This window comes from Podarcis erhardii (genome assembly GCF_964252035.2).
Source record: "Podarcis erhardii genome assembly, chromosome: 1".
Lineage (NCBI taxonomy): Eukaryota > Metazoa > Chordata > Lepidosauria > Squamata > Lacertidae > Podarcis > Podarcis erhardii.
This window is the reverse complement of record NC_138497.1, coordinates 47,406,995-47,661,477: the sequence shown is the minus strand read 5'-3', so window position 1 is coordinate 47,661,477 and position 254,483 is coordinate 47,406,995. Positions and strand designations below refer to the sequence as shown.

At 44.1% G+C, this 254,483-nt stretch overlaps 8 protein-coding genes, 1 long non-coding RNA gene and 3 pseudogenes across 18 annotated transcripts; 2 read left to right on the top strand and 10 right to left on the bottom strand.

The window, feature by feature from the left end:
• Nucleotides 1-20,704: 20,704 nt before the first annotated feature.
• SYNJ2BP (synaptojanin 2 binding protein) lies at nucleotides 20,705-29,875 on the bottom strand. The gene is made up of 4 exons (XM_081882018.1): nucleotides 29,674-29,875; nucleotides 26,256-26,392; nucleotides 24,473-24,568; nucleotides 20,705-23,220 (listed from the first exon to the last, which is right to left on the bottom strand). Exons 1-4 carry the CDS (start codon nucleotides 29,735-29,737, stop codon nucleotides 23,080-23,082), a joined length of 438 nt encoding a protein of 145 aa, XP_081738144.1. The 5' UTR covers nucleotides 29,738-29,875; the 3' UTR covers nucleotides 20,705-23,079.
• Nucleotides 29,876-33,954: 4,079 nt separating this feature from the next.
• On the bottom strand, nucleotides 33,955-121,640 carry LOC309353070 (uncharacterized protein; the record flags this gene model as incomplete). Its single annotated transcript, XM_081882079.1, has 3 exons — nucleotides 33,955-34,112; nucleotides 35,607-35,945; nucleotides 121,174-121,640. Coding segments are annotated over 3 exons (888 nt in total), but the record flags the coding sequence as incomplete, so codon positions are not given.
• Nucleotides 39,930-43,509, bottom strand: LOC309352783 (disintegrin and metalloproteinase domain-containing protein 20 pseudogene; annotated as a pseudogene). Its single transcript has one exon. The product of its transcript is annotated as a disintegrin and metalloproteinase domain-containing protein 20 pseudogene (transcript).
• LOC309352818 (disintegrin and metalloproteinase domain-containing protein 20-like) lies at nucleotides 48,463-51,774 on the bottom strand. The gene has a single exon (XM_081881668.1). It carries the CDS (start codon nucleotides 50,647-50,649, stop codon nucleotides 48,565-48,567), a length of 2,085 nt encoding a protein of 694 aa, XP_081737794.1. The 5' UTR covers nucleotides 50,650-51,774; the 3' UTR covers nucleotides 48,463-48,564.
• LOC309352802 (disintegrin and metalloproteinase domain-containing protein 20 pseudogene) lies at nucleotides 57,576-62,088 on the bottom strand (annotated as a pseudogene). Its single transcript has one exon. The product of its transcript is annotated as a disintegrin and metalloproteinase domain-containing protein 20 pseudogene (transcript).
• Nucleotides 71,117-75,271, bottom strand: LOC309352789 (disintegrin and metalloproteinase domain-containing protein 20 pseudogene; annotated as a pseudogene). Its single transcript has one exon. The product of its transcript is annotated as a disintegrin and metalloproteinase domain-containing protein 20 pseudogene (transcript).
• On the bottom strand, nucleotides 98,390-109,542 carry LOC309351679 (uncharacterized protein). Its single transcript, XM_081879475.1, has 2 exons — nucleotides 105,797-109,542; nucleotides 98,390-100,936 (listed from the first exon to the last, which is right to left on the bottom strand). The coding sequence occupies exons 1-2, from the start codon at nucleotides 108,005-108,007 to the stop codon at nucleotides 98,483-98,485; spliced, it is 4,665 nt and encodes a 1,554-aa protein (XP_081735601.1). The 5' UTR covers nucleotides 108,008-109,542; the 3' UTR covers nucleotides 98,390-98,482.
• LOC309352809 (disintegrin and metalloproteinase domain-containing protein 21-like) lies at nucleotides 117,311-121,167 on the bottom strand. Its single transcript, XM_081881656.1, has one exon. The coding sequence runs from the start codon at nucleotides 120,873-120,875 to the stop codon at nucleotides 118,761-118,763; it is 2,115 nt and encodes a 704-aa protein (XP_081737782.1). The 5' UTR covers nucleotides 120,876-121,167; the 3' UTR covers nucleotides 117,311-118,760.
• Nucleotides 121,641-124,853: 3,213 nt separating the features above from the next.
• Nucleotides 124,854-141,350, bottom strand: MED6 (mediator complex subunit 6). Of its 2 annotated transcripts, none has more exons than XM_081881922.1 (8): nucleotides 141,202-141,350; nucleotides 136,311-136,470; nucleotides 131,023-131,114; nucleotides 128,164-128,246; nucleotides 127,428-127,536; nucleotides 126,830-126,945; nucleotides 126,026-126,053; nucleotides 124,854-125,673 (listed from the first exon to the last, which is right to left on the bottom strand). In XM_081881922.1, exons 1-8 carry the CDS (start codon nucleotides 141,221-141,223, stop codon nucleotides 125,543-125,545), a joined length of 741 nt encoding a protein of 246 aa, XP_081738048.1. In that variant the 5' UTR covers nucleotides 141,224-141,350; the 3' UTR covers nucleotides 124,854-125,542. The 2 variants fall into 2 exon arrangements, with proteins under 2 accessions (XP_081738048.1, XP_081738049.1); XM_081881923.1 differs by lacking the exon at nucleotides 141,202-141,350 and adding an exon at nucleotides 140,972-141,170.
• Nucleotides 141,351-158,563: 17,213 nt separating this feature from the next.
• On the bottom strand, nucleotides 158,564-254,211 carry MAP3K9 (mitogen-activated protein kinase kinase kinase 9). Of its 6 annotated transcripts, none has more exons than XM_081881387.1 (12): nucleotides 253,594-254,211; nucleotides 248,963-249,376; nucleotides 239,110-239,290; nucleotides 237,181-237,329; nucleotides 232,846-233,021; nucleotides 230,515-230,755; nucleotides 227,846-227,968; nucleotides 227,207-227,363; nucleotides 222,199-222,308; nucleotides 220,342-221,145; nucleotides 216,767-216,977; nucleotides 158,564-159,188 (listed from the first exon to the last, which is right to left on the bottom strand). In XM_081881387.1, the coding sequence occupies exons 1-12, from the start codon at nucleotides 254,024-254,026 to the stop codon at nucleotides 159,161-159,163; spliced, it is 3,027 nt and encodes a 1,008-aa protein (XP_081737513.1). In that variant the 5' UTR covers nucleotides 254,027-254,211; the 3' UTR covers nucleotides 158,564-159,160. The 6 variants fall into 6 exon arrangements, with proteins under 6 accessions (XP_081737513.1, XP_081737514.1, XP_081737517.1 ...); XM_081881388.1 differs by having other exon boundaries at nucleotides 216,767-216,974; XM_081881391.1 differs by having other exon boundaries at nucleotides 216,767-216,926.
• On the top strand, nucleotides 165,553-190,686 carry TTC9 (tetratricopeptide repeat domain 9). The gene is made up of 3 exons (XM_081881949.1): nucleotides 165,553-166,015; nucleotides 181,621-181,803; nucleotides 189,592-190,686. Exons 1-3 carry the CDS (start codon nucleotides 165,568-165,570, stop codon nucleotides 189,669-189,671), a joined length of 711 nt encoding a protein of 236 aa, XP_081738075.1. The 5' UTR covers nucleotides 165,553-165,567; the 3' UTR covers nucleotides 189,672-190,686.
• On the top strand, nucleotides 201,988-228,401 carry LOC309353079. Its single transcript, XR_014161523.1, has 5 exons — nucleotides 201,988-202,604; nucleotides 204,625-204,725; nucleotides 223,951-224,035; nucleotides 226,025-226,135; nucleotides 228,209-228,401. It is a non-coding gene; the product is annotated as an uncharacterized lncRNA (long non-coding RNA).
• Nucleotides 254,212-254,483: the final 272 nt, after the last annotated feature.

Sequence of the window (254,483 nt, the reverse complement as noted above, 5' to 3'; positions counted from 1 at the left end):
GTAAGCTGACCTGAAAGCTGGGGAAGCGCAGATCCTGCTTGGAGTAGCCAAAAAAGGGAGCTGGGATTACCTCATCTGAGTTGGAGGCGTAGCTGAGGCTGGCTGCCAGCTTGCAGCCAACCACATCTGAATGAAAATTGCAGAGAGCCTGTTACATCAGCATAGCCCAGCATTCCCTGGTCTTTCGCAGGCAACAGCTGAATGCTTTCCCTCAGCTGCATGCGGACCATTCAACAGAAGAGAGAGAGAGAGAGAGAGAGAGAGAGAGAGAGCCTTCCTACCTTCCATTTGAGGAATGGCAAGATCCAGCAAGCATATTGATGCTGACGATAAAAGGTCCGGCTCACCTGCCTAAGCCCCCCCCCCCCGCGCTTCTCTGTTCTGAACGAGGGGAGACCCATTTTATTCTTCTGCAGTTTCTTCTACAGAGAGGCCACATTTCAGTGGATTTATCAGGATGATGGAGATAATTTTATGCACCACTACTTTAAAAAAAGGAGGGGTGTTCTGAATTAGAATACAGGACTGACAGGGACTCATTAATCCAAATGAATGCTTAGAATGTATAAGATGCAAGGACGTGCTTCATGGGATGTACGAGGAGGTCTCTCTCTCTCTCTCTCTCTCTCTCTCTCTCTCTCTCTCTCTCTCTGTGTGTGTGTGTGTGTGTGTGTGTGTGTTTGTGTACAGCCTACATCCCATCTGTTGGGTTACTCATTAAATCCAAGGATGCAATCCTGCTCCTGCTGAGCTCAATGGCAAAACTCCCTAGCTTACAATGGAGACGGCTTGGATCCCAAACTCCTAGTGTTGTGATTGATTGATTGATTGATTGATTGTAATATCCTATGTAACATCATACTCTCTTGGACTGAATAATTTTGACCTAACGTTTTTTTGTTTCTGCTCCCAGCCCCTTTTCTTTCTGCAGCAAAAGTTGTTTTGTGAAATATCGTCTCTGAGTGCCATCCAAGAGTGAAATACGACAGGAGAACCTGGGAAATGTGGATTCTACAGCCATCCATCCTGCCCCCTTGAGATTGCAGAGGAACAGCTCAGTCTAACCACTGCAAGCCACTCAGTCCACCCAGCCACTTTCTTTGATGCTCTGTCAGGTTAATGCAGGCTGCAATAGGCAGCACTGGTTTGAATTAATGGGAATAATAAAGGTTGGCGCAGGCTATGTGCATTGGAATTCTCACTGGAGCAGACTTTCGTCTGAGGTTTGGTGGGAGAGGCTGAAGAGGGGTGAATATCACTCCCTCACCCCCAGCCCTCACTCAAATCTGGAAGCTGGAAAAAAATCTCAGGCAGAGGCAGCAAGCTTCTGAATGCCAGTTGCAGGAAACCACTGGAGGGGAGAATACAGTCATACCTCGTGTTACAGGCACTTCAGGTTGCGCGTTTTCGGGTTGCGCACCGCGCCGAACCCAGAAGTACTGGAATGGGTTACTTCCGGGTTTTGGTGCTCGTGCGTGCGCAGAAGCTCCAAATTGCGACCCGTGTGCGCGCAGATGCAGCGCTGCGGGTTGCAAATGCTGTGGGTTGCGAACGTGCCTCCTGCATGGATCACGTTCGCAACCTGAGCGTCCACTGTACTCTTGTGCTTGAATCCTGCTTGCTAGTTTCTCACAGGCATCTGGTTGGCTACTGTGAGAACAGGATAGTGGACTAGATGTGCCATTGTCCTGATATAGCAGGCTCTTCTTATGTTCTTATGGAAGCTGGATAAAAATCTCAGTTGGGCAGGGGAAGCAGGGAAGACATAAGAAAGTGCCTTACACCAAGTCAGACCATTGATCTAGCACAGTCCTATCAACACAAGCTGGCAGCTGTCCGGGTTTTCAGACAGGGAACATTACCACTCCTACTTGGAGATGTCAGGGATTACACCTGTGATGTTCTGCATGCTAAGAGATGCTCTACCCCAAATCCTGTGGCCCTTCTAGAAGTTGTTAGATATCTAGAGGATGGCAGGTTTAGGTGAAGGTCTGTAGTTCAGTTAGAGAGCAACTGCTTTGCAAGCAGAACATCTCAGGCTTAATCCCAGGCATTAAACAGCCAGAAGTGGTTTGCCAGGTGAAGTGGTGCTACTACACTAGCTTCCCAGGCAATGGGTTGCTGTTACTTACTGGGAGAGAGCTGGGGTGGTGGTGAAGAGGAGGCTGGTGCAGTGCAAATGCACCAGCAGAGCCGCCAATCTGGTGCTTCTGCTAATGTATCCACTGCACTGAACTCCCCAACACCTCTATAGCAACTCACTGTTGGGAGGCTGCCCCACCCAGTGAGCTGCTTCTGTTTTCAGCATCCCTAACCATTCACCATGCTCTCTGGGGCTAATGAAACTTATATTCTAATGATCTCTGGAGGGCATCAGGTTCGGCTCTGATTTGGTTGTAATCTAATGGCAGTGTACCTCCCTTGAAGTGTGCTTCAAGGACTTCGAACTGAAAGCCTCGATTTCAAGTTGCATCTCAGTATCTATTTATTTGATGCATTTACATTCTGAGTACTAGGGTAAAACTCTGTGAATAAAATGTCAACAAAAACACATCCATTAAACAACAAAACATTAAAACAAGATAAATAAATTGATGCCTAAAACTGCCACAATCAAAATATGAAAACTATCAGTTAAATGTCAAGTAGAAGAGAATTTTTAAAATAAAGCTACCAAGGAGGGGGCCAAAGGTAGTACCCATGGGAGGAAGTTCCAGATATGTGGGGCCATCACTGAAAAGGCCTTGCCCCTGCCAACAGCTTGTCCTTAACAGTGGACTAGAGAGCTCAGCTTGTGAGGCTGATTTCACAAGTGGTGAATTCACTAAGCACCAACGAACAAGTCATTATCTCTCCATCTGCAAAATGAGAAGAACAGGAAACAAAAGTGAACAGGTGGAAATGGTCGTACTTTTTGGAAGGTTCAATTAATATTTTGCCGCTGCCATGGCCACCATGATCCAAGCTCCCATTTTGAACCAGAATTTATTATTTTTAGCCAATCTATCCAGTCTAATAACACCACACTCTATTAGGAGAAAAGGAGAATTTAAACTTATGCTGAAATGTTAACTAGACTGTTCATTATCTAATTATTGGTGGGTGTTTTTTTAGAGTTACAATGAAGAACTAAACGGTGCATGAAACTGTAACTGTCTGTTCAATCCTATACATGTTGCCTCTGAAGTAAGCCTAACTGAGTTCAAATGGACTTACTCCCAGATAAAAGTGTATAGGATTGCAGCCAATGCCATTTTGTTACAATCTTTATCAGGGACACCGTAAAACAAAGCAACACTATGTTTTATATGTGGTCTGTTAAAATGTGATTTTTTAATAGAATTATTGCTGACATTCAGGTAACTCTAACTTAACTTTGTCTTAATGAAGTGGGCTTTGTCTGCATATTAGAACACAAACAGTGAAGCTCCTGGTTAAATTTTGTAAAGTGGGTGTTTAAAGTAGGTTTTGACAGTAATATGAACTTAGAGTATATAACTTCTAATAGCTTCCAAGAAACCATTACTGTTAATTAACAGATTGCATGCTGTGTGCAATGCTGGCAGTTGCTTCCTTTTCTCAGTATTATGAAGATTTTAGATACTTACCCCCTCCTTTAGCACCCATTAGGCTCTTTGCATGCTCTGTTGTTTTATTTGTGAACTTTATATACCACCCTTCCTTGACAAGACAGTTTACTACATAGCAACATAATAATAAACAATATAATGTACTTACATCATAGCCATAAAACAGAAATAATATAATTATAATAACACGTCTTTCTGAAATTAGCCAGGCTTCATCCTCTCAGAACGAGTAACCCTGCCTAGAATTTGCATTAAATTCTGGCCCAAATTTAAATATTAATGAATTGCTTTAATAACAACAACAATAAAAGACACAATGAAAGGTTCTCTGCACAAAACGCTCTAGATGGATCTACCTGAAATTTGTTAGACTTAATCCAAGGGAGGTAGGGGGGCTCATTTGTCTTCAAATTTCATCCACTTGTGTGAAAAAGAGAAAGTTATGGCTGTTTTTAGACTCCCGATTCCCTAGTGAATCTCAAGCATAGGAAATCTTCAGAGATGGGTGCTTGTTAGAAATTATCACTTTGTGCAGAGAATGGAAGGGGTGTAAATTGAGAGCCAGTGTGGTGTAGTGGTTAAGAGTGGTAGTCTCGTAATTTGGTGAACTGGGTTCACGTCTCCGCCCCTCCACATGCAGCTGCTGGGTGACCTTGGGCCAGTCACACTTCTCTGAAGTCTCTCAGCCCCACTCACCTCACAGAGTGTTTGTTGTGGGGGAGGAAGGGAAAGGAGAATGTTAGCCACTTTGAGACTCCCTAGGGTAGTGATAAAGCGGGATATCAAATCCAAACTCTTCTTCTTCTTCTTCTTCTAAATTGGAAGAATTTCCTCTTGGGTTCCTGTTAGACAGATTTAACTAAAGAGAAGATAGTGTTGCGTTTTGGGAAGTGGTCTGCTTGAGGTGTGCCTATTCTGGGGGACAAAGGTATTTCTGAACTTTCTCTTATCAGGTTAGGTCATATTTTCTTGCTCTTCACTTTCAGGAAGCTGGAGGGAGATTGTGCCATTTGAGTACTGAAGCACAGTGAAGTCTGTAAATCCAGCGGCAACTAGGGCTGCAGCTCAGCAGTAGAGCATCTGTCTTGCAGGCCGAAGGTCCAAGGTTCAATCTTCAGGTAGGACTGGGAAAGATTCCCTGTCTGAAATCCTGGAGAGCTGCTGACAGCCAGTGTAGACACTCCTGAGCTAGATAGACCAATGATCTGACTCCGTGTGGCAGCCTCCTGTGTTTGACTTAGCTCTAGGTAGCTGCCCTCTTATTGGGGCTTTGTGGATGGTTGCTTTGGAACAGAGATGGGGAACGTGTGGTTCTTCAGATGTTGCTGGACTACAACTCCCACCATCCCTGACCATTGGTCCTGCTGGCAGAAGCTAGTGGAGAGTTGAAGTCCAACAATGCCTGCAGGGCTACAGGTTCCCCCACTATTGCACTGGAGGATAGTGCAGCACTGAAGCTAGGTGACTTTCATATCCAGGTCATGGCCATTTGGATCCTAGCCTTTCTTATTTCTGCCCATTTGTGAAACAAAATGAAACTCATTTCTCCAAAGTACAGCGTATTTGCCTTGTCCAATTCTAGTGCTGTCCAAAACCACTCTCTCTTTCACCTCTCTCCAAATCTCTATGCTTGAAACTGAAGTTGACATCATCACTCTGAATCTTGCAGGCTCATCTGTCTTTCAGAATGACAGCTTAGCAGCATGTCAGGATGAATCTTCATATATTTCTAGGGACAAAGGTATTTCTGAACTTTCTCTTATCAGCTTAGGCCACATTTTATTGTGCTGGGCTTTCATAAATTGAGAGAGAGAGAGAGAGAGAGAGAGAGAGAGAGCACAGTTTGGGTACAGAAACACACTGAAGCCTACAAAAATTCAAGTTTAGTTATATATGATTTGGAAAGAACATCTGGCAACTGATTTCTAAGTAGATTCCCAAGTTATCATTCTGATGCAATGACCCCAGACCTCTAGTAACTTTTCTATACCTTTTTTTTAATGCTATACCATGAATTTTCAAACTCTCATGATATACTTTTACATAGGGATGGACAAATCTTTCATTTTTTATTTATCTCAGTTTGAATTTCCCCCAAAAAACTTTCTTTTCAAATCTTTCTCCACATTTCTGTAGCTATTTATTTATTTATTTAAAACAATCCTCATTAAAACTAGACAAATCAGACCAAAAAGTTACCTTTCAAAAGGACCTTATATGAGGATATTGTTCTAAATGTTAAAACTTTTACCACTGCTATTACTACTACTATTTTTCTGACAACAGGAACTGCCGCTTGTTTTACTCCACCATGGACTGGCAGTCTAAATGGCAACCACACTTCTCGTTTTTAATACTATTATTTTGCTAAAGCTGTGAAAGATGACTTCATTAGAAGCAGCAACTTTAGCCCTGCAATACCTGCCAAACAGCTCCTTGGGAAAACCAAGTTCTACATTAGTTTCATTAAATACACTTAACAGGGCAACATTCCTTTCAGACTTTGTGAGACAAACCATTGGGTAGAACTACTCTGTCTCCACCTGCTGGCAAACCTATATGTCATCTGATGGCCCTTGCTTTGCTTCATGGTTAGATCAGGTGGTAGATCAGCAGAGGATTTAATTTTTAAAGCACACACTGGTTACCTGTTATGAACAGCAGCAGCAACTACAACAATCACAGCTGTCTATTCTAGAAGTTAAGGAAGCATGGATTACTGTAGCCAGGTCTGACCTCTCTAGGAAATGGGACAACTGCCTCATCAGCCATCAGATAATGCTTAGTTACTGTGACCACCAGATCATCTAAGAGTGGTGCTACATCAAGAAACATCTACCCAAGCATCAAAGTTGATTTTTTTTTTTTAAGAGTAGCATCACCCCATCCAAAACAGGATATGCACTTACTCCCAGATCAGGTGTCCCACTAAACCAGACATTCCTCTGTTTCTTCTGAATTAAGTTTCAGGTTGTTTTCTCCCATCCACTCCCCTAAAGTTAATTCTACTGCATCCCTAGGATCTGAAAGAAATGAGAGACAGAGCCAAGTGTCATCAGCATACTGATGAGTCCACAGCCCAATTTCAGGACAACCTTATCAAGCAGACGTGGAAGCATTTAAGGGATGAGATCAAAATGTTGTGACGCAATGAAAGCCCAAGGAAGATTGGTAACCTTCTACCACAAGCGTGGGAAATCTATGAGCCCCCAGGTGTTGCTGAACTACAACTCCCATCAGCATCAGAAATAATGGCCAAGGATAATGGAAGTTGCAATTCAGCAACACCTGGAGGGACAAAGGTTCTCCACACCTGCTCTTGAAGACCAGTAGTCCCTCAGTACCACCTTGCGGGATCTATCCTCCAAAGATGAGCAGAGCCACATGGCTCCTGTGCCTGGCAAACTCATCCCTAAATTGGCACATAAGAATTCCATTATCAATGGCATCAAAAGGATCTGGAGCAGCCTTTCTCAGCCTTGGGTCTCCAGATGTCCTGCTATGGATGATGGGAGTTGAAGTCCAACAACATCTGAGGATCCGAGGTTGAGAAAGGCTGATCTAGAGCGGGGTTTCCCAAACTTGGGTCTCCAGCTGTTTTTGGACTACAACTCCCATCATCCCTAGCTAGCAGGACCAGTGTTCAAGGATGATGAGAACTGTAGTCTAAAAACAGCTGGGGACTCAAGTTGGGAAACCCTGGTCTTGAGAATCAAACAGGGACTTGAAAATCAACAGGAGAGATAGGTAGCAAAACATCCCCAGTTGATTCTATAAGGCAGTCACAGGACATAGAAATGGATACGGTCTTGTGCATAGGAAGTCTGCTCCCGTTTACTCCAAAGTAGTTCTCACTGTGTTCAGTTGGGGTAGTGTGTGCATTCTTTGGTATGTAAATAAAATGCTGATTGCTGGCTTCAAAGCAAAGGCAAACAAGAACAAGGCTTCCTTCATTTTGTTAGGAATTCTGGGTCTGCAACTACCAATGGCATGCCATTACTGGTTGTTGTGGCACACCCCTTTAAGTGAAGAACAATGAAGCCTGCAATTTAAAGGATGTGTTTGTACATTGAGGAGAAATGTTTGGAGCTGAATGAAAAGGCAGAGTTTACGCTTGAGTACGGCTTGTTGTGCCAGACCAGCTGAGCTGCATCAAATGCAGACAATGGGAGTCATCAAGAAAAAGCAACCTGTGACTCACCTTCCATGGTCCCAGTGAGGTAAAGTCACATGGGAAGTAGGATGGAGTCCTGTAATTTAGAACTGCCAAGACATCCTCCATCTGCAATGAAAACAAAGGACCATGGGATGCTATTGGTTTGAGTAGAAACAATTTTCAAATGACTTACTTTGGAGCATTTCCATTGAAGTCAATGGGGCTACTCTGGCTTTAAACATCATTTAAGGAACACAGCTAGTCCTGAATCCTGTGCTTACAAGGAGCAGCCTGAAATCTGGGATGGGAATTTGTGGCACTGAAGATGTCCCAGTAGCCTCAGCCAGCATGATCAATGGACAGGGATTATGGAACAACATCTGGAGTGCCACAGGTCCCCAATCCTTGTCTTAAACATTGTTGGGGGGTATGCAAAAAGCAGAAGGAAAAACCCTGCCAAGGAAGATATATTTGATGGGTTCAAAATTTTAATTTAGTACATTTAATTTAAATGGAAGGCTCTATTCTGAATTAAGTTCAAATGCAGTCTAGACCTCAGTTTTTATTATTACATATATCTTGCACAAGAGGTAGAAATCAGATCCTAACTGTTAAATTATTCTAACTATTGAGCAGTATGAAAGGAGGAACTGCTGGTTGCATTGACTGTGAAACAAAAGTAATGCTAATAGGAAATAATGTGATCTTTCTCTCTGGTACAATTGTATGCATCCATCTGCAGAGTAACCTGGGGTTAATGTAAGTGCATTTAGCTTTCATTATTTTATTTGTCAGCTACAGAAAGCAGATCAGCCCTGGAGAGGCTGCTGTGCTAACACAATTTGCTTTTCTTTGCAAAGATTGCATGGCTGCTTTGTGTCATATTATACTGAAGTGAAGTGAGATAAGAGGGAAATGATTTTCCTTAACCATTGCTCCTTTTAATCCACAGAGGATTATATCTGGCAATCTAATTGCAGGTCATCCAAATATGCACACTCATAGACCGGAACAGAGGTTCTCAAACTTTTAAGCCCCGTGGCCCACCTGAGAAGGCTGAAAATTACTGAGTCCCAAAGTGTGGCATAATCTGATGGTGATTACAGACATCGTTTTCTACTGATATTTTACCCATCTTTGGAAATTGGTAAATGCATTTTCCTTGCAGCAAGGTGTTCCATAGCTCAGCTTTCCCCAAGTTAAGTACGACATTGCTCTGGATGTATTGTGACTTCCTGCCCTCCTCCTTTCAGACAGAATTTGCTAATCCAGAGGCTTTAAGTGGAGATTTCCCTTTTATATACAGTGGTACCTCAGGTTAAGAACTTAATTCGTTCTGGAGGTCTATTGTTAACCTGAAACTGTTCTTAACCTGAGGGACCACTTTAGCTAATGGCGCCTCCTGCTGACGCCATGCCGACGCCACGCAATTTCTGTTCTCATCCTGAAGCAAAGTTCTTAACCTGAGGTACTATTTCTGGGTTAGCGAAGTCTGTAACCTGAAGCGTCTGTAACCTGAAGTGTCTGTAACCCAAGGTACCCTTCGCACTCACACATGACTCTCCAAGTATTTTTCACTCATCTCCTGCAGTCTTTTCCTTCCATTCCCCTTCCATTTCATACTTAGATTGTACCTTCCCTTTCATACATAAATTGTACCTTATTCTCTCCCCTCCCTCACCCGCTTGACCTTTCTTCCCTGGTCTTTTTACATCCACTTGTTCCTTCCACAACAGTTCTCCATTTCCCCCTCTGTTACCCTTTCCCCTCAGAAAGGGGAGACCTGTGAGTGTGTTTGTGGAGAAGAAAAGGCAGACCTTTACAGGGACACAGGAGAACCTAGGATTCCTTAATAAATCTGCAAACTGAAGGATAATTTTAATTGAGAGTATATTTAGAGTAGAGTAAACTCTTCTGCTTCCCAATCATCTATTTCAAACTCTATCCAGTGACCTAGATCAAGGAACTGAAAGGACTGTGCACACACTATGTCTTTAAAGCATTCTCTTTCCCTCAAACAACTCTGGGCAATGGAGTTTACTGCTCAGAGTTGCAAGTCTGGTTGAGACTTCGGTATAAGGCAATGGGCAAGTCAAATAAATGAATAAACGAAGTTAGTGCGTGTTTGTGCAACAAAAAATTGCTCTTTCCTGTCTCCTATCTCTGATTAACAACGTTCACAAGTGCCACTCTGGCGTCACACCAGTGAGCTGGCAAAAGATTCATGTCGGCTTCTCATTTTTAATGACCCAGGAGACATTTCTGAGAGTCCCTCCTCTGTCTGGAAGGATGTGGACATTCTTATCTGAATGGATAAACCCTATGAAACTGGTGAGCCTATTTGCTGAACTATTGCTGTTCCTTGGTCTGGCTGTGAACCAGTCAATATATTATTCCTTCTTTGCCAGCACTAAAGCAATGTCCTATCTTGAAAATGTAACACGTTCTAGTAATAATGTGATTTCCAGGATACAGAGAGACTATGTGCACACTCTCATCCACTGCACCCCTGCCAGTAGTTTGGGAAGAGTGCACATTAGCCACAATCCATATCTATCCAGTACCTATCCCATTGTTTCTTATGAAACTCTGCCCTTTGATGCATTTTCCCCCAAGCTAGTATTGATCTGAACTGAAAAAAGAACAGCCTTGTGGCATGTTAAACCAGCACTGTGTACACAGCCTTAGATGATTGAAGGTAGACCTAAGGATGTCACAGGACATCCTTAGAAGTAGAAGGTTTCAGTTTCACCTGTGCCCTCCCTTGTGGCACCATATCTGTCCTTAGCAATTGTGCTTCCTTCAGCACAATTAAAGTTGTTTCCACCGATATCAAGGAAGCCTTTAGTGCAGACTCCCAGAACAAGTGAGCAAGAACTGTCTATAAACAGTGATCCCTTACTTTAGCTCTGCCTCTCCTTCTCTGCCTCTGTTTCCCATTGCCCTTGGCACCTGCTGAAGGGAAAGAGAGAGGAGCTCAGCCCTACGGATCAGATTTTGCAGGGGTGGCGGAAGAGCCATCTGCGAAGTTGACTAAGGGCTTGGCTTGTAGGAGAAAGATGCCATATTAATAAATGTTTCAATTTAACCTTGTAGTCTAAGCCCTTAGACAATTATGCCACTCATCATTCTCTTAGGAGCCTGCAGGGAGAGATGAGCTGTGAAATTGACTTAAGGACTTGGCTTGCTGGGCAAAGAGGTGATAGTGACTAATCCGAACACTTGGCAGTTACCTAGCAACAACCCCATGTGCTCCTCAATTACTTCTGGGTTGGGGAGCCTGTCTAATGTGCACCAGCTTCTCCCTAAACTCTCCAGCAGTGATGACAGACTCTAGGGTTCCATGATTCACTTCAAATCTTTCCTTGTGTCAGTACAAAGCTCTCCTTTCACCACCACCTTCCATTTCCCCCCTGTATTTAAGTAGGAGTGTGTGGAGAAGAAAACATTTAGCAGGTGAAAATGCCATGAAGATACACACACGCGGAAGTGAAAGCCAAGTGTTTGGGTAATGCCCTCTTCATCTGAAGAAACCCTCCATTTTCAGGCGGACTGTACCAAATTTCTTCTTGTAGGTCATCAATGGTAGCTCCTTATTGCTACAAGACAGTTACACTTTTTCTATTTCAAAACACTGGACCCATGCAACACACTAAACTTCAGTTGTGCAACACCAGTGATTACCTTTGTTTGCTCTCAGCATCCTCCTGAGGCAAAGTAACAATCACAAGTGACAGGGGCCTGGGTGTCTCCAAAAGGCTGATCATCCGGACAGAATTTATTGGATGTACCTCCCCCAGGCCAGCTGGATCAATGTGGTTGTGACACATGTAGTCAAAACAAAATAAAAATATAGCTCATTTCAATACCACCATTTTACAGTGCACGAAGACCCAATTATTGGTCATCATTACTAAGCTACAAGAAGATGCAGCACACGTGGGACTTGCAACAAAATGCTGTGTTGCATCCCCATATCTGGGCCCACATCTGAAAGGCCACCCTATTGTAATGCTAGCTTGATTGGATTTCATTGGCCCCATTATGTTCTGTGACCGTGCCTTACAATGTCACTTCTGCTGAGTTGACCAGTTTAATCCCTTTAGCTGTTTCCCCCATCCAGGAGGCCTCCTGAGCCGTACTGAAGCCATTTTAAAATCATATAGGCAATACAGGAGCAAAGTGTCGCCCAGGCTCCTGTAGCGAGCAGCCTGCCAACAGGGGCATATCTAGTCATGCAGGCCTCCTGCCCTCTTCTCCACCTACGGACAATGAAAAGGGCCCTCTGTGTTGACCTGGTGATCCCCCCATCCATAGCATTCTTTATTAAACAATTAGTTAATGAGTGGGGCAGGAAGAGTCACCAATTGACAGTGAGGGCGAAGAAACAGAAACACAAACAACAATTTGGAGTCTCATTACAAAGACTGACCACAGTGGGCAAAACGCTAAACGTACACAAGCCTCACTTTGTAGGCCTTCCTTGTATATAATGATGACTTCATTTTCTCTTCTGTGAAGCCCCCAACTTTATTGAAATGATTACTTAGCCAACTCAACCGCTAGCCTTGTTCAAATGGGGATGCTGCTATTCAAATATCCATTAGGAGTGACTCAGATTTCACATCAGCTTCCTGAACAGACTATAAAGATTTGCCTTTCTAATAGTTCTGTGTGGTAACCAAGGGAGGCTCTGGAGTCAGTTCTGGAAAAAAAGAGACCCAAGAAGACTACATTCTTGTTTGACTGTAAAGTTCCCTTTCATTTCCCCAACTTGAAAAAAAGAAGCATTTGTTGTGCTAGGCAAAGAGAAAACGCAGGGGAAATTTGCTGAGTTTTTTTGTCCCAGGGCATCCCCCAAGTGGTGGGGAAGAGAATTTGGAGATTTGGATTGAGGTAGTCTAACCATTTGTTTTAGGTCCTTTTCCACTGATTTGCAGGTGATCCTCACAAGTGGTTAACAGAATATATTAAAACAATAAACATCACTTAAAATTGTAAAAGAGCAAAAACATGCTAGAATGGATTTTTTTTTTAATGCTAGATACATGACATGTGAGGGAAAGATGGTCCTTATGTAGCCCTGTGGTAATAGTTGGGGGGTGGAGGAGAGGCCCCCTCAACTGGAATATGAGCTGCTGGACAGCGAGGGCAGCTCTCCAGGCTGTCCTATTTCTTCCTGTCTGGGAAAAAATGGTCATTTGGTAGCCTTGTTGCGGAAGAGCCATGTTCATGGTAGAGCTGGGATGAGGAACCTTTTCCAGAGCACTCTGAAGAAAACATTCCATAACTGGGGTACCACCACTGATAAGGTCCTGTCCTCTCACCTTCACCTTGTCAGGGCACCTGCAGGAGGTCTTCAAAAGAAGCTCTTTTGAGTACAAGTAGGCACATACAGAAAGGGACACGGGTGGCACTGTGGGTTAAACCACAGAGCCTAGGACTTGTCAATCAGGTTGGTGGTTCAAATCCCTGTGACGGGTGAGCTCCCGCTGCTCAGTCCCTGCTCCTGCCAACCCAGCAGTTCGAAAGCACATCAAAGTGCAAGTAGATAAATAGGTACTGCTCCAGTGGGAAGGTAAACGGCATTTCTGTGTGCTGCTCTGGTCATGCTGGCCACATGACCTGGAAGCTGTATGCCAGCTTCCTCGGCCAATAAAGCAAGATGAGCGCCGCAACCCCAGAATCGGTCACGACTGGACCTAATGGTCAGGGGTCCCTTTACCTTTACCTTTAGCCCCCCCCCCAATATTCTCAACTAAATGCAGTTTCCAAGGCTTTTTCAAAGGCAGCCCCATATAGAGTGCATTACTGTAGTCTAACCTGCAAGTTACCAGAATGACCTGGTTACTGGGGCCAGTTCCTAGCTAGAACAGCAGTGATCCACTGGGTGTATAAGGTATAATAAATCAGTCTCTTCTCAGCCAACCTGGTCCTGAGCTGTATAGGTCTTTAGATGTGACTAAGTAAGGTTCATTTTAAGTGAGCCTGCTGGGAAGCCAAAGGCTTTGGGTGGAATTAGTTGCACTAAGATTGTCAGCACAAGCATGTGTTTTCCAGATGGAACAATCTCCCTCTGCTTCTCCCTGGGCCCTGTTCTGGGGGTCTGCCCAACCCTCCAGATATTTGGAGAAAGGGGGGAAGCCCTATTGAGCTAGCAGGAGTCCTTCTGCTGGCTTCCGCTAGTGCGCCAGGTTAGCTGAATCTGGTCCTTTAAAACCAAAATCAATTATTTATTTGCACAACTGAGATCTTTCTTGTGTGTGAATGCAGTTTTCCAACTAGCTTTCCTCTGCAATGTAGTTTATAAAGCACCACGTAACTTCCTAAATGCAATCTGGAGGGAGACCACTGGAAGGACAGAGTGTCTCTAGATGCCAAGTGAGGAAACTGAACCCCGCAAGGCATTCAAGGTAATCTTTCCATAGCTTTTCTCTTTGCAAGATGCTTGTGAATTTCCATTAGGAAAACAGCACGGCTGTCACTTGGTGTTGCCATAGTGCTGCTGAATACAGAACATAATAAACTAAGCTGCGGTGCCTCTGCCCCACTCCAGCTACTGTGACCTGCAGTTTGTGTGGCAATTCAGAAAGGTTTCTCTTTAAAAGCTGTTGCTTGATGTATACTCCCACTTAACAGATGCTGATTGCTGCCTTTCTCCTGCTGCGTTAAGGGTACACCAAGCAGATTTTGGGGGTGGGGAGGGGGACACAGTTGCACAATAGGAGCACTTAGCAACAGTGGCATTTGTAATTGCTGCCGCTTTGAAGTGGAGCAAGCGAGCCCATTTCTTTTGCCTGAATCGATAAGCAAAATAGCCCCTTCCGTCATGTCCTGGGTGTGCCAGTCTCTAGTGTCTCAGGCAAAAAACGGTTTAACTCCAATAGCCGATTGATTTTTATTTTTTTGTACGAAAAGTCATCCTTTCAGGGTCATCTTCGACAAACCAATTTGTTCTTCTCAGCTTCCCTTTCAGGCTCTCCAGCAAGGACCCTTCTGACATTCCCTCAATATGCCACACTAGCAAAGAAAAGCAAACAATGGTGTGTTGGCAAATGGTAAGAAAGGGATTGAATGCTGCTGTAATGTGCTTCTTGCTTAGAACATGCTGGGTGTATTTGGTTGGCCACTTCCAAAGGGATCAGGCAAAAATACAGAAAAGAACAGGAAATGTTCCCTTCCAAATGAGGAAAGGGCAAAACACTTGGGAGCGTCTCTTCACACCTGGGACCCAAAGCGGGCACTTTACAGTTTGCCTTGGACTAAGGGTGCAGTCTAAATTAAAGAGAGAGGTTATAAATTTCAATTTTAGGGTGCTGTCTGCTTGCCCCTCCAAAACATTACCAATCTAAAAACCTAATATAAAAATAAATTCCATTTCTTTATTCTCAATCACCCATGAATTGTCACTATTAGCAGAGAAGAGGAGTTTGGACTCGATATCCCGCAATTCACTCCCCTTAAGGAGTCTCAAAGCGGCTAACAATCTCCTTTTCCTTCCTGAGGATGAGAGACTTCAGAGAAGTGTGACTAGCCCAAGGTCACCCAGCAGCTGCATGTGGAGGAGCGGGGAAGCGAACCCGGTTCACCAGATTACGAGTCCCCTGCTCTTAACCACTACACCACACTGCTGAAGAGGGAGGGGCCAAGATACCAACAAATCTCCATTTGCCCTGCTGCTTGCAGAGGTCACTGGCTATCACAGCAGAGAATGTGGCCAAGGACTCCCCTTCCCATCCTGCCGTTCCTTCCATGGGAATCACTTGACGTCACCTATTGCAAGTGGAGGTGCCAGCTGTCCACTTTCTATTTTGCACTGATTTTTAGCCAAACATTTATGTGACTTTGATTTCTGACAGTCATCTTGAGCTGGATGGTGAGATTTGAATTTCATTAGGGTTTGATTATTAAACAGTGCCCTGCTGGATCAGACCAAAAGCCCATCCAGCCCACCAATATTGTTATCTCAGCAGCCAAGCAGATGCCTCTGGGGAAGCCGACAAACAGGACACCACTCTCTTCCCTTGCGATTCCCTTGCTGAATCACATTTTCCTGTAGCTCACTATATACTGTATTTTTCGCTCTATAGGATGCACTTTTTCCCCTTCAAAAATGAAGGGGAAATGTGTGTGCGTCCTATGGAGCGAAGAAGCCATAGCCCCGCGACCCTCTCCCGGCTGGAGAGGTGACGCGCGGCTATGGCAGGATTGTTAGCCGCTATGAGACTCCTTAAGGGGAGTGAAAGACGGGATATCGAGTCCAAACTCCTCTTCTCTGCTAATAGTGACAATTCATGTCACCCCGCAACCCTCTCCCGGCTGGAGAGGTGACGCGCGGCTATGGCAGGAGCCTCTATAGCCGCGCGTCACCTCTCCAGCCGGGAGAGCACGCGGGGGGGCTAAAGAAGCACCCCGCAACCCTCTCCCAGCTAGAGAGGTGATGCGCGGCTATGGCAGGAGCCTCTATAGCCGCGCATCACCTCCCCAGCCAGGAGAGCGCGCGCGGGGCTAAAGAAGCCATAGCCCCGCGACCCTCTCCCGGCTGGAGAGGTGACGCGCGGCTATGGCAGGAGCCTCTCCGCTGCGTCTTTCCGCTGCTCCCTGACCTGCCTCTTTGGGGCTGGTGGTGGGCTTCCCCCCGCCATCCCCAAAGAGCAGGTTGAAAGGAACCTGAAGCCTGGAGAGCGAGAGGGGTCAGTGCACATCGACCCCTCTCGCTCTCCAGGCTTCCAAGGTAGCCGCCTGAACGCACCTTAAATGGCACCTTGTTTTAGAGCGGGAAAACAAGAGGGGGGAAATTCTCCCCCTCTCTGCGCAGCGCCTCCTGCCGCTTCGCTGAAGGGGCGCTGGGCAGAGAGGGGGAGAATTTTTTTTTCTTGTTCTCCCCCCTCTAAAACAAGGTGCGTCCTATTGTCCGGTGCGTCCTATGGTGCGAAAAATACGGTATTTTGTTTTGTTCATATGATGTTTGCTGGTTTGGGGACCTTTGGACTGGAAAGTGGTATGTAAATGCATAATATTAATGGCACTAAGTTCTGGTTGCTGGAACCAGTTTCCCTAGCAGCAAAGTCAGTCCTCAGGGAATGTGCAGGTGACCTTGGAATGGACAGCTCACGGAAGAACCCCGACCAAACCTAAGAGGAGGCGTGTAGTGGTGATAGGGGATTCCCTACTGAGGGGAATAGAAGCAGTGATCTGTGGGCCTGACAAGATGTCTCGGGAAGTGTGCTGTCTCCCCGGGGCTAAGATCCAAGATGTAACTGAACGACTGCAAGGAATCATAAAACCCACTGACAAATACCCCTTCCTCTTGGTTCATGTGGGAACCAATGACACTGCAAGCAATAGCCTCCAGAAGATCAAAAGAGACTATGAGGCTCTGGGCAGGAAATTGAAGCAATTAAATGCACAAATTGTCATCTCATCTGTCCTCCCAGTTGAACGACGTGGCCCAGGGAGAGAGAGGGAAATAGTGGAAGTGAACAGCTGGCTTCGCAAATGGTGTAAACAGGAACGGTTTGGATTCTTAGATCACGGACTGCAGTTTCTTGAAGATGGACTTCTGGCAAGAGATGGGCTGCACCTCACAGCGGTTGGGAGGAATGTTTTTGCCAAAAATCTCAGAAACCTCATCAGGAGGGCTTTAAACTGACTAATGTGGGGGGGGGAGACAGTGCTCCTGAAGGTAGGAGTCTATCAACTGATGAAGATGATCATCCAAATGTCATAGACCAAATGGAGCAAACAGCATGCAGACCTAGTGGTGGGAGGAAAAAATCCTTAAATAAGAGACACGGGGGAATGATTAATGGACTTCAATGTCTGTACACTAATGCGCAAAGCATGGGAAATAAACAAGATGAGCTTGAGCTCTTGATACAGCAAACTAAATATGACATACTAGGCATCACTGAAACCTGGTGGGATAAGTCCCACGACTGGAATGTAATAATGGAGGGATACAATCTATTTCAGAGAAACAGACCAGACAAGAAAGGAGGAGGAGTGGCGTTATATGTCAGGAATGTGTATACCTGTGAAGAGATCCAAGATTTAGAACCTCAAAGCCAAAGTGAGAGCATTTGGGTCAAAATTAAGGGAGAGAAGAATAACAGGGACCTCATTGTGGGAGTTTACTATAGATCCCCAAGCCAAACGGAGGACAAAGATGATGCCTTCCTGGAACAGATGGCCAAGCATGCAAAAGGAAGGGAGATAGTAGTAATGGGGGACTTCAATTACCCGGATATTTGCTGGATGTCAAACTCAGCCAAGAGCATAAGGTCAAACAGATTCCTCACTGGCCTTGCAGACAACTTCGTTGTCCAGAAAGTGGGAGAAGCAACAAGAGGAACAGCCATTTTAGATCTGGTCCTAACCAATGTTGATGACCTGGTTAGTGGGGTAGAAGTGGAAGGATCATTAGGCGTGAGTGATCATGCTCTTCTGAAGTTTACTATACAGCGGAAAGGAGCAGCCAAGCATACTAGGACTCAATTTCTTGACTTTAAGAAAGCCGACTTCATAAAACTTAGGGAAGTGCTGGGTGAGATCCCATGGACAGTAATACTAAAAGGAAAGGGAGTTCATGATGGCTGGGAGTTTGTTAAGAGGGAGATAGTAAAAGCACAACTTCAGGCAATACCAATGAGACGGAAACATGGAAGGTGCCTAAAGAAGCCAGGGTGGCTATCTAAAGAACTTTTAACTGAGTTAAGATTAAAAAAGGATGTGTACAAAAAATGGAAAAGGGGGGAAACCACCAAAGAGGAATTCAAACAAATAGCCAGCACGTGTAGACACAAAGTCAGAAAAGCTAAAGCACAGAATGAACTCCGGCTTGCTAGAGAGGTTAAAAGCAACAAAAAAGGCTTTTATGGGTATGTTCGTAGCAAAAGGAAGAACAAAGAAACAGTGGGGTCACTCAGAGGAGAAGATGGTGAAATGCAAACAGGGGACACAGAAAGGGCTGAACTCCTCAATGCCTTCTTTGCCTCAGTCTTCTCCGATAAAGAAAACAATGCCCGACCTGAAGAATTTGGAGCAAATGATTCAGCAGAGGAAACACAGCCCAGAATAACTAAGGAGATAGTACAAGAATACTTGGCTAGTTTAGATGTATTCAAGTCTCCAGGGACAGATGAACTGCATCCAAGAGTATTAAAAGAACTGGCAGATGTGATCTCAGAACCACTGGCACTCATCTTTGAGAATTCCTGGAGAACAGGCGAAGTCCCGGCAGACTGGAGGAGGGCAAATGTTGTCCCTAATTTCAAAAAGGGGAAAAGAGAGGACCCAAATAATTACCGCCCAGTCAGTCTGACATCAATACCAGGGAAGATTCTGGAGCAGATCATTAAGCAAACAGTCTGTGAGCACCTAGAAAGGAATACTGTGATCACCAATAGTCAGCATGGATTTCTGAAAAATAAGTCATGTCAGACTAACCTGATCTCGTTTTTTGACAGAATCACAAGCCTGGTAGATGAAGGGAACGCAGTGGATGTAGCCTACCTTGATTTCAGCAAGGCATTTGACAAGGTGCCCCATGATATTCTTGTAAAGAAGCTGGTAAAATGCGGACTTGACTATGCTACCACTCAGTGGATTTGTAACTGGCTGACTGATCGAACCCAAAGGGTGCTCATCAATGGTTCCTCTTCAACCTGGAGAAGAGTGACTAGTGGGGTGCCACAGGGTTCTGTCTTGGGCCCGGTCTTATTCAACATCTTTATCAACGACTTGGATGATGGACTCAAGGGCATCCTGATCAAATTTGCAGATGACACCAAACTGGGAGGGGTGGCTAACACCCCAGAGGACAGGATCACACTTCAAAACGACCTTGACAGATTAGAGAACTGGGCCAAAACAAACAAGATGAATTTTAACAGGGAGAAATGTAAAGTATTGCACTTGGGCCAAAAAAATGAGAGGCACAAATACAAGATGGGTGACACCTGGCTTGAGAGCAGTACATGTGAAAAGGATCTAGGAGTCTTGGTTGACCACAAACTTGACATGAGCCAACAGTGTGACGCGGCAGCTAAAAAAGCCAATGCAATTCTGGGCTGCATCAATAGGAGTATAGCATCTAGATCAAGGGAAGTAATAGTGCCACTGTATTCTGCTCTGGTCAGACCTCACCTGGAGCACTGTGTCCAGTTCTGGGCCCCACAGTTCAAGAAGGACACTGAGAAACTGGAACGTGTCCAGAGGAGGGCAACCAAAATGGTCAAAGGCCTGGAAACGATGCCTTATGGGGAACGGCTAAGGGAGCTGGGCATGTTTAGCCTGGAGAAGAGGAGGTTAAGAGGTGATATGATAGCCATGTTCAAATATATAAAAGGATGTCACATAGAGGAGGGAGAAAGGTTGTTTTCTGCTGCTCCAGAGAAGCGGACACGGAGCAATGGTTCCAAACTACAAGAAAGAAGATTCCACCTAAACATTAGGAAGAACTTCCTGACAGTAAGAGCTGTTCGACAGTGGAATTTGCTGCCAAGGAGTGTGGTGGAGTCTCCTTCTTTGGAGGTCTTTAAGCAGAGGCTTGACAACCATATGTCAGGAGTGCTCTGATGGTGTTTCCTGCTTGGCAGGGGGTTGGACTCGATGGCCCTTGTGGTCTCTTCCAACTCTATGGTTCTATGATTCTAGGAAGTCAGACCACTGGTTCATAAGGCTCAGCAATGTCAACACTGACTGGCCGCAGCTCACCAGGATTTTCAGAAGAGTCTCTTCCAGCTCTACCTGGAGATGCCAGGGACTGAACATGGGACCTTCTCCATGCAAAGTAGATGGTCTACCACCAAGCTATAGCCCTTCTTTCAAGTTCAGGAAAGGGGTGGTGGCTTTACACTAGCCAAGCACCAGTCATGACAAATACCTCAAGCATTTCCTCAAAATCCTGTAAAGAAAAGCTAAGAGATTAGGAAAGCAAAGCACTGTAAGACTACAGTTTATAGTCTCAATATATATATTGCATATGTGATTTTATTTTATTTTTTGGCATCATACAGATCTCTCACATCAACGTTCTTTTGCAAAGTACAGGAAACACATTCGCTTGAAGAAACGTGAAACGGATGCTGCTCAAGCCATTGAACAGTAAAATGCAATCCACCTGGGAAGGTTAATTGTCTTGAAAGTGAAGTTGTCGCTGCCTTTCCTTTGTGTCCCATCTCAACATCATCTAACCTCTATTTTAAAAATGGTTCGTCGCAGCAAGGCCCACAGATTATGGCTCAAAAACTGTACTGGGCATTTATAGGAATCTATTCCGGCTCTTCAGTCAGATGATGTGTGGCATGAACATGCAATGTTCATTACTTGAAAGACACACTCAGTACTCCAGGACCGTGGGAACTAATTTGATCTCTCCACCCAAAACATGATTTCTTAGAAGGAATCTCCAGAGTTCCATTGGATTGACTTCCTAGTAACTGTGCCTAGGATTACAGCTTTTGTCCTTCTGAAATGAACACTGAATTTACCCCAGATCATTGCAAGGTTAGCTGTCAGTTAACTATAACACTCAATACTATCACTGCTTAAGCAAAGGTAAGGGGATGCAATGGGGCTATGCGTAATATTTTCCTACTTCCTAAAGGTGTCAAGAACCATGATGGATGAACTGGGTTAATAAGGATGCAGTATGGCACACACTGTCCTCTGTGTTTTGCAATTGCTGATCTTCAGCTCAAGCATTGATCTTCCTGCCCAAACTGTTCAAGGCAGCCAGGTGAGTTTAGCTCAACACACCTAGTCGAACCATGACAGCCCAGTGACAGTTAGCTGAACTTTCTCCTCCCCTGCCCCAAGGCTGACTTGGCCGGAAGCATGAAATTGGTAGCACAGGCATCTCCTGGGCAGATGTACAATCAGAGTGGGCAAGGCTAGCTTTGTTTCTCCAAAGTAAACGTGTCACCAAATTAATTCTCCCATGTAAATATTAGCTATCGCTACGCTTCCCAGAAGCCACATCACCCAGTTCTTCTCCATAAAGAGTAGTGTTGGGTAGACAAACACCCCTCTGGAAGGTGCATCCACTTTGGCAGAGAAGTATCACAGGGAAAATGAATATTCTACCCCAATATAGCTTTCCATAAACGGAAAGCTGCACTCTTTGATTAGACCCCCAAGTGTTGCTTTGCCTTAATGAACTTCCCCAGCTTGATGCCCTCCAGATGTTGCTGGACTCCAACTCCCATCACCCTGAGATGGCATGGTCAAGGATGATGGGAGTTGTAGTCCTACTAGCATCTGGAGTGCACCAGTTTGGGGAAGGCTTACTTAATATTTCATGCTTTTTTTCACCCCAATGGATTCATGCTTCTTCTCAAGAAGCTGAGCACAATCCCTCATTGTAACTAGGGCTTCCTGTTACATCTCATTTGAACCTTTTCCTTGTACTCTAAATCCTATGCATATACTTACTTCGGAGTCAACCCCACCAATTTCAATGGAACGTATTTCCAAGTCCATGAACAAAACCTAAGCAGCCCCTGTGGCTGGCACCTCATTCCCTTCCCCACATGGCCCTGTTAAGCTATGCCACCCCCTGCCCTTTCAGGGCAATCCCAACACTTATGGCTTATTTTGTACCAGCAATCCACCTGAAGTGGGAACTTTAGTCTAAAAAGCCTTAGACTAAACTCAGTATCCTTCTCTAAGGCATACCTTTAAAAGAATAGTCTGCCCACCACAACCATTATATACATTCCTCTCCCAGTACAAGGGGGTTGTGAGAAAACTTGAAAGAAAAAAGGGGAAATTCTAAAAATAAAATTTCATTTACCAAAAAAACAAAAACAACCCACTTAGATGCTGCCTCTGTAATCCAGAGAGGCTCTTTGAACAGGCAAGCAGAAGCTGCTGCCTGCTCCAAGGCATTTTGACTCCCCACAGCACCATCAAACCACAGCTGGGCTCGCAACTTCTCCAGAAGTTTTGCCTAAGTTACAGAAGCAGCTTGTCAAGAGGCAGTAGAAGGATGACAAAAGCCCTCTCTGGTCACGAGAGGCTAGCTGTATAGATCTTGTGCATCCCAGCCCACATTTCAAAAACATTCAGGGGACAAAAAAAGAAAAAGAAAAGTCAGAAGGCGATTATGCCATCTTCAGCAGAACCCGTGAAGTGGGACATCCCAAGACCACAAACAATCACCGTACCTCCATATACATGAAATACGCAACATCACAAGCAGCAGCAACTTTACATCAGGCAATGATTCTCTCCTTCCCTCCCCCATGTCAGTCCAGAATAAGATTGTTGATTTGCTCTCTTTAAATTATTTTGTAGATCTGTGGGTCTTCCAGAAGAAGTGGTGTCAAGTCACACCCGTTGCCGATATCTCACGAAGGCCCACACGGCAGCCGCCACTATGGCCAGCCCCGGCACTAAGAAAACCGCCAAAGGAAGGCCTCCCGGGTCTCCGTCCCCTCGGTGGCTTGAGGGACCGTTCTGGGGCAGCAGCTGAAACAGGAAGGAGAGCAGCATTGAGGACAGCCAAGCCAGAGCAAGAAACCTCAAGCAATTTCTAAGGATCACGTACTTCTCAAGCCAAGCAGGAGCAACACCCTCAAGTCGGGAAACCGGAGGATGATTCTGCTCCAAGTTAGTATTCAACAAAGCTTAACATTCATTAACCCTAGACGGCTTGTGCTCTTTGCACAATAATGAGACTACCCGAACTTTCTTTTTTTATTTTCAATTTCCTACCTTCGCCAAATCTAGCCTCCAAATTATGCTTGAGATAAGTCATAAAGTCTCCCACCTCTAGAGAATGGCTTCTTGTCATTGTTGAAGGCAGACTGCAGACGCCTTCCTCAACAGCCACTTTTCCCACAAAGCCCACCAACAACCTTCAACCTCAAACTTTGGATCATATCCTGCTTGGGACAAGAGAGACTCTTTTTTTATATAATTATGATGCTGATGTTGGAAAATCTTTTTCCATGCTACAGTAATCAAGGAGAGGATTTTACCTTCAGCATATCACATGTTGAGTGAGATTTATTCTGAAGGTGACCACATGTGTGTGGCAACAGCAATCATTTACAGTGTTAGGAAACAAGAGAACTGAGAGACACTCTTGAAGACACATCACACTGCAGCACAGGGCTTTGTAGGTGATGCCTAACAGGTGCTTGCAAACTCTTTTTAGACGCAGCCACATCTTTACCTTCCCCTCACCTCAAGTTATATATGAAGTCAGGTGTGGGGCAGGAGGATGTGGCTTGGCCAATATGGCTTGGCAGGTCAAATGAGGCCACCTGGTGGGACGGATTAGCCCTGCAGGCTCCCCAACACTGCCATGGGGGCATACCAACAACAAATATTTGTTTAGCTTATTACATTTATAGACAGACTTCCTTCCATCATTAAACTCAGGGTGGCAGCCACTGGTTTCTCAGGTTCCCATCCAGATACTGACTAAACCCAGACCTGCTTAGCTTCAGCAAAGTAGTGACCTCATTTGCCTTGAGACTACACAATCCAAAATCTTTCCAGTGGGTGGAAGAACACCAGAAAAAAGGGCACCCCGAGTAACACAGGGATTGAAAAGTTTCATGTTTAAAATATATGTACAGCCAGATAGGAACTCTTTCTGCCCCCCATCTTCTTAAGGCTCCTCACCTTCATGGATTACCTCAGAAGCAGCAGTTGGCAGGGCATAACCTTTCAAGCTATAGCGGTAAGTTCCAGGAAACAAAATAATACACACCCTATGTTGAACCTTTAGTGATACTTTATCACCCGCAGTCCTGAACAGATCCACAACGTGCTGGTGCAGCATGTTCTTCAGCTCCTTCCCATTAACCTGAGAAAAAACCATTTTAAAACAACAAATTAGGCATACACGGGCAAGCCAGGTTAGATGCTGGATTGTACATAGCATTGACACAGTATGTAAGTGTTCAAAGGGCTTCACACCCTTTTACATTTTGGGAACAGGCAGTGAAATGGCCAGGATTCTCCATATATTATTGAAACAGAAAATCCATAACTTCTTAACTATCGGCAAGCACCCACGCTTGTGAAATCACGCAGGTTTTGGAAAGCTTTACGTGTTCAGCAGTAAATGTACGTTACTTGGGATAAATCTCATTGAGAACAATTAAGAATTCCTGTTTTAAGTACTGCACTGTAAAATAAGCAGCACGATACGATAGTATTCCGACAAGTACCTCTAAACAAATCCAATTTGAATCAATTACTATCCCAGCCTAAGTGTACCTTCTTTTTGTTAGATGCTGTGGATTTGTCATAGGTTACCTATTTTCCAGGTGAGAACAGAAGGGTTGGATGGGGCAGACACACACACATATAAACTGAGGAGCAGGAAAGCCTTAGTATCCAACCATATGGGCTCAGACAAAAACAAATCAAAGCAGTAGGGATGTCCACATAGCCACATCACTGCCTCCAGAAGAAAGTTGCTTATAAATGAGTATTTCTACTTAAAATCAAGAGTAATGTTTAGAAAGAGGGCTCAATAAAAATACTGCCAATGTAAATATTAAAAGTTAGCACATTTCCAGAGTTATGAGAAACGTGGTTACATATCTCCCCACCCTCACAACTGCATGCACAGTGTGATGCCATGAAGACAATTTGCATGTGAAGCAAAAATAATAGTAAGTTGACAAATAGAACTAGAGATTTGGGGCAGAGAAATTCCACCCTCAACCAGTGAAACTTGGTTCTCACACTGCATTTTTGCATCCCTGGTCACCTTGCCTCTCCTTCTGTTTCCCAGCATGCACCAATGTGAAGAATTAAATTTGTGAGCTTCTTAGAGTAGGGACTCTTGTCTTATTTGCTTGTCTTACTCTTGAAAACACCACATACATGAATGGAGCTGCGTAAGTTAAACAGTGGTTTCAAACAGAGAGCAATGCATACTCTAGAAACACACTAGGGAAAACTGTGGCTCTTTACAGCACATTTTTATATGGCTCACATAATGAAAAATGATGTGTGACGGCCTAAGGGCATCAGTGAGTACATATTACATTTTCAATGTGCAACAGAGCCTTTACTGTGAGGCAATATTTGCTACTTTAAATTTCAGCTGGGGGGGGGGGGGAGAAAACTTGGAAGATATCAGTAAGGTTTCTTTTGCCGCAGAGGCAAACAGTCCAAACTTCTAGAAGGGTGGAGGAACAGCATCAGTATCTTACCCAGAAGATCCCTTCCTTTCATTGCAGAAACAAACAACTCTCAGGCAGGAGGAATTAGCTCCCAGCTTTGGATCACCTGCCTCTGGAAAGGCGGAGAAATGCCTCCATGCATTTGTTGTAAAATAAAGTCACACTGAGGAGGCAAACCAAGCCAGAGCGGATGCTCAGAAGGAGAGCAAACCCGTAAAGAAACCAAAAACTCAGCTGGGCTTGAGTTCCACTCACAAAAAACCCTTACAAAGGTCAGTTTCCTTAAGCCAGTTTTGAGGAAACTGTTATTATTGAACCTGAAACCATTTCTGTGGAGGGGCCTAAACTACTTACTGCTAAAATTTTGTCCCCCTCCTGCAGGCGTCCATCGAGGGCGGCAGCTCCATCTTCTTTGATTCGACTAACGTAGATGCCCGTGTCATTGGAGATGTACTGCTGGTCTGTTCCACCGACTATATTAAACCCCAAACCTAAGAACAAGAACAAGGTAAACAGAAATGAGAACCAAGACTAGCAAAAGGCCAGGCACCCAAAATACCCAACTGAGGCCATCCTTCTATGCGAGTAGAAATCTACGCCAAAAGCTGGGATCGAGGCCAATGCTATCTTTTTTTAAAAAACCAAAAACCAATTCTAGTAAAAGCATATTTTTCACTTTAATGTTAAGTAACACGGTTTGGAAAGAAGCCTGAAATTACAATAGTTTTAGGGCCTTCTTTCTGGATACACGATCTTCACGTAAGAGTGAGGTCAGGCAAATGTCTCCTTGTGTAAAATTGAATTCGTGCATTCCACATACCTTAATCAGACAAAGCCAGTGTTAGAAACTCAAATATACAGTGGTACCTCGGGTTACATACGCTTCAGGTTACAGACTCCGCTAACCCAGAAATATTACCTTGGGTTAAGAACTTTGCTTCAGGATGAGAACAGAAATTGTGCTCTGGCGGCGCGGCGGCAGCAGGAGGCCCCATTAGCTAAAGTGGTGCTTCAGGTTAAGAACAATTTCAGGTTAAGAACAGACCTCCAGAACGAATTAAGTTCTTAACCTGAGGTACCACTGTATTAGCTATTCACCTAATGCCCCCTTAAAGCTAGGTTATGGGTGTAATGACAGAATATCTAGTTGCAATTTATTTTGCAAGACAAAAAAATGAATTGTGCATTTATCAACATATATACACAAAATCAAGAGTAATGTTTAAATCACTTTTCTGCCCCTCGTTTACTGTTTTTATATCCTGAGGCTCATCCAAGAAGAAAAGCACACTACATGGTCCCAGAACTTCATGGTCTGTATTCTCAAGTGGTATATTCCATGTGTGACTGCTCCCTCGGCTCAAATGCCTTCTGAGCATGGGAAGAAGAAAGGCTAGGATTAAATCTCTGCTCATGTGCTGATAATGATGATGATGATGATACAAGGTGGTCAAACATGTGATCCTTCATCTGTACTAGAAAATGGCATAATCCTATGAGGATTGTGCAAGATCAAATTGTTCTGATGCAGGTTGCCTTGTCAGTTGCTAAGAATTTTAGCAGGCTAGGCCAGCCTTCCCCAAGCAGATGCCTTGGACTACAACTTCCATCATCCCCAACTATCAGAGATGCTGGCTGTAGCTAACAGCACTTGTAGCCAAAAAATATTGGAGGGCACCCAGTTGGGGAAGGTTTGGCTAGACCAAATTTGGACTGTTAGTGAGAAATTGCTTGTGAGCAACAAGCAGCATTTCAGAGACAGAGAGTAAAGTGAGTGGATTGGGGCCCAGTCTATGGTCGGGTCACATCAGTGGCTCCACTTTGTTAATTTTAAAGGGGAATGATGGCGGTGGTGAGAAATAGTGACCAGATACAGGTGACAGATTTCCTTCACCTATTATATATGTGTCAAAGAAAATATTTTGGTATCTTAACTCTTGCATGTCAAGCTGTGCCCACACACAAAAAAATCCCCTTTTATACAGCTGTCAAAAATACAGCAGCCCTGCTGCCTTTGCTTCTGGTCACTCTAAAGAGCGAAGGATATATATGGAAGGAAGGAAGAAAAGCCCCATGTTGAGGCATAGTCCTGGCCCTGAAACAGTTGAATCCTACTAGCCTAGAGTTCATTATTCATGCCATCTCACTTTTCCAGGCAGCAAAGGACAGGCAATCAAGAAGGCCAAATTTCTACAGAAAAGTATTCAGGAGATTCTACAAAGAAGAGTTGACAATGAGAGGGGTAAGTGGGGTGCAGATCCAGTCTGCAACCACTAGTACAGTGGTACCTTGGGTTAAGAACTTAATTAGTTCTGGAGGTCCGCTCATAACCTGAAACTGTTCTCAAATCCCAGATTCCATTCCAGATGCTGCCAATCTTTTAAACACAAAAGTCAGCAGCAGGCTCAAATGCTCCCTCCCTTCCCAGTCAGCCATAACGTGCTTCACCTTTTCTATCTGCACTCAATGTCTAAACCAAGGTTCCAACTTTAATCAAAATTTGAAAGCAGGATTTGCAAATCCTGGTTAAAAAGAGGCTTGCCTTTTTACTAAGGCAATGGCAGGGTAAGATATTTTATGATGTTAATAGGAATCATTTTGAGCCAGAGAGTGATGAGTACACCCTGATTCTACTCTTCTACTGGAGAATGCCATTAGCACAGGTCACAATTCATATTAGCATTGGGATTAGTCCATCGGGCAATGTTAAAAGGAAATAATCAAGGCCACATGATATGAATTTGTCAAATATGCTAAATTAGAAAGCAATCAAAATGAACCAAAGTTGCAAAAAGGTAGCCTGTACTGTATGAATCTTAGTATTCAAAGGAGGAATTATGAGCTTTAATTTGGGGCAAATTCTGAACTGTAGCAAATATGGGCAGTTCCTTTCTTTCTGCAACAGCTCTATCTCACTCTTCTATCGTGCAGCAAGTGGAAGCCTATACATCTGTGTATATAGGAGGGGTGAGTGCTCTGCTCTTGTGACTGAATCCTACTTGCTGGTTTTCCACAGGTATCTGGTTAGCCACTATGAGAACAGGCTGCTGGACTAGATGGGCCCTTGGCCTGATCCAGCAGGCTCTTCTTATGTTCTAATTCAGAAGCTCCCTTGCATTCAAGGGAACTTAGTACAAGGGAAGTGTGCACAGGACTGCAATCTCAGTCTTGCATTCTGCTGCTGGTGTGTGTGGGTAGATCATACAGAGTTCCACTGCACCTGCAAATACATGCAGTTTGCCTCAAATATATTCTTAGAAAAACAAAAATGTGCTTGCCCTATTAAGAAATGAATGCAATTCTGAGTGAGACCGAAGGTTAAGTTTAAAGCCTTCGATCCAGTAACTATATAATAACTCAAAATGGTAAGCATGTGATGTAGCGACTTAAAATGGTAGGCAATGTGATGTGAGCCAGATTGCAATGCCGTGGGAACCGTTCTCTCTCGTGCTGCAAGGGGTGCGGGGGAGAGAGAGGCCGAAAAAGCTGCACCGAGTCGGCACAGTCTACTATTAACATTTCCAAACAGAGGCGTCCTCTCGCCCACGCAGTGAAGTTCTGTACAAGCGGCTTCGCAAGGACAAAAAGTATACAGGCCTCAGCCGGGCGCTTTCCTACTAACTCAAGAGTCAGGACCCAGATCCGAAAGTTGGTGGTTGCTCGGCGCTCGGGGAAGTTGGCCGGGTCAGATCTCGGAAGCGAAAGGCTGCGATCCAAGCCCACGCGGCCGCCCTCTCCCCACCCCACCCCACCCCCCACTCTGGAGTTGTACCTGAAGGTCCTCTGGTGAGATGGATCACTTCCTCGGAGAGGAGGTAATCCACACCCCCGTTCATGCTTGGCTCCTCAGCGGCGCTGCCTCCCGCCCGGCCGCCCCTTCTCCGCGCGTTTGAAGGTGAAACAACCGGACCAAAGCGGCGGCTGCCGCAGCAGCAGCAACAGCGGCGGCAGCACTTTCAGTTTTATCAGCCTCACGACAGGAGGAAAGGAAGGAGGCCGCTGAGGATTCTGGGACTCGTAGTCCTCAACGGGCTTTGGCCACTTGCGCGCGGGCCCTTCACCCTCAGGCAGTCGCCTCCTCAGGTGCAGGGAGAGACGTTTCGTTTCCGTAATCCTGAGGGTCCCGTTCGTTCGTTTATTATTTATGGAAGTATTTATATTATGTTGTAAGCCGCCCTCTCACGAAATATAAGGGCGGTGGTTTGAATAATAATCAATAATAACTATTAATAATAATTAACAATAATTAATGATTTAGACCGCCCTCTCACAAAATATAAAGGCAGTCGGTAGCGACAACATTTTAGGCAGTACTGTTTGCAATAGTAAGGAGAGGGCTTCAGGTTCATCGTCTATGAGGAATTGCGCCTATTTTTCAAAAACGGGACGCCACTTCCATCATCTAAATCCCAAATGTTATACATAAAACCCAAAGCGGTCCCACAAAGACCCGCCTGCGCGCCAGGAGGGGTGGGCAGAGCCGAAGCAGCACAGGCCAGGGCGGTCGCCTCATCCATCAGCTCCTCGTCAATTTTATTCTTTTATTTTACGCATGAAACGCAGCATGCAAACTTTGGTCGTCTCGGCTCCCTGGCTACTAAACCGCCGCTTGGGGGAGGACTTGGACCAGCTGAGGCTTGGAGGGAGCAGGCTGACACTCTTGAGGCAGGGGAGAAATCCTGTCCTGTGGATCGCAGCAAGCGAGGGAGAGAAGTCTAGATCTCTCAGCTCTGAGGGAAACGGCTTGAAGAGCTTCGTGGTTCCGGGAGCCGTGACAAAAACGGCTGGAGCGACCCGAGGTCGTGACGGAGATTGTTAGAGGAACCCCTACGAGGAAAACTGATACCCTGAGCCCTCTGCCAACGGTAAAATGCAAGGATTTTGTTTTGGGTTTTTGCTGTATTCTGGAGGAATGGGAAGCTATGGTAGCTGTATGAAGATGTCACTGGTAGACTACAATCCTAGATCTATTTACGTAGGAGTAAGTCCCATTAAATCCAGTGTGAATTTCTTTTGAGTAGGCATATGTTATACCACTGTTAATGGTATGGTTACCTTATGACTTCTGGTTTGTTTGATTCACATTGTGTTGTATGAAAGAGGAAGGTAAAAGGTGTGTGTGTACTGATTTTAGGTTGAAAAATCAATTGTAAACATATTATCATTAAAAATCCTTTCTTTTCTGTTACAAAAAGCTTAGCCTTCATTTTCATTTTCCTGTTTTGCTGAAAAAGCAAAGCCTTCTGGCACTATAAAGATGAATATATTTACTATGGCATTAACTTTCATGAATTACTGTCCACTTCATCCAATACATGAAGTGTTACACAGTGTTATGGAGGTTACTTTTGGAAGGATTGTGAAGAGTGAGGTCATAGTAGTCATTAGGGGATTTGGAACATGGGTCTTCAGGATGCTGGTGACACTCAAATCTATGGGCAGTATTCAATTACTATGTCCAATCAGTGTAAGGATAGCTGCCTGTGTAGCATGACTTCCCCCATCCTCCCCCTGTATGGCCTCCCAAAATCTGCTCCAGAGAGTTGAGGGAACTCTAGAACAGATTGGGGCACACTGGGGGAGCGGGAGCAGGGAGAGACAACATTCTGCTGCTCAAGAACATTCACTAAATGCTATTCTGCATTCCACTGTTTCTTCATGGCATCTTAAATCTTGTGTTGTCATGCAGGAACTGGGCACAGTGGTACCTGGGAGCAGTGGTGGACTGGAAAAAGGTCTAGAAACAGAGCTGAACAAATTACTTGCTTGTTAAGGATGGGGTTGTAGTCCCTTCGTAGCAACGGGTATGTGACTTGGGGGTGCACCACCTTTGTTACTGGACATCCAAGTTGCTTCAGTGACTAGGAGTGTCTTCTGCCAGCTTCAGCTGGTGTGTCTGCTATAGCTGTTCCTGGATAGCAAAACCATACTAGTCTAGTTACCGTATTTTTCGCCCTATAGGACGCACTTTTTCCCCTCCAAAAATGAAGGGGAAATGTGTGTGCGTCCTATGGGGCGAATGCAGGCTTTCGCTGAAGCCTGGAGAGCGAGAGGCGTTGGTGCGCACCGACCCCTCTCGCTCTCCAGGCTTCAGGAAGCTATCCGCAAGCCTCGCATGCCCGGCAGGAGGTCCCGCCGGACGCGCGAGGCTTGGGGCGGCAGCCTGCAGCCCGAAGCAGGGGCCGAGCTGCGGAGCCCACCCCCTGCTTCGGGCAGATGTCCGCAAGCTTCGCGTGCCCGGCGGTACGTCCTGCCGGGCGCGCAAGGCTTGGGACAGCAGCCTGCAGCCCGAAGCAGGGGGCGAGCTGCGGAGCCTGCCCCCTGCTTCGGGCAGATGTCCGCAAGCCTCGCGCACCCGGCGGGAGGTCCTGCTGGGCGTGCAAGGCTTGGGGCGGCAGCCTGTTCTGGGGGCTGGGGTCGGGGGAAGCTCTGGCCTCCCCCGCGCCAGCCCCCGCGCCTGGGGGGGAAATAATTTTTTTCCCTTTATTTCCCCCCCCCCCAAAAAAACTAGGTGCGTCCTATGGGGTGGTGCGTCCTATGGGGCGAAAAATACGGTAATGGTTACCTCCAGATAGGGTTACTGCAATATGCTCCCTCTGGGGCTGCCCTTAAAACTGGTATAGAAGCTGTAGCTTAGTGCAGAATGTAGCAGCGAGGCTGTTGAAAGGGGTGCTCTACTAATAACATATGTATAACCAGGGGTGGTGCATCCCATTTTGCCACTTGAGGTGAAATGGTGCCGTGCTGCCCGCATTGCTGCCAGCACTGCCTCTTCTCCACCCACCTCCGCCAGCTGTAGTGCCAATATCTTAGCTCAATGAGCTCTCATGAGATTTTGTCCATTGGAGTGGATGAGGTGCCTGCGGGGACAGCACCTTGGGGGCTTCACCCCCACCTCATGGATGGGCCGGCCATGCATATAACACCTAACTGAAAGAGCTGCACTGACTTCCAGTATGCTACTGAGTCAAGTTTAATGTCTTGCTGTTAGTATATAAAGCCTTGAACAGCTTGGCATCACGCTACTTCTAAGAATGCCTTACCACTTGTATGCTGCTGGTGGTCACTTCATTTTCAGGAGAGACACTCCTGGTAGTACCATTTGCTCCCAAGGTTTGTCTTAGGTTCATTAATAGCAGGGCTTTTAGTGATGTGGCGCCTGCCCATTGCAATATGCTTCCAGTGAACATCAAGAAGATTCCTGTACTAGTGGCATTTAGGTGCCTGCTTAAAGCTTATCTTTCCAACCAGTGGCTTTCCCTGAAGGTTGAACCAGCAATGTTGATGTACTAATCTGATCTATTCATTTAAGATGTATTTGTTTTCTCAATGTAATTTTATTGTTGACCAAATCTCGTAGAATTGTAGAGTTGGATGGGACCACGAGGGTCATTTAGTTCAACCCCTTGTAATGCAGGAGTATTTTGCCCAACATAGGGCTCAAACCCACAGCCCTGAGATTAAGAATCCAATGCTCTACTGGCTGAGCTATCTCTTTGCCCGATAATGGTGAAGAACCCTAGGTCAGTGGTAGAACATCTGCTTTGTATGTATAATGTCTCAGGTTCAATCCCTAACATTTCCAGGTAAGGCTAGGAGAGACCTCAGTCTGAAATCCTGGAGACTATCAGTCAGTATAGACCAGGCATAGGCAAACTTGGCCTTCCAGATGTTTTGGAACTACAACTCACATCATCTCTAGCTAACAGGACCAGTGGTCAGGGATGATGGGAGCTGTAGTCCCAAAACATCTGGAGGGCCAAGTTTGCCTGTGCCTGGTGTAGACAATACTGAGTTAGATGGACCAAAGGTCTGACTTAATACAAGGCAACTTCCTATGTTCTTATTTTATGTCATTCATTATCATGGTTGTTTTTTTAAAAAAAAACATTGGTGTTACAGATTGCTTTGAAAGTGTTTATGTGTATATGTATATGCACACATATATACATATTGTGGGGTTTTTTCAGTGAGTGCAATATTTTATCTGGAGATAAATTACATCAAAGATCAGTTTAAAAATGCTAATGAAAACCTTACAGACACAAATATATATGTTTTGCATATTACTCTACTTAATTTCCTTTCTCAGTTTTTGATATAGCGAGTGCATTGTTCACTTCTCTGATCTACTGTGTGCTTACTTCCTGCATTGATTCTATTGGATGGATTCTTGAAATCAGTCTTCTTAAGTGATATAGCAGTATAGTCCTGTAAAACAAAGTCAGGCCAATAGCAGCAAAAATGACAAATGCAGTTCCTACAATAATTGCTATCACGGTACCACTCATGCCTTGTGGAGCTGGTCCACTGTCAATGCTGCCACCGTAGCCTTTATTGAGACAGTCAGGAGGAGCCCAGCCATAATCACAATGACAATGTTTGTGGTTGTTGCATTTCCCCCGATTATGGCACTTTGACACATTACAATCATACTTCAAGAGGGACATGCTCTTGCATTCCCTACTAATGCACAACATGCCAGTCCCACAAGGGGTGCCATCTCTCACTGCTGCTGTATCGATTATATCCATTCCAAAGTGGTAATCTGCACCCCAGCATTGGGTACTGCCAATTAAGGTTTGAATTATGGTGCTGTGTTCCACCAAAGAAGGAAGTGTCTGCACGTTAGTGCACTGGATTTGCCCACACAGGACATTCTCAGCATTACATTTCTTGTAAGTTCCAAGTCCCAGGCCACAGTTGCCAAAGCGATCACCACGAGCATTCATTACTTTGAAGCAATTGTCTGAAGCAGCTGATGCTTTCTTGCCAAAGATCATTTTGCACTGCTCACTGTGAGTAGCGCAATTCCCATGATAACAGTGTACAGCACTATTGCATGGGGCACCATCTTGCATATAAACATCTTCAGGACACAATTGTGATGATCCGTTGCAGTACTCAGGAAGATCACAGTTGCTAGTTTTCGCTCTGCAAATAGTTCCAGCTGGAAGATACTGACACTTAGTGCAGCACTGTCCAAAAGCACAAATGGCACCTGGACTCCGCCTACAATTAGATTGGCAACATGGATCTGACTTACACTTAGCTGGTGAGCCACAGTCGCATTGCTCTTCATCTTCCACTATTTCGTTGCCACAGTAATTGAGATTATTTTTTTGACCAGCTGTTGGTGGAGTGAGCAAGCAGTTAGAGTTCCTTAGTTTATAATAATCGATATAACTGCAATTGCTAAACTGATCGACTTCATCTGGAAAAGCAGCCATAATGCAGGATTTTCGTTCACAAGTACAGTATGTTCCATCATGTTGCATGCCAAGATTATGTCCTAATTCATGGGCAAAAAGCACAGCAAAAAAGGACACACTGTAACCCACATAAGATTCAACACCAGATGCCCAGTGAGAGCTACAAATTGTTGCTGTGAATGCTAATCCAGCTGTCTGTCCATACAGCTTATGTACAAATAAGTGACCGGCATCATTAGGTAAATGTTTATTTAGTGTGTTTTTTCTCCAAGTATTGAAAGTTTCAAGTAATTGTGACATTTTATCAGCAATTGCTATGAGGTTCTTTTCTGACCATATCTCCAAGCCAGCTACAGACAAAACAACACCAAGAGGCTTAAAGAATGCATTGGCAGTATGGACTATCTCTAGAACACGTGCACTGGTCAAAGTTTGATTTCTCCCAAGCTGTATATATAGTTTTTGTTCCACCACAATTGCAACTTCTACATACCTGGAGTCTGTCCACCAGTCATTTTCAGAACGTTTGGCTGGTAAATGCTCTCTCTCCGGGATCATGGCCTCTTGACGACGTTGTTCTTCCTCTGTTAGCCCACACCTCATACGGATAGCATCCTCCTTTTCTTCCAACCTATATACCATGTGCTGAAAAGTAGTAGATCCCTGAATAGGCTCAATTTCATAGGTGTCATTTTCTAAGTGCAGCAGACCCCTGAGGCCCCCTGAACAAGTGCTGAGGGTAACCCAAGAGGAAGGCTTGCCTTGGACAAAGCCACGGTAGAAGCAGTCATCTCTTATGAAAGGATAGTCCGTCTGGAGGTCCCCTTCCTTACTGTAAGTGAAGACAGGGAAATGTTTAGGGACAAAGCCCCTCTTTTGCTTGAGATGAATCACATACTCTTTTCCCTCAATTTGCAATAGGTAGGTGACATCATGGGGATTTTGTTCTCCATATCTAGGGGTCAATTTCTTTGGAATGGTCACCTCATAAGAGGCATATCTAAAACCCTGTGGTGGTTTCTGATCTGCATTCTCACTCACAACATTGAATGAAATCAGCACTAGCAGCCACACATGGTGGCTAGTCATTTTCCCTGACAGTGGAAAGCAACCTCCAGAATACAGTACCCTGCTCTAGCTTTCTATCCCAGCCCCAAAAGCCTCCCACAACTCAGCTGAGAGCAGACCAGAAAGAAGATGAGAAGGTGGTTGTATGTGAGCTAGACAAGGAAAGGGAGGATTCTGACCCTGGCAACAGTCACTGCAGTTACCTTTAGAATGTAGGCGGAGCCTGGAGAATCAGAGAAATAATAGAATGGAGAATAGGGAAGCACATGGTGGAAGGGGAAAGGTGTAATAGAGATAGCTGGGTTAAAGGGTTATGGGAAGAAGAGGAAAGTGCAATGGGAAGTTGAGAAGCAGGGGACCAAGAAATGGGAGATAGTTCAATATGTTGACAGTGTAATAATAGACATGTATGGCATGCAGGATTTGGGGTAGGTGCAAAACATCCATTTGATGAAGGGAATTTTACTAATATTCTGAGAGTAGACTGGAGGATGTGGTATATGCGGATATAACCCATGGGTTAGTACCTAGGTTCCCCCCTCCCCTTTGTATTTAGATCTTGGTCAAGTTCTCACCCAGGAAAACCTGGGACCTTAGGAGTTAAAAGACCCCTTTTTAGTGTAAGTGAAGACTGGTACATTTTTAGGGACAAGGCCCCTCTTTTGCCTGAGCTTCAGCACATGGCTCTTTCCCTCAAACTGAGCAGCTAGGTAATGTCTCGGGGTTCTTGTTTTCCACATCTGGAGGTCAGTTTCATTGGGATGATCACATTGTAAGAGCTATGCCTAAAGTCCTGAGGCAATGTCTGACCATTGGACTCACTGAGTCTCCTCCATAGGATCATTATCAACACTTTGTCTGATAGGAAAAAGTCCTCTAGACTAGAGCACCCCACTCTGGTGCAGAATGGGCAGCGGATGAGGAAATATATTCTGTTCCTTGCAAGGAGCTAGTAGCTTTACAATTGGAATGTAGGTGGAGCTTGGTAAAGGACAGAGCAGAATGGTGAGAGAGTAGGTTATAGTTTGAATGTGCATGGAGCTTGGTCAGTGATGGATAGAACAAAATGGAGGAAAATGGCAAAGGAAAGGGAAAGGTGCCTGAAGATGACTGGCTGAAAGCATTTCAGGAAGAAGAATTAGGTGTGATAGGAACATGAGATGCAACAGATAAAAAACAACAACAGAGAAACTGACAATGGAGTAACAGAGATGTGTGGTATGGATTTACAGAAAGACACTGTAGCCACATTACTAAACATTCTGGGAGTACACATTGTTTTCTTGGTACATGATTTGAAGGAATCATGTAGCACATAAACAGGAACAACCTCTACCAGCAGAATATGGGATGTGAGGAGCAGCAGGTTGTAATGAGTATACAGCAGAAGTGATACTGGATGCAAGTTGCTGCAGCTCAGCCTCCCCCAGACTTTAAAATGTATATGTATTTATTTATGACTAGAAAAACCTATCAAAAAAATAATTCCTTTTTTAAAAAAAGACAGTCTTCAGATAGGATCAAACATTTGGGCCAGTAGGCAAAATCTTTGTATTAATAAACCATTCATCTTATTGCTTTGTCGAATACAACCCTTGTTGAACGTACAGGCTAGTCTGGTGAATTGGTTGTGGTCAGAGTTGAGTTGGCAGAGAGCCAGTCAACTGAGCTTCCCATCTCTTGTGGTTGGGGAGGGGCATTGGGCATGATCCATAGTCAAATAAGAGGACCTCTGGGGGCTTAGGCAGGCCACTGTGCATCCAAGTTTCATGTGAGATAGCCTACCAGTACAGCCCACGCTAGTGTGGGTAGTGTGCTAAATGAGCACAAAGATTCTGCATGCCAGTGAAAGCTGGGTTTGTGTTAGGAGGGAATAAGTTAATAACAATTATATGTGATGCATTCTGAAGTGTGGGGGATTTTAAGTGGAAATCCTAACCAACCTCAGACCCTCCTCTAAACTGCTTGTCAAACGCTAAATAACTTAAATTGCCCTCTCAGACCTCCTCCTAGACCAAATTAAGTACCCAGTTGCCTTTCAAAGAAATCAAACATACGTTGTACATGACCCAGATTAAATCACTGACTACTGTATTTTATGCTCTCACCCACCCTCAACTACAAGCAATCAGATGACATACACATACATCAGCAATCAGTTGAAATGTTTTGTTGTGGAACTCCACTTGTTATCTCTTATTGATAAACACAAGATTTCCATATACTGATGTGACAGGAATACAAATTACCATACATCCAAATGCAATTCTTAAGAACTGATGAAAGACTTGCAAAGTCAAATATATCTGCATATTTCCCTTTCACACTTTTTATATATTCTGTCATTGTTCAGTTCAGTAATCTTCCTGATTGTGTTCAGTTGGATGGGTTCTTCCCTGTCTTCTCCAGCATTGCATCAGTCCATATCTCAAATAAACACACAGGCAAACATAGTGATGTTAAATTCTAGAGAATAATCTTTTGAAGAATATTCTCAATTAATGAGAATATTAGAGAATTCCCATTTAGAATAGGAGAATATTCATTTTAATGCATTGGAAATGATATTAGTTAATATACATGTTTATTTATGGGTAAACTTGTTCAGATGGCAAACAAAAACTGTACAGATACTTTTATTTAATGGGGCAATGTGATGAATTCATATTCTTTGATAAATAAAAATATAGAAATGTCAACTGTTTAAATCAAGGCCACTTCACATGCTGTTACACATAATTGTATAGGTACTTTAAGTGTATAAAGCATTAAAGCTACTTTATGTAAAAAACAAAACAAAACACTGTATGACCAAGGGTATAGAATTGCTAAGAATAAGGTCACACCAAAATATTTAAAAGGCTATTACATATACAGTGGTACCTCGGGTTAAGTACTTAATTCATTCTGGAGGTCCGTACTTAACCTGAAACTGTTCTTAACCTGAAGCACCACTTTAGCTAATGGGGCCTCCTGCTGCCGCTGCGCCGCCAGAGCACAATTTCTGTTCTCATCCTGAAGCAAAGTTCTTAACCTGAAGCACTATTTCTGGGTTAGCGGAGTCTGTAACCTGAAGCGTATGTAACCTGAGGTACCACTGTAGTTGAAATACATACGAATTCAAATGTTCATGAAATTAAATGAATAGCATTTTTAAAACTAAAAAAATAAATAAATAATTCTGTAGCTCACATTTCAGAACTGCCAATGATGCCCAGTAATGTAACTCATTTTTCATTACTTACACTGGCAATATCACAGCTTGACTTATTATTTACTAGATTTTTTTAATGTGGGTTGTAAAACTGGTTCTTACATTTGAATTTACAGTTTGTGGAGAATATTCTCTGGATAATTTTCTAGCAGAGAATATTCTCACTGCTATACAGTAGCTGGTGTGTGCCTAGTGATGTGAGGTGAGAATATTATTGAGAATGAGAATATTCACAAGAATATTCTCATTCTCAATAATATTCTCACCTCACATCACTAGGCACACACCAGCTGTAGCGCTAATAACAAATTCAATTCCTTCAGCAGTTCCTGCAATGACAGTGTCCTGGTTTGGTGGAGGAGGGCCACTGTCAATGCTCCCACAATAGCCTTCATCTACACATGAATGGCACATTCTAGCATTCCCCTTAATATACATCATGCTCTTGCCACAAGGAGTCCTCTCTCTCACTGCTCCAATATCAGGTTTAGACAGTCAGGAGGGGCCTAGCCAGAAACACAATGACAATATTGGTAGTTGTTGCATATTCACCTATAATGGCACTTTGTGACATTACAATCATATTTCAAGAGGGACCACCCTCTTGCACTCGACATTAATACACATCATGTTCTTGCCACAAGGAGTCCCATCTCTCACTGCTCCAATATCAGGTATACCCTTCCACTGTGGTAGTCTGTTCCCCAGCAGTTCTCATTGCCAATAAGTGTATTAACTATGGTGCCACATTCTGCATGATATGGTCCATTATTACATGCACATCTGTTTGGCACATTCAATGCATTGTTCAATTCTGTGATTTAGTCTGGACTTTCTTCTTTTTTAATATCTTGCTCATGCTTTCTTTCTCTGAATCTGACAAACATTTCTCTCAAGTGCTTCCTGAAATAAATACCCAGAACAACAAGAACACAAAAAGCAAATATAATTACTCCTATAATTGCTGCTGTGCTGGAATTTGGGCTAAAAATATTCTGTGGTGGAGGGGGTCCACTATCAATGCTGCCACCATAGCCTTCACTGAGACAATCTGGAGGAGCCCAGCCATAATCACAATGACAATGTTTGTAAGTGTTGCATATACCCCTATAGTGGCACTTTTTGAAATGACAATCATAGTTCAAGAGGGATACACTCTTGCACTGCCTATTAATGCAAATCATATCAGTGCCACAAGGAGTCCCATCTCTTACTGCTCCAATATCGAGTATTTGTATCCCACTGTGGTAGTCAGTACCCCAGCATTGTCTATCTCCAGATTGTGTTTGAATTATAGTGTTATGCTGCTCTAAAGAAGGTAATTCGTCGATATTATCACATTGGATTCGACCACACAGGAGACTCGTAGCATTACATTTCTTATAAATTCCATGTCTAAGGCCGCAGTTGCCAAAGCGATCCCCTCGACCATTCAGTTCATTGAAGCAAGCCTTTGAAGCAGCTGTTGCTTCCATGCCAAAGATCATTTTGCACTGCTCACTGTGAGTTGTGCAATTTCCATGATAACAGTATACACCATCACTACACGGGGTGCCATCTTGTACATAAACATCTTTAGGACACCACTCTGAAGTCCCATTGCAGTACTCAGGAAGATCACAGCTGCTAACCTCTTGTCTGCAGACATAATGAGCTGGAAGATACTGACACTCAGCACAACACCGTCCGAAAGCACAAGTGGCACCTGGGCGCAGCATGCAGTTAGACTGGCAACATGGATCCAACTTGCATTGATCTGGTGAACCACAGTCACATTGCTCTCCATCTTCCACTACTTTGTTACCACAGTGTTTGAGCTTATACATTTTATCAGGCTCTGGTGGGATTAACAAACATGGAGTGTTCCTTAGCTCAAAATAATTCTGATAACTGCAATTGCTAAACTTATCAGTGTTTGCCTGAGCTGCAGCCATAATGCAGGCATGTCGTTCACAAGTACAGTATTTTGAATCATGCTGCATGCCAAGATTATGTCCTAATTCATGAGTAAATGTATTAGAAAAATCAGACAAACTATAACCAACATATGATTCAACACCACATGCCCGATCAGTCCAACAGATTGTTCCTAAATATGATAATCCTCGCGTACGTCCAAAGCCCTTATATACAAATAAATGAGCAGCATCATTTTCTAGATGTTTATTTAGGGTGTTTGTTCTCCAGTCATTGAAATTGGAAAGCAGGGTGTAAATGTTGTTATCAATCACAATGAGGTTCTTTTCTGACCAAATCTCCAATCCAACAAGAGTCACGACGACACCAAGTGGCTCATATAATGAATTAGCAACATGAATGACATCTAGAACTCGCATAGCAGCAACAGTTTCATTTCTATCAATTCTCACATATCTTTCGTAATCCACAACAATTGCAACCTCTGCGTAACGGGTGTGTGTCCACCAACCTCCTTCTGGAGCACCCCTAGCCACTATATTCTCTGTTTTTTGGATCATGGTCTCTTGATGCCTTTGCTCTTCTTCTGTTAACCCACATGTCATACGTGCAGCACCCTCTATTTCTTCCAACCTATACATCACATGTTGAGAAGTAGATCTCTGCACAGGTTGAATTTCATAGGTGTCATTTTCTAAATGCAGCAGACCCCTGAGGCCCCCTGAACAAGTGCTGAGGGTGACCCATGAGGAAGGCTTGTCTTGTACAAAGCCACGGTAGAAGCAGTCATCTCTGATGAAAGGATAGTCCACCTGGAGGTCTCCCTCCTTACTGTAAGTGAAGACAGGGAGGTGTTTAGGGACAAAGCCCCTGTTCTGCTTGAGATGCACTACATGGCCTTTCCCCTCAATCTGCAGTAGGTAGGTGACATCATGATGTTCTTGTCCATACCTAGGGACTAGTTTTCTTGGGATGGTCACCTCGTAAGAGGCATACATAAAGCCTTGTGGTGGTTTCTGACCTGCAGTCTCACCCAAAATATTCAACAAGATCAGCACCAGTTGCCATGTGTGGTGGTTAGTCATTTTCTCTGACTGGGAAAGCAACCTCCAGAGCATCCTGCTTTGGCTTCTTATCCCAGCCCCAAAAGCTTCCCACAGTTGAGAGCAGACCAGAAAGATGAGAAGGTGGTTGTTTATGAGACCATCAAAGAAAGGGATGGTTCTGTCCATAGCAACAGTCATTGCAGTTACCTTTAGAATGTAGGTGGAGCTTGGAGAATCAGAGAAGGAATAGAATGGAGAATGGGGAAGCACTTGGTGGAAAGGGAAAGACGTTGCAGAGATGGCTGGGTGAAAGGGACACAGGAAGAAATGGGTGCTCACTCTTTTCAGGTGGGCAGCAGTTGCAGCCCCTTGCTCTCTGTTGCCATCCTGGCTGTCAACTCATGCATGTTTGTCAACTGTTTTGGGAATTCCCCCAGCCAGCATGTTCTCAGGGTGGAACTTCTCTTCTTAACCCCAGCTTCAAAGGGGCCAATCAGAGGCCCCACCAGTTGGGCAGTGCCTTGCTAGCTAGCCAAACATTGGCTTCTGCCATGCCTGCACCAGGCAGCAACACCTTAAAAGAGCTCTCTGCACTTGCCTTCTGCAGCATTGTCGGTCAAAGAGCAATCTTACCCTTCCTCCCTTATATCTAATTGTTTTTTACTTATGTAGGTCAATGTCCTATAATGCTTAACCATATTTCACTTTTCAGGTTGCTGCTTTAACCCTGCTTTATTCCTTAGGTTGTATTCCATCTAACTGATTTTGATTCCTTATGCCTTCCTTGCTATGGTTGCTAGGCGGGAAGGAATTTGCCTGCAGATGAACTGGACCATCTTGAGGTTTTGCCTTCCCCACAGCAAAACATCACAACTTTTAGTGATTAAAGCACTGGGTGGAATCCAAGTCTTCAGGTTTTGGGTAAAGTGGTGTATCACCCTGTCCTGACCCAGGAACATATTCCGGGTTACCCATTAGACAGATCTCGGTGGATGTATCTGTCCAGAAGCCAAGAATGAGACTGATGGGCCATAGAGCTTTCAGCGGTGACCCTAGATCAGCAACTTGGTGAGGCCATAATCTTTGGCACTACCCTGAAAATGTTCCAGCACCTCTGGCAGAAGGCTTCCCAGAGTGGCTGGGGCAACCTAGTCCAAACGGGCAGGGTACAAATAATAAATTATTATTATTATTATTATTATTATTATTATTATTATTATTATTATTATTTATAAGGCTGGAATAGATATACACCCAATGCCTGAGCCAAAATTCCACCTATACCTGTGATCAATAAAGTTGTGGACATTTTTAATCCAAACCACTGTCTGTGCACGTTTGGTCTATTACATCTTAATTTGGTCACATGCTGGGAGGGGAGGCATTGTGACTGGGACTGCAAATTAAGTGCAATGGGAAGTTGAGAAGCAAAGGACCAAGAAATGGAAGAGAGTCCAATAAAGTGACAGTAGAAACACAGGCATGTAGGGCATGCAGAATTTGGGGTATGCACATAGCATGTATTTGATGGGGACCTCCATTTTCACTATTTTCTAACATTCTGAAAGTAGATGGGAATAGGCAGATATAACCCTTATGTCAGTAACTAGGAATTATTTTCCTATTGTATTTAGAACTAGGTCAAACCCTCATTCCGTAAAACCTAGAATCCCACAAATGTTTGAATAACATGGCAAATGTGATCTCAGAACCACTGGCAGTCATCTTTGAGAATTCCTGCAGAACAGGCAAAGTCCCGGCAGACTGGAGGAGGGCAAATGTTGTCCCTAATTTCAAAAAGGGGAAAAGAGAGGACCCAAATAATTACCGCCCAGTCAGCCTGACATCAATACTAGGGAAGATTCTGGAGCAGATAATTAAGCAAACAGTCTGTGAGCACCTAGAAAGGAATACTGTGATCACCAATAGTCAGCATGGATTTCTGAAAAATAAGTCATGTCAGACTAACCTGATCTCGTTTTTTTTTTGACAGAATTACAAGCCTGGTAGATGAAGGGAACGCAGTGGATGTAGCCTACCTTGATTTCAGCAAGGCATTTGACAAGGTGCCCCATGATATTCTTGTAAAGAAGCTGGTAAAATGCGGACTTGACTATGCTACCACTCAGTGGATTTGTAACTGGCTGACTGACTGAACCCAAAGGGTGCTCATCAATGGTTCCTCTTCATCCTGGAGAAGAGTGACTAGTAGGGTGCCACAGGGTTCTGTCTTGGGCCCGGTCTTATTCAACATCTTTATCAACGACTTGGAGGATGGACTCAAGGGCATCCTGATCAAATTTGCAGATGACACCAAACTGGGAGGGGTGGCTAACACCCCAGAGGACAGGATCACACTTCAAAACGACCCTGACAGATTAGAGAACTGGGCCCAAACAAACAAGATGAATTTTAACAGGGAGAAATGTAAAGTATTGCACTTGGGCAAAAAAAATGAGAGGCACAAATACAAGATGGGTGACACCTGGCTTGAGAGCAGTACATGTGAAAAGGATCTAGGAGTCTTAGTTGACCACAAACTTGACATAAGGCAAGTGTGACGCGGCAGCTAAAAAAGCCAATGCAATTCTGGGCTGCATCAATAGGAGTATAGCATCTAGATCAAGGGAAGTAATAGTGCCACTGTATTCTGCTCTGGTCAGACCTCACCTGGAGCACTGTGTCCAGTTCTGGGCACCACAGTTCAAGAAGGACACTGACAAACTGGAACATGTCCAGAGGAGGGCAACCAAAATGGTCAAAGGCCTGGAAACGATGCCTTATGAGGAACGGCTAAGGGAGCTGGGCATGTTTAGCCTGGAGAAGAGGAGGTTAAGGGGTGATATGATAGCCATGTTCAAATATATAAAAGGATGTCACATAGAGGAGGGAGAAAGGTTGTTTTCTGCTGCTCTAGAGAAGCGGACACAGAGCAATGGTTCCAAACTACAAGAAAAAAGATTCCACCTAAACATTAGGAAGAACTTCCTGACAGTAAGAGCTGTTCGACAGTGGAATTTGCTGCCAAGGAGTGTGGTGGAGTCTCCTTCTTTGGAGGTCTTTAAGCAGAGGCTTGACAACCATATATCAGGAGTGCTCTGATGGTGTTTCCTGCTTGGCAGGGGGTTGGACTCGATGGCCCTTGTGGTCTCTTCCAACTCTATGATTCTATGATTCTATGAATAGCAGTTCTTCCATCTCCACTTACCTGAAGTAAGGCCCAAATGACCATATTTATTCAGCTTAGCAAACCACATTAACAAGAGACTGGTAAAATAGACAAAACCATAAAGTTATCCCAAAGTTCAAAACTGCCCACCTCCTCCCAAGGTTTCAGTGTAATCCTTTGACTTTGTTTGTTCATGGTTGATTCAAGGATGCAGTCATGATGTGGGGTCCATTGTAATTTGCAAGAAGATGCATCAACTTGATAGTGTTGTAATATAATATCTCCAGTATGTCAATCTGGGTGCATTACAAATACTTTAGGCAATCAGTGACGGGTGCAGATTTGTATTCCAACCAGCCAGTGGCGTAGCGTGGGTTGTCAGCACCCGGGGCAAGGCAAGTAATTTGCGCCCCCTAACCCATGGATTTGCGCCCCCAACCCGTGGATTTGCACCCCCTAACCCGTGGATTTGCCCTAACCCCAGATGTTGCGGCCGGTGCGGCCGGCCCCCCCTGCACCCCCCACGCTACGCCACTGCAACCAGCAAGCAGCAGCAAATCATTCCTGTAGCAACTTCTGGTCTTTGCACCATCAGCCAATTGTAAATGCAGGTGAGATCCCAGATGTCGATGTGACTCAAACACGTTCCTTCTTGGTAGAGATTTCAGCCAGGAAGAAAGTGCCCACTTATAGTGATTTTGGCTGATAGTAGTTACAGCACAGGTCTTTACTGCAGGAGTTAGCAGATCTCCAAGCTCTCGGCACATCAATAGTACATCTAACAGCAAGCAACAAATCTTCATTTCACAAAGGAAGACCATTTTAATCTTCAGCAGAATTTAACCCTTGCACTGCCGGGGGCACTTGTGCTTAGGGTGAAATGAGCTCTTTCAAAACTTATTGAGGGTTACTGGAGAGGAGGCAAAAGTGTCCCAAGCACTCATTTGTTGCTGAACATATATCAACAGTTAAAGTTAAGCATATGTTACAGCTCCACCAAACATGCAAATCAGCCTCCTTCACAGGGATGCATCTTGGGTTTCTTACAATAAGAGTGCGGTACCAGACTTAACCATTTGGCAGCATCTGTTTCTCTGTACACACAGGCGTAGGCTCTATCAGGAAGATGTGAGTTGCAAGGCACAGTAGTGGAAGTAATAACTATTGAAGTAATAACAAATTTAGGTTGCTATAGCTAATATTTGACAACTGGATTTATCAGTTTAGTGCTTTCAAATGTTTATTTGTCTGTTATTTATATAAACATGTCTCTGAACAACAAACACTACAGATAAAATCACAGAATTTTTTTTAAATGTGCAGTCACCAGATCAAACAGGATAAACAATAAAAGACAGCGAGGAGGAGATACCATTGCCCAGAAATAGCCACAGCAGTGTGTGACCCAAGTAATATCTCACAATCAAGAAAACACCCTTAAAAAATTCACTAAACAGATCTTTGCAAACTGCCTGGAGTGTATAACAATTATACATTGTGAAGTTTCTCATACCGCCACCTTTGCCATATGCCTTGCCTATACTGCAGTGCTCCAACATTATTCCTCCTTGACAGTGGGAAGCAACAGCATCCACACAGAGGAGACACTCTCATCCCCATAGGCAGGTAAGCTTTGTGTTGGTTGAAGCCAGGCACTCCACTCTATAAATATTGCCATTGCTAGCCTTACAGGAGCAACCCTCAAGGGCAGGAGGGAGTAGCAGGGAGATGTGAGGGGGGGAGAAATGGGGGTGGGTGGGTAAATTAAGCCTGTTAGGATGCCAACCATGAGGGTTGCCTGTTGGACAAAATAGCAGGGGAAGGTTGGTCATATGGGTTGCTGAGAGAAGGTGGGTCAACAGGACTCTTTGGTACATGCATGACTATTGGTTCATGCAGTACTTCTCCTGGTTTGCTTAAGTGTACCTGAACTCAGGGCGAGCCTCCACCCTTTGCTACCCACCTGTCAAAATGGCCCACATGGGGGAGCTCAACATCTGACCCACTGATTATCATCACCTGTTCCCAACACAAGCAGTTCTACAAATAAGGCCTCCTCTTCCTCCAGCCCGAGTCTCCTGGCATCTATGATTGGGGCGCAGGAGTGAGAGAGGCAAATGGTTGATGATGTGTCAGATCGTTAAGTACTTATGGAATTCCCTGTTGTATTTGCAGTCTGCGTTTGAGATCTTGGAACTCTCTTTTCCTCCTGACTCAATCTTTTCTCTTCTTTTTTTGCAAGGCATGAAAAAGATGAGGTCTCGTTCCCCATCACTGCCATATGGAGTGAGCCACTGGAGCAGGAATGCTGTCAGTTTGTGTTTGTGGCTGCCTTTATTGCATGGTCTGTTTCCTCCCTTTCACTGCTCATCTTTCCCTTCAATGTGTGTGGCTGAAGGTTTAGCACTTCCCGTCAGAACCACATCTTGATCCCTTATTCCATTGTCCCAGAGGGCTGTGTGAGCGACTAAAATACCTGCCTGTAAGACTTACAGTAGTTGGGTCATTGCTGGCTCCAGCGTTGATAGATCGGGGGATGCTATAGCATCATCTTATGTGTGTTATGATGCACAATGTGTATTGGGAAGAGGCATTCGCATAGCAGCAGTGCTTATGAAAGTTTCTGTGGGGAAATAATGATATTGGGAAATGTGGCTTTTGCTCAGTGTGCAGTTAGTTATCCATTCCAGAAAACAGATGTTTCCCTCGGTATATAGTGGAACAACATTTCAGAGGATTAGAGGATAGATAGCCTTGATAAAAAGCAGGTTTCTTACCTGTTGATGAGTCCAAGATTTTCATAAACTGATTTGCTAAGGAGAGTAACTCCACAAAAGTAGTGAAATAATAATACTCAAAAGCTTTCAGACTCAAAGTTACATTTTTGTAAAATACTGCCTATTATTTTCTTTGTATATTTTTTATACAATGTGCATTGTTGACTTCCATGATTTATTGTGGGTTTTACTCCTGTTTAGATTCAGTTTGAAGGAATCTTGAACTCAGTCTTTTAAATTAGTTTCTCAGTCCATTTCCCTTAAACCAACACTAACAGAAGGAAAAGGATAGATACAATTCCTATAAAAATTCCTACTTTGTAGCCAATTCTGCGTGGTGGAGGGGGGCCACTGTCAATACTGCCACCATAGCCTTCATTGAGACAATCTGGAGGAGCCCAGCCATAATCACAATGACAATGTTTGTAAGTGTTGCATCTTCCCCGATTATGGCATTTTGTCACATTACAATCATATTTCAAGAGGGACACACTCTTGCACTCCCCATTAATACACATCATCCTCTTGCCACAAGGAGTCCCATCTCTCACTGCTCCAATATCAGGTATCTCCATTCCAATGTGGTAGTCCGTACCCCAGCATTTCCTATTGCCAATGGGTATTTGAAATATTGTGCTGTGTTGTTTCAAAGAAGGTAACTTAGTAATGTTATCACACTGAATTCGACCACACAAGCTATTGGTAGCATTACATTTCTTATAAGTGCCATGTCTAAGGCCACAGTTGCCAAAGCGATCACCTCGGGCATTCATCTCTTTGAAGCAAACCTCTGAAGCAGCTGTTGCTTTCTTGCCAAATATCATTCTGCACTGTCTGTTATGGGTTGTGCAATTCCCATGGTAACAGTATGCACCATCCCCGCATGGGGCACCATCTTGTACATACACATCTTCAGGACACCATTCTGAAGTCCCATTGCAGTATTCAGGAAGATCACAGCGGCCAACATTCTGTCTGCAAACAGAATGAACTGGACGATACTGACACTTAGCACAGCAAAGTCCAAAAGCACAAGTAGCAGCAGAACGCAGCATACAATTAGATCGGCAACATGGATCTGACTTACATTCACGTTTTGAACCACAGTCACATTGTTCTCCATTTTCCACTACTTTGTTGCCACAAGATGTGATTTTCTGCATTCTATAAGGGTCTGGTGGAATTAACAAGCAATGAGAGTTCCTTATTTTGTAATAATCTTTATAACTGCAATTACTAAATTTATCAGCGTTAGCTTGATCTGCAGCCATAATGCAGGCATGTCGATCACAAGTACAGTATCTTCCATCATGTTGCATGCCAAGATTATGTCCTAATTCATGGGCAAATGTGTTAGAAATATGGAACAAACTGGAAGTCATATAGGATTCAACACCAGATGCCCAAAGGGTACTACAAACTGTGCCTATGTATGCTAATCCAAGTGTACTTCCAAAACTCTTATATACAAATAAGTGAGCAGCATCATTCTTTATATGTTTAACTAGTGAGGCTGTTCTCCAACGTGAGAAACTCCTAAGTGTGTCATTTATACTGTTAGTAACTTGAATGAGGTTCCTTTCTGACCATATCTCCAGTGCAGATATAGACAATTCAACAGAAAATGGCTCATATAGTGCATTGGCAGTGTGGAGGACATCCAGAACTTGCATAACAATACGACTTTCATTTCTGCCAAACTTGACATATCGTTCATGTTCTACCACAATTGCAACCTCCACATACCTAGTGTGTCCCCACCAGCCTTCACCAGCAGCACTGTGGGTCAGTATATTCCTTGTGGTTTGCATCATGGCCAGCTGATGGCTTTGCTCTTCTTCTGTTAACCCACACCTCATGCGGATAGCCCCAGCCTTTTCTTCCAACCTATACACCACGTGTTGAGAAGCAGAAGATACCTGAACAGGTTCAATTTCATAGGTGTTATTTTCAAAGTGCAGCACACCCCTGAGCCACCCTGAACAAGTGCTGAGGGTAACCCAAGAGGAAGGCTTGCCTTGTACAAAGCCATGGTAGAAGCAGTCATCTCTGATGAAAGGATAGTCCATCTGGGGGTCCCCCTCCTTACTGTAAGTGATGACAGGGAGTTGTTTAGGGACAATACCCCTCTTTTGCTTCAGCTGCACCACATGACCCTGCCCCTCAATCTGCAGCAGGTAGGTGACATCACTGGGTTCTTGTTGTCCATAACCATAGGTCAGTTTTCTAGGAGTGGTCACTTCATAAGAGGCATACCTATAACCCTTCGGTGGTGTCTGACCTGCAGCCTCAACCAGGGCATTCCGTAGTATCAGTATTAACAAGCTGGCAGAATTGCTGATCATTTCCACCAAGAGACAAAAATTTCTGCTAAATTACTCTACTCCAGCTTCTTATACAGGGCAAGGAAGCCCTCTGTAGCTGCAGGTGGGCCTGTAGCAAGACTGGAAGGAGACTGCATGTGGGATAAAGAAGGAGGATGATTCTGACCATAGCAACAGTGAGTAGAATCACTTTTTGGAATGTGGGCGGAGTTTGAAGTATCCATGATGGAACAGAATGGGAAAATAACAACAGAGGGTGTCTAGTAATGGTGGGAAATACTTTCTGGCTGGGAGACCACATTGGCCTGCCAATGGGGAGATATCAAATTTGACAGGTGAGTAGGGCTGCCCACCCATCAGTCACCTGGCATTATAGTGACATCGGGGGATGCTGCTGTGCTTTGAAGCCCTGAGTTGAAGGACTTTAAAGTGTGTGGCTCTTTGAAAGCCCTTTGCAAGCAGCCTCATGCTGCTGCATTAAACCTCTGGAATTTGGATGTTTAAAGCAGAAGTGCAAGGCTGTTTGCTAAGTGCTTTGAAACAGCCCCATGCTGCTCTTTGAACCTCTGGTTTTCCAAAGTTCAAACAGCAGTGCAGAGGTGTTTGAATGTCTGGTTGTTATGTACATTAACCACTAAATTTACATTATCCCTGACATATACACAAAAAAAGGCACAAAAAGAATGGCAAGAAAATGACAAATTTCTTATGGGCAGGGGGAAATGCCAAATAAGTATCTTTAGGAAATACGTAGGTTTGAGTATCCTTTACTCTGCAATATTATTGTGTAAATACTTTTGTGAATTACAAGTTGGTTTACGAGAGATGATTTAAATATTTATGTTTATACTGCAATAACAAAAACAAATTGACAGATTTCTAAAATACATTGGGTGCAATTTTGGTACATTATTGCACCCCAAAGCAACCATTCATGTTTTGCGAGATAGACACATGATGGTGCTGAGACTCACAGAGCTTTCATCCAAAATTTTATAGAGAGAACTCTGAGAGATCCCTTCCTTTGTTTGCCTTGGCAGGAAGCTATAGCACTATATACGTCCTTGCTGCCTAGGCATCTCTCTTCATTATGCCTCCAAGCTGACCACACATGCATGTCTGAGCTCTGCAGCTGACACACCATTTTGAAAATATTATTATTATTACTATTACTATTATTATTAATACACTGCCCATCTGACTAGGTTTCCCCAGCCACTCTGGGTAGCTTTCAGCAAAATATAAAAACACCATAAAACATCAAACACTAAAAGCTTTCCTATAGAGGGCTGCCTTCAGATGTCTTTTAAAAGTTAGATAGCTGTTTATTTGTTTGACATCTGATTGGAGGGCATGGCACATAGGGTGGGCGCCACTACCAAGAAGACCCTCTGACTGGGTTCCTATAGCTTCAATTCTTGCAGTGAGGGAACTGCCAGAAGGTCCTCAGAACTGGACTTATGTGTCCAAGCTGAACGTTGGGGGTGGAAATGCTCCTTCAGATGTACAGGGCTAAGACCGTTTAGGGTTTTGATGGTCAGCACCAACACTGATTTGTGCTTGGAAACGTACTGGGAGCCAATGTAGACAGTTTAGGACTGGTGTTATGTGGTCCCGGCAGCTATTCCCAGTCACCAGTCTAGCTGACACATTATGGATTACAGCTGAATATTATCCTGCAATACAGCTGGATACCATCCTGGAGTGAATACTCTGAATAATCTTTATATCCATAATTGACAGATGGCGAATCAGAAGTCCTTTTTATTTATTTCTCTTTTCTCTCTATTTTTTATTATCTTTATTTCTGTTATTTCTTTTCTGTCCACTTCACTCTTGCTTGTTTTGTTTTGTGACATCTTCTCTGGGTTAATGAGGGTTTGCACAGGAAGGTGACAGATGAATGGTGAAGGACCCTGTGTGAGAGGCAGGGAAGAGAAGATCTCCCAGAGTGGGAGGCTGGGAGAAGAAAGGGAAGCCCCCAGGTGAGAGCTGGGAAGTTCCACCCTTTTTGTGTGAGACAAGGGTAAAGATCTACCTCTGGTAGAGGGCTTTTTATTCCTCCTTTCTCTCTTTCTCTTTCTCTTTCTCTTTCTCTTTTCTTTTTCATTGTTTTCTTTTTTATTCAGTTTATATTTTATTGTATTGTATGCCGAAAGGTTTCAATAAAAAAAATAAAGAAAAAAGACTGAGGCACTGTTAGTAGGTGGTTCCCTAGACCAGATGGATGGGAGATCGCCTGCTCTTGATGGGATTATACTCCCTCTGAAGGTGCAGGTACGTATCTTGGGGGTACCTCTGGATCCTTTGCTGTCACTTGAGGCTCAGGTGGCCTTGGTAGCATGAAGTGCCTTCCATCAGTTTCAGCTGGTGGCCCAGCTATGCCCTTATCTGGACAGGTATAGCCTCACTTCTGTAGTCTATGCCTTGGTAACCTCTATGTTAGTTTAATATAATGAAATGCTTAAATATTCAAATATATATCTACATACACAGTCTGTTGCTTCCTCTGTATCTGGCAAGTTGTCCATTGCTCTTTTCTGTGATTTGCTCCAGAATCCAAACTTATTAATTGTGCTGATGGACTCTTCCACTTAAATGTGAAAACTTCTATCTCAGTCTTTTCTGGAAATAAATACCTAGGCCAACACCAACAACAGTAGCAGAAATGACTAATCCAAGTACATCTGTAGTTCCCGCTCTGCTGGCACTACGATTCCAAATGTACCCTCGTGGAGCGGGCCCACTGCCACCAAGACCTTTGTTTAGACAGTCAGGAGGGGCCCAGCCAGAAACACAATGACAATGTTGGTAGTTGTTGCATATTCCCCTATAATGGCACTTTGTGACATTACATTCATTCCTCAAGAGGGATATACTCTTGCACTCCCCATTAATACACATCATGTTCTTGCCACAAGGGGTGCTACCTCTCACTGCCCCAGTATCCGCTATCTCCAGTCCACTGTGATAGTCTGTACTACAACACATCTTGTTTCTAATTTTCGTTTGAATTATGCTGCTGTGTTTCTTCAAAGAGCATAATACACCAACATTTTCACAATGGATTCAGCGACACAGAATATTCTTAGCACTGCATTTCTTATAATTTCCATGTCTAAGGCCACAGTTGCCAAAACAATCACCTTGACCATTCATATGACTGAAGCAAGTCCTTGAAGCACCAGTTGTTGCCAAATATCATTTTACACTGCCCACTGTGAGTTGTGCAATTTCCATGTTAGAAGTATACACCATCACTACACGGGGTGCCATCTTGTACATAAACATATTCAGGACACCACTCTGAAGTTCCATTGCAGTACTCAGGGAGGTCACAGGGGCTTCTCCTATCTCTGCAGACATAATGAGCTAGAAGATACTGACACTCAGCACAACACTGTCCAAAAGCACAAGTGGCACCTGGGCGCAGCATGCAATTAGACTGGCAACATGGATCCAACTTGCATTGTTCTGGAGAACTACAGTCACATTGCTCTCCATCTTCCACTACCTTGTTGCCAGAGAATGGAGATTTAAACATTTTATCAGAGACTGGTGGAATGGATAAACATGGATTGTTCCTTAGCTTGTAGTACTCATTGTAACTGCAATTGCTAAACTTTATCAGAGTTTGTGTGAAATGCAGCCATAATGCATTCAGGCCGATCACGTTTACAGTATTTTCCATCATGTTGCACACCAAGATTATGTCCTAATTCATGAGTAAATATGACAGAAAATTCGAACAAACTAAAACCCATATATGATTCAACACCAATTGCCATATATTGATTGTGAATCGCTCCTAGGAAAGCTTTTCCAGGTGTAAAGTCAAAATTCTTATTTATGAATAAATGAGAAGCATCATTTTGTATATGCCTAGTGAGTGATTCTCTTTTCCAGAGATTAAAATTCTCTAGTGCAATATCCATATCATTAACAACTTTTATGGGGTTCCTTGCTGACCATATATCCAGTGCAGCTATAGACAACTCAACAGCAAGTGGCTCATATAGTGAGTTTGAAGTGTGGATGACATCCAAAACTTTCATAGTAACATGACTTTCATTTCTGTTAAACTTGACATATAGTTGATGCTCTATCACAACTGAAAGCTTCACATACCGGGTGTGTGCCCACCAGACTCCTACAGCAGCACTTGGGGCTGCAGAATTCTTTGTATTTTTGGATCAAGGCCACGTGTTGAGAAGCAGCAGCAGGCGCCTGGATAGTTTCAACTTCATAGGTGTCATTTTCTAAGTGCAACAGACCCCTGAGGCCTCCTGAGCAAGTGCTGAGGGTGACCCAGGAGGAAGGCTTGTCTTGTACAAAGCCACAGTAGAAGCAGTCGTCTCTGATGAAAGGATAGTCCGTCTGGAGGTCTCCCTCCTTACTGTAAGTGAAGACAGGGAGGTGTTTAGCAGTGAAGCCCCTCTTCTGCCTCAGATGCACAACATGGACCTTCCCCTCCGTCTACAGCAGGTATGTGACATCATGGAGTTCTTGTAGTCCATATCTGGGGGTCAGTTTTCTTGGGATGACCACTTCATAAGAAGCATATCTAAATCCATGTGGAGGTTTCTGACCTGCATTCTCACTCAAAACATCCCATGAGATCAGCAGCAGCAACCAGGCAAGTTCATTAGTCATTTGGCCTGACGGGTGAATGAATTCACTAGAGCACTCCACTCTTGCATGTCATTCAACACAGGGGAGCTTCTTTTGAACCTCAAGCAAGTTGGGAAGCAAGAGAATTATGTCCGTAGCAACAGCCAGTATATTCACCTTTGGAATTTGGACAGAGCTTGGTTGAGCACAGAACTTAGTACAGTGGTACCTCAGGTTAAGTACTTAATTTGTTCCGGAGGTCCGTACTTAACCTGAAACTGTTCTTAACCTGAAGCACCACTTTAGCTAATGGGGCCTCCTGCTGCTGCCATGCTGCCGGAGCACAATTTCTGTTCTCATCCTGAAGCAAAGTTCTTAACCTGAAGCACTATTTCTGGGTTAGCGAAGTCTGTAACCTGAAGCGTATGTAACCTGAGGTACCACCGTAGAGAAAATGGATGGAAGAGAGGTTTAGCTGAACAGGCACTTATAGAACATAATAAAAACCCTGCTGGATAAGGCCAAAGGTCCATCTGATGCAACATATTGTTTCTTCAGTGGCCAAGCAGATGCCACTAGGAAGCCCACAATCAGGAACTGTATGTTTACCCCACTTGTGATAGGAAGTGCTATTGAGTCACATACTGCCTCTAATAATTGAGGCATGCCAGCCATTTTGGCAAGTAGCCTTTGATGCCTTATCCTTCATAGATTTTGTCTAACTCTGTTTTAAAGTCACACGAGTTGATGGCCATCATTGTACCTTGTGGGAGCAAATTATGCTTCAGGTTACAGACTCCGCTAACTCAGAAATAGTACCTCGGGTTAAGAACTTTACTTCAGGGTGAGAACAGAAATCACGCAGCGGCTGCACACCAGCAACGGGAGGCCCTATTAGCTAAAGTGGTACCTCAGGTTAAGAACAGTTTCAGGTTAAGAACGGACCTCCGGAACAAATTAAGTTCTTAACTCAAGGTACCACTGTACTGGCAGTAAAATACACCTCAAGTAGGGGGAAAGGTGTAGGGTCCACCACAGAGGAGGTTGGTAAAAAGGAAGCTGAAAAGCAAATTCAAGACAGTAAAATCACTCCAAAATGTGTCTGAACACCTTTGGAGGTAACATGAACTTGCAATAATTTAACCTGAGTCGTTATAAAACAAAGTAGCAGCCTGTAGATGGATGGCTATTGTGCTTTAAAAACTGCTAGGGAGGAAAAATGTGTGTTTTGTGAGGAGGTAAGTTCTGGTTACAGAAAGCTGATTTCATAGACTTATTTTTAATGGTTTAATTTTTTTTCTAGGGAACTTCACCAGAAGCAAAGAAATGTGCTTGTTTGAATTCACAATGAAGAGACAGATAGTTGAAGCTCACAAGAGCTTAACATTCCTTTCAAAACAAGTAGCAGAAGTTGTAGAATTGATAAATTCCCACTGTCCATGTGCAAAGTTTAGACTGCAAATGTTTTTCAGGCGAAAAAGCAGGAGGTCGTTGTGTTAATCCTGCCTCCTGCACTTATGGGCTCAATTTCCTACGGTTTCAGAGAAGCATCCATACTTTTGTCTGAGAAATGTTGGATGGGTAGGAGAGCAGCTTGGCCACCCACTCCAATCTTTGGACCAGAGAGGAGAAGGAAGACAAGGTAAGTTGATAACACAGCTTCCTTTTCCTTGGCCTGTTCCCCCTGCAGGCTGCTCCATCCCCACCCTCCTCATCCCCTTCTAATTGGCCTGGAAAGGAAAGAAGATCTGGAATGCAGTGAAATGGTGGGCCTACTATTGGTGGAAAGGGATGGAACTCAGCCACAGGAGACACATACTTGCCTGACTGGCTCCCATCCTCCTTCCTTCTCATACAGGCAACTAGGGGAAACAGCTGACAGGCAGGCAGATGATTTCCAGAGAAAGTCACTCAGTTGCCTTGGTAAATATGAACATAGCATGATTAAAATATTTAAAGGTTTTCCTCCTTCAGTGGTGGGACCCCCTGGGTGCTTTAAAAATCCACACCCTTCCTTAAGAATGGGTTCTTATTTGGGAACTAGAATTCTGCTCAGTGTTTAACACACATACACCCAATTAAAAAACCTGTGGCCCTCTAGATGTTGTTGGAAATGGTTCCCATCATCCCTGAACATTGTCAGTGCTGACTGGGGCTAATAGGGGTTGTTATCCAACAATACTTAGACTATCACAGCTTCTAAATCCATGAGGTAGAGGCAGTGCTATTTTTTCTAGAAAAAGAGGTGCCAGAACTCACTATGAATGTCTCTCTCATTCTCTAAGAATGGCAATGGCACCCACCAGAACTAAGTTTTGGTAGTTGCAGATGGAAAAAAAGCCCTGGGTAAAAGGAATACTTTCTGGAAGACAGAGGATGTAGTGAGGCTCAACATATAACGTAATTCTCCCCTGTTGAGAAAACCAAGATTTTCACAACCTGGAGTGCCTAGGAGGAAAATTTAATGAAAAGATTTTTTTAAATAATCAAAAAGTTAGCAAATTGAATGTATATCTACATAGTACAATCTATTGCTTGTTCTGTATCTGGCACACTGCCAATTGTTCATTTCTGTGATCCATTTCAGAATTTCTTCTTTTTTGTGCTTGACAAACTCTTCTACTTAAATGTAAGAACTTCAGTCTCAGTCCGTTCCTGAAATAAATATCCAGACCAACAACAACAATAGTAGCAGAACAACAAATCCAATTACTTCTGTTAATCCTGCACCGAGATTGCTACGATCCAGAATGTTACCTCGTGGTGGAGGCCCGCTATCAATGCTGCCACCAAAGCCTTTAGAGAGGCAGTTTGGAGGGGCCCAGCCATAATCACAATGACAATGTTTATGAGTATTGCATATACCCCTGTAGTGGCACTTTGTGAAATTACAATCATAGTTCAAGAGGGATACACTTTTGCACTGCCTATTAATGCATATCATGTCAGTGCCACAAGGAGTCCCATCTCTCACTGCTCCAATATCAGGTATCTCCATTCCACTGTGGTAGTCTGTACTCCAGCATTTCCTATTGCCAATGGGTATATTAACTAGGGTGCTGTGTTCCTCCAAAGAAGGTAGTTTATAAACATTTTCACACTGGATTTTTCCACATAGGATATTCTTAGCACTGCATTTCTTATAGGTTCCATGTCTAAGGCCGCAGTTGCCAAAGCGATCCCCTCGACCATTCAATTCATTGAAGCAAGCCTTTGAAGCAGCTGTTGCTTCCATGCCAAAGATCATTTTGCACTGCTCACTGTGAGTTGTGCAATTTCCATGATAACAGTATACACCATCACTACACGGGGTGCCATCTTGTACATAAACATCTTTAGGACACCACTCTGAAGTCCCATTGCAGTACTCAGGAAGATCACAGCTGCTAACCTCTTGTCTGCAGACATAATGAGCTGGAAGATACTGACACTCAGCACAACACCGTCCGAAAGCACAAGTGGCACCTGGGCGCAGCATGCAGTTAGACTGGCAACATGGATCCAACTTGCATTGATCTGGTGAACCACAGTCACATTGCTCTCCATCTTCCACTACTTTGTTACCACAGTGTTTGAGCTTATACATTTTATCAGGCTCTGGTGGGATTAACAAACATGGAGTGTTCCTTAGCTCAAAATAATTCTGATAACTACAGTTGCTAAACTTATCAGTGTTTGCCTGAGCTGCAGCCATAATGCAGGCATGTCGTTCACAAGTACAGTATTTTGAATCATGCTGCATGCCAAGATTATGTCCTAATTCATGAGTAAATGTATTAGAAAAATCAGACAAACTATAACCAACATATGATTCAACACCACATGCCCAATCAGTCCAACAGATTGTTCCTAAATATGATAATCCTCGCGTACGTCCAAAGCCCTTATATACAAATAAATGAGCAGCATCATTCTCTAGATGTTTATTTAGGGTGTTTGTTCTCCAGTCATTGAAATTGGAAAGCAGGGTGTAAATGTTGTTATCAATCACAATGAGGTTCTTTTCTGACCAAATCTCCAATCCAACAAGAGTCACGACGACACCAAGTGGCTCATATAATGAATTAGCAACATGAATGACATCTAGAACTCGCATAGCAGCAACAGTTTCATTTCTATCAATTCTCACATATCTTTCGTAATCCACAACAATTGCAACCTCTGCGTAACGGGTGTGTGTCCACCAACCTCCTTCTGGAGCACCCCTAGCCACTATATTCTCTGTTTTTTGGATCATGGTCTCTTGATGCCTTTGCTCTTCTTCTGTTAACCCACATGTCATACGTGCAGCACCCTCTATTTCTTCCAACCTATACATCACATGTTGAGAAGTAGATCTCTGCACAGGCTGAATTTCATAGGTGTCATTTTCTAAATGCAGCAGACCCCTGAGGCCCCCTGAACAAGTGCTGAGGGTGACCCATGAGGAAGGCTTGTCTTGTACAAAGCCACGGTAGAAGCAGTCATCTCTGATGAAAGGATAGTCCACCTGAAGGTCTCCCTCCTTACTGTAAGTGAAGACAGGGAGGTGTTTAGGGACAAAGCCCCTGTTCTGCTTGAGATGCACTACATGGCCTTTCCCCTCAATCTGCAGTAGGTAGGTGACATCATGATGTTCTTGTCCATACCTAGGGACTAGTTTTCTTGGGGTGGTCACCTCGTAAGAGGCATACATAAAGCCTTGTGGTGGTTTCTGACCTGTAGTCTCACACAAAACATTCCATGAGATCAGCACCAGTTGCCATGTGTGGTGGTTAGTCATTTTCCCTGAGAGGTGAAAGAATTCACTAGAGCGCTGTACTAATGCCTGTCATTCATGACAATCCCTTTTGGTCTGGAATGGTGGTGGAAATAAAGCTGCATGTTAACTAGAGCAGGAGGATGATTCTGACCATAGCAACACTCCGTACATTTACCTTTAGAATGTGGGTGGAGCTTAGTTGATTGATGGAACAGAATGGAGAAGGAAGATGGAGTGTGGGAATGCATGAAAGGGTAATTACAGAGCATCAGAACTTAAAAAGCCCTGCTATGTCAGGTGAAAGGCCAATCTAGTTCAGCATCTTCTTCCCAAAGTGGCCAAACTGGGAAGCCTACTGTTAAGACTTAGGTGCTTTCCCTTTTTCTGATTCCTATCAACTGGTATTCAGAAACATTGGATTTCCACTGGATTTTACAAAATCATAGAATTGGTAGGGACCCTTAGGATCATGTAGCCCAGACATGTCCAATGTGTCAATCGCGGGATGGATTTTGGTCGAGCATGACCAAGGCCTCGTCACCTCTGCCCACCGCCCTCTCCCAGCAGCTGCCCTGTACTTAGCTAGGCTTGCTCACCACCGCTGCAGCAAGAGCTCTGGCTGGCGCAGGTGCTGCCTACGCCTCCTTGCGGCTGCCTCAAGCGCCCTGCTCTGGCTGCCGGCTTTTCCGACGCCCAGTCAGCTAGCCGGCCCCAGAAACATGTGAGGTGCCTGCCTCTGCCCCCTGCAAGCCACAGTCCCGGGGCAAGGAGGTGGGGTCGACAATGAGGCACACATGCTCCACAAGGGCTGCAGTGCTGCAGAGTGAGCCAAGGGAAGTGCGGTGCACAAGAGAGACAATGACACCCCTCCTACTGGTTCCTGTGGAAAGAAAATGCCAGGTCCCACACCCCTCCACTCTCCATCTTAGTTCTGCGTGGGTGCTGAACTTTCCCCACCTTTCCAGCTCCAGCCTAGCTGTGTTTACATGAATGTAAGCCACCACCCCCTCTTCCCACGGAGCTCTTCGTCTGGAAAAGGGGAAGTTGAACATTTTGGGGCGTGTTGGCTTCCCATGTGTACCAAGGGCCCTGGGAGGGGCCTGGTGTGGGGGTAATGATGTTATTATTTTTATCACCATCATAATTTATTATTTATACCCCGCCCATCTGGCTGGGTTTCCCCAGTCAAATATAATATGTTTAAGTTGAAGAATGACAATGGGAGAGTGTGGTAGATCATTTCCAGTTTTTGATACTGGATAGTAGATCACAGTTGGACATGCGTGATCTAGCTCAACCCCAGGAATATGCAGCTGTCCCATATGGGGATCGAACTTGCAGCCTTGGCATTATCAGCACCACACTTTAACCAATTGAGCTATTCATGCCGGATTAAAGTATTATATGTTTCACCTGCATATAGAGTTAAAGTGAACAAGATTATGTCTGCTCTCTTTCCACTGGCCTGAGGAAACAGAAAAGGATGTCCACTTTCACCTTTACTCTTTAATATATTGTGACAAAAGCCATGGCAAAAGCGCATGGGATCTCAGGTGTCCACACAGGGTCTGTGTCCCTTTGGAGAATAGGTGGAAGCTGTAGTGCTTTAAGAAATAGGGTCTATTCACCTATTTACACCCTCAGTTTGCATGGAGGGGGTCCAGATCTTACAGCATGGCCCAAGCATTGCAGGCAGTCCTTCCTTCTCCCTTCCCAAAATGGATCTCCCCCCTTCTTCTTCCCAGAAACCCTTTGCCCTTCCCCAGAGCAGTTACCCTGGCAACCTTCCAAATCTACAGTCTCCGATCATGCTTGGGGCTAGAAGTGCCATTCTCTTTTTAACAACTCACAATGGCTTTAAGGGACCTAGTTTGGCCAGGCTACCCAAGAATTCCTTTGCAGCTTATATTCTCCCCTCATATCACAAATAACCCCACATCCTAGCATTTATTAATTTCAGTGTTTAGGGGGACACCCCCCCCCCCGTTCTGTAACAATATGTTTAAAACCCCTGGCTTGCACTATCAGACAACATTGTGAGATTCATGGAGCAATTCACAATTCAGTCAAATATAAATTGTTTTTATTTGCAGATGATCCCCTTCTGTTTATTTTGAAGCCTATTATTATTATTATTATTATTATTATTATTATTATTATTAATTTATACCCCGCCCATCTGGCTAGTTTTCCCCAGCCACTCTGGGTGGCTTCCAACAAAATATTAAAATACAATAATAATAATAATTTTTTATTTATACCCCGCCCTCCCCAGCCAAGGCCGGGCTCAGAGCGGCTTACAAGCAATAATAAAAACAAGATGAATGATTACAACTTAAAAACAAAAATAAAATACAACATTAAAATAATGGAACATTAAAATATTAAAATGTAGCCTCATCGCAGGAGGAGAAAAGAAAGAAAGAAAAATGTCTATTAAACATTAAAAGCCTCCCTAAACAGGGCTGCCTTCAGATGTCTTCTAAAAGTCTGGTAGTTTTCTCTTTGACATCTGGTGGGAAGGCGTTCCACGGGGCGGGTGCCACTACCGAGAAGGCCCTCTGCCTAGTTCCCTGTAACTTGGCTTTGTGCAGCGAGGGAACCACCAGAAGGCCCTCGGCACTGCACCTCAGTGTCCGGGCAGAACGATGGGGGGTGGAAACACTCCTTCAGGTATACTGGACCGAGGCCATTTAGGGCTTTAAAGGTCAGCACCAACACTTTGAATTGTGCTCGGAAACATACTGGGAGCCAATGTAGGTCTTTCAAGACCGGTGTTATGTGGTCTTGGCAGCCGCTCCCAGTCACCAGTCTAGCTGCCGCATTCTGGATTAGATGTAGTTTCCAGGTCAGCTTCAAAGGTAGCCCCACGTAGAGCGTATTGCAGTAGTCCAAGCGGGAGATAACCAGAGCATGTACCACTCTGGCGAGGCAGTCCGCAGGCAGATAGGGTCTCAGCCTGCATACCAGATGGAGCTGGTAAACAGCTGCCCTGGACACAGATTTGACCTGTGCCTCCATGGATGACTCCCAGGCTGTGCACCTAGTCCTTCAGGGGCACAGTTACCCCATTCAGGACCAGGGAGTCCTCCACACCTGCCCGCCTCCTGTCCCCCAAAAACAGTACTTCTGTCTTGTCAGGATTCAACCTCAATCTATTAGCAGCCATCCATCCTCCAACCGCCTCCAGACACTCACACAGGACCTTCACCGCCTTCACTGGTTCTGATTTGAGAGATGGAGCTGGGTATCATCCCCATACTGATGAAACCCAGCCCAAACCCCCTGATGATCTCTCCCAGTGGCTGCATGTAGATGATGAAAAGCATGGGGGAGAGGACAGAACCCTGAGGCACCCGACAAGTGAAAGCCCAGGGGTCTGAACACTCATCCCCCCCCCCACTTTCTGAACACGGCCCAGGAGAAAGGAGCAGAACCACTGTATGACAGTGCCCCCAGCTCCCAGCCCCTCTAGACGGTCCAGAAGGATGTTATGGTCGATGGTGTCAAAAGCCACTGAGAGATCCAGCAGAACTAGGAAACAACTCTCACCTTTGTCCCTAGCTCACTGGAGATCATCAACCAGTGCGACCAAGGCAATTTCAGTCCCATGATGAGGCCTGAATCCTGACTGGAAGGGATCCAAATGGTCCGCTTCTTCTGTCGTGCCTGGAGTTGTTCAGCAACCACTCGCTCAATCACCTTGCCCAAGAATGGAAGATTTGAGACTGGGTGATAGTTTGCCATTTTGGCCACATCTAAAGATGGTTTGTTAAGGAGCAGTTTGATAACCACCTCTTTTAGCAGGTCTTGGAAGGCTCCCTCACAGAGAGAAGCATTCACCACCCCGCAAAGCCCATTACCTAGCCCTTCCTGGCTAGCTTTTATAAGCCAGGATGGACAAGGAGACAGGTGGTTGGTTTCACTCGTCCAAGCAGCCTGTCCACATCCTCAGAGGTAACAGGTTGGAACTGATCGCACACAATATGTCTAGACAGAACTCTAGCACTCTCCCGCCCCAGTCCTGCTCCCATGGTGGAGTCTACCTCTTCCCGAATCTGAGCGAATTTATCTGCAAAAACTTTGCAAAATCATTGCAGGAGATCATGTGGCCTGTACTGGGCCCTGATGGAGCAGGTGGTTCCGCTAAATTGCAAACCACCTGAAAGAGTCTCCTGCTGCTGTTTTCTGAAGATGCAATAGAGGCAGTGAAGAAAGTCTTCTTTGCTGTCACTACCGCCACTTGGTAGGCTCGACATTGAGCTCTAACCCGTGTCAGGTCAGCTTCAGAATGAGTTATCTGCCACCGGCGCTCTAGCCATCTCAGCGATTGTTTCATTGCCCCCAGATCTGTGGAAAACCACGGGGCTGTCTGGGCTCCATGCAATCGGAGAGGCCGCTTCAGAGCCAAACAGTCAATAGCCCTGGTTAACTCCACATTCCAGCGGGCCACCAGGGAATCAGCTGAAAGGCCATTAACATGGGATAAAGCATCCCCTACCACTCTCTGGAAACCATTTGGATCCATTAAGTGGTGGGGGCGGACCATCCAAATCAGTCCCACCTCCCTGCAGAGGGGAAGGGTCACAGAGAAGTCCAGTTGCACCAGGAAGTGATCTGACCATGGCACTTCTTTAGTTTCAGTTTTACTTGGTGTCAGATCACCAACATCCATAGAGGTGAACACTAGGTCTAAGGCATGTCTGCGGCTATGAATTGGGCCAGACTTATTCAGGGATAGCCCCATGGAGGCCATGCTTTCCACGAAGTCCTGAGCGGCCCCTTGTAAGGTTGTGTCAGCATGGATGTTAAAATCCCCTAGGTGTCTCCAGGAGAACATCTGCCATGACCTGAAGCAGCTTGGGCAGGGAAGTCGGTACACCAAAAGGAATCCTGTACTGCCCCTATTGCCCAACTTTCAGAACATGCACTCAGAGAACTGGGTCTTCCCAACAGGACGCCTGGTGCAAACTAATGACTTCCTAAAAATCACTGCAACCCCCCCCCCTCACTGCCCACAAGGCCTGGGTTGCTGTGCATAAGAGAAACCTGGTGGACAAGCAGTGGCAAGGACAGGCCCATCTGCTTCATCCAACAAAGTCTCTGTTACACATGCCAGGTCAAGACCTCCATCCACAATCAAGTCATGGAAAGCAGTGGTCTTATGAATCATTGACCTGGCATTGCACAGCAGTATGTTCAGGTTATGGGGGTATCCCTTGCTGATTCCAGTGTCCATCTGGTCAAGACCAGACCCGGAGGCAGGGATAGTTCTCAAACAGCAATTAAATCTGCCTCCTTAGTAATGACATGGTCTGGTCTTAGCGTAACTCCTCCTCCTACTCGTGATCACTGAGATCTGTTGTCCCAGTGCATCCCCCTCTGTGGAACCTGCCCCAGCCATTTTGTTGGCTGGGACACACTCCCAGGCATCCCTGACCCCTCCCCTTAAGAACAAAAAACAAAACACAATAAAACCCAAAACAGTAAAAACTACAAACATACCAAAATTGCAAACATACCAAAACAGATTCCCAAACCCAACTAAACATCCATCACACCCCCCACACCAAAAAGGAATTTAAAAAGGTAAAAAAGAAATTTTAAAAAAAACACATTTAAAAACCAGTATTCCTAATTTGATGTAAACAATTGAAGCTTGGGGTAAAATATCAGGATACTCGATTAATTGATCCAAATTGGAATTGATGCCAACAGGTGAAAATTCAATTACCCATTCACTTAAAAGGTAAAGGTAAATTACCCCGACAGTTGAGTGTAGTCACAGACGACTCTGGGGTTGCGGCGCTCATCTCGTTTTACAGGTCAAGGGAGCTGCAGACAGTTTTTCCAGGTCATGTGGCCAGCATGACTAAGCCACTTCTGGCACAACAGAACACCGAAACCAGAGCAGTGCACGGAAATGCCGTTTACCTTCCTGCTGGAGCGGTACCTAGTTATCTACTTGCACTTTGACGTGCTTTTGAACTGCTAGGTTGGCAGGAGCTGGGACCGAGAAATGGGAGCTCACCCCGTCGCGGGGATTCAAAACGCTGACCTTCTGATCAGAAAGCCCAAGAGGCTCTGTGGTTTAACCCACAGCGCCACCAGCATCCTACCCATTCACTTAAGCAAATTCACTGAGGCAATATCAGTTCTAGATTTGTATGTTAACACCAAGAGATATAACTCAGCTAGTAACAGTAAACATAAATGAAATACATAAAATAACAAACATAAATTTTAAAAAAGAGGCTTCCCTAGATATTGATAGATGGGAGCCATTAAACCTTACCACTTGCAGAAAGTTGAATGCTCTCGAAATGAACATTATTTCTAGATGGGCTCCCACTATGTTTCCAAGCACAAATCAGTGTTGGTGCTGACCTTTAAAGCCCCAAATGGCCTCATCCCTATATACCTAAAGGAGTGTCTCCACCCCCAGTTTTCAGCCTTGACACTGAGGTCCAGCGCCGAGAGCCTTCTAGAAGTTCCTTCACCGAAGAAAATGAAGTTATAGGGAACCAGGCAGAGGGCCTTTTTGGTAGTGGCGCCTGCCCTGTGGAATGCCCTCCCATCAGTTGTCAAGAAGATAAATAACTATACAACTTTTAGAAGAAATATAAAGGCAGCCCTATATAGAGAAGGTTTTTTTAATGTTTAATGTTTTACAGTGGTACTTCGGGTTACAGACACCTCAGGTTACAGACTCCGCTAACCCAGAAATAGTACCTCGGGTTAAGAACTTTGCTTCGGGATGAGAACAGAAATCGTGTGGCGGTGGCGCAGCAGCAGCGGGAGTCCCCATTAGCTAAAGTGGTACTACAAGTTAAGAACAGTATCAGGTTAAGAATGGATTTCCAGAACAAATTAAGTTCTTAACCTGAGGTACCACTGTATATATATTCTCTTAATGTAATTCTTGCTTTATTCCACTTTAGAAAACAAAACTTAAAGGTCATTTGCAAACGTTCAAAACTAATATTTAATTGAAATAAGTCACCAGTAATGAAATATAAGCGCACATTGCCCCCAGATTGGTGCACGGTGATTTAAATGCCATTTGAAGGTAAAATGGATTTGCAATCATTCAACCAAAGAATCACAGTAAAAAAGCCCTATACCATATAATATTTTTCTTCTTTTTTTAAAAAATGATGACTTCTGAAAGTAGGGTGTATTTTGTGAAGAGGTAGGCTAATTACCGAAAGCTGATTTCATAGGTTGTATTTAATAGAGCCGTGCACACCCCACAGCCCAGCTGTCCAAATCAGGTGGACCTGCCTGGCTCAACCCAGGGACCACCAGCCTGGCTCCCTTGCATGCTCACACAAGCAACATCAAAAGGGAACAACTGGCAGGCACGCAGCTCATTTCCAGAGAAATGCACTCAATTGCCTTAGTCAACAAGGAAAAGGTATAGGACAAAATATTTAAATTCCTTCTTCCTTCAGTGTCACTAAGTATGACTAATCTGGTGTGCCATATTTCTGCTTTTTAACAATGAATAATCTCATAAGATCCAGTCACCTTCATGTCACATTGAGTTTGATCCAACTTTGAAGGTTCACAATAACTATATACTATTAATGTATGTAAATCACATTCAATACCAGGCCATTCAACACTGCTTTTCAAAATTCAATTGTATTGTAATTGATTTCAAAAAGGATATTTCTAGTTCTTCTATTTCCATAGGTGCCAACCATGTCGGCATCTCCGCTCGGCCAAGCTTATAAAGCTCATTTTCATTCGGCCAAGTCCTTCGGAAATGCCTCCGACGATAAAACCTGAGCCTTTGATGAGGCCTCAGGCACATTCCTGTTCAGCAGAGTTTCCAGCACTGGAAAGTGATAAGATTTATGGCTACATCGCTATGCTTTATTTCTTACTACGCAGACAGCAAAGAAATATACATCCTCTCTGTGAAAGCAGAGAGCAACTGCAAACAAACAAAGGAACAGGAAACCAGTAACGTCACATCCGTCTCCCGTGAGACTTCCAACAGTATAGAATGTGTGGAATGTAAACAGTCTTGTGACTCCAAAGCACTGCTCAGTGGCAAACAGAAACTAACAGACCCTGGGTGCCCAGGCACCCACAATTTTTAAATGAAGGGGCCACTGCCCCCAGATTCCACTCTGCAGCGGACACAAACCATGGGGCATGCCAACACCACATGCATAAGTCGCAGTGATGTCAGCATGCCTATGGCACCCACTGTTGCAGGGTCAAGGCAGCAGGCCTGTCTATTTCCATGACTAAACGTAATTGAAATGAATTTGTGCATCCTTCTTCCTGGCATAGCAGAAGTCAGTAGTTATATAAGGAAATGGTGTTTCCATGCACTCCGGCACGCATCATGGTGCCCTGTTGCGCCAGAAGTGGTTCAGTCATGCTGGCCACATGGCTCAGAAAACTTACTGTGGACAAATGCAGGCTCCCTTGGCCTGAAGCAAAATGAGCACTGCACCCCATAGTAGCCTTTGACTGGACTTAACCATCCAGGCTCCTTCATGGATCGCTGCCTTGTTGTGGCAAAAGGGAATTGAATAACACAGAGAAGCTATGAGCTATGTTGTGCAGGGCTACCCAAGATGGACAGGTCATAGTGGAGAGTTTTGACTAAACGTGATCCACCTGGAGCAGCAAGCCACTGCAGTACTGGAGTATTGGAGAAGATCAGTCTACATCCCAATCCCAAAGGACAGTGACAAAGAATGCTCCAACTACCGCACAATTGCGCTCATTTCACACGCTAGCAAGGTTATGCTTAAAATTCTATAAAGCAGGCTTAAGCAGTATGTGGACCATGAACTCCCAGAAGTGCAAGCTGGATTTCAAAGGGGCAGAGGAACCAGAGATCAAATTGCAAACATGCACTGGATTATGGAGAAAGCTAGCGAGTTCCAGAAAAAAATCTACATCTGCTTCATTGACTACACAAAAGTATTTGACTGTCGACCACAGCAAACTATGGCAAGTTCTTAAAGAAATGGGAGCGCCTGGTCATCTCATTTGTCTACTGAGAATGTGGTACAAGAAGCTACAGTTAGAACTGGATATGGAACAACTGATTGGTTCAAAATTGGGAAAGGAGTACAAGGCTGTATATTGTTTCCCTGATTATTTAACGTATACAGTAGTACCTCGGGTTACATGCGCTTCAGGATACATACACTTCAGATTACAGACCCCGCTAACCCAGAAATATTACCTCGGGTTAAGAACTTTGCTTCAGAATGGGAACAGAAATCGTGCTCCAGCAGTACAGTGGTAGCAGGAGGCCCCCATTAGCTAAAGTGGTGCTTCAGGTTAAGAACAGTTTCCGGTTAAGAACGCACCTCCGGAACAAATTAAGTACTTAACCCAAGGTACCACTGTATGCAGAATGCATCATGAGAAAGGCTGGACTGAATGAATCCCAAACTGGAATTAAGACTGCCAGAAGAAATATCAACAACCTCAGATATGCAGATGACACAACCTTGATGGCAGAAAGTGAGGAGGAATTAAAGAAACTTTTAATGAGGGTGAAAGAGGAGAGGGCAAAATATGGTCTGAAGCTCAAAAAAACTAAGATCATGGCCACTGGTCCCATCACCTCCTGGCAAATAGAAGGGGAAGAAAGGGAGGCAGTGAGAGATTTTACTTTCTTGGGTTCCATGATCACTGCAGATGGTGACAGCAGTCACAAAACTAAAAGACGCCTGCTTCTTGGGAGAAAAGCAATGACAAATCTAGACAGCATCTTAAAAAGCAGAGACATCAGCTTGCCAACAAAGGTCCATATAGTTAAAGCAATGGTTTTCCTAGCAGTGATGTATGGAAGTGAGAGCAGGACCATAAAGAAGGCTGACCACTGAAGAATGGATGCTTTTGAATTGCGGTGCTGGAGGAGACTCTTGAGAGTCCCATGGAATGCAAAAAGATCATACCTACCCATTCTTAAGGAAATCAGCCCTGAGTGCTCTCTGGAAGGACGGATCCTGAAGCAGAGGCTCCAATACTTTGGCCACCTCATGAGAAGAGAAGACTCCCTGGAAAAGACCCTGATGTTGGGAAAGATTGAGGGCACAAGGAGAAGGGGACAACAGGGGATGAGATGGTTGGACAGTGTTCTCGAAGCTATGAACATGAGTCTGACCAAACTGCGGGAGGCAGTGGAAGACAGGAGTGCCTGGTGTGCTCTGGTCCATGGGGGCACAAAGAGTTGGACATGACTAAATGACAACAACAAATCATCCAGGTTTACCTTTACCTTATAGGGGAGTTTTTAATGTTTGATGTTTTATTATGCTTTATGTTTGCTGTAAGCTGCCCAGAGTGGGCAGGGTATAAATAATAAAAATATCATCATCATCATCCCTGAGGATTTACTCAAGGAATTATCCGTAAAACTAATATATTTCATTTGTTTGACTTCAGAGCAATTTTATACTTATATTGGATTGAAAACACTGCCGTTTGTACTTTCAGAGTTTATGCACTATCTTCTGCATATAAATAAAGATTAAGGAAAAGCTACTTATAAGTAAGGTTGTTGTATATTTTAGCATTATAACATTCATGTTTTTTGCTTCCACAGTACCTTTTTCAACGCCCATCCTACACTGGTGGAAATAACTAAGACTGCATATGTTTCTGCTGTTCAGTAGCTAAGCCAATCAGCTGCAATATTATTGCTAGACAGCCAGCATATCTTAGGTTAGCATCTCAGTTATTTCAACAGAATCACTATGTAAATTTCTGTGTGAATGGGATTTTCTTTCACTGAGGGTTTAGCCCCTCCTGCCCAGGGCTTTTCCTGCTGTGGGCTTAAGGAAGATACATACGAGAGCTAGAGAATATAGACCACATTGCAAAATTTTCCTGTTTGTAGTGCCTGGCTGAAAAAAATAATTAAAAAATATCCCTAACTTTTAAGAGTAATCAAAAGGTTAAAGACTTAAATGTATTTCTGTATAATATTGTCCATTATCAATTTGCACATCAATTTCAGTGCATTCTTCAATTCTCTAATTCAGTTTGGAATGTCTTCTCCTTTTTAAATATTTTTTTCATGCATCTGCTCCTTCGGTTGGCCAAACTTCTGTGTCTAGTGCTTCTTGAAATAAATAACCAGAACCACAAGAACACAAAAAACAAATATAATTACTCCTATAATTGCTGCCATGCTGGAGCTAAATTTAAAAATATTATGTCTTGGAGGGGGTCTACTATCAACACTACCACCATAGCCTTCATAGAGACAGTCAGGAGGAGCCCAGCCATAATCACAATGACAATGTTTCTGAGTATTGCATATTTCTCAATCATGACATTTTGTGATATTACAATCATACTGCAAGAAGGACATGCTCATTCAGTTCCCATCAATGTCCATCAGGTCACTACCACAAAAAGTCCCATCTCTCACTGCTCCAATATCGGGTATCTCTATTCCAGCGTGGTAGTCTGTACTCCAGCATTGCCTATTGCCAGGGGCAGTATGAAGTATGGTGGTGTGTTCCTGCAAAGAAGGTAACTGATCAACATTTTCACAATGGATTCAGCCACACAAGATATGCTGAGTATCACATTTCTTATAAGTGTCATGTCAAAGCCCACAGTTGCCAAAGCAATCCCCTCAAGCATTTATTTCACTGAAGCAATCCATTGATGCACCGGTTGCTTTGTTGCCAAATATCATTTTGCATTGTCCATTGTGAGTTGTGCAATTTCCATTATAGCAATATGCACCATCACTGCACAGGGCAGCATCTTGTACGTAAACATCTTCAGGACACAAATCTGAAGTCCCATTGCAGTAATCAGGAAGGTCACAGGCATGAACTTTCTCTTTGCAAACAGACTGAGCTGGAAGAAATTGACAATTAACACAGCACTGTCCAAAAGCACAAGTGGCATCTGGACTCAACATGCACTTAGACTGGCAACATGGATCCAATTTACATTGATCTGGTGAGCCACAGTCACATTCCTCTTTATCTTCTACTATTTTGTTTCCACAGGATGCAAATTTATACATTAGATGAGGGACTGGTTGAACTAACAAACATTGAAAGTTCCTTACTGAGAAGTAATCCTTATAACTACAATTGCTAAACTTATCTGTGCTTGCTTGGTATGCAACCATAACGCAAGCATGTCGATCACAAGTGCAGTATTTTTCACCATATTGCAGAGTTCCGCCCTGTTGTGCCTAGTAGACAAATATAATGAAGAAGGGCTTTAAAAACTTTAGAAACTTAAATGTATCTCTGCATAATACTGTCCATTATTTCCTGTGCTTCTATTTGACACATTCAGTGTATTGTTCATTTCTCTGATTCAGTTGGGACAGAATTTTCTTCCTCTTTTACACCTTCTTCATATGTTTTTTCTGGGTTTTTTACAAACCGCTCTCTCGGGTGCTTCCTGAAATAAATACCCAGCCCAAGTATAGCAACAACAGTAAAAACAAGAAATACAATTGCTGCTATAATTCCTATGATGATGCCAGTATGCTGTGAGGCCTTCCCTGGTGGTGGAGGTCCACTGTCAATGCTGCCGCCATAGCCTTCATTGAGACAATCTGGAGGAGCCCAGCCATAATCACAATGACAATGTTTGTAGGTGTTGCATATTCCTCGATTATGACACTTTGTGACATTGCAATCATATTTCAAGAGAGACACTTTATTGCACTCCCCATTAATACACATCATTTCTGTGCCACAAGGAGTCCCATCTCTCACTGCTCCAATATCAGGTATCTCCAATCCAGCATGGTAATCTGTACTCCAGCATTTTCTATTGCCTAGGGGTGTGTTAATTATGGTGCTGTGTTCCTCCAAAGAAGGTACTGTATCAACATTTTCACACTGGATTCGGCCGCACAAGATGTTCTGAGTATCACATTTCTTATAAGTGTCATGTCTAAGCCCACAGTTGCCAAAGCGATCACCTCGAGCGTTCATTTCACTGAAACAATCCTTTGATGCACCGGTTGCTTTGTTGCCAAAGATCATTCTGCACTGCCTAGTGTGAGTTGTGCAATTCCCATGATAGCAATATGCCCCATCACTACACGGGGCACCATCTTGTACATAAACATCTTCAGGACACCATTCTGAAGTCCCGTTGCAGTACTCGGGGAGATCACAGCTGCTGACCTGTTCTCTGCAAACCTTATGAACTGGAAGATACTGACACTCAACACAGCACTGTCCAAAAGCACAAGTGGCATCTGGACTCAACATGCAATTAGACTGGCAACATGGATCCAACCTGCATTGCTCTGTTGAGCCACAATCACATTCCTCTTTATCTTCCACTACTTTGTTTCCACAGTATGCAAATTTATACATTAGATCAGGGTCTAGTGGAACTAACAAACACTGTCTGTTCCTTACTGAGAAGTAATCCTTGTAACTGCAATTGCTAAACTTATCTGTGCTTACTCCATATGCAGCCATAACGCAAGCATGTCGATCACACGTGCAGTATTTTTCATCATGTTTCATTCCAAGATTATGTCCTAATTCATGGGCAAATATAACAGTAAAATCAAACAAACTGTAAGTCATATATGACTCAACACCAGTTGCCCAGTGTGCAAGACAAATTGTTCTTACGTACGCTAATCCAACTGTAGGTCCAAAACTTTTATATACAAATAAGTGAGCAGCATCAAGATCTATATGTTTACTTAGTGACTCTCTTACAAACGTGACAAAATTGAGCAGTGTTTGTTCTATTGTGTCCTCGATTTTCATGAGGTTCTTTTCTGACCAAATCTCCAGGCCAGCTATAGACAACTCAACAGCAAGTGGCTCATATATTGAGTTTGCAGCATGGATAATATCTAGAACTTGCAAAGCAATACGACTTTCATTTCTGTCAAACCTGACATATCGTTCATGTTCTATCACAATGGCAAGCTCCAAGTATCTGGTGTGTGTCCACCAGGCTCCTCTCGCATCAATTTGAACTGTTACATTATTTGTGCTTTGGATCATGGCCTCTTGGCGTCTTTGCTCTTCCTCTGTTAGCCCACACCTCATTCGTACAGCACCCACCATTTCCTCCAATCTATACAACACATGTTGAGAAGTAGCAGATGCCTGAACAGGTTCGATTTCATAGGTGCGGTTTTCTAAGTGCAACAGACCTCTGAGTCCCCCTGAGCAAGTGCTGAGGGTGACTCGAGAGGCAGGATGGCCTTTTACCAAGCCGCGGTAGAAGCAGTCATCTCTGATGAAAGGATAGTCCATCTGAAGGTCCCCCTCCCTACTGTAAGTGAAGACAGGGAAATGTTTAGGCACAAAGCTCTTCTTTTTCCTGAGCTTCACGATGTGGCCCTTCCCCTCAATTTGCAGCAAGTAAGCAATATTGTGGGGGTTTTGTCCATATCGGGGGGTTAATTTCCTTGGGACAATCATCTCATAGGAGGCATACCTATAGCCCTGTGGAGGGTTCTGACCTGCAGTCTCACTCAACACATTCCATGAGATCAGCACCAGCAGCCAGGGAAGACTGCTTGTCATCTTCCCTGAAAGGTGAAAGAATGCACTAAGGCACCCCATGGGATGGCCTGTTGTGGGCCCAAAGCAAAATGGGAAGGAGACTCCTATAGAGAGAGAAGGATTCTGATGATAGCAACCATCTGTAGATTTACCTTTGGAATGTGGGCGGGCCTTTGTGATTAGGGACAGAATAGAATGCAGAGACTGAGCGAGCGGGAAGCGGGTCAGAGTGCCTGACAGGGGACTTAACAGGAAGAACAGAAAGGAGTGCTGATAGGCTGAGGACCATAGTGTCAGGTAATCATGGGAACTGAGTGCAGGGCAATGGAAGAATACCTAGTCGCATAGCTGTCAACTTTTCCCTTTTCTTGTGAGGAATCCTATTTGGAATAAGGGAATTTCCCTTAGAAAAAGGGAAACGTTGACAGCTATGCGCTAGTAGGAGTTCCTATGGCCTTGTCACGAACAAATTTGGTATAGATATATTATTTCTTGTGCCACTGAAGGGCTGGAAGCAGGATATGTGAACAGCAAGTTGCCTACTCTACAGAGATTTGGCCAGCAATATGCAGCAATAGCAGGTAAGGCGAAGGGGGAGTTTTTAATTATTATTATTTTATTAAATTTGTATAACGCCCTAAATCCATAGATCTCATAAATTTACAATAAGATATTAGATGCAGGTTGGAGTAAAGGTAAAGGTAAAGGTAAAGGTACCCCTGCCCGTACGGGCCAGTCGTGTCCGACTCTAGGGTTGTGCGCCCAGCCAGCGCTGTCCGAAGACACTTCCGGGTCACGTGGCCAGCGTGACGAAGCTGCTATGGCGAGCCAGCACCAGCGCAGCACACGGAAACGCCGTTTACCTTCCCACTTGAAAGCGGTACCTATTTATCTACTTGCACTTAAGGGTGCTTTCGAACTGTCTTTACTTGTCCATCTGGTCCACAGAGTCACACTGTAGCTGTTGCATACGTGCTCCTTTTGATGAAAAGGCTCACATTCAAAATTCTCCAATGTGTCTACTCACTTTGAGGTGGCTCGCTCCTTGCCCCACCAACACACATGCAGGGCATAGAGGGCAGCTGCCCCTCATCCCAAGGACATCTTGGCTGCGAGTCCTGGAAGACCTGCTCTCTGTCTTGCAACCTCTTCCCACCTGACCTAGGAGGGAGGGCCCCTGACTGACTGCAGCTACAAAAGCTGAGACTGCTGAACACACCCTTGAGCTGGGGTGTTGTTTGCCGGATTTTGTTGGGGGGGTGGTGGTTGCTGCTGTGGCTGGTTTTTTTGTATCTTTATTATAGATCTTGTGATTTATGTGGAAATTGTTCAGTCTGGTTGTATATTTTTATGCTTTCTTTATTGCTTTTGACTACTTTAGTTATGTTGTAGTTATGAGTCCAGCTACAAAAGCTGAGGCTGCTGAAGAGGCCAGAGACCAACAAAGAAAGGTGGTTTTCTCCATTTACAGCAGAGAGATGGATAGCTGAGGACCAGGCTCAAAACAGTGCCAGCTTGGACTCTGAGCAAGTGCAGACCTCAGACTATAAGCAAAAAGCCAGATACCACTGTGTAAGATTAGCTGTCTCGGTGACTAGCAGCCTCATTCCCTGGGCTTTAGTTTCCTATTGTTTCAAATAAGTGTGCCTACTTCACCTAGTCTGGAAAGAGAAGGTCTAACAAGGGCATAATACTGCTTCTACCTTCCCTTTTTTCCTCTGCAGGCTGCTTCACCTTCAACTGTACTGAAAAGGGAAGAGCTGGGATGCTGTGGAATAGAGCATTGAAGCTCCTTCCTCCCTCAGCTGCAGTATCTGTGACCAATATTTGCAACTCTGTTTGTGTGTGAGAGACAGAGAAAGAAAGAGAGAGAGATGAGATCCAGTCACCTCTATGTGCAACACTGAAATTGGTCCCTATATAAGAAGATCAGTCTGCTATTAGCAGAACTTTGGAACTTAAGAATTAAAGCATCCCTTTTTTGTCCTTAGCAACGTTCAGTAATCTCCCTTTAGGGTTTATTCAGAAGAAATTATTCATAACTGTCAGGGAACTGCCAACGGAAAGTCAGGTGGTGGAAGGGCTCAAGAAGGCTAGGAGAGCCTCGGATGCTGAGGAAGGAACAGGCAGGGGGAGAAAGAGAGTTCCCGCAGAAACTCAGTCGGAGGGATGGCTCCAAGATACTTCCAGTGAGAACAGCGGAGAGGTCTCAGGACCTCCGCTGGGGACGCCTACTCCGCGTAGGAAACTGTCACGCAGAGAATCCAGAAGGAGAGTTTCCGTTAAGGAACTCTTATGTTGGCGTAAATTCCGGAAGCGCCCACTGACGGATTCTGCCAGCGATTGAGGTAGCCATGCGTCCATGGCTCCGCGGACTGGGAGAGTTTATAAACAGATAGCTTGAGTTGAGAACTCAACCATTTACGCACAAGCAGCCCCTAAACCCATAACAGCAATCCGTCAGTCTTCGACGCTGCGTGTGCGAAAGAGAGGCATCATGAGCAACCCAACGGGAGACGGAGCAGCGGGAGGAGCTGGAACGGGACCAACTCTGGAGGAGAGAAACAGAGTGTTGGAACACCAGCTGGCACTGCTAACGGCGCGTCTCGAGGAGAGGAGAGCTCAGGATGCACACTTGAAGCCCACCCCCATCGCAAGGAAGGTACCGGGGTTGGTACAGAAATTCGGGGGTGACCCAAGAAGCTACCAAGCCTTTAAGACAGAAATGCAGTACGCACTGAACCTGCAGTTTGATGACTTTGCCGATGAGGAATCGAGAGTGGCTTTTGTGATTGGGCACCTCGAGGGGGGAGCTAGAGAATGGGTGAGGCCCCTGATGGCATCGAATAATGATGCCCTAAAAGACTTGAGGAAATTCTTTATCGCAATGGACTTGATGTTTTCCAGCCAGATTGAACAGGGCGTGGTACGCAGACAGTTAATGGGATGCAAACAGGGGAATCTGTCCGTCCGAGAGTATTGGACACAGTTTACCATGCTCATACATAAATTGGGGTGGGACCTGTCTTCGGAACCGATTCAAATGCTGTTTGAAGAAGGGCTAGCCCCGGCGGTGAAAGATGAACTTTCCCGCGCACCCCGTCCGGAGTCCATGGATCAGCTGACCAAATCGGCGCTTGCGATTGGAGCGCGCCAAGAGGCAAGGGCTCTGGAGAAGCGGGAAGGGAGAGGAGAGCGTTGGAGTGATTTCCGCATTCCTGAGATGCCGGAGCAACCTTCCCTGCCAGTGGAAGCAATGGAGATTGGGACTGCGCGCGCGCGGAATTTCAAACGTCAGTGAAGGGCGGAATAAGGAGGGGAAGAGCGCCAAAAAATGCTTCCTCTGTCAACAGCCAGGACATTTTGCCAGAGTGTGCCCACAAAGGAAGGGGTGGCAAGGAATGGTGGGAGCTGTTGGGAGTGAGGAGGAGGGGGTTAAGGAGCAGGTAAAAGCCAACGCCTGGCTGCCAGCCACAGGGCACAGCAGCCAAGCCAAGGATCAGTGAACGTGCCCAAGCCTGAACCCCCAAGGGCGGCTCTAGTTGTAGAGGTGCTGCTAGAGCTACCCAATGGACATCCACTCACGATAAAAGCCCTGTTAGACTCGGGCAGCTCCTGCAATTTCATGAGTAAGGAGTTTGCATCAGAGCACCAGATACAGACGCTGCCCTTAAGTAATTCCTTGCAGGTGACCACGATTGATGGGAGGGAACTTCTGGGAGGGGAAGTGAGCCAACAAACGGTCCCCATGACAATGAGGGTGGGAAGGCACAGGGAAGTCATTGCATTTCACGTAGCCACCCTGGCGGGGCCGCCCATCATATTAGGAATGAGCTGGCTGGCGTTACATGACCCGCTAGTGGGATGGCACCAGCGGGTAGTCTCTTTTGGGTCAGCTTATTGCCTAGAACACTGCAAGGGAAGAGAAACTCAGGAGTTGGCTAGGGCAAGTCTGGCAGGGATGGTGGTGGGAGAAAAGGGAGAAATACCACCACAATACGCAGACCTGAGTGATGTTTTCAGCGAGAAGGAAGCAGATAGACTGCCCCTGCATAGACCCTTTGACTGTCAAATTAACCTACTCCCGGGAGCCCAGCTACCAGTGGGCAAACTGTACGCTATGTCGGACAGGGAGATGCAGGAGTTAAGGGAGTTCATAGACAAGAACCTGAAACGAGGGTTCATCAGGGAGTCAAGAGCGGTGGGGGGCAGCCCAGTGTTTTTTGTGGACAAAAAGGACTCAAATAAACCCAGGCTGGTCGTGGACTTCTGGGCCGTCAATTCGGTGTCAGAACCAGTGGCCTTTCCCATGCCCAGGATTGATGACATTCTGACCAGAGTGAGGAAGGGAAAGATTTTTACCAAGCTGGACCTGAGGGGGGCGTATAACCTGATACAGATGAGGAAGGGGGATGAATGGAAGACCACCATGTTCACCCCCTTGGGGGCCTTTGAGTATCTCGTTATGCCCTTCGGATTACAGGCGGGCTCAGCATGCTTCCAATCCTTCATGCATCACGTCCTGGGACCTCTGCTCTATAAGAACTGTGTGGCCTTCTTAGACGATGTGTTAGTCTACTCAGAGGACGAGGAGCAGCATGTCCGAGATGTCTGGGAGGTCCTAAGCAGGCTGCAAGCAAACCAGCTGTGGGTAAAACTGGAGAAGTGCCAGTTCCATACCAGAGAGGAGTTCCTGGGGTACCGTTTGTCAGACAAGGGATTGGCCATGGATCCCAGTAAAGTCCAAGCGGTACTGGAATGGAAGACACCCAGAAACAGGAAGGACGTGCAGAGATTCCTGGGGTTTGGAAACTTCTATCGGAAGTTCATCAAAAACTTTGCCCACTTAACGGCGCCCATCACCGATTGTCTCAGTAGTAAGAATAAATTCGCGTGGACGGAAGAGGCGCAGCGAGCATTTGAACAGCTAAAGAAAGCGTTTGCGTCGGAGGAACAGCTCTTGCACGTAGATCTACAGAAGCCGATGAGGGTAGAGACGGATGCATCTGATCGAGCGGTAGGGGCGGTGCTTCTCCAGCCGGGAAAAGATGCGTCGGACTGGAGACCGTGTGCCTTCTTCTTGCGGAAGTTGAATAGATCCGAAAGGAACTACACAGTGTACGACCGGGAACTGCTCGCCATTCATGAAGCATTTCGGCGGTGGCGACACCTGCTGATTGGAGCGCAGCACAAGGTCCAGGTGTGCACGGACCACAAAAATCTGGAATATTGGAGAACGGCCCGAGTACTGAACCAGAGACAAGTGAGATGGGCACAGGAGTTCTCCAAATTCCATTTTGAGATTTGCTACGTACCGGGTCCAGAGAACGTCAGGGCGGACGCTCTCTCTCGAAAGCCAGAGTATATGGAGGGGGAGGGAGTGCCCCAGGAAAGGCATATTATCCCAGAGGACCACTGGGTTTGTGGAGCAGCATTGGTGGGGCAAAGGGAACTGGTAGAAGGGACAGAGAACGATGAATATGCCCAAGACAAGTTCAGAGGGCTCAGGAGAGCCGGGGAGAACACAGGGGGGTTTGAAGAAAGGAACGGGGCGTTGTATTACAAAGGGGCATTGTACATACCGGAAGGGGAATTGAGGGGTAGAGTACTCAAACAACTACACGACAGCCCCACCACAGGGCACTTTGGGCAACACAAAACCATGTGGTTAGTGACCAGGCAGTTCTGGTGGCCCAAGGTGAGGGAAGATGTAAGGGAGTATGTAAGGGGGTGCGACCGCTGCCAGCAAGCAAAGGGGGAGAGGGCGGCACCGGCGGGGTTACTGGAACCATTACCCACACCCGAACGGCCATGGGAGGCAGTTTCCATAGATTTTACGACGGATTTACCAAAATCCAAGGGAAAGACTGCGGTAATGGTAGTGGTAGACCTGTTAACCAAGATGTGCCACTTTATAGCTTGCTCACATGTGGTGACAGCGGAAGAAACCGCCAGGTTGTTTATAGAACACATTTTTAGGTTGCATGGCGCCCCCTTGAGGGTGGTCTCAGACAGAGGGAAACAATTTACGTCCAGGTTCTGGAGGAAGCTCATGAGCTTACTGCACGTAGAGGTCAATTTCTCGACCGCCAGACACCCAGAAACAAATGGGCAGGCGGAAAGGGCAAACAGTATTCTGCAACAATATCTGAGGTGTTATGTTAATGACAGAGAGAGTGATTGGGTAGAGAAATTGGCCCTGGCTGAATTCGCCTACAATAACGCGGAAAATGTGTCCACGGGCATGAGTCCATTTATGGCCAATTACGGGTGTCACCCTAGGGCCTTTCCAGGGGAAGGAGGGGAAAGATGGAGCGTACCGGCAGCGGAACATTTCGTGAAAAAAATGGAAGCCATACATCAACAGTTCAAGATGAATTTGGATAGGGCCAAGGAAGAATACAAGAAGCAGGCAGATAGGAGCAGAAGGGAAGGAGAGACCATAAGGGTGGGGGACCGGGTGTGGTTGTCAACACAAGGGTTGCCATTTAAGGGCGGGTGCAAGAAATTGAGGCCGAAACGACTGGGACCCTTCGAAGTTATACAACAGGTTAATCCGGTGGCCTTCAGACTCAGGTTGCCAGACAACATGAAACTGCATCCAGTATTCCATAGGTCATTACTGTCACAATACCGGGAGGGGCGGGAAATTTTGGGACATGAAGGTGAGGTTCCCGCGACACCGGAAGTAGAAGAGAGGGAGAGCAGCAGTCATGTAGCAGAAATACTCGACTCTCGGTGGAAGGGTAAACAGGTGGAGTACTTAGTGGCATGGGAAGGGGAACCGGAGTCCGAAAATACCTGAGTACCGGCAGAAATGGTTGATGATGAGGTTTTAGTAGGAACGTTTCATCTCCGGTACCCAAGGAAGCCTCAGCCCTTGGCTAGGTTCTGGGAGGAACACTTCGGCACCACTAACGAAGAAGGGGAGTTCGAGGGGTTCCCAGAATCAGGACAAGAAGAGGAAGAAGAATCAGATGGGGAAGAGTATTTGGGAAGAAGGGACAGTAGTAGGTGGAGGGCGGTTTTTGAGTCATCCGAAGATGAGGAGGATACTTTCAGGGGGTTCCCAGCCTCACCACCCAGAGAAGAGGGGGAAACGGGGGGTCAGGGGGGTCCTGGAGGGGAGGTGGATGTAAGGGAACTGCCAACGGAAAGTCAGGTGGTGGAAGGGCTCAAGAAGGCTAGGAGAGCCTTGGATGCTGAGGAAGGAACAGGCAGGGGGAGAAAGAGAGTTCCCGCAGAAACTCAGTCGGAGGGATGGCTCCAAGATACTTCCAGTGAGAACAGCGGAGAGGTCTCAGGACCTCCGCTGGGGACGCCTACTCCGCGTAGGAAACTGTCACGCAGAGAATCCAGAAGGAGAGTTTCCGTTAAGGAACTCTTATGTTGGCGTAAATTCCAGAAGCGCCCACTGACGGATTCTGCCAGCGATTGAGGTAGCCATGCGTCCATGGCTCCGCGGACTGGGAGAGTTTATAAACAGATAGCTTGAGTTGAGAACTCAACCATTTACGCACAAGCAGCCCCTAAACCCATAACAATAACATTAGGACTTCTTAACCACTTTACACCTATTTCGATAAAAAAATGTTAGCATTTGTACTTTCAGTGTTTTTAATCACTGCTTTTTGTCTTTTGAAACAAAGAAATAAATGCTTACTTGTATATTTTGAGCGACTGGTTGTGAGCCAGAGCCAGGCTCTCTTGCATGAAACCAATTTTCTGCATCCATTTTAATCAAGGTTTAGGTCTGTTTGGCCATGGAAACTGCTTTTGTTATGCTGTATGATGACCTCAGTCAGGAGAGGGATGGGAGAATGTGTTAATTCCCTGTTAATCCTATTGATCTCTTAGCGGCTTTCAATACCATTCACCATGGTATCCTTCTGGAGCAGTTGTCCCAGTGTGAGGGTGGGCAGCACTGCTTTGCGGTGGTTCTGGTCCTACTTGGATAGTCATTTCCACAGGATGATGCTTGGGGAGTGCTTTTCAGCTTCACAAAGTCTTCAATGCAGGGCTCCTTCGGGATCAAGCATGGCCCCCATGCTGTTAAACATGTTAATCTACAGGATGTTAATCTACAGGAAAATGCTCGGTGGAGTCATCCAGAGTCTTGCAGTACGTTGACAGCAATATGTTGATGGCACATCTGGATTTCTTAACATCTACAAGCATAGCAGTGGATGTGCATGACTGAATTCTCAGTAATAGACTGGATGGGAGCCAATAAACTGAAGCTCAGTTCAGATTAAACTGAAGTGAATGGTTCCCTAGACTGGATGGATGGGAAATGGCCTGCTCTTGATGGGATTACACTCCCTCTGAAGGAGTAGTTACATAGCTTGGGGATACTTCTGGAAACTTCGCTTTGCTGTCACTTGAGGCTCAAGTGGCCTTGGTAGCATGAAGTGCCTTCCATCTGCTTTGGATGCTGGCCAGCCATACTCTGATGACCTCTGGGTTAGATTACTCAATGTGTTATACATGGGGCTGTCTTTGAAGGCAATTCAGAAGTTGGTACAGAATTCAGTAGCCATTTGTGAGCCTAATTGTCTTAGAGTCAGTCATCATTACTCTGTAAGAACCTTTCTGATAACCTAGAAAGATACCATGCAATCCACTCTTGCCTAACTTGGAGCTTTGTGGTGTGTGAACCCACATGTCAGAACCAAAAATACTCATGTGTTTGATGTAAGGCTTCTGGCCAAACATCTTCTCATATGGGGTACAACCAATCGCTGAAGATAACCTGCGATTGTAACTGTAAACAAAACAGGCCAAAGATTCTGCCCAATAACTCTCTGGAAGATTGGCATCATGCAGCAAGGTTTTCAACCCTTTAAGCAATGTTTGATTTGCTCTCTCACAAAGTCTGTTCTGCCATGGCAAACGAGGACTAGACAAATCGTGCTGAATTCCTTTCTCAGTCAGAAAAGCTTCAAACTGCTGAGAAGTGAACTAACCACCCCCCTGCAATCAGTGAATAAAGTCTTTATCTTCTTACCATGCACATTTTCCAACCAAGCACAGAATTCCTTGAACCTCTGATATGCCTGATTTCTGCTTGAGATTATACACATAAATATACCTGGGAAATGCATCAATGAGAACCATGAAGTACCTGTTGTCACCTAAAGAGGGCGATAGTGGACCAACCAAATCAGCATGCACTACCTGGTATGGTTCTGTAGCTTGCCTACTAGACACCTTTCAGGGAACTGCCATCGGAGCCAAGGGTGGTGGTAAGGCTCCCCAATGATGCTGGAGAGGGAACCAGCAAGGAGAGAGGGAGAGCTTCCGCTGGGGAAAGAAATAGACGTGACGCCAGGGAGAAAGGGGAGGCTGAAGGAGCTTCGGAGGGTAGGCTCAGGGACTCTTCCAGTGAGACCAGCGGGGAGAGGACAGGACCTCCCCTTGGGACGCCCACTCTGTGCAGAAAGCTTCCGCGCAGAGAAGCTAGGCGTCGACTTGGTGTCAAAGAACTTTTATGTTGGAAGAAATTCAGGAAACGCCCACTGACAGATTCTGCCAGTGATTGAGACAGTCACGGAGTACTGACTGTCCAGCCAGGGGAAAGTTTTACCCAAACTACTCTGCTTGGAGCAGTTTGCGCCTTACGCACAAGCAACCCCAGACCCCATTACAGCAATCCGTCAGTCCTTGATGTTGCTTGTGCCTAGGGATAATCATGCGTCAGAGTGGAGGAGCAGGAGCCGGAGAGGGATCCAGGGGAGGAGCAACTCTGGAGGAGAGAAACAGAGATCTGGAACAGCAGCTGGCTTTACTAGCGGCGCGACTAGATGAAAGGCGGACTCAGGATGCCCAGGGGAAACCCACCCCCATTGCAAGGAAGGTACCGGGACTGTCATAAGTTTGGGGGCAAACCGAGAGACTATAATGCTTTTAAGATGGAGGTGCAGTATGCGCTGGACCTGCAGTATGATGACTTTGTGGACGATAGGGCAAGAGTAGCCTTTGTGATAGGGCATCTTCAAGACGGCGCCAGGGAATGGATCAGACCCTTAATGGCATCGGAAAATGATGCTTTAAGAGACCTAAGGAAGTTTTTTAGCGCCATGGACATGTTTTCTGTGCCAAAATGGTGTCCGGCACTCTTCTTAGCTGCGTCACTGCTGCTGTCCGTGCCGGTAAAAACCTCTTCCAGCTTCCTTAGCTCTCTTAGCAGAGTTTGCACAGCGGGAAAGCTGCTGCTTTGTGTGGGAATAATTCAGACTGAATTGCAGGCTTTTCTCTTATCTCCAAGAGTCTTTATTGCATAGAAAAACATCGTAAATCAGCCCGGTGAATTTGCTGGCATCCTTTCCGCTTCTCGGTAAAAGCGAAAGAAGGAGGACACACAGAGAAACACTCCCCTATGTGAACATAGCCACGTCTCAGAATGTGAGACGTCACTCAGAACTGTTTAACCCTGTAAGTTCTGATTCTCCTCACCCCCCCTCTCGTCTCGCATCCTGAGGGAAACTGAGCACACATCTACAGACTTCTTTGAGTTCAACTCCTTTCCCCTTGCCGCTTGGCCCTTCCCGGCTATTGTCTCAGGCAACTGTTGAACTGTGAAGTGGAGCAGAGTGTGACGCGCAGAGAACTGATGGCATGCAAACAAGGGAGCCAATCAGTTAGAGAGTACTGGTCGCGGTTTTCAATGCTAATCCACAAACTTGGGTGGGAACTGGGTTTGGAACCAATTCAGATGATGTTTGAGGAAGGCTTAGCCCCTTTGGTTAAGGACAAACTTTCCCGCTCGCCCCGCCCGCAATCGATGGATCAGCTGATTAAATGGCGCTTGCGGTTGGAGTAAGCCAAGAGGCACGCGCTCTAGAGAGGCGGGAAGGGAGAGCAGAGCGTTGGCATGTCAACCGCAGTACTGAAATGCCAGAGCAACCTTCCCAGCCAGCGGAGCCAATAGAGATCGGAGGCGCGTGCGCGGGGGGGGTTTCAAACTCCGGCGAGGTGCGCAAAAAGGAGGGGGAAACGACCAGGAAGTGTTTTCTCTGCCAACAGCCGAGACATTTTGCCAGGGTCTGCCTTCAGAGAAAAGCATGGCAAGGGATGGTGGGGGCAGCTGGCAGTGACGAGGAGGGGAATAAAGAGCAGGGAAACGAGAGGGCTTGGCTGCCGATCAGCGGGCACAGCAGCCAGGCAAACAACCAGTAAGAGTGCCCAAACCAGACCCCCCCGGGCAGCCATAGCCATAGAGGTGGTGCTAGAGCTCCCCAACGGACATCCAATTAAGGTGAAGGCACTGCTGAATTCAGGCAGCTCTTGCAACTTCTTTAGCAAGGACTTTGCACTAGAGCACCAGCTCGAGCTGGTGCCTTTAGAGCGCCCCTTGCAGGTGACGACCATTGATGGGAGAGAACTCCTGGGGGGAGAAGTGACCCACCAGAATCCTCCCATGAAGATGAGGGTCTCTAGACACACTGAGACAATTGCCTTTCATGTAGCCACACTAGCCGGGCCGCCAATCATACTGGGGATGAGCTGGCTGGCGCTGCATGATCCGGTAGTGGCATGGCACCAGCGGACTGTAGCCTTTGGGTCAGCTCACTGCTTGGAACACTGCCATGGGGGGGAGACCCAGAGGATGGCCGTGGCCAGGGTGGCAGGGATGGGGGCAGAGGAAAAGACGAGGGTGCCACCGCAATACGCTGATTTGGAAGAAGTCTTCAGTGAGAAGGAGGCAGATAGGCTACCCCCCATAGGTCCTTTGACTGTCAAATCAACCTAATCCCAGGGGCTCAGTTGCCAGTGGGTAAGTTGTACGCCATGTCGGACAGAGAAATGCAGGAGTTGTGGAAGTTTATTGACAAGAACCTGAAGAGGGGCTTCATAAGAGAATCGAGGGCGGTGGGGGGCAGTCCAGTCTTTTTTGTGGACAAGAGAGACTCCAAAGAGCTCAGACTGATTTGTGACTATAGGGCGTTAAAATTGATATCGGAGCCGGTGACCTTCCCGATGCCCAGAATTGATGACATTCTGACCAGGGTAAGGAAGGGAAAGATTTTTACCAAGTTGGACCTTCGAGGGGCGTACAATTAGATTAGGATAAGGGAAGGGGATGAATGGAAGACCACCATGTTCACCCCCCTGGGGGCTTTTGAGTACCTAGTTATGCCTTTCGAATTACAATCAGGCTCTGCCTGTTTTCAATCGTTCATGCACCACGTGTTGGGGTCCCTGCTGTACAAGAATTGCGTGGCCTTTCTAGATGATGTGCTAATCTACTCGGAGAACGCGGAGCAGCATGTTAAAGACGTCAGAGAAGAGGTGCTGAAGAGGTGCTGAAGAGGTTGCAGGAGCACCAGTTGTGGGTGAAACTGGAGAAGTGCCAATTCCATGCCCGAGAGGTCGAGTTCCTGGATTACAGGTTGTCGGACAAGAATGGAAGACCCCCAAGAACCGGAAGGACGTGCAGAGGTTCCTGGGGTTTGCGAATTTCTATAGGAAGTTCATCAAAAACTTCACGCACTTGACTGGACCCATCACCGATTGTCTCAGTAGCAAGAAGAAGTTCGTGTGGACGGAAGAGGCACAGCAATCTTTTGAAAAACTAAAAAGAGCGTTCGCTTCAGAAGAGCAGCTCTTGCACGTGAATCTGCAGAAGCCAATGAGGCTGGAAACCGACGTGTCAGACAGAGCGGTGGGCGCCATACTGCTCCAGCCGAGAAACCAGTCTGACTGGAGGCCGTGAGCCTTTTTCTCGAGGAAGCTGAGCAAGTCTGAATAGAACTACACGGTGTATGACCGGGAACTGCTTGCAATTTATGAAGCGTTCCGACGCTAGAGACATTTGTTGATAGGGGCTCAACGCAAGATCCAGGTGTGCACGGACCATAAGAACCTGGAATACTGGAGGACTGCACAGGTTCTCAACCAGAGACAGATGCGGTGGGCTCAGGAGTTTTCCAAGTTTTCTTTTGAGATTCGGTACGTATCGGGAAAGGAAAACGTCCGAGCAGATGCCCTATTCCGGAAGCCAGAGTACTTGGAAGGAGAGGGAGCACCAGAAGTACGACATGTGATACCCGAGGACCGATGGGTGTGTGGGGGAGTATTGGTGGGGAAATGAGAACTAGCAGGGTTGACGAGGGACGATGAGTACGCCCAAACAAAGATCAGGGAGCTCCAGGACGCAGGAGAAAATCAGGGGGGTTTTGAGGAAAAGGAAGGAGTATTGTATTACAGGGGAGCATTGTACATACCAGAGGGGGATTTGAGGAGGAGGGTACTCAAACAACTACATGACAACCCCACGGCGGGGCATTTTGGTCAACACAAGACCATGTTGCTAGTCACCAGGCAGTTCTAGTGGCCAAGAGTGAGGGAAGACGTGCGGGAATACGTACGGGGGTGCGACCGATGCCAGCGAGCTAAGGGGGAGAAAGCAGCGCCCGCGGGGTTACTAGAACCCTTGCCCATTCCGGGGAGACCATGGGAGGTGGTATCCATAGATTTTATGACCGATTTGCCCAAATCCAGGGGAAAAACAGCCGTCGTGGTAGTTGACTTGTTGACCAAGATGTGCCATTTCATTGCTTGTTCGCATGCAGCCACGGCAGAGGAAACAGTGAGGCTGTTTGTAGATCACGTTTTTCGGTTGCATGGCGCCCTCTTGAGGGTTTTGTCTGACAGAGGAAGGCAATTCACTTCCAGATTTTGGAGGAAGCTCATGAGCTTGCTCCAAGTTGAGGTGAGTTTCTCGACGGCCCGTCACCCAGAAACCAACGGACAAGCGGAAAGGGCTAATAGCATACTCCAACAGTACCTATGCTGCTACGTCAGCGAGAGAGAGGACGACTGGGAGGAAAAGCTAGCGCTGGCCGAATTAGCTTACAACAACACTGAGCATGTGTCCACGGGGATGAGTCCGTTCATGGCTAATTACGGGTGTCACCCCAGGGCCTTCCCAGGGGAGGGGGAGGAGAGGTGGAGTGTGCCTGCGGCAGAGCAATTTGTGGAAGAAATGGAGGCCTTACACCAACAGCTTAAGATGAACCTGGAGAGGGCAAAGGAAGTATACAAGAGGCAGGCAGACAAGCACCGCAGAGAAGGGGAGACCATGAGTGTTGGGGACCGGGTGTGGTTGTCAACCAAAGGACTACCGTTCAAGGGAGGTTGTAAAAAACTACGGCCAAGGCAACTGGGACCTTTCGAGGTAACACAGCAGGTGAATCCTGTGGCTTTTAGGCTCAACCTGCCAACCAACACGAAGTTGCATACCGGGAAGGGAGGGAGTTTCCGGGGCGGGAGAGAGAGATCCCCACTCACCCAGAGGTGGAGGAGAGGGAACTCAGTGGTCAGGCAGCGGAAATTCTTGATTCAAGGTGGAAGGGGAGGCAGGTGGAATATTTGGTAGCTTGGGAGGGGGAGCCTGAGTCGGAAAACACGTGGGTCCCTGAAGGAGAGATCAGGGATGAGTGGCTGCGAGAGGAGTTTCACCGCAGATTCCCAAGGAAACCGAAACCTTTGGAGAGATTCTGGGAGGAGCAATTAGGAACCACAGACGAGGAAGAAGAGTTTATGGGGTATCCTCCCTCAGAGGAAGAGGGAGGGGAGGTATCAGAGGAAGAGGGCTCAGATTGGGGAGATTGGGCAATGGAAAGAGACAAAAGCAGGTGGAGAACGATGTTTGAATCGTCTGAAGAAAGGGATAGCTCATTCCAGGGGTTCCCCGCTTCACCACCCAGGGAACGGGCCGGGCGTGGGGAGGGCCCTGAGGGAGAGGTGGATGTCAGGGAACTGCCATCGAAGCCAAGGGTGGTGGTAAGGCTCCCCAATGATGCTGGAGAAGGAACCAGCAAGGAGAGAGGGAGAGCTTCCGCTGGGGAAGGAAATAGACGTGACGCTAGGGAGAAAGGGGAGGCTGAAGGAGCTTCAGAGGGTAGGCTCAGGGACTCTTCCAGTGAGACCAGCGGGGAGAGGACAGGACCTCCCCTTGGGACGCCCACTCTGCGCAGAAAGCTTCCGCGCAGAGAAGCTAGGCGTCGACTTGGTGTCAAAGAACTTTTATGTTGGAAGAAATTCAGGAAATGCCCACTGACGGATTCTGCCAGTGATTGAGACAGTCACGGAGTACTGACTGTCCAGCCAGGGGAAAGTTTTACCCAAACTACTCCGCTTGGAGCAGTTTGTGCCTTACGCACAAGCAACCCCAGACCCCATTACAACACCTTACCTTTCACAGCCATTTTCACCTTGTTTGCTGCGCATGCCTTGCACTTCATGTGGTACCTGCAGGGTTTAATAGTCATACCTTCAACCAAGGCAGGCATTTTGGATACTGCCTTGAAATGTAAATGACCAAATTTCCTGTGAAAATCATGAATACATCCTGCATGCAAAACCTTGTTAGAACGTGCAATGCAACAAGTTTCATCCTGCACAACATCATCAAAATACAACACAAACAAACGATCAACATATTCAGCATACAATACATAATCGTTTTTTTGTGATAGTGCACTTCTTGTTCTTGAAGGAAACGTCAATGTTCCATTCATTCAACTGTGCAATGCTGAGTAGATTGTGTGCAGCATCTGGAACGTAGAGAACGTCGTGTATCGACAAGTCCAAACTGTGAAGAACAACAGTTCTGTAGCCTTGACTGGAGATCGTGTGGTCATTCGCCTGGTGAATCACACCTTCCTGCAGTGTAAAAGACACGAACAGTCGCTTGTCGTTGCATATGTGTCTCATGGCTCCTGAATCAATTACGAAGAACGATCTAGACGTCTTCTGGACCTTTGCAACCTTTGGAGTGAAGCGTGAGACCATTGCCTTGTGCTGCATTGTCCTGGACACCGGACCTTTGCCTTTGCCTTTTTCATGCGTTGAGCTTTCGCTGCACTGCTCTGTCTTGGCCCTGGGAAATCTGCATTCCCTCTTCATATGGCCTAGACGTCCACATGAGTAGCATTTCACTGCCTTCAAGACTTTGGCGCCATCTGGTGGTTCCACTGCATTCTGGGATGACGTCTGTGAATACTTCCCCTTACCAATGCAGCTAGCACCTCACCTGTCCGCTTCATTCTGAATCACAGCAGTAACATGCTCTACCGTGATCTGAGCAGTTGGCAGAACAGCAATCTGAGTGGCAACGGACTCCCAACTTAAACCCAAAGAATGTAGTATCATGAAGGAATACACAGCCTCTGGAAAGGTGAGTCCTCTCTGTTGCAGCTCATGTCTCAGATTCTGCATCTCCATCAGATGAGCACGCACAAAAGCGTCTCTCAAAGCGTCCCAAATCTCTCTGGCTGAGGTCTTATCACGCAACAGACAAAGCTCTTCTGGGGATACTAGCAATGTAAGAGTTCCCCTTGCTTTGGAATCCTTAGCTGCCCATTCATCTGTCATCGGAGCTGGGGGGGGTGTCTGTAATAACATTGAACAGACCCTCTTTTCGCAGAAGTGCCTCTGCGTATAACACCCATTCCGCATAATTCTTTTTATCGAGCTTTGGAATCCCAAAAGCATCCCAAAGGGCCGCCATGACTCTGGCATTAGCCTTCTGCATCATTAATCAAGCTGCGTCTGTGTTTACAGCAGCTCCAAAAACACTTTCAAAAGCACTTTCGATTTCAAGCCTCTGAGCCTCTGCCGCGGCAAACGGCTTAAAAAGTTAAAAAGTCCAGTCTTAAAGCCATTAATTAGGAACTGGCAGGCTTCCTGGGGCAAGAACACATATCTCTCATCAATCTTCTTGACGCGCAGAGCAGATAACTCCGTTCCATCTCTCTATTCCTCTGCCGGCATTCCGATCCTCTGAAGTCCATAACCAGAAATGTGAGACTTTGGTCAGCCCCGGCCCATCTGGAGCTGATACAGGCTTGCCTTACCTTGAGCCCAAGCAGAGCGTAGTCACACAACGAAAGGATAAGCAGGTAAATGTGCTACATGCTAAAGTTTTTTTACAAGCTATGCTGAGAGCATACAAACATCCATCCTGCCTCTGTGACAGCAGAGAAGCAACTCCTCTCGACACAAAGAAACAGAGAACACTGAAAAACAGGAAACCAGTGTACGTCACATCCAGTCTCCCATTCCCGTGGGAACCCAACAGTAACTCTGAACTGTGGAATGTAAACAATGTCTTATGACAAGCATTTTGCTGCACAGTGAGGAAATAGAAACCAACAAGCACACCGACCGTTTGACCCAGTCGATCTGAACATTGTGTGTCTCCAGCCACTCCATCCCAAGCACCAGGGGGAACCGGGGCATGGTAGCAATGTCCAGAGTTCACACCTCCCGGTGCTGCTGGAGACACAGGACCAAGGGATGGGTCTCCCGAGTAACAGCACCTGAACGCAGGAGCCGTCCGTCAATTGTCTCCACCTGTACCGGTTCCGACTTATCCTGGAGTGGCATCTGATGATGGGCAGCAAAGGCAGAGTCCATATACGAGCGGGTTGCCCCCGAATCCACCAGAGCATGGGTGAAAATCCAGGGCCCACCAGGGGGGTATAGGCGCACCGGAACCATGAGGTGTCGCAATTCCACCGGTGAGGGCCCCTCTTGCATGGTTTGGGACCCCGGGTACCCAGGGCGATTTCCCTGTGGCCTGCATCTTCTTGGGACAGGATCGGGCGTAATGTCCACTCCCACCGCAGTAGAGACACAGGTTCCCCTCCCAACGCCATGTCTTCTCCGAGGGGGAGAGGCGAGTTCGCACTGCCCCGAGCTGCGCTGGCTCAGCTCTGAGGCCAGGGCGGTCCCGGCCCCCAGGTGACCCGCCTCTCCTGGCCTTAAGGTGAGCACTCCTCCTGAGAGAAACCAGTTCCCTCCGCCTCTCTGCCCTGAGCCTCTGCAGCTCAGGAGAGGCTAGAGGGTTACTGGACCCAGGGTGAGGATCACCTTCCCCTGACAGGGCTGGGAGAGGCGCACCTGTAGGCAATGGGTCCTCAATCAGATCCAGAGCCAGAGTGAATTCATCTGGTGTCTGCTCCTGAGGATCCGGCAGAAGTGCAGGCGCTTCAGATTCAAGGCCCTACCCCACCTCAGCCGGCCCTGGAGGTGGGGACTCCTGTGCAGGCTGGGATTCCTCCGGTTCAGCTTCTGAATCAGATTCCCAGGCCATCACACCAGGTTGCTCACGGAGGCAAGACAGTCTAAGCACATAACACCAATCCTGGCCCAACCACACTGGTTGCCAATCAGTTTCTGAGCCCAATTCAAAGTGCTGGTTTTGACCTACAAAGCCTATTGTGGCTCAGTACCCAAATATCTGAAGAAACAACTCTCCCCGTATAATCCAGCATAGACCCAACAATAATAATCTGAGGCCTTTCTTCTTGTGCCTCCTCCTCAGGAGTTCTGGGGGGTGGCAACACAAGAAGGGGGCTTTTCAGTGGTGGCTCCCTACTTATGGAATGCTCCCCCTGAGGAGGCTCACCTGGCATCATGACGAAATAGCTTTAGGCACTAAGCAACCCCCCCCCCCCTTTTGCTATACCTTTGTTTTTAGTTATCTGTGGTCTCCAGTGGTTGGAATGTTTTAATCCCGCCTTTTCAAAATGGGATTTTATTTTACATTTATCTTTGGTTTTTATTTTATTTTCTGCTGGTTTCAATGTACAGTATGTGTTTGTTTTTATATTATAAATCACTTTGGATTACCTTCTTTAATGTATGAAGAATAAATTAGATAAACAAATCAACATTTTGTCATTTTAACATTTTGTTTCCACGGTTCTCTGCATTCTTCAGTTGCTTTGATATGAAGACATGGAATCACTAAGATTACGTAACGTTGTAATGCTCAGCTGTTAAAGTGTTTTGTTGCCTTTTTACTGCTCTACAACAGGCATATTTTAGGATATCACCTCAGTTACTCAAATGACATCAGTGGTTATGTTGGTTTCTGTGAGAATGGGATTTTATTCAGAGCCTGGCTTTTGCTGGAAGTATTTAGCATTCCTCCACATTCTTTCCCCCAGTGAGCTTAAGGGAGATACTTCTGAGAGTTAGAGACTGCAGGCAACATCAACACATTGCAGAGTTCTGTCCTATTGTGCCTAGTAGACAATTGAAGAAGGGCTTTAAAAACTTTAGAAACTTAAATGTATCTCTGCATAATACTGTCCATTATTTCCTGCACATCTATTTTGTTAGAGGACATTCGGCACAGAAACATGTGTGTATACCTTTAAGAAGTTTCTGGGATTAATTGGCTGCAGGTGACCGTTGCTATAAAGGAAAAAAAGCTGAGTTTTGTTGCTTGCCTGCAGGAATAACATCCACCAAAGCTTGTGTTTATTTGCTTAGTAATAAAGTCTTCGTTTTTTTCCATTTGGGTTTTTACACCTATGTCTCCTGGAGTCACTCTGCCCTCTGCCACCGGCTGGAATCCCCCTCCAATAGGTTATGGGCCCAGTCCCCAGTCCTGAGTGGGCAGAGACAGAGCGTGAAAAGAACCCAGAGACTGGAAGCAACTCAGCGTTTCTCTAGCAGCTGGCTGTGTGAAGGCATCGGCAGGGAGTGTCTGTTTGGGACCAGGAGCTGAACATTTCTTCAAGCCACATGTGAGTAAGAACTGAGTGGAAAGCTGAAGGCTGGGTGGTGCCATGGCTGGACTTGGAGCTGGAGCTCAAGGGGGAGCTTCCTATTTTCCAGTAGAGAAACTGGGAGAGTCCAATTATATGTCATGGAGTTTACAGATGCAGGCGTTTTTAAAGAAAGAACAATGTTGGACTGCTATTGTTAACCCTCCTGTAAAAGAGGAGGATGAAGAAGTAGATGAAGCAGACCAAAGGCTGGAGGACAAAGCCTATGCCAATTTAATTTTGAGTTTAGAGAAGTCTCAGTTATCTCATGTGCGAGACCTTGAAACAGCAAGTGAGATTTGGCAAGCACTGAGAGCAATACATATCAGAGACACTGCTGGCAGCAAAATTACTCTAATGAGAGCTCTGTACCGAGCCAGACTAAGTGAGGGTGAATGTGTTTCAACACATCTTCAAAGAATGCGTGATTTATTTTCACAGTTAAATGAACTTGGGGAACATTTTTCTAACAGAGAAAAGTTTATATTGTGCTGTCTTCACTTCCTGAGTCATGGGACAATTTAGTGATGACTCTGGAAGCAATCCCAGAAAGCCAATTAACAATGCATTTCTTGACTGGCCGTTTGCTTGATGAGGAGGAAAGACGCCATGAGAGGAAGGCCACAACCCCTCACCATAACTCCAGAAATGGGAGGCAGACCAGTAAAAGATATGCAACTGATGAGGAGCGGCATCCTAAAGAGGTTGTAGACCACAGAGAGGAAGCAGCATTCACAGTTAGAAGATGCTATCGTTGTGGGTCAACCAAGCATTTAGTACGACAGTGCACTGTGTCTGTGGGAGAAAATACAAGACAAGGGCGGCCTGTGTTTGCTGGGAAGCGAGGAGACAGGAAGAATCGAATCCAGTATGTTTCTGCAGCAGTTCGAGGCACCAGTCACGACGTTGGACAAGACTGGATTTTAGACTCAGCAGCGACAAACATTTTTGTCAAGTCTGCACAAACCCTTGTAGAAAAGCAGCCTTGTAAATCTGTAAATGTAGTACTAGCTGATGGAACAGTGCATGAGTCAGCTGGAAAGGGTAGTGTGAATATCAACTGTTTAAGTACCAAGTTTACCAATGTTTTATGTGTACCAAGCTTAGAAAATAATTTGCTTTCAGTTACAAGTCTTGTTAAGCAGGGATTTAAAGTAACCTTTTCTGGTTCAGGCTGTAGAATAGAGAAAGCTGGAATAGTGGTTACAGCGTCGCTACAAAATGGTTTGTTTGTTTTGAAAGACCAGCTAGTGAGTGAGTCTGGGGCATGTGTTAAAGCCTGTAATAGAGCCTTGCAGGATGAGTGCCAGCATCTGTGGCATCGTCGTTTGGGGCATGCCAATTTCCGCAGTATTGCAAAAATGCCAGAATTAAGCAAGGGAATTAAAATGAAAAAATGTTCAGTTTTTCTAGACTGCAATACCTGCAAGGAGTCTAAAAGTAAGCGAGGGTCTTACCCTGAAAGTACTAGAATTAGCAAGAGGCCATTTGCTTTAGTACATTCAGACCTTTGTGGGCCATTTGCAGAGTCTGAAGGAGGAGCAAAGTTTTTTTTTGGTTCTTGTGGATGATTATAGCCGGTATACTTGGGTATATTTGTTAAAACACAAAAGTGAAACTGGTCAACTGATTAAGAATTGGATCAACTATATAGAAAGGCAGTTTCCTTATAAAGTTACCCAGTTACAAAGTGACCGTGGAGGCGAGTGCATGTCTGAAGCCCTCCAAGTTTGGTTGAAAAAGCGTGGTATTTGTCACCGTAAATCGTGTCCTTTTTCACCTGAAGAAAATTCAGTTGCAGAACGCAAGATAAGATCTTTACAAACAATGTTAGATTCAATGCTAAGTGATTCTGGCCTATCCAGGAAGTATTGGGGAGAAGGAATTCTGTGTGCTAACTACATACAGAACAGATTGTTTCATTCTACCATAAACAACACCCCTCATTTTTTGCTTTATGGAAAAAAACCCTTTTTGGACCATGTTAAAACTTTTGGCTGCTGGGCTTGGGTTCACATCCCAAAAGGACAGAGAAGGAAAGGAGAGCCCAAGGCAAAGAAACTTAGGTTTGTTGGCTATCAAACTTGGTCAAAGGGGTATCGTTTTGCACTAGGGCGTGGCAGAGTTGTAATATCAAGACATGCAGAGTTTTGTGAGCAAGATGGTTGGGTTCGTTTACATGGAAATTCAGAAGTTATGTTATCTTCTGATAATACAGATAAATTTGTGAAATCTGAGGAAGAAAAGCCACAAATTAAAGAAAGTTCTGAAAGTGACAGTGATGAGGATTCAGGGGATGAGGATCCCAGTACACAATCTCCTAAAGCTGAACCAATTTCTCCTGAGCAGGATGAATCAGAAGGGGAAGATAGTTCAGAGGGGGAGAGTGTTCAAGTTAGAAGGTCACAAAGAAGTAATAAGGGGGTACCTCCAGAAAGGTTTACTATACAAGAAGCTAAAACTGTTGATGTAAAAAAGGAACCTCGTGATTATGAGGAAGTTTTAAAGTTACCACACCAGGAAATAGTAAGGTGGAAAAATGCAATGAAAGCAGAAATGAAATCTTTAGCAGAACACGATGTCTTTACCATTGAGCCATTGCCAGAAGGAAAAAAGGCAGTGGGCTGTAGATGGGTGTATAAAATAAAACACTTGGCAGGTGGTGATGTTAAGTACAAAGCCAGACTGGTAGCACAAGGCTTTACTCAAAGAAAAGGTGAAAGCTTTGATGAAACCTTTTCTCCTACTGCAAGGAGTGAAAGTGTACGCTTATTGCTAGCTCTTGCAGCACAACGTGGGTTTAAGGTAAACCATTTTGATATTGAAACAGCTTATCTTAACGCAAATCTGCAAGAAGAAATTTTTATGAATCAAGCGCCAGGTTTTGAGGCAGGAGAACAGAATTCTGTATATAGGCTGAACAAAGCAATTTATGGGCTCAAACAGTCAGCTAGAAATTGGAACGAATGTCTTGATAATGCTTTAAAAAATCTTGGTTTTAAAAGAAGCTTAGCTGATAACTGCTTGTACACTAAAGGAAAGGGTGATAAACAAGAATTGTGTTTGTGTTATGTTGATGATTTGCTTTACTCTAGAAAAGGTGACAAGCAAGTAAAAAAATTTGCAGAACAACTAAGAAAGGAATTTAAAGTAAGAGATTTGGGGCCCGTAAAAAATTATCTCGGTTTAGAAATTCAAAGAACAAACGATGGAAGTTTTTTGTTGAGTCAAAAAGACAAAATAGTGGAGTTACTTGAAAGAAACAATATGCAAAACTGTAAGGGAATAAAAACCCCAATGGAAATAGGTTTTTTCAAAAATGAAGGAGAATGCACAGAACCTGTAAATCCTGAAATGTACCATTCAATAATTGGAAGTTTATTATACATTTCATTGTGGAGCAGACCAGATTTGAGTTATGCAATTGGAATACTAAGCAGACTTGTAAGCTATCCTACAGAAAACGCCTGGAAAGGTTTAAAACGTATTTTCCGGTATCTAAAGCAAACACTTGATTATTGTTTAAAATTACCATCTACAGGGTCCACAAAATTGCAATGTTACGTGGACAGCGATTGGGCCAACCTGCCTGATAAAAAATCAATTTCTGGAATGGTATTTCAATTTGGAGATTCTTTAGTAGGATGGAAATCCAAAAAACAAACTATAGTGGCCACATCATCAACTGAGGCCGAATACTGTGCATTGTGGGAATTATGTAATGAAGTAAAATTTTATGTACAGATCATCAAAGAAATAGACGTACAGTGTAATTATCCTATTCAAGTTATGGAAGATAATCAAGCCGTAATAACCTTGTCTGGATCTGACCTGTTTAGAAACAAATCAAAGCATTTAGAAATTAAATACCAAAATGTAGCTGAAAATGTAAAACAGAACCAGATAATGCTGAAGTATTGTGAAAGTACACAAAATGTGGCGGATGTATTTACAAAAGCGTTAACCTTTGAAAAACATACACGACTGGTAACAAAGTTGGGAGTTGCAGTGTGTGATATGTAAATATGTTCTGTTCTGCTTAAAATATTATTGTTTCTGTTTGAACGAGAGGGGGTGTTAGAGGACATTCGGCACAGAAACATGTGTGTATACCTTTAAGAAGTTTCTGGGATTAATTGGCTGCAGGTGACCGTTGCTATAAAGGAAAAAAGCTGAGTTTTGTTGCTTGCCTGCAGGAATAACATCCACCAGAGCTTGTGTTTATTTGCTTAGTAATAAAGTCTTCGTTTTTTTCCGTTTGGGTTTTTACACCTATGTCTCCTGGAGTCACTCTGTCCTCTGCCACCGGCTGGAATCCCCCTCCAATATATTTGACACATTCAGTGTATTGTTCAATTCTCTGATTCAGTTGGGACAGAATTTTCTTCCTCTTTTACACCTTCGTCATATGTTTTTTCTGGTTTTTATACAAACCACACTCTCAGACGCTTCCTGAAATAAATACCCAGCCCCAAAACAGCAAAAATAATAGAAACAAGAAATACAATTGCTGCTATAATTACTGTCATGTTGACACTACGTTTTGAAGTGTTCCTTGGTGGAGGAGGTCCACTGTCAATGCTGCCACCATTACCTTGGTTTAGACAGTCTGGAGGGGCCCAGCCATAATCACAATGACAATGTTTGTAAGTGTTGCATATTCCTCGATTATGACACTTTGTGACATTGCAATCATATTTCAAGAGGGACACATTCTTGCACTCCCCATTAATACACATCATTTCTGTGCCACAAGGAGTCCCATCTCTCACTGCTCCAATATCGGGTATCTCCAATCCAGCATGGTAATCTGTACTCCAGCAATGCCTATTGCCAAGAGGTGTATTAATTATGGTGCTGTGTTCTTCCAAAGAAGGTAGTTTATAAACATTTTCACACTGGATTCGGCCGCACAAGATGTTCTGAGTATCACATTTCTTATAAGTGTCATGTCTAAGCCCACAGTTGCCAAAGCGATCACCTCGAGCGTTCATTTCACTGAAACAATCCTTTGATGCACCGGTTGCTTTGTTGCCAAAGATCATTCTGCACTGCCTAGTGTGAGTTGTGCAATTCCCATGATAGCAATATGCCCCATCACTACACGGGGCACCATCTTGTACATAAACATCTTCAGGACACCATTCTGAAGTCCCGTTGCAGTACTCGGGGAGATCACAGCTGCTGACCTGTTCTCTGCAAACCTTATGAATTGGAAGATACTGACACTCAGCACAGCACTGTCCAAAAGCACAAGTGGCATCTGGACTCAACATGCAATTAGACTGGCAACATGGATCCAACTTGCATTGCTCTGTTGAGCCACAATCACATTCCTCTTTATCTTCCACTACTTTGTTTCCACAGTATGCAAATTTATACATTAGATCAGGGTCTAGTGGAACTAACAAACACTGTCTGTTCCTTACTGAGAAGTAATCCTTGTAACTGCAATTGCTAAACTTATCTGTGCCTACTCCATATGCAACCATAATGCAAGCATGTCGATCACACGTGCAGTATTTTTCATCATGTTTCATTCCAAGATTATGTCCTACTGCATGGGCAAATGTAACAGTAATATCAAACAAACTGGGAGTCACATATGACTCAACACCACTTGCCCAGTGGGCAAGACAAATTGATTTTAAGTACGCTAATCCAACTGTAGGTCCAAAACTTTTATATACAAATAAGTGAGCAGCATCAGGATCTATATGTTTACTTCGTGACTTTTTAACAAATTTGACAAAATTGAGCAGTGTTTTTTCTATTGTGTCTTCGATTTTGATGAGGTTCTTTTCTGACCAAATCTCCAGGCCAGCTATAGACAACTCAACAGCAAGTGGCTCATATATTGAGTTTGCAGCATGGATAATATCTAGAACTTGCAAAGCAATACGACTTTCATTTCTGTCAAACCTGACATATCGTTCATGTTCTATCACAATGGCAAGCTCCAAGTATCTGGTGTGTGTCCACCAGGCTCCTCTCGCATCAATTTGAACTGTTACATTATTTGTGCTTTGGATCATGGCTTCTTGGCGTCTTTGCTCTTCCTCTGTTAGCCCACACCTCATTTGTACAGCACCCACCATTTCCTCCAATCTATACAACACATGTTGAGAAGTAGCAGATGCCTGAACAGGTTCGATTTCATAGGTGTGGTTTTCTAAGTGCAACAGACCCCTGAGTCCCCCTGAGCAAGTGCTGAGGGTGACTCGAGAGGCAGGATGGCCTTTTACCAAGCCGCGGTAGAAGCAGTCATCTCTGATGAAAGGATAGTCCATCTGAAGGTCCCCCTCCCTACTGTAAGTGAAGACAGGGAAATGTTTAGGCACAAAGCTCTTCTTTTTCCTGAGCTTCACGATGTGGCCCTTCCCCTCAATTTGCAGCAAGTAAGCGATAGTGTGAGGGTTTTGTCCATATCGGGGGGTTAATTTCCTTGGGACAATCATCTCATAGGAGGCATACCTATAGCCCTGTGGAGGGTTCTGACCTGCAGTCTCACTCAACACATTCCATGAGATCAGCACCAGCAGCCAGGGAAGACTGCTTGTCATCTTCCCTGACAGGTGAAAGAATGTACTAAGGCACCCCATGGGATGGCCTGTTGTGGGACCAAAGCAAAATGGGAAGGAGACTCCTATAGAGAGAGAAGGATTCTGATGATAGCAACCGTCTGTAGATTTACCTTTGGAATGTGGGCGGGCCTTGGTGATTAGGGACAGAATAGAATGCAGAGACTGAGCGAGTGGGAAGCGGGTCAGAGTGCCTGACAGGGGACTTAACAGGAAGAACAGAAAGGAGTGCTGATAGGCTGAGGACCATAGTGTCAGGTAATCATGGGAACTGAGTGCAGGGCAATGGAAGAATACCTAGTCGCATAGCTGTCAACTTTTCCCTTTTCTTGTGAGGAATCCTATTTGGAATAAGGGAATTTCCCTTAGAAAAAGGGAAACGTTGACAGCTATGCGCTAGTAGGAGTTCCTATGGCCTTGTCATGAACAAATTTGGTATAGATATATTATTTCTTGTGCCACTGAAGGGCTGGAAGCAGGATATGTGAACAGCAAGTTGCCTACTCTACAGAGATTTGGCCAGCAATATGCAGCAATAGCAGGTAAGGCGAAGGGGGAGTTTTTAATTATTATTATTTTATTAAATTTGTATAACGCCTTAAATCCATAGATCTCATAAATTTACAATAAGATATTAGATGCAGGTTGGAGTAAAGGTAAAGGTAAAGGTAAAGGTACCCCTGCCCGTACGGGCCAGTCGTGTCCGACTCTAGGGTTGTGCGCCCAGCCAGCGCTGTCCGAAGACACTTCCGGGTCACGTGGCCAGCGTGACGAAGCTGCTATGGCGAGCCAGCACCAGCGCAGCACACGGAAACGCCGTTTACCTTCCCACTTGAAAGCGGTACCTATTTATCTACTTGCACTTAAGGGTGTTTTCAAACTGTCTTTACTTGTCCATCTGGTCCACAGTCACACTGTAGCTGTTGCATACGTGCTCCTTTTGATGAAAAGGCTGACATTCAAAATTCTCCAATGTGTCTACTCATTTTGAGGTGGCTCACTCCTTGCCCCACCAACACACATGCAGGGCATAGAGGGCAGCTGCCCCTCATCCCAAGGGCATCTTGGCTGTGACTCTTGGCTGCGAGTCCTGGAAGACCTGCTGTCTGCCTTGCAACCTCTTCCCACCTGACCTAGGAGGGAGGGCCCCTGACTGACTTCAGCTACAAAAGCTGAGACTGCTGAACACACCCTTGAGCTGGGGTGTTGTTTGCCGGATTTTGTTGGGGGGGTGGTGGTTGCTGCTGTGGCTGGTTTTTTTGTATCTTTATTATAGATCTTGTGATTTATGTGGAAATTGTTCAGTCTGGTTGTATATTTTTATGCTTTCTTTATTGCTTTTGACTACTTTAGTTATGTTGTAGTTATGAGTCCAGCTACAAAAGCTGAGGCTGCTGAAGAGGCCAGAGACCATCTTGGCTGTCTCTTAGGGCAGACCCAGGTCATCGAGCCTGAGCTTCCTCATGAACTACCATTGACAGTATTGTTTGCATACCAGTGCAAGTAGATAAACAGGTACCGCCTAACTGAATCAAGATAGACTATATCCACAGCATTTGCCTCATTCACCAAGTTTGTAATTCCATTAAAAAAAAAAATCAGATTGGTCTGGCATGACTTATTTTTGAAGCTTTTAAGTCAGTTTCAACACCAGAAATCTGACATGGCTTTTTAAAATTCCACTGCATTTAAAACATGATAATGGATTTCCAGAATATTTTTTTCTTTTATTTGCATGACAAAATCAGTTTTTATTTGTGACAAATAGTTTTGTTTTGATTTACTGTTACGGGCCACACTCTAAATATATATTAAGCAGAATACATTTTTATAAAGAAATTAAAATACTCTCTTATCATAAAATCATAGAATTGTAGAGTTTGAAGGGATCATGAAGGTCTTCTACTCCAGCCCCCTGCAACCCAAGAATCTTTTGCCCAACATGGGCTTGAATCCACAACCCTGAGATTAAGAGTCTCTGCCCTACTGACTTGATCCAGTTCTTTTTAAAAGTAATTTTGATTTTATAAAAGATGACGGCAACTGCAAATGTTTGTTTGTTTATTTATTTATTTAATAAAATTTATATACCACTTGATTGTAGGGGGGGAAACCTCAAAGCAGTTTTGAAAAGTAATATGTACTTGAAATATGTCACAAAGAGTTACAACATTATACAGCACACACATACAAACAAACTGATTTAAATATATCTTTGGAATAATATGAATTTGTAGTAAATCAGCAGAGTGTCTTGGTAGAACAAATTGTTTTATAGGCTTTAACAGACTAATTTTTTCTAATACTTTTTCTGGCAGAAAAACATGTTATCTCTGAAATGAGGGTGTGTGTTTTTTTACAGAGGTATGTCCTGGTTTCTACACTTGCCTTTTATCTGTAAGGAACCTCTGTAGAAACAAAGAAAGGTGGTTTTCTCCATTTACAGCGGAGAGATGGATAGCTGAGGACCAGGCTCAAAACAGTGCCAGCTTGGACTCTGAGCAAGTGCAGACCTCAGACTATAAGCAAAAAGTCAGATGCCACTGTGTAAGATTAGCTGTCTCGGTGACTAGCAGCCTCATTCCCTGGGCTTTAGTTTCCTATTGTTTCAAATAAGTGTGCCTACTTCACCTATGAAATTTTGGAGAGTAAAAGAGCAGCTCAGCCCCACATTCCAATTTCTAGTCTGGAAAGAGGAAGGTCTAACAAGGGCATAATACTGCTTCTACCTTCCCCTTTTCCCTCTGCAGGCTGCTTCACCTTCAACTGTACTGAAAAGGGAAGAGCTGGGATGCTGTGGAATAGAGCATTGAAGCTCCTTCCTCCCTCAGCTGCAGTATCTGTGGCCAATATTTGCAACTCCGTTTGTGTGTGTGTGTGTGTGTGTGTGTGTGTGTGTGTGTGAGAGAGAGAGAGAGAGAGAGAGAGAGAGAGAGAGAGAGAGAGATGAGATCCAGGCACCTCTATGTGCAACACTGAAATTGGTCCCTATATAAGAAGGTCAGTCTGCTATTAGCAGAACTTTGGAACTTAAGAATTAAAGCATCCCTCTTTTGTCCATAGCAACGTTCAGTAATCTCCCTTTAGGGTTTATTCAGCAGAAATTATTCATAACATTAGGACTTCTCAACCATTTTACACCTATTTCGATAAAAAAATGTTAGCATTTGTACTTTCAGTGTTTTTAATCACGGCTTTTTGTCTTTTGAAACAAAGAAATAAACGCTTACTTGTATATTTTGAGCGACTGGTTGTGAGCCAGAGCCAGGCTCTCTTGGATGAAACCAATTTTCTGCATCCATTTTAATCAAGGTTTAGGTCTGTTTGGCCATGGAGACTGCTTTTGTTATGCTGTATGATGACCTCAGTCAGGAGAGGGATGGGAGAATGTGTTAATTCCCTGTTAATCCTATTGATCTCTCAGTGGCTTTCAATACCATTCACCATGGTATCCTTCTGGAGCAGTTGTCCCAGTGTGAGGGTGGGCAGCACTGCTTTGCGGTGGTTCTGGTCCTACTTGGATAGTCGTTTCCACAGGATGATGCTTGGGGAGTGCTTTTCAGCTTCACAAAGTCTTCAATGCAGGGCTCCTTAGGGATCAAGCATGGCCCCCATGCTGTTAAACATGTTAATCTACAGGATGTTAATCTACAGGAAAATGCTGGGTGGAGTCATCCAGAGTCTTGTAGTACGTTGACAGCAATATGTTGATGGCACATCTGGATTTCTTAACATCTACAAGTATAGCAGTGGATGTGCATGACTGATGTCTTGACTCAGTAATAGACTGGATGGGAGCCAATAAACTGAAGCTCAGTTCAGATTAAACTGAAGTGAATAGTTCCCTAGACTGGATGGATGGGAAATGGCCTGCTCTTGATGGGATTACACTCCCTCTGAAGGAGTAGTTACATAGCTTGGGGATACTTCTGGAAACTACGCTTTGCTTTCACTTGAGGCTCAAGTGGCCTTGGTAGCATGAAGTGCCTTCCATCTGCTTTCGCTGGTGGCCAGCCATACTCTGATGACCTCTGGGTTAGATTACTCAATGTGTTGTTATACATGGGGCTGTCTTTGAAGGCAATTCAGAAGTTGGTACAGAATTCAGTAGCCAGGTTGCTCATGGAGGCAAGACAGTCTGAGCACATAACACCAATCCTGGCCCAACCACACTGGTTGCCAATCAGTTTCTGAGCCCAATTCAAAGTGCTGGTTTTGATCTACAAAGCCTATTGTGGCTCAGTACCCAAATACCTGAAGAAACAACTCTCCCCGTATAAACCAGCATAGACCCAACAATAATAATCTGAGGCCTTTCTTCTTGTGCCTCCTCCTCAAGAGTTCTGGGGGGTGGCAACACAAGAAGGGGGCTTTTCAGTGGTGGCTCCCTACTTATGGAATGCTCCCTCTGAGGAGGCTCACCTGGCATCATGACGAAATAGCTTTAGGCACTAAGCAACCCCCCCCCCCCTTTTGCTATACCTTTGTTTTTAGTTATCTGTGGTCTCCAGTGGTTGGAATGTTTTAATCCCGCCTTTTCAAAATGGGATTTTATTTTACATTTATCTTTGGTTTTTATTTTATTTTCTGCTGGTTTCAATGTACAGTATGTGTTTGTTTTTATATTATAAATCACTTTGGATTACCTTCTTTAATGTATGAAGAATAAATTAGATAAACAAATCAACATTTTGTCATTTTAACATTTTGTTTCCACGGTTCTCTGCATTCTTCAGTTGCTTTGATATGAAGACATGGAATCACAAAGATCACGTAACGTTGTGATGCTCAGCTGTTAAAGTGTTTTGTTGCCTTTTTACTGCTCTACAACAGGCATATTTTAGGATATCACCTCAGTTACTCAAATGACATCAGTGGTTATGTTGGTTTCTGTGAGAATGGGATTTTATTCAGAGCCTGGCTTTTGCTGAAAGTATTTAGCATTCCTCCACATTCTTTTCCCCAGTGAGCTTAAGGGAGATACTTCTGAGAGTTAGAGACTGCAGACAACATCAACACATTGCAGAGTTCTGTCCTACTGTGCCTAGTAGACAAATGAAGAAGGGCTTTAAAAACTTTAGAAACTTAAATGTATCTCTGCATAATACTGTCCATTATTTCCTGCACATCTATTTGACACATTCAGTGTATTGTTCAATTCTCTGATTTAGTTGGGACAGGATTTTCTTCCTCTTTTACACCTTCTTCAAATGTTTTTTCTGGTTTTTTCCCAAACCGCTTTCTCAGACGCTTCCTGAAATAAATACCCAGCCCCAAAACAGCAAAAATAGTAGAAAGAAGAAATACAATTGCTGCTATAATTCCTGTCATGTTGACGCTACGTTTTGAAGGGTTCCCTGGTGGAGGAGGTCCACTGTCAATGCTGCCACCATTACCTTGGTTTAGACAGTCTGGAGGGGCCCAGCCATCATCACAATGACAATGTTTGTAGGTGTTGCATATTCCTCGATTATGACACTTTGTGACATTGCAATCATATTTCAAGAGAGAAACATTCTTGCACTCCCTATTAATACACATCATTTCTGTGCCACAAGGAGTCCCATCTCTCACTGCTCCAATATCAGGTATCTCCAATCCAGTATGGTAATCTGTACTCCAGCATTTTCTATTGCCTAGGGGCGTGTTAATTATGGTGCTGTGTTCCTCCAAAGAAGGTACTGTATCAACATTTTCACACTGGATTCGGCCGCACAAGATGTTCTGAGTATCACATTTCTTATAAGTGTCATGTCTAAGCCCACAGTTGCCAAAGCGATCACCTCGAGCGTTCATTTCACTGAAACAATCCTTTGATGCACCGGTTGCTTTGTTGCCAAAGATCATTCTGCACTGCCTAGTGTGAGTTGTGCAATTCCCATGATAGCAATATGCCCCATCACTACACGGGGCACCATCTTGTACATAAACATCTTCAGGACACCATTCTGAAGTCCCGTTGCAATACTCGGGGAGATCACAGCTGCTGACCTGTTCTCTGCAAACCTTATGAAGTGGAAGATACTGACACTCAACACAGCACTGTCCAAAAGCACAAGTGGCATCTGGACTCAACATGCAATTAGACTGGCAACATGGATCCAACTTGCATTGCTCTGTTGAGCCACAATCACATTCCTCTTTATCTTCCACTACTTTGTTTCCACAGTATGCAAATTTATATATTTTAGTGGAGTCTGGGGGAATTAGCAAACACTTCTTGTTTTTTCTGTTGAAATATTCTTTATAACTACAGTTACTAAACTTATCAGACATTGTTTGATATGCAGCCATTATGCAAGAACTCTGATTACAAGTACAGTATTTTTCATCATGTTCCATGCCAAGATTGTGTCCTAATTCATGGGAAAATGTGTGAGAAATAAGGAACAAACTGGGAGTCACATATGATTCAACAGCAGATGCCCAATGGGTGTTACAAACTGTTCCTGTGTACGCTAATCCAAGTGCACTTCCAAAACTCTTATATATAAATAAGTGAGCAGCATCAAGTTGTAAGCGTTTACTTAGTGAAGTTTTTAAAAAGTGGGTGAACGTATTATGAGTCTCGTCTATGCTGTTAACAATGTTTATGAGGTTTTTTTCTGTCCATATTTCCAAGCCAGCTATATACAGCTCAAGAGACAGTGGCTCATACATTGAGTTTGCAGTATGGATGATATCCATAACTTGCCTAGCAACACGACTTTCATTTTTGTCAAACCTGACATATCGTTCATGTTCTATCACGATTGCAACCTCTATGTACCTGGTATGTGGGAACCAGGCTCCTCTAGCAGCACTTTCAGTCAATACTTTTCTTTTCTTTTGGAACATGGCCTCTTGGCTCCTTTGCTTTTCCTTTGTTAACCCACACATCATGCGAACAGCACCTTCGATTCCCTCCAATCTGTACAGCACATGTTGAAAAGTACCAGGTGCCTGAACAGGTTCAATTTCAAAGGTGTAATTTTCTAAGTGAAGCACACCTCTGAGGCCCCCCGAGCAAGTGCTGAGGGTGACCTTAGAGGAAGGCTTGTCTTGTACAAAGCCATGGTAGAAGCAGTCATCTTTGATGAAAGGATAGTCCACCTGGAGCTCTCCATCCTTACTGTATGTGATGACAGCGAAGTGTTTAGGGACAACGCTCTTCTTTTTCCTGAGTGTCACCACATGACCCTTCCCCTCAATCTGCAGCAGGTATGTGACATCATGAGTTTCCTGTTCTCCATATCGGGGAGTCAGTTTCCTTGGGATGATCACTTCATAAGAAGCATATCTAAAACCCTGTGGTGGTTTCTGACCTGCATTCTCACATAACACGTTCCATGAGATCAGCACCAGTAACCAGGCAAGATTGCTAGTCATTTTCCTTGATCAGTGAAATAATTCACTAAACCACTCCACTCTTGCTTGTCTTTCTCAATAGGGAAGCTCCTTGTGGGTGCAAGGCAAGATAGGAAGAAGGCTGCATGTTAGATAGAGGAGAAGGATTCTGTCTATAGCAACCGTCAGGAGATTTTCCTTTGGAATGTGGGCGGAGCTTGGTTATGAACAAGACGGAATGGGGAGAGAATGGAAAGGGTGGGGGAGAACCTAGAAGATGGTTAGCAAAAAGGGCAGTTACAGGAAGAACAGGATGTTCTGTGGACAATTTTCAGACCAAGATGTTAGGGTAGTGGAAGATAACCAAAATCACTAACCTCATATTAATACAAGATATATGAACTCTATTTAGGAGAGGCTCCTTGGGGGTTGTTACTATCTTGCTTTCACTGGAGTGATCCTCTTCAGAGATAATTTTAAGCTCCCCAAGCACAATGTTATAGGGAGACAGGCCATGTCAAGGAACATTAAGCCACATCAATTGGATCCTGTGTCATTGATGGAGATAGACATGTTTCCTCCAAATATGTGGATAACCTCCTTTCAGAATCTGAGACAAACATCAGGCATTCACCTAGTTCTCTGGACCACAGGAGCCTAAAGTTGCAGGCTTGGTTGGCTACCAGATGCAGAAATGCACGCCAGGTGAATAAAGACTTTGCATGAGTAAAAGGAAACTCTTGAGCAAGTCAGTCTTCAAAAGCAGACCAATTCCTCAGACAATACTTAATGGACCATAGCTATGCTCTTGGTGGGAATCTGAAGGTTCAAGCTTAAGTTATAGGCAGTGGAATTATGTCTGTGCACCACCACCACCCAGATTCCAGTCTTAGGACATTCCAGAGCTAGATGGATCAATTATGAGACTCAGTATAAGGCATGTCCCAATGTTCCTATTCCTGCTGTTGAGTCTTCAGGATAACTGTTTTTTCCCCTCCTGCCTGCTGGTTTTCACAGCAGGAAAACCCTGACTAGTATCATGGCAGTTTGCACATCAAAGTAAATGGTCATAGCCTGAGGATTTGTCATGCTTTTTATTTAATAACTGACAAAAGTTTCAGGGTAGAGAGGAGGTCACTGAGGTATCATAGGGGCTGTTAAAAGGGGTTTTGAATACTTGAATGTGATTAATCAAATCATGATGTGCTGTGTATAAAGGCTGTTCTGCTGCTAGAATCTGCTGTTCCCCTTACCACAGACAAGATAACTTTACAATTAGACGACCCTTGCACTTGGTTTGGTAGCTGCAGCTAGTACAATATGCAGCTGCTAGGTGCTTAGTGGAACAACCTGTAGTGATCAGTGTTAGAAACTCATGTATATAAGCCAGGCACCAAATGGCTCCTTAAACCAAGGTTACAGTTGCCAAAATGTAATGTCCAGTTCCCATTTTAGCATCAATGGTTCTAAATTCTTATTTTTCAAATGATGGACTGACTGTGATTGATTATCAGTTAAATTTCTGGCCCGTTCAGATGACTACCTTGAGCTAGGTTAAGAAATTTGAAAACTTAAAGAAGGAAGAATCATAGAATCATAGAGTTGGAAGAGACCACAAGGGCCATCGAGTCCAACCCCCTGCCAAGCAGGAAACACCATCAGAGCACTCCTGACATATGGTTGTCAAGCCTCTGCTTAAAGACCTCCAAAGAAGGAGACTCCACCACACTCCTTGGCAGCAAATTTCACTGTCGAACAGCTCTCACTGTCAGGAAGTTCCTCCTAATGTTTAGGTGGAATCTTTTTTCTTGTAGTTTGGAACCATTGCTCCGTGTCCGCTTCTCTGGAGCAGCAGAAAACAACCTTTCTCCCTCCTCTATGTGACACCCTTTTATATATTTGAACATGGCTATCATATCACCCCTTAACCTCCTCTTCTCCAGGCTAAACATGCCCAGCTCCCTTAGCCGTTCCTCATAATGCATCGTTTCCAGGCCTTTGACCATTTTGGTTGCCCTCCTCTGGACACGTTCCAGTTTGTCAGTGTCCTTCTTGAACTGTGGTGCCCAGAACTGGACACAGTACTCCAGGTGAGGTCTGACCAGAGCAGAATACAGTGGCACTATTACTTCCCTTGATCTAGATGCTATACTCCTATTGATGCAGCCCAGAATTGCATTGGCTTTTTTAGCTGCCGCGTCACACTGTTGGCTCATGTCAAGTTTGTGGTCAACCAAGACTCCTAGATCCTTTTCACATGTACTGCTCTCAAGCCAGGTGTCACCCATCTTGTATTTGTGCCTCTCATTTTTTTTGCCCAAGTGCAATACTTTACATTTCTCCCTGTTAAAATTCATCTTGTTTGTTTGGGCCCAGTTCTCTAATCTGTCAAGGTCGTTTTGAAGTGTGATCCTGTCCTCTGGGGTGTTAGCCACCCCTCCCAGTTTGGTGTCATCTGCAAATTTGACCAGGATGCCCTTGAGTCCATCATCCAAGTTGTTGATAAAGATGTTGAATAAGACCGGGCCCAAGACAGAACCCTGTGGCACCCCACTAGTCACTCTTCTCCAGGATGAAGAGGAACCATTGATGAGCACCCTTTGGGTTCGGTCAGTCAGCCAGTTACAAATCCACTGAGTGGTAGCATAGTCAAGTCCGCATTTTACCAGCTTCTTTACAAGAATATCATGGGGCACCTTGTCAAATGCCTTGCTGAAATCAAGGTAGGCTACATCCACTGCGTTCCCTTCATCTCCAGGGTTGTAATTCTGTCAAAAAACGAGATCAGATTAGTCTGACATGACTTATTTTTCAGAAATCCATGCTGACTATTGGTGGTCACAGTATTCCTTTCTAGGTGCTCACAGACTGTTTGCTTAATGATCTGCTCCAGAATCTTCCCTGGCATTGATGTCAGACTGACTGGGCGGTAATTATTTGGGTCCTCTCTTTTCCCCTTTTTGAAAATAGGGACAACATTTGCCCTCCTCCAGTCTGCCGGGACTTCACCTGTTCTCCAGGAATTCTCAAAGATGAGTGCCAGTGGTTCTGAGATCACATCTGCCAGTTCTTTTAATACTCTTGGATGCAGTTCATCTGTCCCTGGAGACTTGAATACATCTAAACTAGCCAAGTATTCTTGTACTATCTCCTTAGTTATTCTGGGCTGTGTTTCCTCTGCTGAATCATTTGCTCCAAATTCTTCAGGTCGGGCATTGTTTTCTTTATCGGAGAAGACTGAGGCAAAGAAGGCATTGAGGAGTTCAGCCCTTTCTGTGTCCCCTGTTTGCATTTCACCATCTTCTCCTCTGAGTGACCCCACTGTTTCTTTGTTCTTCCTTTTGCTACGAACATACCCATAAAAGCCTTTTTTGTTGCTTTTAACCTCTCTAGCAAGCCTGAGTTCATTCTGTGCTTTAGCTTTTCTGACTTTGTGTCTACACGTGCTGGCTATTTGTTTGAATTCCTCTTTGGTGGTTTCCCCCCTTTTCCATTTTTTGTACACATCCTTTTTTAATCTTAACTCAGTTAAAAGTTCTTTAGATAGCCACCCTGGCTTCTTTAGGCACCTTCCATGTTTCCGTCTCATTGGTATTGCCTGAAGTTGTGCTTTTACTATCTCCCTCTTAACAAACTCCCAGCCATCATGAACTCCCTTTCCTTTTAGTATTACTGTCCATGGGATCTCACCCAGCACTTCCCTAAGTTTTATGAAGTCGGCTTTCTTAAAGTCAAGAAATTGAGTCCTAGTATGCTTGGCTGCTCCTTTCCGCTGTATAGTAAACTTCAGAAGAGCATGATCACTCACGCCTAATGATCCTTCCACTTCTACCCCACTAACCAGGTCATCAACATTGGTTAGGACCAGATCTAAAATGGCTGTTCCTCTTGTTGCTTCTCCCACTTTCTGGACAATGAAGTTGTCTGCAAGGCCAGTGAGGAATCTGTTTGACCTTATGCTCTTGGCTGAGTTTGACATCCAGCAAATATCCGGGTAATTGAAGTCCCCCATTACTACTATCTCCCTTCCTTTTGTATGCTTGGCCATCTGTTCCAGGAAGGCATCATCTATGTCCTCCGTTTGGCTTGGGAATCTATAGTAAACTCCCACAATGAGGTCCCTGTTATTCTTCTCTCCCTTAATTTTGACCCAAATGCTCTCACTTTGGCTTTGAGGTTCTAAATCTTGGATCTCTTCACGGGTATACACATCCCTGACATATAACGCCACTCCTCCTCCTTTCTTGTCTGGTCTGTTTCTCTGAAATAGATTGTATCCCTCCATTATTACATTCCAGTCGTGGGACTTATCCCACCAGGTTTCAGTGATGCCTATTATGTCATATTTAGTTTGCTGTACCAAGAGCTCAAGCTCATCTTGTTTATTACCCATGCTTTGCGCATTAGTGTACAGACATTGAAGTTCATTAATCATTCCCCCGTGTCTCTTATTTAAGGATTTTTTCCTCCCATCACTAGGTCTGCGTGCTGTTTGCTCCATTCGGTCGATGACATTTGGATGATCATCTTCATCAATTGATAGACTCCTACCTTCAGGAGCACTGTCTTCCTCCCCCACATTAGTCAGTTTAAAGCCCTCCTGATGAGGTTTCTGAGATTTTTGGCAAAAACATTCCTCCCAACCGCTGTGAGGTGCAGCCCATCTCTTGCCAGAAGTCCATCTTCAAGAAACTGCAGTCCGTGATCTAAGAATCCAAACCGTTCCTGTTTACACCATTTGCGAAGCCAGCTGTTCACTTCCACTATTTTTCTGTCTCTCCCTGGGCCACGTCGTTCAACTGGGAGGACAGATGAGATGACAATTTGTGCATTTAATTGCTTCAATTTCCTGCCCAGAGCCTCATAGTCTCTTTTGATCTTCTGGAGGCTATTGCTTGCAGTGTCACCTTTATCCAAGTACAATTCACAAATATATTGGCCTATTCCAATCTTTTTTTCTTATTGGTGAAACAGACCATTCATAATGTTGAGCTATTCTTCACAACTGTGAGGTAAGTGAAGACAAGCTACAATAATGAACCATAACAATGTTCACTGCTCCTGCTCAAGCTGCACAGAAAAAAGCACTTTGGTTCCTGAAATTAATTCCAATTGTGCAAATAAAATATAACTGATAGAATGACTTGCCTGTTTGGCCCCAATGCATCTTCCTTCCTGCTTGCTTGTTCTTTTCCATGCTCGCATAGGGGGAACAACGGCAGAAAGGCAACTCATTTCCAGGTACATACATTTAATTCTCTTGGTCAACAATGAAAAAGGATGGAATATTTGTAAGACTTTTAGGTCTATTTCTAATGAGATAGATGATAGATGATAGTAGATGATGATAGATAGATAGATGATAGACAGACAGATAGATATTCCAGTCACCTATCTGTGTTACGAACTCTATATGGACCACCCTCAATGTAAGACAAACTTGTTGTATTTGCAGACTCTTCTACACAGCGGAATGATGAGCAGTACGTGCCACATACTTTTCTTTACTTTATTTACACTTCAATGCTGAGAGATTACAAACATGCAGCTTGCCTCTGCGAGAGCAGAGAAGCAACTTCTCTCCTCGGAAACACCGAGAGAACTGGTGAAAAACAGGAAACCAGTGTACATCACATCCAGTCTTCCATTCCCGTGGGAAACCCAACAGTACTCTGACTGCGGAATGCAAAACATTGTCCCGTGACAAGCACTTCGCTGCACAGTGAAGAAAGCAGAAACCAACAAAACTATCAGCAGAATTTTGGAGTTTCACAATAACTTTATACAACTGGGGTATCTATGTCACTTTTTCAGTACAAGGGAATTTGACATTCCTTTTTAAAAATCAATTTTATTTTGAAAATTGTAATGTATTTCCAATTGGACAGTTATTTATTTTTCTCCTATTTCCATGACTAAATGTAGTTGAAATGGCTTGATGCATTATTATTTTGTCCACATCAGCTGTCAGTACAGTTATCTTTCTTGAGGATTTATTCAGAAGAGATTATTCAGAAAATTAAGAAATCTCATTTAATGGACTTCTGAACCATTTTACACCTATATCAGATAGAAAATGCAGGCATTTTGCGTTTACTTCTTAAGCACTGTTTTTTCGCATTTTTAAATAAACAAATAAATAAATGCTTCTTATTGGTAAGATTCTTTTATATTTTGTCCATATAACATTAATATTTTTGCTTCCACAGTTCTCTGTATCCTCTTTTTAGGTGGTTTGAATTTGCTCATTAGCAACCCAATGAGACAGGAAGCAAATAGTGATAAAAGACTAGAAACCAGATTATTTCTGTTTAATGGTACACAGTTCTTCATGTAAGGCATATTGTCATACAGAAGATAATTTAATGTGACGTTAAAATAAGTATTTTTTATTTATGTAAAATAAATTACTGTAATATTACATTGCTTAAAGTTGCTTCATTTTCTTCAAAATTTGAGAACATTGTCATTGTAGTTGCACTGACAAAGCAAGCAATCAGTGCATGCCATTGGTCATCCTCTTTGCTACTTCCAGACTATCCAGTTTTGAAAATGAACATGTAAGTTCCATAGCATATCTTAATTTCCAGGTTTCCTGACATTTTTAAAAGCCAGGCTTATGGGCCAGAATCCTGGGGCCTTCAGCAGGGTGATGACATATAAAAATGAGTTAGACAGCAAACAGAGAAAGAAAATGATTCCCTGAACACCATTTATACTGATCAAGAGCAGGAGGATAGAATATTCTATTTCATTTTTGTTCGTTTGTGAACTTATATAAGATATCGGCTATGGCGGGGGTTCCCAACATGGTGCCTCCTGTGATGCCTGTGAAAGGTTTCAAGAAGTAACCTCTCAAAACTGCAATGCATTAGAGAATGTTTGCTCTTCCTGCTTAGTTCTTGTTTGAACTGGTTTGGCCTTTACCACACTGAATACCTTCGCCCCTTAAACATGCCCACCCCTTCACTGAATGCCAGAACTGGACACTCACCATCCATTCCATTCTAAACAGAGAAGTGATGGATTCTCGCTGCAAGCAAACACAGCAGTGGATTCTGTTGGTGCCCTCTCCCCATTGATGAGGTAGCTGACCATTTTGTGGCCCTGGATCTTTTTCTACTTTTAAGATGTGACAGCCATTTTGTGACTGGTTAAAAACATTTGGTTTAAAAAGGAAACATCCATAGAACATTAATTCTACAGTTAATTCACTGCCCATTGCCTTATCCCTTCTTAGCACCCACTGTCCTTTCCCTTGATTACAAAAACAATCCCATTCCCAGGGGCTAAATTGACCTTTCCCTTTCAAATTCCTGCTCACTGGAATTTGAGCCATACCCCCTGATTTCACTAACTGCATTAGCAGCTGGGGGAAGCTAGTCAGGCATATAAATTTAGATAAGCCTAGTGAGTAAGCCTGTTCAATTGGCTAGAAGCAGATACAGGAAACCTTTTTGACTCAGCAGCCAAGATGCCCCCACCCCATGGGCCACCTTTGACAGGTACGCAGTAGCCACACACCTGTCAATAATGATGATGATGATGATGATGATGATGATGATGATAATTTATTTGTACCCCGCCCATCTGGCTGGATTTCCCCAGCCACTCTGGGCGGCTTCCAACAAAGATTAAAAATACATTAAAATGTCACACATTAAAAACTTTCCTGAACAGGGCTGCCTTCAGATGTCTTCTAAATGTCAGGTAGTTATTTATCTCTTTGATATCTGAACGGAGGGCGTTCCACAGGGCGGGCGCCACTACCGAGAAGGCCCTCTGTCTGGTTCCCTGTAGCTTTGCTTCTTGCAGTGAGGGAACCGCCAGAAGGCCCTCGGCGCTGGACCTCAGCGTCCGGGCAGAACAATGTGATTGGAGACGCTCCTTCAGGTATACTAGGCCGAGGCTGTTTAGGACTTTAAAGGTCAACACCAACACTTTGAATTGTGCTCGGAAACGTACTGGGAGCCAATGTAGGTCTTTCAATATCGGTGTTATGCGGTCTCGGCGGCCGCCCCCAGTCACCAGTCTAGCTGCCGCATTCTGGATTATTTGACATAATGATGTCAGGTAACTGCTAAGTGTGCAGTACCATGCACATGCTAAAGTTGACTTATAGGGTGAAGGGAGAGGTTATTTGCATAAAATGCAGTGGCAAAGCAGCACCCAGCAAGATTAAGTGCTCCACTCACCAACTGGTGAGTAGAGGATTCAATTCCGCTCTCTGCAGGGATTTACTTTGCTAATGTACTCCCCACTAATGAAGCAGCACCCAGCAGGATTGAACCCTGCCAATGAGCTGATGCCACCGGTGGGTGTGGTTTGTGGAAAATGTCCTCATGGGCTAAATTGGAACCCCTGACAGGGCCAAGATTGACCTGTGAGCCAGAAGTTCCCCACCCCTGAGCTAGAGGGAGTCCCAACCGGCAAAATGTCAAAATAGGTCTGCTAAGTAGCCAGGAACATTTGACAGCATACATGACACTGGAGTGGAGGACTGTACCAACTCTAACACTGTATGTGTTTCAAACTGTCACTTTCATAGATATCATCTGCTTTGCTCTCATTAAATTCCTTGAGGTGTCCCAATAAAAAATATTGCACTGGCTGCAGAAGGCATGACTACCAAATAATCTACAGTAATTTATGTCTAGAGGCTATTATTACTTTGAATAAAAGGCAAAAATTAGCTGTAATTGTAGACAACTATACTGTTCCAGGAATGATTTGCATTCATAAAACCAATCACAATACCAAAACAAATTGGTGTTCTCTTGATGAAAAGCTGATATACACCTTTTTATGAAGACATCACTATTGCAGAGTGTTTAACTAGCACCAGGGAAACCTACGTTAAAATTCCCATGCTGCCATGAAATTAGCAGGGACAGACACCAAGATCTATCTGAGACCAGATGCTATTACCTACCTCACAGGCTATTGTGAGGGGGGAAATGAGATCTATGTATGCTTATTTGAGGTCCATGGATGAAAGGTGAGATACAAATGTAATAAATAAAAATACTTTTACATAAAATATTTTTATTAAGTAATCTGAAATAATTTCTAAGCAATAGTTTTCATGGTTGTACATCAGTAAAGGGCATTCAAAACAGTATATTGTACAATATGATAAAGATAAATTACAAAAGATGGATGATATATATATACATATATATAAACTCTCACTGTTCTGAGCAAGTATCACTGTTAAGAACTGTAAACTGATTCTTCCAGGAAATATCCAAGTGTTAAACAATGCAGTCCTGATGAAGGGTTTGTGAGACGGAAGTCAAAGACGAATGCTTTCGGTTAAATTAGAATGCAAGACAGACTGAGACAGAAAGGCAAAATTTGTATTTAATTGAACCAGTTTCACTAGAGCAATTTTCTTACATTACACAGGCCCATATATAATGTTTTCACCCCAGATGTTTGATTGTTCAAAGGGCATACAATACTGCTATAGAACATATACCACATAGCTCTGCTGGCTTGCACTTTTGTGTTCTGCAAAAACCATACATGAAATCTCCCAGAATTTATATTGTATGCCATTGCAAATCAAAAGCATGAGTTTACATTCATTCTTGTGAGGCAGCTTATGAATAGTCATAACATACTGGAGTTATGTATAGAGCAGCAGTGTGTCAGTTATACTACTAATGGATGCTGCAGTTCCCAACACACTTACACATGATTAAATATCATTTAAAGAGATACACAAATCTTGAGTAAGAGGAGCATGAATGTGCAATTGTCAGATGTTTTACCTCATTCCTAAAGGCATTTCAGATGTGTGAAGAAACCAATTGTATTGTCATTATTGCAGTTAAAAGAATTGTTCATAATTCTTTTTGAATGTATCATCTTTCTAGGTTTGTCTCTGGATGGCATTCTCTTGCTACTTCAATTTTTTCCAAGCTTCCAATCCTCTCTAATTTACAGCGTTCCAAAGTTAGTTTCACTGTATGCTTTTGCCTCCACAAAATGGCATTTAGAAAGATTCTTGTGGGCTTGAATATATTTTATTAGAATGGGCATATACATAATTTGCTTGAAGATGCAACTGTAAAACACTGTCCAGTTTAATTCTTTGAGCAAACTTTGTAAATGTCCACTTCCAATGGAATGTTATTAAATGCATGCATAAATTGTTACATGAGCTTTCTTGTGGACCCAACATTTTGTTTTGGAAATTAACTACTGATATGCTTGGCCTTCAACAAGAACATGGAACTTCAGTTTCTCCATTCAGAGAGCAGAGGTACATTGTTTTTAAAAACCACAGGTGCCAATTAGAATAATTGGTCAGGTTTCAATTTATTTCCGTAATAAACAATTTGCATTACCTCCACATGACCTGCAAATAAGATCAGTCTGATAGGACCTATTTAAACAGGCCCTGGTCAGCCCCAACCCACACTGGAGTGCTCTGTTTATGTGATACTCCACAGTAATTATGTTACAACAGGCCCCATGGGAAGTCATCCTCAAACATTACTATCTAGGTGCCCAAGTATTTTCATAAGCCGATGAGCCTAGAAAATTAATAGCAAGTCAGATTTTTAAATTACTAAGAGAGGCCAGACTTGTTTTACAAGCAACAAAATACATTATTTGCAGCATAATGTACTGAGTGAAATCCTTTATAAGCTCAACATCTCCTAAGTGTTTGCAATGTCAGATTAGACACTTTAGGACTTGCTGTCTTTTGAGAGCTTACTGGAGTCTGACACTTCAATGAGTAATATACAGTAAGTAATTTCAACCCTTCTATCAGTGAAATTCCTTATATGATTCCAACCCCAGCTCCAATAACAACAGTAAAAATAACTATTACAATGCTTATAGTCATACCTAAATTGCCACTCTTAGGTGGAGGGGGTCCACTGTCAATGCTCCCACCATAACCTTCATTTAGACAATATGGAGGGGCCCAACCATAGTCACAATGACAATTTTTATGAGAGTTGCACATTCCTCTGTTGTGGCACTTTGTTTGATTACAGTCATAGTTCAGAAGGGATACCTTGATACAATACCTATTAATACATATCATGCCATCACCGCATTGTGTGCCATCTCTCACTGCTCCAATATCAGCTATGCCCATTCCATTTGGGTAGTATGTACCCCAGCACAAGTTGTTGTTAACAGGAGTTTGTATTATGGTGTTATGCTCATTCAGATTGGACACTTTATCGATATTTATGCACTGGACTCTTCCACACAAGATACTACTTGTTTCACATTTCTTATAAACATCACCAGGAATAATGCCACAATTGCCAAAGCGGTCACCTCGCGTATTTATTTCTTTGAAGCAATCTAGTGGGGCAACCGTTGCTTGTTTGCCAAATATCATTTTGCACTGTTGAATGTGAGTAGAGCATTTCCCGTGATAGCAGTAGGCACCATCATAGCATGGAGCTCCATCTTGCACATAAACATCTTCAGGACACCACTCTGAAATCCCAGTGCAGTATTCAGGAAGATCACAGATGTCAGTCCTTTCTCTACAAACTGTTCCAGCTGGAAGAAACTGACAATTGGCACAGCATGTTCCAGAAGCACAAGTGGCTCCTGACCGCAACATACAATTCGACTGGCAACATGCATCCAATTCACAATGAAATTCTGAACCGCAATCACATTGTTCTCCGCTCTCTACCACCTTGTTTCCGCAGTTTTCGAGCTCATACAGTTTCTCATGCTCTGGTGGAATTAACAGACATTGTTTCCTACCACTATTCATTAGGGTAGAATAACTATCAAAACTGCAATTGCTAAACTGACTTGTGTTGCTCTGTAATGAAGCCATAATGCAAGAATGCTGACTACAAGTGCAGTATTTCTCATCATGTTGCATGCCAAGGTTATGGCCCAACTGATGAGCAAAAGTTATAGTGAATGAGAACAAACTAGAAGTAATAAATGCCTCGACAGCAGATGCCCAAATGGGATCACACACTGTTCCCACAAATGATAATCCAAGCTTATCTCCAAAATGCTTATATACAAATAAGTGGCCAACATCATGCCTTAGATGGTGGATGAAGGTCGTTTTTCTCCAAGTATTAAAAACATCAAGCAGTTCATCTATACTTTTAGCAATTGCCATGAGGTTCTTTTGTGACCATATTTCCAGTCCAACTAGGACTACATGAATCCCAAGAGGCTTATAGAGTGAATCTGCAATATGGACAATATCCAGTACTTCTCTAGCAGCAAGACTTTCATTTCTGCCAGTATGGACAAACAGCTCATGTTCCACTACAACTGCAACCTTCACATATCTGGCATGTGTCTGCCAGAGTGCTCCCTGGGAACTTTTGAGCTCTACATTCTCTGGGATCTGGATCGTGGCCTCCTGGAGATTTTGATCTCCCTTAGTGAGCCCGCACCTCATGCGGACGGCGCCTTCCTTTTCTTCCAGCCGATAAACCACATGTTGAAAGTTCGTGGGTGCCTGGACCGGCTCGATTTCGTACGTCTTGTTTTCCACCTGCAGGAGGCCCCTAAGGCCTCCTGAGCATGTGCTGACCGCGACCAGAGAGGAGGGCTGGCCTTGCACAAACCCGTGGTAGAAACAATCGTCCCTGACGAAAGGGTAGTCCGCCTGGAGGTCTCCCTCCTTGCCGTAGGTGAACACCGGGAAGTGCTGAGGCACGAAGCCTCTCTTCTGCCGGAGGTGCACCACGCGGCCCTTCCCCTGCAGCTCCACGAGGTACGTGAGGTCTTGGGGCTCCCGCCCGCGACGCGGCGCCATCCTCCTCGGGATGATCACCTCGTAGGAGACGTATCGGAAGCCCTGAGGCGGCGCCTGGCTCGAGGCCTGGCTCAGGAAGACGCCCGAGGCCAGCAGCAGCCACGCCAGTCCCCCGCCGGCGCCGCCCGGCCCCATATCTCCCCTCGCGCGCGGGCCGGGGGGCGGCCGGAGGGCCTCGCCTCAGGCGGGAAGGCGGCAGCCAGGCAGGGAGTGGGAAGAAGAAGGACGAGGCTCCTCCGCTGATGCCGCCGACGCCACCGGCGCCACCGCTGCCCTGCGGGGAGGAGAGCAGCCATCGGTGGGGTCCTCCGCCCGGCGCTCCAGCAACCGTGGAACTGAGCGGCCCGAGGGGAGGGGCGAGCGCGGGAGCCGCGGCGGCGGCGGGGGGGGGGGCGGGAAAACGACGCCGTTCCAGAACAAAACAGTGGCTTACCTGGCTTTTCCCCTCCAGGCGGGGCGCTCGGCCTGATTTGGCGGTCTCGCCGCCGCCGCCCTTCTCCCGCCGCTGGTCAGCCGCCGCGCCGCTCTCCCTCGAGGCTCCCCTGAGAGGAATTCAGCAGGTGCTTTTTGTCCCACGCGCGCTGCTTTCCCGTGCCAAGAACAAGCCCCCCGCGCCTCGTTTCTCCGCCTTCTCCTCAGGGGTTTATTCGGAGGGTGTGGGCGCGAAAAATAACAAAAGTCTCTCTGTGGCGCCTGCACGAACCGAGAGGGCGGCGAAGCACACGGAGCCGACGGCCGGTGGGTCCAAGAAGGCGGTGCAACCCACGAGGGCGCCTCTGGCCCTTTCCTCGAACAGCGTCGTCGCCTCTGAGGAGGAGGAGGAGCCGTGATTCTGCCGCCAATGGAAGCGTGTAATCCGCCGGGGTCCAAACGGCTCCCAAGGCGGCGGGCATGACAGATTTAAGCTCCTTGGTGGTGGGCGGCATTCGGCCCTTAAGAAACGGTTAGCGAAAGGAACCTCGCCTGGCCGCCCCGAAGCCTCCCGCCGGCGACAAGTGTGCAGGCGCCCTTCTCTGAGGGAAGCATCTTGGACGGCTAGAGCAACGCCGTCGCCGGCCTTCGAGGTCGGGGAGCATCTCGCTCCTCGCTTACCTCTCTCGACGGCGCGGCGGGTGACAAGGTGTGAGGGAAAGGATGCCTGCGTGAGGGAAGCGGCGGGAAGTGCCCCTGAACCACTTGCGCGCTCTCTACCCATCTACCTCTCGGTGTTATCGTGAGTCTAAAAAGGAGAGAGGGACAGAGAGGATATAGAGTTAAATATTTCATTTGGGGGTACGATCATAAGAATAGCCTGCAGACATAGGGGATCCTGGGACTCTCAACTGTTGTTTCATTGCAGCCCCCATCTTCCTTGATCAGTGTTTGCATTGGCAGGGAGTAATGGGAATTGCAGTCCAGCAAGATCTGGAGGGCAACAGGTTCCTCATTCCCTCCTCACAAGGCTCACACCTCCCTATTAACCGTCTATGAAAGTTAGATTTTGATAATCTCTGAAATGGAACAATTCAGGAAAATTAGGAGAAGATACAGTCAGCCATCTACCCACTTTCTTATTCCAGAATATGGTGCAACTATTTTTTTCTGATCATTTATAGCCATTTAAACTGTGCTCTTCTTTACTTTACATCCATGTGAGATACGCTGAACACTTAACTTTGAAACACTCCATATGCCACAGTAAAATGTGTTAGTCTTTAAGATGCTAAAACCCCTCTTCATTGCTTTTGCTAACACAGCTACTGCTCTGGCAATTGTTTTAATATGTAATTTTAGCTGCCCTATCATATAAAAAAGCACATTGAACACTTTCCAGTTTCTAGCTCAAAAGGCTTTGGTTATTTTCAAAATAAGCTCTGCTTCTTTCCTGACCAGCTGCTTAGCTTCAGTTTCAATCTAAAAGGTGCTCAAATTGCCTGTTTGTTTTCCGAGATGAGAAAGGACAAGGAGAGAAGGGATTTCCTCCAATGCCATAACCACATTTCTATTCCCTCTCACCCTCCACCCCACCCATAGACAGCCTGGCATTGTCTCAAACATTTACAATCTGATTTTCACCATTCTCTGTACTTTGGTGTCATCTGCAAGCCTGGCTACCTACTGCTCACCTGATTGTAGATAACTTGGAAAACTAAATAGCACCAGTTCTAATAAGGATCCTTTTGGGGGTGGGGTTTCATTTTTTGTGAAAACTTTCCTGTTCTTCAATGTTTTACCAGTCCAGAAGAAAATCTGTCCTCCTGTTCCATGGCTGCCAAGTTTATTCAGAAGTCTGTATGTGGGAATGACTCTTAGGACTTTTTCCTATATACAGTGGTGCCCCGCAAGACGGAAGACCCGCTAGACGAAAGGGTTTTCCGTTTTGGAGGCGCTTCGCAAAACGAATTTCCCTATGGGCTTGCTTCGCAAGATGAAAATGTCTTGCGAGTTCCTGCGGGGTTTTTTTCCTTTCCCCCCCCTTTTCCTAGGCCGATAAGCCGCTTATCAGCTGATCCGCTGATAAACCGCTTAACAGCTGATCACTAAAAGCCGCTAAACCGCTAATAGTGCTAATCCGCTAAGCTGTCAATGGGCTTGCTTCGCAAGACGAAAAAACCGCTATACGAAGAGCCTCACGGAACGGATTAATTTCGTCTTGCGAGGCATCACTGTATATGACACCTAGCATGTCATGCTTAGTAGTAGCAATAGCAGCAAATTCCAGATAATGTAAAGTTTCAAATGTTACACATGAACTCACCAATCTCCTTGGATTAAGGTGATGGTACACCTACTTTGGAAGATGGAACCTGTTTTTCCTTAGCCGAGATTCTTGCATTGCAGGGGGTTGGACTAGATAACCCTTGTGGCCCCTTCCAATGCTACAATTCTATGATATGCAGCAGGCAGGTAGCATAAATTTATCCTGACTTTTTGTCTAGTAAAAATTGTCCCACCAGTAAGGTAGTACAGCACATCTAGAGATGCCACTTGCTTTGATCACTGTCTTTGTCCTATTTGCATAGCCAGGCAGCTATCAATACTGTGCAGTAGAACAAGGGCGGGCAACATTAATTTGGACAACTTGATGTTTGTGGCTTCATCAGAACACCATTTGACTTAAAAGGAGCTCACCAGTAATTCTTCATACTCCATCTTCCTATTACCGTATTTTTCCCTCCATAAGACACACCTGACCATAAGACGCATCTAGTTTTTAGAGGAAAACAATAAAAAAATATTCTGAATCACAGCCTCCTCAGGAGGAGAGCGATCCCCTCAGAGGCTTGGGAGGGAAGCTGCGTGCCCGTCAGCCATATGGTTGGCGGGCCACAGCTTCCATCCTAAGCCTCTGCAGGGATCGCTCTCCTCCCGCGGAGGCTTGGGAGGCTTTCCTTCTCCCCACTTTTTCTCCCCCTCCCCAAGCAGCACAGGCCCCTTTTCCAGCCTCCTCTCTATCCCTTTTGCCCAAACTCCTCAGCCGACATCTGCAATTTCTCCCCTTCGTTGATGCCTCTCCTTTGAACTCTACCATGACTCTCCACTCACGGCAACCTACCTCCTTTCCCGCTTCTTGGTCACCCTCCTCTCCGTCCTCTTCCTCCCCTCTCTCGGGAGCTGCCTCTTCTCGCCATCCTCCGGCCAACATTCCCAGAGCCATCAGGGGAAAGGGGAGTCCATTGGCAAAGCCTCTCTCAAAGAGAGCAGCCCAGGAGTGTGGGGCAACAGCGCACAGCTTGCCCACCACTCCCAAACCTTCCCAGGGGAAAGGAGAGGCTGTCGGCAACCCAGGAGGGTGTGGCAACGGCGCACACTGCACTCGGGTGATTCAGCTCCAGGGACCACACATTTGCTCCATAAGACGCATAGACATTTCCCCTTACTTTTTAGGAGGAAAAAAGTGTGTCTTATGGAGCGAAAAATACAGTATCTGGGGCAATGCTAATTACATAAAAGGCTCAACTTTTTATATATTATTTCTTGCCCTGACATTAACCATAATAAACAGGTCAAATTACAAAAGGCAAATACAATATAAGTTCATTATGTGGCCAAGATGTTAAGTGCAACTTATTCTCTCACCAACTTTAATTAGAGGATAACATGGGGTAGAGTCAGGAGTAAATACAATATATATATGTTCAAAAACCAGAGTACCTGAGTTTATTTCAACATTACACTGTACAGTTACGAAAAATTAACAAAGGTAAAACTTTATCAATATATAAAGCATTATGGACTCAAAAGCTTATAAAGAGAGTGATCGTTCCAATTATGTTATTTACTGAGATAGTTACCAAGAAAATTTTGAAATTTCAGCTTACATTTCACTTCCAATTATATGGATTCTGTAAAACAGTTTTGAAAATATTTTCATCTACTGCCAACATCTTTCTTCAAAGCCCAAAGCATAACTTGCTCATTTCTTCACATAATCCTGCCACACATTTGTTATTCTGTAGTACATGTAAAAAAGAGGGGTAAAAGGAAGATAATGATCAAGGAATTAGCTAGTTTTGCATTTGTTTTTTCTTGATGGTCTTTCCTGAAGCATCTTTTTCCAAGGTCTAAGCTTATTAAAAGAGGATAGGTTTCTAGCCAAAGACATGACACTGGGGGTTAGGTAAACTAGATGAAATACAGCCTTCAATATTAAAATAGGGAAAAGGCCAAACTATTTCTTCCTGTATGTAGCTATAGGTTTGCAGCTAACAGGTTTGTAAACAGTTCAAAAGAAAAGAGCCTTGAAATGTCAAAAGTCCACCACACAGTTGTCATTCCTTTCCTTGCTGTATTGCAGTCCAAGAGTATAATCTTCCCTTCTGTCATTGCAGTCTCATCCGTTTCTCTGGCGGTCCTTTGGTGCTGGTGCTCTGTTGGGTGATCTTAGCCGTGTCCTTCTCCTCTTGTTTTGTAGCTTCAGGGGTTGGCTCTGGCTCCTTCTTGATCTGATCCACTGGAAAAATAAAACCAAGAAAATCTAATTCTAACAACTTTATATATCTGATTCTTCTGTAAGATTGTTTTCCAATGCAAAACTGCCAAAATAAAGCAGTAACTTGAATTGCTGCATTCAGATTTTCTATTCATACTGGAGTATCATAGTTTCCTGCACCCAGAATGTTTATAAATAAAGTGGTGATTTTTTAGGGTCCCAGCACAGGGGATCTCACTCTATCTTCCCCCACTCACTCTCTATAGTGAACATGACCTTAAATAGTGGCAATATTCTCATAAGCCTCAGCTGAAAAGAAAACTGCAATGTCTTTGGATTTGGTTCTGTTTAAAAACAATGACTGAATTCTCACCTGGAATGGGTTTTTCTCCAGACTTTTGCTGTGAAGAGGAAAAAGAAAAACAGTCACTAATAAAAAAATACATGCATCTGGCTTTGGCATGATCTTGCTATTGTCCTACTAAGAACTGCTGCCCTATATAAAAAACCATTTAGTTGATTTTTTTAATTAAAAAAAATCAAGTACAGCATGTCAATTAGACAACTTCTGTCTATGTATATGCTTGTTGACACTCTCAAATAATAGGTTTTTGAGGCAGAACTTAATCTTGCAGAAGCCAAATCTATAGCCTTGTGCAATGGCTTTCATTACACAAGAGATTTCCAAATTACATTTTTGCACAGGAAAATCAAGTTATATCACTTTTAATAATCACACTTTAAAAAATCAAGTAACATATGAAACCAGCTAACAAGAGATGCCCCCAGGTATAGGGCAGTATATAAATTCAATAAATAAATAGGCTGAAGATGCCAACCATAACAGATGCCAACCTTTAGGCTTGAATGACAGCTCTAACACCTACAGTACATAACCTTAATTGATGTACAGTGGTACCTCTAGTTACGAACTTAATTCGTTCCAGAGGTCCATTCTTAACCTGAAACAGTTCTTAACCTGAGGTACCACTTTAGCTAATGGGGCCTCCTGCTGCCACCAGTGCACAATTTTTGTTCTCATCCTGAGGTAAAGTTCTTAACCCGAGGTACTACTTCCAGGTTAGCGGAGTCTGTAACCCGAAGTATTTGTAACCCAATGTGTTTGTAACCCGAGGTACCACTGTATTATCAGTTAAAGTGTTAGCCCAACTAATACCTGCACAAACTTCGGGGGAAATTTTTGCCTCAGATCTAGGAGTAATGCATCTACACGTTGTCTCTGGAAAATGGAGCTTGGTTCTTCCTTTTTTTTGGCTTTGGGTTTGGCTTTATCTGAAAATAATTTAGAGATTGTAATGAAGCATCCCATCAGAACATAAACTTTTAACTTTCTTTTATCTGTCCATTCTTCATTTACAAAATAAAGCTTCTTGCCTTCCTTAGTTTGTTAGTTTTGCAGCAGAAGTTAACATTTAATTTTCTACAACTTTCCAGAAAGGTTTCTCCCTTCTGCTTACTTTATATCTTCCCTAAGCTCCTTCAATTGATTTGGTATCCCTGCAGAATTAAATTAATGTAAGCTTTCACTTCCACCAACAGTGCCCCATCCTACATGCCCAGACACCTAAAATGACACTGTGTTGACACCATTACTTTTCTGGAATGTTTTAACTCTTTCCAACTCCTGTGGTACATTCATTCATTTATAAACCAGCAGAACAGACAGGCATTTCAGAGAAGTCAACACACCAAGCCCAAGCCCACAATTTCTATCAAAGGAGAAAGAGCATGTATTTTAAAGCCTAGAATGCTACCTCGTTCCTCTTGATCTTTGAAATGCCACCAATAGCCTTTCGAAGGGTGATAGCGGCAGTAGGACATGGCTTCTTCAAAAGCTGACTGGATTCCATGTACTGCACTGAGCTTGAAAAAAATAAGTTTGTAACAAGATACATGATTTCCCACATTGTGCTATATTTTAGCCAGCCAACTCACAAAATAAATGCCATTATACATAGGTAGTCCAGTACTCTGAGTTTGGGGTGGAATCTCCCTGTATCTTCATGCACAGAGGCTGGAAGATTGGGAGGGGGATTGAATAATACCATTGAGCCAGATCTTTCACTTAGGAGGTGGGAACACATGGAGTAAATGCAAGGTAGTCTGCACATGCTCAGAAGTAATTTCTCTACTACATATACATCTTCAGGGATCAAATATCTCCATCTTCTGAAGTTAGGTAGTTGGTAACCATTGAGGGGGCCTTCTGAGATGTGGTACCCCACTTTGGGAACACTCCCTCTAAGGGGGGGAATTCTGATACAGGGCATATTCAACCTTAAACTTAAAAACAAGACACCATTCAAAAGTCAACAGTCCAGAACAACGGTAAATCTTCTTACTTCCTACAACACATACATTTTCCACAAAAGGTGGAGATCCTTTTTTCACACATTTTGCCCCCAAACCTGAGGACAAACAAGGGAAAAAAACCCCAAAGCACTTGCATTGCTAATACCTTCATTATAAGAATACAGGACAGAGACTTACCACTCTGGAGTTTACAACTGACCCCAAGTCAGGGGCCTGATAAATCACTCCAGCAATAATGTAATAATCAGCCAGTGGGGTAACTATAAAAGAAAAGCACAACATTAGTCCAGCTACCAAAACACTAGATGAACAACTGTCATTGCAAGTGTATTTGGTACATCGGTCATGGGACATTCAAGCCTACTATCCAAAATCAAGCAGAGTGCCTAATTTCTCTCATATGTGGATCACACACACATGGCCCAGTACAGCTCAGTTTGTGGGGGCTGTCTTCTTCCACTTTTTTTACTTTTGAAGCAAGTATTGGGGAGAAAAACTCAATGGTTAGAGCAAATCTCAACCCATGATTAAAACATGAAGAAAGAAGGGGGACGGGGGACGGGACGGGATTGAATGCCTTTCTCCTCATGCTTTATTGCCAGCCCAACACTTGAGCAAAATAACATGGGAAAGAAAACATTTTGAGACTGTACAGTAATACCTCCATGAATATCCGCCTCATCTAGCGTCCATTATGGCAAACGTCCACGGCAAACCCGGAATTACCGGAAAGGGTTACTTCTGGGTTTGCAGCTTGCGCATGCGCAGAAGCACTAAATCGCACCTTGCGCATGCACAGAAGTGCAAACTGCTCTGTGCACGTGCGCAGGCACGGTGCTTTGCCCTGCATCTTTTTGGCTAGCGGCAGAGCCTCCGGAATGGATCCTGGTTGCAAAACAAGGTACGACTGTACAGGCAAGCCTGAACCTGAGCTGTATATCGAGAACAAGGGAGAGGAGTATTCCTCCCTGTGTTTAGTGTGTATGTCCCTCCCATTTTTTTAAAGGGAAAACATCCACCTATGGTAGCCCCCTGCTATGCTTTCATCACATACCCGTCCATGTTAATATTGTCTCCAAGATCTCCTACATGGTGAAGATACATGGTGTCTTTTCATGCCTTTAACTTTTTATTAAAATACCTTTTTATTTTCCCTAGACCTTTAAAAAATCTACTTTTTTTAGTCTGCTCTTGGCAATATTGCCATGCTGCATTTTGCTTTTGTTCTTTTATCCTTGTTACTTATGGGTATTTTTATTATTTCTTTTATTATGCGATTGCACTATCCCCTGCCCTAAGAGATTTTTTAAACAGAAGGTACAAGCTGAACTAGAGAAAACTAGAGAGAAAAATGAAAAAAATGAAATGACTGCTTAATGGTTTCAAACACTATGTTCCTACAGGACTGCTTTGTGTGCATGTAGTCCTTATTGTAAGTTCTTTTTTAAAAATCCTGTTACTTTTCTTAGATTTTTCTGAACACCTGGGGAGTCTTTAAATGAAACATGCAAATATTCACTAGGAAAAGGAAAAGAAACCTGCATCTGGATCTTATCCCTGCAGACTACAGACCTTCAGGTTTGTTTATATCTGAGAGTGTGCACTTGTAAAATGAATTTTAATGTTATTTTATATCTGGCTTTTACTTTCACTCAGTCACAGTATATGAGATGGGAAATTGCTGCTGTACTGCTCTCCAGGCTGCATTTGTTTACACTGAAATGCATTTGCCATTTTACTGCGCATTCGCTCAGCTTGGAGAGGTCCTTTTGGAGCTCTCTGAATTCCCTTTTTGTTTTAATGACCTTAAGCTGTTTTGCACCATCAACAACCTGGCCTCCTCACTGCTCACCCTAACTCTGGGTCATTCATAAACAACTTAAGAAGTTTAGATTCCAATACTGATTCTTGGGGGACTCTACTTTCTAGATGTCTTCATTCAGAGAACTGTCCATTCTTCTCTGCTTCCTGCACCTTAACCAATTCCTGATCCACAAGAAGTCCTTTCCTCTTATTCCATGGGAGCTAAGCTTACTCAGGAGTCTTGGGTGAGGTATTTTGTTAAAACTTTTTGAAAGTCCAAATGCACTGTGTCAACTGGATCACGTCTATCTATATGCTTGCTGACACGCTCAAAGAACTCTAATGCATTAGTGAAACAGAACTTACTCTTCCAAAAAATTATTAATGATATTTTACAACTGCATTCAGAAGTTGTTCTGTTTGTTGTCACATCACCTGGTTTTTATTTATAATTATATATTGAGTTATATACTGCAGGTTTTATTTTTAAGATTGACTATGCAGTGGCTTATTGCTCAGTGGGGAGGAATTACTCCTCTTTACATACAGAGATTATACATGACAAGCAATACATAGTTATAACAAGTCATCAACACTGCTAAAAACATAGGACTGCAAATAGGCATGTTTTTACCAGCACTATTTGCCTTTTGCCACAAGAGGGCATTCTTTTACTATTTCAAAAAGGAAATTAGACCATAAAGCAAAATTTAGGAAGAAAATGTAACCGCAACATGAATTCTGGGAGCTAACATTTCTACCTATGCTTCTGTGAACAGGAAAACAAAAGCAGGTGGAGCATTCAGAAGTATGCATAGGCTATGATCCTTTCCTGTGTGGGCACAGCACTAAACACAGGTTTCTCATTTCTGTCCATCCCCCTGCCCCCCCAAAAAGCCACAAGCTGATATGAGGAATTGGAGGTGGAATATGCACCTTCTGTATGCCCAGATTCCTCCCCGTTTGCTCAAGATATGAGAGCTTCACTTGATCAAGCAGAACAGAAAGCCTGGATGGGGATATGAAGAGACCTCTTGTTCTTCAAAAACAACAAATCACTTCCTGTATGTGCACTGAGGGGAGGTTGGAAAACATAGATTTGCTTAGCCCTGTGAAGATTCCTCTGTATGTGAGCACTGCATCTGCACAGGGAAGCAATGTACCCATCCTTTTTTTTTTTTTTTGTTATTTGTTTCCATCTTGTCCTCCCCAAAATACTGTGAAAATCCTTACCATGCGTCGGACTCTGTCTTTGCTGCTTACGAATAATGAAGAGAATTGGCTCTTGTGCATGTAAAAGGATATATTCCACTCCAACCATTTGACTGAAAGAATAAAGACAAGACTGAACAAGGAGATAAGACTACTATTTATTGTAGAGGCTAAAGAAGCCAACTGAAAGTACAAGTCTCCCGCTGACTGATCACACCTATAGAATCATAGTATTACAGAATTAGGAGAGACCCAAAGGGTCATCTAGTGCACACTTCCAAGTGTGCCCCTCTTGGACCGAATCAGGTAATAACTTGTCCTAGATCCTAGTAATTTTCTGACAGTCACCTGATGGATCTATTTGCTCTAAATCTATCGGGTTTCATACTGCTGTCCTTAATAAATTTGTCACCAGCTGGACTCCCACCAAATTCACCGATAGCTTAACATCACCATAGGTAAAGGGATCCCTGACCGTTAGGTCCGGTCACGGATGACTGGGGTTGCGGCGCTCATCTCGCTTTACTGGCTGAGGGAGCCAGCGTACAGGTTCCGGGTCATGTGGCCAGCATGACTAAGCCGCTTCTGGTGAACCAGAACAGCGCACGGAAACGCCATTTACCTTCCCGCCGGAGTGGTACCTATTTATCTACTTGCACTTCGTGCTTCAGAACTGCTAGGTTGGCAGGAGCAGGGACCGAGCAACGGAAGCTCACCCCGTCGCGGGGATTCAAACCGCCGACCTTCTGATCTGCAAGCCCTAGGCTCTGTGGTTTAACCTAGGCTCTGTGGTTTAACCCACAGAACCATAGGATAATTTAAAATCAAGTGTTCATATTTGGATTTGATTAGTGTGGTTATTGGATTCTGAATCTCTGCAGGTTTGGAAGTGCAACACTATAAAGGATCGCAGCCACAAATTGTACTAACAAGGACTTCATTAGGAAATTTCAGAATATTCAAAAATAAAAGAGTTATCTTATTGTACAGCATTTTCAGAGCAAAGAGAAATAAAAGACAAAGGAGATTTCAAGGTAACTGCTTACTAATGAGACCACTTAAATTACTCTCTAGGCTCTTTTTCCAATGTAAAAAAAGAAACAGTGCTTGCTTCCTTGGGCTCATTAGTATGTCTTTCCCAATAAATATATTTGTTCATTGTTTATTTTGAATATACTTAATAAAGCTATCCTTTAACAGCAATAGAAAAAATTATCCGAAAACAGTTATGATGTTGTTCATCTTGAAATGAATTTTAATTTAACATTAATTAAAGCAATCTTTTATAGCTCCAACTTTAGTTGATGTTAAAATATGCAGACAACTGTGTTGCAGAGCATTCTATAATCAACAGGAAGGTTGTCAATTTCTCATATGCATGGAACAAAATAGATTACAAATGTAAATGCTTTAATCACTTTTGACACACAGTATCTTAGTCATTCAACATCTACCATTTCAAAACAGAATAAGAAACTTTCAGTAGACCACCAGTTAACAGGCATTTCTCTAATCTTACATAAGCCAGAATCATTGAACCCATATTTCATCCATAGCATAAGACAAATTGGGTGATTGTCTTCTGCTTATAGAAAAGGGCAGGGCAGGGCAAGCAGTTTAAGTGAATCAGCTGTCAAGGAAAAATAGGGACAAAGAGAGGGGGAAAGTTCTATCATCTCTGGCTTTAGTACTTCAATTGCTGGTAGTGTTTACTTTTCACAGGTGACAACTACCATTCTAAACCTTGTTTTATAACCGCAGGAGGAAACTTTTAGTCTCAACAGCCCAGACCCTCCTCTTTCCCCACTCCAGCGGGCCAGTTGTGAAATGTGGGAATATGGTCATTTGTCCATAAGAGCATGGGCAAAAGTTCATTATTGCAAGGATGATTTCATAGCAGAAAGCATTGCTTGGAAGCATGATCAACGCGTGGAGAGCTCATGCCATCCAATGATTGGTCCACGTAGTATAACATGATCAACTGCGTGGTCTGGTGTGAGAACAGGAGACTAATGTATTGTATTGTCTTTTATCTGCTGACTGAGGCAAAGCTCTCTCCTTGAATTTGTATCTTTTCATGGACACTCAATAAAGGTTGGGGCAACAGCAGCTTCGGAGAAGAGAGCTGCGGCCAGACTTCTTAAACCCATCTTGGCGTGAGACTGATTATTTTCGGATGGCGAGCTGGTTCTCGTCATTTGGTGCCCCGTGTGACTACCTTCGGACTCCACGTTGTTTCTCATCGTCCAGCGCTCACCACACCTTTTTCATCCGCTTCGGATCCCAGTGAGCGCTCCCTGTCCTTCTGCCTTTGTGGGGCAGTCTCTTTCGGACTTCGACTGATTTCGGACTTCGGGGCTGCGGCCCTCTCAGCACTCACCTCGCCCGGCACGGGTTTCAGACGCGTCTTTCATCCACTTTGGATCCCCGGTGAATGCTCCCACCCTTTTTGCTATTATGGGGCTGTCTCTTTCTGCACCACAGAAGAAGTTTTTTGATGAACTTAAATTTCCCCTGGCCAGTAACAACCTTGTTGTACTTGATGCCGACCTCAAAGCGCTTATACTAGCTCTGGACACCCACTGCCCCTGGTATCCTCAAAAATGCACTTTGAATTTAAAAGACTGGGAAAAAATAGGGCAATTTTTCCAGAACCATCCTAAAATTGATATCAAAGTTTTGCATGCCTGGTGTAAAGTCTACAAAGCTATGTCGAGCTTAACTCCTGCAAATATCCTCCTGGCTGCCTCATTGCCTGTTTCACCTGTCCTTTTGGCTCCTCCTTTGCCTCTGCATCCCACGTTGCCTTCTTCGAATCCTCCGGTTTATGTCCCTCCAAAGCCCCCACCTCCTCTGCCCAAGGCATCTGGCACCGCTTCCACCCCACTTCAAGAGGCCCTTCGCACCGCTGCTCCGTTGCTGGCCTTTGATTCTACAACTCCTAATCTCTTTCCTGTGATTGCTCCTGCCGCCCCGGGGGGAGGCCCAGCCCGGCACGAACAGTTTGATTTGAGATTCATAAAGGAAGCTTTGTCTTCTGTACCTGATGACAAAAATGAGCGAGATGGCCGTTGGGGCAGCGTCAGACAGGATCCTACAGAGCCTTATGGACAATTTGTCGATCGCTTGTATAACACCCTTAAGCGACAAGTTCAAGACATGGCAGCCCAAGAAGTGATTGTTCGCCAGCTTGCATTTGATAATGCCAATGAGGACTGTAAGCAAGCGCTGCGCCCTTTGATGACAACTCCCAATATAGCCATTGCAGATATGCTTAAAGCCTGTCAATCGGTGAGGACTGATTGCCTGCTAGCCACGGCTTTGTCCACCACCGTGTCTCAGAATCCTGCCAAGGATAAAACCTGCTTTGGATGTGGAGAAGTGGGTCATTTTCATGCGCAGTGCAGATCTATCGCACAGCAATGTCACCCCAGCACAAAGTGCCCCATCTTTGATACAGGCCAGGACTTGTCAATTTTATGAAGAACATCTTAGATCTCACACTGGCCACCCTGGGTATTTGGCAGAAAGGATTTTACGCCTGCTGAACTTCACTACGTCTTCGCCCAAGGAGACACCAGCGCCTTGCGACCGTATTTTACGCTGTCTGCCTGTGGGAATCTGCCTTCTGACCTCTACCCGCCTTGCAGCTGGAGACATCGCCATATTGACGTGCCCTGGATGGAGTCACCTTCTACAGCTGTTCCAGTGTTTCCCGGCACGTTGAAAGGCCATCTTCGTCTCTACCGCATTGGCCCCCCTTTTCCCTGGGACGCCACTTCAACCACCAAATATCATGACAGTTTTGCTGCTTCTTGTTTGGGAACTGAGCCTGGCTTTGAAGGATGCCCTCGCTATACCGGCATTGCTTGGATTTTACCCCCCAGATCTCTTCTTCTTCTCTCCTCCCTCAGGAGTCCTGCCCCATGGTGTGTTCCCCTGAGCATGTACAGAAAGCTGTCTTGGAACTATTGTGGACTCTTGGCAGGACAGGGGGTGAGGAGGTTTCAGTGTGTTCCAGTTGTTTCATTCTTGTGCTTTGGCATGGTTCCCGGACAGAGAGCAAGTTGCAATGTGGTTCTTTAGCAGGGCCTGAGAAGACAATGGGCTCTGTTCTCTACCTTGTTGCAATCTTTTTAGTTACAGCAAGCGGGATATGCTTGGCTAGTGCCTTTCAGCTGCTGAGAAAAATGATTTTGAAATAAATGTCAGAAATAAGAGATGTAGCGCTTAATTTTTTTTATGTAATCCTTGCTTCCTAAGATGGAGTTTGTGCCTTGATTCATTTTCATTGTTGTATGTATATATCTGATCAATTGACTAATATCTCTGCTACTACTGATTATATGGAACAAATGATAGCCCATAATCCTTTGAATCCACCCGAAGGTTTTGATCCATGGAATGGTGGTTTTCTTGGCTACCTAATAGAACATGGTTAAGAAAAATTTTGCTAATTGTACTAATGGTCCCTCTTATAATATAAACAAGAAAAGAGGGGATGTGGTCATTTGTCCATAAGAGCATGGGCAAAAGTTCATTATTGCAAGGATGATTTCATAGCAGAAAGCATTGCTTGGAAGCATGATCAACGCGTGGAGAGCTCATGCCATCCAATGATTGGTCCACGTAGTGTAACATGATCAACTGCGTGGTCTGGTGTGAGAACAGGAGACTAATGTATTGTATTGTCTTTTATCTGCTGACTGAGGCAAAGCTCTCTCCTTGAATTTGTATCTTTTCGTGGACACTCAATAAAGGTTGGGGCAACAGCAGCTTCGGAGAAGAGAGCTGCGGCCAGACTTCTTAAACCCATCTTGGCGTGAGACTGATTATTTACGGATGGCGAGCTGGTTCTCGTCAGTGAAAGGTGGGCTGGACTATCCTTCTGTCAATCATGTGGTGTCATAATTACATCAGGTGACTGGTGGGTGTTTAAGTCCCTTGAATAATGCTTCCAAAGCACGTGACAACCAGGTGGCTGTCGGGCACTTGGAAAGAGCTGCACTAGGAGCTTTGCCATCATTTCTCACACTCCAAGCAAAGAGCTAGCAAAATGCTTCACACAGCAGTTTCCAATCACGCATCAGCCAGTTGGTTGTCAGGAAACTGGAAACTGCTTGAGAACAGGGCTTGCAGGCAATGCCAACTAACATATATATGAAGAGAGCTGTAGCACTTGGCCATGGTGTCCCTGAAACAAATAGGACCAAATAGGGAGACCTGCTAGGATGAATCAGGTCTGTAGGCTGAACATTCCCTATTCCTGTTTTATAGGATTACTTTACCAATGTCTAGCAGTAACTTACTTTAGGTGATCCAGCGATAGCCTTTGCATTTTGACCATTTCATTGTTGCACGTTCGATCATAGAATGGGTTGCTACGCTCTGAGAAATAATCCAACACACTTCCACTGTTTAATATTGGAATCCAAGCACTATCAACCCAGGAAATTCCCAAGAGGTTATCTGGAGGAGAAAGAGAAATGAATGTTTAGCACAAGTATAGTTACAATAGCAATAGTCTTCATCAGTATGAGAGATTGTGTCTCACTGTCAGCTACTGCCCACCTTAAGCCAGGCAGCCCTGGTCAATAAAATGCTGGTCCACCACTATCCACCTGCTTCATTGGGTGCTTGGAGCTCAGAGTATGGCAGGATCCCCAAGGACCTGCTCTATGGGGAACTGGTTTCAAGCACCAGGAAGTTGGCAGACTTTCTCTAAAGGGTAGTCAATCTCTCAACTTTGTACAAAACTTTTGTTGTTGCTGTTGTTTGTTGAATTTGTATACCGCCCTATACCTGGAGGTCTCAAGAAGGGACGAAGCACACAAGTTTTAAAGGTGAAACAGTTATTTTTAAAATGTAATGTAGAAAGTAAGGTTTGAGGAAGCACTAAATTAATATGCAGAACATGTCCTCTGTGCTGGCTTTGATATGGGGTTTGCAGCAAGGCAAGTGTAGCGATACTTCTCAATGCTTAAGAAAGTGGATGAAGAAAGTTTGAGCCAAAGCACAACCATTTTAAACCACAGTGGGAATCACAGAAGTTCCACTTGACTTCCAATCAGTGTTAGAAACTGAGATATGAAAGCTAGGTGCTAAATGGCACCTTAAACCTACGTTATGGGCCCAACAATGGAATATCTAGGCACACATTTTTATAACTGGAATACAAAGCTGAAAATGAATGAACTGAAGCTAAAATCTTAAATTCATTTTTCACATGGTCTAGTCCTCATCTGAAGGCTGCAAAAAACAAAGCCATGCTTCCCCTGCCTGCCCTCCTAATATTCTTAAGAGGGTCTCTTCTCCAGTCTTCAGAGAGTAGCTTCAAGTGGGGAAGCAGAAAAAGGTCCTCCTTTCCTTCCACTGTGCAGTTTTAATCTGAAATATTAGGTGCAGTACTGCACCCAGAGCTCAGAAACTGCTTGCTCTAATGAAATTCTTTTTCGCAAAAAGCACCTAGAACAATGGGAGTTTCCAATACAGCTTCCAATGCAGGAAATGTATCCATAGCGCAAGATAAAAGGGTATGCAGAAGTGTCAGAAATGATGCAGGAACATACAGTAATATGTTTCCACTAATACTACCTGCAAACCCAGGACTTCCACTGCAACTATTCTAAGGTGCATGTCTGACTGGAGAGGAAGTTTGAGTGAACACAGACTGATTGCACAGTCACAAAAACAAATTGGTTGCAAGAGAGCTCCTGAGATGAGACGAGCACAGATTGATTGCACAGTCACCAAATAAGCCCAAATATCACCTCCGTGTTGCGTGGGTGCTCAGGACTCAACAGTTGACAGCTAGGCTGCAGGATCTTGCACTCAGCGGAAGCCACGTGGCATGTTCGACTTCTCAGGTGTGTTTGAAAACTGAAGCATTTACTTCTAGGTGTACAGCATTTGCAAACCGAAATGTTCGTCAATGGAGACGTTCGAAAACCGAAGTACCACTTTACATTGTTTCAGCAATCTTTTAGAAAGCATATCTAGATGCTTAGGAAACCATGATTAATGCAGCATAAATAGGGCTATGAATAATGCATATGCTGAATCAATAATGTGCTGCACAAACTCTTGCATAAAGCAGAGGCAAGCAAAGAGATGGTCTTATTATTATATAAATATGCCTTGCTCCATTCTACTTCTATAGAGAAAGGTTTCTCTCAATGCAGCAATTTACCTTCTTTCATAAAAGCAGGTTAAAATGTGGGAATTAATGAAACCACAGATGACACAGATTCAGCAATACCTATCCTCAATATTTTTTTAGTATATCTGTTCACTGTGGGCTTCTACCCATACAGTGGTACCTCGGGTTAAGTACTTAATTCGTTCCGGAGGTCTGTACTTAACCTGAAACTGTTCTTAACCTGAAGCATCACTTTAGCTAATGGGGCCTCCAATACTTTGGCCACCTCATGAGAAGAGAAGACTCCCTGGAAAAGACCCTGATGTTGGGAAGGATGGAGGGCACAAGGAGAAAGGGACGACAGAGGACGAGATGGTTGGATAGTGTCTTCGAAGCTACAAACATGAGTCTGACCAAACTGCGGGAGGCAGTGGAAGACAGAAGTGCTACCTATACAGCATGGCAGGAAGCCACTGCCATATGCTGATTTCGCAGATGTAGAGGTTCAGCAACATATTAGCATGACACCTGCAAAAATCAGTGTCGAACAGAATGACTTGAAAAGCTTTAACTGCTATTTCTAAATACTTCTTAAAGTAACTACAGGTACCTATTGCTAATGGTACCTCTGGTTGCCAACGGGATCCGTTCCGGAGGCCCGTTCACAACCTGAAAAGAATGCAACCCGCGTCTGCACACACGCGGGTCATGATTCACCGCTTCTGCGCATGTCATTTTGCGTGTCTGCGCATGCACGAGCGGCGAAACCTGGAAGTAACCCTTTTCGGTACTTCTGGGTCGCCGCAGGACGCAACCTGAAAACGCTCAACCTGAAGCAAACGTAACATGAGGTATGACTGTACAGTCATACCTCAGGTTGAAGTAGCTTCGGGATGAATATTTTTGGGTTGCACTCCGCAGTGACCCGGACGTAACGGAGCATGTTATTTTCGGGTTTCGCCGCTCGCGTATGCGCAGACGCTCAAAATGACGTCACACGCATGCGCAGAAGCGGCGAAACATGAGCCTCGCACGCCCAGTCGCGTCTTATGTTTACTTCAGGATGCAAACGGGGCTCCGGAACAGATCCCGTTCATATCCAGAGGTACCACTGTATAGCCAACTCAAAATGACTAAGAAATCCTAATCAATACAGTCGTACCTTGGATCCTGAACGCCTTGCAAGTTGAACGTTTTGGCTCCCGAACGCCGCAAATCCAGAAGTGAGTCTTCTGGTTTGCAAATGTTCTTTGGAACCCAAACGTCTGACGTGGCTTTCGACTGGATGCAGGAGCTTCCTGCAGCCAATCAGAAGCCGCACCTTGGTTTCCGGACATTTTGGAGTTGAACAGACTTCCGGAACAGATTCTATTCAACTTCCGAGGTACGAATGTAATCATTCTCTTCTTTGAGGTGTCAGAAATTCAGTTTTAATCATTTCAAAAATAAACATTAAGTTTAATGCCTCAAAGTTGTCTGCACTTCAGGTTATTCTTATAACAGCATTTGTTAAGTCTGGAAAAAATGATGCAAAATGGGAACATGCCATCCCGCCCCATTGGTGTCCCACCCAGTGTTAGAAACTCAGATATATAAGCTAATCGCCAAATGGTACCTTAAACCCGAGTTGCGACTGCCACAATGGTATGTCTAGGTGCCATCCCCCGCCCCCCGTGGAGATGGTGATGATCATTTCATTCCTATACAGCTTTATATTTTTTTAAAAAAAATCTCAATGTAGTTTACAACACACTCAAACATTTTTAAAAATCCAGAGCAAAAACAAATTCAAGCTTCAAGGAAAGTATTTCAGATCCTTCTCTAAGTGACATTTTGTTTTCCCCATATTTATTTGCCTACTTAATTTAAATACCTGCCCCAAAGCAGAAGTACTCTAGGAAGCCAGTGTGGTGTTGTGGTTAGAGTGTTAGACTAGGATCTGGGGGATCAGGGTTCAAAGCCCCACTCAGTCATGAAGCTCACTGGGTGACCTTGGGCCAGTCACAGCCTCTTAACCTACCTCACAGGGTTGTTGTAGGTATTAACTGAGGAGCAGGGAAAACCATGTATTCCTGGGGGGGGGGGGAGGTGGGATATAAATGTAATAAATAAGCTCTTTTGATTACCTGCATAAGAAAGTGGAGGCAGTCAGATGGAGATGTCAATTGCCAACTTGGCATCTAGATATCTCCACAACGTCATAATTGGACCCGCACTAGTCGCAAGTGGATATTAATAATAACAATAAATCTCATGGGGGGGAATGGTACCTAGACATTCTGCTGTGGCAACTGTAACCTAGGTTTAAGGTGCTATTTGGCAATTAACTTATATATCTGAGTTTATAACACTGCAGGCAACATGCCACTCTAGGTAGAATCTCAAGGATATTTATAGTCCACCTGTAATGAAATAAAACTGAGAAGAGTACAAACCCAGAAATCCTTTCTGATTCAGTTTGTCTTTTTTTAAGTCATCTGAACCTGGTGACTATTGCCACAGTGTGGAGTAGTGAACACGTTATTCGCTATGAAAGACCTGTTTCTTTTGAATTTGTCCTGAACCTCCTGGCAATTTCATTAGGTGATCCCGAGTTGTAATGTTATTAGCGTCTTTCCTTTCCTTTCCTTTCCTTGTTTTGTCTACTCTCTCGACAACAGAATAATGTTTATGATTTCAAAAGCCACTAATATCGCTTCTAATCTCAGCCGCAGATCGGCGCAATGTTACAATGTCTTTGGGCGCAGGACTTATTAGGAGTCTTAGAAAAGCAACGACAACGACACTTGATTCCACTGCGTCTTTTTTTAAAATAATAATAACTGTAATTACTTTTATTCTGCGACTCCCACAAAGGTTTCGTCCACTCCCTCCTTTCCAGTCCTATCGAGACGACAGACGCCGCTCGCCCCTGCTTTCTGCATCTGCCTCAGGGGCCCTGGCGGACATGGATGGCAATATAGAGACACACGGGGCGGGAAGGGAGCCGGGAGTCAGCGGCCTGTCCTTAAACAAGGTGCCTAAGCAGATATAGTAAAGCAAAAGAATCCAGTCTCCATTACCTCGTATGTCCACCGCCGCCATGGTTTCAGCGCCGCGCGTCCCATCCGCCCCGGCGCAATGCTATGACCTCACCGCACCATAGAGAGAAGTTGCCTAGGATGCCGAGATGAGGAGATGAGGAGAAGCGAATGGCTAGAGCGGCGACGAGAGAGCCGAGCGGGAAGTATGCGTAGTTGTTCCTTCAGCGACTGGAGGACTAAGGCGGTTGTGTTTTGGGGTTCCAGAAGGATTGCGCACCCCTGATGAGCGCTAAAAAGCAAAGGGGGTGAAATATAAATTTAGGAGTGAAAAGTAAAGGGTGTCTTTTTAAGGGTTTACATTAAAAAAGTTTAAGGATGCGATTCTAGCTCCACACACGGGAATAAATCCCATTGGATATCAGTAGGATTTACCTCTTGAGTCGACGTGGTTAGGATTGCGCTGAAAAGTAAATCACACACACCAGCGCTTCAAATGCAACACATATGAAGTATATAATTGCATAATTGGTTGCAAATCTAACCCGCCAAAAAAGAAAAGGCCAACGTGTATGCTTTCAACAGCACATTTACACTACAGAAACCAGGTTTTGGGGCATGGAAATAAGGACCAGGGAGTGGTGGCGTTTCTCATGTTTGCTAAATTTCAAATATGGTACTGTTGAAGTAAAAAAAAAACCAAAAAACTCGTGAACAACAAAAATTGGCAACCTTAATTACAGAGATGGATTGAGGGGAGCACGACCGATTCGGTTGTACTGGGGACGGAGCCACAGGGGTGCCACTACTATGATGAATGAAATGTGGGGCTGAAATTTGAGGCCCCAAGGTCTGCCACTCTAATTACAAAATATTTAATCTTAAGCCCAATACTCTACAAAAATGTGCTATGGAGCCCATTGAAATCATGCACCCTAAACTAGTTGGCTGGGCTTAGTTGCTTGTGATCTGACCTCTGTTCTTTTAGGGTACATTCTTGAGAGGTATTACAGTGAGATGTCTTTTCAAAAATAAGTTCCACTGAGTTAAGTTGGGTCCATTCCAATATAAGTGGCTATAGGATTGCAGCCTTAGAATGGATTGTCTGCTGCTGAACACCTGTAACCACTATTTTTTTCTCAAAAGTTGCACACGCACTTTCCCCAGACCCGAATGCATTTCATCAAGTGTTTATAGGTTAAGGTTTCCTAATTCGTATTCATGATTATCATTCTACTGTCCAGACCCATGTTACTGAGTCAGTGTTTTTTCAGCTGTGCTTCCAGAATGGAAGGAGGTAAGCATGTGTGGCACCTGCAGAGGAACAACAAGAGGTAGGGGATTGCCCAGAATCTACATCGGAATTATTGGGTTTGCAAATCACATCCAGTGCAGAGATAGGACTACTGATCTATGGTAGACAGTGGTACAGTTAGGTAATTTCAGACTCTAGGTTTAATAGTCTTGGGGGTGGGAGGAAGCTTTTTAGATGGCACTGTGTCATCTCTTACTTCTGACACCAGTGTTGCATGCCATACCAATCTCTGAGCAGCAAGAGATTCCCAGGGTTCAGGTGATTGCCCAGGGTTCCTGTTTCCTTTTGGAAATGAGGCACAGCAGAGACTGTGGTGTCTTTATGATATATGGCTTATTTGCGTGTGCACACACACACAGCCTGAGCCTGTGATGGAGGGGCTCCCAGCATTACACTCTGGCTTCTTCCATAGCTGAAGCCTTGGATTCAAACAGACTTCAAACATGATATAAAACATTCTAAACTCTCCACTCTGTTTCATAAAGTCTCCTTTTGTCTTCTACCTGACACAAAGCTGGAAGAGAGGCCCCCTCCCATTTTTATTCTGGCACAGAGCCTTTGCCCTTTGCCGCCTTTCAATGCCCATCTCCACAGCGAATTATTTCATCAGGAAGCATAGCTGTCAACGTTTCCCTTTTTTTAAGGGAAATTCACTTATTCCGAATAGGATTCCTCGCAAGAAAAGGGAAAAGTTGACAGCTATGACAGGAAGCCAGCCTGGCTTATATTTTAACATTTGCTGGGTCCAGGGGTTAAAAGATCTGGAACCTACAAGCTTATAACAATATTATAGGCCAGCCCTGCTGAGTTTGGTGGTCGTCCTGCTAATTCTGCTGACTAGGGCCTTGGCTTTTGTCCAAAGTCCTATCATAGAATCATAGAGTTGGAAGAGACCACAAGGGCCATCGAGTCCAACCCCCTGCCAAGCAGGAAACACCATCAGAGCACTCCTGACATATGGTTGTCAAGCCTCTGCTTAAAGACCTCCAAAGAAGGAGACTTCACCACACTCCTTGGCAGCAAATTCCACTGTCTTACTGTCAGGAAGTTCTTCCTAATGTTTAGGTGGAATCTTCTTTCTTGTAGTTTGGATCCATTGCTCCATGTCCGCTTCTCTGGAGCAGCAGAAAACAACCTTTCTCCCTCCTCTATGTGACATCCTTTTATATATTTGAACCTAATTGCATCCCAACCCAGAAGAGGCTAATTGGAAGTAGATATTACCATATCAGTGAATTATACAGGCACAGCGGGCAAGCCCATTGGTCGGTGAATACTTTGAATTCACAGGAGCCTTTCATTTTTTTAAATTTTATTTGTCATGACAGATTGTAGTTTCCTCATGGCACATAGTTTGTATTTACTGGCATAGGAAGAATACTTAGGAATGCTGCCTTCCAAACTTCAAAAGTATTTTGTAAATCATTGACCAACAAAGCTGAAAGTCTCATTCTAGTTCATGATGGCAGATAAGAATGACAAAAGGGCTGGTCATTCTCAAAAATTGTCCTATCCATGTCTACTAAGAAGTAAGTCCTGTTGAATTCAATGGGTCATGCTCAGGTAAATAGGAAAGGATTCCAGCCTAAATAATGGTGGACACTTACATGTCTTTGATCCAAGAATCTTTCATAGCAATAATTATATCCTGCGGTGCATCTCTTAGGTGGAGGTGAGTAGGGATTAATCAGTGCTCATGTTTGCTTTCAAAGTGCATTGCTAGCAAAGTTTAAATTACAGACCTCAAAAGCTACAGAAGCACCTGTAACACCTGGGCATCATGGGGGAAAGCAATGTCTACCAAAGACTAATTAGAAACATCCTGGGAAGCAACACTTACTATACCTCTATGATTCTCTATGTCTGGCAACAGATCTTGGTGACTTTCTAGTTTCTGCTGATACTGATTGGAGGATGCGGAGAAAATGGTTATATCTATATTTTGTTGTCCTCTTTATTAACTTCTCTCATTCTTACCTTAAATTAAGCTATACAAAGATCGGGGGGGGGGCTTGAAAGGAACACTCTTATTCTCTGTATTATTTTGGCTCTCTGTCATTCTCTGTTGTGAATGGCAAGAGCACCATATTGCAACAGAGTGGCCATATGTTACCTGCCCCAGCCCACCCATTTCTCTGTAGGGATAACACTGAACTATATGGAGGGATTATCAAGAGCCACTGATGTGCAGCCAGCACTGCCCCAATATTGCAGGTAGCGAATGTGGTGCCCTCCAGAAGCTGTTAGACCACAACTCTCTTCAGCCTTGCCCCAGGCAGCATGGCCAATGAAATATACTCAGAGTCGCAAAGTGATTTCATGCTCTTTATTCAGCTCACAGTGGTGAGGAGGAATGAATGAAAGTCCCCTCACAGTATCTGCTTTATATACATTATTTACACAATGGGCTGCACATGATTGGCTAATTCCAGAATTCTACTGTAAGCCAATCAGGTTGTGGATTCACTTCTATCTGGAGCATGATTGGGTGGTTCCTGCCAACCAATCAGACTGCTGCATTCTGAATCCTATTGTTCTAGGACCAATCAGACTGCTGCTGTTTGGATCCTATTCAACTCAGTACATAACAGCCAACAATCAGGGATAATTTATTATTATTTATTATTTAAATGTTAAACTGCTTTGAGCATATAAACACGATGGGAGTTGTAGTTTGACGGGCCCTATTCTACAGCAACGGATACTAACAGTGGACTTGTGTTACAGAGTTGTTGCAAGTCATTCCCTGGTCATTTCAATAGATAATGAGTTTCAAACAACTGCAGGGTAATTTAGTGCCTATGCATAGTAGAGGCTGTCAGACAGAACTGCATTTAGACATGGTGGAGATGTGCCAGGGTGTTTCTGCCTTTCCACCTGGTAGCCTCAAGAAACAGCAATCTGGAGATTGCTATAGTGGTCTGCACTGCAAGGCTGTCTTTGGCCATTCTCTCTCAGTCCCAGCTCCTTGTTCTCAAATGTAGAGGAATTAGACCTTTAAAAATAGGGCACAAGCATGTTTTATGACTGATTTTCATTTTATAACAAAACAAATTCCTTCCAGTAGCACCTTAAAGACCAACTAAGTCAGTTCTAGGTATGAGCTTTCGTGTGCATGCACACTTCTTCAGATACACTGAAACAGAAGTTTCCAGACCCTTCTATATAGTGAGAAGGTGGGGAGGGGTATTACTCAGAAGAGTGGTGGGAATGGGTGATTGGCAGATAGCTGTGATGAGCCTGTTGACGACTCTTAACGACTGCAATAGGTCTTACAGGAAAAAGCAAGGGGTGAAAAGGTGAAAAATGGCTTTGTCATTTTATAGTATGGCCTTGCTGGCTTTTATTGGTATTATGACTACTAGTTCTATGTCTTTTATTTGTTTGTATGCTTTTTTATTGTAAGCTTATTAGCAACTATACACTGCCCTGGGAATACTGAAGGGGGACTCTAGAAATTACTTAAATAAATCCCATCTCTCACAATGCCCCAGCCCCCAGCCCATGATCTGCAAAAGCAGATAATAATATTGGACAGTTTATTTCTAACCAGTTTAGTACAGGGAACATACACAGCCAAGGCTTCAAAAAACAGACAGACAGACAGACAGACAGACAGACAGACAAACAAACAAACAAACAAACAAACAAACAAACAAGAAATCCTTTTCTTAATCAGGAAAGCCCAGCCAGAAAGACCCAGAAATGGGACTCATAAAAGGTTCATTCAAATTTGCAATAGCAGTCCAGAGCTGGGAGATGCTACTTTAAAGGATAGTCCCCAAGATGACCTAAATGGCAGAGAAATGCAAATATATATAATATAGAAATCCTTCCCCTCACCTGCACCTGCGATTTGATGTTACTATGCATTATGATATGTGGCTACGTTATGTAGTTGTGTGTATGCAGTATATGTTATTTTAGAATATTACTTGCTTCTTAAAATAAAAGGTGATGGAAGCTGGAGCTCAACAATCTCTGGATGTTCCCATCTATGTTCTGTGGAGCAGCTAAATTGCCCCCACCCTCTGCTTAACTTTCATCTTGGTTTGTGCCCTGTTGGTCCATTTATTTCCATGGTCCTCAGTACCAGTGATATATTTTCAACGGATTTCCTAACCTTCTATGGAATGTGACAAATAAATTAATCACTTTTCCCAGAAATCTAATTTGCTCCGCCAGTTCTTTGCTTTGAAGCCTTCCTCCCTGCTGTCCTTTCATGTTATTCTTTACTAGTTCTGGTTGCCTGGTAACCCCAACCTCTATCTTTCTCTCTCACTAATTTCCTTTCCTCCTCCACCCCCTGCTCCCCTCCCTGTAATACATGATAACATTCATACGCACTGTAATATGTTTCTTCACCATCTGCGCCTCTTTGACGCTATCTCTTCCAAGACTGCCAAGTGACCAGCATATGGAGCTCAGCCTGTTGTTTTGCTTTTGCAAGAGATTAGAAGCCGTTTAATGACCTTTTTTCCCACTGAGGGGAAGAAAAATTTACACAGCTGAGAAGGCAGAAGGTTTCACCCTCATGTCTTCAAGCATCACACGGCATCACCCTCATGCTTCCACTTCCAAAAGGCTGTGCCTTGCAGTTTGTAGTGAGGGCCTTTCCTCACAGCATGTTTCCCCTCTGTGTTTGCTCCCACACAGACAGCCTCCATACCAGGCGTAATAAGCATGTCCTTTGTTTTGAGTGTGCCCCTGTATATTCTATATCCATATGCACAGAAAAAGCATGGGGTCAGGTTGTACTGGGAGAACAAGCAGCCATAGCTTGTGGCAATCTGGAGAAGAGACATTGTGTCCCTGGGCTGAATCTAGACACAACAAAAAAGCGTTTCATTTTAAATCTGTAAATTTTCAGTTGTAAATTTAAACAGGGAAAACGGGTAGATAAAAATGGGACTCCATGTCGCCATCTGGTGGCACAATGTTATACCACACATATGATGCATGTACCGTAAATCACTTTTTCTTTACCAGTCTAACCAAGTCCCTGGTTTCCATATATTCCATATATATATTCCATATATTCCATATATATTTCCCTTTCCCCCATTGTTATTGCATGTGGCAAGGACTGGGGGCAGACCTAACTTTTCCCTCAGGGTTTCCAGTGGCTATTTAATTGGGTTCTCCCTCCTGCTGCAATTAGTGAGAAATGGCCAGAGGAAACTGTTCCTAATTAACCTAGGTTGAAAAGATAGGTTGCATATCTTTGTGATATTCCCCTACAGAAAAAGAGTTGAGCAACAGAGCCCTGTAGCTGCTGCCTGACAAGCCCCTGGGGGTTATTGCAGAATGTGCTAAACAAACTCCCCTGCTTAGTGTAAGGGAAATTTGTGCTACTTCAGTCTGTGGTATATATAGCTATACCTCAGGCCTGGAGGCTAATTGTGGCCCTCCAAGCTTCTCTATCTGGCCCCTTGGAGCCACACCCTCTCCTTAGGCCATATACCGTATTTTTCGCTCTATAAGGCACAATTTTCCCCTCCTAAAAAGGAAGGGGAAATATGTGTGCATCTTATGGAGCAAATGCAGATGGGAGGCTCTGCTCAGCGCTCCCTTTAAAGAGCCGCGTGGAGCGTGTGTGCAGCTCTTCGGGGCTTTTCCCCAAGGAGGGAGAAGGGCTGCCCTTCTCCCTCTTGGGGGAGCCTTAGCTGCACGCAGCCTCTCTCAGAAGCTGTCCTGGCTTCTGGGATTCAGAATATTTTTTTTCTTGTTTTCCTCTTCCAAAAACTAGGTTTGTCTAATGGTCTGGTGCGTCTTATAGAGCAAAAAATACGGTACCTCACCAGCCCTGCTGTGCACCCCCCCCCCTCCCAGTGACACTAGTCTACTGCATCAAAGTGAAATTGACATTAACTGTCCTGCCTACTTTTGCCTCTGGCTCTGCCATGTGAACCCGATAAAGCACTCTGGTAATTTTGAGTGTAACCCTAAGGTCAGGCCAAGGCATTTTGGTGCCTGAGGAAGACAATACAAATGCCCCTCCCCCTTCCACACCAATTAACTTGGGACACAATCCTAGCAGGATGCTATCCTGCACAAGATTTGACGAAATGTAGAAGAGCACTTCTTTTTCCATTGGGGCTTCTGCAGAAGAACTTCCCTGTGGATTCTGCCCCATAGCTAGGTCTTGGAGAGGTGCCTATCTGAAACCCTGGCAAGTCACTGCCAATCAGTATAGACAGTATGGAGCTCTGCGAGTGCAGCTTTCTCCCGATTGAAGCGCAGAGTGTTTGAGGACCGGGACATTTGCAGGGAAACCAAAATGCTTGTCTGCAAAGCTATTGTAGTACCCAGTGGCGTAGCGTGGGGGGTGCAGGGGGGGCCGGCCGCACCGGGCGCAACATCTGGGGTTTAGGGAAATTCACGGGTTAGGGGGCGCAAATCCACGGGTTAGGGGGCGCAAATCCATGGGTTAGGGGGCGCAAATTACTTGCCTTGCCCCGGGTGCTGATAACCCACGCTACGCCACTGGTACTACCAACCTTACTGTATGCTTGGGAAACATGGACCAGTTACAAACGCCATCTCCAGCTTCTCAAAAGATTCCATCAATGGTGTCTCCGAAAAATCTTACACATCACATGGGAAGACAGGTGAACTAATATCAGTGTACTGGATGAAGCACAGATCACCAGTGTTGAAGCAATGATTCTTCAACATCAACTTTGTTGGACCGGTCATGTTGTGCAGATGCCTGATTATCGTCTTCCAAAACAACTACTCTATTCAGAACTTAAAAATTCAAAGCATAATGCTGGTGGTCAACAAAAGAGGTTCAAAGACTGTCTCAAGGCAAATCTAAAAAAATGTAGTATAAACACCGACAACTGGGAAACACTGGCCTGTGAGCGCTCCAGTTGGAGAACAGCCTTTACCAAAGGTGTCATGGGCTTTGAAGACACTTGAACTCAGGACACAAGGGGAAAACGTGCTAAGAGGAAGGCACGCTTGGTAAATCCATACCGTGATCAACTCCCGCCTCTGGAACCCAATGTCCCCACTGTGGAAGGATGGGTGGATCCAGAATTGGCCTCCACAGTCACTTACGGACTCATTGTTAAAACCGTGTTTATGGAAGACAATCTTACTCGGCTACAAGTGATTGCCAAAGAAGAAGAAGAAGAGATGGACCAATGGTCTGGCTCATTATAAGGTAGCTTTCTATATATATATTAACCAGTTCGCATAGCATGGTCATTTCAAGCTGGGCTTGTTCTCCTCAGCAGTGCAACACTGGAGTCAAGGCATCTCTCCCAGTCAGTCTTTTTTCTCAGCTTTTTCTTCCCAGCACACCTTCCTCTAAAGACTCTTTTCCTGTCACTTCACACCCAGTTACCCTGGCAACCTTCTGTTTTGCCAGGCCCAAGAATTCCTCTCAGATGGGCTATCAATACCTTTTGTTATGTTGATCCCAGGTGAGGCCCTGGCTTAGAAAGAAAGCTGAGCCCCTCCTTTCCACAGGTCTGCAGTCTTTCTTTCAGTACTCCAAATAATCAAAATCCTACCAATTATTAATTGTTAGAACAATCTATAGCAATATAATTTCAAAAGTCAGGGATATTGCGCAGTCTTTGTTCAGTGAGCCATGATACAATACAGGGTATCCTTCAAAACCAGCGTTTCCCCAAACTTGGGTCTCCAGCTGTGTTTTTTTGGGACTACAATTCCTATCATCCCTACCCACTGGTCCTGGTAGCTAGGAATGATGGGAGTTGTACTCCAAAAACATCTGGAGTCCAAAGTTTGGGAAACAAAGCCTACAGGGCAACCTCCTTGGGACTAAGCCATAAACTAGCATAGAGGCACAAAGGCCTGGCCATATTCTATTGGGGTGGGGGAAGATACAAATATACCTGATATTCCAACAAAGAAACAATGTTCTGCAGATCCTACTGAAATACCGTACTTTTCAGTGTATAAGACTAGGTCCCCCGCCCCCTTTAAAACCATGCTTAAAAGTGGGAGTCATCTTATACATGGGTAGTGCATAGAGTGGACGTTTGATTGGTTGCTGCTGCGGCTGTCAGCAGCTATTGTGCGTGTTATTGGTTGCTGCATCAATGGCTGGTGTTGATTGGCCGATGCTGTGGCAATTGGGCGGGCAATTGGCAGCTTCTGCTGGCGAGGAGACAGACGGGAGGCGGATTTTGTGATGCATGTAGTGATTTTCCTTAAAAAAGCTCAACAGCTCTCAGTAATCCTCCCCCCAAAAAGCTCAACAACTTTTTGCATCCCCTCCCCCCATTTTCTGAAATTTCAGTCCCCCCAAATAGGTGGTGTCTTATATATGGGGGGGTCTTATAGATGGAAAAGTATGATAACTCGAACTCAGAATTTGTAAATCGCCAGGAAAAGGGCATGTGATTTGAAACAGGCATTTCGCCATTCTGCCCATACTGTGGAAGGCAGCTGATCCACCAAATGCAGAGCTGGTAACAATCCAGTATGAGAGGTGAGGGAAAGGCCCCTGAGATGCAGATGGGTGCTTTCCAATGCTTTGCACACATCAGTGAATTTCCATGTGGTGGAATTCTCTCTGCAGGGCCAGATGGGACCGGTTGCTTAGCATTTAGAATAGGAATAATTCAGGGCGGGGGTGCATGTAATTAATTAGCCTCACAGTACACGGAAAAGAAATGCATTCCAAGTACATAACTAACCTGCTCTTATGCAAAGAGCCTAATTTGTATAATTAAAGTTCCATAGTGGCTTCCTGCTTTCCATACCAGATTAAGACTCATCCTTCTCTGTGCAATGCAATTGTTCTGCAACCTGCAGAGAATCAGTATTTTTCTAGGAGGACGGAAGCAACGTAGCACAGAACATTACTTATTTATATAGGCAAACAACTCTCATACAGGTCAGGGTTCTCACTTCCCTATTTAAGAAACAGGAAAAAAGGGAAGGCAGAAGAAAATAGTAATTATGTTAATTAGCATCTATAAGACATCAAAGACTTAGTGCAGGCAACTCATTTGTAGAAAGCCCTCCCCAGAGAGGTTCATCTGGTCCTTTTAACACAAGGTGAAGACCTTTTATTCCTCGCAAGCCTTTGAATTTTAGTGCATTTTAAATCCGTGACATTTACTATTCTTGGTTTTTTTATGATGGTTTTATGTGTCTTGGGTTGGTTTCATAGCTATTTCTGTTTATTTTATGCTGCGACAGATATTATATTAACATTGCTTTAGTTTATTTTTATTGCATTCTTTATTTTTCATGGGGTTTCTTTTTGTAAAGTAACCACGGGATTTGCTTCATAGGTGTATAAAATACCATAAATAAAATTAATACATTAGAAGAAGAAGAAGAAGAAGAAGAGGAGGAGGAGGAGGAGGAGGAGGAGGAGGAGGAGGAGGAGGAGGAGTTTATCACTACCCGAAGGAGTCTCAAAGCGGCTAACATTCTCCTTTCCCTTCCTCCCCCACAACAAACACTCTGTGAGGTGAGTGGGGCTGAGAGACTTCTGAGAAGTGTGACTGGCCCAAGGTCACCCAGCAGCTGCATGTGGAGGAGCGGAGACGCGAACCCGGTTCATCAGATTACGAATCTACCGCTCTTAACCACTACACCACACTGGCTTAGCACATTGACACTGTTTCATGCATCTCCTAAAAACAAAAGAAGAGGCTGCTGGATCAGACAAGTGGCCTTTTTTAGTCCAGCATCTTGTTCTCACCATGGTCAAGCAAATACTTCAGGAAAGCCCACAATCAGGACCTGAGCCCAGCAGCACTCTCCCTTCCTGCAGCTTCCAGCAACTGTCATTCAGAGACATACTGCAAGTCAGTACAGGCAGGTGGCGCTGTGGTCTAAACCACTGAGCCTCTTGGGCTTGCTGATCAGAAGGTCGGCGGTTCAAATCCCCGCGACGGGGTGAGCTCCCATTGGCTCTATCCCAGCTCCTGCCAACCTAGCAGTTTGAAAGCATACCAGTGCAAGTAGATAAACAGGTACTGCTGTGGCGGGAGGTTAAGCAGTATTTCCGTGCACTCTGGTTTCCATCACGGTGTTCCATTGTGCCAGAAGTGCTTTAGTCATGCTGGTAACATGACCCAGAAAGCTGTCTGTGGACAAACGCCAGCTCCCTCGGCCTGACAGTGAGATGAGCGCCGCAACCCCATTGTCACCTTTGGCTGGACTTAACCACCCAGGGACCTTTTATTATCCCTACATTGCTAATAAGACCTGAGGCAGAGAGCACCAAGCTAAGATCGCCAAGTGAACTCATGGTAAAAGTGAAGTTAGAACAATGGCTACCTGATTCACAGCTTACTTTCTGAGTGACTGTGCTACACTAATTCACAACATATAACAGACTGTTCATTATATCTCGGCAATGGTATTTGGAGCTTAACAGTACTAAATTTGCAGGGCCACCTTCCAGTTTATACAATATCTCACCTCCATCCATAGAAACCAGAGTGACATACAGTAAGTGGATCTTCCTCCCATTTCAACCTCACAACAATACCCTGTGAGGTTAGGTCCAAAGTCACCCAATGAGTTTCATTTGTGAGTCAGCATTTGAATCCGGGTCTCTGACACCAGCAAGAAGGGCTTTCTGGGAGTGCTAATCAGTTGATCAGTGAACCCCACTGAGTAGGGATTGGCTGTGCTAGGGAGCTTCCTCTGCTGGCCTCAGGAGTGGGGCAGGGGAGCGGCGTTTGGTGGAAATTGCCAAATAGGGATCCCTGCCTTTCAGCATTTCAGCACCGTGGAACATCTGTGGCATGCATGCTCATCACTGAAGGCTGCAAAAGAGCGTTGAAATGACAAATGGCCAGATAATTTTGTAAGATTACTCACAGTGTTTCACTATTCCCAGAAATACATTATTGGCACTTTTCTCGTCTTCATGGATGCAGCCAAAGCACTCAGTCATGTCAAGTAGTTTTTGTATCCCAAGCTATAAAAAGATCTGGAGGTGAGGACATCTTTGGAAATCAGCCAAAGCAATTGGACAGGCACTAAGACACCAGAGTGGTTCAAAACACTGGACTGGTGAGTTGCATGGTGTGATTGTCATGGAGAATTGTCTGGTGGGAGAGAAGTACTCAACTCTTGCTCTGCCCACACTTTCCCCTCTGCACAAACCGTGAGTCTAGTTTAAAGATAAAGAAAAACTGTGAGTCTAGTTTAAAGCTAAAGAACTGTAAGCACAAGCCTTGAAGTTGATCATCTGAGGAAGCTTGAGTGCCTGGTTACTGCCTTTTCCAATATTTCTTTATATATAGGGGGGGGGGAGAGATTTTTACAAATAATTTCCAAAAATCATATATACTTTCTTATCTTATACAATGTTTTGGCCTTCCATCAACCACATCTGAAGATTTTTCAACCTTTATCACTTAATCTACATTTCTTAATTTCTCTATTACTTTTAATTATCCTTAACTAATAACTCTCTTCATAATCTTCTCTGCAATACTTCGCATAATCCTCCTTACAAAACTTATTGAAGTCCTACTAGCGTAATCTGTTTATTACCATTGCTTTTCAAATAGTTCAGATATTTACTCCAGTACTCTGAGAATCTCTGGTCCCACAGGTTTCGGATCCTTCCTGTCATCTTGTCTAATTCTGCATAGTCCATTAATTTCGTCTGCAATTCTTCTTTCGTCGGTGGTTCTTCATTTCCATTTATGTGCCAGTAATATTCTTGCTGCCTGAGAGGAGTTCCCTACGAGAACAGACTTTGCTCGTGTGCTCGACATCGATTCCACAAATCATATTTTGTTGCATTGTGCAAAATATGAGCAGGCCAGAGCTGAACTGATATTACCCTTGCTGGTACCTTTCCCGGGAAAATCAGAGGCTCACTATGTCAGGTTCCTACTGGAAGACCGGACAAATGCTAGAACGTTAGCAGTGGCAAAGTTTTTATCGGTGGTTGCAAGAACAAATGAGCCCTATATTCTAAACAAAATGCTTGATTAACCTGGAGGTAGGCTGTATGAATTGTGTATTGATTTGTAATGATTTGTTGGGTCTCTGGACCGTAATAAAGATTGATTGATTGATTGATTGATTGATTGTTGCTGCCGTTATTGCATATAAAAACAATTTATTATCCTGTTTGTTAATATCCTCCCCTACAATGCCAAGCAAAAATGCTTCATATATATATATATATATATATATATATATATATATATATATATATGTATATTTCAACATCTTTTTCATCTCATTATATATCATTTCCCAGAAGCTTTTCACTGCCTTCTCCAATATTTCTAGACTCACATCTATACATCTAAATCAGCATGTTACACAAACTCGTGTGTGATTCATCTCCCCCCTTACTTTGTAGATGTGTGAGTGCCACCCTGGTGAGCTCTCTTTCTGTACTGCTCCATGTCTCTGAATTTCAGTCACTCATACGCTCTGCTGTGGGGAAGCAAATTTGAGGACAGGCCCTGATGCTGTTAAGAGCTCTGAGGACCCACTTGGACAGCCCACAGCCAGGAGAACCCTCCCATTGCATCCCTTTCAACACGCTACACCCCCTTGAGGTTTTTATGCTCGACTTCCAGTGTGTCCTTATCCCTTTGGGGAGAGGAAGTCCAGTGTGACCGATACTTACTTATGCTTCTTTATTCATTACTTGGCACCTTTTCAGCTGCAAAGCAGGCACATCCCTTCCTTGAAGAACTTGTCTAAAAGTCTCGCAAGAGAATTTAAATAGAATCTGTGCATGTTACTATTACAGAAATCATGTGATGGAGTTGCCCACTTGAGAAGTCCTTCCAGAACATAATTTCCAGGCGTGCAGTTCAAGCTGTCAAAATACAGATCTATGCTGCTTTCCCCCCCCGCAATATGTTTTAATAATTTGACTGCAGTGAGAGGGCAAGAGTCAGCAGAGGGACCACAAATGTGTGCTGGGGAAGGTGAAGACAAGAGCAAGGATGGGAAAGATTATGATAGGGCAGAGTTCGGCTTCAGTTGTATCAACTGAACCTTGGGCCCTCCAGAACTCCAGTTGGCCATGAGTGATGGTGCTGATGGGAGCTAGCGTCTAAGACAACCAGAGGGCCACAGGTTCCCCATCTGTGATTTAAGATGTGTACATCTGGAGCTGGTACAGGTTTGTTTTGTATTGTTGCAGGAGACACTCGTGCTGTGACATATGCACCTGACTCTGTTCAGAAGTTTGAATAATGAACACATAGCAATCAGATTTAGTAGCCATGATCCTCTTCTTCCACACATTCATATCTACATGAATGAGCATGTGAATGGGGCTGAATAGAGCAACACATCTTCGCGACTTAGGAAGTGGATTGTTCTGTAAGACTGTTTAAAGTGTGAGATTGAATTCCTCTTGCTCTCTTTTTTACATCTTTAAAAAAGAAAGAGAAGAAATAAAATTCTTTCCGTATGCACCTACCCAGACCCTGAGATCATCTTCTGAGGCCCTCCTTTGTGTGCCTCCTCCTTGAGAGGTCCAGAGGGTGGCAACACAAGAACGGGGCCTTCTCTGCAGTGGCTCTCCATCTATGGAATGCTCTCCCCAGAGAAGTTCGCCTGGTACCTTCATTACACACCTTTAGGCGCTAGGCAAAACCATTCCTTTTTAACCAGGCCTTTGGTTGACCTGATTGACATCCTATACCCTTTTAAAATGTGGCTCTTTGGGGGGGGTGTTATTGGGTTATTGTTCTTATTTTGATTTTATATATTGTGATCTTTTCTGTGAACCGCCCTGAAACCTCTGGGTATAGAGTGGTATATACAGTGGCACCTTCATTTAAGAACAGCTTAATTTATGAACAACTTGGATTAAGAACGCTGCAAACCCAGAAGTAGGTGTTTTGGTTTGTGAACTTTGCCTTGGAATAAGAACATGTTCCACTTCCTGTTGAGTGTGTTCCATTTGTAAATTGAGTCCCCCGCTGCTATGGGAAAGCACGCCTTGGTTTAAGAACGCTTTGGTTTAAGAATGGATTTCCGAAATGGATTAAGTTCGTAAACCAAGGTACCACTGTAAATTCAATAAATAAATAAAAAATAAAAATAAAATATGCATGGACATGGTAAGAATACAAAAGAAAAACAACATAAATATAAATCTTGTAGTATGTTTACGGTATACGTTTAGAGAAAAACCAATAAATGAGCATTAACATCTAATTGTAAGGAAAAAATAAGGGGGGAAATAGGCAAGCAACCTAAGTCATAAATGGGAAAAGCAAACTGGGGAAGCGCAAATTATAGCTACTTCCAAATGAAGTATATACTTTACGGGAACTATATTGAGATAGGGTTGGTTAACAAGAAACATCACAAGGGTTCACCAAATGTCCACGTAATCCTCAGGCAATTCCCCACATCGTTGCATTCCTAGCTGGTCAGATCTTCTGGCAGCACAGGACTTGGTGGCAATTCCAAAAGAATCGGTCTGAAAAACTGAATTGGGAGGAAAACATTACAGGGAGTGCCAAGGCATCTAGCCTTTCTAGTCCCTATTCCTTGGGGAGGGGGAGGTTTGTGTCAGTATTATTTTATCATCTTATTTTGAAGACGACTACGCCTGTGGGTGGAGTGGAAAGACTCCCACTTCTTGTGGGTTAAGAGATTGAAAGAAAACTTGGGTGTATCTGAATTCATACCTAGAGGATTTCCAGGTATTGTTGTGGCACTCCTTAACTAATCAAATGTCACCTTCCACAAATGACAAGACACAATGGTATGCAGAACATATCATCCTAGTCATAGGGACAGGTTGCTGGAGAAGGGAGCATAGTTGGTGTGCCTTATGGCCCACAAGGGAGGGAACGCAAGGTGTATAAAAGGTAGGCAATGCATAAGCCAAAGAGAAAATAGATTGTGTCACATAAAGGCCACAGTCCAGAGGTAATTGTGTGTGACCCTCGCAAGCAGACTGCGATACATGAAGGAAATCATGCAATATGAATGCAGACTAGGCAATATGCTTCTATTTCTATCCCAGCTCACTTAGTTGCAAGCACACACACACACAAATCAGCCCTAATAATAGCAAACTTTTGCAACACTTCTGCAAAGAATTCAGAGATACTGTAAATTCTGACAAATCTCCAGAAGGAAGGAGCACAACGATCATAGAACAGCCTGATATTTGAACTTGATGCTAAGAAGGTATTCTTGGCTAATAGCAGGGTTCCAATAATATTATCCATATCTATTTTGGGGAGAGTGCTCTTGAGGTCGGTCCTGTTTGTGGGTTTCCCACAGGCATCTGTGATTCTATGATTCTATGATTCTATGATTCTATGATTCTATGATCTGGCCACTGTGAGAAGATGATGCTGGACTAGATGTGCCATTGGTCTGATCCAGCAGGCTCTTCTTATGTTCTTATATTCTTAAGTAAGGATGCTGGAATCGTATGCTACTAAAGAGAGACCCAACCTTGTTAAGATGAAGGCGATGTATTCCACTGAACTGTTGAAACTTCACGGGAAGCCGCATCCACAAGTGCCTTGCAGGAATCTGTGTATTTGTCAGGGACTGGGCAGAGGAGGAAACCAGCTTGACCCTCCCAGGGAGGAGGAAGAGGAAGACAGTTTAGATTTACAACAGGGGTTTGAGGGGGGTCACAGCTCATAGGCAGATGAGGGGGAAAGTTGGGAAATAATGGGAGGGGAGGAGGAAGAGGAAGCACCAGGGGAGCGACAGCTGATGGATACAGTGTATTTAGAAAGCACTCCAGACCCCACCCCACCCATCTCCCAGAACCCAGAGAGCCTTGAAAGTAGGAGAGCAAAGAGCTCAAAGGCAGAGGGCACGTAGCAGCACCCGTAGGAGTGACAATGCAAATGACGAAGGAGTAAGTGGGAGAGATGGGGGGGGGGTGGAGATTCACTCGGGACAACGCCATTATCCAAGAGGCTGGATTCCATAGCCTCTTTCTGTAAATACCAACTAAAAAGTGGACGGTAAGAAACAATACCTTGTCTTTGTACATTTGTTGCAACCAGCTGGGAGTTGCTGACAGCAGCCTGACAATATTAGTATATTATTATTGTATTGTATTGTATTGTATTGTATTGTATTGTGTATATATATGTTTGTGTTTATTAGTATATACTGGTAAACAACATTTCCATGCGCTCTGGTTTCTGTCACGGTGTTCCATTGCGCCAGAGGTGGTTTAGTCATGCTGGCCACATGACCCAGAAAGCTGTCTGTGGACAAACGTCGGCTCCCTCAGCCTGAAAGCAAGATGAGCGCTGCACCCCATAATCACCTTTGACTGGACTTAACCATCCAAGGGTCCTTTACCTTACTTTATTAGTATATGGTATAATAAAAATTTCTGAGTTTAAAATATTCCAGCAGTCCATTCTTGAGGGTAAAATATAGCATACTGTTGTCACACTGCAACACAGTTTAAATGAGAAGACAGAAATAAAAGAAAGCATCCAGTTGAAATTGAGAGATTAAAATATGAGACAGGAAGTCACAAGAGGTGGCAAACTCAAACCATGTGTTGTCTGATTTCTTGGCACCGGGAACCTATGACTGGCAGGTTTTAAAGACATCAAAAAAATGTCTTTAAATGTCTTCACAGACATCCTGTGAAGCTTAGGAGAGATATGAAAGCAATGGAATCTTGTTCTCTGCGCATCAAGAACAAGTTATGCAAGATCTATGATTCTAGTCTTCTATGAAGATGGGTTAGATGGGTGGCAAAGGCAGAGCACCACTGAAAGAAAAACAATGAAGGAAGCAGGGGGGTAGGCTGTAACAATACAAGCTCAATAATACACAAATGCTTGACATTGTTAATTAGATGGCTGCCATGCATCCCAGTGAGGAAGCAAGGTGAATATCAAGTATTTGATTGTCGACTGCAGACAATGATGTATTGTATTAATTAGATTTTGCCAGTATCAGATCTTTCCAGTAGGAACAGTGAACTTATAAAGCGTGATCTAAAAAAAACAACTAAACTGATCCTATCTATTCCCAGGGTGAATCTAAAAAGTGGAATCCTTCTTGAAATATAAGGTGCACAGCATGACAAACTATTATTTAAAACATGAAATGAATGGTGAGAGTGGCTGATCTTAAAGTGGGGGCAGTGGAGGATCCAGTCTCAACCTTCATTTTAAACAGACAAAAATGCCAAAACATTACCAGACAACTGGAAATAAGCTGTACATTGTTCAGACTGCAGCCTTCATCATTTAGAAACCAGTGTTTCTAAAGTGTTTAGTGTTTAGGCAATTGTTTAGAAATATGTATACCACATACAAAAGATTCCACTTATTTGATGCAAAATCAACCTCCTTGTAGAGAGTGGTGAAATGTTGTGCTTTTTTAAACGTTACACTGGCAAATGCAGTGGCTGGGATTTGCCCGCTCTTACCTCTCTGCCCAAAGAATTGGAGTCGATCTGATATACTGACCTGGGTAAATCTATACAGTCCTCTTCATAGACTGGATGATTATGCCATAATGCGTAAGGTATTGTGTGCATGTCTAGTATTTCTCTGAATCAGGATGGCTCATTCTGAAATTGCACTGCAAGCATTCAGATGACCTAGGCAACCACTCCTTTGACAGAAGCCAGGTTGCCCCCAGGCCAGAGTGAGTTGTCTCTCTCATTTAATCTGTACTGTACTTTCTAACCTACGAGTCCAAAAATATTTAGCTTAAACCTTCATCCACAAACACCTTCTCAGGTCTCTGCCTTGTAAGTTGGCTATGATAAGATAGCTGCTCCAATAAACGTCTACTCCATAGACTAGACTCCCCTGCTTGGTAATCTATATGCTACCTACCTGATTTTCAAAATCAACTCAGTGTTAACTTTAAAGAAAAAAAGTCTCAGCCATGCCCTGGAATGTGCTTGTCTCTACAATAAATACCTTGGTGGACATTTCCATTCATGTTTGGACATGGACAGACTATTCGTCCCATTTGCATTGTGTCCTTAAAACTCTTAAAGTCAACAAACACTGTCTTTTGTGGCCATAAACATGCTGACTAAGTCGATAGTCACAGACAAGGAAAGGCTGAATATATCCTTGTCCTAGTCATCACCCAACCCCCTCCCTCTGCCCAGACTACTACTACTACTTCTACTTCTTCTTCTTCTTCTTCTTCTTCTTCTTCTTCTTCTTCTTCTTCTTGCTTTAAGAGATGTACCAATCTGTTCTCCCATTCATCCCTTGATACCTTTGCTTCACCCCTCCCTCTGTTCTCACCCCAGCTCCACCAAACTTTAGATTGTATGCTCCTGTCAGGGACTGGGCAGAGGAGGAATGGTGGAGACTGCCTCCCCACCCTGACCCTTCCAGGGAGGAGGAAGAGGAAGACAGTATAAATTTACAACAGGGGGGTTTGAGGGAGGTCGCAGCTCAGAGGCAGATGAGGGGAAAAGTTGGGAAATCATGGAAGAGCCGGAACAACACCCAGCTGACACATCATCATTAGAGAGCATTCCAGACCCTCCATCTCCCAGAACCTGGCGAGCCTTAAAAGTAGGAGAGCAAAGAGCTCAAAGACAAAGGGCACGTAGCAGCACCTGTAGAAGTGACGAATGAGGAAGTGGGAGAGACGGGGGTGGAGAGTCACTCGCGACAACACCATTATCCAAGAGGCTGGGTTCTGTAAAGATTGAAATAAAAAAGGGCTGTAAGAAACTTTCCTTTCTCTTTATACTTTCCTGGGCGACCAGCTAGGAGCCGCTAACAGCATCCTGACAACTCCTTGAGGAAGCGGTCTGACTACTTTCTAATTCTCATGCTGCAAAATGCCCTGCATGTGCACTGTTGGGTTTAAACAACAAATAAACAAAAGATCTGGATGCAGGGACTAAGGCCCTGGTAGTCAAAGAGCAACAGAGAGATTGCAATCATGTTTAAAAGAGAGTGTGCATAGTGTAGCAGTTAGAGTATCGGACTAGGACCTGGGAGGCCAGGGTTCAAATCCCTGCTCAGCTATGAAACTCACTGGGTGACCTTGGGCCAGTCACAGTCTCCCGGCCTAACCTACCTCACAGAGTTGTTGTGAGGAAACAAACATTTTAAGTGAAGAATATTATCCCAGTCTGTAATAGATTTGAAATTATTTTTATATATGGGATTGTGTAGAAACAATGCCAGGCTAGGACAGACAAACGGTCTAACATGGAATAAGGCTCCCTCCTATCCCCATCTCTGCTAGATCCATTTTACCAACAGGAAACTAAGAGCAACTTGCCAATGGTGGATATCATGTGACTTCATGGCTGAGCCTGACTTTGGAAGCAGGGTCTCAGGTCCAAGATCGACACTGTTCGTTGGCCCAGCCATCATACAAAAGGAAGATACTCTACATAGTAAAACTGATGTTCTTCAGCAGCTTTTTGAGCAGAGAAAATGTTTGCTCAGTTAGACAGTACATTGTAAGACTAGCTGTGACTAACCAGAGTAGTGTGTGTGTGTGTGTGTGTTGGATGTGACATTTGTAACAAGTCTATAATGCAAAACACAGAGACTTTTATCTGGATGGTCTATAGCCCTGCTATGCTGATGCTAAAATTCTTTATCTGTTGTTTAAGGGCTTCCACCCACTTATTTTATCTCCTTCTCCAGGCTTTATCTGTCTGGCTTTTTCTGCACTAGTAAATCCTGCCATGTTTGAGAAAGTCTGCCTGGCACTACCATCTTCCCCTTAAGCCCTTGTAGGAACTGCTTGCCTTGTTTGTTGTGGACAATGTCAGATAAGTGTTGACACCTATTATAATGAAAGTATTGCTAACTCCCTGGGACAATTTCCTTTTCCTCCTTAGGCAAAGAGAATACTCTAAAATCCAGCACTGTGCATTTTATTGCATGGAATTCATCAAAATGCAATTAAATGCCATCAACAAAGAGACTGATTGAGTCTTTTATACCTGAACTGGAGATAATTGCCAAAAGATGACTAACGGCAGTCTAGTAGGATTTTCGTCTCTTTTACTTCTATGACACACCCACACACCATATCAGTAATTTATATGATTAAAGCTCACAGGTTCTGTCTCTGGTTTCTACCACACACACCATTATTTGTTGCAGAAACACACACGCAAACACCCCTCAAGCCTTTACTTTCTTTCAATTAACCTATATTTGCAAACAATCTATCTCACGTGTCCATGTATGCACACATATGCATATGGAAGTCCTTCATATCATTTTTGTTGTTGTTGTAGCTTGGGAAAACTGCTAATCTTGAAGGGAGGGGGACAAAGTTTTTCCAGCTGGGCTTTGGTAGTAGTTAATAACCGTGGCATAATGAAGGGGGAACACAGGGAAGCAGAACTTTGGGACATTTTCAGAGCAGGAGCAATGACATCACCAGTTGGGAGCACAGGGATAATTTATGGAGCCTCCTTGCTCTGGCAAGGGAAAGAGGTGATAATGAGGCTTTCAAGTATGCTTGTACTAAGGAATACGCTTTCAGCAGAGACTGTGTTGTTGAGCTCAGGACCTGCTTATAGGTTTCCCACAGGCCACCCTGAGAACTAAATTGCTGAGCGCTTAAGCATTCATCCTGACCTGTTTGCACAAAGTCTGCATAGAGGTTATAAGGCACCAGCTGTTTAGTGAGCATTCAATCTGAGTTGTTTGTGGAGGGGTTACACCACCATGCCATGTCACAAATGTTACCCCACATTTCCCAGTGCAGTTTGTCACTTTATTTACCACAAGAAACAACTAATTATTGGGGGGGGGGTTCATTGCACAACAGCTCGAAATCCACTTTAATTGGGCAACTTGAATCCAGTCACAATGGAAATAGGGGAACACAGGGGACACAGCCTTAAGCAGAAGTTAATATGGCCAAGGACCTGGGCAGGGTGGAAGCATGTGGAAACTTGTAGGACTGGAAGAGTCTTGTGACTCTGTTCTGAGGGGGTTGTGGATATGAATGGGACAGTGTGTACAACTGGGCCAACAAAAGGGATGGTCAAATGCATTGAGGAAAAGGCTATCAGTGGCTAGTAGTCATGATGGCTATGATCTCCATGATGATGGCTATGATGACAGTGGGAACAGGAAGGAGATTATTGGACACTAAGGTCTACTTCTGAGGGTCTTCTGGAGGTTCCCTCACTGTGGGAAGTGAAGTTACAGGGAACCAGGCAGAGGCTCTTCCTGGGCCGTGGCACCCTCCCTGTGGAACGCCCTCTCATCACTTGTCAAAGAGAAAAAGAACTACACAAATTTTAGAAGACACCTGAAGGCAGCCCTGTAGCAGGAATTTTTTTTAATGTTTGACTTTTTTTTTATTTTTAATATTTTTCTGGAAGCCACCCTGTGGCTGTGGAAACCCGGCCACATGAGTAGGGTATAAATCATAGGCGCCGACTCCATGGGGCCTGAGGGGGCCCGAGCCCCCTCAAAAATTCGTTTGGGGGGGCTCTGCACCCCAACAATTTAAGAAAATTATTAGTTATATTATGCTTTGTAAAATCACAAAATTATGTTGGTATTTTTTATTTTCCTTGTTTGACGATAGTTACCTTTTAAAATACATTCAGTAATGAGTTAAAACAAAGCCACTCCCGATCTAGAGAGGGGGTGGGGTTGCGGGACCCATCAACAATCTCGCGGGGCTGGCGTCAGCCCCGCAAGAAGCGGGGATTCCCCCTAGCTCATTAATATTCACCGCCCACGGCGGCAGCCAATCGGCTGCTGCAAAGGGTGGGCCCTCACAGATTCACTTAAGGTCGGGGCAGCCCTTTCGTTCCCCCAGCAGCAGCGGTTTGGAGGTCTTGGGCCCCCCCAATATTTTTTATAAGTCGGTATGGGCCCCCGCCCCCCCCCCAATATTTTTTATAAGTCGGCGCCCCTGGTATAAATAAAATAACTACTACTACTGGGGGGGGGGGTTGTACTAGATGACCCTTGCGGTCCCTTCCAACACTATAATTCTTTGATTCTATGACAAGAAGGAGAGACCTTCCAAAGACCCAGAGCCATTGAAGGACGAAAGAAAAGGCTCTGTATGCAAAAAGCCCCAGGTTGGATCCATGGGCATAGACAGGATTTTTGTTTGGGGGGCAGGCTTTTGTTGGAGGGCGGAACCTCAGATTTGTATTGATTCTTTTTATTTTATTTTATTTTATTTGGGGAGGAGCAGCTGCCCGTGGTGGCTGGATTTCCCCAGCAGCTCCTGGTAGGGCCGGTAATGTCCTCTGAAAAGCAGCTGCTGCCACTCAATGTGGACAATACCGACGAGACTCCGCGCAAGGCAGCTCTCGGGCTCTGAAACCAAATGGACCGATCCTGCCCTCCAACTTTTGGACTTCAACCGTCCCGCCACTGCCCCCCCCCCCGAGCTTCGTGCCCTCGCGCCCCAGCTCCAGCCGCTCAGCGCAGCTCCCATTTCGCGGGAACCCCGCGCGTTTTCCGCACAAGTCTCCCTCGTGCCCCAGGCAGGCGCCGCCCGCTCCTCTCCCACAGCCAAGCGCAGGCGCCGGAGAGCCCCCACCTCCCCGGTTCCTGCCCCTAATCAGAAAGCGCCGCCTGCGCCTTTAAGAGCTCGCGTACCTAGGCTGTAAACAGCAAGGAAGGTGGGTCGCCGCGGCGCGCGCGTGGCTCGGCGTCCGTCCCCCCGATTTGCCGCGCGCTCCTTTGCCTACTCTTCCCCTGCCTGCGTCGCCGCCTCAGATTTTCTCGTTGCACCTCAGTTCCGGAGCGCCCATTTCTCCTGGCGGCGGCGAATGAGTTCGTGTTCGGGGAGTGAGCTGAGCTGATCCTCGCCCCCCCCTCGCCTCGCCTCCCCCCCCCCGCGTGCCGAGCGAGAAGCTCCTTCCGGGTTAGCCAGAATTGCCCCCCTCGCAATCCTCGCCCCAACATAACACGACGCGGGAGGCGGCGGCGGCAGCAGCAGCCAGACACCCGGCGCGCGCGGGGAGCAGCAGGAGCGGCGGCGGCGGCGGCGGCGTCTCCCTCCTGGCCGCGGGAGGATGGGAGCGAGCAGCCGAGCCCGGCCGAGAGGTGGCACCACCAGCCGCAGCCAGACGGGAGGCTGTGGCGCCGCCTGAGTGTCCGGGCGGGCAGGCAGGGCGAAAGGCGGCGGCGAGGAGCGAGGCAGCGGCGGGCATGGAGCGGCAGTGCTCCGGCGCGGCCGGGAAGCCCAGCGCGGGCAGCCGGACGGCCCCGGACGGCGCGCGGGGCGCGGGACCGTCGTCGTCGTCGGGGGGCGCCCTTCAGCGCGGGGGCAGCCAGAGCGCCGAGCCGGGCGAGCTGATCCGCAGGGCTCTGGATTTCAAGAGCCAGGGCGCGCAGTGCTACAAGGAGAAGAAATTCCGCGAGGCCATCGGCAAGTACCACCGCGCGCTGCTGGAGCTCAAGGGGCTGCTGCTGGCCCAGGAGGACGACGACGACGACGTCGGGGACGGAGACGCCGCCGCCGCCGCCGCCGCCGCCACCGCGCCCTCGTCCTCCTCCTCAGCCGGCGGCGGCGGCGGCGGCTTGGGCAGAAGCCTCACGGGCGAGCAGAGCCAGCTGCTGGAGAGCATCGAGATCGACTGTTACAACAGCTTGGCAGGTCAGCAAAGGGACTCTTGCGATCATTCGAGGGGCGCGCGCCCTTCCGCTGCTCTCGCCCCGACGGCACCGGGAAATAAACTTTGCCCGGAGAGCAGAGCGTGAGGGGCGCCGGGGAACGAGGGAGGGATCATGGGGGAATGTGCCCTGTCTAGCCTCCTGCTTGCAAGGTCGGTTGGAAAGCGCCGCGCCGACGGCAGGTGTCGTTTCCCTCCCACCCCATGGCCGGAATTCCGGACTTGGGTCAGATGGAGGCCGCCCTCCTGTTTCCCCAGGGTCAGGAGAGGCCGCCTCTCCAAGCCGTTTCAGATTAAACGCCCCTGGCTCAGGATGGAAGGCTCTCTCAGGTCTCCGTTGCATGTTGCCTCCTAGTCTTATTTATTAGGAAGAGCCAGCAGGAGAGAGAACTACTGTCAGGAGCCCCAATATCTAATGTTCGAGTGTGCAAACGTGCGGGTCAATACATCAGGGAACTTTCTCAAAGTAAAATAATCATGGAGGCAGGTCTCTGCCCCAGAAGGTTGCCATTTATATTTTAGCATTAGAGAGGGGGAGAGAGGAGGAGGAAATGTCTGTCTTGTGGAACCATAAAGACCACATTTTTCTCCTGGCATAGGCTTTCATGGACAAGAGCCAGCTTTGTCAAGGGAAAGCCTAGCTCAGCAGTAGAGCATCTGCTTTCCATGCTGCAAGTCGCAGGTTCAATCCCCAGCATTGCCAGGTAGGGATGAGAGAAACCCTGGGGAGCATCTGCCAGTCAGTGTGGACAATACTGAGCTAGATGGCCGAATGATCTGACTCCGTGTAAGGCAGTATCCTGTCAGATGCATGATGTGTTGTCCCTAGTTGACAGATAGAAATAGGTATCTGTTGACTGTGAGTAACACTTCATGCATCTGCCAAAGCGGGCCCTGCTCCAGGAAAGCTGAAGCCACAATAAATCTGTCAGGGCCCCTCCAGACGGGTGTTTTTCTGCAACATGTCATCGAGGCAATAACAGGGCATTAGTGGTGGATTTATACCCGGCTGTCCACACATCATTCTGCTTTATTAATCGCTCTGCGATGCTTCCCAAATGATACTGCATTATTGCCTTCCGGGGGTGCGCTCTAGCGCACAGAGCTGCAAAAGCAGAGCAAAAACAGCCCCGGAACATGGGGGGGGGGGTATGAAAAGTCACAGGATTTCATCAGGAAGTTACAGGACATTCCCTGTCTGGAAACGAAGTAGTCTGTCAACCCCAAAACTCTTGCAGGTGTTGGCAGGATTGAAAATGGGATTGCATATAAATGTCCTTATACCATCTTTTACAAATAACCATAAGATGTGCAATAAGGGGGACACCAGGAGAGGTTAAGGTCTGCGGGTTCTTTCTGCTGTTTTTCGTTGCAGCCAAATAACACAGCTCTGCCTCTGGAATGGGTCACCAAGGGAAAGTTAGCATCACTGTAGGTCCAGTGGCAGCAGATCTCTCTCTCTCTCTCTCTCTCTCTCTCTCTCTCACACACACACACACACACACACACACGCAAAAGGAGAGGAGGGAGCACAACAGCAGTGATGTGTGTTTGGAGAGAGTAGGGAAGCAACAGCAAAGTTCTTAGGTCACAGTGTATAATTTGTGTCAGGAGACCAAGAGGTTAAGCCAGAGGCTCCACTAAAGAAGAGATAAATTGGAAGAAATCCAATGGTGGTTGGGGGGGAATCTTTCCATAACTGTGTGGTGAAGAGAGGGGGACAGGAACAGAGGGGCAGCATCCAGCAGATCTCTCTTGGAAGTTGGAGCAGTCGACAAAACAAGCAAAGCCAACTATGTTGCCTAGCAATGTTCTAACTCTTAAAACCCGTCGTTAACGTCTCTGTTCTTTATGTCTTTCAAGAGCTGTGTAAATAGGAACCTGCAGTTCTGTGGGGCAGCTGCTCTGATGTCGGGGGACTTGAAAGTGCTTTCCGTCCTCCAATCTTATACACCAGTTTTTTCCGCCTGCCTGTTTCCTTCAATTGTTTTTACCATGGCTTCAGTTCAGTCATTTGGTATGAGGAGTGTTGCAGTGGGGAGCGGAGTACTTGTCTGTCCTAGGATCAGTCACCATCACATATGTTGGGTGTTTTTGGTTTAATTGTAGATATCAAATAGGTCAGTTAAATTTTAATTTGTGCCAGCTGTGGGGGACCAACAGGAACTTGTGGCCAAGCTTGGATGTGCAACTTACAAAAAGTTGTATTCTGTTCCTGCAGTATTTACTCCAACCAAAACTGACCTTAGCTGTGTGTGTGAGAGAGAGAGAGGGGGGGGGGGAGGGAGGAAGGGAGGGAGAGATGATACAGTAGGGATCATATGCAAGTTTCTCTTTCTTGTCCTGCCCTCTTTCTCAAGCTTTTAAATACACATTTTATTGACTATATGCTATGAATGTATAAGAAGCCTAAAGCACTTTGGTGTAGAGAAGAGTGTGACAGCCCCATGAAAAGGATGGCAGTTGTTCTATACTGGCAATTTGTTTCTGTGCTTTTTGTAAGGTATGCAATTTTTAATAACAAAAAATATTGACTGTGACCTGTGAGATGGCAAAGACTGGCCAATCCAGTCTTTGCACTTTGGAAACACTTTGAGTAGGGCAAAGACAAATGGAAAACCCTGTCAAGAGAGGGTCAGCTGAACGAGAGAGCTCTGGCCTGTTCCTGTGGGCCACGATGGCTGAGAGTGGCAGAGCTCCAAAGGTCTGGCAATGGGATTCCTACCTTGGGACGAAAAGGCAGCTCATTGCTTTGTTGTGCTGGCAGAGCTATCCAGCTCTGCTTGGTGCAGCAGCATCATTTGCACTGCTGGGTGCCAATTCTCCTTCTCCAGCTCTTAGGAAGAAACAGTGGCCAGTGGGTTGCTCTGACATGGGTGGGGAAAGGAGTCTTTTTGTGCCCACAGGAGCTCTGGAAAAGGATTCAATTCTCATAGAAAAGAATCTTTCTGTGAATTGCACTTTGCATCACAGAACAGAGGCATGAGAAAGCCAAGAATTCAGAAAGCTCTCTTGCTCCTCTCCTGTTTGCCTTCTGCATGTTTCTCAGGTCTGCTGGATCTCCATACACCTAGGAACCGTTTAACATGTGCCTGTAAATCAGTTGATGCTCACTGCCGAACATGTGAATTGCCTCCTTTGAGAAGGTTGGCATTTGAATGTTGTCAGAGGCAATGCAAGGTCTCTGTATGGTGTTTGATCTGCAGTAGCTTTTTCTTGCATTCAACCCCTCCTGGGATGTTGCAGTCAAGGAACGATAAACATATATGTGTGAACTCTCCCTGAAGCTATAAGGCTGAAACTCTTTCGCTTGCAAGTCAAAGCAGCAATTAGCTTCTCTCAAAACACATTTGATGATTTTGTGAAATGTCGTCCCTTCTTTTCATCCAACATGCCATTTTTCTTTTTGCTGTAGTGAAACATTTTGGAGAGAGAACATCAAATGACTTTGGGTTGTCCTCACCCCACCCACCCCCCAATTCATTTTTGTATATGTATAAATGCTGCAACATTGCTATCCTTATCTAAGGCTCATTCTTCCTCTTTTGTGAAAAGAAGCAACACTACACACATTGATTTGTTTCCATCTCCCATTGCACTTTGTGCTTGCAAGGTACTATATACATTATCAGGGCTGCAGCATTAATAATTCAGCAAATGCTGAAGTGCTCCCTAGTTTTGAAAAATAGATATTGTTAACTGGAAAACATCTGCATGATCGTCAGTACAGAGATGCCAATCAAACGGATCTGAAATGGCTTTGGGTGACGTTTTGGCAGTGCTGGTAGCCTTTCCGCTGAGCCTGCAAGTTCCCTTGCTGAAAATGTCTACCCGGGTGCTCGGAACTGTTTTGCATCACAATAGCGGCGTATGATACGACGTGCTTTCTCTAATTCCTTGTACGGCTTTGTTATTGTTCCTTCCACATTTTAGTACAACAGAGGGGAGAGCGCATTTCTTGCACTTTCCCTCGATGTTCCCACAGGGCTTTTTGCCTTTGAGTTACCAGCCCATCGTTTTGTCTACCAGACAAGTGAGACAAGTTTGTGTGCCGTCCTTTCTGTATGAATCCCACAGTAGTACAAACTGCTGTAGATCAGGTGTACAGGTCTGTGTAAACCTACATGATTTCATAAGGGTCAGAATGCTTTCAGAATGGCATAAAAGATGCCTTTTGCTCTGACCTGCTTTGTCCTATCCAGGGCAACTCCATTGATCCATCTCCTCCTATTTCTGACATCTTAGTACACCTGCCTGCCATGGCTCCTCTGAATGCACCCAGCTTCCCTTCTGCATAGCTTGACATCCCAAGTCACCTTGCCATGTCAGTGCAAGACAACCGGCCTGTTAGAGGACAGCATAATTAACCTTAGCAGCAAGGACAGTCTCATCCACAAATCACTGAAATACAGATACGCATTGACACTAATAGCTGACTAAATTAGCTGACATCCAAACAACCTGGCATAGTTTATTGGTGGGTCAAGCCAACAGGGTTTCCCTGGCGACTGTTCCATACCTTATAAAAAATTGACTGTAACGTGTGATCTCCTGCCCCTCCGATGTCTCCAGCTGTATTGTGGAGCTACAAAAGGGAACACAGCTATAGTGACTTCAGCGCAGTGTTTCAAGTGGGGGGGGGGTGTCACAGTGTATTTGAAGGATGCTTGGCATATCAAAATGGAGTGTCCATCACCAAACAAAACAGGGCAGGCTAAAATCATCACTAGAAGCCTATTTTGTGTATGTGTGTGGCAGAGGTGATGTACCAGGAGAAGGGATAATGTGTGAGGAGGTGGCTGCTATGGCTAAAGATGCTCCTAAGGATGCATTCCCATCTACCCATCCTAGGAGCAGGTGACACTGCAGACACACACAGTTCATTAAAAAGGATGAGGGGAGCAGAAGGTTTGTGGAACGCTTTAGGTTGGCAGAAGCAGGCACCACAGGACTCACCCATTTTCTCCTGCTGCTTTTCCACTGTGAGTGCCTGCCTGCAGATCTGGGGTGGGTGGGGACTTCAGCCAGATGCTCTCAGTGGTGCCCCCTCCATCAGTAGGCCTGCCTCCTCAAAGCTCTCACCACTGCCTGCTTGTTGATTGTCCTAGGAAATGAAGTTCCTTGGCTACACCTGTATTGCACTTATAGATGCTTGACTATGTTCTTCTGAACGAGTTGCCCATTTGATCTGCTAAATAGGGTACATGGACCTGGGAGAGAACAGGATTCAAAGCCCAAGCTAGTTTTCTGATCACTATCATCACATAACCAAGGCAGCTGCTTTCTGAAACGGTTAGGGCAGGTCCTACGAAACCTAAAAAATCCCTCCTTCAAAACTAAATCCCATCATGTCGGCATATGATTACAAGGCAAGCAGAGCTCCGAGCAGCCATTTGGTTATGACTCATTGCCTGTCTGTGACTTTGAGCAAGGGAAGGACTTGACCTTCTTTTGCCTCTGTCAGAATGAAACCACAAACAACGGGGGAAGGGGCGGGAACGACGTCTTGATGTTGCCACAAAACTGAGATTAGCTGGGTCAGTAGGTTAGATTCTAATGGCCCTCTCCCAGTCAGTAACAAATAACCAAATAACAGCTCAAGTGAATAATTGCTCATTTCCACCGTTTTGCCTGCTCTTTTTATCCATTATTGAATCACAGGTGACCCCTCCATCTATTTCTGTTCTTGAGCTGTCCTTAACCTCTTGTTGGCAGTATTGAAGGAGGTACTGTTCACCGTTTGCTGCTTTCCATCTCCTGCCCACCTTGCTTCTGATGTGGAAAGTATTATTTCCTGTAAACATATCAGAACAATAAACATTGATGAAGTGGAAAACAAGAGAGGGGAGTTTCAGAGGAGTTCCCTCACATGTTAATAGCAGGCATAAAGGGACCGACATTGCACAAACAAGTGTTTTGCTCTGCTTGCTGGCTACATCTTCCTCTAAGCATATCTTCAGTGAACACGAGCGGGGCCTTAGGCATGTATGAATGGATCTGCATAAGAATAGTAAGAAGAGTCCTGCAGGATTAGGCCTGTGTCCCATCTGGTCCAGCCTCTTGTTCTCATAGCAGCCAACCAGATGCCTGTGGGAAGCTGGCAAGCCAGGCATGAGCACAATGGCTCTCTCCCCAACTGTGATTGCCAGCAGCTGGTATTCAGAAGCATGCTGCCTCGGACAGTAGAAGTAAACTCCAGATTGTCCTAGGTTATCCACTTACATCTACATGTGCACATTCATGTCTGCATAGGGTCCCTTCTTACAGTTGCTGAATGTATGACTGGCAGGTGAGGTCTGGTTGGTGGGTGGGGCAGGGGCAGGGGCAGGCTGCTCTGCAATCCTCTCCTGAGTGGTTTTCATGCAGGGATGGAGTGTGTGATCATCCTTAGGGACTGTCCATGGTCTGTATGCATCCGTAAAATGGGACTATTGCTGACCCTAATATTCTCCCACTCCCCATTATAAGACTCTTTGGGAATGAATAAGGTAAGGACATTTTGTTGCATTTCCTGAACTTAGCAGTTACTAGCAGCTTTTCCGTTAGCGCCAAAGTTTGTTTAGGTACTGTATCTTTTAAATATCTTAACTGTATTTTTAGAATACTTAACAGTTTTAACTGTTTTTCATTATTTTAACTGTTTTTAATTATGAATTTTAAATTCTTGTAACCGGTCCTGAGGCCTATTGGTGAAGGGTGAGGAGGAGTAGTAGTAGTAATATCCAAAGGGAAATTTTTATCCACTATATCCCTTATCACTTTTATTACAGCTTTTTTAAAAAAGGTACAGTTATTCCACAAGCACCATGTGATATTTTGATGATTCAAAAGCATCTGAACTGGCTGCCTATATGCTGAACCCAATTCATGGTGTTAATGCTCTTCTATAAAGCCCTAAATGATTTAGGACAAAGATACCACTCCCTATACCAGACTGCCTGGTGGTGTTGCTACACCAGCTTTGGTTTCAAATGGATTCTTGTGCTTTGGACTTTGGAGGTCTTGTCGTCTGGGTAGCCCAGGACCTCCATACACACTGCCCAGGCTTGTACCCCAAAGAGGTCACTTTGGGGATGCTAACACAGCTGTTTGACTTCACCCCCAGAGGTGCACTCCATTGTCTATCGAGACAGATGGATGCCAGCAACAACATGTCCTGGGATCATTCATTGTATCAAGTGTGGGCTAGAAATACAAATCAGTCAATTATCAGTAAATAAAATACCTTCCATGCAGAAACATGACCTTAGGGCTAAAACCAACCCTGACTTGGCAGAACCTAATAGCCCATTCTTTTGTCCATTTCCCAATGCTCAGAGAAATGCAAGAGCCAAAAGGGAGAAAAGAACAAAGATGTTTATTGTGCATATTAAGTACAGAGTTGTGAATCAACAGCTTTGGGTTTTATTCCTGACTCACAGGCTTTGTGATCTTGAGCTGGCACTATCAAAAGGAGATAATGAAGCTTACTTACCATCTCAGTGGGGGGCGTTTGCAAGGTTTAATTAATTAATTACACCCATTCCAATTTTCATCTTAATTAACAGAATAAATGTTTCTTTTTTTTTAATCTAAAGAGTTTGAAGAGGGCCATTAGGCACTGTGGCTGAAGGTGCTGCTTGTGTTTAACTGCAAAGGCTTACGGTTATGGTTAGCATTAGCATTATGGTTAGATTAGCATTCAACAATCAGAAGACCAAAATTAGCAACTTTGGGATTTAAATATATTCTCCGATGGTCCTCTCAAACGGAGGACGGGATGGGGAGTAACCAATACAGAATGATGGGCTGCTTTCATGGCATATTGCAATCGGGGAGGTGTGCAATAAATTGGCATGTTATGCAACTATGTAGGTGCCCAGAGGAAAGATGATGGCAGCTCTGGTCCTGCTGTGCTTACCTAGAGCTAAGCTATGGTTTGGTTCAGCATGTGGTCCAAACCAAGACTCACAATCTGTCATCTAGAGAAAGCACAAGTGGTAAGCCAAGAATAAACATTGGCTTAAGTGCATGGCTTCATTAGAGCTACACGGACTGTAACATTATGGTTTGGCTCAGCAATACGTTCAGACATAATGCTGAGCCAAACCATAGCTTAGCTCCAGGTAGTGTACATTGGGGAAGGAGCAAAGTGGCAGCCATTTCCCCTTTGAGCACCTGCAGGTCTGCTGCTTCACCCTCAGCCATGGTTTGGCTCAGCATTATGTCTGAACCAAGCCTATGAGTATGGGTCAGGGACTTGTATTCTCCCTTTGGATTCAGTCTCCAAGGGCAAATGGTTCTTGGTGTGTTCTTTCTCTTTTGTAGCAACTGTAGCTCAAATCCAAGGCTGCTCTGTCCTTTAACAATTGAACCGTTCAAGTTGGTTTTGTGTGAGTATTCTCTAGGGAAGTCAGAGTGACACAGCAACACCACGCCAGCCATCCTGGAGCCTTGTGGATAAGCATCCTTTGTATGTGTAAACAAACTAGTCCTACCCATTGTGGCATTAAAGGATTTCAGTCCACTTGGCGAGAAGACTAGGAACTATTCTGTTCCTAGGACTAGTCATTTTTAACAGATACTATGGACACATTAACCCTGAAGCTTTACACCAATGTGCCATACTAGTCACGACCCCGTGCTCTCCCAGAAGCAAAGTTCAAAGCACAAGAATCCATTGGATACCAAAGCTAATGTAGCAACACCTCCAGCTGCTCCTACAGTGCCTCTGGTCACTCATTTGACCCTCACCCATCCTCATGATTTTTGCTGATGATGCTTCCATGGTACCAGTGGCATCGCATGAGGAGAGCCAGAGGGGGGGTGGCCCCAAGCACATTTCAGGGATGCATTTTACTCCTCGCCAGCTGTACGCTGTGCTGCGCCTCTGCCCACCCGTGGCCCTTGGTGGGTGTAACAACCTCTACCACCCCACACTGCTTTGTGATGCTGCAGGGCTGCATGAGGAGGATGCAATAGGGAAGTCCCTAACTCACCAAGGGTTTGAAACCCATCGGCTACCCTCACCTGGTTTAGGTGGCCTGTCAAAGCCATTTCCAGGGTGTGGCTGCTGAGTGCCAGGGTAGAGGCCAAAGGTGGACAAACTACCCCAGAAGGAGTATGACAGGAGTATGACATCTCACACACCCCATACACACACCTTTAAGGCACTAAAATCCTAAATGCATTACAGTGGTACCTCAGGTTAAGACCTCAATTCATTCTGGAGGTCCATTCTTAACCTGAAACTGTTCTTAACCTGAGGTACCACTTTAGCTAATGGGGCCTCCCGCCACCACCACCGCGTGATTTCTGTTCTCATCCTGAAGCAAAGTTCTTAACCCGAGGTACTATTTCTGGGTTAGCGGAGTCTGTAACCTGAAGCGTCTGTAACCCGAGGTACCACTGTACATGGAAGTGAGAACCATCAAAACCAGACTTTCTATGGCGATATCTGCCACTTGGCTGCCCATTTCTTTTACAAACAACAGCAGTGTGGTCAGCCACTTACCCGAGAGGTTCATTCAGACAGAGCATACAAAATAGCCAGAGAACCATGACTGGTCCGCTTCAGGGAGCCTTGGTGAGCGTCTGAGGGATCATGAATTTTGTCCTCTCTTTTTCTGTCATGATTGTTGTAATGCAGGTAATGAAGCTCTCAGCTTCTCCATAGGATTCAGTCAGCAAAGACATTCACAAGAGACTGGCATCCCTTAGGGATAATACGATCATCTGCTGCAGTAAAAACAACAGTGTATTCTGGCACCTTGGAGATGATCACAGTATTGTGGCATAAATGGACTAGACTAGAGCCTGCTTTGTCAGGTGTGTGAAATGTGTATGTGTACACCAGTAGGATCAGGGAAGGAGATTTCAAAACAAGCGAACATAGATCCTGAAATCAGAGCGGTCAAATTACACTTCAATGGTTTTCTTTAAATAGTCTCACTGTTGGTTCCAAGAGAAAGAACGAGGAAAGAACAGAACGATGCAAGGGATCTTTCTGGGAAAGAGCAATAAGGAAGGAAAAGAAAGGGGTTCTTCAGCCAGTCTTCTGGTGCTTCCAGGCAGGAACTTAGTTTGTAAATAGGTCACTGAGATATTGCAAATGGGAAATTGGCAACAGGTTTGTTAAAAAGCTTGCTTGGTTTTCTCCAGATAAGGAAGCTCCAGTTTAATTTTTTTTGGTGGGGAGGAATAGGGGCTGGTATTTTGATGCCAACAACATTGCATGGATGCTGCCCAAAAACCTGCATGCATGATGAGAACATGAGAAGAGCCTGCTGGATCAGGCCAGTGGCCCATCTAGTCCAGGATCCTGTTCTCACAGTGGCCAACCAGATGCCTTTGTGGAAGCTGCAAGCAGGACCTGAGCACAAGAGCATTCTCCCCTCCTGTGGTTCCCAGCCATTGGTATTCTGCTGTGTAGGCAGAGCTTCGCCATTGTGAGCCCCAATCCCCCAATCCACACCCATCTCAGAGTCTGCTTCCTGACAGGCCTTGCAAAAGGAGGAAAAGTAAGTCAGGAAATGAAAAGGAAGAGCCTCAGCAGGCTCTACAAGATGAATATTGATTCTGAAAGATAAAAGCGAGGGCAGAGATGATTGGGGTAATTAAAAAACACACACAACAGGAACAGAGATGAAGAAACTCCCCGGGGCATTTAACCTGCTTAATCAACAGTAACAAAAAAAACACGAAAAATTCCACAACCAGAATCAAAAGGAACAGTAGAAACTGGCCAGAAAGCAGAGGAGGTTGGATGGGTGGGGGGCAGGAGGGGGGGATATTCATCAAAGCAACATAAGCTGGTTAATACAGAGAACTGGGTCTTGCCTCTACTGAGTTCCTATTATTTATATGGTTTCAGCTTTTTTAACAATGTGAGCAGTACCCAAACAAAGTAAGGCTAAAAGTCACAGTGAAACTGCAACCCGCAGAAACCCTGGAGAAGGCACTGTGCGCATGTGATGAAAGACTAAAGATGAAAACTTCCTCTAAGCTGGGTAGCCTCTGAAGTTGCATCCAAGCCCATACTTTTCCTATGCCACACTTTCTTTCCTTAAACTTGCTTTCTCATTTGCCTTTCCGTAAGCCTGGGCTGAATGGAATGGACTTGACTGACCTTTTAAATGAATCTTACCACAAATCACCTGTTTGCTTCAATTGACAAATGGTTCTCATTAAGACTTACTTTAGTCAAGTTTTCATGATTCTGGAGCCTCTCAGGGAACAAAGTAGGGCACATGGCATAAAGTAGACAACCCAGTGCCTGGCCTGCAATATGCGGTGGTCCAGCTGCACCCAGAGGCAGTCCCATAGTTGTCACAGTGGCAAAGAAACCCTCATCTATCCTAGACAAGAAGGCCTTGCAAGGATGCTGATGTCCCTTACTACCAGCAGAGTCAGGGTCCTCAAAATTGAGCCTGAAACAGCTTTTGTCAACTTAGGTTTTCCTTCTACTAGCCATGATGGCTCTGTTTTACCTCCACTGCTGGAGACATTATGCCTCTGAATACCAGTTGCTGTGAATCGCAGGTGGAAAGGATGCTCAGGTCCAGCTTACAAGCATCTTGTAACGGGCATCTGGTTGGCCACTGTGAAAATATGGTGCTTGGCTATTGGCCATTGGCCTGATCCAGCAGGCTCTTCTTATGTGTTTCTGTTGAGTGGTGGGGTGGTTGATGCACTAGCTGAATCCCTGTTCTGTCTCCCACATCCAGAACTGGGCACAAGGCGACAATATAGGTCACCTTTCCCCATGCAAAAGCTGATGGTGGGATTTCATTCTTGCACTGGCCACTGTCTCCCACACTCTTTCCCTAGGCTGCTGCAGACATGAGAACTCAATGGGAGACAGCAGAGATAAAGTAGGTTTTTCTCCTGCTTCACCCAACCATATCTTAGGCTGGTGGCTTCAAGCTATCTTTGCACATCAGAAGCTATAGCCTCAAAAGCCTTTATCTCCCAGAAATCCCAGGGTTGCAGGGAAATTCAGAATTTACGGTCCCGGCTACCTTAGTATTAATTTCCCTTCCCTGGCCTGTAGTTTTATTTATTCAAGACATTTCAGGATATCTATGCCACCCCTTTACCAAAAGGCCACAGGGTGGTTTGCAAATGTAAAATGGCATGAATGCACCAGTTCCTTCCCCATTCCGAGCCTGTTCTGCCACACACATCTCTCAGCAGAAAAGAAACAGTTGAAAACATTCCCCACTGTTGTTGCTGTTGCCTCCACCCACCCCATGCCCCCAAATTGCTAAGTCTACCTTTGGGCCCCTGAATCTTGCCTGGTGCAGCACAAATCGATTCTGGCTAGATTTTCAGGCTCACACACATTCTGCTGCACTTAGTGCCACATTGTATGAACACTGAAGGGCATAGCTAACATAATTTTAATAAACTAATAGGAAACTTATATGAATCAGCTGCTAGTTGGAAAGTGGCACTTAGTTTTTTTAATTTTCCCATTTACCACAGTACGTCTGCCAAGCAGTAGTATAGCCAACGGATCTAATTAATGCCAAACACGATCAAGGAGGCTGTAAGTAGCATGTCATTTGTGAGGCAGTCGAAAAACCCTCTTTGTTTGCAAGCTGATAGCAATGGGAAACCTCTTAAAGAGACGTGCTTTGGAGTCCTTAGTAATATGGACAGCTATGCAAAGGATCTTTTTAAGGAATGCTGACAGCACTGGGTCAATGTGGGAAAGTATGCCTATAGGATTAACTCAGGGGTGAGGAACCTCAGACCTTGGGGGCCTCATGTGGCCTTCAGGGCCTTATCAGTGTGGCCCCTGGGACTCTTCCTAAGCCATGCTCCCTTCCAAACTACACCTTCCACCGGATCTGCTCTACATTCTCTTTGACTGTTTTTGCTCGGCTGGAATGGGTCCTTGTGATACTGCTTCTTGCTTGCCTGGATAGAGAAGGGTGTGTGTGTGATTTATGTGTGAGTGGCATGTAGCCTACCCTGTAAAGGTTAAAAGTCACGTCCATTGCACCACTCACTTTTACCTCTGGCCCTTCCAGCCCCTGGCATGTGGCCCCTGGCAGGTTCCCCATGGCAGAATAAAGCACCTCAAGCTGGGAAAGATTCCCTAACTATGGCTGAAGTGTGATACAGCTATCAGATGAACACTGGGAGCTGCCTTATGCTAAAGTCAGACCATTGAGACATGTAGCCCAGCCCTCTTGACTCTCAGTTGCATTTCCAAAAAGTAGCCTTCCTGCTTGGGCCTCTCACACCCAAAATCAGAATGGTGATGTGGGATCAATAAGCTTGGCCTGTCTCCTTTCTAACACTGAAGCCCAGTCTCTCTTCAGGGGAACTGGCAAATCCTCATCAGTGAAGATCTGACAGAGTTGCTAGGCAGGGGTAGGTCTGCCAGATGTCGTTGGGCTACAGCTCCCATCATCCTCTACTGGCTTGATGGGATTTGTAGTTTAACAACATCTGGAAGGCTGAATGTCTTTGCTGTAAGGGAAGGGGTGTAGCTCAGTGGCAGAGCATGTCATTTGCATGCAAACACTCACAGGTTCAACCCCAGCCATCTCCAGGTAGGACTGGAGAAAACTGTTGTCTGAAACCCTGGACAGCTGCTGTCCATGAGCTGCGGGTGAGGGACCTGTGGCCCCTGCAGATGTTGTTGGGACTCTAACTCCCCTCAGCCCCAGCCAGGATGGCCAGTGGCAGGGGTGGTGGGAGTTGCCTCCCAGCCACATCTGGAGGCCACCAGGTTCTGCATCCTAAATGTTGACAACCCTGAGCTCAATGGACTGATGTCTTCACTTGGTGCAAAGCAAGCTCCCTGTCAGATAATTAACGCTGAACGTGTTGATGCCCGGAGCACTGCCTTTCTTCACCTTTCACACTTTGTATAAGTTTGCTTTCTCCGGACCCTTCTGAGACTATCCCATGCTGAGGGATTGCTCTCCAGTGCTGTTGGACGGGCCTCTTGGATACCTCAAGGGCAGCTGCTGCCAAGGCTGTACCTGTTATTCGACACATAAATATAGCACAGCAGTCGCCAAGCTGTCAAGGGCTCTAGCATGAAATTCACACTTTAAACGCAAAAGTGTTGAGAGAGGGAGGGGGAGAGGAAGCCTAGGCAGATCATTTCAAGCTCTGTTAGAAGTGGGGACAGGAAATCAGCATTTGACAAGCAGGAGAGAATAGTAGTGAATAAAAGAAGCATTTTGCACATCATTTTTGAGGCTGCACCGCAGCATAGTTTGCTATGGAAATCTGCTGTGTGTGCCCTTCTCTGATGACAGCCACCATTTTACAGGTTTACATCTCGCCACAACCACCACAGGGATACAGTCTGTAAAGCTCATTTCTCTGAGATGTAACTAGTCCAGACAGCTGCTTCCTGCCCTGCTGGCTTCATGATTGGCTGCACTGAACTGGAAGCGAAGGACACAAGACGAGCAAGAGAAGAGAGGGTTAAAGCTGCATGGGAAGCTTCCAAAACAATTCCTTGGCAATCCTTGTCAGGAATCCCAGGCGGCAAGGGTGCTCTTGCCCTCAGGTCCTGTGTGCATGGACTTCCTGCGAGCAGCTGGTTGGCCACTACAGGAACAGGATGCTGGACTAGATGGGCCATTGGCCTGATCCTGCAGGCACTGATGTTCTTCATTTGGACTGTGTCACCCCTGCTGGTCCCCTGCTCTGCACAGTCTTCTGCTGCTTGGATCAGCTCAGGGGCCAAACGAAGGCAGGACCTTTAGATGTGCATTTGCAATGCGATGCAGCGTGCTCTAGCACTGAACCGCAGCCCCACCAATGAGTCCTGCCCACAAAGCCTGAAAACAACCTCCTGCTATGCAATTGCCACTTTGTGTACGCAGTGGGCTTGCTTCTTCAGCAGTTGTTGAGTAGCTCTTAGTGACTCAGAGGCTGAGCTGGGAGTGCCTAGGAGAAATTTTGTCTCTCCCATGAACTCTTAGGCAATTCAGTCCGCTCCTCATTTGCAATATGGGGGGATGTTATATACTGACCCGGCAACTTGGATACAGGATACAGTATTATCCTCATCCTTTTAGAAACCTCCTTTGCCTTATAACATAAGGAAGCAGCATTGCTAGTGCATGTGTGTTGTCGTCCTTTTAATTCTCTCTAGTTATAACTCACAACATCAGAAGAGAAATCACAAGAGTGAGAAAGATTAGGAATAATGTGTATCTTTGTACTCAGTAACCTATTATGTTCAGGTGTTGTTTTTTAAGTCCTCCCTTTGTTTTGCTCTGCTTTGAAACTGCCGGTCACAATTCACTGCCCACATTCACTTTTCCTTTGCTAATTCAAAGCCACCTACCTGTTTTTCTAATGTTTGCTTCCTAGCCCACAGAGAATCCCTGCCTCTTTTACAAGGAAAACAACACCTACCAATGTATGTTTACTGAAATATCTAATAATAGGCCATTTCTCTTGAGATTAAGGACTGACAAACTGGATTTGATGCTCAGGCTAAATGGCTGTGCCATTTCCTGAGTCATCAGCATCACCTCTCACTCGCTGTTCCCCCAGCAGTGGTGAAGAAGGGGAAAGAGCAGCTCTCTAAACAGCCTCACGTTGTCATTCATTTCCTCTTCTCTCGTAGCCTGCCTCCTTCAAGCTGAGCTGGTGAATTACGAGAGAGTCAAGGAATATTGCCTGAAAGTACTGAAGAAGGAAGGAGAGAACTTCAAGGCACTCTATCGGTCAGGTGTAGCGTTCTACCACCTGGGAGACTACAACAAGGCACTTTACTACTTGAAAGAAGCAAGGTCCCGACAGCCAACAGGTACTGGTGGTGAGGAGGAACCACTGTCAGGTTGCACCTGAATTTGTGCTCTCTTCTGCTCCTTTCACATTTGTCATCCACAGACAGTATACACAAAAGTCAGGAGGAGGTATTAAACTTGGGATGGAGTTGCCACTTCAATGTGATGCCTTCTCCTCCCTCTCCCTGTTTACCCGTGTCATAACATCATCTCATGCTGCATTTCCCCGCACCATTTCAGCAACAAATGATGATAGAAGCAGGGAAACACATAACATAATGGTGCCTCCGCACAGATAGGCTATGATGGATAGGCCTCCTGTGCTGATTCAAGAGACAGCTGGGAGAACTCACAATTCACAAAGGGAATTGCTAGCAGGAAGGGCTTTCACCTGCCTCTTGGAGCACTTTCTCCAAAGCTGATCCTCAGAAGCAAAAACCCAACTCTAACCCATTCAGCTCTGAGAGGCATCAGCTCTGAAGCCTCAGGTAGAGCTCTGGTCTTTCCCAGCCCTGGTACCGGAGGACTTTAAAAGTGAGGCTGGCGAGGAATGGACCTGGGGAACTTCACCTATGCATGTCATGGGGACCACTAAGCTGTGGCACATGTTTTAAAAATAAATGGCTTTCTGCCAGAATAAATCCTTTCCGCACCAAGGATAGTACATGCATTGGCCCTTGCTGCATTACAGGCACATCACCTAAAGACTGCTGGCAGAGTCCATTTTGGTAGTATAGTGGTACCTCAGGTTACATATGCTTCAGGTTACATACGCTTCAGGTTACAGACTCCACTAACCCAGAAATAGTGCTTTAGGTTAAGAACTTTGCTTCAGGATGAGAACAAAAACTGCTCTGGCAGCGCGGCGGCAACAGGAGGCCCCATTAGCTAAAGTGGTGCTTCAGGTTAAGAACAGTTTCAGGTTAAGAACAGATGTCTGGAACGAATTAAGTACTTAACCCAAGGTACCACTGTAGTAGTAGTAGTAGTAGTAGTAGTAATAACAATAATAATAATTTATTATTTTTACCCCGCCCACCTGGCTGGCTTTCCCAACCACTCTGGGCAGCTCCCAACAGAATATTAAAAACACGATAAAACAGTAAACATTAAAAAACTTCCCTAAACAGGGCTGCCTTCAGATGTCTTCTAAAAGTCAGATAGTTGTTTATTTCCTTGACATCTGATGGGAAGGCGTTCCACAGGGACCTCTTTTGGACAAGAGGTGCTGAGTCATCTTCATGATGCCACCTCCACCAGTTATCAGCGCAATCAAAACTGCCACCAGCAAGCATCTGACTGGCAAATGAATGGAGCAGGGGTGGGATCTGCTCATAAGGACCCATAGATTGGGACTCTAATATCCAGATGGGTTGAGGTCAAGGTCTCTACTTTAGTCAAAGAAATGCAAGATGCGTGGTGTTCCGTTTTCCACAAGACATGCAACAAATTTAGGCTCACTCTGTCCTCTTAATATCCCATGTGAGGCATTTTGTTTCCATCTGTCGTGTTTGGGCAGCATTCTGCTTGAAGCGGTTTCCATTTGGCCTGAGCAGCTGCACACCCTATACATACTCAGCCAGTGTGTTTATACACCCTTTCAACTAGCCTGGCTAGATTAGAGGCTACCATCCCTCCTCTGCCTTTCAGTTAGTTCCAGGAAATGCCTCATGAAGATGACAACTAATGAGAGGAGAGAATTGAATTATGCTCAATTCTTCTTCTTGAGGTCCCTGTAAAGTTCAGATACAGGTCAGTTTTTCCAGCCATTGTACATTGAATTATAACCCCTCTACACATCTCTGTTTCCCTTTTATGGCATACAATCTGTTTTTATTCATTTATATAGTAGATGTTTGTTTACTTTTTTAAAATAAGTTGCCTCTAAACCACATTTTTTGAGAAGAATGTTTAAAGACTAGAGTGAGTTCCTGTTTATGTAAAGAGAGAAAGAGAACTGATCTGAAACTGCCAACAAACCATGGTGGTCCACCTCTTTGTTTTCAAAAAAATCAGGAGCAGTTGCCACAGGTTAGCCACCCTTAATTAAGATGCTCTGTTTGACCTCAAGACTTTTATTTAGCTTCCATTATTGCTGTGAGTCTGCCCTGGGAGCTGTCCCAGGTCCTGCCCTGCTTGACCCAACTTGAGCTATTTGGGTCCTGGATATCTGGCTACAGGGATGCCTCCTGTCCTCCAGCCCTTGTTCAGTTGCCCCTCATGGCTTTGCCAGAGGAAGATACCTGTCAGTGTCTTCCACACATTGGAAATGTCTCCTGGAACTCTGCATTTTGAGGGGAGAGTGGTGCAGCCAAGAAGAACTGAGACAGCTCTTTTTTAGAAAAAGAAAAAGGCTGGAGTGGTGATATAAGAAACTTGGAGCACTTTCAACAGTAATGTGTTATATAAATGTTTATTATGACTCTTAACTACCATTCTAGCCTTCCTTGCCCCCAGTTTTTCTGTCTGTAAAATGGTGGCATTTATTTCTCCTTAGCTTTTTGTGAGGGCTCACGCTTGAAGTATCCCAAGAGTGTGCTGTCTGAGTATATCTATTTAATAAGGATGCATTAGGACAAGCCGGTGGAAAATTACTTCCCCGAACAAAAGAATTTCTTAAATGGCCAGCAGGAGTTTGCTTCACAGAAGGCTCCTCTGTTCTGAAAGCCTGCTGGTGGTGAAGCAAATCTCTTAAAGCTATTTATTTTCCTGCCAAAGGCTTACAGAGCTGAAAACTAACCTGCCCAAATTGCTTTTCTCCCTGCCCTTTAACCTCAACCCACAAAACAAGCTGAGGGGGATCTGAGGTAATTCTGCAGTTCCCTCATTAAACAAGGCAATCTGAAGGAGGACAGGAGGCCATTAAAAAGTTGTGGTAGCTTCTCATACTCCTGATATGAGCTAGGCTGTTGGTACAGCTGAAACTTTTGACTCTTCTACTTCTGCCAGGATCTCCCTGTATAGAGAGCCTCAGCATACCTAACAGGAAACTAATTTCTGGCAATTTCCTCTCTGGAAAGGTAGGCAGAGGCTGGCCCCAACCATCAGTCCTACATTTACAGAAAAGAGGAAAGGCCTCCTCTTTATGTTGCTCCCACCATCCCTGACCACCAGCCAGGCAGATGGGACTTGGAATCCAAGAACTTACAGGAGAGGGGCAGAATAGAGGATATTATTACTAGAACTGTGATGGTGATAATGTCTTCTTCTTACTCCTCTCCTTCTTGTCGCCATCAGAGTACAAGGCACTTTTCAACATACCACAGGATAGGGTCCCTGCCTCACAGAGCTAACAGTTCAAAATTTGACATATGGGAAACAACGGAGGGAAGGGGAGGAAGGGGCAAACAAGGGGGTCATATGCAGCTATTTCAGTGGTGTGTGCTTAGCCTTAGTTACAGGCTGGGTCACAGAAGTTCATGAAAACTAGGAGGTTGTACCAAAAGCTTCACAGAAAAGGGGGGTATGGAGGAGGAACTAAAAGAAGTAAGAGAGGTTGCATCATGCAGGTATTCAAGGAGGCAGTATCAAGCATGTGGGGCAGCAACAGAGAAAGGGTGGAACTGTTGGCAGTTTAGCAATGTACTGTTTACATGCATTCTTTATTTCCCAAGTATGTCAGCTCCTTTAGAATATAAGACCTGCAGACCAAAGGCACATCTAGTCTAGCATCCTCTTCGCAGAGCGGTCAGCCAGATATCCCAGGGAAACCCACAAGTGGGACAGGAGCACAGAAGCCACTCTCCCCACTGGTGTTTCTCCAATAACTGGTGTTCAGAAGCATGTTGGAGATAGTACACGGCCATAAGGACCAGCAGCCATTGGTAGCCTTATAATGAAGAAATCTGTCTATCACTTTCAAAGCTGCCCCAAGTGGGTGGCCATCTCAAAATATTGTAGCAGTGATGTGGGCTGTGACCACTTTGCCGTGCTTGCAGTCATACTTGGTGCCTTTGCAGCACACATTCCCAGACCAACGAACACTCTTGTGGGTTCCCCAGCACTCACATAAAATTGTACAAATTTCCTGATGAAAATATGTAGCATTGCAAGACATTAACCAAATGGAAAAGAGGTAAGGGATGTTAAGTTGCAGTATTATCAATTCCAACTGAATGCAAAGCCATTCGTACTCAACTCCTAAGAAGAGAAGAGGGCCTTTTATCAATGGAAATGTTTGCAAAAAGAGCCTGGATCAAAATTTCAGTGAAAAGTTTATTTTCGCGGGGATTGGGGCTTGCAGGTGGCTGGGGAAGGATTAGGCCCTGCAGGATCTTTCAGACTTTGCTTCTGAGAATATAAGTGGTTTGTTTTTTTCAAAAAGTCTGAGATTCTGTGCTAAGACTTGCCTGAGAGAGTTTTAGCTAGAGAGAGTTTTAGCACTGAGGGTGTCTTCTGGCATGTTAACTTGCTTCTATTCTGCCCCTAGCTCTTGAAAACAGAATGTCTTTGATAAATTATCTACGTGGATGGATATGTGCTGTGGTGGCTCACTGCTTCTCTTTTTTTGTGGTGCTGATGGTCTCCAATTGGCACATTATTGGGCTGAACTTTCATCTATTCCCCCTTCTCCCTCCACTTTTAGGTTTCTGGTTGCTGCAAGCTTCAGCATGTGTGATTTCCTAGCATGCCTAGGCAATTAATGCTCACTATGTTCACTTGGCATAGATTCAAGATAGTAAATGTATGTCATGAGGAAATTTACAGAGGATAAGAGAGGAAGCTACATTCATTACTTTGGTTCCATTTGGGGGTTAAGATCCATTAGGAGGATAATGACTTACATTGTAGTTCCACGTATTTGAAATTTTCAGCAAGGAGTCAAATCCAGTTTTCTTTCCTTAATATGAAGGGTGCTGAAGGGAGCTGATTAGCCACAGAGCTAGTAAAACATGCACAGATTTTCCTAATTGCCCATCATGTTATTTATTTTGATCCTGCTGTTCCATCCAAGGACTCTCAAAAGTGGTGTGCAGATAATTAAAACAATAAAATTTGAAAACAGCAATACAAAAATAGAAAACATTACAACAGCAATACCCACATTAAAACAAAAACAAAAGAACTGGGACACTTAAGATAGGAAATAGATGTACTCAATATGTGTCCAGGTCTTTTTGGCTACAACTTCCTCAGCCCCTGTTGTATCAAGTTGGTAAAGACTGCACTATTGGCCCAACAAATGATACCTCTTATCTGTTTGAACTGAGGATATAGCATTTAAACCGAGAAAATATTTCCAAAGATCCAGCTGACAAGATGATGGTGGTCACCAAGGGAGGCTAGGAAAGAATTAGATAGACAGACCATAGAATCATAGAATTGTAGAGTTGGAAGGGACCCCAAGGGTCATCTAGGAATCCTGCCCTGAGTGAGCCCAAACTACCAACTTTCTGGTTAACATTGACCCATATTGCCACTCTTCTCAGGCTACACCTCAGTACCAGTAGACAGAGGCAGATGGTGCATTGAAGAGAAACAACAGTGAAGTCCTGAAATATATACAGTCATACCTTGGTTGTCAAATACCTTAGTTGTCAAACAAATCGGCTCCCAAACAATCGAAACCCGAAAGTGAATATTCCAGTTTTCGAACTTTTTTTGAAAACTGAAAGTCTAATGCAGCTTCCATGGCTTCCAATTGGCTGCAGATCAGAAGCTGTGCTTTGGTTTCCGAATGTTTTGGAAGTCAAATGGACTTCCGGAACGGATTCCGTTCAATTTCCAAGGTACAACTGTACTGAGACTGGAAAGGTCATCAGATATTTTTTTTAAGGTGAATGGAGTTATGTAGCCCAAGAACTTTTAAGACCTTGTAAGGGATCCCTGGGTACAGTTCTTTGATCATGCAGTATTGTCACTTCGGACTGCAAAATGTCACGGGCGCTCACCTTGAGTGCACGTGGAGAATCAGATTTCTTGTTCTCTTCTGTCTCCCTCCCCCCAAGGTTAGCTGCTAGGATCTCAGTTTTCATATTTCTTAGACAATGAATCTGCGCACACTTGACTTCAGTAATTAAAACCACCCTTCCTGTATGCATGATCACGTTACAGGGCACAGTTTGCCGGGAACACTGCAAGGTTGCAGCAGCATCTGCGTAGCATAATAACTTCCTGAGCATTTAACATTTACCTAGCAAGATGGGTGGGGGGAAATTGAGAAGGGAGATGAAGAAGGGCATGGGTAGAGGAAAAGAAAAGATAGGCAACAGAGGCCACAATTCCAAACAGAGAAAGCAATTTTTGCCATATTCTCTGAAGCAAGTACTAGAACCCAAGAACCCTGTTAGGCTATCAAGTCTAAAAGTCCACCAAGAATCCTGTTTCCAACAGTTAACCAGCCAGAAGCTTCAAGAAGGCCCGCAAGCAAGGTGCAAAGGCAGCACCCCTCTTGTACCCAGAGGCATAGCCTGACCATGGCTAGGAGGCATTTGATAGTGCATTTTGGTGTTGCATTTGAAGTGCAAGGATTCATCATGAGAGTGCCCTCCAAGATGTGCCCCAAGCAAGATCTAAAAATTCAGGCAGTCACATTAATCCATGCTTACACACAATGCGGCCCACAAAAAAAATCAGTACATAGCATAATGATCAGTTTATTAGGATCACTATGACTGCATCATGTGTCTCAGAAGCAGGTGCAAGAAGACAAGGGCTATTGTGTGCAGGACCTGCTTGTGGGCTTCCCATAGGCATCTCGCTGGCCACTGTGAAGACAAGTTGCTGACCTTTGCTCTTATTCAGTGCTATTTTTCTAGAAAAAGAGGTGCCAGAACTCTCCAGGAATGCCTCCCTTATTCTCTTAATAACGGCAATGGCGCTTACCTGAGAGGTGCTGGAAAGGAGTTCCATCGAGTTCCAGCTGAAAAAAAAGCCCTGCTTTTATCCAGCAGGTGTCTTCTTAAGTTCTAGCGTGCACAGCGACCTGAGAGTAAGGCTGACTGAACTCAGCAGTGCTTACTTCTGACTGCATAAGTTCAACTTGTTAAACCGAGTGAGCTTTAACAAAAGACCTTCAGCCAGCTGAAATGTAACCTTGAGCTTTTAATTAGAAATGAAAATGATTGCACAAAGAAGTGTTCGCATTTAAACTGCTAGCTCAAGGTAGGAAAGGAAAAGAGGCAACTAGCTTTTTCTCGATGATCTCCCTCTTCTCTGGCTCCCTCTGTGCTAACCTGTCAGATGCAAATGTTTGCACTTCACACAGCAAAGAGGGCCAATCAATTATTCTGGCGCTCTGGCAGGTGACATCATTGCTCCTGCTCTGGAAAAAGTCCCAGGGTTGTCCTCCCGTGTGTGTGTGTGTGTGTGTGTGTGTGTGTGTGTGTGTGTCTGGATACATCTCAGGCTGTAGTTGCTTTTCTGACATGTTCACCTGGAGTCACTTAGCAAAGTCTAGCATGTCCAAGAAACAGAATCAGGCGGGGTTATGCAGATGAAGGGGTGGGGTTATGCTGATTGGAATGGACTCGCTTCTCAGCGGCTCTTGTTGAGTTCTGTGGGACAAAGCAGATAATCTGGGGGACAGAGCCTGCCACATGTCTGCCATGGTGTTGCTAGTGATCCCTGCAGCATGTAGACCGGCCTTCACCAACCTGATGGCCTCCCGATGTCTCATGCATATTTCGCACTTAACAACTATGGTTTAACACAGGCATTCCCATCATCCCTGACCACTGGTCCTGTTAGCTAGGGATCATGGGAGTTGTAGTCCCAAAACATAAGGAGGGCTGAGGTTGCCTATGCCTGGTCTAACATGACTGGTGACTGTGCTAAGCTGGTGTCTTTTGACCCTCTTCCCCCTGCAGATACCAACGTTGTGCGGTACATCCAGTTGACAGAGATGAAGCTGAGCAGATGTTCCCAGAGGGAAAAAGAAGCTTTGTGAGAAGGCGTCGGACTGCATGAGAGGATGTTTCCTCCCCTGAACGCCCCTCAGGCGGACTTTTCCTCTCTCATGGCTCCACCTTAGCTGACAGTCTCTTCCCACCAACTTCCTGCTTTACTTTTGATCCCAGCTGGAGTGGGGTGGGGTAGGGTTGTTCATTGGTATTAGAAAGGAGAGACTCAAAATCCTGGTTCTGGCTTTGGCTGCTTGACGGCACAAATCGAAGCCCTCACAGCACAATCGATACAGCCAATGGCCTTCCGGGACTTCTGGCCAAAGGTTCAAAGGGAGCAATGGAAGGCCATCTCCTCCACCTTGTGCTTTTACCATTCGCTGCTGCTGTCACACTCACCAGCAAACAGAAGGATCATCAGCCTTTCTTCTCAAATCCAGAGGCCACAAGGAGGGCTGAGAGTCTGCAGCTGCCTCACCAGAGCCAGAGCCCCATTGGGCAGCTTTCTACACCTGCAGATTTTTAAGTTGCAGCAAGAAGCGGCCTCCCATCCCACAGAGGCTTATTTGGCAATACAGTCTGATGAAAGCACACTGGGGAGAAATGTACTTTAAGCAAGTACTTTATAGAGTCCAAAAACTGGGTGGGGCTTTAGGGACATGGAAGAACCTGAAACAGAATGTGAAAGGACACTGTATTGTTTGGGGAATGAAATTGTGCAATGGTTAACTAATATCAAATACATGTTGTTTAACAGGCAGCAACCCCATATATTATAATAACAATAATATTTTTCGGAAGGTGCACCTGGTCCCTTTGACCTAAAGATGCAGCATGACCATGTAACTAGTCTCAGCTCAGACAGTGCAAACTGGAGCACCAAATTATGATTTTTGCCATCATCTCGATAACCACCCATGGGCAAGTCACTTACCCTTTCTGTGCCTCAGTTTCTCCATCTGTACAGTGGGGACTATAATGCCTCCCTACCTCACAGGGGGTGTTGTGAGGATTTGTTTAGTTGATGTTTGTACAGTGCTAAATATTATTATTGGTACGCTGGACTGAGTCTGCAATTCTTCCATCTCGTATTAGTGCCTCTCTGAATCGTCTCTCTTTCATTCGTATGGGGAATGCTGATACCAGGAAACGGTTATGCAGTGAAGACGCCTTAATCCAAAGAGCCAAACAGGAGGGATGGAGCAGGAAGGCTTGGTTCAAGCCTCCCCCTCCCCCCAATCCCTCTCCTGGCCCAAGCCATTATTAATATTATTATTTATTAAAATTCTATATCACCCTTCATCCAAGGACTACAGGGCAGTTTACAATATTAAGTGCACGTGCTTTTTAGGCTCACTTATTTCATTGGGAAACTAAACATTTTCTTAATGTTCTCTCTCATGGAAATCAACTTAAAAAAATGTAGTTCTTCACTCAGAGGCACATTTATTATTGCTGAGTGGAATGCTGTTGTGTGTCATAATCACCCAGCTCTCAGACATTTTCTGCAGTGTGAATGGTAGAAACACACTTCTCTTCCTTGTAGCACTTTTGTCATTAAAAAAAATGCTTTTGGGGGCACAGCCCAGCACTCTTACACAGCTCCCTGTGGAGCAGCAGACAGAAACCTATCATGCTAAGTGTTAATAGCGGTCCTGTTTAATGGGCAAGAGTCCCTGTCACATCTTACCATGCAAGTACCTCCTCACAGATATACCAGGTTTTACATCCAACACTATGAAATTGGCCTAAACCATACTTATAGGCTGGAGGCCAGTCAAAATCCTCATGCTGTCTTTGCATCCTGATGATGAAACAGTATTTTGTAGGTCATGTTTTTCAGTCTTCTGTAAGCTGTGGGCTATTTATTTTTCCTGAGGTTTGTGCAGTGCCCCTTGTTCTGTAGTAGCACATCTCCATCATCCTGAGAAAACCCCTTAATCCTGATTTTATTTTATTCTTTGTTAGATTTACAAAAAGGAAAACACACACCAGTAAATAAATTTTAGAAACAGAGAAGATTAGAAAGCATTTTTTTGTAATTAAAAAATTGAGACTCCTTGCACTCCACCCTGCTCCTCTTTTCTTCCCGCCCAAGGTGGCCCTGCCTCAGAGCCAGTGTGTCATGTGGGGTTGGGCCCCGGGGGCAGCAGCCTCTCCTCCTCCTCCTCCTCCTCCTCCTCCTCACCTGCTCTCCAGCAGCTGCTATGAGCTGCCCAAGAGAGGAGGCCAGCAGCAGTGGCCATAGAGAGGGCATGGGATGCTCCTTTGCCGCCACCACTCAGGAGCAGCACCAGCTCATCCTGGTCCCTGAGCTTGGTGGCAACAGCACTCATAGGAAAAACAAGGACATTGCGGGATCCAATCAGAAGTCGGGATGACTTTCGTAATTCCAGGACTGTCCCTTGAAAATCGGGACACTTGGAGGGTATGGTAGCAATATGGACCTGGGACCTCAATTTTGGTGACCAAGGGTAGGATTTTTCTCTCTTTTTAGCAACACATATTGCAGAAATTGTGTTAGGTTTATGAATCAGTGAGCCACAAAGTACCTTGCTGCCTTTCCTTCATGTATCAGAGAGCTGAGAGCTGTCAGTGGGAAGTTGAGTCAGTGTGGTGTAGTGGTAAAAGCATCAGACCAGGACATGAGAGACCAGAGTTCAAAACCCCACTTGGCCAGGAAATTCACTGGGTGACCTTGGGCCAGTTACTGCCTCTCAGCCTAGCCTTCCTCACAGGGTTCTTGTGCAGATAAAATGGAAATGGGAAGAACTATGTATGCCACCTTGAGCTGCTAGGACATAAAAGGTGGGACATTTAAATCAATAAATAATAATTAAATAAGAGGCAGAAGTGAGTGGCAGGCTGGATGGAGGCCGAAATCCCTTCAGGATTCCACACAACTTCAGACTTCTCCTGGTCTAGAGCCAGCCATTGGTTTCCTCATTCCAGCTTTAGGGAAAAAGAGAGACCACTCAGCAGTAATCTTCTTTTACCATTTCCATAATTGCATGAAATCAACTGGTTTATAACCATATGTGATTGAGGCCTTGGTTGTCACATTAATTTGCAGTGCATTTTTAAGGCCATTATGGGGGGGGGGGTCTTTATATCATGCCTTCCTGCATTCCCGTGTGATAAATAATATGCCTCCATGGGTTGTTTTTTTAAGCATGCCAGAATCCATTTGAGTTTTCAGAGTTTCCCCTTGACATGGTGAAGACACACAAGAGTGCCTTCAAGTATAATATTGACTACACAAAACTGATACAGTGAAACACACATGTAGCAACTCCTCCTACCCTTAAAGGGGGGGGGGAGTCACAGGTGATGTTTGGTGAAATTGCTACAGCCGTTGGACAGCTTTTTCACCATACATATGCTTGCGTTTGAAGAGACCAAAGACATACAGAGAAAGAGGCAAGCCATTGCCAAGACAGAGTAGAACAAAACATGATCGGAACGGGCCCCGAGTGAAGGCAATGTAGATGCACAAACAGAGACTGGCTCCCCTTGCCTATCCATTAAAAACAACAATACTCAAGTTGCACAGAGACTTCTAACTGTTATCAGATGGAATTGCCCTTTAAAAGTTTCTAAATGGCTACCTTCATAAAGTTCTTAGCTTGACTTCATTCACTTGCTCAGAAGGATGCCCAGCTGAACAAAGATCCAGGTCTTGACAAGCCTTCCAAAGAAAAGAAGTGAACTGCAGGAAAGTTACTCGCTTTGAAGTGGAAGATGATTGCGTGACTTGATGCTTTTTCTATTAATATTTACCGTAGGTGGAAATGAAAGAACACCTGCAGATGTAATGATACCACTCACTTCACATTTGCTATTGGGCAGGCATAAATTTCTGTCAACCATTATATATGTGTGGGTGGCTGCTTGGCTGTGTGTGTGTGTGCGCGCGCGCGCATTCAAGCACACAGGTTTTCATTTTGTTTCTTAAGCCACAGCAAATGAAGAAGACTCAATTGAAAAAATAGTTTGATGAGAAAAGTAACAGGGTGCGTCAAAGACAGAGCATAAGAGGAATAAGAACTTGATTGGCTTTCAACCAAACTAAGGACATGGCCCATGCAGAAAGGAATACCCAACCGTTTCCATGTATTTAAATCTGGCAATTGCAGGAGTGCTTGACTAGTCTTAAAACTAAGGTGCATGTGGGGTCAATTTTACCATGTGCATGTTTGTGCTCTGCTGTTCACACGAGTGCTTTCAGTTTTATGTCTCCAAAACAGTGGATAAACAGTGGATGGTGCTTTAATTTTTGGTGTGTGTGTTCATGCTGTGCATTGTTGTCTCCTCCCTGCAATACTTCTCCAACTGCTGTGAGTTCCCAAAACCTGAGGTCAGTTGTGAGCATGCACACGGGTATTTGTTTACCTGTGTGTGTGTGTACACCTTTTGAAATTAAAGAAGAATGTATGTGGAATTGTGCAACAACAAACTTCCACCAAAGCCAATGTAGACAAAATAGTCATTCTTTAAAAATAAGAAAAAATGAATATACATCTTTTGATCTACCGGATCAGTTCAAAAGAGCAGGTTAAAATAATAACAATAAGAAGAAGTGGTGTATGTTCTACCCAGCCACACCAGCAGTCCACCCAGAAGTGCCTTGCAAGGGCAAAGAATAGCCAGACAGGTGGGGGCCTGGGCACCACTGATCCACAAGGGAGAGAAAAGGGGAGGTCCTGCTTTGTCTTGGGGTTCTGCAGATTGACTAATTGAAAACTGCTCACATTTCTGAAGGCTGTATAATCATCCCCCCACTGCCCCACACTCCATTCATGTGCTGCACTTGCCTTTTCGCATGCAGGAAGCAATTTTTATTTTTTAATACAGCTCTGTTTTGCTCTAGAGCAAGTCTAAAAAAGCTTTTTTAATTCATTCATTTTTAATCCACAAATGCAGCATCCTTTCCTCTGGGGTGATGGGAGCAAGGAGTGTGGCAGTAGAAGGCACCTGGCGAAACGTCGGAATAGTCAGGCCTGGATTAGACAAGAGGCCAATGCAGCTAAGAAGGCAATTTGGAAAGTACACCAAGGGCAGACTTGGGTAATATGGTGCCTTGAGTGAGGACATTTGACTGCCCCACCCTAAATAGTTGGGGTTTTTTTTACATGCCCTCGTCCCTCTCGCCTTCCATCCTGTGCCCCTTTCTCAGCGCCTCCTCAGCTGGGCACCCTGTGCAGGGGAACTGCCTGCCCCACCCTCAATCCAGCACTGGATTTGGGCCTTGGAGAAATGAAGATTGTTATGCATTACAATGTGATAGACTCTCTCTAATTTTTAAAACAACGGAAGCTTTCTTCATATGTTACTAGCCTGAAGGAACACAGACAACAGAGGGCTGTGGAGCTGCACATTTAGACTTGGCCCTGAGGTTGAGTGGCTCCTTCCAGCACATCACATGCTGAGGGATAACCTCTGCAGCCAAAGAAGGAGGTGTATATAAGCAACCTTTCTAATAATAATAATAATTCCCCCCAAGGCAAAGTGTGAAAAAGTGATAATAAAAAAATAGATGAAAACCTCCATCAACATTAATACTGTATTATGAAACAGGGAACAATAATAAAAAGTGGTGAAAATGCAATAACGTCATTTCAATTTAGCCAGTCAGTTTAGTGTAAAATTTGAAGAGCCGTGAGAAAAACATAATACAAGCCTGACTTTAGTGATGGTGAGTGCACATTGGGACTGGTAGGGTGGAAAGCAAGGAGATCAACAGCCAGAGCCAACTCATTCTGGTTTTGTTCCCATCCTCTTCCCTGCTGAGATATACAAGTGCAACACTGAGACTCAGAAGGAAACTGTCAGGCAGCTCCACCTCCTGGGCTGGTTGTAAGAAGGCAGGCCAGTAGGGGCTGACATGAAGGCAGGCAGAGATTGATGGGGCAGTGTCTCATGGACACTGATGGACCAGCCTCAACTGCCTAACCTACTCTCTTCCTTAAAGCACTGCAAAACAGAACTATTTTCAAGACTCATGTATCTCCTTAGGAAGAGAATTCTGTAACTGCCTGAAATCTTTTCTGCCTGGCAACCTAACCATCCCCTCCATGGCTGTTCTTTATATCTGGGCAGGTTCATATGGGCACAGACAATTCTTTGAGTAGCTTGGCCCCACACTGTTCAGAGCTTGAAAAATGACAAGATGGAGGGCTTCACAGCAGTAAAAGGGTCTTGCTTCTTCCACAGCCACAGCCTTGGATCCCAGCAGAAATCGAACATGGGTCTCTCTCTGCCTTGCCATCCTCCCGCTCTCTCATCTAGCTTCTAGCTCAACTCTCAACTCTCTGGCCATTTGTATTTCTAACTGAGGCATCTAATCATAAGCCTGCATTTTTATCAAAGCTTCTATATGTTTAATCAGGGCTTGCATTTTAAAATAAGCTTAAAGATTTTCAAATGTTTCATGCCAGGCAAAAGACCAGCTGCCTAAAAGGCCTTGGCAATGTTTTTTCTCCTAGGAAAGGGGCCCCCTGATTTATAGCAGAAAACAATTCTCAAAGTCGTAAAAAAAGGGAGTTACAGACACTGACCTTGCATGTTGCAAAGTACTAAATTAAGGGTGGATAAATAGTAAAATAATACCATTTGCCTCCCAGTAAAATGAGCCATATCTTCTTCCTAAGGTTGAAAGGCCAAGAGCAATGGAGAAGCATTTAGCTGGCAGAAAGAAAAGAGAGCATTTTTAGGAAATCCTCTAAAGCCATTCTTTCTTAAACTGAGAGAGTTAAAGGGCAATAAATGTTGGGAAGAGCTAATGGGAAAGCAGCTGGCTGGAAAGGAGGGGTGAAAGGAGGGGTGTAAACTGAAGAGGCTTCTTTTAAAGCTGTTTTTTACTGAGTTCCTTTTTTTTTTACTTTACAAAGGCCTTATTCCTTTTAAAAGGCTACCTATGATAATGTATGAAATATATTAGCTTAAATATATTGGCTTAAATGTAATTATGCAAAGGATTTAAGAAATGCTAGATTCTTATTTCATATAGTTGTAAGAGTTGTAACTATCCTGAAATTAAGTCAGCCACCAGCCTAGCCCCCCTGCCAGACAGGAGACGCCATCGAGCACTCCTGATATATAGTTGTCAGGCCTTTTTGTTTAGAAACCATCAAATGAAGGAGATCTTTCAATGTTGATGTGAACTCAAGATCCTTGACATCTGTTGAAGATAAAAATTTAAGATTAACCATCTGTTTTGGAAGGCAATAGGGCAAGGAGGGCAAGAGGTGAGCTGGTAATTAAGATTCCTTGTTGAGACACATGTAAGATATATTACTACTTATTTGTCATTTATAGATAAGAATATATAGCTCTTTGTGTTCCATAAAAGGACAGAAGGAAGTGGGTGTATCTTTTGTGATTGGTTCTAGCAAACAGCCAATAGGAATTTCAACCAGGCTGATTGGACAGAGGCAGCCACAGGAGGAGCAAGGGGGCTGGATTAAGGAAATATAAGTGCTGGCCAGAATGGCAGGAGGCCAGGCCAGAGCTTGGTAACCATGTACCACTGAGCCTCTCATTTATTTGTCTGACAAATAAATTACTATTTTAATTTCTCTATTGCTGCGTTGAATATTTCATTCCAGCTAAGCGTTAACCACAAGCAGAGGTGCTACATAACTAGCAGGGAGGGAGGGAGGGAGGGAGGCACTTCCTTTGTTCCCTAAGGATCCTTACTTAGGGGGCGATTAACAGGCTGGCCTGGCTATTCCAAGAATTAGAAGGTGGGCCCAAGCATTATAAGGGTCTGGGCCTACCCCCCTCCAAACTCATAACAATACAAGGGGCAGGGCAGTTTCCATGGATGATTCAAGTTTCTCTCCTTTTCTGTTACTTGATAGAGATGATAATGTGTCCTTAGCAGTGGTATAACCTTGCTTCAGCCAACTTCAGACTTCTCTGTTAGCTATTTTCTGCTCTGAACAACTTCTTATTTATAAATCCATGCATTCTCAGCAACCCCTACTCAAATGTTGGCATTAAGCATGCAGTTTAAATGCATTGTAATTGCTGACAGAACTTTTAATGTTCGGCTTACCCAGAAGGAAACATATGGACAAATGTCTCTCCCGATTTTGCTTAGCAAAGGCAGCTGGGGATTTGAAGCTGGAGGTAGATGCTGATCACAAAGGGTTTTTCCCCCTCCTCCCCCATGCCATCTTTCAAGCAACAACGGCTCACAAGGGTAAATGATTTGTCAGCCACTTTCATTCCTTTCTAGGTTTTGACAACCTGAGACAGACAGCTTGGAACGAACTTGGGGAGAGTCAGCTTCCTGGGCAAATTGTAGGAGTCAGCTTGTCAGCTTGTTCAGAGAACCTTGCAGAAATAATACAGAGCCATTTTGCAGCATTGCATTAATCGGTAAAAACTATTCCTGGGGTGTTTTGAAGTGTAACAACTGCTATAGGAAGAAGGCTAACTACTTCCTTAAAGTTTATCTTGCCAAAGGAAGAAAAAGAGCATTTTATTTGGTGTGTTTTCACAACACAATAGCTCTAGGAAAAGGGAACAAAATCAGGACTTTGTCTTTGTCTTTCTCGCCCAAACCTTTGAGCAAAGATGGGCTCCTGGGAGGAAGCTCCCTCGTGTATTTGGCTGCCTGGAGAGATGTCAGCATGGCTCAGTTTTTCCATGGGGTGATGACGGCGTACAATAAGAATCATAGTAAAACAGCAGAACTTTTTGTGACACAAATGGCACAAAGTAGGCTTTGTATCTTGGTAGCGCTCCTTTCAGGCGACGGAAAGCAGAAGAGAGACATTTGAAAATCAAGGGGCCATTGCAGCCAGTGCACACTTATATTACAGGCATAGGAAATGCAAAGACCACACTGGAGTGTCACATGAAGCGAAACCCGCAGTCTCCGCTGCTGGCAGATACATTTCAGAATAATGTTGTGAGTTTGGGGTAGGGTAGGCTGGATGCCTGAGTCCCTTCTAATTCCTAGATCCAACATGGATTCAATTGCTGGACTAGCCAGGCAAGTTTTGTGGAAATGGCCTCAATATGGGTCATTAAGGCAACAAACAAAGTGGCTCTGTGCCAGATATCAAAGTGGTTGGCCCCCTTCCCTCAACTGTCTGACAGAAAGACAAAAGCCAGAACTGAGGTGTGTGAGCTAGAAGCAGGCTAGGCAGCTGAGAGACAGAGCCATGCCTGATTATGGAAGAGGCAAGACCCTCTTGGGGTGTTAATGCTGTGAGCCCCTCCATCGTAGACTCAGGTTGTATGTGTGTGTAAATAAACCATACATTATAAAAACACAACAGTCTCTGCTGTCCCTCGTTATGAGGAAACCAAATCCTGGGAACCCCTGGAATCTCACACCACTCCAGAGATTGGGGTGGCATGCAACAATTACAAGTGAAAACAATAACCCCCCCTTTTTATTTTGTATTCATATTCTTTGCCACTGTATTGTATTTCATTTAAGCTGTAAGCAGTTCTGGGTGCTCCATGAGTAGAAGAGATGGGGTTAAAGCAATCACAGAACAACTTTGCAAATTCTCATCTTTGCTCATTTTATACCATTAGCGTAATTCATGCAAATTGTAAAATTAAGATTTTCTTGGCAGAACGTTCATTCAATTTTGGGTCCCCCTACAAATTGGAAGTTTGGTTATAGTACCATCTAAGCCACAAACTCATGAGAGAGTTCCATTGCTTGACAGTTACTCTTTTTCAGACTGCCAGTATAGTTCCTCCTTTCCTTCTAGCAGACAACTGACAATCTCACTAAGTGGGGAAAGAACAAGTGGGCTTTTAACAGCAGATAGTATTTCTGTGCTAACATCAGCAGATATGATTTAGCTCTCAGAACGGGGAGATATTGCTATTTCTCAGGAGCCCCTGTCCCGGGAATATAATTAGAAGAAGTTCTTAATTGGACTGTGAAGATGAGTTCTGTATTTCTTTTTGCTTGTTCAGCTTATTGTATGGTCGAACAAGACATTAACTTTAAGAAGGGACTGCAGACTTTAAAGAGGGAAAAGCAACTGTCAGCTCAATGTGCCTTGTCGGAATCTGAACAGCTATGATTTCACAAGGCTGAGGAATCCCTCTGTCCCTCTGTCCTCTATTTAGAAACATATCATGGGAAATATTCAAAAGAAGAAAGATGATTAATCTCCAGGGGTGGCTGTGCATCATAAACTCTGCCTGGACTGCTTGACTACTCTGTATTCACAAAGGCTTTCGTTTCTGCAGTATCCAAAATGAAGACAACACATTAACTAGAGTAAAGATGAAACACTCAAGTGACATAGAAGCCACACCTGCAGGAACAAGAAATATAAATGGGTAAGGGCATCTGAGCCAGTCCCTACAGTTGGAGTGGCTTTAGATCAGAGGTGGTTCAAGTGTTGTCCCCCAGATGTTGGTGGGACTTCAGCTCTCATCAGCCCCAGGCATCATTGCAAATTTGTATTATGATGTTTTGAATGTTTGTTGTAAGCCATTTTGGGAACAGCTGATGGTGGAAAAGTGGCATATAAGTAATCTTAATCAATCAAATCATCAGGAGTGATGATGAGAGAGGTAGCCCACAGAAATCTTTTGGACCCTTAACTGAAGCTGTCATATCACTGTCCTGTCAACACAGGTGGCAAGATTGACACGCTGCGCACATTTTTTATATGTTCACACAACACAGACTAAATCAGAATGCCTCAGTCATGAGATATCTGGGAATCTTTTATCTCCATTCCAATTGAATTGCTGAGAAAACTGCAATGATTTCCACAAAATCCTTTGAGCATGCTGGTAGCCACCTATTCCATGGCATTTGCTTTGTTTTGTATACTTAGTCAGGGTAGTTAAGAGAAATGAAAGGGGGAAAGATGAGTCCAAATGTTCCACTGCATTCTTACAGAGAGAATGGAATCTTAATCTTCATTAGACGTGGTAAATACAAAACAAAACCTAGGGAGTTTGGTGGGAAATGATATGAGCTTGTGCATATAGCACAATTGAATTACTTGTCCCTGCTATTCTACCAGAGCTTTTCCCAAAGATGCTGCATTTGCTTCAGCAGATGTGTGAAATCCCAAAACGTATTACACAAACTGGCCAGAAACACTAAAAACTAAAAACATAAAGGTCTTTGTTGCCACTTTGCAAACAGTACAAGACTCTTAAAATGGGCTCTTGGATCATTGCATATACAGAATTTTTCAATATGGCATCACCTACAAGGTCCACTGGGAATGGCTACCCATGAGAGCTCCTGATCAGAATTCCCCTGGACAGGTGATCTCTGCCTCGAGCAGGGCTTGCTTTTGGCACTGCATTTAGCATCAAATGCAAGACCCGCCCCAGATTCTTATTTTTACAGTAAGGGCTGGAATGGAAGACTTGGGAGTGCATGCTCAGTGTGCTCCCAATTCTTTCTTTGAAGCATAATCACCTGATGACAAATGGCATCAGGTGATTGGCAGGTGGGTGCCTCTGCTCTTATGTCAAAACTGGCCGACAGGAAGATGATGGATTGTATGGAGCTAGCCGATCTAACCGGAAGAGTCCGCGACCAGGAGGAGGAGGAACATCACGAAGAATGGAAGAAATTTAATGATTATTTAGTTAAATTTGTTAAGCTAAAATAATTGGAAATAGCGTCCAGATACTTAAAGGGCTTAGGATTGTATCTATGTTAACTGATAAAATAATATGTTTAATACAAGAAGAAGAAGATTTAAAGATGTTAATGTTTAATTTAAAGGGTATTAAAATTGGGATTTGGAAAACCGTTATAAGGATATGCAATGAAATTCAACTAAGGGGAAACGAGGAAGTCGTTTTACAAAGTAAATAACTGTTATTTTCAATAAGGTTATGATTTATGTCTGTTATGTTTTGTTTGTTTTATGTTTTTGTTTGTCATTGATATTGTAAAAACTAATAATATTTTTGCAAAAAACAAAACAAAACTGGCTGACAGAAGTTTGGATGTAGTCTGCCTGCAACTTCCAGTTCATCCCTCCTGCTCTACATAGATGGTTCCAGTTACAGATAGGTAGCCGTGTTGGTCTGCCATAGTCAAAACAAAACAAATTCCTTCCAGTAGCACCTTAAAGACCAACTAAGTCAGTTCTTGGTATGAGCTTTCGTGTGCATGCACACTTCTTCAGATACATAGATGGTTGTTTGAGGAACTGAGCATGCAAATCCTTGAGCAGTCCCCCTAATAGGATGGGACAGATATACCATTGCTGGGGGTTTTTGCCACTGCAGGCAGCTTTTTAATTGGAAAAGAATATACACATTTATATCAGTCATTAAAAGGCACCTGTAGCAAGGGAAGCAAAAGCAGAGATGGATGGTGGTGTGCTAGTGTCTTAATAAATATGTGTGCTCCTGTTTCTTCAATAGGAACATGCAGAGCTTCTGTAGTCAGAAAACCTCTTGCCAAAAAGATAAAATGTCAAAGTGTTTCATCGTGTAGCAACTGTGAGTAAAGACCCTGTGAATTGCTTTCCGTCACATTTAAAACTAGCTGGAAGGAGCTGCAGAAACTTAAGCTACGATTGTTGCTGAATACAAGAACAGCTTCCGATGCTGAATAATTCATCTGAAGCCAGGAACAGCCAATGAGTCAACGAACAAAAGCAGTGTACAATGCAACATAATTATGAAGTGGCGGCAGCAAGTGGAACACACAGATGGAGCTTTCAGATCCACTGATTATGACATCAGACACCAGGCAATAATACCAGATGAGCACCCAAGTCTGTTTTCATTTTTAATAATGGTGCTTTCTTCTTGTAAGATGAGCCTCTTAAAACTGCTTTTAATCCTTGATTACACTTCACAGGATCACTGTGAGACACCCAAGCAGCAACCTTTGTAATCACAGGGAGAGAAATTATTTTTAAATGCTTTCCCCACCTTTAAAGGTCTCTGCTGGGTACTGATGCTTTGCTGTTGACTGAAGATTGAATACAGCTGCACAGGAAACACTGGTGCGTGATGCCAAACAATTTACACCTCAGTGATAAAGTGCAAGCTATAAACCCTGGGTACCTGAATTGCTGAAGTAGTTCTATACTAGGGGTTGCCATACACCTGGAATTTCCTGACTGGATTTTCACTTTTTGAAATATGGCAACCCTACCCTATACGTAGCTGTCAACTTTTCCCTTTTCTTGCGAGGAATCCTATTTGGAATAAGGGAATTTCCCTTAAAAAAAGGGAAAAGTTGACAGCTATGACCCTATACCATAATGGCGTATAGATAAAAGGATTTTTATTATGTTTGGTTTAGCAGTTTACATTGAAACCAGAGAAGGGAAAACACCAGCTGCTGGGAAGCGACGTGGCTAGTTTGATGTTGTGCTGTCCAGAATGTACAGGGATTATAGGAAGAAGCAATAGGCATGTTAGGGTCAAAAACCACCTGTCTGTGAATAATGCAGCTCATCCCTTTATAACCTCCTCCCAGAAGGATTTCAGTGGTGAGCATAATGGTGCCAAAAAACCCACTCTCATTATTATTTCTTCAGCATAAGACACTACAAGAGCATTGGATATGAGCCATAAACTATTGTGTAAAACCAATGGTGAATTAAGAGAGTTTTCCTGAATATAAGCTGGCACAAAGGTAAATGGTTTTGTGGACCATTATCCATCTGGCCAATTGAGCTACAGCCAGGTCAGCTCCCACATCTCTCTCCCAGACTGCCTTCAAACCCATAATATGAGAGAACGAGGCTTCCAAAATGATAGAATAAATCAAAGAGACCACGTCCTTCTGGTGACCTCACCGCCAAGCTTTCAAAAGCTATCAGGGACCTCTTTGCTTGACCTTTAATGGTGACATCTGATAGAAAATAGCTGGACTGATGAAGTTTTAACCCATTTTAACTTGAACCCCTAAATCTCCTTGAGTGCTGTAGTTTAGTCACTGGGGAATTGTTCGGAAAATTTTAAGGCATGCACTTAAAACTGTAACAATGAAAGAGAGATCAGTAATGCTTTAAATCAGACATTTGTCCTACATGAGATCCTGTACACATGTACAGTTGTATGTCTACTTTGTCCAGTCAGATTATATGGAAGCAGCTGCTTGCTTTTAAAAAAAAAAAATGAAAATCCATATCAGATTTTTAAACTTTGAACCATTCAATCTTTTTTCATGAACAAGGAAGAGAAAGGAAACCTGCAATGCAGAGCATAGGGCACACAACTTGCAGCACTCATTGGCAAGATGTGTTGCAATTTAACTAACTTGGCGTACTGGCAGAAGCCAGCGCAATGGAGCTTCCTTGCACTTCTCCCACGATGCCTCCCCCAAATCTACTCTGGAGGGTCAGGAATATCACCCAGAACAGGGCACAGAGGGAACTTGTGCTGATGGAACGATCAGAAAACTGTTACATTGAATTCCCCTCCTAATTTCCCAGTATGTCCTTTTAGGGTGGTCTTCAACCACGTTTTACTCCAAGTACACCCATTAAAATTCATGAACACGACCAAGTTTGGTCCATTAATTTCAAGGGGTCTGCTCTGAGTACAATTTAGCTGAATACCAATCCTGTTGTTTTAATCTAGTTATCAGAGCATTTAGTTTATTGTGCTAAGGTTTTGGTTATGGAGGAGGGATGGTTTTTACTTGAAGTAACAGAGCTTCATGTGAGATAAACAGGAGTTACTTACCAGGGACTAAGGAAGGTGGCAGCTGAGTGGGGGGTTAAGAACAAAGCACCTATCTGTAATGTTGTCAATTGATGCCCCAGTATACCACAGAGTATAATCTCTTGTGCTTCTACGTCTCAGAGGATTTAGGCATATTTCTGATATAACTTAGCCCTTCCATATATTTTTCCTTGAGCAAAGTTGTACCTTAGATATTCTGTCGTTGATCCTAAAGGCAAGTGATGGTCTGCTGCACTCAGTCGCTCTGAATAAATTTCCTGGCTACAAAAGGCCTTCAAGATGAGATTGATCTAAAAATGCTCACTCATCTATTGCACACAATAATAGGATGCCTGCTGAAAAACTGTCTTGACATTAGAAGTAATGAACAGGATATTTTTTTTTGTTCATAACTTACCAGAATGCTGTAACCCATGGCCTCAAAAGCAGTGAGCAGAAAATGGATCATATCTCAAGAGACTGGTCATTCACAAACAAATGTTTAAGATATTCTCAAATCTTTCCCTACATTGTCATAAAACCCCTATGAGACAAAACCCTGTGGGCGTTTTATCTTCCATTTCCTTACACAAAGTCACTACGTCCCTCAGGAAATTAAACGCATTTCTCGACCGGATGCCACCAACAGATTAATTAAGATAGTTTCTGAAGTCTCATTTAATTATCTAAATTGATGACAAATTTGGCAATTAAGGAATTTATCTAGGTTTCACTTTGTTGGGCAGGGAGGGAGAGAAGGGATATGGGGGCATGTCTAGCAACTGCTTCTACTACATAATACAGCTTTAACATTGTGTGGTTTAGTAGTAGTAGTAGTAGTAGTAGTAGTAGTAGTAGTAGTAATTATTATTATTTCTACCCCGCCCATCTGGCTGGGTTTCCCTAGCCACTCTGGGCAGCTTCCAACAAAAGATTAAAAATACATAGAACTAGGGAGGACAGGTGCAGTAATGCTCCAGCCACGCGCCCCTCCCTCACCTATCCTCACCATCCAGCTGGGTCAGGCTTAGAGAAACGGCGGCCGGCAGCATATACTTTTTACAGGACAAAGCGCATCAAAATAGGTAGTTGCTGCCACCACTCCCCTGTACCAGGGTACCAGAAGACATAACCCAAGGGAGAAGGTTATACTTCCTAGTTACTGGCTGCCCCAACCTGCAAATTGTTTCCACAAATTGTAGGCAGAAATTCAACAGATGTAGTATGGCTGATTGATCAGGCTCTGGATTCAGGCTTTCCCCCAGAATGGCACACAAGACACAAGAAAGATCTCTTTTTAAAATTTATTTAAAAAACAGGATTAAACATACTTAAGAAAGTAGGCACATCTCTTGTACGTTTCAAACAAGTAAAACAAAGACATTGTAGAATATGACTAGCTAGTATACTCACAAACTAAGAACAAAGGCAAAGTTAGGATGATTTCAAAATCCTTAGCTGGTTCCGCATCTCAAAGGCAGTAAGAAACTTCACTACAAAGACTCGCATGTCAACGCAGCAGGACTGTCAGAATGACACAGACAGGTGAATTGTGGATTGCAGAGCGCACTTTCTCAGTCCTTTCCTAGGATCTTTATTTCTAAACCTCACATGGAGACAGAACCCAGACCCAATCAAAATTCTTGACTATGTTTAAATTCACCAATGGTGAGCTAGTTGGCTAATAAGTTTAACTTGTGACAGCTGAGCTCGTTAGTTCCCAGGACTTTGGATCAAAGGGTTCCTCCCTTCTTCAGATACTCAGCAGATACACATTCTCAGAGTTTGGGTGTGAATGAGCTAGGCACCAGGTGTCAGAAGGCCACTAATCAACTGGAAAAGTTCCTTTCTGAGATAAGCAACTTCACACATTTGGAGACTGTTAGTCTGTAGTTTTAAAGTACCAAGGACACATTCCCATAAATCTTACAGCTTTGGTCTTCCCATAATACTTTGCTTCCTTACTTGACCAAAGTTTTGTCTATTGAAATTTCCTAACTTCACTACAACAGGGATCCAATCCTTGTTCTGCTAGGTGGTCTCAGAACACTTTTTCTCAGTCTAACATTCCTAACTTAACTCACAGGGATAAAATCCCAGCAAGGCTGTCACAAACATCTTGGGGAAAACAGGAGACAAATAATACTGTTATGAGTTTGTGGGTGCCAGGCCCCTTTCCCCTGAATACAGCAAGTGTTAAAATCTAATCAAGCCTTCTGATCCCTAGATCCATCAAGTGTTAAAATATAAGCCAGGCTAGTTTCCTGTTGGGCCATTAATTACAAATGAAAGGGGGCACTGTGCCAGACGGCAACTGGGTGGGGTCCCTCTTTCAACTCTGAGATAGTTAGGACGACAAAAGTCTGAGTTTAGAGTTGAAAGGGGCTGTGATGTGAACTAGAAGCAAAGCAGCAAGCTGCAAAGTGCGGTCAGACAGCAATGTTTGATTTCTATTTGAATCCAAAGCTGTGGCTATGGAAGAAGCAAGACTCTTCTGGGCTGCTGATGCTGTGAACCCCTCCATCGTAGGTTCACGTTCTATATATGTGTATGTGTAAACAATATATCATAAGGACACCACAGATTCCACTGTGCCTCATTCCAAAAAGAAACATGAACTCTGGCTAAGTGCTCAGAACCCTTGAAATCTCATACCTCTTGCAGATAGGAGTGGCATGCAACAATACAGTGGTACCTTGGGTTAAGTACTTAATTCGTTCCAGAGGTCCGTAGTTAACCTGAAACTGTTATTAACCTGAAGCACCACTTTAGCTAATGGGGCCTCCTGCTGCTGCCGCGCCACCGGAGCCCGATTTCTGTTCTCATCCTGAAGCAAAGTTCTTAACCTGAAGCACTATTTCTGGGTTAGCGGAGTCTGTAACCTGAAGCGTATGTAACCCGAGGTACCACTGTACTGGAACACAAAGCCCTGGTTCCAAGGGACAAAGCCAGAATACCTCAACTCTATTCCTCAAATTTCTTTTGGCACTTACCCAAACAACTGGTACACCCATGCCCCAGCAACATGTCACCTTCCAAATTGGGGTGGGGAAGGCAGAAGCTGCAGAGCTATTGCATGAAGAAAGTATCAAACACACATGTAATGGACTGTGTATGTGGCATGTGGAAGTGGGTTAGCTTTGCTACAAAACTATGGCTCATTCGTGGGTTTTTGGGTTTTTTTAAGTATCAAGGGAGATAAACAACACGAGCAATGGAGCATCTAGTCATCAAAGCTCTAAAATAAAAAAACTTAAAGTTCACAAAATGTCAAGCCACTGCTTGCTTTTTAAAGGTACCAATAAAAACAGCAAACAAATTCAAGTCTGCTCACTTTTCACCACCCCTTCCTGAAACTTCTGGTGCTTGCTCTCTTCCCTAATATACTAAAGGCAAAGTATCCATTATCTTCCGCAAAGTTTTACCAGGGCCATATTCAAGGATGCTGTTGCTCTCCAGAGATGCTCAATTTGCAGTTGGATCTCAAACTAAAGCAATCGCGAGAGAAAGTTTACATAAATAGTAAGTGTGTATTAGTTGAAAGATGCCTGTATTCTGATTCATGAAACTGATTTATTCCCAAGTAGTAGTTGTGGAAAAATAGTTTAGGTTCAAAAGTAAGGAAGTTCCATACGCCCACCAAATTCACATTGTTTGCAAACCTAATCGAGGAGGACTGTAACCACTGGGAATTAAAAGACTAGCTCCTCAGAGAAATTAGATTTCCACATGATTTGTTCAAGCTAAGGCAGCAAAAGTTCACAGAATCCCTAGAAAAGCTTATAGATATTCCCTACACACCTGCTATCTTCAATTCCTTTAACATCTCAGTCGAATAATCCTAGTTGCTAGGTATAATCCAATGAAAAGTCTAATGGAGCTGAATAATCAATGGACACAATCTCTTCAAAATGTATTACTGCAGAATCTAAATCCTTGCAGATTCATCAGCTATAGCTGGAGATCCTGAATACTCTCCGTGATCCCTTCAATCTAAAACACATTTTTGCCACCTTTGGGCTGCCTGAACATACTGCAGATAAACGTTCCTTTATCAGCAGTCACTGTGAAACAGCAAACAGCAGCAGAGCTTCATTTTTTGCTTATCAGACTGTACAGAACTGCAGAAACCCTGAACAGCTGACTAAGTCCAAGTGATGCAGAGTTCAGTGTATTTCAAACTTTGTTATCAACAGATCAAAGTAAACCTCTCCAGCTGTAGCATTTGGTCTCAGATTTAAGTATGGGGGACCACCAAGGAGGAGGGTCAACCCTGAAAAATGACCACTCTTACTAGAAGAATAAAAGAAGAGTGAAACCTGAGTAAGGCACACTCCCCCACACAAAGTAAAATATTTGTATGTGTAGTGATTTAGCTTAGAAAAAAGGTCAATTATATAATTATATAACATTGTGCATGGTGTGAAGAAAGTGGACAAGAAAAGTTTCTCATTTTCTCATATTAGAACCAGTGGACCAGAACTGGACAGATTCATGACAGACAGACAAAAGAAAGTACTTCTTCACAGAGTGCATAGATGAACTATATAATTCATTCCTGCAAGATGTAGGATGACTACCAATTCAGAAGGTTTTAAATGTGGATTAGAGCAATTCAGGGCGGATGAGGCTCTCCGTGGCCACCACCCAGAACAGCTGTCTACTACAGGGGTAGGCAACCTAAGGCCCGGGGGCCGGATGCGGCCCAATCGCCTTCTAAATCGGGCCTGCGGACGGTCCAGGAATCAGCGTGTTTTTACATGAGTAGAATGTGTGCCTTTATTTAAAATGCATCTCTGGGTTATTTGTGGGGCATAGAAATTCATTCATTATTATTTTTCAAAATATAGTCTGGCCCCCCACAGGGTCTGACCAGCCCACGGCTGAAAAAGGTTGCTGACCCCTGGTCTACTATCTCCAGTATTAGAGGCACTTTGCTTCCCCATAGCATCTGGATGGTCACTGTGAGAACAAGGCTGGAGACTCGGTGTGCCTATGGCCAGACCCAGCAGGACCCTTCTTACATTCTTGGGGATGGGTCCCTGAAAAGAGGGGCAGCTGAAGCAAATGGAATAGATGCCCTCCCTGCCTGCATCATCATAACCATCTTTACACTGTTAACCACTTCCCTAATGATTTGAACAGGTTGAAAAGGTTAATTACAGTGCACAACGTGATCTAACAAATACACGTGGCACAAGAGCTGGAAATGTGCAATTTGTGACAGCTGAAATTAATAGTTGGCCTGTGTGCTTGCTGGGGCTTGACTGGCATTGCTCTAGAACAGTGTGGTTCAACACGCAGCCCGGGGGTTGCATGTGGTCTTTGAGGCTGTTTTCGGCGGCCCTCAGCAACATTTGATGCCCTCCTTCATAGTCCTCAAGCTGCCTTCCCAAAGCCAAGTACAGTGGCACCTCGGGTTAAGAACTTAATTTGTTCTGGAGGTCCGTTCTTAAGCTGAAACTGTTCTTAACCTGAAGCACTACTTTAGCTAAAGGGACCTCCCACTGCTGCCGCACCACTGCTGCATGATTTCTGTTCTCATCCTGAAGCAAAGTTCTTAACCCGAGGTACTATTTCTGGGTTAGCAGAGTCTGTAACCTGAAGCGTCTGTAACCCGAGGTACCACTGTAAAGGAGGTCAAAATTTGGGTCAAATGACTTACACCCCATCCTTCAGGTGAACTTAGATCCTTCAAACTATGTGGTGGAATGCATCTTCAGTTTAAGGGGCGGGGGGAGAAGTCTGCTTCTATGGCTATGCATCAGTTGAGGATAATTCAACACCAACAGCCCCAAGGCATTTTCATTCCCGTATGTAAGTTTTTACCATATATTATGTCACAGAGTTAGAACAGTTTAATTCCAGGATACATGCATGCTGGATACATGCATCACGCTTAATCCATTCTTCCTGATCTCCAAAACTAATTTCATCATCATCTTGAGTTCATCCATTCTCTTTCCCCTTCAGTGCTTTTAAAATCAGTTTATAGGACTGCTTTATTTCCCATCTCACGAGAATATGTGGATTTTTATCAAGTTATCAGAGTCCACTCATCCATGCTTCTCTCTTCTGCCTCCTACATCAACATATTTTTAAAAATAGTCTTAAAATGAGAAAGACCTCCACAATCCCAGCTCACACTGTTTAAAATGGCATCTGCTCCCCTACAGTTGCTTCCAATTAGTCCAACCCTCAGCACTTAGGGTTCTCGAAAGGAGAAACTCATTGGTAATTGACTGCTGTTCTAAGCTGCTCCTGACCGACAAATGTAGTGGACAGAACTAGTCTGCATTTTATAGAATGAATACGTTATCCCACAGTTAAATGCAATGCACCATTTGCAAAGACAGAGGGAACGGAAGCATTTCCAGAAGAGCAGCTGTGTTGATCTGTCACAGAAAAAAAGCAACACAAAGTATTGTGGAACCTTACAGACTAAAAAAACCAACCCTCAAGCTTTTGTGGGTGCTGCAGTTCAATTCCTGCCCAACATCATTTCATTATTTTCAGTTCACCAAATGCACAGCTTATTAGAGTTGCTATTTTGAATAAACTAAAAGCCTTTCATCAGCCTTTCATCAAATGCCCATGAATCAATTAATTTTATCAGAAATTGAAAGAATTCATTTTTTACAAAGTTATTTAAAACCTGCAGGTGGTGGGTGCCCTTTTGAAAGTGACACCCCCTCACTCTCACCCACAGAGAGGGGCTCTTAAGGCACTGCCTGCTGTTACACATATGTGTTCACATTTCGAACCCTACTTTTGTGCAGTGGAGCTTTACTGGTTGTGTAAATTTTCACAGAGACAATAGACAGAACTGCAAGTCCTCCCAAATCTGCAATTGTAAACCTCCTCAGCAGGCTTTACTGCACAGAAAGTAGAACCCTGCCCCAACTAATTCGGCTTTTCTTCAAGACAGTGAGTGTCATTCTCCCATCTCTAAAGAGGCTTATATCTGTCGGATTTTCATTAGAAATGAAGGGGAATCACTGCTCATTAGTATTAGCTGTGTCAGATGGAGAAGTGTGAATTTTCCTTCCTTAATCAGATTATATTAGGGGAGCTACTAGGAGATTCTGAAAAGAATGAGTTAGTGCTCAGACCACCTTGGTTCACAGGAGAATAAAATGGTTTCTACAGTGCAGTGAGCGCCATCTTCTGGCTACTGTGAACTTTTTAAATTTAAGAGATGGTAAGAAATATTAACATTTAGGCTGCTGTCCTAACCATGTCTATTTAGGATTAAAAATCAATTCAGTAGGGATTATTCATAGGTAGGTAAGGTTAGGATTACAGCCTTTCTCTTCTAAATTAATCCAAGAGATGACAGGTTAAATTAGCAAATGCTGGTGAGATTATGCAGCCTGGGTTTCATGGAATTAATAAAAGAAAACTATTTGTTCTGGATTCAATTTGAGGTGAGTGGGGGAGAATATTAAGCCGCATGGGGTTTTCTGAGATGGGAAGCAGTGGAAGGAGAAGAAAAGTATAGAATAAAAATGAATCACATCAAAGAGTACAGAAAGAAAGAAAAAAGGAAAGAAACAAACTTCTAACCAAGTCTGGAAAAGCATGTTGTATGGTGGGGAGAAGAAATGGCTAGCAGGTGGAATGCAGACAATATTTCATGTCTATGCCACTTGAAGTGCAGTGTGGGCCATATTTATCCATTGCCTCTACTTAAAATGCTAAAAGCTGCTTACTAAAAACACATAATAATAAAATCACTAGGGCAACAGAAAATATATAGCCTACCTCACCAGGGAACTTTAAAAGATGGAAAGAAAAATGATTCTCCTTACTATATTTGTTGTTCTGTCTGCAGTTTGTTTCTGTTGCTATTGATGCTGTCTGCCCTTTGACCTTAGGGGGAGGGTTGATACAAATCCCAAAAATAAATAAATAAATCCTGCGATTATTTACCTGGAAACGAGCCCCACTTGGTTTGATGGGACTTCCATAGGCATAGATCTGCAACCTTTCCCTTCAAGTAATCAATTTTGCTTAGTACCCTTGCATGTGTATGGAGAGCTAAACAGTCAAACAGAAATATAGTATCTTGTCTATAAATGGACAATCTGCTGTGTATGAGGCACATCAGCTGCACAGTAAAAAGTTTTTGATTATGCTTCTAGCTGTATAAAGCCTCTGTTTAGCAGTAAAGTAGTATGTTTTAATTGATAAAGCAGTGCTTGTTCAAGAAATATATGCTTTTCAAAACGAGAAAACTTATTTCAAAATCTATGATTGAAATAATCTTGACTGAAATCAATCCACGGCACTCAGGTTCAAGACCGAAGAGAACACACAAAGGGTGCTCTTCATCAGAAATTACCTGTATTGACAAAGCAGGTTAGGATATGATAGAAAGCGAGCACAAGGATATAACATACACACAACATCATTAAAGCCCAACATTTCTAGGTAACATTTGCAAAAAAGAGAAAATGAAGCTCTCACTACACAATTGGTGTTTATAACGGTTTTATTCAAGTTTGTGTGCTCTAATCTTGAGACAAGGCCTAGAATAGCATTACACTGTAATACAATAATAATTGTAGCCATTGAACCAAGCCTGCTTGGCATCCTTGTTTTACTTTCCCATCCCCCACCATACATCCAGGGAGGGGAAGCAAAGAGAAAAGCAAACATATATTATCAACTTCAATTAGCTCCATTTTAATTTAGTTATTATTCTCTAGCATAAATTAAAAATGTATCAAAGGTATACACATAACACATTGACAAAGAACAGAGATACAGTAGATTATGCAAAAGTGTAACCTGTAGATGGGTTAGCTACAGTGAAACAAACCAGTCACTGATGCCATTTAATTACCATTTTTAAGCCCCAAAGGGTAGGAGGCAACAGGTTGTGTCACAAAGCTTGGTTTTTTTGGGGGGTGGGGTGTCAGTCATTCCCACTGCCAGCTTACAGCTGAGCCGAAGTTAAAAGGCAGGCTCCAACATCACTTAACCACCATCACAAAACAAAGCACACAGTAGCATTTATGTAGTAAACAGACTGTAATATTAATTTGGGGAGTGGGTTGGGGGAGTGCTTTCTAATGCTACTGCGTTAGAGATACTTTTGTGAACATGGCAATTGGGACAAAAGCCCTGAGGGGGGTTCAGCACAGTAGACTGAATCAGCAGATATCAAGAACCAAACTCTCTCTACAAGGTGCCTTACAAAACATTTGTCACATTGCACCTACACAAACATCAGACGTGAGAGTATGCTACACCTGGGCATGCAAGATCACAGGGACTAGCCTATGAGAAACATCCTACATGCGGAATTACTCCACATGAACACAACCTTTCAACAAAACATAAACCAGACCCATAAAGGAGACCCAAGCAAATCACCTTAAGTAGTTAAGTGCTGGCAAACATGAGCTCTTCAAGAAAGCTGATTTTGCAAGCCAGAAAAATAAAAAAGTTGTTTTGGATTTGGCATCCTGATCAAAAATAGAAACACAGATATTAAATTGTTATTAATGTTAAAGTAGTCATCTGCAGAGTTATACAAATGGGATCTCCAGGTATGCACACCAACCTCCAGAACCACAAAAATTTGGGCTGACAACCTAGGATGCCTGCCTTCTCCTCTCAGGAAGAGCTTGGGAGAAGAGGAGCAAGAACCTTTCACTCAGCTGTTGTGGAAGTAGTGAAGAAACTGCAAGAAACTCTTGCAGCAGAAAATGAAGAGGGGTGTTGTATGATTGCACAGAGGACCATGCAAAGGACAGTTACAAGTAGGAAACTTGCATACTGTGGGCTTATAGAGATTACATACTAGGAAACTGATGTTCCTGAAGGACAATTTGGTGTCCTAGAAGGCAACAGCTTTAAAGAAATGGTGTACTGAAAGCTGCATTTGATGCAGAATGTACATCAGCTGCAGAGCTGGGATAGCTCAGTTGGTAGAGCATGAGACTCTTAACCCCAGGGTCATGGGTTCACGCCCCACATTGGGCAAAAGATTCCTGCACTGCAGGTTGTTGGACTATGATTATTTAAATCATAATGGTAATCACACAGTTTTAGTAATAGGCCTGAATTCTTTAAAAAGGTATAGTGCCTAAACATCACCATGAAGTGGGAACAGGGAACCTGTGGCCTTTCAGATGTTCTTGGGCTCCAACTCCCATCAGCCCCAGTCCACATGGCCAATGGTCAGGAGTGATGGAAACTGTAGCCCAACAGTATTCTGGGGGCCCATGGGCTCCCCCACCCCTTTCCTAAAGTTCAGAGTTCAAGGGCAAGGGCAAGACCCTGCCAGGGCTCGTCTAATTTTTTTAAATGGATGCAATCTAGAATAAGGAAAGTTGCTGACTTCAAATTACCAGTACCAGAGTTAGGAATGAACCACCCTTGACTTGCAGGTGCTTATAACTGCAGTAAGTTAAATGCTAAGCAGGGCTTGACTCTCATGGAGCCATTTAGACAGTCTACATGTCTTCAAGAAAATATAGTTTATATTGGCTCATCTGGACTGGCATAGAGCACAAACTCACCTTGAACTAGCAGATCACTTACATAGCACTAAAACTGCCAGAGGGGGACTGCTTCCTCAGCATATAGAACTCAATAAAGTTACAAAGTTGTATAGCCCCACTTCTATTTAAGGTGCACTGATATGGTTCAACTTGCACAATAAGACTACACTTCTGCTGCATGAGGTAGCTCTTGGTACAGATGGAGAAACTGAGGCACATATGGCAAAAGTGATTTGCCCAATGTCATACAGCAAGCTGGTGGCAGAACCAAAATTAAACCTGAACTAGCACAGATTTTCAGATTTTTATTATTTAGATGCTAGACAACAATATTTCTACAAGTTTACACAAAACCCCTTAAGAGTGACCACTTTTGATTCCTAGTAATGATCTATACCCACTTTTTCAACAGAGATAAGTAGTAAACTGCTATAGATACAATTCATGACATGTCAGGAACATAGGCAAAAGGGATTACAGCCTAGGAATAAAAAAGGAAACTTACATGAGAGAGGTTTTAAACACCTTTTTCAAAACTTCAGATAGGTCTTTATTTTAATATGGCAACAATAATTTAAAACCAGATGGGAGAAATAGATCTAGTCATAGGAGAGTGTGATAGCAGCAGGGGTCCAGGGATTTTGGCTAGCCTCAGTAGCTTGCCAAAATTCATGCACACCAAAGGTCCTGGAAGGGGCCTTACATGACAAAATGCTGAACTTTGGAGGCATAATGTAGTCCTCCTGAAATCTGAGATGGTGGGGGAGGAGATTGCAGAGGGTGGGGTAATAAGCTCTGTTATGCTCTGAGCACTATTTGATACTAGACCGGTGGGATTGCATGTGCTCTTCAGTTCCTGCTGAGACCTGGAGACTTCTATTTGCTTTCCAAGTATTCCCAAGTCTTGTCATTAAGGTCAAGTGTGCAAGCTGTTTCTCTCCACCAGAATCTCTATAATGCTCACTGTGATTTTTCTTTTTGGAATAGCCATGTACATGGTATTGGGGGTGGGCTATTTGTCAGCTCAACAATGGGGAGACAAATTGATTATTAAATCTGGAAATTATTTACCTAAATGAAGTAAGATTCAGAGGGGAAAGGGCATATCCTGACTGGCAGTTTTTCATGCAATGTACTACCAAAATTTGTGAAAGAATGCAACGTTTCATATCAAATTACAAGATTAATCATTGTGTTTCACCACTTCCTGGTTGTGTCTCATTAAACTTCATGCTCATGTATGATGGGTCCGAGCCAAAATCTCAGAGTCCCACCTCTATTTCTCCACTATCAGAGCTCCACCCCGTTGCCCCAATCCTTTTGCACCACTGCAACCTGAGACATTCCTTTTTTATTTAACATTTACTTTCAGGTGGCTCCGCCTTTTTTCAGCACGATGCATAAAAAGTATAGAGGTGGGTGCTATGGGTCACTGGCAAGATCCTGAACGCCCCCCCCCCCCAGCAGCCAGTTCTAGGAGGAGGAACTGTATGTATACCAAAAATGAGTGAACATTTGTTCTGGGACATCAAGGGAGAAAAGCTCAATCAAATGCAACAAGAATGCTGGTTCAGACACACTTAAACCTTTATATATATTCCTGCATTGTAACAGTGTAGACAAACACTGCTTATCATTGCATTTAAAAGGTAGGAGTTGAGGTTATTACAAAACCCATACCAACAGAGGGTATCTGAGTTCTTCACGGTCAAGAATGGAGGCTTACTTGCCCACATTACTTGTTGCAGTTTAACACTGTAATGAAAATACAAGGAAGACCACAGGAAACCCCACAAGAAGAGTCAGCAGCTCTGTGTAGCTTAGCTACATGTACTTACAAAAGGCCAGGTACCCCAATACCATATCTGTTAGTGGAAACAGCACTGTGATATGACCTCAGCAGCATCTCTCTACTTCACCTGTCTTCAAAGTGCATTCTTAGTGCAAGAAGTAGAACTGAATCTAAAGGAGCTTACCAATCCCTTGTGGATTTCATGCTAGGACCAGAACTCTTGCTTGAGTTCATATGCTGCATGTTTGCGTGTTCTGAGTTCAGTTCTGCATAGCGGCACGGTGCTGTCCTGGCTCTGCCCTTCAACATCCATGTCCAACAGTGTCCGCTCCTCTTCAGGCAATCTGACACGAAAAGAAAGCAGTGCAGGCCTCTCTTCAACAGTGCTGCTACTGCTGGCAAAGCAGGAGTCCAGGTTACTGGGAGTTTCAGTACTGGAGCTATTAGCAGAGGACTCGCCCCTAGCATTACTGGGGGATACAAACCACCAGGGGTCAACCCGCTGCCTGTTAGCTGAAGGGCGTGGCCTAGGTAGGAATTCCAAGGTCTTGGGTCTCTCCAGCATGGAGTCTTGCTGAGCATTATGGCGCCTGGGGGTTGGAGGAAAGATGAGGTTGGGGTCTGGCAGTCGAGGGACTTCATTTGGACCCTGACTTGGACTGGGAGTTTTTAATACACCTATTCCCCCACCAGAAGGAGGAAAAGAGGGAAAAACACAGTGAACACAAGAAAGGAAGGGGGAGGAAGGGAGAGAAGAAAGAGAAACCAACTGGTTAGACAACACTGATGAAGAGAGACACCAGGCTCATTAAGTAAACAAAGGGTGATGTCAGACAAAGGATTGATTCAGTTCACCTGATGCATGCAAACCACATGGGAGCTGCAATGATCTTCATGCTGATCCCTGCAAGCTAAAATGGTAGATGCTGGCAGTAGCAAGGCAGCAAGGCTGACAGAGTCCAGATATGTAACTCTCTAAGGATTGTTGTGTGAACGCACACTATGCATCTCTGTACCTCCTTTTTCCTTGATTTTTCTCCCCCCACCAGCATCTTAGTGCCAAAGTGCAACCAGCAGTATGGATGCAGCCATAGACAGGGAAGAGGACAGCATACTTAACGTTGAAAATATGTTGGATGCTCATAGTGAAACATGAATCTTATGAAGCTAATTTGCTTCTTTACTACAGAAATGTTACGATTACATTTTATTTACCAACTGTTCACAGCTCTTAGGTAGCTGTGTCTACCACTGGCAAACATATCCCAGGGCCGGAAAAAAATCAATTAAGTTTCTAAAGTTTCTCCCCATAACCATTGCTGTCTCTAGGTAATACATACATATTTTCAGGGGAAGGTATAGGTTTTATAATTAGGAAGTGTTAACTTGTGCCCAGAAGCTCCCATTTTAGAACCAATTTTGCAATTCAAAAAAGGCAAATGGAGAAGGAAAAGACTCAGATTGGAATAGATTCCATTTTTAAAGGATGGTATTGGGAAGCTGCCGTTTCTACTTGCTGAGGAAATTTCACAATTCTTCCCAGAGGGGCTTGTGCAAGTGGCTGGGTCAGTGTAACCAAAACAGTCACATTCTACCAGATATCAGTTTGCTTATTATAGTTGGAACTGTACAGCACTGAAACAGAATGTTAAGGCAGAATGAAGTGGTAGTCATGGTTAATCCCAAGAGATGACAAGTTAATGTTAACTGATTAAAGATTTATTTCCTTGACTGTCTGGATTGCAATCAAATTTATCAGTTAATTTATAGAATTCAAATGATTCTTTGTATTGCAAAGCCTAAAAATGTGGAAGCAAAGGCGAGTTTCACTTAAACTGTAACTGTAGTTACACCTTTAACCAACACTACCATTCACTGTTTGAAGTAAAAGGAATGTTCAATTTCCCCTCATTAAAATAGGGAACAAAGCACTCCTATTACAGTTAACACATCTAGACCAAACTGACTTCAAACTAGAGTCACATTCAAGTTATTCTTTGGAGTGTTACTGAAGTTTCATGCTTAAGCTGCTAGTTATGGGTGATAACTGGAATCAGAAAGTAATCTTACGAGACAAGAAATGTAATTTTATTTTGCCATTCTTACTGTGTTTTATTGTATTAATTTTATACTGTAAGCTTTTTACAAATGGCAAAATTTTATTTTGCCATTCTTACTGTGTTTTATTGTATTAATTTTATACTGTAAGCTACCAAATCCAAACCAGATCAGTATATGAATGCTAAATAAAGAAATTAGGCACAGAAACTGATGCAATATAATTTATATGGCTACAGGCTTTCTCAACTATGTAAGAGGATTTACTTTGCTTTAGAAATTATATTTTATAATCTGCCAGACCCTGTGTCTAAAAGGTTTCTTATGACAATAGCTAATATTCAGTTTAGGGAAGAAATGCCTATATTGGATTCTTTTGCTTTGATAGTCCAAGCCTGTGTTGAAAATAAATCCCTCATTGAATGTCTATTACACTGTTAGTAAAGGGGCAAGATTAGGATTTTATGTTGCAGCAGTGCTGTTCTACCCAAAGTAGTATTTCTTTTGAAATACAGCAGAGGGGATGTTCAGTGACTTGTCGTTTATCAATAAGACAATAAATCAAGAAGCAGAAATTCCTACTGGCATGAAACTTAAGCACATTCAAACAATTATGGTGAGAGACTCTGAATCACTTCCAATGCCAAATCTGATGTTATTACATGCACCAGATAGGGTTAATTAAAGACATTTTTAAAATGGGAGAGGAACTGGGTTTGAGGAAGAGAAGGAAGCAATCATTAGGGTGGCAAGAATTCTTGAGAGGAAGAAAACACTTGAGGAGAACCTGGGTACGTACAATTTGTGTGGCATGGGAAAAATGTGTTTAAGGAGGGAAACCATAATAAGGGAAATAGAGGAGGAGGGGAAGCTGGAACTAGCAGCCACACAGAAGGCTGCAAAGTATGAGGAAAGATGACTAAAGACCACACAAAAGCAGCCTTCATTACTCCAGTGTTTGGGGGATTCTTCTCTACTGTTCACCCTACATGGAGGACACCTCCATCCTCTGTTGTTGTAAGCATCTGTCTGTCTCGAGAGACAATGGACTGCGCCTCTGGGGGTGAAGTCAAACCACTGTGTTAGCAGCACCAAAGTGACCTCCCCAGAGTGCAAGCCTGGGCAGTGTGTTTGGAGGTCCTGGGCTGCCCATATGACAAGACTCCACTCAGAGCCTCCCTGAGGTGGTCCAAAGGAAAGCAGAACAATACATTTGGCACCAGCTTGGCTGTAGGAGTTGCCAGAAGTAGGCATACAAGGCACTTTCCAAGCATCTTAGGGACTCCAATCCAGAATTGTGTAGAGTTTACTCATTAGTCTTGTGGCTAAGGCACAAGGCTGCTAAGGCACAAGGATCAGAGTTTTCCTTCTCCTAGATTGGCTACTTTCCCAGGTTGATGAGCCCCACCTACCCCTCACTTCCCTCTACATCATGTGCAGAAACCGCCCTCTTGACTGCTGAATCCACTATTGGTCTCATCCACTCAGTCCACAGAGCCTGTATTCACATGCAGGGGAAATCCCTAACTCACTGAGGGTTTGAGACCCTCAAAATACAGAAGTAAAAAATTATACATAGTGCCTCTCGATTCCTTCAGCTATTGCCTTCCTTCAATCTTACCTCAGAGGCAACATCTGCAGGAAGTGCAATGGCAAGAGCATTCACTTTCTGGAGTACAAGGATGGAAAAGAATAACGTACCTGATCCTAATGCTGCTACAGAAGAATTCCTGGAAGGGGATCCATTGGCAAGCGGACCAGTCACATTTATGGCACCATCAGAGGGAGTCCGTCTGTGCCCCCTTTGCCGGGCTTCAGAAGAGAGAGTCATATGTGTGGGAGTCAAGGACTGGTTGGGATCTCGCTTGAACCTTTCAACATAGATATTAACTAGTGGGTTACTAACTACTGGCAAGGGAGCCTTCACTGTCACGGGGCTGACTGGCATCTCATACACCACAATCTCATCGCTGTCTGAGCGTAACAGGGAACGGGTTGAGTTACATTCAGAAATGGAAGACAAAGAGAGAAGGGTCAGGGAGTTGGATGGCTCGCCCAGCAACAATGTGGGCTCCTCTTTTTTGAAGAGCTTCCTTGAAGGTGGGCTGGTGCTCCGACGGGAACGTCCAGCCCGTTGGAAAATACTATCACGTTTCTTCTTCTCTTCCTTGGGGGCATCCAGCTCATCCTGGCTTAGCAGCTGGCACTTGCCAGCCTCCAAAAGATCAAAGCCCAGGCCAGCAGCAGCTAAGACAGCCCCACAGCCCAGAAAGGCAAGCTTGCATCGTTTGTGCTGGGAACCTCCACGTTTCAGGCTGTTAGTGGGGGTGAGCTGGGGGGTGCTTGTGGTAGAGTTCATAGGAGTGGTCTCCTCATTGGCATCACTGGACTGGCCATCCCAGTCCTCACTTCTCTGAAATGGGATGCAGAGGTATGATTGGTTAGACCCAGGTGATTGCTGCATCTTGGTCTCTCCGTTTTTCAAAGAATCACTGTCTTCATTCTCTGCAAAAGACACACACACAAAAGAGTGGGGCCTTGACATTTTAACTATGAATAAGAATGGGTTATGCTTCATCTTGTGTGTAAAAGTAGAAACGCACTGCTACCATGGAAAAACATGTTTGCATTTTGAACAAAGAATTTGGAAACTTCGCCCCTTTCAAATGATGGCAGCTGTCAAATGTACATGCCACATACAGTTTATTGGATTCCAATTTCAATATAAAAGCAATATAAGTTCAGATGATCCTCACTAAAAGGAGTTGAGATTTGAAATAATGCACAGCTAAAACAGAAATGAGCCACTTGTTGCTCAAAGCAGCCACACATGTTTCTAAGGACAGCTCCCTTCAGCCTAGCCGCTGAAGCAACGCAAACAGAACAGAGGGAGGAAAAAGGAACCCTCCAATATAAAAATCATGCATGGTTTGTGTGAGAGGGTGTGTGTACACACACACACACACACATAGCAACTTCTCTCAAAATAGTCCACCACTTCAATGTATCATATATATCAAGGAGAAAACACCTGAAGGTGAATGACAGCACACAAATCTACCCAGGGAACTGTCTGAGAAATCACATTTTATAACACTGGAATTTAAGTTTTTATTTTGCCATTTAATCACTATTTTAATAGTGTGTTGTGCTGACTATGTGGCTTACTGTATAGTTTCTTATTGTTTTAAATAACCATGTACTTAAAAGCCATAAATGGCTTTGGACTCAGGTAGCCTTTCCCCACATGTACTTGACTATGCATTAAGATAATTGTTGGACATCTTTATCTGAGTGTTCCCAGTTTCTGAAGTGACCTGATAAATCTGGGAGGGGAGAAGCGGAATTGCATTTGGTCCCAACCAGGCCAATGGTGTGAACAAAACTTTCATGATACTGTACATCTTTTTTAAAAAAATAGGTGCAAGTCTTGAAATTTAAGACTACAGAAGCAGATTCTGAGGTTTGCTTTTTTTGTAAGAGGTAAGTGTTGGTGGACAGAAACAAACATGAGACTGAATACAGTGCATTTAAGAAATTCATTTAACAGGTACTTACCCATCTCTGTTAGGCTTGTAAATCCTGGGAAAATGACTGGTGTTCTCTGAACTTTTCCTAGATTTGGCGCACTAGATGACCACTGTTTGGATCCATCCAAACACTTTAGACTAAAGTAAAGAGAAGAGAAGACACATTTAAATGCAGATACTTTATTTCCTCTGTCTGTTTTTATGACCAATATTGATCTCCTCATTCTTAACTATTCTAATCTATCACAAATATTAGTTTATTTAGAAAAATAAGCTCCCATGGTGACATATAGTTTAAAAAACCAAATTCAGTGATATATAAAAATACAGAAAAACAGCAGCATCACATTCAATAACCCATATAAAACAAAGATAATTATTATGCATGCAAGAATATGTGAATGTTAAAAAAAAATTGCCTGGACTCAAAAAGACACAGCATACATCACACTAGCTTTTCTAGCATCTTTCCAAAATGTAGCATTTTGTCACCACCCTCCTAACTGCAGATGGTAGTAGGACTCTTGAGGGGGACTTCCGAGAGCCAAGCCTCAAGTCATTTAGGGCTTTGCGTATAACCATCAGCACTTTGAAATGTGCCTGGGAACAGACCATCAATCAACTGTTTATACAGCATATCTTGCCAGCTCTTCTAGCAGATCCTAGTTAGAAACTTAACAATCATATTCTATACTAAGTGAAGTCAAGCCTATAAAAGCTTGTTTAAAATGTATGGAGGCAGTCCAGTCTTAAGGTTACCAGGGTAACCTTACCCCCCCCCGAGTATATGGTTACCCTTTGATGCATTTTCCATCACACCAGTAAGGCCTAGGGTCAGGTTAGAACATGCCTTTTAGCCCACAGCTTTCCAAACTGTGTGCTGCAACACATTAGTGTTGGCTGCAGTGTGTAGCTGTGTGGTGCGAATGCTCCCCACGCTCCTCCCAGGGCTGGAAAGGGGTTAGTTTAACCTCTGGTTTGCTAGTAAAACTGAATTACTGTGTCACAAAAAGATGCATGTCTAAAAAGTGTGTCACCAACATGAAAAGTTCGGAAAGCTCTGCTTTAGCCTATTGTACCCTCACAATGAGCCTGTGAGATAAGCCCAGAAAATTCCAGTGAATTTATGCCAGTTTTATTTATAACCATATACTCAAAATCTTATTTTCTTTGCAGACCAACCTATTACTGAAGGAATCAACCCAACAGAAGAAGTTCATGTATTGCATATTTGCAATAAAAATTATATTTTATGAATTTGCCTTTGCAAGTGCACTATTCTCTTCTATGTTTCATTCATCCTTAGAGATATAAAATTATAGGAAAAGGATACTTGCAATGTTATTTATCATCTCATTTATACTCTGCTTTTTCTCTGAACAGCTCAGAAAACCTTTGATATGATTCACAGCTGGTTTCTTATCTAGGCAGTTCATAGGGCTAAATCTGTGTATGTTTAGCATTTGAACTGCAACATAAGCCTTACATTCAGAGCATTATATAAGGAGGACCCCAATTTAAGTACCTAGATAAACATCACTAAGCAGGCGACACATACAAAAGTGAAGTTAGCATGCTCACTTCAAAAATAAGAAGAGCCAAGGTAAAGTATGTAATTTGGGAGAAGGTTGTATTCTTATCCTCCACTCAGTTAGAAGGTTTACGTTGCATTTCTTGGTTTTGCCTACTACAGGCAAAACCCCCTCTCATATATAGAGACAAAGTGTAGCCTTCATCTTGGTCTTGAGAGTTACACAATATTCTGGGTTGTCCTTTGTAGCATGGCAGAGCAAATATTGCTTCCTTCATAAATGAAAACAGAGGACGACAATTATTTGGCAAGCCTTAGCTGAGGAACAAAACCTGTGAGTTAAAAAAAAAATTTTTTTCTTATTCTGGAAAAAGTATTCTACTTTCCTGGGTTGTAAAAAAACCAAGGTGGTCACTAGAGGGTGCTAAAAACAATTCAGTCTCTTCCCTACATAGCACAGCAATTAATTTACAATAAAGTAGATTGTACATAGTGCCCTGGAATAGGACTTACTCTGAGACATACTGAAAATGAGGGCCTATTTGAGCAGTGGGGTCAAGTATAAATTCCAAAGTATATAAAAATAAATTTCTGCCTGATTCACTGCCCACCTGGATTTCTGGCAAGCGAATATGTGGCAACAGTGCCCTTCCTGCCAATTCCATCATTGCTGCACTCCTTAAAGCAATCTCTCCCTGCCTGCTCATCACCTTCCCACATGGTCTTCCAGCACCATAGTGCTTCTTCCCCAGACAGAATAGCATGTTGTTGGTCTGCTCTATTTCTTTCAAAGAGATGTTCCTTTCAGACCATCGATAGCAGGACTTCTGAACTATCACAGCTCTCCCCAGGTTTAAAGAACCCATAAAATCCAATTTTTGTGCTATGAGTCTTCAATATTTCTTATTTAGGGAGCATAGCCCAAAAATCTTTGAAGACTTTATTGTCTAAAGACCCCTCCCTCTGTTTACATTAGGATTGACATACGTCTAGAATTTCCCAAACATAGCCAGGATCTGGCTGTCGGAAACAGTGTCTGGGCAGAAAATGCTGAAATGTCCGGAAAATCCAGACGTATGACAAGTCATTTCGGAAGTGTTGATTTTGGTGAATTTCCTTAAATAGCATGAAAACTGGTTTTTTTGGGGGGGGGGGACTCAACAACTTTTGTGTCCGGATTTTCTCTTTTTAAAATATGTCAACCCTACATTACATGAAGAAGGAATACTGCACTATTGCACTGAAAAATCTGAACGTCTAAAATGTAATTATAGAACACTTGACATGGTTATGTGGAGAGACTTTGGTTTTGATGCCTGACATAAGAAACCAAGTAATTCTTGGTTGGAAAGACCGACTAGCCTGAAACTTGAAAAATCCTGTTCTTAAGTAAAACTCAAAGAATAATCCACACTACTGCTAGTGACTGCTACTTAACACCACAATCCAAAAGAAAAGCATGAGAGCCATCTCTCAAATTTGATGGGAGTTTTACTTGCAGAACCTGTTTCATCCACATCCCCCATTTTCTGACCACATATACCAGCTGTGTATCCAATTCAGCAATAAGCATCTTCTAGATTTCACTTACATATTTATGAAGGATGCGATCAGCTTTTGGGAGGATAGCCCAAAAGATATAGAGAACTGATTACATTAACAGCTGTCACTTTTTGCAGCGATACAGTGCTCCTGAGGGTCCTTGTAGTAATCACAATTTTGCCAACAGAAGGCTTAAAGATGAAGTTTGGCTGCTTTATTCTGAGCAAATGAGTCTGAATCATAAAATATTCCTCCGTCATCTTCCCTCCTCAAGGTAATCCTACAAACTGGTTGCAAACGTTACAGGCTGATAAACCACAAAACAGTAATTTGGGAGAATCCACTGCCCGAGAAGCCTCCACTAGATATAAGTCAATTGCACAGACTGAAGGAGTCCTTCTGTTTGTTGAACAGGGCTGAATCCACCCAATATGATTCTTCCATTATTCCTACCTACCACAACAGCCATTTGTATCAATAGATTTAGGATCTTGACTCATGTATACTTTATTACATAATGCAATCCGAAGTATGAGAAATGTAACACAAAACTCAATTGAAATGTGTGCCCCTTTGTCTCCTAAGAGAAATAGGTTTGTCCAAATCAAAAATGATACTACTGTATTAATAGGACAGATATTGCAAAGATGGCCAAAGCCCAAAGCACTCAAGAAGAGCTGGATGTTCTGCTTGGGTTTTTTGTTGTTTTTTTCAGGACAATTAGATGCCCAATTCTCTCCCAGCCAATTAACAGAAACGACTTCTGCCTTTCTCATTTCAGGAAAATGCCAGAAGTCCGTCTATTTTCTTCTGAAGGACAGCAGGAGGGTCATGGTGAAAATTTTGGCTAGTTACCAAAGCAAGCCAAGATTCGTTGAACCTTGTTTTGAAAGTAAGCTGCCATGTACACACTGTTTTTGGCTTCATGGAATATTTGATTGCTGTCAAATAGACAACTGCCATTATTTGGCTGGTCAAATGACCAGATGGCCAACCCTATGACAATGAAAGAATAATTTATAGCTTGCGCCAGTGACTTTAGCCAAATTCTCTCTGTCTGCATTCACCTAAGTGCCAGACTACAGGACAGGAAAGAAAGGCATTTCTATACCTAGAAACTGAGTAATAAACATAATTCTGATTAAATGGGGTGGGCAAGGGAGCATGGAAATACTAAGATTACAGAACAATCTTTGAAGCAGCAGAGATGTTACTGGGAAATCAGACTGGCTAAGAGGAGATGGGATTTTGAACATGAATCTCTTGCAGATGAGATAGCTGATTTTGTATTTTTTATGCCTCTAATCTAAAAAAATAGGAGGCAATCCTCTCCCCGTGTGTTAATGATCAACTAAAGAAATGATGCTTCAAACACCATCAGATTACATTGTTAAAATTGAGAGCAAAGAATGCCAAGACCTTCTCTGAGATAGTTGTACCTTTGTGGAATAACCTCCACACAGGAGACCATATTGTTGTAGTATTTAAGGGGACATTTTTTTGTTTCAGGTTTGAGTGGGGAAAGTTTCAAGTATTAACACTCAAGAATGTTCTGTTTTAATTTTAACAAGTGGGCAGTGATGTGAACCTTTTTTCTTTCTCTCTCTTTTTCCTATCTGCAGTGGAGTATAAATATTATTATTTATTAAATTTATATACCACCCTATACCTGCAGGTCTCAGGACGATTCACAAGGTAAAATAACAATATAAAAACACAAAATACATAATCAAAACAAAAACAAAAACAATCCAATACCCTCCAACACATTTTAAAAGGGCATATTACTATTTATTAAATGTATAATTTATTATTGGAATAAATAACATGAATGTAAACTGCAATGAATGTAAACTGCTTTGGCAAACAATTATACCAGCTAAATTATGGCAGGTTTGTGGAGAAAAAAGGAAGCTGGACTGAGGCTTTATGGCACAGTGGCAGCTAAGATTACGCTTCTCACCCATCCTCGCCTGCTGTTAGCTCCTTATGACAAAGAGAACTTGGGCCCCACGTGCGACCTTTCTTCTTCTGGCCTCTTTTTTCTTCTTCTTCTCCTTCCTCTTCCTTCTGGCATACAGAGTTGCGCCCCCATGTTTTGCAGCTTTCACTGGGAGTTACTGGGAGGGGGACAATAGGACAGAAAAACATGAGCATGCATTTATGCCATTATTTTGTATTACTGCAAGCAAATAATCAGATGCCCATAGATTTTATTCTTCACCCTATGTTCTTACCCAGCACTGATCAGTACCATAATGACTGCCCATATAATGAAAATAGACTACAAGGGAGGGGAGAGGGTATCCTTACTGTGGAAAAGATGGCTGTTTGCCACTTTTGATCTTGATTTTTTTTAAAGGTATTAATCTAATGGGTTTTTATTTTATTTTAATGTTCTTATGTGGGTTTTTGTTAATTTGTTGTTGTTTTTTAGCTGTAAGTCATTTTGAGTTGAGACCTATAAAGTATTATTATTATTATTATTATTATTATTATTATTATTAGCCACCCCGCTATACAGGAAGCATTGTGGAATCCTGTCCTAAACAGAAACCATAACCTATTGGCACTTGGCCAAATTTTATAGCAAACTACTTACACTGGATGGCCCTGAGCCTAGGAATGATGGTAGGGCTGGCAGGAGGGCTGGAGCAGCTACTGATCAAACTTTTCCTTTTATCCATCGTTGGAGAAGCCTGTACAGTGAACTTGTGCTGGAAATCTGTTAATAAAACAAGACCTGATATACTCATTCGTCACTTCACTATGACATCACCTAAGGAAATGAATTCCTTCTTTCTGCTATAGCAGTTTAGCAGCACTGTAATATGAATTTAAATTTAAATCCCCAGTGAGATGTACATTTTTCACTAAATGATCCAGTATGTATTTTTAGTGAATGCACTTTTTTCACACAAGCCCAAGAGGTGGTAATAATCAATATGTCTTTCTTTGTCAACAGTTGCAAAGAGTATTTTGGCAGGTATGGCTGTTTTCTACTCAGTTATAATAGGCACAGGAACCAGTGCCCAGTACCCTGCCTACTCCCAAACAAGAAGGTGACAATTAAACAAGCAATTAAACGGCATCCTGTAGAAAAATCACAATGCATTTTCAGGTAATCTGCAAGACTATAATAAAGTAAGATGAAAATGTTAGCGGTCTCTTGCAGAGTACACAGTGAAGAATGAAGAATTTTTAAAAATGCATTATAGTTACAACGAAAAGCATGGGGAAGAGGCGGCTTAGTGGAAAAATGTTTGTTAACTTTGCACATAACCCATGTGATGAGACATTTGCCAGTCAGATACTTATACTAAAAATGTATTTGTAGTAGTCCTTTTTAGATATTTCAACCACTGTCACCAAGGTCACACAGAGCATATTCTATATACATGTCTAGAAGGAAGCTACAGCAAACGATTACCGTACTTTTCCATGTACAGTGGTGCCCCGCAAGACGAATGCCTCGCTAAACGAAAAACCCGCAAGACGAAAGGGTTTTCCGATTTTTTAGCGGCTTCGCAAGACGAATTTCCCTATGGGCTTGCTTCGCAAGACGAAAGCCCATAGGGAAATCTCCGGGGACAGCGGGGAACCCTCCTCCCACCGCAAGCCCCAGGAACAGAGGAGAAGCGCTGAGTGCCTTCCCCTCTGTTCCCGGACCTGTCCTGAAGGCTTGCGACGGGAGGAGGGCTTTCCTCCCCACCGCCAACATTCAGAATGCTGTTCTGAATGTTGGCGGTGGGGAGGAAGACCTTCCTCCCACCGCAAGTCTTCAAGACAGGTCCGGGAACAGAGGAGAAGCGCTGCGTGCCTTCCCCTCTGTTCCCGGACCTGTCCTGAAGGCTTGCGGTGGGAGGTCCGGGAACAGAGGAGAAGGCGCAGCGCTTCTCCTCTCTTCCCGGGGCTTGCGGTGGGAGGAGGGTTTTTCCTCCCCACCGCCAACATTCAGAACAGCATTCTGAATGTTGGCGGTGGGGAGGAAAGCCCTCCTCCCGTCGCAAGCCTTCAGGACAGGTCCGGGAACAGAGGGGAAGGCGCGCAGCTTCTCCTCTCTTCCCGGGGCTTGCGGTGGGAGGAGGGTTTTTCCTGTTCCCGGACCTGTCCTGAAGGCTTGCGACGGGAGGAGGGCTTTCCTCCCCACCGCCAACATTCAGAATGCTGTTCTGAATGTTGGCGGTGGGGAGGAAAAACCCTCCTCCCACCGCAAGCCCCGGGAAGAGAGGAGAAGCGCTGCGCCTTCTCCTCTGTTCCTGGACCTCCCACCGCAAGCCTTCAGGACAGGTCCGGGAACAGAGGGGAAGGCACGCAGCGCTTCTCCTCTGTTCCCGGACCTGTCTTGAAGACTTGCGGTGGGAGGAAGGTCTTCCTCCCCACCGCCAACATTCAGAAGGCTTTTCTGAAGGCTGGCGGTGGGAAGAAAAGCCCTTCTCCCGCCTCCAGCCTTCAAAAGAGTTCCCCGCAGGGCTCCCCAAGCTTTGAATGTCTGCCCCGCGCAAGGGGCGCTCTGCTTAAGAGCGCCCCTCACGCGGGGCAGCAGGCTGCTATCCGCAGCTTGGAGAGCCCTGCGGGGAAGTCCTGCAGGGCTCCCCAAGCTGCAGATGTCTGCAGAGCGCCCCTCGCACAGGGCAGCAGGCTGCTATCCGCAGCTTGGAGAGCCCTGCGGGGAAGTCCTGCAGGGCTCCCCAAGCTGCGAATGTCTGCCCTGCGCGAGGGGCGCTCTGCTTCAGAGCGTCCCTCGCACCAGGCAGCAGGCTGCTATCCGCAGCCTAGGCAGCCCTGCAGGAACTCTTCTGAAGGCTGGCGGCGGGAGAAGGGCTTTTCTTCCCACCGCCAGCCTTCAGAAGGCTGTTCTGAAGGCTGGCGGTGGGGAGAAAAGTCCTCCCCCCCCCCCGCCAGCCTTCAGAAGAGGTCCGGGGACAGACTGTCCCCGGACCTGGTCTTTAGGCGGTCTCCCTAGGAACGCATTAATTGATTTTCAATGCATTCCTATGGGAAACCGTGCTTCGCAAGACGAAAAACTCGCAAGAAGAAAAAACTTGTGGAACGAATTAATTTCGTCTTGCGAGGCACCACTGTATAAGACTATGCTTTTTTACTCTAAAATAATGTTCAAAATCTGGGCTCATCTTATACATGGATAATATCTCCTCCCTATTTCCCAAAAATAGGGGGTGTTTTACATGTAGGTGTCTTATAGACGGAAAAATACGGTATATGAGTGCAAGACAGAACTTTGTTTAGCCCTGTTATACTGGGACATACCAGAAGGGAGACTGATGCGATTGCCATCTTTCAACTTGAGCCGGTTTTTCCTGAACTTGCCCATACGTTTTTTCACACGCGGCTTCTCCTGACACAGTTGGTGGATAATTATGTTGAGTTCCCTTTCCAATATGTCAATCTCCCGCTCTGCCAGCTCCTGCTCCCGTCGCCGCAGAAACTCCTCATGGTTCTTTTGTTCAACAGCGGCTCTGGTTAATTCTTCTTCCCATGTCCGCAGTTCCTGCAAGGAAACAAGGCAATATTTCAGATTAGAAGTATCATATATTATCTCAGTTGCCCACTGAAAAATGGCAGCAATTATGATTGGTAATCTTTAGTTCTAAGGCCTATGAATGAAAACACTGGAAAAGGTTTACACCAGAGGTGAGGAAATGCATCTGGCTGGATTTATCAACCACTTGGTGTCACCATGACATGACGTGACCTGTTTTCCTCTTGTGTGGTGCACAGCACTTTGAAGCCCTGATAATCAGCTGTGTGGTGCACAGCTCTCTGCAGGAACCACCATCAGCTCTATCTGCTGGTGGATGGCCACACCGACTCGGCCCGGGACACACTGACCAGATGCTTGGAAGCTGTGGCTGGATGGTTTCGTGGGAGCCAACTGAAACTAAATCCTTCAAAGACAGTGGTCCTATGGCTGGGTCGGGATGGCATGGGGATGAGGGACCAACTCCCTTCTCTTACGGGGGCCCAATTAGTGCCATTGCCTTCCGTTAAGAGTGTGGGTGTAATCCTTGACGCCTCCCTTTCCATGGAGGCGCAGGTTACAGCAACAGCCAAGGCGACATTTTTCTACCTTCGCCGCATCAAGCCGTTGGTCCCTTAACTTTCCCACCATGACCTGGCCACAGTGATCCATACGACGGTCACCTCCTGGCTTGACTACTGTAATTTGCTCTACGCGGGGCTGCCCTTGAAGCTGTCCCAGAACTCCAGCGGGTGCAGAATGCTGCAGCGAGGCTCTTCACGGGGTCTCTGCCATGGGAGCGTATTCACCCAGTGCTTTTCCAGCTGCACTGGCTCCCGGTGGAGTACAGGGTCAGATTTAAGGTGCTGCTTTTGACCTTTAAAGCCCTTCACGGCCTAGGACCCTCGTACCTACGGGACCGCCTCTCCTGGTATGCCCCACGGAGGACCTTAAGGTCCATAAATAGCAACACCCTACTTGTCCCAGGCCCTAAGGAAGTTATATTAGCTTCAACCAGAACCAGGGCCTTTTCAACATTGGCTCCGGCCTGGTGGAACGCTGTCTCATGAGACCAGGGCCCTGCAGGATCTGATTTCTTTTCTCAGGGCCTGTAAGACAGAGTTCTTCCGCCTGGCCTTTGGCTTGTTATTTTTCCTTTCTCCTCCTGTGATGAGGCTGCATTTTAATGTTTCAGTATTTTAATGTTGTATTTTAATCTTGTTTTTAAGTTGTATTCATTCAACTTGTTTTTATTATTGCTTGTTAGCCACCCTGAGCCTGGCCTTGGCTAGGGAGGGCAGGGTATAAATAAAAATTATTATTATTATTATTATTATTAACAGTCAAATGCTGCGACTTGCAAAGACACACGTGGCACACAATACACAACGCTTTGCAGGTGCCACTGATCAGCTGATTGGTGGTGTCTGCAAACTTCTTCTTGGTCCACCCACATCTTTAACTTCTCCATGTTTAATTTCCCAGGGATAAATGGGGAGGCCTGGTGAGCCTAACTGGACTCACAGGTCCTCATCACTGTGCTGTCAAGCACTGCAGAAAAATGGTAATCAATGTGCTGTAGCTTCTGACAGTGGTTTAGTTGCGTATACGTATCATCTGAATAATAAGTCTAATTTATTTTTTAAAATAAAAGTCATTATATTGATCAGACTTTAAATATAGTACTACTGGATTATGCATGTCTACTTCAGTATTCCACTTCTACCAGCAGACTGAGGAAGAAATCTGGAGGAATCACCTTTTTTTACAACCTTCCTATGTTCTTTTGACAAGTGCTCAGTCTTCAGGTAGAATTAGATCTTTCATGTAGCCAAATAGAACATAGTGTTACACAATATCTCATATTTGATAATATCCTTAATTTTAACAAGAATTTGCTTTCAAAATTGAATATTCACTGGACATTTCCAAAAGATGTGAATATTGGCAGTTTCTGCTTGACAAATTTAGACTGTGAGTATACATTCATGCAAACCACTGACCCAAGATGCATTATTTCTACCAGCATTGCAAGATCAGCTCTGATTAAATAAAATCACTTAATTAATATAAAATACAATAACAACATTAGTATAAAATCAATATCCAGCACCATTTACCTTTTCTTTGGCCCTGAGTTGGTCAAACATCTCCTGGATCTCAATTTTCCAATCTTCTTGCAAGGAATGGAATGAGTCCTTTGGCATTTCAAAGAAACCAGACTCCTCAATGTTGGTTAGATGGTTTAAAATATTGGCAAAGGAGGGCCTTGAATGAGGGTCAGCATTCCAACAATCTAAACAGATAAAGACAAGACAGAACAACAATCTACTTCAAAAGTTGCCAGGTTGCAAGAGTATTTCTGGGCCATGTCAACAACCTGTACTCTCTCAGTTGTTGATATCTTTAACCCTCTGATCTACCACTCTTGAATTCATATGATTATACCCCATTTGCCAACTTTTTTCTACACAACAGAATCCCAAATAATTTAAATTCTACACTAGAAACTAGCACGTTAGCATTATTACAACCATCTCTAAACAAAACTTCTTTTCATAGATCTCTCACATCACACCTACTTTGCCCCCATATTACAAAGCTTTCCAGAAACAATGCTAATTAATGCACACCATTCTACATCAATTACTCACTTACAGGTTCTCAATGCCTAATTCAGAAAAGTAAATAATATACTCGCCATAGTTTGCCCCATCATTCCTAACAGTAAAAAGTCTATCTTGATGCCTTTTCATTCAAATATGTCACTACTGGCCTTTCCCACACCTCTGACTTTATACATTTCCTTACACAAATTTGAAATTACCTAAACCAGGGTGGTCCAATGCATGGCCTGATGCCTTTTTTTGGTTGCCCTCAGCAAGATTTGCCCATGAGTGTAGTCATGATTTTGGTTTGGGGGAAGGCTTTTGGGGGGGGGGAGAACCTCAGATTTTATTGATTTGTATTGATTTAGCTGCCCCCTACCCTCCCACCCTTAGCTGCGCCCATGCATTTGACTCCTGAAGACCTTGCGCTTCCTTCCCAAAGCCAGGTAAGCGAGGCATTGGGCTCTGGGAAGGACATGTATGGGCTCTGACAGGGCCATAGAGTTCTCCCGCCTCCTTCCCAAAGTCTAGTTAGTGCTTTCCCAGCTTGTCTCGTGCCTTGCTTAGCTAGCTTTAGGAAAGCAGTACAAGGGATGTGCAGGGTCAAATTTTGGCCTTGGTCCCCCATCGCCTGTGCAACAAGGCAGTATGAGGTCCACAGGTTCTATGTCAAAGTACTCATGCGGCCAACTTGGTATGAAAAGTTGGGCTGCCTTGATTTAAATACAGCTGATTTCTTACTTAATATCTTACTTGATTTCTAGTAAACATCCATGTTATTAAACCCACTGATTTCCATAGGGTTGTGCTTATAAAACTTCTGAAAGCATACTTGTTAAAGCAGAATCCCAGTAGTTATGTGAGTTTGTTACCTATCCTACAGAATATGCAAAAACTATGAAAATGAATGCTTTCTGGAGTCTTAGTTACAGAGTTGTCATCAGACAGTAACAATTTAGCTTGTTTTTATTTCTACTTCAGTTGTTAACTAGTCCCCGAACAGTGCAGTGAAACAAGATGAGAGAAACGAAACAAGGCCCTGCATTATTACTGTTAGGATATTTCCGTTCCACCTTAAAAGAGGACAGGCTGTTGTGAGTCACAGCCTACGTATTTCCTGCTCACAGGAAGTTTCTGTTTTTGTATATAGCTGTTGTTTTTCTCTCTGTGTGTCTCGACACGCAGGCAGGCAGTCATGTTTTTCTTTGTTCTGACCAACGCTGAATAAAGCTGTAAATAATGCTCTCCTGAGTGCATCTTTCGTTGTGCAAACTCTGCAAAGGTGTGCACCAGTCCTTGGAATGTGGACAGATGTTTCTGAGGCTTGTGTCGCTAAATGACTGATACTGCGTTTCTACGGGAGGTTGATGGATCGTCCGGAGACAGCGTGGGGGCATGATGGCCTTTGTCTCCCTGGCAGTATCCCAACAACAGGGTTCTTTTGGCTCACTTCACTTTTATTTCAAGATATTCAATAGTGTAACAAAGCAGCATGGTTGTTGTTATTTGAGAGTCATGCAATGCAGAACAGAGAACTACTAATGATCCACACAAACATACCTACATTTAAAAGCCATTTAAATTGGATGGTCCCATGCCCCCCCCCCATTTCTCTTTGTTTTTTCTTCACTGGGTTTTGTTTTCCACTATTGTGTCATAATTTAAAAAGCATCAGGAACTTCAAGGGCCTCATTTTGGATGTTCAGATATAAATATTTATACAAACCTTTAATTAAGAAAAATAATGGTTAAAGAGGGACGCGGGTGGCGCTGTGGGTAAAACCTCAGCGCCTAGGGCTTGCCGATCACATGGTCAGCGGTTCGAATCCCCGCGGCGGGGTGAGCTCCTGTCTTTCGGTCCCAGCTCCTGCCCACCTAGCAGTTCGAAAGCACCCTTAAGTGCAAGTAGATAAATAGGTACTGTTTTATAGAGGGAAGGTAAACGGCATTCCATGTGCTGCGCTGGTGCTGGCTTGCCAGAGCAGCTTCGTCACACTGGCCACGCGACCCGGAAGTGTTTCCTCTTAAGTGAGATGGGCGCACAACCCTAGAGTCGTACACAACTGGCCCGTACGGGCAGGGGTACCTTTACCTTTACCTAATGGTTAAAGATGCAATCATAACCCCACTTATCTAGGAATAAGCCACATTGAATTCAATAGGACTTATTAACAGGAGTAGACATAGTTAGGATTGCACTATTAATTGGATCAAAAGTGCCACAGAAAAGGGGGGTGCTACTTTTTTGCAAATTTCCCCTATTCTTTTCTCCCCTGTTATTAACCAGTTACTGGCAATCAGCAAAATAGACATATCCTGAAGCAGCATTGTGCCTGCCTCTTTGCATCAGGATTATGACAAGAAAGGAAACATGGCATACTGTAAAACGAAGTGCTGCTGCCAACAAAATGCATGAGTGAGTAAGCAGGATAACTACAGTGCAGGTGGCCTGTGCCTTTTCAGTTCCCCAGGCTTGAAACTGTCACAGTATTTGCACTAATGAGGACTGCAGTGATATCCAAAAACCTCTTTAGAGACAAGAAGGCAAGTTTGGTATTGTTAGCTTAGTGAAGCCCACCAGCGTAGTTAATGGAAGAACAAAATAAAAACTGAAGTTACACAGTGAGAGAATTAATGAGTTTGAGCAGCACTTTATAAAAGGACTGAAGTTATAAACAGGATCTTCATCTAGTTTTATTATTTAAAAATCTTGAAATAACTGCAACGCATTCCTCAGTTTTAGTAGAAACCACAAGAAGCCCTTTTGTTTTTAAAGAAATAATGTCATCTCTATTCTCAACTTATTTTGGTTTTAAAATTAAGACTATTGGCCTATTGCTATAAACTTAAAATGTTCAGTATTTTCTTAGGTTCTCAAAAGTGAACACAATGCATTATATAAACTGTATAATAAAACAAACAAGTGGGACCTGCAACAAAACATTACAGTGTGGAGTGCTTCCGTTCAGGGCTCCAGTCAGCCACTAACAACTTCTTAAAGCACACTCCATACCACCTCCAATTTTCTATCTCTTGCTCTCATCAAATCAATGTTCTGTGCCCACTGAATATGCTCAGCCTTTATTGAATGGTTTGCGGTGTTTTCCCCACACCTTCATTTTTTTCTCCCCCCCCCCGAACCCCTGGAAACCTTGGGTTCCTCAAGCCAGTCGACAAAAGTCTTACAGTGCAATGCTGTTTATGTTTAGTCAGAAGTAAGTTAAACTGTTCAGTGAGATTTACACCAATATTAAGTATACCAAAATATTTTTCTGGACACTGTTGGGGGAGAAATGTACTCATGTCAAAATTCAGAACAAAGATAGTAGTTCAAAAGCTGTATAAATGTAATTGCTTTCATGACAGTATAACTTGCCAACTGAGAATTGTAGATTTATATATGCAGCCTTTAGGAGTCAATAATGGATTACATCAAGTGCAACTCAAATCCTGGCACAATCTTTACTAGGTGCTACCCTCTCACGTGCAAAAGCTTCATCCATATAGAAATCTGCTATTGCTGCAGAATACATACAGTAGAAGAACAGCTTTCTTAAGAACATAACAGACTCCTGGATCAGGCCAATGGTCTATCTTTTCCAGCATCCTATTCTCACAGTGGCCAACCAAAGGCCTGTGGGAAGCCTGCAGACAACAGCACAACAGCATTCTGCTCACCTGTCATTTCTGGAAACCGGTATTTTAGTAGACAAAGGAAACAACATACTACCTACTTTGTTGAAAAACTACAGAAGCCAAATTGTTTTGCATCTTCATAAAATCAGTACTGAACTGTGTCCCAATAGTAGCATGTATCTTGTCAGGTCCAATGCAGTCAACACTTACCTTCCATCAGTCTGGCAAAAGGTTCCGGGCAGGTTGAAGGGATAGGAAGGGCAAGTTTATTCATGGCAACACCATATGCTACTGCTAGGCCATCAATTCCTCGAAATGGTACTTCCCCAGTTAGTAGTTCCCAAAGCAACACACCATAGCTATGAAAAGAAAAGTTTAATAATGTAATTCTCTCTTAAAACCAACCAATTCTCCTAGAAGTGACAGCAGCAATTAAGTACACATGGATGTAATGAATGAGTTCTGTGGAGATGTCACAGAGGAGATGGTCAGATCCTGAGGGGTTTGGGAAGATGGATGAACTGGTAAGGGTCCTAGGGGAATGGGGGAGGAGAAACCAGGACTCCAGGAAGTGTCTGTACCTAGGTAAAGGTAAAGGGACCTGTGACCGACTCTGGGGTTGCGGTGCTCATCTCGCTTTATTGGCCGAGGGAGCCAGCGTACAGCTTCCGGGTCATGTGGCCAGCATGACAAAGCCGCTTCTGGCGAACCAGAGCAGCGCACAGAAATGCTGTTTACCTTCCCGCCGGAGTGGTACCTATTTATCTACTTGCACTCTGATGTGCTTTTGAACTGCTAGGTGGGCAGGAGCAGGGACCAAGCAACGGGAGCTCACCCAATCGCGGGGATTCAAACCGCCGACCTTCAGATCGGCAAGTCTAGGCTCTGTGGTTTAACCCACAGTGCCACCTGTGTCCCATCTGAACCTAGGTAGAGGGCCTGTATTCTGGAAGATAGACGGGTACATCCAAGCAAGTTGGTGAAGGAATGTTCCACCCCTGTGACATCAAACATCCCTGCCCAGACGCCTCTGCCTCTTTCTGTCTAGGGGGGGAGGAGCCTCCCCTCCCTCTAGGGAAGCAACTGAGAGTAAATCAGATGCTGAGCTGGCACCAACACCATCTTCCTTGACAAAGACACCTCAGAGACCAAATCTGTTTACTTGCCCAGTGTCCAGAGTATGGCTACTGTGCCTGCCACCATATTCAAAAGGAAGATGCTAGGTGCATGCCACTGCCGGATCAACATCCTAGTTTGCTAATAGCCTTCTGTCTACACCTTATCTGCTTCACCTTATAACCTGTGCCATGACCATGTACCAATCCTATTTATGCACTGAAGTCTTTGGCAGAAACAGAACTGGGATTTTTAGTTCTTTGCCGAGCAATGAGGGCCAAGATAACGGACAAAAGGTTAAGACTATAAATATAATACCTACACTATAAATATAAACACAATACTTGGAACAAAACTGGAACATTGGGTTTTTTTAAAAGGGCATTTTGGCATTTTACCGATTTGGTGATTCGAAGTTTTATCATCTTTGACAGAAAATTTATGAGTCAGGAAGTTTCATGCTGGAAAGAAGGGCATCTAGTTTAAAGTAACTGACTTGAACCTGTACCTTGTTAAGTTGTGGGCGAACATATCAGACGACACAGCGATTCTTCCAAAGCAGCTCTTTATTTGTAAGCTGGAATAGAACTAAGCTGAAGAGCTCAGTCAGCCTGCTTATATAGAGCTCCAGAACAATGTAAATGTTGCCATTTTCTAAAACTATCCAATGTCACTTTTCGATCCTTCATTTGCATAACTATCTACAGTATCCCCCTGCTGGCCCAGGGTGAGAACTTCAGTACATAACATACCTGTTGGTAGTTTGTCTATTCTCAATACAGAAAACTAATGTATAAGCCAATGTACATCTAAATAAAAGTGTAAGAATTTAGAACAAAGCAATCAGAAGCACAGAAACAAAAACAGTATCAAAACAAGATGTGGGGGGAGCGATGCTTTGGTAAATCAAGTGTTTAGGAATTCTGTTCAACAAGTAAACATAATTTCAAGCACAGAAAGTTAAAATAGGTTTCCAGGAGCTGCAAGTTAACATTCCAATGTGTTTAGTGCCAATATACTTACCTCCACACATCACTGCCTTTAGAAAACATGGAGGAACGGATGACCTCAGGAGCCATCCAAGCATACGTCCCAGCAGCACTCATTTTGGTCGTCCTATGCCATTCTCTGGCTAAGCCAAAATCTGTGATCTTCAAGTTCTTGTTGTTTAGGTCTCCATTTTCCACTTTCTCAAGTATCAATACTGGCACACAGGGACGAAAAAGGTTAATGTTTAGTGAGCATACAATTTATACTTAATGCTTCCTCTATAAAAAAGTCATTTTTTAGATCTTGTCCGTAGGTGCAGGGTTGGGTGGGGTGAAGAAGTGACAGAAGCTCTGCTACTGCACATGTCACACTGAATGTGTCTAAAGTGTAAGGGTAGAGGAGAATTTCATTTGCTCAGCATTTTTATTTAAAGTTATTTTTAAATTGCTTGAAATATAAAATCTCTAAGTAGTGTAGATCAAATTATGAACACAAATATTACAAAAATATACCATAAAACAATCAATACAAGCTACTGATAAATATGCTATTATCTGTACCATTATTAAATCGTAATCAATACCATTCTTAAGCAAATCAACCTAATTCACATCTCCACTAATGGGAATGTAATAGACAAGAAAGGTACTGGTATTACAACTCTATGATTCTATGAGATAGCTTTGAGAAATATATTTGGCCTCTCTACTAAAGAGGCTCTCTGGAACACAGACAAAGTGGGTAGAAAGTGTCATTTCTGGCAAGCAAAAAGCCAGGCTGAGAACTAAGACACCAGCAAAGCAGCAGGCTGTATTCTTATGAACTTCCCACTATACTACAAGAACAAATACCCAACATCAAGGCACTGTATGGTAAAACATTTGAATACTGCAAACTTACTGGGAGTTTTTAATAACTTTGAAGATTAAGAATATTATTATTATTATTATTATTATTATTATTATTATTATTAAATCACCCTTTATCAAAAGATCACAGGGTGGTTCACAACATATACAAAATAAGAATACAAAATACACAATAAAACTAAAACAGCCCCAAACACATTTAAAATGCAAAAGACTTTTAATCAGTCAAACGTCTGGTTGAAGAGAGACATTTTTATGGTAGCTCCTGCAAATCGTTGGATATCTTATTGATAAAGTCTGAAAAATTTCATACATGTTTTTAATTAGATTTGTCAAACAGTCATCTATTAATTACACTTTTTAAATACCTTTCTACAGAGGTAAGATGGAGGGGATACTCCACTTTACATCTTTACTCCACTTTACATCTTTACATCTACAGAGGTAAGATAGAGGGGATACTTCACTTTAAAATAGTTAATTTTAAAAATAAAATAAAAACTGATTTAAATTGGGGTGGGTGGGTGGGACTGAAAACATTATGCTTTGCTTTTAAGATACATAGCCTGAGATTGAGAGAGCCCTAAATCTATTTTCCTACAAATCTCATCCACCAACTCAAGGAGACATTCTCAGGCTGTCAGTCTTAGTAACAGCAACAGAACTTGAGGGAAAAGAAGCTCTTTGGGTATACAAGGCCCAAGTCATTTAGAGCTGCATAGATTTGAAGAGTGTGTCTTGAGTTGTACCCAGGAAAGCTACAGGAATTTGAAGCAGACACTGCAGCACTGATGTAATCTGCTCCTGACAAACCACTCTCTGGCAGGATGCCAAGGTATGTATACCTCGGCCCAGTGTACCTGAAGGAGTGTCTCCATCCCCATTGTTCAGCCCGGACACTGAGATCCAGTTCCGAGGGCCTTCTGGCAGTTCCCTCACTGCAAGAAGTGAATGAATGAATGAATGAATCTTTATTTGCGTCAGCCATCGGCCATAGCAGTAAAACAACAATACAATATACAAAGAATAGAAATAAAAAGTCAATTATATAAAATACATTTTAGGGTTTTGAAACTGCGAGAAGTGAGGTTACAGGGAACCAGGCCTTCTCAGCATTGGCACCCACCTTGTGGAATGCCCTCCCATCAGATGTCAAGGAAATAAACAACTATCTGACTTTTAGAAGACATCTGAAGGCAGCCCTGTTTAGGGAAGTTTTTAACATTTGATGTTTTATCGTGTTTTTATTATTCTGTTGGGAGCCACCCAGAGTGGCTGGGGAAACCCAGACAGATGGGCAGAGTTTATTTATTTATTTATTTATTCATTCATTCATTCATTCATTCATTCATTCAATGTACCAGTTGAAGCCAGTAAATGGCGCCTTGGGGACAACACTCTACAGCAGCCAAGCTGGAATTTTCCAAAGGCTCCAACTCCCATCAACCTGAGTGCCAGCATAGCCAGTGGTAAGGAATGATTGGAGGTGCAATCCAAAGCATCTGGAAGATGCTAGGTTGGGAAACGTTATGCTACAGTAGTCCAAGAGGACTTCAAGGTTACAAAAGAAACAAATGAAATCCCTACTAAATATTTCCCTGTGGTGCAGTTCTGTTATCCCCAGCCCATGCTTTTAAGATTGCTCAGTCTCCAGAGTCCAATTATGGCCACTTTGGGTGCTTTCAGTTTCTGGCCCCTGGGCATTATTTTGGTTAAAGTACTGCACTTGAATTAGAGAATGCTGGGGATGCCATGCACAAAATGGCTCCCATGGAAACATGGCATAACACGAATTAGAGAGACAACAACCCCAATAGCTGACTTCCCATGGAAAGCATAACCTTACGCGCTCTCTCACTTTCATATGCAAACATATGCAAACATACACAAACACAAACAAACAAACAAACACACGCCACACAAAAAGAAAAGCTGAGAGATTGGAACACCTGCCCAGAGTGCCAACAGAAGCCTTCATGGGCACCATGGTGCCCACAGGCACTGGATTGGTGACCCTTGGTTTAGAACCTAAAATGGTTGAAGACAACTGATCTAGGCTGATCCAGGGAACTGATCCAGGGAAGTTTTTAATATGTGACATTTTAGTGTATTTTCATCTCTGTTGGAAGCCGCCCAGAGTGGCTGGGGAACCCCAGCCAGATGGGCGGGGTACAAATAATAAATTATTATTATTATTATTATTATTAGGCCACTAGGACCACACTTAGAATTGTAGAGTTGGAAGGGACGCCGAGCGTTATCTAGTCTAACCCCCTGCAATTCAGGAATCTCAACTAGATCATACATGGAAGATGGCCATTATATCTCCTCTCAATCTCCTCTTTATCAGGCTAAACATACCCAATTCCCTCAACAGTTCCTCATAAGCCTTGGTTTCCACACCCTTATCATCTTGGTTACCTTCTGCACACATTCCAGCTTGTCATATTCTTCTTAAATTGAGGAATGAGGACATGATGGGACCTTATGGAATAATGAATGCCCATTAATGAAAGTCCTTTCCATAAGATCCTGTTCAAAATTAACTTTAGTGAAAAGCTGAGATAAAGCGATATTCTGTTATCTTTAACCTGAAATGCTTCCATTTCCAACAACAAAATGCCAGTGTAACTGCACGCTGAGACAGATATGTGACTGCAGATATTTTGGATAGATGCAGCTAAACAAAAGCAGATTCAAAGCCAAAGCTCCATCTACAAACTTCCCATCTAAAAGGCATCTTACCCAAGAGGGATCACAGTGATCCTGCAAAAGAACGCCTTTGGCATCTTGCATTTCACTGCACTTTAGCTGCCTGTGCTGCTTGATAGTTATCCATTTTTCATCTGCCTCTCCTATTGCTGAAACACAACACCAAAATGAATTGCAATAGATAGTAAATTGCATGCAGTGATGTCAGCAGAATGCATGCAGTAAGACAGACAGAGGATACTGAGTAGCAGCAAGTTCAATGCAGTTTCAATGAAGCATATTTACTCCTGTAAAAATGGTATGAAGCTATTAGAAAAACTAGCAGAGCCAGTTAGAAAATATCATCATAGGAGGACCAACTAAAATATTATGGAGTAGAAAGCCACCTCTGTCTCAGTTTTGATGGCTGAGGCACTTGGAGAAGGATGCCAGATTATTATTTCAGCAGAATGGCAATATATGGAAAGCAAGCATTTCTTTAGGTATGCTTGTAACCATGTAGGGCTTCAAGATAAGCATCAGGACTCTGGATAGCTTAATCCTTCCTCCTGGGTGGAACCAATAAAAATCACTTTCTTTAAATAGAAAAATATGTATATTTTCAAAATGGTGAAATCACTACTGGTAGAAACAATGCTGGGACTAGGGCAGGTAGGGGAAAGGATTCATTTCATTGTTTTATATCCCACCTTTCCTTCAAAGAGCTCAAGGCAGCATACATCCAACCTCACCCAAATTTCATCCTAAAACCCCATGAAATTAGTCCATATCTCTCAGCCTAATTTACCATTCAGTAATCTCCATGGCTGAGTAGAAAACTGAATCAGGATCTCCCTAGTCTATTATGACATTCTAATCACTACATCAAGCTGCCTCTACAATGATTAAGCTCTTACTCCCCACTTCCTGATGCTGCTTATGCTACCCACAAAGGCTATTATTTACATTTTTTATGCTATGTGTTTAATGAATTCACACAATTAGCATCATATTAACTTGGGTAATTAGGCTCCAAATTCATTCAATATAATACAAGGTAGGGCTCCAGACACCTTCCTAAACTTTGCTACAGAACTATCTGTCACCAAGTAGAAATAGATATGAGTAATTTTATCCTCAAAATCTTTAGCAAACATGTCACAGCATACCTCTGAGGGTTCTTTCACCTAGAAAAGTTCCAATGGATAATGCTCTGAGAATACGCACGTAGTGGAGAAAAACTGTTTTTCAACTCTATCATTGCCACAAAGTAGGTTAAAAACGAAAACTCTGGTTGCATCCTCACTGAGTTTTGGGCTGGTTCATAGCCCCCAGTTCACTGGTAAAGTAGGGTGCCAATCAGACTTTGCACATGTCTGCATTATAAGCTGTGTTTTAAGCTGTATTTTAAGCCGTATTTTAATTAACTGTTTGTTTGTTGTTTTCTATTACGTTTTATTGTAATTCATATTTGGTGTTAGCAGCTCTGAGCCGAGCCCTGGCCGGGGAGGGCGGGGTATAAATAAATTGTTGTTGTTGTTGTTGTTGTTGTTATTTCTTGAATAATATGAGGAACTAAAACAATAACAGGAACTGAGCACTGTTTAGGGCAGGTGCTATCAATTTGTCAAATTCTACCTGTGCTTATCAGGTATGCATTTCATTTTACAACTAAGGAAGTTCACAACTGTTCTATTGCAATACTTAAGTCTGTAGCCCTAAAAATTTTACATCAACATTCTTACTCTACCAGCCTGCCAATATGCTACCATGAAACACAAAGTTGTCAACATATTAAAAGACATGCACTCTAATTATCATGTATAGAAGGTCCTCAACTATCCTATTTCAGAAATGGCAATTCAAACATTAAGATTTTGTGCAACAATATGAAAGCATTAGAGGTTGAGGAGTCTTCCCAAAGCAGTATGCAAAGAAATTAGAGCTCCTATTCACCTGTTCTTAAACAGATGGAATTACTTTGGTAGAACAATTTCTGATTACTCCTATGGAGATTAATCAGACACTTCAAAGAGGAAAATAATGCTTAATATATAGGTTAAATTCCAGTTTGGCAGCCACTTTACACAGTAGACCTACAACTTACACTCTTTTAACCTGTGCGCATTCAGCTTTACACGCCTAGCAAAAAATAATATATATTTTTAAGGGATGGACGTCCAGGAAAAAAAGACTTTGGCAATCCCACCCACCACTGCACCCAATGTGTTTGACTATATGCAATTTTAAGTTTATGTGCTAGCCCCAGAACGTAACCCCTGCATAAGTTGTGGGTCTACTGTACAGTACTGGAGACATACTTGTTCTAAATTAGTAAAGCCCACATTTAACCAATTATGAACTAAGAACAGGAATATGCCAGTTTTGCAAGTGAATTCACAGAAGTAACTCTTACTCACTTACCTACCTAGTGTATCCCCATTGTAACTTAATGACAATCATTACCTACTGCAGGTGACCACAAAAGTGGTTGTTTAAGAGCCTGAACCCCATCTTCAGAAACAAATTTGGGATGAAAATCCCAGCAGCTAATTTGTTATTGCAAAGCAAAACAGAGTTATTTGCAGGTGAGAAGTAGCAAACAAGTGCCTAAACTTTTTCCTATACACTTCTTCCCAACCAGACTACCTGGTACTCCAAGATTCACATCAGTTGCCAAAAAAAGCTAATGATATTATTTTTCCTAAAGTGTTGCCCTTAAGATACTTTTACTCCTATATCCAGATTCATGTACTGTGGAAAAATAAAACGAAGACAGAGAACTTTGAAAAAATGTATGATGTCTGCTTTGCAACTATGAGGGACAGAAACTGGATTTAAACAAAAAAATGTGGCCGCTTTGTTATACACTATGGATAAGGACATGTCACAGCTTCTTGCTTGTAGTGAAATTTGTCACATTCACTTCATGTAATATGGCAAAAATAATGCTACTGAGCACAACTGTTGTAGCCCTACTATACTTTGCTAGAAAACCTATTTGGTCATGTTTTGTAGTTTGATGTTGAATTTCACAGATATTTAACTAACTAGTTTTACAAAAAAAAGGTTATTTAGTCACATCTCTTATCCAAAGTTGTGAAAATGTATACACATCTTATGAAGCACTTATCTGAGCACTGAACTAACTAGTTCATGTAGATCTCCCCTTAATACAAGGAGCAACAAATACCTAAATGGTTCTAAGACAAAATTATTTCCAAGGTCAAAGAGATTTAACACACACTGACAGCTAGCATCCTGCTAATTGTATTGGAAACTGACAGAGAGGAGCTTTGCTAAGAGGTTTATTTTTAATTAGTTACACATTGGCTGCCAGCAGTGTCTATTTTCTCCACAGTTAACAAACTTCACTTCTAGAACTCCTCACAAATTTAAGTGAGAAGCTGGTGTTGCACACACAAATGACAGGAGGGTTCTAACAAAATCAATTTTATCATCCTAGATATACTATACCAAAGAGGAGGAAAAAAGGAGTCAAAATTAAGTTTGTTTGCTTTCTCCTCCACATCTAGGATACCTGCTCACCAAGAGTCTCACGAGGCTATCCCAATTTGTGTCATACTCTCAATGTTACACATTCCCTCTCATCCACATGCTTGATTCCATCTTTCTAATGTGGGAGGAACAGTTACTTATTAATGCTGCTATACTGACCCATATTGAAAATTATCCAGATAGAGTATGCATGAAGTTCTAAGATAGAGAATTTAATCAGAGTAACTCTCCTGTGAAACTGTTACTTAACAAAACATGTGGAACTGCTTCAAATGTTTTACTTTTAGTCTATACATAATTCAGGTCATAGAATCATAGAGTTGGAAGAGACCACAAGGGCCATCGAGTCCAACCCCCTGCCAAGCAGGAAACAATAAAGCAGGTCCATAATATAGATAACATTAATCTCCTTTCTACATCATTTATTTCAAGAGTAATTTGCTAAGATGCTTTTTACAAATCAGATTTATTCAGATATGAAAGAAAAGGCTTAAGTAACTACCCAGAGCTGCTGCCTAACCATTCTATTGTTGCCAGTCTCACTCCACCTTCTGGAAATATCCTATGGGCTAGACTGGCAGCAGGAGTACACCAGTATAGTGGTACCTCTGGTTAAGAACTTAATTCGTTCCGGAGGTCCATTCTTAACCTGAAACTGTTCTTAACGTGAGGTACCACTTTAGCTAATGGGGCCTCCCGCTGCTGCCACCGCACGATTTCTGTTTCTCATCCTGAAGCAAAGTTCTTAACCCAAGGTACTATTTCTGGGTTAGCGGAGTCTGTAACCTGAAGCATCTGTAACCCGAGGTACCACTGTACTTGCAGCTTTCATACGGCAGCCCAGTGTTATAGAAAACTGCATATATGACTGTGTTGTCAAAGTAAGGGAAGTCATTCTTTCTTGATCCAAGTGACGAGAAAAGTGGTAAATTACAGAACTGTCTTCAAGGTTCAAAGACTTCATAGGTAATAGAAGTCTTGAAGTCTGGACTCCAAGACTGCTGATATGCTTCATGCTCATAGACACGGGGCAGAAGGAGAAAAGACAAAAGAGGGAGAAATCAATCTACATCACAATGTTCTTGCCACTACCATTTTTGACATCCAAACAAGCAAGGGCAATTAAACTTCCATCACCTTCACAACTCTGTTCTAAGTGTCACAAGTTTCTCTTAACATACCAGAGATGACAACTGGCAACAGTGCCTTAAAAGAAAGAGCGAGAAAGGAATTCACAATTGTGTTGGTAAAATCTTCAATACAAAAAATAAACTTCTAGGAGAAGGCTGTTCTCTAAACTAGGGGAAAGGAACCATTAGGCCAGAAGCGTCATAGAATCATAGAACTGTAGAGTTGGACGGGACCCTGCAGAACATCTAGACCAGCCCTCTGCAATGTAGAAATATGCAGGTGTCCCATATGGGAATCGTATCCGCAACCTTAGTGTTATCAGAAGAAGAAGAAGAAAAAGAGGAGGAGTTTGGATTTGATATCCCGCTTTATCACTACCCAAAGGAGTCTTAAAGCAGCTAACATTCTCCTTTCCCTTCCTCCCCCACAACAAACACTCTGTGAGGTGAGTGGGGCTGAGAGACTTCAGGGAAGTGTGACTGACCCAAGGTCACCAAGCAGCTGCATGTGGAGGAGCGGAGACACAAACCCCGTTCCCCAGATTATGAGACTACCGCTCTTAACCACACTGGCATGCACTGTGTCATGAAATACCTTAGGAATTATCCTATAGCCTCCCCATCTCAGCTCCCTTCCCTAGCCCCAATCAGCAGCTGGGCTTAAGTTAACCTTCACATGAGCGGCAAAGTATTTTATCTAAGCCTAATTACAGTGAATGAGGTTTTTCAGCTGCTAGGTAAGAGGAGAAAGGGAAGAAGAGAAAGACAAAAAATACATGGCTCATCACCAGTTCTGGCCAAACCCACTTTATCTATGACCTCGCCAATTGCTGACTCCAACCCCATCCATTATAACTCCCAAGAGTTCTCCCCTGGGGAGACAACCCTCATAATCAGAAAGGTTCCCCATCCTTCCTCTAAAGAAGAAGAAGAAGAAGAAGAAGAAGAAGAAGAAGAAGAAGAAGAAGAAGAAGAAGAAGAAGAAGTAGTAGTAGTAGTAGTAGTAGTAGTAGTAGTAGTAGTAGTTTGGATTTGATATCCCACTTTATCACTACCCGAAGGAGTCTCAAAGCGGCTAACATTCTCCTTTCCCTTCCTCCCCCACAACAAACATTCTGTGAGGTGAGTGGGGCTGAGAGACTTCAGAGAAGTGTGACTAGCCCAAGGTCACCCGGCAGCTGCATGTGGAGGAGCGGAGACACGAACCCGGTTCTCCAGATTAAGAATCTACTGCTCCTAACCACTACACCACACTGTTTTCTTGCCATTCGCTTTTTGTTCATTAGCAGTTCCTTATTTGTTTATTATATCCCATCATTTCTCCAATTAGCTCGCATAGTTTGGCATACATAGTTCTCTGTGCTTTAATTTAACTCCTCTGGGAGGTAGTTCAGGCCACGACACAATGACTGGTCCAATACCATACAGTAGGATTAATGGCTGAATAGGGATTTGAATCTGGGCCTCCCCAATCCATCTGTCTAGCCACTACACCACTGGCTCTCTTAAGAGTAAGTCTCATGGAAAACTTTCATGCCCCTGCCTTTCATTCTAGCCTACTCATCAATTTTGTCCTCAAGCTTATGTGGCTGGAATATATTTCAAGTTGCTAACATTTTATCTATGCTGTCCACTTCTCCAAGTCCCAACATCACACCCGCTATACCCCCCACTTACTGTTGCTGGACTTCAGATCCCGGTGTATAATAGGAACAATTGCTTCATCATGCAGATAGTTCATTCCTCCAGCAATCTGGACAGCCCAATTCACTAGTATGTCTGGTGGGATTCTTTTACCAGACAGCACCCTATTCAGTGACCCTCCACGGGCAAACTCCATGATTAAGCAAAGGTTAGGTTCCTTTAGACATACGCCTTTAAGTGCAATTATGTTGGGGTGTTTTAGCATGGCAAAGAGCTTGGCTTCTTGATGGACATTCTCAATAGCCTCACTGATGTCTTCATCTGGATCATACCGAGCTGCCTTGACGGCAACTTCTTCTCCAAGCCAAATTGCACGATAGACCTTCCCAAAGCCTCCAATTCCAATGATTTCCTCCAGAACCAGCTCAGAGAAGTCAATCTCCCGTACTATAAATGGAGAAACAAAGAAATATAAGTTATTTTAGAATTTAAAATATTGTCAGTAGATAGCTTCAGCATTATTCCTTGCCTTAAACAATATTATTCTGCCATTTAAATGTAACAGTTTCGGCTTGTGTCAACAAATTCTTAAGTTCTTACTGCTATCAGAACTTGTCTGGAAAAATTGTACCAAGGTAGTATCATTAAAATGCCCTACACAATTTTGTTGTAAGCAACAATTCTATATACCTATTTTAGGTCATTTTATAATAAAGTTTTATTGGTGGCTTGAATTATAAAGTTGGATATATTCAGCAAAAATACAATGTTTCATTGCTAAAAAGATACACACATGTTTCACAGGTAGCTACAAACATATAAAAGAAAACAAAATGTATTTCAACTTTTCTTTGCTTGTGCTTAACATGTAGTTATTTCCATCAATATAAACAATTGTTATAGCAATGAAGTTTTTTGTAAAGGCAGACATCTCCTTTTACTATTCTTTACTACTTTAGTTTACCCTGTACTACTCTTTTCATATGAGAAGCATCGACTATAAAAATGTACAGCTGCCAGCAGCCTAATTCAAGTGTGCCAAATAGACAGAACATTTTACATTTTCTTTAACTGGGTAAGTGCCACACGTAACCTATTGGAATCAGTACTCATATTTAATGGCATGATATAGTACATATACTGCAATAAAACTATGACCAGTATGGTAAGACCTCCCCAGAAAAGGCAGCAGTATTATGAACAATTTGTTTATATTTTAACTCGCCTCCCACCTGAGGTTCAAGGCTGGTTATTTTCAGGTTAGACTACTGCAATGAATTTTATGAAGTGCTGCCCTTGGAGCCTGGTACCATTACACCAGTGTTGTATCAACTGCATTAATTCCCAATTTGTTTCTGGCCACAATTCAGACTACCTCTAATGTTTTAATAGTTTGGGACCTTTATGCTTGAAGGATCAACTCCCCTTGCATGAATCTATCCACATGCTGAAGTCTACATCTACCTCCACCCTGTAAGATGTGGAGGACAGAACACAGGCCTTAAGGCTATAGCACTCAGACTACACAGGACTAGCACGCATCTCTTTTGAAGGTTGGTCAATTACATGAAACCTATTGTAACCCATCTGACTAGGAGTCATCACTACTAAAGACTCACTAAAAGAGTTCTGAAACTTAAAATACAAAGCCACTCAGGAAATTTATGTTGAGAGAAAAACAGGAAATCTGCATGCCAGTACCAGGAAACATTATTGCCAACTCACATACTTTCTTCACTTAGGGAAAAGGAAGTCGAAGTGTGTCATAATGCCTGACAGACAGCAGGAAATACAGTTCTGAATTCCCTACTTAAAAGTGCTTGAAATTACATTAAGTCCTTTGGTGAGCTATTTCAGGAGTAGTGAGAAGCTCTATTACATTGAGTAATACTTTGATGTGACATACCATGGGAGAATTTCTCAAACTGTAGGCCAAGGACCACTACTGGCCCTCAGCAGTACGACCTACCCCCATCATGCAGTAGTCTTTTCTACTGTCTTGGGAGTTTGAGCCATTTGGCTGTGCAGATGCTAGCAGCATCAGCTATAAAAGTAGTAGTGTAGTAATCTGGGAAATAGAGAGGAAGGGAATGAGAGGAAAGATGTCATAGGAGAAAGTATTGAAAAGAGGAGGAAGGATGAAATAAATTGGCAATTTGGAAGTGGGTACAGGATACAAGTTTGAAAGGAAAATATGGAAGAAATAAAATGTTTTTAGAGATATACCGGGGGGGGGGGATAGATGAATTATTCACTACTTGAAACTTCTGGATCAGCAACTTCTGGCTAAAAGGGGAAGAGTGAGTCATGATACCTCCAGAGCCAAAGCCTGTGCTTAGCTTGAGGAAAGCTGAACTATGGAACTCCCTATAGCAAGGAAACTGCTGTAGTAAAGAATTTAGCAATTTCCAAAGAGAAATGAAGCATTAATAGAAAATTGTATCAGTGACTGACATGATTGGCTGACAATCTCCACCTCCACTTTCTTATTGGCTCCGCCCCTGTACCCCTATTTTGGGACTGGTGGGCCTCCATAATTTGGGCCCTGGGAGTGGAATGTTTGCTGTAAGATGCACACTAAACATCTCTTGAGCATTCTTAGAGGGAAACTGAGGATCTAAACCAAACAGTGCTGAAGGGACAGCTCCTTTAATGATACAAACGGTTGTTAACACGGCAGCCGGTATTCTTAACATTCTAATGTAACCTTGCTGTTTTTGTGTTCTGAAGTGCTCTCTAACCACTAATGCATGATTTACCCTGCCTCAAATGCAAATAGAGTCTGAAAATAAAACATGCTGCTTTTTTGCGGGGGGGGGGGGGAGATGTAGGTGCAAAAAGCCTAGCACACACCATCTCAGTTACTTTGCAAAATAGTATGTATAAAAAGATATAGTTTAAATACATATTAAGTCAGTAAGAAATGTAATGTTTAAGAGACACTATGCCCTCATAACTTGCCTTTCACCAGTGGCAAGAAGCAGTTACTTGCAAACAAGTACTCAAATGACAAACCAATTCAAGCCCTTGTCTCTAAAGTAAAGACCAAGGTATATAACCAGGTCAACTTTTAACAGGTGAGCACTGAGCAGATTGCATGAACAAGTCAAGAGAGATGGGCCTCTGAACCACTAGGTAAGGCTGTGTTGTATGTTTTCCCTCTCTAACATCTTCTAAGACAGAAAAAGTCTCATATGCAGTTTGTCATAGCAGTTACAGGAACTATGCTGCTGCTAATTGCCTGGTTTCCTGATCCAAATACATCAGTGATAATCTGTCCTATTCCTTTCCTACCTCCTAGAAAGAAACACCAATCCCTGGCCATGAATAATTTATAGATTAAACCCCAAAAGGAAGAAACAAAGTCTTACAATCCCTTGCCCACAATATGTTTATAATGAAATACTAATATTTCAAATATAGTTTCATACAATAGAATAAAAGTCACAGTCCTGCATAAGTTTGTGCTTCAATTCCTTTGCATCCGCTTGCATGCAAGGAGAGCAGTGCAACATCAATATCGACAGAAGGAAGACATCCTCAAAACAAGCCCACTTGAAGGCAGCTGATGCAGAAGAACTGTGAGCAATGGGTTAGATTTAGAAGTATATCCATGTGTAGCGGTGAGAAAAAAGGAAGGCCTACAAGACAGGACATACCCAAAGATACAGGAAGTTGCAGTCTCTTTGCAGCTTCATTGTAAGAAGTAATGTATCTTCCTCATATACTCCCAAAATGTGTTTTCTCTGCCTTCACCTAGCACTGAACTTTAGGCTATGCATTTCTTAACTCCTTCAGAACAAGTTACTTTAAAAATATGTAATTAGCAAAAGTAAGAGTAGAATGTGGAGAATGAATCACATTGTGATGAATTTGAAAATAGAGAAACACACTCTGGACATAACAAGATGTCTGACAATAAAGAAGAATAGTCAGCTGGACAGATGGGAAATGCAGCTACATTCTATAGTTTTCATCTCTACTGAGAGGAAAGACAACTTTTGTTTTCATGAACTATAAGGTAAGCACACACATACACTCATTCAGTAACAGATGACAGTACTGAAAGCTGTCCTGGTTCTATCACCAGGTTACAATGAAAATACCATGAGACTGAATAACATTCATCTGACCTGAAGCAGCCTGGTGTTTAATTAGCTTATTAAGAAACCCAGATGAGAAGGGGCAGAACAGAAGAGCTCTTCACTGGTGTTGAGAGCAAAGCTGAGACAGAAAAAGCAGTGGCAGGATAAATATAACCCAGCGCCCAGTGCCACGCCCCTTCCTTCCCTACCTCTCCAAGCAGCAAGGTATATTGGCAAGTCCGCATCCTTGCTGTTTCGTTAAACGGGGAGAGGTAAAAAAAGTAGGTACAGGGAAAACCGCCACCTCTAGGTAAAGATCCCACAATCGATCAAAATGAACTAAAAATCCCACTTAATTAACCAACATGCAGCTTATACAGATGGCACAGGTCGAAAACTCAAGCCACCTCGTCTTCTAACGCTGAAGGGTCGTCTGCAGCAGGGAGCCCCTGCAGCTGGGAGTCCAGCCTCTCCCAGGAAACAGGGGCCTAAAGGAATTAAGGGATAAGCACTGTTGGCTTCTCCCCCTCCCCCCCCCCGCCATGCCCTCCTCTTCTCCTCCCGCCTTCCCTCTCCTACACTGTATGGCGGGCGTCTGCGAGTAGCGGGCCTGGAGCTCGGCGGCGCCCCCCTGGCGGAGGCAGAGGCGGCTGCTGCTGCTGCAGCTGCTGGTCACGTAGTTGCTGGGGAAGATGCCGACGCGCTGGTCGAGCTGGCCGGTCCACCAGCCTTCGTCTCCGGACACCTGCGAGTCCTGCGAGAGCACCTGCACCACGTCGCCCGGGCGGAGGCTCAGCTCGTCCTCGCCGCACGCCTCGTACTCGAACACGGCCGTCCACAGCAGGCCGCCGCCGCCGCCGCCATCGCACGAGGCCGCTCCCGACGTCGCCGTCCTCCAGCTGGCCGTGGCCGCCGCCGCCGCCGCGCCCTCATCCTCTTCGCCGTCCGCTCCGTCCGCCGTCCGCGGCGGATGAGCAGGGAGGCGCGGGCTGCGGGCTGCGAAAGGCTCCATGCGGGGAGAGGAGGAGGAGGAGGAGGAGGGCGACGAGGGAGCGGCTCCTCCATAAGGGGGGAGGCGCTGCCCGCGGGAGGAGCCGCCGAGAGCTCATGCGGCTGCCGGCGGCAGGTACGACCCTGAGGGGGCGCCTGGGCCCGGAGCCGAGAAGAAGCGCCTCCTCAGCCCGCGGTGACGAGGCGGCGGCGGCGGCGGCGGCGGCGGCGACACCCGGCCTCCCCGCCAGAGCCGCGTCTCTCTCAGCCGTCGTCGGCTCCACCACAGGCTGAAGCACCAACCGCGCATCCTGAGGCACCTGACTGACCGGCAAGCCGGGGGAGGAGGGGGAGGGGCGGCCTGTAAGGCCCGCCTACTCGTCGTTCAGATCTCCATCCCCGTTCGCGGTTGCAGCAGTCCTTCAAGCTCCTCCCTTTACCTGATTGAAGACCGGCTGCCCAGCCCCCGCCCCCTGCTT

What these genes read in the sequence shown, in the direction of transcription:
- MAP3K9 (XM_081881386.1), bottom strand. Translation starts at nt 254,026, where the DNA reads ATGGAGCCTTTCGCAGCCCGCAGCCCGCGCCTCCCTGCTCATCCGCCG. An exon ending in GCAGACGCCCGCCATACAGT is followed by an intron (nt 249,377 to 253,593) that starts GTAGGAGAGGGA and finishes CTCCATTTATAG; the next exon opens with TACGGGAGATTGACTTCTCT. An exon ending in TTTTGCCAGACTGATGGAAG is followed by an intron (nt 233,022 to 237,180) that starts GTAAGTGTTGAC and finishes TTATCTGTTTAG; the next exon opens with ATTGTTGGAATGCTGACCCT.
- LOC309351679 (XM_081879475.1), bottom strand. Translation starts at nt 108,007, where the DNA reads ATGACTAGCAATCTTGCCTGGTTACTGGTGCTGATCTCATGGAACGTG. An exon ending in TCCCAACTAAATCAGAGAAT is followed by an intron (nt 100,937 to 105,796) that starts TGAACAATACAC and finishes CTATGCGACTAG; the next exon opens with GTATTCTTCCATTGCCCTGC.
- MED6 (XM_081881922.1), bottom strand. Translation starts at nt 141,223, where the DNA reads ATGGCGGCGGTGGACATACGAG. An exon ending in TTCCCCCGAAGTTTGTGCAG is followed by an intron (nt 126,054 to 126,829) that starts GTATTAGTTGGG and finishes TCCTCTTCACAG; the next exon opens with CAAAAGTCTGGAGAAAAACC. An exon ending in TGGAGAAAAACCCATTCCAG is followed by an intron (nt 125,674 to 126,025) that starts GTGAGAATTCAG and finishes TTATTTTTCCAG; the next exon opens with TGGATCAGATCAAGAAGGAG.
- LOC309352818 (XM_081881668.1), bottom strand. Translation starts at nt 50,649, where the DNA reads ATGATCAGCAATTCTGCCAGCTTGTTAATACTGATACTACGGAATGCC.
- LOC309352809 (XM_081881656.1), bottom strand. Translation starts at nt 120,875, where the DNA reads ATGGGGCCGGGCGGCGCCGGCGGGGGACTGGCGTGGCTGCTGCTGGCC.
- TTC9 (XM_081881949.1), top strand. Translation starts at nt 165,568, where the DNA reads ATGGAGCGGCAGTGCTCCGGCGCGGCCGGGAAGCCCAGCGCGGGCAGC. An exon ending in CTGTTACAACAGCTTGGCAG is followed by an intron (nt 166,016 to 181,620) that starts GTCAGCAAAGGG and finishes CTTCTCTCGTAG; the next exon opens with CCTGCCTCCTTCAAGCTGAG. An exon ending in AAGGTCCCGACAGCCAACAG is followed by an intron (nt 181,804 to 189,591) that starts GTACTGGTGGTG and finishes TTCCCCCTGCAG; the next exon opens with ATACCAACGTTGTGCGGTAC.
- SYNJ2BP (XM_081882018.1), bottom strand. Translation starts at nt 29,737, where the DNA reads ATGAACGGGGGTGTGGATTACCTCCTCTCCGAGGAAGTGATCCATCTC. An exon ending in AGGGGGACAAAATTTTAGCA is followed by an intron (nt 24,569 to 26,255) that starts GTAAGTAGTTTA and finishes GTTTTTTCTCAG; the next exon opens with GTTAATGGGAAGGAGCTGAA. An exon ending in CACTAAAGGTTCAACATAGG is followed by an intron (nt 23,221 to 24,472) that starts GTGTGTATTATT and finishes TTCCTGTTTCAG; the next exon opens with CTGCTGCCCCAGAACGGTCC.